Raw genomic sequence first — 288,358 nt, 5'->3', positions numbered from 1 at the left:
AGAAAAAATATACCGATTCACTTTAAAAAATGATGACCTTCAAATGTCCGACATACCTCCACTTATAAAAGAACTATTTTCGCCAACGAATGGGCTCCTTTGTACTGTGCAATTTTATATCGGCAAAAATTTCTGTGAAACATATAATTTCGAAGATATCTGAGATGCTAATAGTTACTGCCCCACCCTGTATATTTGGGAGAAGAAAATATATATACATAATGGTTTAGCAATTCACTAATAATAATTGGCGTTTGTTGATCTTTTAATGGTATAAGAACAAGGTATTTGATTAATGCGTCCTGAATGGATAAGATATATTGATTTTTACGTGTAGTTTAGAGGAGGAGTCCGAAAATATTCATAGCAATTTTATCATTTGGTTCGAGCGGTGTGTGTTATAACTGCTTCCTCGCGTGGTCTGATACGAGTTTATTTTTGTTGGCAGGTTTCGCAATTACGTATAATTTCTTGAACCTCTTTCTTTAAACATGGTAATCGGTGTTTTTCTTGAATTTGTGTAAGTGTTTTGTTTTCTCTAAAGCGTTATGAACTGTTGGCGTTGTGATTTTCGCGTAGAATAATATTTTTTCCATCTTGAGTATAATCTCGTGAAAGTTGATCAGCAAAACTTAAAGTAATGTTGTTTTTATATTGTTGTGAGCATAAAAATTGAAGTATAAGTTTGATATTAATTATTTCTAATGAAGTTATCGTTAAATCATTTATTCCAAATTTGTAATGTAAATTATTTTCATTATCGCGAAAGTGTTGAAGTAAGATGTTTAATCAATTTTCTTCGTTGGAAGGACCTAGGAATGTTTTGTCTAATTGAATAAATGTTTTAAGACCGTTAGCTTTTGTTACGATTGAAGATGTGTTAGTCAATTTTGTTTTCCATTCTACGTATTTGATTCCGTATTCATATTCTTCAAGTATAAGTCGTCATCTCATTACCCTTGAAAAAGGGTCTTTAACGTTTTTAACCATTTTAATGCTTGATGATTAGTTTGAATAATGAATTTTCTGCCAAGAAGATATTGTCTAAGTCTTTTGATTGTTCACACAATAGCCAAAAGTTCCTTTACAATGGTTGTGTAATTTCGTTCAGCATCGTTAAGTGTACGTGATATATGACAACATGATTGTCTTTCTAGGGACAGGATTACTCCGTCCTTCGTTAGAAGCGCCTGTAGTAAGTGTGAATTGTTTGGTAAAGTCGGGATATTTTAAAACGGGTGTTTTGCATAATTTAATTTTTAAAATATTAAATACTATTTGTTGTTTTTAAGGAAGTCTATGCTTGGGAAATATGATAGCATTTTTATAGCAGAGAATAGCAGCTTACAAGAAACAACATATCGAATAGCCAACTAAAGGAAGGTGACCCGTGAGTCCGGGTCTCCACAGCTGGTGGCCTTTATCACGGATGGAACTCTGAATTAGCGAAACATGAAGGCATTACTATAGCACATCATTAAGCAAAAGAAACATCTGAAGGCAAGCAGCCAAATAAGAGAAGATGTCCCATAAGTGCATGTAGGCACAGCTGGGTGTTTCTCCTGAGGAAAGGAATTGTATATGAAAGAAATATCATGATTACTCTCGAAGAGAATATTGCAGTGAGTGCGCGACTCAACAAAGGGACCCCATGGCTCCAGGTGAATACAGCTTTTAGCTGTTCTTCACAAAGGGTACTGGAAATAAGCAAGCATCATAACGATTCTATAGAAGAACGTTACAGAGAAAGGACTGCGCTACGAAGAAGTCCCGGGTATTCGGGTAGGCACAGCTAGTGGTTCATGTTCGCGAAATGATTTCTACATTGGATAAATGCCGTTGCAACTCTATAGCAGAAATTAACGGCATGGAAGTAACATTACAGCGAATAGCCAAATATACAAATATGTCAGAAGAGTACGAGTGGGCTGAGCTAGCTGATTTTTATTTACGGGAGGTATCCAATATTGGAGAAATATTATAATATTTTTGTAGCAAGACATAATGACCCAGAATTAGTGTTCATTAGTTCGAATTGTTCACACGAGGAAACCTAGGTTGGAGAAACATGCTAGCATTTCAATAGCAACAGAATGCAGCGTACAACTAACAATAGGTTGAGTAGCCAAATAATGGAACTAGTCCCGTGACTACGGGTTGATACAGGTAGTGTCCTTTTGCACCGAGGCAACCCTGCAGTGGAAAAATATGATAACGTTACTATAGTACATCATTACGACGCAGAAATATGATTAGGGCAAACAGCCAACTGTACCAAGTGGTTCCATAAGTGCGTGTGTGCACAGCTAGAGACTTTTGTTAACTAAAGGAAATCTATGCTTGGGAAATATGATAGCATTTCTATAGCAGAGAACAGCAGCTTACAAAAAACAACATCGAATAGCCAAATATAGGAAGGGGTTCCGTAAGTCCCGGTATGCACAGCTAGTGGCAGTTTATCACGGTGCAACTCTGCATTACCGAAAACAGAAGGCATTAATATAGCACATCATTACGGCGCAGATACTTCTAAAGGCCAGCAGCCTTCTCATACATGGTGCTCCATAAGTGCGTGTATGCACAGCTAGTGGCTTTTGTTCATTAAAGGAAGTCTATGTCTGGGAAATATGATAGCATTTATATAGCAGAGAATAGCAGCTTACAAGGAACAACACATCGAATAGCCAACTAAAGGAAGGTGACCCGTGAGTCCGGGTCTCCACAGCTGGTGGCCTTTATCACGGATGGAACTCTGAATTAGCGAAACATGAAGGCATTACTATAGCACATCATTAAGCAAAAGAAACATCTGAAGGCAAGCAGCCAAATAAGAGAAGATGTCCCATAAGTGCATGTAGGCACAGCTGGGTGTTTCTCCTGAGGAAAGGAATTGTATATGAAAGAAATATCATGATTACTCTCGAAGAGAATATTGCAGCGAGTGCGCGACTCAACAAAGGGACCCCATGGCTCCAGGTGAATACAGCTTTTAGCTGTTCTTCACAAAGGGCACTCGAAATAAGCAAGCATCATAACGATTCTATAGAAGAACGTTACGGAGAAAGGACTGCGCTACGAAGAAGTCCCGGGTATTCGGGTAGGCACAGCTAGTGGTTCATGTTCGCGAAATGATTTCTACATTGGATAAATGCCGTTGCAACTCTATAACAGAAATTAACGGCATGGAAGTAACATTACAGCGAATAGCCAAATATACAAATATGTCAGAAGAGTACGAGTGGGCTGAGCTAGCTGGTTTTTATTTACGGGAGGTATCCAATATTGGAGAAATATTATAATATTTTTGTAGCAAGACATAATGACCCAGAATTAGTGTTCATTAGTTCGAATTGTTCACACGAGGAAACCTAGGTTGGAGAAACATGCTAGCATTTCAATAGCAACAGAATGCAGCGTACAACTAACAATAGGTTGAGTAGCCAAATAATGGAACTAGTCCCGTGACTACGGGTTGATACAGGTAGTGTCCTTTTGCACCGAGGCAACCCTGCAGTGGAAAAATATGATAACGTTACTATAGTACATCATTACGACGCAGAAATATGATTAGGGCAAACAGCCAACTATACCAAGTGGTTCCATTAGTGCGTGTAGGCACAGCTAGGGGTTTTATTCACGGACGGGTGTCTACGTTTGAGAACTATCATAGCATTCCTATAGCAGGGAACAGCAGCTTACAAGTAACAACACATGGAATAGCCAACTAAAGCAAGGTGACCCGTGAGTCCGGGTATCCACAGCTGGTGGCCTTTATCACGGATGAAGCTCTGCATTAGAGAAACATGAAGGCATTACTATAGGACACCATTACGCACCAGAAACATCTTAAGGCTAGCGGCCAACTAAGAGAAAATGTTCCATAAGTGCGTGTGTGCACCGCTAGAGACTTTTGTTAACTAAAGGAAATCTATGCTTGGGAAATATGATAGCAGTTCTATAGCAAAGAACAGCAGCTTACAAAAAACAACATCGAATAGCCAAATATAGGAAGGGGTCCCATTAGTCCCGGTATGCACAGCTAGTGGCAGTTTATCACGGTGCAACTCTGCATTACCGAAAACAGAAGGCATTAATATAGCACATCATTACGGCTCAGATACTTCTAAAGGCCAGCAGCCTTCTCATACATGGTGTTCCATAAGTGCGTGTATGCACAGCTAGTGGCTTTTGTTCATTAAAGGAAGTCTATGTCTGGGAAATATGATAGCATTTATATAGCAGAGAACAGCAGCTTACAAGGAACAACACATCGAAAAGCCAACTAAAGGAAGGTGACCCGTGAGTCCGGGTCTCCACAGCTGGTGGCCTTTATCACGGATGGAACTCTGAATTAGCGAAACATGAAGGCATTACTATAGCACATCATTAAGCAAAAGAAACATCTGAAGGCAAGCAGCCAAATAAGAGAAGATGTCCCATAAGTGCATGTAGGCACAGCTGGCTGTTTCTCCTGAGGAAAGGAATTGTATATGAAAGAAATATCATGATTACTCTCGAAGAGAATATTGCAGCGAGTGCGCGACTCAACAAAGGGACCCCATGGCTCCAGGTGAATACAGCTTTTAGCTGTTCTTCACAAAGGGTACTGGAAATAAGCAAGCATCATAACGATTCTATAGAAGAACGTTACGGAGAAAGGACTGCGCTACGAAGAAGTCCCGGGTATTCGGGTAGGCACAGCTAGTGGCTCATGTTCGCGAAATGATTTCTACATATGATAAATGCCGTTGCAACTCTATAGCAGAAATTAACGGCATGGAAGTAACATTACAGCGAATAGCCAAATATACAAATATGTCAGAAGAGTACGAGTGGGCTGAGCTAGCTGGTTTTTATTTACGGGAGGTATCCAATATTGGAGAAATATTATAATATTTTTGTAGCAAGACATAATGACCCAGAAGTAGTGTTCATTAGTTCGAATTGGACAGGTAGTGTCCTTTTGCACGGAGGCAACCCTGCAGTGGAAAAATATGATAACGCTACTATAGTACATCATTACGACGCAGAAATATGATTAGGGCAAACAGCCAACTATACCAAGTGGTTCCATTAGTGCGTGTAGGTACAGCTAGGGGTTTTATTCACGGATGGGTGTCTACGTTTGGGAATTATCATAGCATTCCTATAGCAGGGAACAGCAGCTTACAAGTAACAACACATGGAATAGCCAACTAAAGCAAGGTGACCCGTGAGTCCGGGTATCCACAGCTGGTGGCCTTTATCACGGATGAAGCTCTGCATTAGCGAAACATGAAGGCATTACTATAGGACACCATTACGCACCAGAAACATCTTAAGGCTAGCGACCAACTAAGAGAAGATGTTCCATAAGTGCGTGTGTGCACAGCTAGAGACTTTTGTTAACTAAAGGAAATCTATGCTTGGGAAATATGATAGCATTTCTATAGCAGAGAACAGCAGCTTACAAAAAACAACATCGAATAGCCAAATATAGGAAGGGGTCACATAAGTCCCGGTATGCACAGCTAGTGGTAGTTTATCACGGTGCAACTCTGCATTACCGAAAACAGAAGGCATTAATATAGCACATCATTACGGCTCAGATACTTCTAAAGGCCAGCAGCCTTCGCATACATGGTGTTCCATAAGTGCGTGTATGCACAGCTAGTGGCTTTTGTTCATTAAAGGAAATCTATGTCTGGGAAATATGATAGCATTTATATAGCAGAGAATAGCAGCTTACAAGGAACAACACATCGAAAAGCCAACTAAAGGAAGGTGACCCGTGAGTCCGGGTCTCCACAGCTGGTGGCCTTTATCACGGATGGAACTCTGAATTAGCGAAACATGAAGGCATTACTATAGCACATCATTAAGCAAAAGAAACATCTGAAGGCAAGCAGCCAAATAAGAGAAGATGTCCCATAAGTGCATGTAGGCACAGCTGGGTGTTTCTCCTGAGGAAAGGAATTGTATATGAAAGAAATATCATGATTACTCTCGAAGAGAATATTGCAGCGAGTGCGCGACTCAACAAAGGGACCCCATGGCTCCAGGTGAATACAGCTTTTAGCTGTTCTTCACAAAGGGTACTGGAAATAAGCAAGCATCATAACGATTCTATAGAAGAACGTTACGGAGAAAGGACTGCGCTACGAAGAAGTGCCGGGTATTCGGGTAGGCACAGCTAGTGTTTCATGTTCGCGAAATGATTTCTACATTGGATAAATGCCGTTGCAACTCTATAGCAGAAATTAACGGCATGGAAGTAACATTACAGCGAATAGCCAAATATACAAATATGTCAGAAGAGTACGAGTGGGCTGAGCTAGCTGGTTTTTATTTACGGGAGGTATCCAATATTGGAGAAATATTATAATATTTTTGTAGCAAGACATAATGACCCAGAAGTAGTGTTCATTAGTTCGAATTGTTCACACGAGGAAACCTAGGTTGGAGAAACATGCTAGCATTTCAATAGCAACAGAATGCAGCGTACAACTAACAATACGTTGAGTAGCCAAATAATGGAACTAGTCCCGTGACTACGGGTTGATACAGGTAGTGTCCTCTTGCACCGAGGCAACCCTGCAGTGGAAAAATATGATAACGTTACTATAGTACATCATTACGACGCAGAAATATGATTAGGGCAAACAGCCAACTGTACCAAGTGGTTCCATAAGTGCGTGTGTGCACAGCTAGAGACTTTTGTTAACTAAAGGAAATCTATGCTTGGGAAATATGATAGCATTTCTATAGCAGAGAACAGCAGCTTACAAAAAACAACATCGAATAGCCAAATATAGGAAGGGGTTCCGTAAGTCCCGGTATGCACAGCTAGTGGCAGTTTATCACGGTGCAACTCTGCATTACCGAAAACAGAAGGCATTAATATAGCACATCATTACGGCGCAGATACTTCTAAAGGCCAGCAGCCTTCTAATACATGGTGTTCCATAAGTGCGTGTATGCACAGCTAGTGGCTTTTGTTCATCGAAGGAAGTCTATGTCTGGGAAATACGATAGCATTTCTATAGCAGAGAATAGCAGCTTACAAGGTACAACACATCGAATAGCCAACTAAAGGAAGGTGACCCGTGAGTCCGGGTATCCACAGCTGGTGGCCTTTATCACGGATGGAACTCTGAATTAGCGAAACATGAAGGCATTACTATAGCACATCATTACGCACAAGAAACATCTGAAGGCAAGCAGCCAAATAAGAGAAGATGTCCCATAAGTGCATGTAGGCACAGCTGGCTGTTTGTGCCGAGGAAAGGAATTGTATATGAAAGAAATATCATGATTACTCTCGAAGAGAATATTGCAGCGAGTGCGCGACTCAACAAAGGGACCCCATGGCTCCAGGTGAATACAGCTTTTAGCTGTTCTTCACAAAGGGTACTCGAAATAAGCAAGCATCATAACGATTCTATAGAAGAACGTTACGGAGAAAGGACTGAGCTACGAAGAAGTCCCGGGTATTCGGGTAGGCACAGCTAGTGGTTCATGTTCGCGAAATGATTTCTACATTGGATAAATGCCGTTGCAACTCTATAGCAGAAATTAACGGCATGGAAGTAACATTACAGCGAATAGCCAAATATACAAATATGTCAGAAGAGTACGAGTGGGCTGAGCTAGCTGGTTTTTATTTACGGGAGGTATCCAATATTGGAGAAATATTATAATATCTTTGTAGCAAGACATAATGACCCAGAATTAGTGTTCATTTGTTCGAATTGGACAGGTAGTGTCCTTTTGCACGGAGGCAACCCTGCAGTCGAAAAATATGATAACGCTACTATAGTGCATCATTACGACGCAGAAATATGATTAGGGCAAATAGCCAACTATACCAAGTGGTTCCATTAGTGCGTGTAGGCACAGCTAGAGGTTTTATTCACGGACGGGAGTCTACGTTTGGGAATTATCATAGCATTCCTATAGCTGGGAACAACAGCTTACAAGTAGCAACACATGGAATAGCCAACTAAAGCAAGGTGACCCGTGAGTCCGGGTATCCACAGCTGGTGGCCTTTATCACGGATGAAGCTCTGCATTAGCGAAACATGAAGGCATTACTATAGCACACCATTACGCACCAGAAACATCTTAAGGCTAGCGGCCAACTAAGAGAAGATGTTCCATAAGTGAGTGTGTGCACAGCTAGAGACTTTTGTTAACTAAAGGAAATCTATGCTTGGGAAATATGATAGCATTTCTATAGCAGAGAACAGCAGCTTATAAAAAACAACATCGAATAGCCAAATATAGGAAGGGGTCCCATAAGTCCCGGTATGCACAGCTAGTGGCAGTTTATCACGGATGCAACTCTGCATTACCGAAAACAGAAGGCATTAATATAGCACATCATTAAGGCTCAGATACTTCTAAGGGCCAGCAGCCTTCTCATACATGGTGCTCCATAAGTGCGTGTATGCACAGCTAGTGGCTTTTGTTCATTAAAGGAAGTCTATGTCTGGGAAATATGATAGCATTTCTATACCAGAGCATCGCAGCTTACAAGGAACAACACATCGAATAGCCAACTAAAGGAAGGTGACCCGTGAGTCCGGGTCTCCACAGCTGGTGGCCTTTATCACGGATGGAACTCTGAATTAGCGAAACATGAAGGCATTATTATAGCACATCATTACGCACAAGAAACATCTGAAGGCAAGCAGCCAAATGGGAGAAGATGTCCCATAAGTGCATGTAGGCACAGCTGGCTGTTTCTCCTGAGGAAAGGAATTGTATATGAAAGAAATATCATGATTACTCTCGAAGAGAATATTGCAGCGAGTGCGCGACTCAACAAAGGGACCCCATGGCTCCAGGTGAATACAGCTTTTAGCTGTTCTTCACAAAGGGTACTGGAAACAAGCAAGCATCATAACGATTCTATAGAAGAACGTTACGGAGAAAGGACTGCGCTACGAAGAAGTCCCGGGTATTCGGGTAGGCACAGCTAGTGGTTCATGTTCGCGAAATGATTTCTACATAGGATAAATGCCGTTGCAACTCTATAGCAGAAATTAACGGCATGGAAGTAACATTACAGCGAATAGCCAAATATACAAATATGTCAGAAGAGTACGAGTGGGCTGAGCTAGCTGGTTTTTATTTACGGGAGGTATCCAATATTGGAGAAATATTATAATATTTTTGTAGCAAGACATAACCCAGAAGTAGTGTTCATTAGTTCGAATTGTTCACACGAGGAAACCTAGGTTGGAGAAACATGCTAGCATTTCAATAGCAACAGAATGCAGCGTACAACTAACAATACGTTGAGTAGCCAAATAATGGAACTACTCCCGTGACTACGGGTTGATACAGGTAGTGTCCTTTTGCACCGAGGCAACCCTGCAGTGGAAAAATATGATAACGTTACTATAGTACATCATTACGACGCAGAAATATGATTAGGGCAAACAGCCAACTGTACCAAGTGGTTCCATAAGTGCGTGTGTGCACAGCTAGAGACTTTTGTTAACTAAAGGAAATCTATGCTTGGGAAATATGATAGCATTTCTATTGCAGAGAACAGCAGCTTACAAAAAACAACATCGAATAGCCAAATATAGGAAGGGGTTCCGTAAGTCCCGGTATGCACAGCTAGTGGCAGTTTATCACGGTGCAACTCTGCATTACCGAAAACAGAAGGCATTAATATAGCACATCATTACGGCTCAGATACTTCTAAAGGCCAGCAGCCTTCTAATACATGGTGTTCCATAAGTGCGTGTATGCACAGCTAGTGGCTTTTGTTCATCGAAGGAAGTCTATGTCTAGGAAATACGATAGCATTTCTATAGCAGAGAATAGCAGCTTACAAGGTACAACACATCGAATAGCCAACTAAAGGAAGGTGACCCGTGAGTCCGGGTATCCACAGCTGGTGGCCTTTATCACGGATGGAACTCTGAATTAGCGAAACATGAAGGCATTACTATAGCACATCATTACGCACATGAAACATCTGAAGGCAAGCAGCCAAATAAGAGAAGATGTCCCATAAGTGCATGTAGGCACAGCTAGCTGTTTGTGCCGAGGAAAGGAATTGTATATGAAAGAAATATCATGATTACTCTCGAAGAGAATATTGCAGCGAGTGCGCGACTCAACAAAGGGACCCCATGGCTCCAGGTGAATACAGCTTTTAGCTGTTCTTCACAAAGGGTACTCGAAATAAGCAAGCATCATAACGATTCTATAGAAGAACGTTACGGAGAAAGGACTGAGCTACGTAGAAGTCCCGGGTATTCGGGTAGGCACAGCTAGTGGTTCATGTTCGCGAAATGATTTCTACATTGGATAAATGCCGTTGCAACTCTATAGCAGAAATTAACGGCATGGAAGTAACATTACAGCGAATAGCCAAATATACAAATATGTCAGAAGAGTACGAGTGGGCTGAGCTAGCTGGTTTTTATTTACGGGAGGTATCCAATATTGGAGAAATATTATAATATTTTTGTAGCAAGACATAATGACCCAGAAGTAGTGTTCATTTGTTCGAATTGGACAGGTAGTGCCCTTTTGCACGGAGGCAACCCTGCAGTGGAAAAATATGATAACGCTACTGTAGTGCATCATTACGACGCAGAAATATGATTAGGGCAAACAGCCAACTATACCAAGTGGTTCCATTAGTGCGTGTAGGCACAGCTAGAGGTTTTATTCACGGACGGGAGTCTACGTTTGGGAATTATCATAGCATTCCTATAGCTGGGAACAACAGCTTACAAGTAGCAACACATGGAATAGCCAACTAAAGCAAGGTGACCCGTGAGTCCGGGTATCCACAGCTGGTGGCCTTTATCACGGATGAAGCTCTGCATTAGCGAAACATGAAGGCATTACTATAGCACACCATTACGCACCAGAAACATCTTAAGGCTAGCGACCAACTAAGAGAAGATGTTCCATAAGTGCGTGTGTGCACAGCTAGAGACTTTTGTTAACTAAAGGAAATCTATGCTTGGGAAATATGATAGCATTTCTATAGCAGAGAACAGCAGCTTACAAAAAACAACATCGAATAGCCAAATATAGGAAGGGGTCACATAAGTCCCGGTATGCACAGCTAGTGGTAGTTTATCACGGTGCAACTCTGCATTACCGAAAACAGAAGGCATTAATATAGCACATCATTACGGCTCAGATACTTCTAAAGGCCAGCAGCCTTCGCATACATGGTGTTCCATAAGTGCGTGTATGCACAGCTAGTGGCTTTTGTTCATTAAAGGAAGTCTATGTCTGGGAAATATGATAGCATTTATATAGCAGAGAATAGCAGCTTACAAGGAACAACACATCGAATAGCCAACTAAAGGAAGGTGACCCGTGAGTCCGGGTCTCCACAGCTGGTGGCCTTTATCACGGATGGAGCTCTGAATTAGCGAAACATGAAGGCATTACTATAGCACATCATTAAGCAAAAGAAACATCTGAAGGCAAGCAGCCAAATAAGAGAAGATGTCCCATAAGTGCATGTAGGCACAGCTGGCTGTTTCTCCTGAGGAAAGGAATTGTATATGAAAGAAATATCATGATTACTCTCGAAGAGAATATTGCAGCGAGTGCGCGACTCAACAAAGGGACCCCATGGCTCCAGGTGAATACAGCTTTTAGCTGTTCTTCACAAAGGGTACTCGAAATAAGCAAGCATCATAACGATCCTATAGAAGAACATTACGGAGAAAGGGCTGTGCTACGAAGAAGTCCCGGGTATTCGGGTAGGCACAGCTAGTGGTTCATGTTCGCGAAATGATTTCTACATTGGATAAATGCCGTTGCAACTCTATAGCAGAAATTAACGGCATGGAAGTAACATTACAGCGAATAGCCAAATATACAAATATGTCAGAAGAGTACGAGTGGGCTGAGCTAGCTGGTTTTTATTTACGGGAGGTATCCAATATTGGAGAAATATTATAATATTTTTGTAGCAAGACATAATGACCCAGAATTAGTGTTCATTAGTTCGAATTGTTCACACGAGGAAACCTAGGTTGGAGAAACATGCTAGCATTTCAATAGCAACAGAATGCAGCGTACAACTAACAATACGTTGAGTAGCCAAATAATGGAACTAGTCCCGTGACTACGGGTTGATACAGGCAGTGTCCTTTTGCACGGAGGCAACCCTGCAGTGGAAAAATATGATAACGCTACTATAGTACATAATTACGACGCAGAAATATGATTAGGGCAAACAGCCAACTATACCAAGTGGTTCCATTAGTGCGTGTAGGCACAGCTAGAGGTTTTATTCACGGACGGGTGTCTACGTTTGGGAAACATCATAGCATTCCTATAGCTGGGAACAACAGCTTACAAGTAGCAACACATGGAATAGCCAACTAAAGCAAGGTGACCCGTGAGTCCGGGTATCCACAGCTGGTGGCCTTTATCACGCACCAGAAACATCTTAAGGCTAGCGGCCAACTAAGAGAAGATGTTCCATAAGTGCGTGTGTGCACAGCTAGAGACTTTTGTTAACTAAAGGAAGTCTATGCTTGGGAAATATGATAGCATTTTTATAGCAGAGAATAGCAGCTTACAAGAAACAACATATCGAATAGCCAACTAAAGGAAGGTGACCCGTGGGTCCGGGTCTCCACAGCTGGTGGACTTTATCACAGATGGAACTCTGCATTAGCGAAACATGAAGGCATTACTATAGCACACCATTACGCACCAGAAACATCTTAAGGCTAGCGGCCAACTAAGAGAAGATGTTCCATAAGTGCGTGTGTGCACAGCTAGAGACTTTTGTTAACTAAAGGAAATCTATGCTTGGGAAATATGATAGCATTTCTATAGCAGAGAACAGCAGCTTACAAGGTACAACACATCGAATAGCCAACTAAAGGAAGGTGACCCGTGAGTCCGGGTATCCACAGCTGGTGGCCTTTATCACGGATGGAACTCTGAATTAGCGAAACATGAAGGCATTACTATAGCACATCATTACGCACATGAAACATCTGAAGGCAAGCAGCCAAATAAGAGAAGATGTCCCATAAGTGCATGTAGGCACAGCTAGCTGTTTGTGCCGAGGAACGGAATTGTATATGAAAGAAATATCATGATTACTCTCGAAGAGAATATTGCAGCGAGTGCGCGACTCAACAAAGGGACCCCATGGCTCCAGGTGAATACAGCTTTTAGCTGTTCTTCACAAAGGGTACTCGAAATAAGCAAGCATCATAACGATTCTATAGAAGAACGTTACGGAGAAAGGACTGAGCTACGAAGAAGTCCCGGGTATTCGGGTAGGCACAGCTAGTGGTTCATGTTCGCGAAATGATTTCTACATTGGATAAATGCCGTTGCAACTCTATAGCAGAAATTAACGGCATGGAAGTAACATTACAGCGAATAGCCAAATATACAAATATGTCAGAAGAGTACGAGTGGGCTGAGCTAGCTGGTTTTTATTTACGGGAGGTATCCAATATTGGAGAAATATTATAATATTTTTGTAGCAAGACATAATGACCCAGAAGTAGTGTTCATTTGTTCGAATTGGACAGGTAGTGCCCTTTTGCACGGAGGCAACCCTGCAGTGGAAAAATATGATAACGCTACTGTAGTGCATCATTACGACGCAGAAATATGATTAGGGCAAACAGCCAACTATACCAAGTGGTTCCATTAGTGCGTGTAGGCACAGCTAGAGGTTTTATTCACGGACGGGAGTCTACGTTTGGGAATTATCATAGCATTCCTATAGCTGGGAACAACAGCTTACAAGTAGCAACACATGGAATAGCCAACTAAAGCAAGGTGACCCGTGAGTCCGGGTATCCACAGCTGGTGGCCTTTATCACGGATGAAGCTCTGCATTAGCGAAACATGAAGGCATTACTATAGCACACCATTACGCACCAGAAACATCTTAAGGCTAGCGACCAACTCAGAGAAGATGTTCCATAAGTGCGTGTGTGCACAGCTAGAGACTTTTGTTAACTAAAGGAAATCTATGCTTGGGACATATGATAGCATTTCTATATCAGAGAACAGCAGCTTACAAAAAACAACATCGAATAGCCAAATATAGGAAGGGGTCACATAAGTCCCGGTATGCACAGCTAGTGGTAGTTTATCACGGTGCAACTCTGCATTACCGAAAACAGAAGGCATTAATATAGCACATCATTACGGCTCAGATACTTCTAAAGGCCAGCAGCCTTCGCATACATGGTGTTCCATAAGTGCGTGTATGCACAGCTAGTGGCTTTTGTTCATTAAAGGAAGTCTATGTCTGGGAAATATGATAGCATTTATATAGCAGAGAATAGCAGCTTACAAGGAACAACACATCGAATAGCCAACTAAAGGAAGGTGACCCGTGAGTCCGGGTATCCACAGCTGGTGGCCTTTATCACGGATGGAACTCTGAATTAGCGAAACATGAAGGCATTACTATAGCACATCATTACGCACATGAAACATCTGAAGGCAAGCAGCCAAATAAGAGAAGATGTCCCATAAGTGCATGTAGGCACAGCTAGCTGTTTGTGCCGAGGAACGGAATTGTATATGAAAGAAATATCATGATTACTCTCGAAGAGAATATTGCAGCGAGTGCGCGACTCAACAAAGGGACCCCATGGCTCCAGGTGAATACAGCTTTTAGCTGTTCTTCACAAAGGGTACTCGAAATAAGCAAGCATCATAACGATTCTATAGAAGAACGTTACGGAGAAAGGACTGAGCTACGAAGAAGTCCCGGGTATTCGGGTAGGCACAGCTAGTGGTTCATGTTCGCGAAATGATTTCTACATTGGATAAATGCCGTTGCAACTCTATAGCAGAAATTAACGGCATGGAAGTAACATTACAGCGAATAGCCAAATATACAAATATGTCAGAAGAGTACGAGTGGGCTGAGCTAGCTGGTTTTTATTTACGGGAGGTATCCAATATTGGAGAAATATTATAATATTTTTGTAGCAAGACATAATGACCCAGAAGTAGTGTTCATTAGTTCGAATTGTTCACACGAGGAAACCTAGGTTGGAGAAACATGCTAGCATTTCAATAGCAACAGAATGCAGCGTACAACTAACAATACGTTGAGTAGCCAAATAATGGAACTAGTCCCGTGACTACGGGTTGATACAGGCAGTGTCCTTTTGCACGGAGGCAACCCTGCAGTGGAAAAATATGATAACGCTACTATAGTACACTATTACGACGCAGAAATATGATTAGGGCAAACAGCCAACTATACCAAGTGGTTCCATTAGTGCGTGTAGGCACAGCTAGAGGTTTTATTCACGGACGGGTGTCTACGTTTGGGAAACATCATAGCATTCCTATAGCTGGGAACAACAGCTTACAAGTAGCAACACATGGAATAGCCAACTAAAGCAAGGTGACCCGTGAGTCCGGGTATCCACAGCTGGTGGCCTTTATCACGCACCAGAAACATCTTAAGGCTAGCGGCCAACTAAGAGAAGATGTTCCATAAGTGCGTGTGTGCACAGCTAGAGACTTTTGTTAACTAAAGGAAATCTATGCTTGGGAAATATGATAGCATTTCTATAGCAGAGAACAGCAGCTTACAAAAAACAACATCGAATAGCCAAATATAGGAAGGGGTCCCATAAGTCCCGGTATGCACAGCTAGTGGCAGTTTATCACGGATGCAACTCTGCATTACCGAAAACAGAAGGCATTAATATAGCACATCATTACGGCTCAGATACTTCTAAGGGCCAGCAGCCTTCTCATACATGGTGCTCCATAAGTGCGTGTATGCACAGCTAGTGGATTTTGTTCATCGAAGGAAGTCTATGTCTGGGAAATACGATAGCATTTCTATAGCAGAGAATAGCAGCTTACAAGGTACAACACATCGAATAGCCAACTAAAGGAAGGTGACCCGTGAGTCCGGGTATCCACAGCTGGTGGCCTTTATCACGGATGGAACTCTGAATTAGCTAAACATGAAGGCATTACTATAGCACATCATTACGCACATGAAACATCTGAAGGCAAGCAGCCAAATAAGAGAAGATGTCCCATAAGTGCATGTAGGCACAGCTAGCTGTTTGTGCCGAGGAACGGAATTGTATATGAAAGAAATATCATGATTACTCTCGAAGAGAATATTGCAGCGAGTGCGCGACTCAACAAAGGGACCCCATGGCTCCAGGTGAATACAGCTTTTAGCTGTTCTTCACAAAGGGTACTCGAAATAAGCAAGCATCATAACGATTCTATAGAAGAACGTTACGGAGAAAGGACTGAGCTACGAAGAAGTCCCGGGTATTCGGGTAGGCACAGCTAGTGGTTCATGTTCGCGAAATGATTTCTACATTGGATAAATGCCGTTGCAACTCTATAGCAGAAATTAACGGCATGGAAGTAACATTACAGCGAATAGCCAAATATACAAATATGTCAGAAGAGTACGAGTGGGCTGAGCTAGCTGGTTTTTATTTACGGGAGGTATCCAATATTGGAGAAATATTATAATATTTTTGTAGCAAGACATAATGACCCAGAAGTAGTGTTCATTTGTTCGAATTGGACAGGTAGTGCCCTTTTGCACGGAGGCAACCCTGCAGTGGAAAAATATGATAACGCTACTGTAGTGCATCATTACGACGCAGAAATATGATTAGGGCAAACAGCCAACTATACCAAGTGGTTCCATTAGTGCGTGTAGGCACAGCTAGAGGTTTTATTCACGGACGGGAGTCTACGTTTGGGAATTATCATAGCATTCCTATAGCTGGGAACAACAGCTTACAAGTAGCAACACATGGAATAGCCAACTAAAGCAAGGTGACCCGTGAGTCCGGGTATCCACAGCTGGTGGCCTTTATCACGGATGAAGCTCTGCATTAGCGAAACATGAAGGCATTACTATAGCACACCATTACGCACCAGAAACATCTTAAGGCTAGCGACCAACTAAGAGAAGATGTTCCATAAGTGCGTGTGTGCACAGCTAGAGACTTTTGTTAACTAAAGGAAATCTATGCTTGGGAAATATGATAGCATTTCTATAGCAGAGAACAGCAGCTTACAAAAAACAACATCGAATAGCCAAATATAGGAAGGGGTCACATAAGTCCCGGTATGCACAGCTAGTGGTAGTTTATCACGGTGCAACTCTGCATTACCGAAAACAGAAGGCATTAATATAGCACATCATTACGGCTCAGATACTTCTAAAGGCCAGCAGCCTTCGCATACATGGTGTTCCATAAGTGCGTGTATGCACAGCTAGTGGCTTTTGTTCATTAAAGGAAGTCTATGTCTGGGAAATATGATAGCATTTATATAGCAGAGAATAGCAGCTTACAAGGAACAACACATCGAATAGCCAACTAAAGGAAGGTGACCCGTGAGTCCGGGTCTCCACAGCTGGTGGCCTTTAACACGGATGGAACTCTGAATTAGCGAAACATGAAGGCATTACTATAGCACATCATTACGCACAAGAAACATCTGAAGGCAAGCAGCCAAATAAGAGAAGATGTCCCATAAGTGCATGTAGGCACAGCTGGCTGTTTGTGCCGAGGAAAGGAATTGTATATGAAAGAATTATCATGATTACTCTCGAAGAGAATATTGCAGCGAGTGCGCGACTCAACAAAGGGACCCCATGGCTCCAGGTGAATACAGCTTTTAGCTGTTCTTCACAAAGGGCACTCGAAATAAGCAAGCATCATAACGATTCTATAGAAGAACGTTACGGAGAAAGGACTGCGCTACGAAGAAGTCCCGGGTATTCGGGTAGGCACAGCTAGTGGTTCATGTTCGCGAAATGATTTCTACATTGGATAAATGCCGTTGCAACTCTATAGCAGAAATTAACGGCATGGAAGTAACATTACAGCGAATAGCCAAATATACAAATATGTCAGAAGAGTACGAGTGGGCTGAGCTAGCTGGTTTTTATTTACGGGAGGTATCCAATATTGGAGATATATTATAATATTTTTGTAGCAAGACATAATGACCCAGAAGTAGTGTTCATTAGTTCGAATTGTTCACACGAGGAAACCTAGGTTGGAGAAACATGCTAGCATTTCAATGGCAACAGAATGCAGCGTACAACTAACAATACGTTGAGTAGCCAAATAATGGAACTAGTCCCGTGACTACGGGTTGATACAGGTAGTGTCCTTTTGCACCGAGGCAACCCTGCAGTGGAAAAATATGATAACGTTACTATAGTACATCATTACGACGCAGAAATATGATTAGGGCAAACAGCCAACTGTACCAAGTGGTTCCATAAGTGCGTGTGTGCACAGCTAGAGACTTTTGTTAACTAAAGGAAATCTATGCTTGGGAAATATGATAGCATTTCTATAGCAGAGAACAGCAGCCTACAAAAAACAACATCGAATAGCCAAATATAGGAAGGGGTTCCGTAAGTCCCGGTATGCACAGCTAGTGGCAGTTTATCACGGTGCAACTCTGCATTACCGAAAACAGAAGGCATTAATATAGCACATCATTACGGCTCAGATACTTCTAAAGGCCAGCAGCCTTCTAATACATGGTGTTCCATAAGTGCGTGTATGCACAGCTAGTGGCTTTTGTTCATCGAAGGAAGTCTATGTCTGGGAAATACGATAGCATTTCTATAGCAGAGAATAGCCGCTTACAAGGTACAACACATCGAATAGCCAACTAAAGGAAGGTGACCCGTGAGTCCGGGTATCCACAGCTGGTGGCCTTTATCACGGATGGAACTCTGAATTAGCGAAACATGAAGGCATTACTATAGCACATCATTACGCACAAGAAACATCTGAAGGCAAGCAGCCAAATAAGAGAAGATGTCCCATAAGTGCATGTAGGCACAGCTGGCTGTTTGTGCCGAGGAAAGGAATTGTATATGAAAGAAATATCATGATTACTCTCGAAGAGAATATTGCAGCGAGTGCGCGACTCAACAAAGGGACCCCATGGCTCCAGGTGAATACAGCTTTTAGCTGTTCTTCACAAAGGGCACTCGAAATAAGCAAGCATCATAACGATTCTATAGAAGAACGTTACGGAGAAAGGACTGCGCTACGAAGAAGTCCCGGGTATTCGGGTAGGCACAGCTAGTGGTTCATGTTCGCGAAATGATTTCTACATTGGATAAATGCCGTTGCAACTCTATAGCAGAAATTAACGGCATGGAAGTAACATTACAGCGAATAGCCAAATATACAAATATGTCAAAAGAGTACGAGTGGGCTGAGCTAGCTGGTTTTTATTTACGGGAGGTATCCAATATTGGAGAAATATTATAATATTTTTGTAGCAAGACATAATGACCCAGAAGTAGTGTTCATTAGTTCGAATTGTTCACACGAGGAAACCTAGGTTGGAGAAACATGCTAGCATTTCAATGGCAACAGAATGCAGCGTACAACTAACAATACGTTGAGTAGCCAAATAATGGAACTAGTCCCGTGACTACGGGTTGATACAGGTAGTGTCCTTTTGCACCGAGGCAACCCTGCAGTGGAAAAATATGATAACGTTACTATAGTACATCATTACGACGCAGAAATATGATTAGGGCAAACAGCCAACTGTACCAAGTGGTTCCATAAGTGCGTGTGTGCACAGCTAGAGACTTTTGTTAACTAAAGGAAATCTATGCTTGGGAAATATGATAGCATTTCTATAGCAGAGAACAGCAGCCTACAAAAAACAACATCGAATAGCCAAATATAGGAAGGGGTTCCGTAAGTCCCGGTATGCACAGCTAGTGGCAGTTTATCACGGTGCAACTCTGCATTACCGAAAACAGAAGGCATTAATATAGCACATCATTACGGCTCAGATACTTCTAAAGGCCAGCAGCCTTCTAATACATGGTGTTCCATAAGTGCGTGTATGCACAGCTAGTGGCTTTTGTTCATCGAAGGAAGTCTATGTCTGGGAAATACGATAGCATTTCTATAGCAGAGAATAGCCGCTTACAAGGTACAACACATCGAATAGCCAACTAAAGGAAGGTGACCCGTGAGTCCGGGTATCCACAGCTGGTGGCCTTTATCACGGATGGAACTCTGAATTAGCGAAACATGAAGGCATTACTATAGCACATCATTACGCACAAGAAACATCTGAAGGCAAGCAGCCAAATAAGAGAAGATGTCCCATAAGTGCATGTAGGCACAGCTGGCTGTTTGTGCCGAGGAAAGGAATTGTATATGAAAGAAATATCATGATTACTCTCGAAGAGAATATTGCAGCGAGTGCGCGACTCAACAAAGGGACCCCATGGCTCCAGGTGAATACAGCTTTTAGCTGTTCTTCACAAAGGGCACTCGAAATAAGCAAGCATCATAACGATTCTATAGAAGAACGTTACGGAGAAAGGACTGCGCTACGAAGAAGTCCCGGGTATTCGGGTAGGCACAGCTAGTGGTTCATGTTCGCGAAATGATTTCTACATTGGATAAATGCCGTTGCAACTCTATAGCAGAAATTAACGGCATGGAAGTAACATTACAGCGAATTGCCAAATATACAAATATGTCAGAAGAGTACGAGTGGGCTGAGCTAGCTGGTTTTTATTTACGGGAGGTATCCAATATTGGAGAAATATTACAATATTTTTGTAGCAAGACATAATGACCCAGAATTAGTGTTCATTTGTTCGAATTGGACAGGTAGTGTCCTTTTGCACGGAGGCAACCCTGCAGTCGAAAAATATGATAACGCTACTATAGTGCATCATTACGACGCAGAAATATGATTAGGGCAAACAGCCAACTATACCAAGTGGTTCCATTAGTGCGTGTAGGCACAGCTAGAGGTTTTATTCACGGACGGGAGTCTACGTTTGGGAATTATCATAGCATTCCTATAGCTGGGAACAACAGCTTACAAGTAGCAACACATGGAATAGCCAACTAAAGCAAGGTGACCCGTGAGTCCGGGTATCCACAGCTGGTGGCCTTTATCACGGATGAAGCTCTGCATTAGCGAAACATGAAGGCATTACTATAGCACACCATTACGCACCAGAAACATCTTAAGGCTAGCGGCCAACTAAGAGAAGATGTTCCATAAGTGCGTGTGTGCACAGCTAGAGACTTTTGTTAACTAAAGGAAATCTATGCTTGGGAAATATGATAGCATTTCTATAGCAGAGAACAGCAGCTTACAAAAAACAACATCGAATAGCCAAATATAGGAAGGGGTTCCATAAGTCCCGGTATGCACAGCTAGTGGCAGTTTATCACGGATGCAACTCTGCATTACCGAAAACAGAAGGCATTAATATAGCACATCATTACGGCTCAGATACTTCTAAGGGCCAGCAGCCTTCTCATACATGGTGCTCCATAAGTGCGTGTATGCACAGCTAGTGGCTTTTGTTCATCGAAGGAAGTCTATGTCTGGGAAATACGATAGCATTTCTATAGCAGAGAATAGCAGCTTACAAGGTACAACACATCGAATAGCCAACTAAAGGAAGGTGACCCGTGAGTCCGGGTATCCACAGCTGGTGGCCTTTATCACGGATGGAACTCTGAATTAGCGAAACATGAAGGCATTACTATAGCACATCATTACGCACATGAAACATCTGGAGGCAAGCAGCCAAATAAGAGAAGATATCCCATAAGTGCATGTAGGCACAGCTAGCTGTTTGTGCCGAGGAAAGGAATTGTATATGAAAGAAATATCATGATTACTCTCGAAGAGAATATTGCAGCGAGTGCGCGACTCAACAAAGGGACCCCATGGCTCCAGGTGAATACAGCTTTTAGCTGTTCTTCACAAAGGGTACTCGAAATAAGCAAGCATCATAACGATTCTATAGAAGAACGTTACGGAGAAAGGACTGAGCTACGAAGAAGTCCCGGGTATTCGGGTAGGCACAGCTAGTGTTTCATGTTCGCGAAATGATTTCTACATTGGATAAATGCCGTTGCAACTCTATAGCAGAAATTAACGGCATGGAAGTAACATTACAGCGAATAGCCAAATATACAAATATGTCAGAAGAGTACGAGTGGGCTGAGCTAGCTGGTTTTTATTTACGGGAGGTATCCAATATTGGAGAAATATTATAATATTTTTGTAGCAAGACATAATGACCCAGAAGTAGTGTTCATTTGTTCGAATTGGACAGGTAGTGCCCTTTTGCACGGAGGCAACCCTGCAGTGGAAAAATATGATAACGCTACTGTAGTGCATCATTACGACGCAGAAATATGATTAGGGCAAACAGCCAACTATACCAAGTGGTTCCATTAGTGCGTGTAGGCACAGCTAGAGGTTTTATTCACGGACGGGAGTCTACGTTTGGGAATTATCATAGCATTCCTATAGCTGGGAACAACAGCTTACGAGTAGCAACACATGGAATAGCCAACTAAAGCAAGGTGACCCGTGAGTCCGGATATCCACAGCTGGTGGCCTTTATCACGGATGAAGCTCTGCATTAGCGAAACATGAAGGCATTACTATAGCACACCATTACGCACCAGAAACATCTTAAGGCTAGCGACCAACTAAGAGAAGATGTTCCATAAGTGCGTGTGTGCACAGCTAGAGACTTTTGTTAACTAAAGGAAATCTATGCTTGGGAAATATGATAGCATTTCTATAGCAGAGAACAGCAGCTTACAAAAAACAACATCGAATAGCCAAATATAGGAAGGGGTCACATAAGTCCCGGTATGCACAGCTAGTGGTAGTTTATCACGGTGCAACTCTGCGTTACCGAAAACAGAAGGCATTAATATAGCACATCATTACGGCTCAGATACTTCTAAAGGCCAGCAGCCTTCGAATACATGGTGTTCCATAAGTGCGTGTATGCACAGCTAGTGGCTTTTGTTCATTAAAGGAAGTCTATGTCTGGGAAATATGATAGCATTTATATAGCAGAGAATAGCAGCTTACAAGGAACAACACATCGAATAGCCAACTAAAGGAAGGTGACCCGTGAGTCCGGGTCTCCACAGCTGGTGGCCTTTATCACGGATGGAACTCTGAATTAGCGAAACATGAAGGCATTATTATAGCACATCATTACGCACAAGAAACATCTGAAGGCAAGCAGCCAAATAAGAGAAGATGTCCCATAAGTGCATGTAGGCACAGCTGGCTGTTTCTCCCGAGGAAAGGAATTGTATATGAAAGAAATATTATGATTACTCTCGAAGAGAATATTGCAGCGAGTGCGCGACTCAACAAAGGGACCCCATGGCTCCAGGTAAATACAGCTTTTAGCTGTTCTTCACAAAGGGTCCTCGAAATAAGCAAGCATCATAACGATTCTATAGAAGAACATTACGGAGAAAGGGCTGCGCTACGAAGAAGTCCCGGGTATTCGGGTAGGCACAGCTAGTGGTTCATGTTCGCGAAATGATTTCTACATTGGATAAATGCCGTTGCAACTCTATAGCAGAAATTAATGGCATGGAAGTAACATTACATCGAATAGCCAAATATACAGATATGTCAGAAGAGTACGAGTGGGCTGAGCTATCTGGTTTTTATTTACGGGACGTATCCAATATTGGAGAAATATTATAATATTTTTGTAGCAAGACATAATGACCCAGAAGTAGTGTTCATTAGTTCGAATTGTTCACACGAGGAAACCTAGGTTGGAGAAACATGCTAGCATTTCAATAGCAACAGAATGCAGCGTACAACTAACAATACGTTGAGTAGCCAAATAATGGAACTAGTCCCGTGACTACGGGTTGATACAGGCAGTGTCCTTTTGCACGGAGGCAACCCTGCAGTGGAAAAATATGATAACGCTACTATAGTACATAATTACGACGCAGAAATATGATTAGGGCAAACAGCCAACTATACCAAGTGGTTCCATTAGTGCGTGTAGGCACAGCTAGAGGTTTTATTCACGGACGGGTGTCTACGTTTGGGAAACATCATAGCATTCCTATAGCAGGGAACAGCAGCTTACAAGGAACAACACATCGAATAGCCAACTAAAGCAAGGAGACCCGTGAGTCCGGGTATCCACAGCTGGTGGCCTTTATCACGCACCAGAAACATCTTAAGGCTAGCGGCCAACTAAGAGAAGGTGTTCCATAAGTGCGTGTGTGCACAGCTAGAGACTTTTGTTAACTAAAGGAAGTCTATGCTTGGGAAATATGATAGCATTTTTATAGCAGAGAATAGCAGCTTACAAGAAACAACATATCGAATAGCCAACTAAAGGAAGGTGACCCGTGGGTCCGGGTCTCCACAGCTGGTGGACTTTATCACAGATGGAACTCTGCACTAGCGAAACATGAAGGCATTACTATAGCACATCATTACGCACAAGAAACATCTGAAGGCAAGCAGCCAAATAAAAGAAGATGTCCCATAAGTGCATGTAGGCACAGCTAGCTGTTTCTCCTGAGGAAAGGAATTCTATATGAAAGAAATATCATGATTACTCTCGAAGAGAATATTGCAGCGAGTGCGCGACTCAACAAAGGGACCCCATGGTTCCAGGTAAATACAGCTTTTAGCTGTTCTTTACAAAGGGTACTCGAAATAAGCAAGCATCATAACGATTCTATAGAAGAACGTTACGGAGAAAGGACTGCGATACGAAGAAGTCCCGGGTGTCCGGGTAGGCACAGCTAGTGGTTCATGTTCGCGGAATGATTTCTACATTGGATAAATGTCGTTGCAACTCTATAGCAGAAATTAACGGCATGGAAGTAACATTACAGCGAATAGCCAAATTTACAAATATGTCAGAAGAGTACGAGTGGGCTGAGCTAGCTGGTTTTTATTTACGGGAGGTATCCAATATTGGAGAAATATTATAATATTTTTGTAGCAAGACATAATGACCCAGAAGTAGTGTTCATTAGTTCGAATTGTTCACACGAGGAAACCTAGGTTGGAGAAACATGCTAGCATTTCAATAGCAACAGAATGCAGCGTACAACTAACAATACGTTGAGTAGCCAAATAATGGAACTAGTCCCGTGACTACGGGTTGATACAGGCAGTGTCCTTTTGCACGGAGGCAACCCTGCAGTGGAAAAATATGATAACGCTACTATAGTACATCATTACGACGCAGAAATATGATTAGGGCAAACAGCCAACTATACCAAGTGGTTCCATTAGTGCGTGTAGGCGCAGCTAGAGGTTTTATTCACGGACGGGAGTCTACGTTTGGGAATTATCATAGCATTCCTATAGCAGGGAACAACAGCTTACAAGTAACAACACATGGAATAGCCAACTAAAGCAAGGGGACCCGTGAGTCCGGGTATCCACAGCTGGTGGCCTTTATCACGCACCAGAAACATCTTAAGGCTAGCGGCCAACTAAGAGAAGATGTTCCATAAGTGCGTGTGTGCACAGCTAGAGACTTTTGTTAACTAAAGGAAATCTATGCTTGGGAAATATGATAGCATTTCTATAGCAGAGAACAGCAGCTTATAAAAAACAACATCGAATAGCCAAATATAGGAAGGGGTCCCATAAGTCCCGGTATGCACAGCTAGTGGCAGTTTATCACGGATGCAACTCTGCATTACCGAAAACAGAAGGCATTAATATAGCACATCATTACGGCTCAGATACTTCTAAAGGCCAGCAGCCTTCTCATACATGGTGCTCCATAAGTGCGTGTATGCACAGCTAGTGGCTTTTGTTCATTAAAGGAAGTCTATGTCTGGGAAATATGATAGCATTTCTATAGCAGGGCATCGCAGCTTACAAGGAACAACACATCGAATAGCCAACTAAAGGAAGGTGACCCGTGAGCCCGGGTCTCCACAGCTGGTGGCCTTTATCACGGATGGAACTCTGAATTAGCGAAACATGAAGGCATTATTATAGCACATCATTACGCACAAGAAACATCTGAAGGCAAGCAGCCAAATAAGAGAAGATGTCCCATAAGTGCATGTAGGCACAGCTGGCTGTTTCTCCTGAGGAAAGGAATTGTATATGAAAGAAATATCATGATTACTCTCGAAGAGAATATTGCAGCGAGTGCGCGACTCAACAAAGGGACCCCATGGCTCCAGGTAAATACAGCTTTTAGCTGTTCTTCACAAAGGGTCCTCGAAATAAGCAAGCATCATAACGATTCTATAGAAGAACGTTACGGAGAAAGGACTGCGCTACGAAGAAGTCCCGGGTGTCCGGGTAGGCACAGCTAGTGGTTCATGTTCGCGAAATGATTTCTACATTGGATAAATGCCGTTGCAACTCTATAGCAGAAATTAACGGCATGGAAGTAACATTACATCGAATAGCCAAATATACAGATATGTCAGAAGAGTACGAGTGGGCTGAGCTATCTGGTTTTTATTTACGGGACGTATCCAATATTGGAGAAATATTATAATATTTTTGTAGCAAGACATAATGACCCAGAAGTAGTGTTCATTAGTTCGAATTGTTCACACGAGGAAACCTAGGTTGGAGAAACATGCTAGCATTTCAATAGCAACAGAATGCAGCGTACAACTAACAATACGTTGAGTAGCCAAATAATGGAACTAGTCCCGTGACTACGGGTTGATACAGGCAGTGTCCTTTTGCACGGAGGCAACCCTGCAGTGGAAAAATATGATAACGCTACTATAGTACATAATTACGACGCAGAAATATGATTAGGGCAAACAGCCAACTATACCAAGTGGTTCCATTAGTGCGTGTAGGCACAGCTAGAGGTTTTATTCACGGACGGGTGTCTACGTTTGGGAAACATCATAGCATTCCTATTGCAGGGAACAGCAGCTTACAAGGAACAACACATCGAATAGCCAACTAAAGCAAGGTGACCCGTGAGTCCGGGTATCCACAGCTGGTGGCCTTTATCACGCAGAAACATCTTAAGGCTAGCGGCCAACTAAGAGAAGATGTTCCATAAGTGCGTGTGTGCACAGCTAGAGACTTTTGTTAACTAAAGGAAGTCTATGCTTGGGAAATATGATAGCATTTTTATAGCAGAGAATAGCAGCTTACAAGAAACAACATATCGAATAGCCAACTAAAGGAAGGTGACCCGTGGGTCCGGGTCTCCACAGCTGGTGGACTTTATCACAGATGGAACTCTGCATTAGCGAAACATGAAGGCATTACTATAGCACATCATTACGCACAAGAAACATCTGAAGGCAAGCAGCCAAATAAGAGAAGATGTCCCATAAGTGCATGTAGGCACAGCTAGCTGTTTCTCCTGAGGAAAGGAATTCTATATGAAAGAAATATCATGATTACTCTCGAAGAGAATATTGCAGCGAGTGCGCGACTCAACAAAGGGACCCCATGGTTCCAGGTAAATACAGCTTTTAGCTGTTCTTTACAAAGGGTACTCGAAATAAGCAAGCATCATAACGATTCTATAGAAGAACGTTACGGAGAAAGGACTGCGTTACGAAGAAGTCCCGGGTGTCCGGGTAGGCACAGCTAGTGGTTCATGTTCGCGGAATGATTTCTACATTGGATAAATGTCGTTGCAACTCTATAGCAGAAATTAACGGCATGGAAGTAACATTACAGCGAATAGCCAAATATACAAATATGTCAGAAGAGTACGAGTGGGCTGAGCTAGCTGGTTTTTATTTACGGGAGGTATCCAATATTGGAGAAATATTATAATATTTTTGTAGCAAGACATAATGACCCAGAAGTAGTGTTCATTAGTTCGAATTGTTCACACGAGGAAACCTAGGTTGGAGAAACATGCTAGCATTTCAATAGCAACAGAATGCAGCGTACAACTAACAATACGTTGAGTAGCCAAATAATGGAACTAGTCCCGTGACTACGGGTTGATACAGGCAGTGTCCTTTTGCACGGAGGCAACCCTGCAGTGGAAAAATATGATAACGCTACTATAGTACATAATTACGACGCAGAAATATGATTAGGGCAAACAGCCAACTATACCAAGTGGTTCCATTAGTGCGTGTAGGCACAGCTAGAGGTTTTATTCACGGACGGGAGTCTACGTTTGGGAATTATCATAGCATTCCTATAGCAGGGAACAACAGCTTACAAGTAACAACACATGGAATAGCCAACTAAAGCAAGGGGACCCGTGAGTCCGGGTATCCACAGCTGGTGGCCTTTATCACGGATGAAGCTCTGCATTAGCGAAACATGAAGGCATTACTATAGCACACCATTACGCACCAGAAACATCTTAAGGCTAGCGGCCAACTAAGAGAAGATGTTCCATAAGTGCGTGTGTGCACAGCTAGAGACTTTTGTTAACTAAAGGAAATCTATGCTTGGGAAATATGATAGCATTTCTATAGCAGAGAACAGCAGCTTACAAAAAACAACATCGAATAGCCAAATATAGGAAGGGGTCCCATAAGTCCCGGTATGCACAGCTAGTGGCAGTTTATCACGGATGCAACTCTGCATTACCGAAAACAGAAGGCATTAATATAGCACATCATTACGGCTCAGATACTTCTAAAGGCCAGCAGCCTTCTCATACATGGTGCTCCATAAGTGCGTGTATGCACAGCTAGTGGCTTTTGTTCATTAAAGGAAGTCTATGTCTGGGAAATATGATAGCATTTCTATAGCAGAGCATCGCAGCTTACAAGGAACAACACATCGAATAGCCAACTAAAGGAAGGTGACCCGTGAGCCCGGGTCTCCACAGCTGGTGGCCTTTATCACGGATGGAACTCTGAATTAGCGAAACATGAAGGCATTATTATAGCACATCATTACGCACAAGAAACATCTGAAGGCAAGCAGCCAAATAAGAGAAGATGTCCCATAAGTGCATGTAGGCACAGCTGGCTGTTTCTCCTGAGGAAAGGAATTGTATATGAAAGAAATATCATGATTACTCTCGAAGAGAATATTGCAGCGAGTGCGCGACTCAACAAAGGGACCCCATGGCTCCAGGTGAATACAGCTTTTAGCTGTTCTTCACAAAGGGTACTGGAAATAAGCAAGCATCATAACGATTCTATAGAAGAACGTTACGGAGAAAGGACTGCGCTACGAAGAAGTCCCGGGTGTCCGGGTAGGCACAGCTAGTGGTTCATGTTCGCGAAATGATTTCTACATTGGATAAATGTCGTTGCAACTCTATAGCAGAAATTAACGGCATGGAAGTAACATTACAGCGAATAGCCAAATATACAAATATGTCAGAAGAGTACGAGTGAGCTGAGCTATCTGGTTTTTATTTACGGGAGGTATCCAATATTGGAGAAATATTATAATATTTTTGTAGCAAGACATAATGACCCAGAAGTAGTGTTCATTAGTTCGAATTGTTCACACGAGGAAACCTAGGTTGGAGAAACATGCTAGCATTTCAATAGCAACAGAATGCAGCGTACAACTAACAATACGTTGAGTAGCCAAATAATGGAACTAGTCCCGTGACTACGGGTTGATACAGGCAGTGTCCTTTTGCACGGAGGCAACCCTGCAGTGGAAAAATATGATAACGCTACTATAGTACATCATTACGACGCAGAAATATGATTAGGGCAAACAGCCAACTATACCAAGTGGTTCCATTAGTGCGTGTAGGCACAGCTAGAGGTTTTATTCACGGACGGGAGTCTACGTTTGGGAATTATCATAGCATTCCTATAGCAGGGAACAACAGCTTACAAGTAACAACACATGGAATAGCCAACTAAAGCAAGGTGACCCGTGAGTCCGGGTATGCATAGCTGGTGGCTTTTCTTCACAGAGGGAACTCTGCGTTGCAGAAATATGGTAACATTACTGTAGCACATCATGATGTGCCGGATATATCATTATGGCAGACATTGAAATAAACCAAGTGGTTCTAAAAGTGTGTGCAGGCACAGCTAGTTGTTTTTCCTCACGAATGTAACTCTACATTGGGGCAATATCATAGCATTTCTATAGCAGAATATAACGGCCTGGAAGTATCATTACGGCGAATATCCAAATAAACGAATACGTCCCTTGTGTTCGAATAGGCACAGATAATTGCTTTCACTTACAGGTGGGAATACTCTATATTGATGAAATATCATAACATTTCTGTAGCCTCATGTTATGTCCCAGAAACAGCATTAGGACGAAAAGATATCTTAAGGAAATGGTCGCATGAGTCCAGGTGTGTCACAGCTTGTGACATTTGTTCGCGGAAGGAACTCTGCTTTCGTGCAATGGTAGCACACCATTACGGCCCAAATACATCATTACGGCAAACAGCCAAATGAAGTGGTTCCAAAAGTGCGTGTAGACACAGCTAGTGATTATCGTTTGCGGAAGGAATTCCGTATGAAAGGAATATCATGACTATACTCTATGAGAAAATTACGGCGGAAGGCCGACTCTACGTAGGAGTCCTAATACTCCAGGTATGCCCAGCTTTTGACTTTTGAATACGAAAGGTACTTTAAATTATGAAAGTGTCATTAGGATTTTACGGAAGGAACTTTCCGACTTAAGCATCAAATGAACAATTTTGAAAAATATGTTAATAGGAAAAACAAAGTTCCCAAAAAATTAAGTGACCCTCGTTGACAAGCAAAAGCTGATTTCTGTGAAGGTAATGGTTTCCAGTTATGAAAATTTGGAAGATTCTTTGAACAAAATTTACGATGATAATATTTAAAGGCCTGCTGCAAAAGTTGAAGCTGAGTGATTGTTAAATGTATTTAATTCACTGAATACTGCTGCTAGAGTTGCATTTTGGAGTGAAATATTAAAAATTACAGATTACTTGATATTTGAATTAAGAGCATTTCTGGATTATGCAGTTAGTTAGAAAAATTCGTACAGTTTAAATAAAATGCAAACTGATTTAACCTTTACAGATCTTAACTGTTCTATCCTAAAGGAACGGAGAACGTGAAGTTTGCGAAGGTCGTGTTTACAGCACGTTCGGAAACGTTATTTTTGGAGATTAGATGCTTTAGTAATTTTGTATTGGCAATATAGAGTTAATATTTTTCCGTCTTCTTTGACTGTACTGTACCATAAATGCGGTATTTCTTCAGAGTCCGTCCAATATGTCCACTTAATCGGCCCAGATTATTCATAGCCCGACCCCAACAGGCAGCGCGAGCCTGCTTCCACGCCACATGGGCACACGCGAATATGTTTCCCATCCACTTGCCAATGAATACTAGTCCACTGGATCAGACATGGAAAAACCCAGTAGGGCCGCGGCGATTGTTTTCCCGCGGTGTGAGACGATCAGCTACACCTACACTCGATCAAGATCTTGATCGGCCGTTCGGACAGCCACGGGGACTTCGGGGAGGCAGACTCACTCCATGCTCACGTGCATTCCCACTCTGACCCTATGTAATGAATTTTTATGAATCGAGTTCGGGAGAGAGGTAAAGCGCTCGATGGACACGTTTAACTGCTAAAGCTGCAGCGCCGCTCCGCCTTGCCCTGGCGCTGCCAGGGTGAGCGGTCTGTAAGGTCGAGGGAGGAAAGTACGGTTTTCGAAATCGATAGAGTAAGTCTACTCCAAGAGCTTCTTCAGCCAGAACGATTCCTGGCTGAAGTCGGCGAGCGTGAAGTAAGCCTCTGGTGATGACACCAAGTATGGTGTCGCCTCCGAACAACTCCATTCGCCCGCAGGAACGAAACTTCGCAGAAATTCTCTCTGCGGATCGAAGATTGGGTGTTTCAAGAGGAAATGGCCAACCGTATCCACCACAGACGCATGTCGGGTCACGAACAATGGCATACGTTGAGAGACGAACCATGAGGTTTCCGTGCCCCGACAATACCTGCATCGTGTAATGATTCGGCTTTATCCAGCCGACGGCCAACCTCGCCCCGACGTTCTTGAATAAGGCGAAAGTTGTGCGGCCTTTGTGGGAATTCGTCCACAAAGTGTGTGACATGTTCGTCGCCTCGTCCTTTACGCGTTTGACATCGCTATCCAGTCCGCTTGGAATGACAGTGCCCCCGATCTTGGCGTCTTTCCCTCTACGAAGATTGTAGGGACCCGAGCCCAGTGTTCTAACGTATGGTTCCTGCTATTACAGAACGTTTAAACGCTTCAGTGCTACGAGCTGGCACACTTCTCCTGTTACTACAGCTGAATGTTGCATGTTCAGCTATAGAATCCTAATTTCTGTGGACACAATTACGGCCGCGAACACTGGCGTCGACGTTGGAACTGTCGCAGTCGTGGTTACAGACACAATGGGGTTGTTGGGTGGGGTCGCGGTCGTGGAGGGCTTTCCGTAGTTATTGTTTAAATTTTCGTTTTTGCCTATTTTAAACTCAGCCGAAAATACCGAATCCAACCTGAATCCCTCGCTGTATCTAATTATGCAGCCTTGAACAGCATGAAGACTAGAACATTGAGGCGGCACCAAAGTCGTTTTTGCAGGAGCACACTCAGTCGCTGCATGGCGATAAGGCCCGATAGTGGCCCTCATCATGCGCGTTACCGGGCGGCTATGTTGCTCGACAATGAGGTTAATGTCGAGACACGAGGTCACGGGTCGGAGATTTTTCTCCTGCCCTGACCCATTTATCGCCACGATGACCTCACTCAGTCCTGCCCTCATCCGGAGACCCGAATGGAGGACTATTTTACCTTCGAAATATTTAGAACTAGATGTGGCCATCATGAAATTTTGCGTAAAACGAGGATGATGCTTGGTACTTAAAGATGGAGTCGTCACTTCCCATCATCGCGCATCGAACGCCGCCCTACCGTTGGTGCTTTATTACGTTTTGAGAAGGTGGGATCGTCGCACCCCATCAAAACGTATCGGGACTGCCCTGTCTGGGCCGCGATCTCCAATTTCTAAGGCAAAAGGACGCACGTTAGACCAACTTCTGCTTTTTGTGTTTGTGTTTGTGTTTGTGTGTATGATTAATATCTTATTTATGCAGCGTCCGCTGCAGAGGATATACGTATATAAGTTCTCGTTTCATTGGCATGACGGAATGATGATTTAATATGTAGAAAGGTCATCCACTGACGACTTTCGAGTCTTAGTGTCAAACTAGAGTGTACCTGGTGTAGCGCACCTGGTGACGCTTCATTGGTAGCTGAGACCCTTGCGATGATTAGCTGCGTGCCAGTCACTTGAGCGTCTTCATTTGACCTTACATATTGGGACACATAGAAGTTAATATTTGAAGCTGTAGCTCTGTTTGGGTAGAATTCACGCGAGAGCCTCGTCGGTAACTGCGGTCAGGCTTATATTTGAACACTCGCAGAAGCTTACTCTGAAAATTGTAGACCAGCACATAACAGGACTCACGCTGGGGAATTTCCAAGGGAACCGGTCGAGAGAACCGGTTGTGCACATGTCCACGCCTCCGTAGGAAACCGCGGTCCAACCTATGCCATGACTCTCGTAGTAGTCACCGATGGAGGCCGTGGTCCTGTCTAAGCTAGGACGCACGCAAAGGCCTCCTTGCATATATATCTGTGTACATGTATACTAGTGTGTGTTTTGTATACTTTATTCTTACCGTGATCACAGCAGAGGGTACACGTAGTTGGTCCCTTTTTTCGATGGTATATCACAACGAGGTCTCAAAAGTTTAAAAACAAGTCGTTCAAGGACAACATTCGAGGTCGCATATTCGCACTGGGTATCCACTGATCGGCCATTAGAATATAGAAGTTAATCGGTCGGTCGATTGGGGCACTTGTGGCGGTCAGCTGCGAGATTAACCACCTGGATGATTTGCTTCGTGACCGTTTGGTCCATATCGAAACCCCTTTTTATCGAAAACCTTAGCCAAAAACGAGCCAGGGCACAAATGTAAATTTACCTCAAGGAGCTACAGGCCGGTAGCCGATAGGCTGTCGCTAATTCCCTGCTTTCCAAGTTCGAGCTGGGACCTCGCATGGCAAGGTGTTAATGCCAGTAGTTTTGGCCATCGCAAATTTTCTGGGACTGAAGCCCGTAATCGTCCCTTTTTTGGAATTAGGTCATAAAAATAACCGTCGACACTTGGCTTGTAGCGGTGTAATGCTTTCCAGCTAATCATAAAAATAGCCACCAACTTTTGATTTACACCACGTGCCAGCGGCTTAAACTTTTGATTTTTTATCCTTATTGCTCGAGGTCCCACTAGACGCTCGAGACTCAGACGCCAGAGATGATTTATCAAGGCTCTATGTGCTCATTACTACAGAAAATTCATCACTACTCACGAAAATTTAGAGTCTCGTCGGTCAGCTAGGCCGATCGCTCTTCAGCTCGGAAAGTGGGGTTGTCACTCCCCAACGGTGTGCACAATCACCGCTCTGTGTCGGACACTTAATCCGCCATCTTAAACATCTTAAATCGCCACCAGCGTGCACAACTTAGGAAACTTGGGCCGCCGCCAAGACCTTGAGGAAATTCCCTTGATGATGCAAAGAGAAGGACTTCGAAGGTCGCCACAACGCGCGTCGTGAATAAAACATATCGGCAAAAACCAAAACAGTTCAGCAAAAACCAAAACAGTTCAGCAAAAACCAAAACAGTATCCGCCGTCTCTACGGTGGAGAGATCGACCATCGGACTCCCAAAAAAGTTCAACGAGTTTAAGTTAGATCGTGATCAAATCTCGAACGATATACAAAAATTCAACTTTTCAACGACATGGAGAAGTATACACGTGCGAACATAGTTTGAAGTCTCTCAACAACGCAAAGAGACGAGTGGCAAAATAAAAGGAGCATTGTTTCGGCATTGCTTCCATCGTTTTGTGAATCAATTAACACTAATTAACTGGCTACATAAATCCTAGATTTTCAAGTTACTCCGCGTAGAAATTTGTGTTATTAAGGTATAAAATTGTCCGAATGTGATGAGTACAAACGAATACCTAGAAAAAAATCAACATAACGAAAATGCGTCGAAAGATGTTAAATTTGATGTCAAAAACTAGCAGAAGTACAATAGAGAAAGTGTGTCTATAATGATATTTACCTAAAATTGTGATTTCTGGTCAATTTAAAAAATTTAAATGAAGAAACAATTAGAAAGAATGCTGAATAGTTGTACGAAATGTGTATGGATGATTTAAAAAATAATTTTATTGAAGAATACCTTTATCATAAACACGTATATTTATTGGAAAATAAAGAAAATATAACTACTGCAGAACTTAGTTTAATGACAATAAATGTTTCGCAAATTGAGTCTACATTTTTTAACGTGATCACAGCACTGTGCATTTTTTTAGGTACTGCCACTACAAATTGTACCGGAGAATGACCTGTTTCAGCACTGAAAAGGATAAAAAAATTATTTGCAGTATTCTTTGCGACAGAACAAATTAAGTGATTTGAGTATTTTATCTATAGAGAATGACTTAATTAATAACTTAAATGCGTGTGATATTATTAATCAATTTGCAAAAGAAAATGCTAGGAAAATAAATACCTAAGTTACCTTTGTTCTTCACTTATTATAAAGTTTATTTTTGTTTATATAGTTTTCTATTAATTTTATTTAAATTTTATATTTTTGTTTAGTTTAATGGTAATAAATTGACTTTTTCTGGTTCTGGCACTTTTGTATAACTTTACTGGTCACCCCGCTTCGCGCTATCCATCTCGTGTATTTTCAGCCATCAGATTTGTGATGGATACCGTCCACTGTTCTAGCACCAGCTGTTCGGTTCCTGAAACCATTGACTTCAAATCGCACCCCATATTTCATCACGAGTTTTATGCCACAGTAAAGGTGATTGCTATTTTTGAGAAAGTCCTTTTGTTTTTAACCATCTGAGTACCAAACATACATGGTACATGAATTAATGCATACTTTGCAGTTCCTAATTTTCACGTTGTCTCAATAGCATGCACTGTGTCGCAAATCTCATCACTTTCAACAACCCTTGAGACCAACCAAACAGACTACGCCCACATAGATACTTTCTATAGACTTCTGACAGACTCTCATCCACATTTTTCCCTCTTTTTCTCACGAATTTTGGCATCTTCTCACTTTTTCCCACTCTCTACCCTTACGTTCATTCATCCTACCATCTTGACACATCTTCAGACTAAAAGTCTTGCGAACCACCGACCTGTAATTTCTACTTCTAGCAGTCCTAACACCCTCCATAACTCCAACTAAATCCAAATAATCAGATACATCTTCGCCCTCACATTAATTCTGAAACGCATTCAGTCCACGCACCATTCACCCTCGAAATACTAAAGTTTGTACATGGTGTAAAATAATAGCAAAATATAGACTGAAATTTAAAATCAGGTAGTTGCTCTTAATCAATAACTATCGAGTATCCAAAACGACCAGTTTGACGGTATACCGGCTATAGCACTGTATACCTGCCTTTTCAGCGAGAACTGCTGTCTCGCCATGACGTTGTGGCGGCACTCGCCACTAGAGGGACAGAACCGTTTACACTTTCCTGAAAGTACTCGATGACCCATCCTTTCCAATATATAGAAGTTCTGACCTGTCCCTAATATCCCAGCGTCTAAGGCAGGGCCTGCTAGGTAGCCTTACTGATGAGTCCACTAGCAGGCCCAGGACGAAACGTTCTTCCCCTCTCTTTTCCTTCCTTCTTTCTTCCTCCATCTTTACAGCAAACCGAAGCAGCGCAGCCGCTTCAACGTCACCGCGATTTTGCAACCCATCGCCCAAACAAAAAACTTTATGCTGGTGTAGGAGAACTAAGTTGGGCGCAGGAATTCAGAAACAGGCAATTCAAAAAGAAATAAAACGATAATACACAGTGTTCTTAAGAAATTGATATGTATTTTTAACCTTTCAATTTTTTGATAATATTTTGAACGCTATAATCATTGGTAACTCGCTGAATTTCTTCTAATTCTTTTTCAAAATAATACTGACTAACTGCCTCTTTCACCTTTTAATGCTATCCTAGGCAGTAGGTGTTGACCTTTCCCACCAAGTAGGTGTTTCCAAAACGCCTACTACCTCATCCCCATCAAGGTGCTCTCCCCTTGATGGGACTTTCCCGGCTTTTTGACGATGACTAGGTTTTATGTTACTTTTTTTATCCGGACCCCATCTGGGTCCCTTTCCGACAGGTCGAGTCCATATCATAAAACCTGTCATCATCTCACTCGACGCAGCTGTCGAGCATGTCGGCCCAAAGCTCCTCATTGTCTTTTTCTTTTTTTTTTTGCCTACACTGGAAATTACTTCGCAACTATTACAAGCAGCCCATACACTCGGTAAAGTTTGGAAACTCAAGAGCATCAAGAAGAGCTGAGGAAAGAAGCTTCTGTTCTGGTAACTAGCAAGTAAGATGTTTACCATCGACCAGATCCGGGATATCATCCGGGATGGAGACCTGATGTGGGTTACCACGTTTACATAAAGCAAGACCAAACGTAAATTTAACTCCAATCTAGCCCTGCATCGAGATAAGCCATTCATCGAACTTCAGCAGTGCAGTAACACGATCTATGAAGTTTCAAGCCAAGACAACCTGACTACACTCTTTGAAACCTACCACATATCTATGCTGTCTTGTTAACAAGCAGGCGGTCCATAGAAAATCTAACCTATCCGGCCGCTTAGGAAACGAGGTCGACCCCGAAAAACACGACTTCCGCTTCCGTGAAAGAAACGGCGTCGGGCGCGATGCATGCGATCTCCCTAATTACACGCTTCGCTTGTAATGTGTATCCTCGGGAACAAACTGGCAGTTTTGCGGCAACCATATGCAATTTTGTCATCACGACAAAGAGTAGTGAGGACTGTTTCAGTTCGGAGTTTGTTCGCCTGAAGTTTACATACGAGATTTCAGGGACCCCAGTTTCGATTTAGCGTTACAAACCGCCACCAGTTTTGGAATTTAATCCGCTTCACCCTCCTATTACATTCCCGCAAAGAGAAGTGATACTTAAGCAGTTTGTCCTGGCCTCCGGTTTTATCTCTTTCCTCCTGGAAGACACGACGTAAGCGGACATAGACTTCTTTAATTTCGTTAGATTGATCGGCCAGACGATCAAAAAAAAGCTCCCAATCGGTCCGACGAGTGTTAAATCGAGTGCTCACTCCATACTGACCTGCCACTTCGGCTCTGAAGACTCTCAGGACGATATCTACGGCGTTGTGATGTCCAGTGTCGTTCACGACTTCCATGCCGAACGATGGAATGAACTCTACAAATTGAGCTTCATTATCGTCTACATTCTGTAAACCCCGAAGTGACGACTGAGCGTTTGAGTGACGACTGACATTTAACGAAATTAGGAGTCTCTTCCAGTTCAGAAAACTAAACACCACCTCGAGGTGCCATAGATGCTCCTCGATATCGACGCTGTACTGAAAGTAGCACGACGCAACATATATCAAGATGTTGGGAGCCAATACCTCTGCGCAAATACAGCACACAGTGCTTAACTGCGAGACAAAAACCATTTCGAAGCAGGGTTACAAACGACTACAAACGACCAAATACGACCAAATAAAAAAATCGACATTACTACAACATTGTCGTCATCATACTTCCTGATGGACGTCTTATTGGAAGGCAAACATTGAAGTAATAAAGAAACAAGCAATTTTGTTCACTTGGAGAACGAGTTGAGCTATCATCAATTCGCACTATCATCCCATAGAACAATGTCATCGAAGATATCAACAATTAGCTATTTAGAGAAGACATCGCTCAAGTAAGCTCAAATATTTCTATTCACTTAATCCTTTTTTATCCACCATATCCTTCTAAATAATTTCTTCGAAAATGCCGGCTTCGAAAATTTTTAAAATTTTGATTAAAATTGGGAGAACTATTAGAACTAGCTGTTCCGCGGCGCAGCCACTGGATTCTGCACATGCTACACCCTTTTCTATTTTTGTTCATTTTACATTCAAAGACACTTTCATCTCTTCACATTCTTTACCCAAGTTCATAAAACCTATCCACGTGGTTGGCAACTTGTACTAGGGACAATATCCAAAGTGCAGATTGCCAGTAGGTTTGTGGGAGCACGCAGGTCATTACAACTGTTCCGAGAGACAATTTGTCTATTATCACGTATACTATAGCTTCGAGTTTCATGACTCTCAATGGTTAATTGCATGTGCCTCAAACGTGAAACTCCAAATGGCAAAGCCAGGTGTAGTGACCATCGACAAGGTCAGATATTGAGGCCCACGCCTGGCAAAAATTAAACCACATGGCCATTTTTCATTTTTCACTTTCCACCTCTACTGACACCACTTACACCGTGTCTTCCTTTTCGGACGTACGGAATGAGTTGAAGTCGGTGGATCCATCTCCTAATTAACCCATTGACCAATTAGGTAAAGAGGCTGACTCCTCAAATTTCGGACGTTTTTAGAAATTCATCGAGGAGTCATACACCCAGCATAAAACGTTCATACTAGAAAACTATCATACTTTTTAGTATACTCGATCAGTCGAAAAAACATATTCAACGTTATACATTCAACACAACACACGGTAATCCCTTGTGTATCACAAGGGAATGTGTACCTGCGAGCTACCGCTAGCCAGAAGAGGATATTCATCTGAAAACTCGGTTCAAAACTCGAAAAATAAAATTAAAGAAAACTCTTCCACAGTTCCTGTTAAAATTTAAGTTAAAATTTCTGCTCAAAGCAGAAACATCAGATTTTCACAATTTTTCTAAGGCAACAAGACATCTATACTGCCGAAAATATCGTTTAAAGTTATTAAATAAAATTTATTTTCCGTTTTCAACCATTGTATTATATCTTCCGTCATCCAGACTTAATTCGCTCGTTATTAACGTTAACGTGCGACGTAAGCATACAAGAAAAACTTCTTTCATATTAAACATTAACTTGCTCACGTCTGAACTCCCTCTAAACGATACATTAATGTAGAGTTTTACAATTCAAGACGATTTGTATAATTATACATTTTCACATGCATCAATTAGTTTTAACGACAGACATTCAAACAATGTCACAACAAATTCCATAATTCCAAAAATTATTTTGGCCCGAAAATAAAAATGAATTTATCGAAACTTATATGTTAAATACGGTTACTGTTTGGTCTTGCTAACCGAAAATGCTAATCCTCGAGCGCAGGAAATAGAAAAATAAAATAGAAGCATAAAAGAGTTTCGCACAGCAATGCAGCAGCATGGTTCAAGAAAAACCGTACCGGTTCTGTTGTCAATTTTTTCATTTAGTTAAGTACGTGGTGGCCGTACGCTCACACGAAGCAGTAATGATATTCAAGAAGCCGTTACCTTAGGTCAAGACCATAGTGTTATTCTTTTACTACATGGACCAATTAAACGCTTACATTTTTACTTTCCAATCTTTTGTATCTGTTTACGCCAGAACGGTTATGTCACCCATCTTGGCGTTAGTTATTAGGGGCTCTTGCCCGTTTGTAACTAGTCATTAGTCTTAGTTCAATTCGGAACAGCGATAATTATTTTGAGACCATGGCATTTGTAGTTTTTTCAGTACTAGAGTTCCCATCTCTGCTTATTATGCGAGAAATCTTTCGGTTGATTTACTTCGTTGTCTCATGTATCTCACAGCTGAAGTGTCTCTTAAGGTTACCGCTGACTCCGGTCGTTGATGGAGACACACGGAATTTCCTAGTGTATCACTAAAGGGCAACACGGCGCCTGAGAGCAAGCTCGGTTTGGGGGCGGCCACTTAGTTTAGATTTTATCCAATAGTATAATTCGGCCGTTTCCCTCACCGCTCCGAGTAGTTTGATTTTTGGACCTATCCGTGTGTCTCAACCCCCACAACGACATAGTTAGAATTGTAATTTTTCCGGATCGCACTGGGAGACAGCAGAACCGACTTAGCGCTCCAGCACATGCATACTACCGATGCGGTAAAATAGGACACCTATCCGTCGACTGCACGGACAAAATGCCATCGTACCCCGTGTAAAAGGTGGCGGGATGGCCGGACTGTACAAGTAAAAAAGCAAGAAAAGGAGTCATCGCGCATCGCTTTGAAGGAGGATAACTATTCACAATAATGTGGAGGCGATATACAATTATGAACACGGTTTAAATTTCAATATAAAAGGCCAAATCTTAGAAACTAATCTGAACCACATCGTCAGAGCACAGGAACTGATGATAGAAAGTCTACAAGGCAGTATGGTTCAAGTTAGTTGTTGCAGCAGTATGGTTTCGTCGTAGGTTCGTGGACAGGCAGCGTCATCATTGGAATATACGCACCACCTAAATCGCCGCTACAACATTTCGTACAGCTATTCAACGAGGTAGGAGGCCTAGCAAAAAGCTATGCTTCTCGATAGCTCTTCGTTCTTGGGTTCTTAACGCGCATGCAATCACGTAGCACTGGGCGAGAACAGACCAACGAGGACATTCAACGATGCCCTGCGTTCTCCTGCATTGTGCTGCAACCTCGAATCTAAAATTAATGAATCAAGGAACTGGCAGCACATGCGCGTAACTACAGGGTGGGAGTATAGTGGATTTCTGGTTCGCTAACGACATTGCCGCACGACGAGTAATGAGGTGAAAGGTACACGATACCAAAACTTTATTGATCATCTTCACATAAAGATAGATATCTCGACCATTCCACTAATGCCTAACCACCAACAAAGAAAATAAGGGCTAAAAAAAAGTTGAAGTAGACTTGGAAAGAGCGGAATGAATCACCTTTAGCCACTTCAAAAGCTGATCATCCTAAAAAGGTGATGTGTCTGGTGGGATTGAAAAACAACCCTGCATTATGCACTTTTATCAAACAACGAGAAGATATATTCAAATCAGTATTGCTCTCAATTAGAGGAATTAAAGACAGCGATTAAACAAAAACGTTCAAAAATAGTGAATCGGAAGGGCATCGTTATTTCATAGGAACAATGCGCAGCCTCATGTGTCTTTCACAACCCGACAAAAGTTTTTCGAGTTCGGTTGGGATGTTTTATCCCATCCACCATATTCATTAGACTTCCTTTCCTTAGTGGAAAAACTTCATCTCTTTGTTCGAGATAAAAAGTCGTATAGAAAAGTTTGTCGCCGAAAAATCTGAGAGGTTCCGAAAAGGCGAAATTTTTAAGTTGCCAAAAAATAGGAAAAAGTTGTGGAACAGAATGACACCTGTATAATTTAATAAATGTATATCAATAGTTAAATGTGCTACGTTTCAATTTTCTCTTCAAAATCAGCACCAAGTTACCAGACATCCCAATAGTAAACGGTGATATATCAGGTTCAAAAAATTATCATATGAAAACATTCAGAATATATTATGTATACGATTAACTGCAATTTAAAAATAATTTGCATGTGTTACTTTATTACGTTCGAAAAGAAAAGGTATCTTGTAAAAGGAAACTGTAGTTATGGTCATAAAAACTTATTTAATTTAAAGTAATGTAAAAAATGTTGAAAAGTCACCTTTTTAATATGCTTTCACTTATAAATTAAAGCATTATCAATTTTTAATTAGAAAATTGCTGACAATTACATAGATAATAATTATGTACAAATTTTATAAAGAGTTGTATTATACAAGAGAGCTTTCTTTTAAAAAATTTATTTTCACACGAATATAAAACAATTTTATAATTGATATGCAGTTATAGGAAAAATTCAACGTAATAGTAAAGAATTTTTTGTAAATATTATGCTCCATACCGTTAGAAGCTCATATAGTAAAGAAGAAGTTTACGATGCGAAAGCTTCTAATTAAATTTTTTTGAGGACTGCCAGCTATTATATTATTTACCTATTGCATGATTAGTATTTTATAATTAGTGGCGCAAGGGTTGAGGTCTTAAAGGTTGCTCTAGAATTTGTGAAGATTCACAATTTTAATAGCTTAACTCAATAGCTGTTGACGTACCAAAAACATAAAACCACTTAGGTATCATATGTTTGGTTGCTTAACCCTTAGACATTTTCCCAATGGGTTCTTCCGTGGTTCTACTGCTACGACGGAATAGCAACCACCATCACTCTAAATATCAAGTAACAAGCTGATTAGTGCGCTGCTGTTTCCCTACTTTGTATATAAATGTAAAAATTTAGGAATAAGATCAATGTTGATTAGCAGACAATTATACGTATATCAAAAAACAACAAATATTCGAGGACTCTTTATACTTTTACATTCAACTAAACTTTAATTTTCTGTGCTCTAATTGAGCTACCTGCGAGGCAACACAAGGAATGCAACATATAATGTAAGGAAAAAAGTTGCTCAAAGTGTCGAATTCCATAATATATTAAAAAACCATCGAAATATAACAAGGCGTTAGTTTTCTAAGTAATTACGAGAGATCGTTGAACAAGTGCTGAAATATAAATATACATGACTTTAAAAAAGTCGTGGTCACTTTACAATACCTAACAATATTAACAATATTAAAAATATTTGTATCTACACTAATAAATTTCGTTATTTTCTAAAAAATCTAGTATTAAAGGATTATTGCTAAAAAAAAAACGAATTGTAATTGTTGTTTACTTTTGTTATTAACTCTGTCTTTTAATGCTTCACTAGAAGCTTATTTAAATCTAAATTCGCCATTAAAACTTAACTTTTCACTTATTTTACTCAAAATATTATTTAAATAATTTCTTTCAAGTCACTTGAATTTGGATAACTCTAAGTTAATTTATTATTATGAATCTAGTTATTTTATTCCATACATAATATTTTTTCATGTTTCCAATAAAGTTAAGACTTATTCAACATCTTCGTACATCGAGCTGTTGTATATTTATTTTATTTTAATTGATATGACGCCAACTTACAATTAAGCTACTTTAATTCAAATGACAGAACACCAAGAAACTTGTTTAATCCATGAACTTGTACATGAGCTACACAAAAAATATTTCATTTCTCAGATTTTCTATTATTTTGTTGATAATATTATTATCGTAAACAATTAATTGTGAATGCTCTACAGGTAAGAGTCATAAAAGTCATCCATGAAAAGTACGTCTCCATTATTTTAAAAGATAAACACCTTTTCAAAAATGTAAATAGAAAACTGGTTAAAAAAGAGCAGCATAAGAAAAATTAAATTACTTACTAATCATAAGAAGTGCTACAGCAATGTGATCACGACTCGAAGCCCTAAGTGCTCCTAGAAGAGCCACCAGCATCCACGCATACTAAACCTACTACGCCAACACTTAGTATACATCAATGTACAGGAGGAGAACCGAGAACGCACTTTAGGAACCGCATCTCTGCAAAATAAGAACCATCCATTACACGATAGTCTAATATATCGCAATCAAAATTGAAAACACTTTTATATTAGTTATTTTAAATAAAAATTTATTAAGTTTGTAGGGTGGTGCTCGTTTTGCTATGGCTACGTAGCAGACCCTGCCTTAGACGCAGGGATGTTGGGGACAGGTCAGGCAACTGTATACATGGAAGTGGATAAGGAATTGTGTACTTTTGGGGAATAGTGGGTGTTGCTGTTCCTCTAGTGGCTAGTGCCGGAGGGCCACCACAAGTTAATATCACATTTGAAAAAACAATTATTTTGTACGATACAAAAAAAAAAATCAACCGTTTTGGCATAAATGAACTTACCAAAACAACGAGAAATAGAAATAAGAAACATACGACTATTGTGTTTATTATGAATATTATGTTTATGTTACATTAATTTGTTCAACCATAGGTCAAAACCTGTAGACCAGTATCATCATTGCTTACTTGGCAACAGATGAAACTTTGAAATGTAACTCTTTGTAAACATAGTTTACATTGGCACTCCTTAATACTCTGAAGTCAAATATCATTTCATATCTTCAAATTATTAATAAATACTATTTGAAAAAGTCACTTGTGATGACTTAAAAATTTTTGTAATAAATACAGTGCGAAGTAACAATATTATAAGTAAAGAAGAATAAATGAAAGTAAATGTATAAAATCAAAGACATAGATAGACAAGTGTAAATAAGAAATAGAAAATAGAATCACATAAGTGAGGAACAATTGCATTTTCATGAATATTTCCAATATTGCGAAGCTAGTTCTTGTGATACATTAAAAAATAATTATTAGAATTTATGGAAAATCGCTTAGAGAAAGAAATTTTATTTTTGTGTTTAAAGTGTATGTTTAAGATTAAAATGCGAAAGAAGTATCTAACCTTCTAAGGTATTGTTTGTAAGCTGGCGATGAGTCTCAACGATTCTGACATGGCCTAAACACTAAAGACAACGCATTATACTGATCGCAGCCCTCTCACGCGTATCTGTCGCTAAGCTAGCCAGGACATCAACTTATGTTACTGTCACGCCTTGCCACAATTACTATAAAGATATGTAAATTAAGAGCAATAGTGCAATAGAAAAAAGAAAAAAGAAAAAATCTGTAATTTCGTGTATAAAAAGCTACCAAATCTAAATTAAATATTAATAAAAATAATTAATAATAAATAGTCAATAAATAAATATTAGTATTGTTATTATATTTATCTATGTCGTCACTTTTGTTCTTTCTGGTACATCTTAATTACGTACATACATACATGTATATTTTAAACTGTTATATACATAGTGAAATAAATGAATCAATGTTCTCTAAAAATTAATTTTGATTCCTTAAATCCTTATAGTGGCAGGATATTTTTGAGATCAACCGTACACACACTGAAGTTAAACTGGTACACTTTTTAAAAATCTATGACTTTCAACATAATAGCCATTCACGATAGTTATTCACGAATCATAATAGTTTACTTCACCTGAATAATTTTAAAGGTAACGGATGAACGAAAGTTCTGAAGCGCAATATATAGACGAACGATTATAAATGCACACTTCAATTAAACAATCACACATAATAAATTAATAAATATAACAAGTTATAAGCAACAAGAACACTGAAATCCAAGATATATAATTAGTAAAGATCATAATTCTTGCGTAGCGCCAGAGAAAAAGAGTACGTAAATTGCAAACAGTTACGATTGACATAGTTAAAATATAAAAGCAACTCCTACTGATACTTTCTTACATGAAGGAAGCTAGGAAAGAAAGAGGCATAAATTTTCCCAAGCAGCGGTCGAGAGTAACGTACTGAGGCCGCAATTAAATGTCGTTACACGAAATCTAACGATAATGCCTAAAACATGAAGATGGCTTTACCAATCTCTCTTAAAGGTAAGTACTTAAGTTAATAACGCGATCGATATGTCAATTCGTAAATTAACACTTAATTACCGATAAAACAGATCACTTACCAAATGCATTGTCATTTGTAATTCGATCTAGAGTTAGAATACTATTTTCATGTTATTTGCAGTATTACCAATTCGACAAAAAGTAAATGCAATTAAAAATGTCATAAATAATGCTTGCAATACAGATAATATTTTTTGCCTATGATATGGTAAAATTGTTATGCGGATGGTACGTGGCGATGCATCGTAACTTCACGAAATTTGAAGTACATACTATATAGTATAGGTTAGCATTCCTATTACACCAATATTATACTGCTAATTATCCTTGATGCAGGAACAAATATTTATTTTTGCATTTTTTGTATTGATTTGTTGCATTTTAAGTAGTTAAAAAGTATGACAAAATATACTCTTAACTTGTAATATGTGACATTCAAATATTATTTTGAAACGATGGAAAAGGTAAGATGAAGAATAGAGAAGGAAAAATATAGATGAAATGAGAGTGATGGTAACTGATAAATTTTAATCTTAGTCAACGTGATGGATAATTTATAAGAGTTAACGCCTCTCAGAGAAGCCGCAGGTCACAGCGACAGGTAGCACTACCCCTGCATCGATATTCGCTTCTTTCTTGTAGTATTCTGAGCGCAGCACTCCGGAGTCGTTAATCGTTAACGAGAAATGTCTAAAATGATCTGTAGCTTCAGATGTGTTACATAATGATGGTTTCGCGAGGCAAAACTGAGATGTGATCGTCAGTGAACGCAATGATATGTCGAAATTAACGATTCGCGATATAGGTTTGTTATGGCGGAAGAAAGAAATGCTAGAGTGGGGGCTAAGAATTTTGCAAATAGACATAAACACCACCACCCCCGTGACAAGTACCATAAATCAGACTTCCACAGTTAGAATACATGCGATCGCTGATCTCTTGCCGGATTTCAACGGAGAATACGTTTCAGAATTGGAAAACCCAGTTGGAATTTCTTTACACGGCGTACAATCTAGATGAACTGTCGATGAAAATATTGTTTCGTTTAATAGTTAAAGTAAAGGCCCAAGTATGGTTTTACTTGCGTCCAGTGCATTTAGAACTCAATGTTGCTGAATTGCTGGAAAATATGGACTGCATGTTTACCATGCGGCGTCCAGGTAAATTGAAATTGCATAAAAATGTTGATAAGCGTAAGTAGCAAGCGAACGAATTGTTTGCGAATTATTTTCATGCAAAGACGATACTTGAAAGTAAACTGCCAATTGCCGACGATTTACTTGTCCATTATACTATTGACAATGTGCTAAATATCTGTATAACCAGGTTCGTTTGTAACGTTTTAAGACACTAGAAAATCTACTGGAAGGGTTCAAGAATTTCACTCTCGACAGTGAACTGAGAGAATATGAATGACGACGGGAGGAGGACGGCGTCGAGAAGAGGAACAGTCATGTCGATGAATCTGGATGGTACGCATTGTTACAATTGTGCCGAAACTGGTCACGTTTCAAATGCGTGCCCATGTAACCAGTGACACGTAAAAAAGGATCGTGCTTTGTATGCAGCACGCAGACAACATAGAATTCCAGACTGTCTGAAAAAAAACCATTAAAAACACCAGCTTTAAGAAACACGATTAATATCGTCAAGCGGATGCAGAGATGATCCCGTATATGGTGTCGCAGTTATATGCAATGACGGACAGAATGGGTAATGTTTGTACTTCCAATGTTGTCGCGATGGTAGACTCAGGGTCCCCTATTAGTTTAATAATGGAGAATTTCGTTCCTCTTCGCACGCAAAAATCTGTCGCCGAGGACAATAACGCATATTTTCTACTAGTTGCACTATTAGCAATGTTCCATTAAATCTCAATTTTTATATTGCACTCGAGAAAATGGTGAATTACGTTGCATTACTAGAAAGAGATTTTATATCATCTCTTCATATTTCTTTGTCTTTAAAGAAACCGCGGTAATATTTAAAGTAGTAATCAGTAAAGTTGTAATCCCGTGGCGGAACAAGAGCCGGTCAGCGCCCTCAGTGAAGTTCTTCTTATTGATTGTGGTACCGAAGTGAGCGACGATCAGAAATTGAATATTAACCCTGTAACTGTCACGCCGAAATCACGTTTCACTTAGGACGCCACGCGAGTATCTTTATTATTTAAAACATATAATGACGAAAGAATAATACCCAATGGAGCATTTATCTTATTGGTGGTCACAGGCGACCACCGTAGCGCCTTGATAACTGCTAACAGCGACAAATTAAAACAGATCTTCGTTTCATTCAACTAGCTATTCACATTCGTTATATCCTCATAAGAGAGACGTCCAAAATATATTGATGAAACATGTAAAAGATATTAGTAAACAGTATTTGTTCTGTGACAGGTGCGATTGCCCAATTATTCGAGATTTTTAGAAATCGTAAATTTTCAGTCCGAATTGCAATGCGTTTTCACAGCCCAGCGCAGGTCTGGTCCTCGTGGGTTATCACTTGGCGACCATTTCGAATTCTTCGCGTAAGAGGCAGATTAAGAAATGCGAATATAAGTTATTCGCACAAATATCAAATTTTCATGACCAAGAAGTAATCATATTACTGACTTAATTATACGCCATTTACATATAAAACATTGGCATCCGGAAGTACAAACAACATTAGCTATGTTAAGACAAAATTATTGGCCTTTTGATGGTAAAAATAAAACCAAATATATTGTACACAAATGTATTTCTTGCTATAAAATAAATCCTAAGTCGCCAAATTACTTAATGGGCTTGTTGTCTCAAAATCGTTTAACGCAAACATTGACATTCCAAAACTACAAGTCTGCATTACTAATTAATGCGTTAAAACGTCTATATTGATAATAAGGTTAAACTATAAAACTATGTAATTATCTCTATTTCTTTTTTAACAATGGTTATACCTTTGGAATTAGTAACGGATCTAATTACAGATTCATGCGTAACAGCAATTAAACGATTTTTTCGTCCGGAAGAGTAAATCAAAAAATCTTTATTCCGATGATGGAACTAACTTTGCCGGTGCAAAGAATAAAGTATTAAAATTAAAGACATTCTTTATTATCGGCTTAAATAAGCTTCAGTTTCACTTGTATTTCGTTCTGCATATTTTAAGAAGGTCAATGGCGCTTCATAAAGTTATTATCTATTATGGCCGAGAGTTAGGTGACGCGAAATTTCCATAACGTACGCGTCATCCGTGGATGCACTTGGTACCTACAAGTGGTCTTTAGTTTAGACGTGGTAGTTTAGTTTAATTTAGTTTAGTTTAGAAGTATAGTTCTTCACTGTACCTAAAGTAACTTAATTTATTAAAGTTATTATAAAAAGTTTAACTATGTCATCCCTTTACATCACATTAAATATTCAGGCGCTATTGTCACTTAGCCAACCGAATGGGGAGATCTCTACGCTTCAAAGACAAGTCGCTGGATGACCGATCGAGGAGATCTCCCACTTTTATTTAAGCAACGCCTGGATGCCATTATGTTTACTACCTTTCAGTATTATCAAGATCACTTACAGTTGTCCACATTTGAATTATGTTATTTATCTTTAGTTATTTTTAATATTATTTATAACTAGTTATCTTTAACGTTATTAATTTTTAATATCTATTATTTTTTTGCAGAAACAATATGTATTTCAAGATTGTTACCACTAAATATAATTGTGCATTTAAATAATTTTTAGATGTTCTTTGCTTTTTAAGTAGTGAGTACTAGTCCGCATTATTTGCGAAAAATGCGCCGTAGACAGCGTACAGTTTGATCCGTCGCAGAGGTTGGCTAAGTGTTAAGTTACCACTTGAAGCACATCAGAAAATTATTTTGCCAAGAACGCAAGATTAGACATTTCATGCACGCTAAACAAGAATTAAGTGCAGAAATTGCGCAATGCATTTATATTTCACTCATACACCTCATATTTAATTCCCAACTTGCAGTAAAAAACGCCTTTTGCAAAATAATTACTGCTTGTTCTTCAGATTAGATTGATACTAACTGAGACGAACCATACCGATATTTTACACTCATACTTCGATTAATTGTACTACTCCTTGCTCCAAATATAATAAACTAAGCTCTTACTTTCAAATCGAGCAATCCATACTTAGTGACCTAATATATTAAAAATGTTTTACATAACGATCACGAGATGAGAGCATTAATCGATTCGAGAAACGATTATAATCTAATTCGTCCGATTCAGCATGTCAAGGTTGATTATTCACAATTACAACACGGTACCAGTAACCATCGCCATGATCCTCGCTTCCAGAACGTGACGTGCCTCGAATAAACTGAAAGTGAATAACTTGGGGTAGGTAAATCAGGAAAACTTTGCACCCCCCCCCCCCCCCCTCCCCCCACAGGCCAGCCACTTGGGAGAAGCATCCGAAGTGGGGAGTACGAGGAATTTAAAGAGGAAAATTAAGGAATATTGTAGTTTTTTGAGCAGATTTATCCGTTATAGCAGACAGATTTTAGCGATCAGAATTAATCGTCGGAGCGAACTACGAATTTAGCAATCAGATTAATTCCCTAGTCGAATAAACTACTTTAAAGATTAAGTGCAATATTCAGTTAACCATCTCAGTGCTGGAATCAGTTAGCCACCTCAATTCAGTTAATCAGTCCCATATCATTGAGTGGTCCTCCGAGTTATTAGACGGTACCGAGTGCGATATTCGAAGTGCGCGTATTTAGCCGACACATTGCGACACGTTCACGATATGATGGTTCTCCATACTTAGTTAAACTCGTCTTTTGCCTCAAATAAATAAAAATAAACTATTTTTTATTTCTACGTATATCTATATATATTTACCGACCAAAAGCAGAAACATTGGTGGGCACCGGAAACGGTAGACCGAGGTTAAGACCGCTAAGACCCAAATGAAGCGGTGAAGGATGTAAAAATCCTATGGCGGGAGTGACAAGAAGTACCTCCGGAGTGATAGAGAAAGCCTGACATGTCGCTGATGTCTCAGGATAAGATGGTGACATAGAGCATGATCTTAAAGGTCAACGATGCCTTCGCATTTGCTCTCTTGTCTACGAGCATCACGAATACCGACGAATTCTTCGAATGCTTCTGGACCACTTTGTAGTGATAATTCCGTTTGTGCTTCCATTGAAATGAAAGATCGCACATTATCCCACGATTCTTGAAAAATAAAAAAATTAATTAATTATATCAGATTATAAATATAAAATACTTTTAAATTTTATAGTTACTTTTAAATATGACGGTTGTTTTATAATGATATTTGTGGTATAAATAGTATTAGCTAAACAAAATTATCGTGGCGACTGCGATTTTGCAATTTTTGGAAATCGTACATTTTCGGTCCAAATTACAATGTGTTCCCACGGCCCAGCGCAGGTCTGGTCGCCGCAGGTTAGCATTTTGCGACCAGGCGCGCCTAATCCATAGTTTCATCGTGACTGGACGTTGTCCAGTTTTGTACAACATACCCTTAACTTTAGTTTATTTATGACCAATTTCCGGTGCTTGTCTTTTCCTGGAAATATTCGCTTTTCTCGTCCGCGCATTCATCCCTTTCACCCTTGGATATTCTATCCTTTCCTATACGCATTTTTGAAGAGCGACATTTTTTCCCTCACCTCAGTTCGTTTAAAATAGCCAGTTCGTTCAGAACAGTTCCTTTAGAACATTCACTCAGTTCGTTTAGAACTATCAGTTTATTTAGAGCTTTGAGCTCGTTTAGAGCTTGGGATCGTTTACAGTCGAGTAGTGACGCGGAAGAATCGTAACCGTAGCACCGCTCCCGTTGATAAGAATTCTCACCATTGTCACTATTGTTATTGTTATTATTACCGTTAATTTTTGTATTAAAATTAAGAGCGAAATTCCGTGTGTTATTCTTGGACCCGTACGCTTCAGTATATAGAGGGTGATCCGTAACTGGTAGTACAACCGAATGGGAGGTGATTCTAGTTGAAAACTAAGTCGAAAATATGGCATCACAATTTTTCATTTGAAGCTTTGTTTTCGAGAATCGACTTTGAATTTTCGCCGGGTACAGGTGCATTTGATCACGTCTCGCCATAACGGATCTCGCTATAAATCACTGTCTCAATGGGACACGTAACGAATGTTTGAAACAAAATTTACTCTTTCCGAAATTGCTAAAAATGTTGCTCATCCTGCCGGAAACATAATTCTACCATAAATAAAAGTCAAACGGAGTTAAGCTTTGGAGGGCGTGGTGGCCAAGCTATTGTTTCACCATAACCAATCCAACCTTGGTAATGTTGGCTCTTACAGCTAGATATACATTTCCACGATATTGGAAGTGTTCATCAACATAACTTCAATCGAAACAATGATCTATAGTGCGATCCGCTATACCGAGATACGATTAAGTACTATACCCAGCGAAAATTTAAAGTCGATTTTGTCGGAAACAAAACCTTAAATGAAAAATCGTTATTCTATATTTCCAACTTATTTCTTCATGTAGAATCACCCCCCTTTCGGTTGTACCATCAGCTGCCGATCACCCAGTAGAATCCCTTCCTAAAGTTTCAAGTGTGCGGTTCCGTGCTGCGTCGTCCCCGTTATTCTCTTTTGGATTTGCGTAATTTCGTTACGAGACTATACCGTTTTGTAGCTGACGCCCATAATCGCGCGATTCGTTTCCCGTAATTAGCTGTCGTTCAATTCTCTCCGTAACTTCGAGTTGGGCTTGCCCCATCGTCCTTCTCCCGACTATTTACATTTTTGTATTATCTTCGGTTTTAAGTTATATCTTCCCGTCGCATATTGCAATTAGTAAATTTAAGACTTGCCCGCGTAGCGCGTTAGCCTATTTCTTGTTTGGTTTGATCTTGCTGCTATTAGTAATATTTTCTTGTTTTTCTTCTTCCTTTTGTCGAGCTCTAAAAAATTAGCGAATGGACGTATCAGTCATTTAACAACAACGAAATCGAGACAAACTCTGTTACAAACACGGGTGACTTGTAGGAGCAAACGAACGAACAGTACCAAATGATACAGGTCAGTCGCTAACATACGAGCTTGAATACTTCCACACGATCGAGAAATGCCAAGTAACGAACAAGTTGTCAAAAATTAGTTTGGCGAACAGCGTCGCGAATAACCGCGTTCGATCGGAGCCCCTAGAACCTCAGAGGCGTTAGTTACACAGCATGGTTCGAGCAGCATGACCGTTCGGGGACGGTTAATTTTTCATTTCCCTAGAGCTTTTCCACAATCAATTAATTTTGATGTCCATTTCATCATTGACATCCATTTCAGTCAACAAGGAGCACGATACGTGACGTTGCAATATACGGCATTGAATTAAACATTGTATGGCACAGAAAACATTTCCAACAAGTCCAAAAAATATTACAGGGCAATCTTGCCATATTTGCCATAAAAGACGTAACTTATTGCTACATTTTGATAAAAGGCGTACGTTTTCTTTGAGGATCTATTAGTTACCGCTGTTCTACTTGTAATTAGTACATACCCAAGCAAAGTGTGTAATTTATATGCAGATAAATTATTTTTTAGTGGTAAATAGTGATTGTCATTGGGCCTTAACACAACGATTATTTTGTACTATAACCACTTCATATGACATGTATAATCCATCACAAAAATATTTGAACAACAGTATTATTGCGAGTATTGTGTTCTATATTTTAAATAGACATACAATAAATTACAAATAAATTTATGTTGGCGTATAACTTGTAGTTAAAAAAAGTACAAAACTTCTATCTTCATAGGACATTACAGCTAATTTAGAACTCGCAAAAGTAATCGCATACTCGGAATATTCCAAGGTATACTAAAGTCTAGAAAGTAAGGCAAACAATGTTTGTAAATATAGCGATGAGAAACTGCTATCGCGGTCGTCCAACACTTAACGTACGCAATGTAGTTTTCCGAAAGTACTCGTTTCCGCCTCCTATCCCCATATAACAGAATTTCAGACCTGTCCCTAACATCCTACAAACTATCGTACGATATAACCTTAAACGCGCCAACTGGGATCGAGCAGACCATATTCAAAAAGTCCGTACCATGGTGGAACTGCGACCTTACAAAACTCAAAATTTTTACGGCGACAGCAAGACGAAAATTTCAACAAATCTCCAGTAAGCCACAACGATCTCAAAAAAAAAATACTTAACCACTAGAAACAAATACATAGCAGCCGTACAAAAAACAAAAGTAGGCAATTAGAAGAATTTCGTAACCATTAAAAGAAACGCAAACCCATGGGGTTATATCTATAAAATCAATACACATAAAATATCAGCAGTATCTATACAGGAATATATTAAAGTCAACAATACTCAAGCGCTAGCGTGGGAAGAATCGACAATCGCACTACTAGATGCACTACTTTCATGTGAAAACTTATCTAATGAAGATAGCTGGCACAAAGCAATTAGAACATACACTCAAACTCCTCCAAACACACGAAGAAATACAAAATATCATCCGTAATCTAAAGAATAGAAAAGCAGCAGAACATGACCTGGTGGATAATGAAACCCTCGGGAAAGCATGGAATCGAATTGGAATTGAAATTACTCAGTTAATAAACAAATACTTAACAGAAGAAACCTTTCCAAAAATATGGAAAAGGGGAGTTATCCGCATACTAAAATTTTAGAAAAACTAATATCGTTAACGATCAGCAATCTTACCAATGAACACCCAAATGTATCGAACAGACAATATCGATTCAAAAAAGGGAAATCGACTAAAGATGTAACAGTGGAAATAAGCAAAATAGCAGAAACAACCAGCTACAAGTACGCTATGGGACTTCTCTTCGATATCGAAGGCGCGTTCGATGACGTTGGTGGCCGAACATCCTAAGCAACCTAAAAAGACGTAACTGCCCAAGGAATACATATCAACAGTTTCGCAAGCGAAACGGCTAAATGGGTCGATTCCCGAAAGGGACAGTCTACTCTTCTGATGATCCTTAAACGCAATTTTCCACCTGCCAATATAGACGAAAGCATTGGTGCGGTAAAGCAGACGGATGTGTCCAACAAAGCTTGAATATAAAGAACTGTCCCTAACATCCAAACAGGGAAAATAACGAAGGAAGTAACAAGAGGCTGCCCGTAAGGGTCCATCCTAGACCGATTTATAGAAACTAATTGTCGACGATATTCTCATAACACTAAACAACTCAGGTATGGAGGCGGTAGCATACGCGGATAACCTCCTAGTCTTAGTATCCAGAAATAGCCGATTAAAGTTAGAGAAACAAGGACAAGCAATAATAAAACTCACCCAACACTGGTGCGAAAATGAAGAACTGGAACTGCCAGTATTCATAACCGAAATGACACTCTTCAAAAGTCCCAACTTGATCCCAAAAGACCACCAAAAATCAAAATCGGTAACAAACAAATAACATACAAAGAAACAGCAAGATATTTGGAAATTCATTTTGACAGAGGATTATATCTAAGGATTCACGCCGAGAAGCTAAAAAGCAAGTGTGAGAAGAAATTCAACGTTCTTGCCAGAATAGCTAGAAGAAACTAGGGATTAAACCATAAATGCTTAAAAATATTATACAGAGGAGTTTCTATACCGATAATAACATTCGCGTCTGCAGCCTGGAGTAATAAATTAACAAAAGATAACACGGAAAAACTACTTGCAGCCCAAGGAAACGTGCTACTTCGGATAACAAAAGCATATTGAACAGCATCTACAGCAGCCCTAAATATAATAACGTTTGACACAGAGAACATTTGCGACAAGCCCAAAGATATACTTTCCTCCAAGTAACTAAAGCATATAAAACCGTTTCGAAGGACGCACTTTTGATTTTGGCAACTTTGCACCCAATAGAACTAATAATATCTCAAAGAATAGGCATGTACCTTTACAAGAAAAACTTTCAGCAATCAACTGCAGGAAATCTCTTAAACTATAACCAATTCTGTAGAAACCACAGAACACAACTAAGAACAAAATCTTTAGAAGCATGGCAATCACAATGAGAACAGACAGACAACGGTAGGATCACCTTCGAATACGTTGAAAACATCAAGACACGACTCAGCTATACATGAATTCTCAACCCGGCTTGTACACGTCATAATTGTTAACGAGACACGGAAATATCAGACACAAGCAGAAAGAACGCTGCACAACTCTTACTGACACATGCTCATGCGGCACTCCAGAATTGATATTTCATATAATGCACGACTGCAAACTTTACATAAACAATCGGAAAGCCCTAATGGACACACTGGATAAAAACAAACAAAAGTGGCCATGCAAACTGAAAGAACTAGTCCTCCAAGAAAACTACAGAGATTTCGCAGAATTTGCAAAACAGGTTATGCACGCTAGGGATATAGTGCATGCGAACGAGACGATTTAACACATGAAAATGAAACCGAAGAATACACAACGAAGAAAACAAACAACAGACAAAACCTAAACGATGGTAGAAATAAACACAGCCGCAAAGACAACGCAAGGCGCGCCACTCGTTAAAGAGTACCGTGTTACCCTAGCGGCCGATAGTTTCACAATATTCTGAACTATCGAACGGTCAGGTATCGAACGGTGCATGCTACTTAAACTCGCATGAGACCGAGTGCAAGCACTGACGATCTCGCCTCCAAGTGGCCCCCACAGTCAACACCCCACCAGAATTTCGGTGCAACTCAGATTCCCATAAGGTGGCTAAATGGGTCGCTTCTCGTACGGGAAGTAAGTACACTCAGTAACTAGCACTCAGTAAATGCTCAATTTAGACAATCATCTAACTCCAACATCGGGGCTCCATTCTTGGTCCTACTTTCTGAAATTTAATCTTCGACGGCGCTATAAATATCATAGAATCTCTCGGATTCGAACCTACTGCCTACGTCGACAACTATGAAGTCGTGATCAGTGGGTAATACACAGAAGGAAATAGAAGAAAAGCAAACAAACTCACATATACATTCTAGATGCTGAAAGTCGTATAATAATGCTTGAAGAAGCTTCTAAATCTGTGGGCCCTTCGAGCAAAGATAAAGTTAGTCCACTGTATGAAGATCTCTGCGAGAAGGCAGTACCCCAAGTTACACGTGCCAAACACAAATCAAAATAAAGAAAGCCGCCCCCAATTTTACACAAAATATTATGATGGCCACATCGGGTTCTAAATACTCCGGAAGTAAAATAGCTCTCCACTCGGATCTCTGGGCGAGGGCAGGCAACCTCGGTTGAAGCAACCGTGGCGTTGTACGTCTCAAGACGTGCGAACAATTTTCGGCCTGTGACCCCGCTCCCAGATTTTGTCCCCATTGTCGAGCAGCATAGCCGCGCAGTGACGGGCTCGATGACAGCCGCTCTTAGGCATTATCACCATACTGCGACCAGGTGTGCTGCTATTCACACAACTCTGACGCAGCCTCAAAGTCCCAGCCTTTGTGCTGTCCAAGTCCGTTTAAGAAGATGTGACGGGACACTCAAATCGGGTCCGAGATCTCCGGCTGAGTCTAATATAGGCGAAAACTCAAATAATAGGTGTGCGTACCCCTCGGCGACCGCAAACCCACCCAACCCCATCGTGCCAGTGACCGCGACCATTCCGACGTGGCAGCTGCCGTCCACGTCCGTCATTGCGTCCACGGAAATTAGGATACTGCAGCCAAATATGCAACATTCAGCTGCGATGACAGGTGAGGTGCGTTAACTTGTTGCACCGAATCGTCCAAATGTCTCGCTATTGCAGACGAGGATGGTAGCTTTCGGCAAATAATATCCGTGAGCGGCTCTAACTATGTGTAATCCTCATCTCGAGATGATTTTTGTTTCGCAGATAAGCACTGCGCACTATGTCTGTGTATAGTGTGACGATATCGAGGGTGCACCTGAGGGGAAGAAAACTGTTAGTTTCGTTAGATGCCAACGCTCGGTCGTCACTCTGGCGATCACAGAGTACAGACGATAGAGGAGCTTAGTTTCTGGAGCTCATTCTTGCGTTTAGCATGGAAATTGTGAACGACGCTGGACAGCCACCTACCAACTGGTCGACCAGAGGTTTATCTTTTATTGATGTTATTCTGGTCGCTATCCATGTTCCCCTTCGCCAGCGGTTGGAAGGTTATGTGTAGCTGAGTAAACAGCAATCACAACGTCATATATATCAGGCTAAGTGATCTGAGAACCGAAGCGACAGGTCAGGATGGAACGAGCATTCGGTTCGACACTCGTCGGACCGATTGGGAGCTTTCCTCTGATGGCCTGGCCAATCAATCTAGAGTGAGACTTGCAGTCTTGAGACTTTATTCTATGGAGGAAGTTAAGAGAATGGCATAGTGAAGACGTATTGAAGTTTTATCGTTGCTATTTCTACTTGTTGTTATGAAAAAATATTTTTTAATACATAGTAAAACTTTAACAATTGTCTATTTTTGTGATTTTGTAAAAATGTCATCCTTTTTTTTAAACTAATTATAGAGCATATATTTAAGTGTAAAATAAACAAAGTTTCGTTGAGGCAAACGAACTAGTTTCCAATTCACGACAAAACGCCTGCTGCAGGCGTAAATTCGCGGCAAAATATGGTCACATACAAGCGTACTGTGTTAAGCACTTTTAATTCGGTAAGGAAAACTATAAAATGGTACAAAAAGCTATTTTTCTGTTTATTAGATTTAGCCATTTACTACAATGCTTATATTCTGTATAAAAATTCTATTGAATCAAGACAGAAGTTTCATAAATTCCAGTTATTATAGTTCTCATAAAAATATTTTACGAAAATAAAAAGGAGGAAAAAGAAAATTCCAAAACTCATCATATTAGTTAACCGGGAAGTATTTTTTATCAAAATGTCCGAATGAAGCGGGTAAAGCACAACCAGTGAGAAAAAAATGCGTTGTTTGTGCGAAACATAAAAGAAGACATTCGACATGCGATATCAATGCAAAAAATGCGAAGTGGGTTTATGCATTGATAATTATGTAAAAATTTATCATATACAAATAAACTATTAATTTTTGTTATATTTATGGCGTTCAATTTTAAATCCTTATTTCCAAGTTAAATTATATTGTGAATATTACTGTTTCTAATAGATAACTGGTGTCTGAAAATAAGGTCCTTTCAATATTTAATCTGGTGCAAAAGGATTAGAATAGTAAGTTGTTAGCTACACCTTGAACAGCTAATAACAGAGATCAGGCGAGCGAAAAATGTTACGTTCGCAGAGATCGTTAGTGCTAATCGCCCGTAGCCTCTCCGGAGCGTATCGGCAGAGAATCATCCGCATGCAAAGGGTTAAAACAGCTGTTTTCTAAATTTTCAAGTGTTTGAAGCTTCAATTAATGAACGAAGGTAGTTTAGCGAATTAATCAATTACTCATGCTACCTAAAGAGAAACCAAAGAAGAAAAGAAAGATATACATATCGTTGAATGAATAAATCACGGTTAAGATGGATCGTGAAATCGCACCAAAATCTAAGAAAAATTTTACAGTGATAATTTTAGAGAGTTACGGAGAAATTGGATTAGTTTGTGGATATCAGTTTTTGCAGACAGTCCAAAGATGTCACGCTGCGCCGTGCTGAAAGCAGCTTATTTGAAATATGGCCTACAAGGAAAAGTCATAGCTTTTTAAAAAAAAATTTATCATTAGAAAAAAGTACCATGATGTCGTGATGAATTCAAATTTAATGCTATCCAGATGGAAAAAGTTACGCTACTGGTTGAACTAATAAATGATTTGAAATGAGGAGGCGAAAATAGATATAATGTGAGGGAAAGGAGCCCTCAAGAGTTAGTTTAGATTTGAACGGCATAGCGTCTGTACATAGAGCGAGTATAAAGTCTGTTATTTGTTAAAATAAATTATTTCTTTCATTATTCCGAACGAGCATCATTCAATCTCACGCACGTAGGTTTCTCAAACTAGGTATAATAAGGAAAGGGTCCTTGAACATGATTACTGACCGTGTTAATGAATTTTGATATAGAAGAATGATAAGTTATGATTGTTAATTTTACGTTGTAACAATGCATCTGGTGCAAGAATGTTATATCTACTTATTATAACGAAAGCATAAATTTAACTGAACTTCCGGTATATTTCATGGCCAATAAAAAAGCATGGGTCACATCAGCTGTTTTTACAACATGGTTCAACGATTTCTTCGTATCAGAAGTTGAAAAATATATGACAGGGATAAGTCTTCCTTTTAAAGTGTTGTAATTGTTGACAATGCACCCGATCATCCTTGTTTAGATTATCCTAATGTACAAGTACATTAGTATAGTAGTATATAAGTAAATATAAGTACCCAGTACAACTAATCTTGTACAACCATTGAACCAGGGCATAATCGCAACTTTTAAGAAACACTTTGTGAAATTAACTTTGGGCTACATTTTGGGGAAATTAGAAAACGATGGAACAAGCCTGATTGAAGTTTGGAAAATGTTTTCGACTTTATACTGCATAAACCACACTACACAGCAATTGCTCAAATAAAGCAACACACTTGAAATTCATACTGAAAAGCGGTCTAGCCTGATTGTGCCATTAAAATAGAAATGGAATCGAATACACGTCCACGTTATCGTCAGAAATTGTTTGCACTAACACATATCATCCGCGAAAACAGTTTTGACACTTTTAGCAAAAATGATCTTATTGTAATGATTAAGGACGAAACTGTTAATGATAGCGACATTATCAATAACTTAACATATTATGAAGACGGACAAGAAGAATCGGATTCTATAACAACGGATAGAACATTTGTTAAAATACCGAGTCGGCGATAGAAACAGCTTTGTAATAAATTGGAAAAACATTTCCTTAACATAGATAATTATTCCGAAAGAAGTTTAAAATTTCACAAAAGAGCTTTGATCGTGTAGATTTGGCCATCGTGACATTTACAAGTAATATTGAATTATATGCATTTTGAAAATTTCTCCGTGTTTTTAATAAGAAATTACATTTTTTTAAAACGTTTCTATATGTAATTTAATTATTTATTTGATTTGGAAAGCACTTTCTTGCTATTTCGTAAATCTTGGACACATATTCTAAGTGAGATATTTTTTATGCGGTTCCTCTCTATCGCATAAAAAAAATTTTCTTTAATATGTTGTAAAAAATTATTTGGTATAGCTATTTATGAAGTTTCTGACTATTTTTTATGTACGGTTTCTTTTGTGCGGATTCTATCTACTACACCAAAACAGGTTTGACTGTATTGGATCGAACCTTAGGAAATACCTGGTTTATAATACGCTATGATTATTGAAGAAATCGAAATAAAAATTTCTAAAGTCGATTGTGTCAAACGCCGCGGAAAATTAACCTGAAAAGTAGTCTTTTAGTCAGGAAGTGTAGTAGACAAGGTCTCCGAAGACCTCACGTTTTGTTGTTACGTCTGTCATTTAAACATGTTCTATGAATATTTAGACCATAGTACACAGAAATGAAATATTGCAAGGTCGTTTACCTTTCAAAGATATATGTTAATGATTCAAAGTATATAAGCCAAAAAGATCTTTATAATATCTCTAATCTCCATGTATAAACTGCATTGGGCATATGTGTCTTTGATTATAAATGTAATCAAGAAGCTAAAAAGAAAAAAAAATAAGTTGGTTTGTTGTTTCGCAGTACATTCTCTTACATTACCATTATCTGAATCAATCTTGCGAATTAAAAAAAAAAATGAAACCATTGGATAGATTAAGTTGATGCGTCGTTGAATAGAATTTAGTTCAATTTAGTTTTGATCAATGAATTTTAAATTTAAGTATAATATATTAATTAATTTACTACATATGCCATTAGACAACAATTCAGATACATACATTTCAGTAAAAGATGAAAAAGTAATCGTTGTAACGCGATTATATGAATAAGATTATTTTTCCAATGTGGATTGCAAATATACAATACTCTACAACGTAATGCTACTAGAAAATGGAAGTGAATAAGACAGTTATCACCTTCGGATAAATCAAACCGGAATTTCATTGCAATGGTATTTTCAGTAAATTTTGAAACCCAAAATATGGAACAGGAAAAAATAAGAAAGAGAGAGAATAAGAAATGAATCTAATTATATATAAAATATAAGAATGAACAATAAGGTAGACCTTTTGTTATAGCATCCAAGTTCATTCCCGTTCGGTTCTTAGCAATTTCTAGCATTAAACACACATAGTTTCATAAATAATCGTCGGGAGGTGTATATAATTCGACAGCAACTTGGATATACACATACAGCTAATAAAATACAGACCACTAGTAATTATACTAATGTAATAAGAAATGTATAAATAATAAAAATAATTAATAAATACGAAAAGTGGATGTTCTATGATAACTTAAAGAGCAAAAATCGGCAATTATACGTTAAAGCATTCTTACTCTTTTTCCCACGATTCCTCTGTTATTGCGAATATTTATTGTATATCGCGACATTATATGTTCATGGTACCGACAGCCCGTGCGCTGAGCACCGAGTTACGTAATCGCTACGTACGAAAGTTCCAGCGCCTGCTCTCCATTATCAGTCGCTGTACGCGTGTGGTGAGTTCTGAAACGTTCGTGGCGTACTTTTTGAGTAAATTGCGTTAAATTGCGGTTCTTCTGGCCAGTTTCGTGTCAAGGCAATCGGAAAAGAAGTGGTAACGTCTAGAGTACACCATGGTAGCTGGTGCCCAGTATTTATTTGATTTTCGAAAATAAATCCCGCTGAATTCCTCCGTAATTTTGAAGCCCTCCCCGATAACATTTTTTTTTTTAATTGCTCGTGTCCGCTGCCGACCCGTGATTGTAGCGTTTTGAGATAGATTGTATCACAGTAAGACGACTTTCAATTTCATTAAATTTAGACTAAGCATCTAGAGTCGATTGATTCGCTCCTCACCGCGTTCCCCGGACCAAGAGCTAGCCCCTGTCAAAGTACATAAAAAATTCTATTCGTATGAAAAACCAAAAATAGTTATGAAATGCAATCCAGAAAGATAATCGGTCGTTTTGTCAGACGAAATGATAAATCGACCACTACGTTCACCACTAGGTAAAACTTTAAGTGGTATAGGAAATTAGCAATAGAACTGTAATTAAATACATATATAGTAAATGCAATAGTATTATACAAGCAGGTAACTCGCAAAAATATTGAAGTTTTCAATTTCAGAATGATATTCGCCATGACTACGAATATCATGACAGTCCCGAGAAAAGCTCGAATTATGGTGCGACTATTTTGTAAAATATGTTATCAAAAAATTCCAAAAAAGCTAGAGTCATCATCCTATCTCTTTTTCTCTTAACTATACCAGCCGTTCTGGTGGAAAGTCGCTTTTCCACTATTTGAATGCAATGATTTCTCTCGGTAAATACGTTACAATAGTAAATATAATTCTATAAATTTTTTTTTAAGATAGTAACAAATTAATAAATATAAAAATATTCTATTGTTATCGCCCTTGGTTGATCTGGCGATCTTTCGGGATTGTATGGTATTTGCACGTGTGTGCCGACTAATCGCATTCTCGAAGGACCACCCTAAATTTGAAGAACTAGTGCGTAGAATAATTAACTAATTTGACATTATCACATAGTTTACTCTGCACGATAAAGATCTTTTCAATTTATGTGTCTTTATGTCTATGTATAATATTTACGTAATTAAGTATCTACGCAACTAAGTGTCTATGCAACGAAGAGAGTATCTAGATAAGAGAGAATGCAACTAAGAGTAAATGTAACTAAGAATGAATGTAACTAAGAATACCTAAAAACTAGTCTTATGCCCTTGTAGGCCTCACCAGCCCAAAGATGAAACGTCTACTTAAAGTCCTCGTAAGGTAAGGAAGTGGGGTTGGTGGTCAAGTTCAAGGGCTGATCCTGCATTCGTTCGCTGCTATGTCACCGATGTTTAAGATTTATGATACGTCAATTATCACCGGGTGCAGAACCGAAGACCAAAGTGTCCATGTGGTCCATAGACATGCAGACGACATGGTCAAAAGTGGTACGATCGAGTATCCATATCGTAAATCCACACTATTACTCAAGGCCTAGAGATTTAGTATCTATTACTAGGCATTCGTTTGTACAATAGTCACTTTGACTGGTTTTGGTGAAAGTAGCTTCGTTTTTTCTCGATAGTTCTAGTTTCAGTTAATAAACTACGTTTCAATTCCAATTATTTCACATATATCTTGTATATAATTAAGTTTTGGTACCATTAGAGTAGTTCGATAATCTAGTGAAGTACTTACATTGTACAATACAAATCTTACCACGCTGGTCTGGCATTATGGTAAAGATATGTTATATGACTCTTGACAAATTATAATTATTCTTATAAATAATAGCGAATATTCCTTAAAATCTCTTCAGAAATTAAAGGATTAGGTTTACATTTGCCAAAAAACTATTCACTGTAGAAACTCTCAACAAGAAAAAATAAATTCCTTGAATATTTCATTTAATAATCACAGTTTTAAAAACATTTCGACGTTAACATCTTGTGCATAAAGTTTTTGTAATTATTTAAAAATTGTCATTATTATTAGCTAAATAAAATATCAGGTATGTAAAATATAATTCCTTTGAATGATTGCGTACATTTCATTTACATTTTATAAAAAATAATAAACGTGCACACATGTGTACAATTATCGTTTTAAGTAACATTTGTTCTCAGAATCGTTTCGAGTAATATTTCTTTCAAAATCACGAATATGTTTGTAACAGTCTACTGTAAACAATAAATAATTTTTCTAAGGGAGCCACTTTGTTACTCAGCTTACGATGAAAGTAAAAGGAGGATACAGTAAGGCACAAATTATTGCAGAGAGGGAAAGGGAGAAAGAGAGAGAGAGAGAGGAAATAATGTAAGCTCCGATATCGAAGAAATAGAAATATTATCAGATACGGAGAATGAGCTCTAAAACTCGAAGAAAAATGAAGAAAAATATTCCGACTCAGATGCAAGTATTCATTACTGCAAGCCAAAGAAACGTAGACATATTATTGGAAGTGAGATCAGCGACAAGAAAAATCTGTCGAGTATTAAACAACATCAGCAATCTGCGATGTAGTACGGTATGAAAGATAATCACTACTGTTTGTGAACCACCTTGAAAATAATATAACTGATGAAACTCCATACGTATATCTCAGACACATATTTACCGATGAAATCTGTTACAGCGTGAAAATAACCATACAACGATAAAACCATAAAATATTTTAAACGAAAGTACTCAATCAGCAGAACCAAGTAAGTCTATTGTCATCATTTTACATTTGTCAAACACATTGCGACAATATGGTTACCCGTAGTAGCAGCAAATACCCAAAGAGGCGTTACTTTCACCTTTCTTTAGAATCAATTTCCAATAGTATTTGCTAACCACAAACTAAGTTATTTACAAAGCATGTTATTGTTCAGAATCGAGGCACTTTTCGAATTATTGCCTGCTACGGTCATATTGGAACATTCGGAATTCCCCCCCACGTCACTTGGGGATGAAACGGTACCCTCAAGTGACCTTTAGTCAGGGACCACCTTTTTTCCCTTCCCACTGTGAATTTGACAACCAATTAGACATCAATCACGGTTCCCTCACTTTTCCGCAGAAAATGTAACGAAAAAATCCGAATCTCTCAAGAAAAAGCACACGCTCACACCGAGGCACCGAGGATTTAAAAGTCAATGTTTTGGCGCAAAAAATACAGAACAAATCAAGCACGATAAGAAGTACAGTCTACCAGCGACAAATTCAAACCAGTAAGTAAACCAGTAATTTTTACCAAATTAAGATTATTAGTTTACATATGCACCTTCAATATCCACATTTTCTATAACTAGTAACTGGCCGTTAAGTTATCCAGTGAAGAAGAACATACTAGAATGCTTTCGCCGTAATAAAATCTTTAGACATATAGTCCAGAAAAGAATTGACTATGCCATTGATTGCGGCAAACATTCATTCCATGTAAATATTTCTGGAATGAAACAATTCTATGAGATAAATATCATAATAATGTACATAAAATATCCGAATTACAGATTATATTGGTCATCAGATACATTAGTCTTCGACTAGATATTATGATGATACGATGTCTTTGAAGCGATTCGAAGAAACAAAGAGATTCCTGCACTACTGCCTGCAATATTTTTATAAAAGTACGTCCAGTATTAGATACGTTATCACAGATTTTTGAAAATGCAACCACGCCAATCGAATTTCGGCTAATTGACGAGATGATTATACTATTCAAAGGAAGACATAGGGGAAAGCAATATAATAAGTCCAAACCCAAGAAGTAGGGTTTCAAATCTTGGATCAGGGTGTCTGAAAGTGGGTATAAAATTGTTTACAAATTTGAAATGTATCAGAAATCTACAAATATAAGTGCGGAACTTAGTGCAATTTGTACCGCTCTATTGAGACTTAGTGCCGGTTTAGAAATGAAACATCATAAATTATTTCTAGATAACTTCTTTACATTAATAAGACTCTTATAACACAAAATTCTACAAAAGCGTAAACCAACATTTACGCGTAAACCAAAGGCAACATATCCATCCTGAGGTGGAATCATAATAATATCGTCCATATAATACTGACGTATGCAGATGTAGAACCTGAAAATAATGTTCAAAAATGGGATCATGAAAATAAAAAATTTATAACGATAAGCAGGCCTTTTGCCGTAACAGAGTACAATAAATTCATGGATAGTGTAAATTTATCTAATCGTATGATGACACAATATCCACACTCTTTTAAAGCAAAAAATCTTACCACAGAATTGCCTTTCAATTTTTCAATGTATGTAATTTCTCAGTAATTAATGCATGGATTCCTTTCAATCATGGTAAAGAAAATAAGATGAGTCTTCTAGAATTCAAAGCTTCAATATCCAACACACTTATCACAAATAGGTGAACAAAATAATAAACGAGATAGACTCCATCCAAGTTAAATATAAGGCACCACCTAAAAAGTCTAAAAGCAAGATCAAATTCATCTTTGAAATCAGGTTAGACTCTATATAAAAATTCCCCATGACGTCATGACAAAAAATTGTATATCAAATACAAGATTATATTCTAAAGAAAAGTTAAGCTATTGTGGTAAAAACGTAATAATGAGTTGTGCAAAACAATTAAGCTGTACCAACTAGAAATTGATAAAGTTCAAGTGTTAAAAAAAGAAAGGTATTCTAACAGAGAGATTGCAAGAAGATTAAAGAGAAGTGAATTTGTTGTACGATCATACCTTAAAAATAAGGAAAATTACGAAAAGTTATACAAAGGCAGAACTAAAGAAAGCTTATTACCAGGAAGCAAAAAGACGGTTTTACGTATTGCATCAAATTCCACTTACAGTGTTAAGAAAATTGCTGAAAAATCTAATGTTTCAGCTAATATACAAACTGTTCAAAGATATTTGAAAAAGGTATCAACGATCGAAAGAAAATATTTAAAGAAAAAACTGTATTTGAGAGACTACCATAGAAAGCATTAGCTCTAGTTTTCCAGGAAACATATCAATTGGGTGACACAATGACAAAAAGTAGTCTTTTCTGACGAAAAAAAGTTTGACTTATATGGTCCAGATGGATATTCGTATTATTATCACAACTTAAGGAAGGAAGAGAGAGTTTTTTCACGAAGATAATACGGAGGAAAGTCCGTAATGATTTGAAGAGCCATAAGCTCCAAAGACGTCATAGATTTGAAAGTTTTAAAAGGGCGCCAAAATTAAAAAATACTAAAATCGCCAAGAATTAGGATTTTTTTCGTTGTAAGAGACAATCAGTGGATTGTTCAACAGGGTAACACTGCAATTCATACTGCGAAGCTAGTTAAAAACATGTTTGGAATGGCCGGCACTATCACCTGATGTAAATATAATAGAAAATATTTAGGGATACTTGTCAAGAAAAGTATATATCAATAACAGACAATTTTCTTTTCGAGAAGAATTCATAAATGCTATTGAAAAGGAATGGAGTAACATACCCCCGAGTTATATAGAAACGTTACGTAAATCATTACTAAATCATATATTCCAAATTATAAATAACAATGATGGGTATACAAAATATTAAGAAAACATAATTGTTGCAAGGATATTATATTTTTGCATTTTAATTGCAATACGTTTATTCTAATGTCGCAGGAATATTTCTACTTTTTCTTAAAAATATGGGAATCAAATGAAAATATCTTCTCAAAGTAAACGTGTACGTAAATTAGATCCATAATATAGAAAAATGAAATATATCAACTTCAACATTGCTAAACAAAAATACAGCAAAAATATCATTGCATTTAATCAAGTGCCGCGGACTATATGTGCACATTATTTTTTCTTGAAAATATTTGCTATTTCTGTTAATGTTTTTACTTATTCAATTGTATATATAGTTGTGTTATATATATATATATATGTATATATATATATATATATATATATATATATATATATATATATAACACAACTATATATATATATATATATATATATATATATATATATATATATATATATATATATATATATATATATAAATTCGAACGGTAACTGAATTTAACCTCTTCAGGGACGAATTTTTTAAAGTTAAAAAAACATTGATTTCATTTATATTAAATTTGCTATCATTTGCAATTACTATAAAAAAAAATAAATAGGAGAAAAAGAATTGGCCGCTCGGATGATTGCCTAAACCGAGATTCGTTCTTTCGTTTCGCGACCGAGTGACTGCTTTAACTATTAAGCTATCCAGGTCCGACCAACGACTCTTCCTCTCCTTGGAAATAAATAAACACAACGTAAATACAACTCACAATACAACAATAATAATTATTACAAATATCTCTATGTGGAGTATATAATAATAATAATAATCATTTCAGGCAGCTAATGAATGACAAATAATGGGTATGAAAATTGTAATTAAATAATAGTACGGTATATGAGTGTATAGTAGGCACGCCGGTTGATAGATGGACAATGCTGGAACAATATATTTACATTCATTTGTCTATTTAAGGATCAACTATTACTTCGTGCAAACTTTTGTTATGTAAAATTCTTGCCCCGTTTCTATGTATGTGTATTGCTGTTTACAGGACAAAGAAAGCGATATTTCCGTTAAGATTGTCGTCGCCCTTGTTACTTGTATAAGTAATAACAGAGGTCGTAAGGAGATAGAGAAAAAAAGAAAGAAAAACTAAAGTGACGTGTATAAGAAATTGGTGTATGATTCATCGGTGAATTTTTTTTAAGTGGTTTATAACTCTAACGGTTAAGTTAAGTAGAAAGTATTAATTCGTATCTATTCGACTATTAACTTCCTTCATTAATGGTTAGATAAACTCAGTATAAGACAGTACTATTTTTGTCTTAATGATATTAATGTATTATGTTTATGGTATTCGTTAACGGTATATCGGCCAATACGTCGCATTTAATTTACGGTTTATTTAATATACCTCTAGTCGTTTTTTTGCTAATACTATTTTCTACTTCCCTCCTTCTTTTTTCATTGTTATCGGTATTTTTAAATCACACAAATTACATAATTCAATTAAGATTTAAATTTGTGGTGAACAAAACTCACCCCTCCCCAATATTTCTAATATTACAACCCTTTAACTCCATTATTGATTATTTGAATGCCTTACTTGCAGTTAGTGGTAATTCATTTCATATATTTCGTTGCTTCGGGAGATCATTGGCGGGAGATCACTTATTCACCAAGTTACACTTGTCCGTTGGTCTGAACACTGAAACACCTCACTATGTTCCAAGTTAATGCGAATTGTCGGATCCCTACTCTTCTACTAGTTAAATAGGGTGGGGGAGATTATACTCCTTTCTTCCATTCTGTCTCTTTCCATTCTTCTATTTAGTGTCATTTTTATGAATTTTTGGAATTCTTCGCATACGAATAATTTGTAAACCACCGCCTCCATTAAATTACAAATTGAATTAATTTGCGGAATGTTCATCTAGTAACGTGTCGCGTGACAATATCTTTTATTCCGCTCTTAGCACAAATAGTACAACGTGACCGATCTGCTAAACACATTGAAATGTTGTGCACGTGGCTGCCACATTTTCCGTAGATCCCGGTTATTTTTCTATCCACTTTGCACTCACTATTCAAATCCATAAATTCCGAATCTAGGACAGCGGAAACACCTGATGCTCAAGTTCCTCGAATCAATCATAAATCTCGTTTCATTTATCGCTGTATGTAATTCAGAATTTTAACCTTTATTGAAGTTTTAATTTCTTTAAGTACATCCTCCATCGTAGCAATTGGATCCATATCTTTGATTCCTACGGTGAAGTTTGCTCGCATACGTTTTGATGCATGTAATAATCGTAAAAATGAACTCTGGTAATGTGAAAAGAACCCTACGAAGTGTTTGTTAACAATAGCAACGACTACAGCGTTATCATTCGTCGATGAGGAAAGGATATCCTATCCTTAGTAGTCAACACGTTGAACGCCGGTAGAATTATCGTAAAATTTCCAAGAAAATTTGTTGTGGTTTTCGATTTTATTTTATAGAATATATGTAAATACAATTGTTTTATTTGTTTTGATGTAATATTGGGGGAGTTTATTGATTATTTTTATGTATCGGCCACCTTGTCGCCGCATGGAGTGAAGATAGTGTGGAGTCCTGTTTTAGATAGAGAGTGAGACGGGTGAGTGATAGATTAGTGAGATTGTGATCGCCCAAGGAATATCGTCTTTATTATACAATTTGCACTTTTACGAACACGCGGTAAGTGTTTCATCGGACAATAGATTAGTTTTTCTTAATTTAAAAATTCTGTTTATATTTTATAAAATGTTTCAAATCTATCCCAAGATGAATTCTGACAATGAGAGTAACAATTTTCTTCTATATAGAGTACGAAGTAAGAAACGTCTTTGGATATTATCTGACTTTGATAATAAAGATGAGATTCTGCAATCATTCACACAACTAAACCCAATCACATCTTTAACGAAAAGGACAGAAATAACGGAAAATCAATCAATAATAATTCCATATAAAGAAATTCCTAGTTATAAACCCTTGAATTTTAGAAATTAGATGAAAAATTCAAATCCTGTATATTACTATTAGCGACCGATAATATATTTGACTATATGTAATAACGTGCTGAATTAATGTTTAAAAATGAAAATAAAAACTATTTACACATACGTGATTGGAAATCCGCGAATTTTCTACAAGTGCAGTCATTTTTTGGTTTAATTTTATATAAAGGTTTGGTAAAATTGCCGAATTTAATTGATTATTGATTGAAAGATTTGGTGATTAGTCAGCCATTTGCCAAAAATGTAATTAGCCGGAACAGATCTGAATTATTACTGCGTGTGTTACACTTCATATGAAAAAAGCTAATACATGTGATTGCCTTAAGAAGACAAGAGAACTAGCAGAAACTCTTAATTCAAATTTTTCCATGTATTACACCCCTAACCAGTACATTTGTGTTGAGGAAAGCATGGTCCCGTTTCGTGGCCGAATTATTTTCCGTCAATACAATAAGGAGGAATGATACAAATATGGAATAAAAGTTTTTAAATTATGTATAACTCCAAGATATACGTATAAACTCGAAATATACACTGGGAAACATTACAATATCATGAATGCAACACCTACAAATGTTGAAGCTGTGTAGTAATCTTTTCAATAAAGGTCACACTTATGAAGCTATGTACTAATCTTTTCAATAAAGGACACACTTTATATATCGATAATTGGTACACTAGTATCGATCTGATAGATCAGTTATTGCACAACCATACACACTTAATTGGTACAATTCGAAAAAAAGGAAAAATTTACCAAAAGATTAAATAAATACAAAATTGCTAATTGAAGAATTCAAAGCTAAAGACAACGAAAAAGGAATAACTATTATGAAATGGAAAAACAAGCGTGACGTTTTATCGTTATCCACCAAATATACAATGAAATGTGTAAAGACAATTAATAAAAGAGGTCAAGAAAGACATAAACCTAAAATTATTGTCGGTTACAATGATATAAAAGAAGCAATTGATCTCTCAGATCAATTAACTGCGTATTCCTCAGCCTTACGAAAAACTTTGAAGTGGTATAAAAGAATTGCTATTAAATTAATTTTAAACAGTATAATTGTAAACGCCAGTATTTTCTATAAATTAACTACTTTAAAAATACTTTAGCCGAATATCTTTACAAATGCAACCAAAACCCAATAAATATTACTCCAAGGGCAAAACAAATGAAATACCATAAAAACAAAAGAAGAGACGGCTAGAGTATCGAGAAGAGAATATAAAAGGTGTTACTGTATCTATATTTGTTCAGAAAGTAATTTCGTTTCTACATACTCGAGTCAAAGATTGTATTTTCCTGTAGCCAGTTTCATTAGTAACCAACTTGTCATTATGCTTTCAATCCGTTACTATGTAGTTTAAGGTTAAATGGTAACCATTTTGTTTAATTGAGTGCAGAAGTTTTCTTTTTGTGTCTCATCAAATATGGAAAATCAAATGCTGCAGTTTCAACATATTTTGCATTTGTATTATCGAAAAAGTAAGAATGCTGTTGAAGGGAGAAGAAGATTGTGTAACATGTATGGAGAAGATATACTGATAGAACGCCAAACGTTAAAGCTGATAATGAGGGTTGTGGCAGCCTCCCGACACTCGCCACTAGATGGGCATCATCGCTTACAGTTTTCCGAAAGTGCACAATCCGTTCCAATATATACAACTTCTGACCTGTTCCTAACATTCCAGTGTCTAAGGCAGAGCCTGCTAGGTAGCCTTACTGATGAGTCCACTAGCAGGCCCAGGATGAACGTTCTTCCCTTTTCTTTTCCTTCCTTCTCTCCACTTCTATACGCAGCAAAACCGAAACAACGCGCTACAGGGTAAATAATGGCATTGATCGTCAGAATCATGACGCGAGATACTATTAAGAAATTAAATTTGTCGAATTCAACTGTTCATGATCGCGTGATACGTCTAGGTTACGTTTAAAAGCTCGATACATGGATACCACACATTCTTAAAGAACGAGATTTGCTCCGTCAAATAGACATGTGTGATTCGCTCCTCAAACGTCAAGAGAATGATCCATTTTTGAAGCGAATCATAACTGACAATGAAAAATTGATTGTTTACAACAATGTAAAACGCAAGCATTCATGGAGTAGAAAAGATCAATCAGCTCATAGGACTTCCAAATCCGATATTCATAAATAAAAAAGTAATGTTCTCTGTTTGGTGAAATTTTAAGGTGGCTGAGGTAAACGAGCGGATCATCTTATCGACGATAGCAAAAGTATCCGATCCATTAGGTCTACTTGGACCGGTTACGATCACCGTCAAAATTTGGGACGAATCATTGTCAGCCAACATCTACACGAAGTGGAGTACATACGCCGTTCGCTTACAGAAACTCAAAAACGTGGAATTCAATCATCACGCATTGTCACAAAACAACAACATGTTCCAGCTACATGGATTCTGTGGTATAAGCAAACATGCATTAGGTGCTTCTTTATACGCACGGACTCGAGGCAAGTCAAGCCCCTAAAGCGTCTCTAACCACAGTTACACTCGCGCGTTTAGAATTATGCCAACCAACGAGTTACCGAAACTCAAACGGGTCACCTGTCTCGTCAATATAAAATTGCAGAATGCTAAAATTCTCACGCATTATTCTTGTATTAAAAAACTCAGGCGAATCGTCGCTTATTGTTTACGTTTCCAACCGAATCGCAGCGTTTCCCACTGACCAGTGGGAAAATTCAGCAGGCCAATTTGTGAATTGCAAATTTAGTATAATCCGTCGCGTTTTTTTGCACCCGAAGAACAAACTCCGGACGCTTAATCCATTTTTCGACGACAACGGAATATTACGCGTCAAAGAGAGACTGCAAACTTCTGTGTTACCGTTCGCGCAAAAGCACCCGATACTCATAGAAAAATCACCATATTACAGGTTTGATCACTCGCGAGGCTCATTGTGAGAAACCACCATGTTGGTATTACCTCCACCCTATACGATGTTCGACTGATGCACTGGCCCATCGATAAAAAAAACGCAATGTACGGACAGTATAAATTTCTCAAAATGCTGGTTGGATCGAAACCGGCTCCTGTAAAATTTCAACGTTATGTTAATATAATATTAGATCCGTTAATTCGGCCAAGCGATGTAGTTAGTTGTATATAACAATGATTTCTTAATTGCGCCAAAGACTCTATAACATCACTTTCTAACTATTAAACGGGTTTTTCATTTATCAATGTAAAATAAACTTCAGTTGCGGTTAGTTAGTTATTTAATCACAGATAAAGATAGACATCCTACTGCTAAGATTTCTAATACCTAAGACTGTGCGCAATATGCTGAGTTTTGTTGGACTCTCCTCATATTTTCGTAAGTTCATAGAGGGAATTTCCGTTACAATGAAACCATTGTATGATTTGATCAAGAAGAATGCCGTATTTAAATTTTCAGAAGTTGCATTAAATGCGTTTGAGCTATTAATATCGAAGCTAATGACTAGCCCTATATTTGCAATTCATGATACCAAAGATAGAACTGAATTGCATTGCGATGACAGAGTATTGGGTTTTGGTATAGTACTTACGCAGCAAAAACACGATTTTTTGTTGCATTCGGTTTTCTATTTTTTCAAGAGAGCAACTAACACAGGAAGTAACTACGACAGCTTTGAACTGGAGACATTGGCGGTTACATATGCATTTCAATGCTTTCAAACTTTCCTCTTAGGTATTCACTTCAAGATAATTACTGATTGTAATTCAGTCAAACTTCGGTTACAGAAAAAAGAGTTGAATCCGCGAATTGCTAGGTGGACAATGAATTCGGTATTTATGATTATAGTATCGAACATACAGCTAACAAAAAAATGAGGTATGTTGATGTTCTGACTAGTGCGATTAATATATCCATTGTAGAGGATAATCATGTTGAATACAATTTGTTTATGTGCTAAACCTGAGATAATAATATTAAAGAAATTATTTAAAAACTCGAGACAACAGAAGACCGTTTGTTTGAAATGTGCAATGATTTGGTGTACCGAGAAAACGGTACTGAGTTGTTATTTTATGTTTCGCAAAATATGAAGAACCACTTAGGCCACTTTGGTATAATGTGAGGCAGAAAATAGAGATACACGTAAGAAACTGTTTCAAATGTTTGTCATATTCCTCCCTTCAGACAAAGCAAAAGGTAAACTGCATTCTATTCCGAAAAGTGAAATGTCTTTATCTATACTGTACATTGATCACTTTGGCTTTTTTTTATCGTAGGGAAATCTTCATGGATTGCTCGGAGCTGGAGAAGCTTTTGAGGTATGCCGGACTCTTACCGACAAAAACCCCATGTAAGGCATGATTACCCCGCACGGGCATTATCAACACCTTGTGCCAGGCTTAACCAGAACGGACTGGGAGTCCCGGACGCGTCAGATCCGATACCATAGTTCAACAGATGTTGAACCATGGCCCTTGGGGCGAAGAGTGCCACCACCGTGGTACATAAGTGCGATGAATCTTAAGAGTGACCTTAGTCCGGACCCACCTCCGCCGCTAGAGGTCCCGGGTCCTAGGCTGGATACTCCACGAGAGTGTGCCGCGCCGAGTCCACCGCGGTGACAGTGGTGGTACCATGCATTAGCCTCGCGTCCGTTTCGTCACATGTATTGACCGAAATAACCATGTCCGTTCAGCACCTGTATGACTTGGAATGTAAGTCGTCCGATACAACCATCCACCCATCTGTTTAAGACGGGTAGGCCCAATGGTCCCTATGGTAAGACATGTCCCGCCACTCTAATATAGTGAACCGACGGGCCTGGAGTCTCAACTCGTCCCGGCTTATTTCCTTCCCCTGGCGGGCTGGAGACATGACATGCAATGCGAAGACTCCTATATATAGACGTAGGAATTTTCGATTACCAGGTACTCCAGAGGTAGAAGTCCAGCCAGGACAGTGGCCGCCTCATAGGACACCGTACGATAGCCCTTATGATGCGTATGGAAGCGCGTCGCGACACCCTTCAGAGAAACGTAACGCTTCTCCGTCTCGGCATGAGGACATCTGCCCATATTGGGACACCGTACAGTGCCACGCTCCTTACAACTCCACTGTAGGGGCAGCGCGCTCGCTCGTCCGGACCACCAAGGCTGGATATGATTCGACTTAAATGAGTCATGAGTTCAGTAGACATCAAGACGCTTGATATTATTGTCGAGCTGGGTGTCGGACAACCCGATCCTCACTAGTCATGGGAATGGAGTGTCCCTCCGACGTCAACCGAAACATACGAGCTCTGTCTTCTGAGGGAAAAACACCAACCCTTTACCCCGAAACCACGAGGCGGTAGCCGCAACTGCGACCTCAGCGCGATGGATGGTCCTTGCCCGATCCCCGCTGATGGCGAAACACCATAGTGTCATCGACGTAACACGTTAAATTCACACCAGCCGACAGGGAGACCTGCAGTGCCGTGTTGTACCCCAGGTTCCATAGTAAAGAACCCAAGACGGACACCTGGGGCACTCCGCGGCTTATCTGTCGCCTTATGGGCCCATCGCGGCGGTCATAAGTGATGGTCTTGTCTCGATGGTAATCCTCAACCACCATCTGCAGGTACCAGGGGACCTCGTGGTTTACGAAGGCCCCGCGGATTTCTGCCTAGGAGAAGGAGCTGAAGGAATTTTTGATGTCAAGACTGACTGCCAATGCAACTACCCTCCTAGATATAGCCCGAGTTCGAGAGGGACTTGACGCACGCGATCGCCCCTTCCGGAAACCGAACTGGAACTTACTCAACTCGGGTCCATCACAAGATAGGTGCCAGACGAGGCGACGATGAACGATGCGCTCAAAGAGCTTACCGACCTCGTTCAGCAACAGGATGAGCCTATAAGCAGAAAGCTAACCTGCAGGCCTGTTGTCATTCCGAATGAGAACCATCCGTCCTTCTTTCCAGCGAGGTGGAATGATCCCCGTCTGGAGACAAGCTGTGAGAAGCTTGTGCAGACGGGAACACCGAGGACGCTCAATGTCAAGACCCAGACGTGGCCGAGGATGTCGTCAGGGCCAGGGGGCAGTGTTGACCTTGTTATCTTCGATGTCACGGCAGTCTTTCGCGCGTCTTGTCGCGCCAACTCCAGCCTCTCACCGACCCCAGATAGGGCTTCTTTCTTCTGAGATGGCTATGAATTGACAGGAGGGTCGACGCTATCTCTATTTACCTTTCCATTGCTCTCCTTCTTCTTCTTTTTATCTTTCTTTTTTCCTTGTTGGCAGAAGAAATTCCTTTCAAAATTCCTTCAATCGCCTGTTAACTAAGTCCGCAATCTGGTCTACAATTCCGGAACTCGTGTCCTCCTTCTTCCACTTAGGGGTGCAGGCCTCACGCGGCTCGCAATCTCCAGGTCAACCATTTGAAACGCTGGCGGATTTAGGGATCGTCTCTCTAGCTCATTGACTCTGCTCTGCAGGCGTCTATTTGCCATTTGCAGAGCTTCCATCTGCGCCCTAAGCACGGTTATATCTGCATTCGGCGCTGACAGCGCTGAACGTAGCACTCGTTGCGACAGCACTATCGCCGCAGCTCTAAGCAAACTTGCAGCGATGCGAATGTCCCGCTGTACGGTGCACTTGAGATTTTTGTTCTTGGCCATAGCCAAATCAATTTTGTCCCCCTCCTCAAGTACTGACACTCCTAGGTCCTCTAGCAGTTTCACCTTTGTCTCTTGGGCAAAATCCTTCATTATTGGCGCAGAGTTTGCCGACTTCCCTGATGCTGGTGGGATTTCTGTGCTTCTCGCAATCTCCAACTCGAGCTCCGCGCATTCGGTCTCACGTTGTGCCTCTATACGGGGTAATCCGCAACTGATGGTACAACCGAAAGGGGGATGATTCTATATGAAAAAATAAGTCGAAAATATACCATAACAATTTTCTATTCAAGACTTTGTTTTCGAGAAAATCGACTTTGAATTTTCGCCTGGTACGGGTGCAGTTTATCATGTCTCGATATAGCGGATCTCACTGTAGATCATTGTTTCAATTGAAGTTATGTTGATGAACACTTCCAATATTACGGAAATGTTTTCCACGTTATGAAAGATTCTTTAAATTCACATTACCAAGGTTGGATTGATCGTGCTGGAACAATAGCTTGGCCACCACGCTCTCCTGAGCTTAACTGCGTTTGATTTTTACTTATAGAGTCATATTAAATCAATTGTGTATTCCGAAGAAATCACAAGTTGCGAACAATTGAAAAAAAGCTTATTGCAGCTTTTTCATACATTAAAACAACCGAATACCTTAAAAAGCGTTCATAGAAATTTAATTAGAAGAGCAGAATTATGTTTTCGGCACTATGGATAATATTTTCAGCAATTTCTATAAGAATAAACTTTGTTTCAAACACTCTATTTCATTACCTGTTCGTAATGTATGTGTTCCATTGAGACAGCGATTTACAGTAAGGTGGATTATAACGAGATGTGATCAAGCGTATCCGTACCCGACGAAAATTAAAAATTGATTTTCTCGGAAACAAAGCCCCAAATTTTTATTCTATATTTTCGACTTATTTTTTCATGTAGAATTACCTTCCTGTCGGTCGTACCACCAGTTATACATTACCCTGTCTATGCCCGTTTGAACGCAACGAGGCCAATATATTCCCCAATTGTAGGAGAACTCTCCCTCTTTTTCGATTTCGGACACGGCCGTTCGGCATACAGTGAAAACGACGATCTCACCGATTCCACGGACGTGTCCAAATCATAGGATGCGTCGTCAGACTTCCCCGTGGCGCGCCTGTCCAACACCCTGCCTCTTAGGTGGAGCTTTTTCATAGTCACACTAGCCCGGGAAGCCGTAAGATTCTGCTCCGAGACCCCCGACCATAAGGATCCAATTGATGCCTGCCTCCTGTTCATCTCCCGTCCCACCCCCCTGTACTACAGTTTTTTAAATTCGAACTATCCATATAAATCCCACCCGTCGGTCAGAATGGAGGTCACCCCTGGCCGAGCCACCGTATCGGGGAAATATAGATTCACTCGGCGTCAGTATCCTCAAAGTTCGTCGCACGCGACCGGTGCACCCACCGGTCACGCCCAGCCGCGAGAACCAGGCATACCCGTTCACCGCGTACCGCAACTTAAGGCCAGGGACTTTTTATAGAGGTTTATCCTCTTGCGGGCTGACCAATGAAGGCAAGCCCCTCGCTCCGACGAAACAAGAGGTTTACGGTATTACAACAGGGATCTTGCCGAGCTATGGGATCCCGAGGTCGTCTCGACCAGAACTGACCATAGCTCTTGGGATGTGTTGGATATACCTATAACATTACAATTTCGCAACTGTTTATCGTTCAGGAGCAGAACTTACCCATGTAGACTTTCTGAGTAAAAACCCCGTCGATTGTTGCATCAATGACCTTACCGAGGTGAAGTGGATTAAAACCACTCAACTCCAAGAATTAAACCTTGAAGTCACTAGATAAATCTTAGAGGCCGGGAATGTACAGCCAGGCACGAGCCTGTACTTAGAGAAATATATCCTTAAAGCAGTGTCATATTTCGGAAGATGAAAAAGGGAAATAAATGGATAGTACTCAAAATGTCACGGTTCAATATCGTAAAGTACCGCCACGACGAACATTACCATCTTGCATTATAAGCGACCATGGTAACGCAGTAATCACTCCACGCCCAAACGGTAAATGCGAGATGGTAAACCGGACGGTGCTGAGCTCACTTGCAACTACATGCGCGGACCAGACAGAGGACCGATAGGACAAAAGCGTGAAAAGGGTCCAAAATGCAATTAACTGCACCACCAACCGGACCATCAGGAAATCGCCGACGCAACTTCTGTTCGGATACCAACCCCGCAGTTCAACACCCGAGCTGCTCTCGCAGATCCAGAATATGTTGAACCAGATAGATCTACAGGGGGCATGAGGCGCGGTTAAGACTGTCACGGACGCCGAGCAGGTCGAGCAGGAACAGCAATGTGGTGATGGTGGCGGCCAACCCAGAAGCAACTGGTAGTAGCAAGACGCTATTGGCCGGGGCCAAGAGATTCTTAAGGGTGACAGTGGTCCTACAATCGCCGGTACAAGGTCATTGATCTGTGAGACCTGAAGAAATCCTCCAATAGCCGCAGTGTAATAACCGACGACAGTATGCGGAAATAGGTCACGTTCGACATCTCTCAATAAACAAGGTAGGCTAATGGAGGGCGCTTGGCGCGGCCGTCGTCGTAGGACGAGATGCATTTGGTCGGAGTCTGTCGCCGAGAAGAACAACTCCAGGTCAGGGTTGATTCCGGGGAAAGGCACGGGCAAGGCCGGGATCCAGATCGAGTCGAAGCTAGACCAGATGCGGGGCATGGTTAACCTCCGATGGAGGTCTAGGCGGAGATTATTGTCTGCCCTACACCAGGACGGTGGTCGGACGTGCTTCGTGATTCGGTCGGGTATACGCAAGACGGTTATCCAACCTACTTCCCAGTTACGCCACCTCACTGAAACGAGCGATGGAAAAATCCAGATGTGCCGTGGCGCCTTTCCCACGGGTGAGTCCTTTAGTTACTCCGCCGCGAGGGACAAAGTCCGTACAACGACGAAGCATCCACGCGGAACCTCGGGGAGGCGACCTCACTACATGCATACTTACTCTGACCCGTTTTGAATTTGTAATGAACCAGCTTGGTCAAATTTATAGATGAACCAGACTGCCCAGTCTCAACCTGATTCAATTTCGCTCTACGAATTTGTCTTGGACTAGCTTGGGCAAATTTATAGATGTGAAGCGGCATGCTTCGGTTTGCTGTAGAATAAAAGAGGAAAGAAGGAAGGAAAAAAGAGGGGAAGAACGTTTCGTCCTGGGCCTGCTAGTGGACTCATCAGTAAGGCTACCTAGCAGGCCCTGCCTTAGACGCTGGGATATTAGGGACAGGTCTCTCCTATATATTGGAACTACTCCGGAATTTATATTGGAATACTCCTATATATTGGAAAGGATAGGTCATCGGGGACTTTCAGGAAACTGTAGGCCGTGCTGTCCCTCTAGTGGCGAGAGTCGGAGGGCCGCCATAGATGCACCAAACCGCCCAGTCCCAGTTATATTCAATAAGACCAGAGCCCCGTTAGCCGCAGGGCAAACCCAGCGCTCAGGTTCCATCACGAGGAGGTCGGGATAGCACTTCCTGAACATCCAGGTTCTGAAACCCATGCACATAACCGAAACCTCTGCACGCAAACCAATGATACTCCTCCCACTTCTCGCTATATACATATATATGTATGTATGTATATCCAATACTCAACGCCAGCTGACAATTAGTCGCGGATCAACGACCTATATATTTGTTATCAAAGAAATAAATAGCGTGATATAGGAATCGGCAGTCATTCTTTCTCTACCTCCTCGTCTATAGATTATTCTATAGAGACAGAATAAGACAAATTGAATAAAACTAATTGACTATGTTGTCCATGTTGAACAAACTGTATTGAAGAAACTGTGCTGTCGGTGATGAACAAGCTGCGCTATGTTGTTTATGTTCAAATAATTGTGCCGTAAACCAAGCCGACCTTGTCCAAGTCGCAAAGAGTCGAATTTGTACAGTTTCTTCTTCCAAAATGTTAGATACGAGAAACGAGATAAAGAATGAATTAAAAGAAGAACTAAAAAACGGAAACTAAGAATATCGGAAAATAAGAAAGCGTTGCAAGATCACCTAAGAGATCTAAGAAGTTATTAGAGATTGAACATGGCGAAGATGAAGATGAACATAATCAAAATGATGTCAAGTAGCGCATTCCAACACAACAATGCAAGCTGACCCGAGAAAAAATCCGGGCTTCATATTTAAAACTTTTGACACATTTATTTCATTATCCAGACATTGCATCATCAAATTATCATTTGTTTCGGTCCATGGGACATAGTCTTTAAGATAAATCTTTTACGTTTACTAAAAACTTCCGGAAACACCTTGATCCCTTCGTTGACTCAAAACCAAGAGAATTTTACCAAAAAGGGATCGAAAAATTGCCAAAACTCTGGGAAAATGCAACAAATAATGACAGAAATTATCTCGAAAAATAATTTCTTTTCTCTAAATTTATTAAAAATAAATTCTTGTTTTTAATAAATTTTTTTGTGCTTTACAAAAAGCGCAAAGACTTTTCGCTCGAACCAATATTTTCAATGGCGGCAGTAAAGAAAATATTTACTGTTGACTCTGGCAGTTCGAAGACATGGCGTAGTTATGTGACTGGAGCGACGTGGAAAGAGTGATATATGCAAAGCGATTGCTCCGTGGATCGGTCATCATGTTCCACAATTTCAAAACGGTCGTCAAATGTTCGTCAATTACAAAGAATGTTGTCATAACTGGCCTGGACTGTAGTAAGCATTTCACGTGTTGTGAATGCACATAGGATCCATAAGGACTTGTCTCGACTAAATAAGAAGATATACGTATTATATGCTGGAGATAGTGAAGCAAGCAGACATGGTAATTTCAGCTGTTATTAAATAAGATGATACTATATAGCACGAAGAGCATCCGTGGGTTAAAGAAGAGATTCCAGTAATACTATACAATTAAGTACACGTCCGCTCATTACACATACTTCGTATATTGCAGTAGGTGCCGTCTGATGTATCGAAGCACCACCTAATGTTTTAGGACTGATTGAATAGAGTTATGTAGCCGATTGATTCAGCTCAGAAATGACTCCCTGAATACTGTATCTTGAGTTGACTTGGTTTATTTCTGCTGATTTTCGCGAATTCTAAACAATTCGTTATATTTGGAGATGATGGGGGTGGTTGCTAATAAACGAAAGTTTGGCAACAGCGCAGATATTTCACCAAGTCAAGTTAACGCCAATGATACGGGTCCGCTTGTTATAATCTTAAAAATATTCTAAATTCTAAAGACCCTTTGCAACGTGACTTTATGGTAACCTTGATGAAATTGCTGAGACAAGACTAAATCCTAATAAATGAATTTACTTTAAGTACCACATATTAGCTGCAGCCGATATGCAAAAACTGATAAAAAACGAAACTCTATACATGACTAACTGTACCATAGAGTAGTCCCTGCGTTATCCCAAACACTATATCATAAAGAAGAATTTCAGGACAAGAAACCAAGAAACGAACTGAAGAAAAAGCGAGGAAGATAGCGCGTGAAAGATGCTATCTATGTGGAGACCGGAATCACTTAAGTGAACATTGTTCAACGAAGAGTAAGGCTGCTAAATGTTTTAAATGTAAAAGTATGAGCATATTTCGTTCGAATGCAACGATCCGAAAAAACCGATAAAAGATGTGAGCAGTGCGTCGGTGGAATCACTTAAGATACGTGCGAAAACTGCACAAATTGAGCAATTTAAGTTGATTGCGTTAATTAATTCGGTTAGCAATCTAAATCTGATGCATGCAGAGCATTATATGAAAATTGCAGCACCTAAATTAAACAACAAAATTTTGCGTTTTCGCGGTGAAGGAATAAAAGGAAATTATACGGGGAGAGAATTTTTTACTAATATTTTAATAGATGACATAACCTACCTGTTAACCCTAGATGTCGTTAATAATGGGTACAGAATTTATAACTGAAGTAGAAGCTTAGAAATACAAATCTAGATTTGGCAAAGGCAAATTGTGATGTGAACTCTTTGATGGCGAAGAAATTAGTGAATAATTAATTTGAAAAGCGTAGAAATTTGAAAGACGTCGCAAACGAGAGTCTCTTGTTTATAGATGGCGTGAATTAATTTTGAAACAATTTCCTAACGAAAATGTACCCTCCGAGGAGCGGAAGTAGATGGCTGTGAATGTGTCTGCTTATATGAGGAAGTCAGTAACGTCGGTAACGCCACAGTATTGTGGCACATTATTTCTTAACTTCTACTTCAGATTACCTCAATTGTAAAGACTTGTTGTTGTTAAATAAACTTGTTACATAAAAGCCATCCAACGTGAAAGCTAATTAGAAGAAAATATCGTGGACAAGACAATATCCACAATTGGTGACCCTTCCGACGTGATAATCGAAGCCAACGTGATCATCGCAGCAACACAGCCGATTTGATCAACGCACTCGATTTGATAAACGTAACAGCTTTTGCATTCAATTTTAACTAACAAAGATTTAAGAATGGCAGTATCAGTATCATCATTAGAAAACAAAGTATCATTACTGGAGGATGGAATGATTCGTCTTATGACGTCAATGAAGTCATTGGCTACAAAAATGCAGCAACGTTATCAGCAACTAAAGAGATCATGGAGACCACGATCGTGTTCTCGTTCTTCAACATCCCCATGGCAACAGCAATCAAGAAGTAGAAGCAATGGCTTATGTTTTTACCATTACAAATTCGGCAAGAAAGCTTATCGCTGCAATCAACCATGCTCTTGGAATGTATCATCACCGAAGCGACCATCATCATCAAGCCAACAGGAAAACCTAACGGCGCCTCCCCGACTACAGGCGGCTTAGAAAGGTCGCATTGGAAATTGCCGCCTCTTAATATCAGACAAACGTAGTGGAGTAAGGTATTTAGTGGATACCGGAGCGGATATCTCCGTCTTGCCGCTGAGATCGACAACAGGAGGATCAGCTCCTACCGACTTTAAGATTTACGCAGCAAACGGTACTCCGATAGATACTTATGGTACGACCAAAGTAAGTTTAAACCTCGGATTACGACGTCAATTTTTTTGGGAATTTCTCATAGCTAATGTTAAACAGCCAATTTTAGGCGCAGATTTTCTTAAACACTACGGTCTTCTGGTGGACATTCGTAACAGAAGACTCATTGACGGACTTACGAATTTACATACCATAGGCGAACTTAGGACAGATACGCAACCGACGCTCACAACAGTAGATTCAAATAACGCATATAAAAACATTATTAAAGAATACATAGAAATAACTAGACCAATTTGCAGACAAGATAATCCTAAACACCAAATACAGCATCACATAATCACAAAAGGAACACCTTTTGCAGAGCGAGCACGGAGATTACCTCCAGAAAAACTTAAGGCAGCGCAAGCCGAAATTAATTATTTATTAAATCAAGGAATTTGCCAACCGTCTAGTAGCCCTTGGGCAAGCCCATTACATATGGTATCAAAAAAGAATGGTGAGTGGAGACTTTGTGGGGACTATAGACGACTAAACAGTTTAACCGTACCTGACAGATACCCAATTCCACACATCCAAGACTTCACAAACAGACTAGACGGAACGAACATTTTTACAACTTTAGATTTAGAAAAAGCTTATCACCAAATACCTATGGCGCCAGAAGATCGCGCAAAAACAGCTATAATTACACCATTTGGCCTCTTTGAATACAATGTTATGACTTTTGGTTTAAAAAATGCTGCTCAAACTTTTCAACGCTTCATGGATACAGTACTCCGAGGATTAGATTTCGCATTTTGTTACGTTGATGATGTCTTGATCGCTTCCGCCAATGAAGCGGAACATAAACATCATCTCAAACAAGTTTTCTCACGCTTAAAAACATATGGAATATCCATTAACCTATCAAAATGTAATTTCGGCATGTCATCCGTTCAGTACCTGGGTTACCAGATAGATAATAAGGGAGCCAGGCCTGTACCCGACAAAGTTAAGAATATTCAAGAATACACTAAGCCAAAAACCATACAAGATTTACGCCGATTTTTAGGCATTATTAATTTTTATAGACGTTTCGTCAAAAATGCAGCTCGAATACAATCACCACTTTACAAGTTTTTAGAAGGAGCTAAAAAACGCGACAAGCGCATAATTCCCTGGACACCAGAGGCTGAAATAGCATTTGAAAATTGTAAAAATTCATTGGCGGACGCAGCGTTACTGGTACACCCGAAAGATAATGCACCACTTACATTAGTTACAGATGCATCTGATTCGGCAATAGGCGCAGTACTACAGCAGCAAAACACTACCGGAATGTGGGAACCACTTGGTTTCTTTTCAAAAAAATTTTCTCCTGCTGAGACTAAATACAGTACGTACGACAAAGAACTAACTGCCATATACAAATCAATCAAACATTTTAAACACTACTTAGAAGGACGTACTTTTGTAATACAGACTGACCATAAACCTTTAATCTATGCCTTTTCTCAAAGATCCGACAAAGCCTCACCGAGACAATTAAGACACTTAGATTACATCGGACAATTTTCAACTACTATTATCCACATTCCGGGCAATGAAAACACGGTAGCTGATGCATTATCACGGCTGGACGTTATTAGCATGCCAGTTGTGGTAAGCATGAAAGACATTGCTGAACATCAAGATAAAGATTTAGAATTGCAACAAATACTAAATAATAACACATCATTACAATTAAAAAAGTTAAAGATAACCGAATCAGAAGCCGCCATTTATTGCGATATTTCGAATAATCACATTAGGCCTTATATACCAGAAACGTTGTGCAGACGAATTTTCGACATTATTTATGAACGTAAATCGTCTATTTGTCCTTCCCGGCCAAGTGACTTGGAGGGGGGTAATGTGGCGTTACCGACGTTACCGACTTCCTCATATAAGCAGACACATTCACAGCCATCTACTTCCGCTCCTCGGAGGGTACATTTTCGTTAGGAAATTGTTTCATAATTAATTCACGCCATCTATAAACAAGAGACTCTCGTTTGCGACGTCTTTCAAATTTCTACGTTTTTGAAATTAATTATTCACTAATTTCTTCACCATCAAAGAGTTCACACCACAATTTGCCTTTGCCAAATCTAGATTTGTATTTCTTAACTTCTACTTCAGATTACCTCAATTGTAAAGACTTGTTGTTGTTAAATAAACTTGTTACATAAAAGCCATCCAACGTGAAAGCCAATTAGAAGAAAATATCGTGGACAAGACAAAATCCACAGTATTCTATGGTGTGCTGACATCTAGTGGTGATACGTTGGGTTCTTTTTCTGTTCTTTTGTCTCTAAATTTTGTTTCTAACTTTTAATAAGGTTATATAAATGAAACTTAGAAAATAAGTATGTTTAAACATAAAGTAATAAATAAAGAATAAAATATAAGAAATAGTCTAAGTAGTTTATTGAGAGTTGTGGCTAACAGCCATTATAAATATTTAAAGGCAGCTTTTGGAATATGCAAGTCACCTACCGTTTTTCAGAAATTTATACATACAGTGCTTAAGTAAGTCATAGTAGCTGGTATTGCTCGAACCTACTTAGACGATAAAATAGTTTTAGATAACGTTGTTATTAGTGCAGTTAAAAGTTTAAAAACTGTAATGAAGGTTGCTAGTCAGTACGGCTTAATAATAAATTAGAGCAAATATATTATTGTTTCATACACAGAAGATTTGAATATTTAGGGCATATTATTTGTTCCAACTAACGGAACAATTAAAACGTGGGGTCTTCAAAGACTTCGTTTATTACACATTCGCGACGAAAAGGCTATTTTTAAGATTAAGACGTTTTAAGTAATTTCTTAAACTTTCGCGGCCTTCGACACAATGGTCTTAAGAATATTTAATTTCGACGTCCTCAATAGCCACCGCGTGTTGTAAACGAGGTATTTCTTAAGGGTCGATCGAACATGTGCACGCAGCGGGACATCAAACCTGTACTTAATGGGACCGGACCGAAATCTTGATCATTGGGAAATTCCCAACTGTGTCCACTCCCTGCACGGTGGAAAGAGCAGCTAACAAGCTCCCAAAAAACTAGCGAGCCCTACAGTCAGTCAGTTATACACGATCATCGTATAACGAATGAAGAATTTCATTTGAAGGGCGAGAGTGTCGTGTACTGAATGAGTCACAAGTTCCTTTGATAGATTTGTGGCGGCACTCGCCACTAGAGGGACAGCACCATTTACACTTTCCTGAAAGTACCCGATGACCCATCGTTTCCAATATATAGAAGTTCTGAACTGTCCCTAATATCCCAGCGTCTAAGGCAGGGCCTGCTAGGTAGCCTTACTGATGAGTCCACTAGCAGGCCCAGGACGAAACGTTCTTCCCCTCTCTTTTCCTTCCTTCTTTCTTCCACCATCTTTACAGCCCAGCGACAAACCGAAGCAGCGCAGCCGCTTCAATTGGTGACCCCGACGTGATATGGACACGCAGCCTACTACAACACAGGAAGACAAGGAAGCAGCTCGTCGAGCATACCACCTGCGACGACAACCTCGCCCAGAACATCTGGGAGGATGAAGTATTCATCGTTGGGCCTTGGGTACCGCCGCAGCACGCCGATACCGTAACCCCTCTCCTAGGGTGGCCACGCCTCTACGCCGAGCCCACGAAGATCTCGCAGGAGTCCGGACCTGCAGGCAAGGATCACTGGGACTTTCCGGCAATTACCACAACGCGCGACGAATTTCGTCGTTTACACACGGGCCATCCTAGGACAGCAGAGTATACGACTGCACAGCGCTGGTCTTCTCACAGCGCGCTCGCCGGCTAGGCTTGAGCACCGCGGCAATCGCCGCGCTCCGAAGGAGCAGCAGACATGGCATCGCGGTTTCTACACCCAGTAATCAACCAATACGAGGTTCTACACACATCGTCGCACCTGAGGGAACACCTTGAAGAACGAAGACGCACAGCTGGATATCGTTCACCACTGGCAAGGGGGTGATGTGGCGGCACTCGCCACTAGAGGGACAGCACCATTTACACTTTCCTGAAAGTACCCGATGACCCATCGTTTCCAATATATAGAAGTTCTGAACTGTCCCTAATATCCCAGCGTCTAAGGCAGGGCCTGCTAGGTAGCCTTACTGATGAGTCCACTAGCAGGCCCAGGACGAAACGTTCTTCCCCTCTCTTTTCCTTCCTTCTTTCTTCCTCCATCTTTACAGCACAGCAAGAACCGAAGCAGCGCAGCCGCTTCAGATTTATTTAGTATAGCTGACTCTAACCTCCAATTCTGAATCTTTGCGTTGAAACTTTGTAAAATCTGTCTCTACCAATTTTTACATTTGCTTATAAACGTTTTCTTGCACCCGTACGTTTCGGTGATTGGCCACCATACATATTCTGGAAAGCCTTACTCGTTTGTGGGTGCCGCCCTTCTTGTCACTTAGGAAGGGCGACACGGACGTTGGCGGGGGAATTGTTGCTAAATATTTATTTTCAGTAATGCAGCGGGATTTCCCGAGGTTCACTTACCTGGGGCCTAACGGTCATGGCCATTTGGGCCGCTGGGCCCAGGTCCCCGGTAATCCTAGGTTTATGGCGTTATGGGCGTACTATGGAGGACGTTGATTAAAGTTTATTTTTCTCTTACTTCTTAAAAATATTAAAAGCTAAAACGTCTCTTCAAAGGTAACTTACTTATCCTGTACACCATAAACCGTGCTAGCTATTTCTACAGCGAATATTACTTTATTGTTGCAGCTGCTAGCCGCTAAACTCTCACAAAAACGGTCGAATTGTGAGAGAAATGTAAACGAAGGAATATTTAGTTAGAGCAAGCTGTCTAATATTAAGTTGGCGAACAGCGTCGCGAACAACCGCGTTCGATCTAAGCCTTACAACCTCAGTGAGGAATCAACGACGCGAAAATTCCGCCTGGTAGCAGCGACGTTATTGAAAATAGATATGTTCGATCGTCAAAACACAAAACTAAAGTCGTGATTAAATGTCTAAAACCGCAAGATAAGGAAACAGTTTGTGCATTAAGCACAATTCACAATTCATCATCTTGTAAAATAAAATTGAAGAGAGGTGACGAAATTATAAAACATCGATTAACGGCTTTGACAGGATTGATTAAAAATTATCTTATTATAAGACCACTCCAAAATAGCAAAAGAAATATTACAAAAAGGTGTTTCGTTAACTCATTGATCAATTTTTCTTCGATGCATTTATTATATACAAAAAAAAAGAATGAAAACAAAAATAAGAAAACCTTTCGGAATTTAAAATGGCGATTGTTGAAATAATTTTTGAAAAGTATCTACTAACAGTACCCCGACACGTACAAGGAGATAAAAGTGTAGCGGACTCGATGCTTCTGGTGTGTTCGCAGTGACCTTACCGATCTTTCCAGAGAATGACCCCTCCGGAAGGTTCTGGCGGCCGGACGTCAACCAAGCCCATTCCCCCACTCTTCGCTGATGTCGAGAAATTTCGGCGGCCTATATATATGCGGCCCTATGCGCGTGTACTAGAGAAATGAAAAGTGTGAGATAGGACTCAGTAGTTATCACTCCCTACCTCCTCGTCCACGTTGGTGCTCCCGACGTGATCCGGTGACGCATTGTACTTTGTGGTGATTCAATGTGTCAGTGATTGTGACAGTGACTGTGATTTTTCGTCATGGCGGAGGAAGATCATGATCCGACGGCCGAATTGCAGGTGAAAATTATGGTTCAACAAGAAACACTCAATGTGAAACAGGCTCAGCTCGGAGGTTTTCACTTCAACAAATTCAGCAGCAGGCACAACAACCGCCTGCTTAAGCTATCCCGGGTCAGGCCATCTGGCCTTCAGAACAATAGTGCCGCCGTAGGAAGATGGAGATCAACTGTATGTAGCGCGCATATCTATAAAGCTTCCACAATTTTGGTCGGATTAACCACCGTTATGATTCGCGTAAGTCGAAAATCAGTTCGAGTTATGTGAAATAACCCAAGATGGCAAGAAGTTCAGCCACATGGTCACGCAATTAGACCATAAATATGCGATTGAGGTGGGGCACACCATCATCCATCCATCTCTCACCGACCGTTACAAGCACCTGAAGGAGGAGCTGATTCTGTTTGTCATCGCACATAGAGATTATTGTCGCTTCTCAGGCCGACAGTGCATAATAGCGCAACTCGCGGACAAAATCTGAGGTCCCGCCGTAAGTCAACATTCACAGCATCGGCACTACAAGCTCCTCAAAATATTCTTCGCTCTCTCAGCAGGTGCACGAGTTTACGCGTCAGATCATTATTTTATGCCGTTCATGTAACCGTTCTCACACCCGTTTACCGGCTCCTGAGGGCGATTCCGCTCGCGATCCCGCAACCAGCGACAGCCTGTGCTGGTACTATCGAAGATAGGCTGACAGAGCCACAAAGTGTTGTCCACCATGTGACCAGGGCCTTCCGGGAAACGAGCGAGGCCAGCGTTTCAAGCGCCAGTTTCTGGTCAACACCAGATCGGATATGTGCATATAATAATATGTGCGGTCCTACCTACAAGAGCGGCGCCAGAGGACTACCTACAACTTGTTCGCAGCGAATTAATATCAGCACTTATGGCTTTATCCTTTTCTGCTTGGGCTTACCTCTGTGTCGAGACTTTACTTGGCAATTCATCATTACCGACATGCCACATCTTATCATTAGTTCGGATTTTCTCGCCCATTATAATCTTTCAGTCGATATCCGCAACCATCGTTTCATCGACGGGATAACCCTCTCATCTCCCCATGCCGCCGCAGTAAAACAATTTTCGTGCTCGCAGATCAAGGTAGTGCCTACTCCGTACTAGTATCACAGTATACAGTAGCGCAACTTGCCCGATTTTATGTGTTACAAAATTTAATGCGCATGCGCGAATCAGGGCACCGAATCGCAGTGCCATCTGAACTTCTGCCTCACTTGCTCTTTAGTTTTTCTTTCTCTCTCTTTCTTAGCAAACAAAAAGACGATTGAATATCTAACCAAATCTGAAGCTGAATTTGGAGGGAATTCAATATCTATTGAAAGCTGCTTGAAAGCGTTGAAGCACGTTCAAGCTATTTCGAAGATTTTAGGAGAAAAAGGAAAGGAAGCAAAAAAGAATCAATTTAAAATAGTTGTTAATTTCTAAAAGTATTTTGATTAATAATTTAAGGGAATTGTTAATTTATATAAATATTTTAAATTATATATTCTCTTTGGAAGCATTTTGATCTTAGCTTTGTTTCAGATGTTGCTGCACTAATTTTATAATTAAAAAATGGACATAAGAAAGAAGTCAAATTGTGCAATACTGGGATGCTTAAAACAATTCAACGTGAAGCAACATTATTTTAAATTTCCAAAGGAACAAGACAGGTATAAGATGTCTCATAATATGCATTATGATTTTTTGATGCCATGCTTCTTTTGAGTAGTATAATATAAATATATGTAATATATAAATTAATATGTTATTGATAAAACTAATACAATTTTATATTACAGATGGTTGAAATGGGTAGATGCATGTAAAAGATATGATCTATTATCTAAAGGTCCACAATATTCATTTAACAATATTCGTCTGTGCCATTTACATTTTGAGGACAAATTATTCAGAATTAATAAAGTTAGAGCTAGCCTTCATCCAGATGTTGTTCCAACACTATTATTGGGACGTGATACTAAACAACAGTAAGTTTAATAATAATTGTTAGTTTGACATAATTTCATTTAATGATTAAATTATTTGACACAATTTAATTTAATAAATAAATTCTTTTCAGAGATAATACAAATGTAATTGCAAAACAAAATGTAGCTACAGAAAAAGAAGAACTATCTAGGTATGTGAAATTGTATTTCATATTTTTTTGTTATAATTTTATATACAATTTTATAGTTTTATAATATATATCTCTTTTGTTGTAGTAATACATATGCAGAAGGGGCTATAAAAGTTGAAGAAGAGAATAGGTAATATATATTAATAGAATAATGAATTTATGTATTTTTAATTAGTAAATTTATAAATTATATCTAAATTGTTTTCAGGAATACAAAAACCTCTAAAATAATTCTGCCAACTTGCCATTCTGCTGCTAGTAATTTCGAGACAGAAGTAATGAAACCGTAAGTTTATACTTTTACTGTATTTTATTTTATTTTATTTCATATTATTTTGTTGTTTATTTTGTGTTAGCTAATTTATAATTATATAATTTTATATCATATATTTAAAAATCCTTTTTAATGAATCTAACAGATTTTAATATTACAGAGGCACATCTGCTGAGGAGCCAGGAACAAGCCTGATGACGACTCATACAAAGAGATCATTAGATGATAGTTTCAGAATAAAAAAATTACGTGAACAAGTTAAAAGATTAAAAACGCAAAATAATGCATTGCGTACACAAATTCGGCGATTACATGCGAAGGAAAGGGAAAGAAAATCAGTCAGCCCAAGTAGACAAGACGAATATAATAATTTGAGGGAATTAGGTCGTAAGTTATTACCGGAAGATTTTAATAGATTATTAACAGCACAAATAGATGCACAATGTAAAAGTAAACATGGCAAAAGATATATGTTTGTTACCGATATATTTGTATACATAGGTATTAAGTATATATAAAATAACTTTAAAATAAATTTTAAAATAAAATATACAATGTATAATATATTTTTTGTATTTTTCATTATATTTTTTCTTGTTTATCTTGTATAATATTTATGTTCTTACATTTTTATAGTCATAGTAACATGTGTATTTTATATTTTTTCGATTTTTGCTTTCTTTCCTTGTTTTTCAGTGTATTAGAAATAATACATTTATTATTTTTATTAAATTTTGATTAACTAAACGTAAAAATAAGTTGGGCAGATAGAGAGTAAAAAAATGCAAGTGAGATTGAAATCCAGGTGGCACTGCGATTAGGTAGCTTCTGTCGCGCATGCGCACTCAATTTTATGGTACACCGACATCAAAGGTGCCGACAGAGAGTTTCGCTACTGTATACTGTGCTAGTATCTACTCCGTGTGTCTACACTAAGTGTCTACTCCGACTACCGCTGCTCCCTCACCTTATTATGCATTATGGTCGGAGTTTCCGAATATCAGCCGTCCAGTAGGTTTGCCACGTCCCGTCAAACATTCAGCAGTTCACCACATACGCACTATGCTTAGTCCCCCTGTCACGTGTCATCCGCGCCGAATGGCTCCGGATCGTCAGCACGCTGCTCGGGCGGAGTTTGAAATCCTCGTTCGTACTGGGATCGCGTGCCCGTTTGAGAAGTCGTGACAAAATCTACTCTGTTTATAGATTTGGTACAAACCTTTAATGAGATTCCCATGGCTTTAAAAGACATCGACAAGACGGTGATCGCCACTCCATTTGTACTCTTTAAATTTCTATATATGTTATTTGGCTTGTGAAACGTTAGTCAAAAGTTTCAAAAGTTTATGGACAATATTCTGCGTGGAATATAAACCACAACAGCATTTGGAGCACCTCCGTCTATTCTTTCAACGTCTTCATGAGCATGGCATCGTTGTGAATCCCGCGAAGTGTGTGCTGAGACAGGCAGAGGTTACTGTCCTTAGACACACGGTGTCTTCCGTCGGTAAGCGCCTGCCAGCTGACAAAGTGGAAGCCATTGTCACTTATTCCTTGCCCGTAATGTCCAGACAGCTTCGTCGGTTTTTTGGAGTAATATAATATCTACCGTCGGTTTCTCGCCGACGCAGCTACACTACAGACAACCCTAGCCTATACCAAAGCTGCTCTTCCTTGCGCAAGCATATTGGCTAACCCGCAGCCATCTGCACAGCTTGCGCTCTTCACACATAAGTCGGATCACCAGATTGACGGCGTGGTTCGGCAGTTCATGGACGACTAATGGCAACCTTTTTTCTCAAAGAAGCCCTCCGATAAGGATCGTCTGTAGGCGCCGTATGAGTGTGAACTTTTCGCGATCTACAAGTCAGTACGCTGCTTCACTTTCGTGCTCGATGGTCGTCACTTTACCATCTACACTGACCATAATCCGTTGATCTACACCTTTCAACAACGTGTTGGAAACACATCTCGCTGCCGCCGGAAATGGTTGGATTTAATAGCACAATATTCCATCGATAGTCGACATGTTAGCAACCACAAAAATGTTTTTGCCGTCGAGTTGTCAGGGACGGTTCGGCATTACAATTGTAGAACGTGCAACTTCCCGGCACTGATGTCACTTTATGTTGTGACGCCTTACAGGAGTGTCCGCGTCCTTTCGTCACTCAACCTTTCCGTCGTCAGGTCACCAATACTCTGCACGCATTAAGTCGCTTAGGAGCCTATGCCACGGTCAAGCTCATCACTCAACATTTTATGTGGGCATTTATGCACAGGGACTCATGTCCACGTTGATATTATAGGTCTCATGCTTGTTTCGGATGGTTTCAGGTATTGTCTTACTGCCACGGACAGATACACGCATTGGTTAGAGATTGTTCCAATCGTGGACATCACTGCTGAGACAGTCACTAAGGTTCTGCTCCTCGGATGATTTACTCGATTTGACGTTTCGTATCGAATCACCAAACAGCTTGGAAGACTTGTAGGGTTTTGCCAATCTTTGACTACCTTATATCATCCGTGCTACAACTGCATAGCAGAGCGTCTTTATCGAAAACTCAAGGCAGCACTTATGTGCCACGGCGGAGAATCATGAACAGATACTCTATCACTGGTGTTACTTGGTCTCCGCGTGGCATGGAAAGACGATCTACAGGCATCGTCGGCGGAACTCATCTGGCTCCGGAGAATCATAGCCAACTTACATCCACAGTCTGGAGCCACCTTCCAATTTAAAGATACGCGTATAGTACGTTACCAGATTGTGATACAGGATGACAGCGTGCAAGCTGTTCCAGCCTGTTACACCGAGCCGATCAAATTTTTTCACGTCTCGCTGGCGTCCAGAAATTTCGGCGGCCAATATATTCGACGCCAGATGACAAGTCAATCACAGTTCAATGACCTATGCGTATGTACCAGAGAAATAAAAGGTGTGACATAGGAGTCGATAGTTATTTCTCCTTACCTCCTCGTCCACAAAAGTACAAGACTGATAGAAAGGCACTTCATATCCCAGATTCCTCCAAATCCAATAGAAAAAAAATCTCGGAGAAGATACTTTCTTGGAAATTGCAATTTTTTATAATTTTTCACAACCGCCGACATTAGAAATTTACGTAAAAATTGACTTAAAAATTTTAAAAAATAAAAGGTGGCACATAAATCAAAAGCTTGACTTTTTGGGATTTTTTGACACAAAATTTAAGTCGATATCTTTATTCAGTAAAAAGTTATAGTCTCCGAAAAACTTCACCAAATGCATATTTTGAACGCCTCCCCCTCTATTATCTGAAGGTCTGTCAAAAAATTACACTGGCAATTGATGATCTATACATAGATCTATAAATATGCAAAGTTTGAAAAAAACCGATGGGGGATGAAATGATATGGTTTTGGAATAGCATTCTTCCTCGGTAATTGAGGAAGGACAACTATGGACGATGGAAAGATTAAAACGAAAATGAAACTGTACTGCATGAGGGCGCAAGCTCCATGGATTTTGGTGCGGTCTTATTTCAAAAGAAAGCAGATTTAAAATTTTATACTTACGTATAATATACACATATGCATATTGATTTACATGTAGCGGCTGGCAGCAGTAACAATAAAGAAATATTCGCTGTAGAAATAGCCAGCACGGTTTATGGTGTGCAGGATAAATAAGCTACCTTTGAGGAGACGTTTTAGCTTTTAATATTTTTAAGTAATAGAAAAATAAATTTTAGTCAACGTCCTCGATAGCACGTCCTCCATAACGCCATAAACCGAGGATTACCGGGGACCTGGGCCCAGCGGCCCAGATGGCCATGATCGTTAGGCCCCAGGTAAGCGAACCTCGGGAAATCCCGCTACATTACTGAAAATAAATATTTAGCAACAATTCCCCCGCCAACGTCCGTGTCGCCCTCCTTAAGCGACAAGAAGGACGGCACCCACAAACAGGTAAGGTGATTGGCTTACCAGAATATGTACGGTGGCCAATCACCGAAACACACGGGTGTAACAAAATACTTAAAAGCAAATGTAAAAATTGGCAGAGACATTCAATTTTCATCATTCGACAGTCGACAAGTTACGAGGTACAAATATAGAGTTGGAGGAGAGAATCCGAAACATCAAATAAATCTATCGCAGGAACTTGTGGTTCATTTTTAATACTCGACACTCCTCTCCCTCCAAATACACAAGTGCCTACGGGGGTACAAAATTCATATCTGATGAAATAATATGCGGAAGAAGAGCAAGACAACCATCAAGTATTCAACCGGCGGATCGCTTAAACAGTTCTCTAGATTTTGTAGATAATTTAATGATAGAAGTAGGCAGTTTGAAACTCGCTAGCAGAGGGAACTGGAATTTCAGATGCTGATTTCCTCGGTTGAAAAAAATCGCACATATAGTAATAGCGATGAAAATGAAAACATATTGTCAAGTGAAGAGTGGGAAGATGTCACTGAAGGCATCATTCGTTCCTCAAGAAACAATAAATTTTTACGTACATCACAAAACAACCAGACCATAATTACCGAGTAATATAAAATTATTGGAATAGGTGATTTTACTTTATACTTAATAAATGAATTAGTAGACAATATAATAAAACAAACGAATAATTATACCACCGAAACAATAAGAAAGAAACAGCTCCCATAATTTCTAGGTTTCATCGCTGTTGTATTACGTATGGCATAAATAATATACTGATTCAACTGCCAAATATGGAAGAGTATTAGTGTACTGCTTTCAATAGTAGAATCTCTTTCTTTCCCGAAATATTCAATAGGACCAGATTTATGCAAATCTTTTTGATGCTTTTTTTGACGAAATGTACGCAAAGAAATACTATGATTAGAACTCATATTCAAAAGGTTAACAATTATTTATAATAATTAGATTCTAAATTTAGATAACACTTCATACCAGATAAGGTATGAAATTCAAGGCAGAGAAATTGAAAGGCAGAATATGACTTATTACATATAATCCGAGTAAGTCAACCAAATGAGATATAGAGGGATATAGGAGGGTTGACTGTAAACTGTAGATTTACCTACCGTAACTAAACGTAGCTATGTCAGTTACCTAAACGTAGAGCAAACGCTCCTAAACGCCTTCGACCCTCGCATGTATTGTCGCCCTCTCGAGATATTCCGAGCTCCTCGACAGGACCTAGTGTAAGCTTTAGTCGTAAATTATGTTGAGTGCAAACGACGATTTGGTCGAATCCCCGACTGACGATTACCAGACGCTCTGGCACTCGAGGCCCATGTACGTAGTAAACCTCGAAGGTGGAAGCTGATGGGGTTCTGCACTACAGTTTGATTTCCAGGGTATTGCAGAGTAAAGTGAGCGAGGATCGTAGCGCTACTTTCCGGAAATCAGTTCCCTTTCCTTTGACCGATCGCGGGTCTCGGGATGGGCCCAGTGGGATCAACTTTGTTCGCCCCTGACTCCTCAGCGGCCCGATTAGAGTTCAGCACGCCCACATATGAATGAGGAAACTCGGTGACTTTTGGGCTAACAAATACGCTCTAGTCGACACTTTTTGGTTTGGGAATGATTATTCAGAGCTTAGATACCGACGTCAGGATTATTCAGAGTTTAGAGTTAACACCGCTAAGGTGGAAAAAGAGTGCAGTTAGTATATATCGCGATTATTTAGAAGAGTTTTTATATAGTGAATTTCCCGAAAATATAGTTCTTGTAGTAAGTTTAAAGGTAGCCAGAATGATCTTTTATTCTAGAAAGGCGGTTAGCGCTTTTTTTAAATTTCTGCTCATTTCAATGATAGATACCATCAATATGTGATTCGTCTGGTGAAATAATAATAAGAAAGAGGCGATTTATAAGAAAATAAGAAAATACTCTCAACCTCTTCAGACGAGGAAAGTATCGAAAGTGAACCGATAGCTCATGACGATTTCCAGTCTGATTCGGAGGAAGAGAATGTTGATGATAACAAAGAGTAGGAAAAGAAAATCAAGCCATAGATGAGTATGCTGAAGAAGAAAAATTGTTAATCAACGGCACGGACTGCGACGATTTTTTTTCTTTATATAGGTTATTTTTCACGGATCATATACTAAAAATGATCGTGGAAGAAACAAACGAATATGCTATACAGCTGAAGAATAGCTCTTCACCTAGAGGCAGGAAACACCAACAGGCCTGGAAGCCTGTTCACAATAATATATAAGAAATGAACATTGTTTTTGGTATCTTGCTTATCATGGGTGTAGCTCCGTTGCCAGAGATAATTTGTACTGGTCCGAGAGGCAATGTATTCGAATGCATGAATAAAAAACGCGATGAAACGCGATTGATTTATAACTATTCTCAAATACGTACATTTTACCGATAATACTATAGCTAGAACTGAAAATCGATTATATAAACTATGGAATATTGTTGACGCAATTGTATATACATTTAAAAATACTGTGAAATCTGTAATAACGATTCTAATTGACGAAATCATGGTTACATGGAGAGGATGCCTGAGTTTTCGCCAATATCTTCCAAGGAAGTATCATAAATATGGAATAAAGTTATATAAGCTATGCCTTCTGGATGGTTATACTAATAATATTCTTATTTATGCCGGAAAAAACTGGTCCCAGAACTGCAAAACCACATGCGCATGGTATCATAATGGCATTGATGTATGATTTATTATATGAAGGCCGAATATTGTTCACAGATAGTTTTTATACGAGTGTCCCTTTAGCCGAGGAACTATTGCAAAAGAAAACACATATTTGTGGGAATATACAAATGAACAAAAAAATTCCACTGGTGCAGGTAAGACAGAAACAACAACGGGACGATGATATAACTTTTCAAAACCATAGCAGTGTAAAATTTTTTTAATCGACAGATAAAAAGCCAGTGTTCATGCTGAATCGAGTTGCTTCAGTTTGCTGTGAATGAAAGAGGAAAGATGGAAGAAGAAGAGAGAGATGAACGTTTCGTCCTGAGCCTGTTAATAGACTCATCAATAAGGCTACGTAGCAGGCTCTGCCTTAGACGCACAGATGTTAGGGGCAAATTAGAAATTGTATATATTGAAACGAAGAAGGAAATATGCACTTTCGGTAAACTATATGCGTCGATGTTCCCGAGTGTCGGAAGGCCGCCACAGAATTATTGATCAACTTTTGAAAAATATAGGTAATCTCGGCAAAGAAATGCCAAGCAAAAATGAAGACGAAACTCTACCGAAATATCGTAAACATTTTCTCCAATTATGCAAAGGGTAGGCGAGAAAAACAAAACAGAGATGCAAAGAATGTTATAAACGTTTGTCTCAATTGAAAATTGCAAGGTATGCCGCGAGCAAAGCCAAAAAAGTAACGACATATTGTGATCGTTGTGCGGGCCTGTCAACACTCTGCTTCGTATATTTTAGAAAACTTTATAAAAGAAATAAATAATCATGTTAAGATTATATTGTTAGGTTTATATTACATTTTAAGTTTATATATTTATAGTTAAATTTATATATGTATATGTTAAGAGTACATTGATTCTGAATTATTATGTAATTACTATTAAATAATTGTTGAAATAAAATAATATATACCGATTTTGTACCATCTACATTGTGAAATGCAAGCATGACCCACCGTGATGTATGCCGCCCCGCGTAGCAGACACGAATGACCCATTGATGATGCATGCCAGCGTTAACGTGTTCACCAAATACATTGTAATTATTCACTAACTGTAATTTCGTTGAATTCGTTGAAATTGTTATATTGTTACTATATAGATAAGGATTTAGTTCCATGAATTTCAATTCTTAGCCACACAATCGAGCACTGCCCCTTCTCACATAACTATACGAGTCGTTCTGTGGAAAGTCGCTCTCCCACTATTTGAATACAATGACTTCTCTCAGTAGAGACATTACACTAGTATAGAAAGCAGAATTTCTAATGAAGCGGTGCAAAAATAAAGCTGGAATAACATTACTAAAATGGAAGGATAAACGACATGTTATGCTGTTATCTACGAAAACATTCTGTAGCAACTACGATTCCGTAGTCACGGAATTGTTTATGTTTTTTAGAGATCGTAAACTTTCCGTCTGAAAATCACAATACGATCTGACGACCCAGCGCAGGTTTGCTCGCTGCATGTCAATACTTTGCAGCTAGATCCATGCGCTATCATAACCCCGACATCCGTCTGGTTAGCGTCAATCCTTGAGAATTCTTTGAATCGAGCAATTGTTCTCTAAAGTTACGTCACGACTGAGCGTCGCTCAATTGTCTGCGACGTATCTCTAACTTTTGTTTATTTATTACCAAGTTTCGTTCCCTTGCATTTTTCCTGGAAACGTTCGCTTTTCTCGTCCGCGCATCCATTCCTTTCCTACTCAGGTTTTCCTTCTCTTTCCAAACGCGTTTTTAAGGGGCGAGATTTTCGCCCTCGTGTTAGTTCGTTTAAAACAGTTCGGTTAGAATAGTCCGTGCAGAACAGTTGAGTTTAGATCAGTGGTAGCGAACCTGTGACCCGCGAGTCAGACACTGACTCACGAAGGTTTCTTAAATGACCTACACATTCACTTTTATGTCTTGTACGAGAAAATAGGCAATGAAAAATATTAAAAAATGGAGATATAAATACCTAATATTAAATTTACAAAGAAAAATATTTCCAAACGGACGTTGACTAGCAGATTTTCTATCGCACCATATTGATATCATTTTTTTTTATTTCGACCTTTATTTTTCACTCTTTCACTTGCAGAAGTAAAAGTTGTAAAACAAAAGGAAAATGTAAATCTTTTTAAAGAATTTTAAAATTGAAAACCAAAGAAAAGTGTCAATTGTTCAGTTATTCTGTTCACAAATTTTCAGTGTTTCCAAATTATTGGTACTCTTTTTACCACACCTTCCCCTCTTCTAGGAGTATTGCCACTGACGTAATGTGTAATGGGCTAGTATTAAAAAAAGCAATGAACAAAATTTGACCCACTTTTCAAGAAGGTTCGCCATCGCTGGTTTAGACAGTGTGGTTAGAACGGTTAAGTTGCACAAGTACGCGTAGCTAGTAAGAATGTTGAGCCGACTAGCGCAGCGGAAGAACCGTAGCCTCAGCATCGTCTCCGAATATAATTGTCATCGCACCATTGTTAAAATACTATCGTTATTGTTATTAAAATTGAGAGCAAAAACTGAATGTATGTTACTTTTCCACTCCTATGCCTCAATTCTGTAGAAACGGCTATTATTAAAGAAAAAAAGGGTGAAGCGAGTTGCTTTAGTGTGCTATAGATAATGGAAGAGGAAAGAAGGAACGAAAAGAGAGGGGAAGGACGTTTCGTCCTGGGCCTGCTAGTGGACTCATCAGTAAGGCTACCTAGCAGGCCCTGCCTTAGACGCTGAGATATTAGGGACAGGTCAGACCTGATATATATGGGAATGGGTAGGTCATCGAGTACTTTCAGGAAACTGTCCCTGTAAATGGTGCTGTCCCTCCAGTGGCGAGCGCCGGAAGGCCGTCACAAGGGTTATACTATCCTTAAACAAAAGTCTTTCTGTCAAATATAAACGTTACGGTAAATGTAATTAATCCGGTGATTTTGTACAACTACCGGTTATTATATATAATCACCACTAAGTTTTGTAAATGTGACGAATTCTTGTATATTTATCAAATTAACCGACGAGTTTATGTAATTTCCAAGTCGTAATGGTGAATGGTCTATCTTTCAAATTAATAAGAAAAGAGTTCCCATAACACCTGATCAAAATGTTATGGGCAATGACGCATGAACAAAAATTTATAATCTTAAACGGAAGAAACACATCGACACGAACTTTTGCGGTGACTAACAGGCTCCAACAAGGTACGGTTAACCCACCGATATTATTCAATATATACATCAGTGACTTATTAACAATGTTCTCACTAAACGAACAAAGGGACAGAAAAGCAATAGCCTTCACTGATGGCATTGCAATATACATCCAACGCAAAGGCTCAGCAACTATAATGCCCTGCAAGCACTATACAACAAAAAACAAAATTACCTAAACACATGGAGATTCAAAATCAATGTATAAACATGTGAAATAATATTATTCCACCCTTATTATATTATGAATCAGCAAGGCAGACAGGATTATCTCCATCGCAAGCTTTCATACACCTCAATAGTAAACGGCTAATACAGAATAAAAAAGTACAACAAAGTGTTAGTAGAAGAAGGATATAACAGTAATTATTACATTCGAGTGAATATATAGTATAATTGCGAAATGAAATTAGAAATCAGAAAAGCCAGAGTCACCAGTTACAAGATTAAAAATGGAATTGGTACTTAACAAACCAAATCATCAGCCATTCTACTATAACTCAATACACGATAACATAATGGACGACAACCACAATAACACACGGTAAGATGGTGGCGATACCATATCGGCAATGTAGCGACACTTCCGAGGAGTGTCAGCAGATTCGTAGCCATCTGTGACCGCATTCGTTAGCAAAAATGCCGGCACGCATTGCTAGCATCTAGTCACCAGCGTAATACCACAGTATACAGTAGCGAAACTTTCTGCCGGTAACTTTGATGTCGGTGTTCCAAAAAATTGAGTGCGCATGCGCGTTATAAAAATCCAGATCGCAGAGCCATTTGGATTTCAATCTCACTTGCATTTTTTGCTCTCTATCTGCCCCACTTATTTTTACATTTAGTTAATCCAAATTTAATAAAAATAATAAATGTATTATTTCTAATACACTAAAAAATAAGGAAAGAAAACAAAAATCGGAAAAATATAAAATACACATGTTACTATGACTATAAAAATGTAAGAACATAAATATTATATAAGATAAACAACAAAAGAAGCAAAATATAATGAAAAATACAAGATATACATATATTATACACTGCTTATTTTACTTTAAAATTTAATTTTAAATTATTATATATATACCTATATATACAAATGTAACATACTTTTTACTTTAAAACATACTTTTTATTAAAATGAAAGCATATTTTATTACAATGAAAGTATATGTAATCTTATTTTTTGTTTCTTGTTTCCTTCTTTGGTTTCTAGTAAGGTGGATCGAGTAATTAAAATATAAAACAAGCAATGCTCTATTTTGCGCTGTTAATTTTTTAACTTGTTCGCATAATTTTTTTATTCTGAGGCTATCGTCTAACAATTTCTTTGTACGAGTTGTCACCAGGCTCATTTTAGGCTCCTCAGCTTCTGTAATATTCAAATCTGTCAGATTCATAAAAAGGATTTTTAAATATATGATATACAATTATGTAATTATAAATTAGCTGGCACAAAATGAACAACAAAATAATATGAAATAAAATAAAATAAAATACAGTAAAAGTATAAACTTACGGTTTCATTACTTCTATCTCAAAATTACTGGTAGCAGAATGGCAGGTTAGCAGAATTATTTTAGAGGTTTCTGCATTGCTGAAAACAATTTAGGTATAATTTATAAATTTAATAATTAAAAATACAAAATTCATTATTCCATTAATATATATTATCTACTCCCTTCTGCAACTTTTACAGCCTCTTCCACACATATATTACTACAACAAAAAATATATATATTATAGAAAATTACAAAAAAATATAAAACATAATTTTAATTATTCTATTAATATATATTACTTAGTCTCGCCTTCAACTTTTACAGCATCTTCTGCACATATTATTTTGTCTGCTAAGAAAGAAAGAGAAAGAAAAACTAAAGAGCAAGTGAGGCAGAAGTTCACATGGCACTGGGATTCGGAATTTATTGACGCGCATGCGCATTAAATTTTATGCCACACAAAATCATGCTACTTGCACTACTGTATACTGCGGTAACACTCCGTGTGAATCGCACAGCGCCAGCACCAGCGTGACACGCGTGTCATCGTTCCATTCAAAAATGTTTTCTTCTTTTTAGATTAGGCTATTCGAAAATGATAAATTCCTCCTTGCAAATAAAATTTTGTTGTGAAATCAAAAATTTAACAGAAGCTTACTTTCGTTCTATTGCACCATCAGTAGATTTTGCTAAATCTCATGAAGTTGCAAATGTTATTAATGCATGGGTTCAACAAAATACAAATAATCTTATCAAAGACATTGTTACACATGGTTTGTAAATTTCTTTTTCTTTTTGTAAAAATAGAAAGTAATTGAAAATTTTATAAGAACAATTAATGAATGTTAAAAATTAGATAAAAGAATTCATCGCTGTTCTTCATCTTAAATAGGTGATCTGAATAGCATGATAGTAATTGTACTAGTTAAAGCAGTATACTTTAAGGATCAGTGGAAAGATAAATTCGATCTCGATTTTACAGAGGATATGCCATTCCATATTGATAGTAACATCGTAAAAAATGTTTTTACGATGCATGGGCAAGGTTGTAATACGTTACAAGGTAAGTTTCAAACTTTAGGAAGGTGACGTAGTGAATTAAGTAAAGATCGTCATTTAACGATAACTAATAATTTATTTTCTTAACAAAATGAAACAAGAAGACTATGTATCGAAAGACGTGCGTACTGTATACGTTCTAGGCGTGAGCTGCCAAAAATTGCGAAAGGACTCGTTTTCCTCGCTCCGTTCCCTTATTCTCACCATCTAATTTCGATGTCAATAAGGAGGGGGGAGGGGGGTTATAGAACGTCCTTCTTAACCTTTGAAGATGAAGAGAAAGTTTGGAGTCAAAACATACATTTACTGCCTCCTGTCCCTTCGCTTCGAGTGTGGTTAAGTACATCTTTCCGCTCTGCACCACGGGGTTCAACGCGATTCCGGTGGTCGTCATAAAACAAAAATCGATAATGTATTAAATGAATTTTTACTTGATGCAATTGTTGCATTTGTTACTACTTTGTTAGTTGTGAATGATAAAGTTCAACAAATAAATTTTTCTAGGGTAATGAATTGCTCAACATCCCTCTCCAATCCCTATGCCCAGCGCCTTCCTTCACCACTAGTTAGATGCTTCAACTGCCGGCAATAAAGACATATGCACTGTGAGTGCTTTAGTTAAAATTAAAATATTTTTGTCGGATTTGCGGATTGCCGGGACAGGATATAAATTCTTGTACTCGCTGCGCCCGAATTCGTGCGGGAAACGCTTCGTGCGGAGGGACAGCCAAGAATTCTGAACCTCCTGGAATCCCGTACTCTTAACTATCTGTCAAGTATAAATAATTCCAAAGAATATGGTAAAATTTTTACTGAAAGTAAAAAACAAATAGAATTTTTGCATGAAATGTTATATCTTTTTAAACGTATAAAGGTAGTTAATAGTAATAATAAACACGTACAAAAGAAATGCTTTATCTCCTGGCAGATAAAAATTAATAATACTATTCATTTTTTGGAAGTATTAAAAAACTATAACTTCTCATATCTGCAAACACGTAGATTAAATTCAGATTGTGTGGAGAATTTCTTTGGATCTATTTGTTAACCAAGTGGTAATAGTATGCGGGCACGCGATCAGATAGTTTAGCCAAATATAAACATCACGAACCAGCGCATATCTATAAAAGGAAAAAGAATTAGAGTTTACTTCCACAACAACAGTATCGCGTAAAATTGAATATATTACAAGTATTTACATTTTGGTTTGTATTCTCGAGCATCTCTTCTCGAACATCAGTCTCGTCTGTTTATCGCGCGTTGACGGTGACCGCCTGGGCTCGATTTTCGTCGAGAACGAAATGGTACGGGACGGGGTTAATACAACACTTGTACAATTTATGCGCGCGTTTAGAAAACTTTTTAGTATGAAGTTTATGGAACATTTAGAAGTGCAAAATTGTACAAATGATTTTAACGAGATATTAAGTGATGTTCACACGTCAAATTTTACGGAGTCCACAGAATATGTGGCATCATCGACGCATCCAATTTTAAACATTTCGCCGCTTGATGATCGCACAATGGATTTGCCAGAAGCAAATGCATTGAAGTACGTGTGCGGTTATTTAAAAGAAAAATAATTAGAAATGCATTCTTGCAATTTATGTATAAAATTTGTAAGAGAAAGTAACACTGTGTTAGATGATACTAGATTATATTGTTCCTACATAGCTGATGAATACCAGGAAGGCAATATCTTTGGAAATTTGAATATGGCAAGCAATAATTTGTGTGATTACATCAAAAAATTAGAGGAAATATTTGTTCAAAATTTTGAGAACAAGTGTCTTCACAAAAATATTAATTATTTATTTAATTTGGCGCAACAGATAAACTTTGAGCCACCATGCCCAAATTTTTTAACGGTTTTTTAAATAAAATTATATTTCCGTACGCGTATATATTTATCCTTTCGCTACGAACAGCTAGCACGGTTTATGGTATGGGCGGCAATCAAGCCATTTTTGTGAAACTGCTTTAAGCTATTAATAGTTTTGAGCATGAAGTAATTAACTTTCTCGAACGGCCTCGATGATACATATGGATGCCATAAATCGGGGATTTCCGAAGGGTCCACCTTCTGCGGCCGAACCACCCTCGGTCCCACGACGCAGGTATTAGGTCCAGCGGAAATCTCCCTACATTACCAAATATGGTCATTGTAGTAAGACATCTCACACCTAAAACAAAAATAAAGCGACTAACTGCCAACAACAGTCTAACTTGAGAAGCGATCTTGATCCGAAATAAAGCTCTTTCTCTACTGAACTCGTTAAATAACCTATCCCTTCATATTATACGTTAGCGGAACATAATAAAATATACCAAAGTATTAACAGAAAAAATAGAAAATTATTTTTTATTTATAAATTTTCTTTTTAACTGTTATTCTCTTTTTTTACATCTATGTAGTTTTGTCTTTGTAATATATTGTGTATTAACGTACGCTGTACGTAAATGTACATAGGTGTGCTTTAAATGCATGGGTGTGCATGTAAAATATTCAATTTTTTGATAAGTTTGATTGTATTTATTATCAATTTATCTCTTTTTTAAAGCTTCTACATTAACAAACGCCTAAAGGAAGTTGAAACGGAGCTTAATAAGCTTAATAAAAACGGTTTTTTACACTTTTATTGATTATCTTTTTTTTTGTTTGTATCGAGGTCGATCAAGTAGCTGAGATATAAATCGATGAAAAGATGGTACAATGAAAGTATATGTAATCTTATTTTTTGTTTCTTGTCTCCTTCTTTGGTTTCTATTAAGGTGGATCGAGTAGTTGAAATATAAAACAAGAAAGGAGTTGGAAGTAATGAAAATAGGATGCAACATATATATATATATATATATATATATATATATATATATATATATATATATATATATATATTCTAAATAGGCCATTGGAGAAAGTTAATTACTTCATGCTCAAAACTATTAATAGCTTAAAGCAGTTTCACAAAAATGGCTTGATTGCCGCCCATACCATAAACCGTGCTAGCTGTTCGTAGCGAAAGGATAAATATATACGCGTACGGAAATATAATTTTATTTAAAAAACCGTTAAAAAATTTGGGCATGGTGGCTCAAAGTTTATCTGTTGCGCCAAATTAAATAAATAATTAATATTTTTGTGAAGACACTTGTTCTCAAAATTTTGAACAAATATTTCCTCTAATTTTTTGATGTAATCACACAAATTATTGCTTGCCATATTCAAATTTCCAAAGATATTGCCTTCCTGGTATTCATCAGCTATGTAGGAACAATATAATCTAGTATCATCTAACACAGTGTTACTTTCTCTTACAAATTTTATACATAAATTGCAAGAATGCATTTCTAATTATTTTTCTTTTAAATAACCGCACACGTACTTCAATGCATTTGCTTCTGGCAAATCCATTGTGCGATCATCAAGCGGCGAAATGTTTAAAATTGGATGCGTCGATGATGCCACATATTCTGTGGACTCCGTAAAATTTGACGTGTGAACATCACTTAATATCTCGTTAAAATCATTTGTACAATTTTGCACTTCTAAATGTTCCATAAACTTCATACTAAAAAGTTTTCTAAACGCGCGCATAAATTGTACAAGTGTTGTATTAACCCCGTCCCGTACCATTTCGTTCTCGACGAAAATCGAGCCCAGGCGGTCACCGTCAACGCGCGATAAACAGACGAGACTGATGTTCGAGAAGAGATGCTCGAGAATACAAACCAAAATGTAAATACTTGTAATATATTCAATTTTACGCGATACTGTTGTTGTGGAAGTAAACTCTAATTCTTTTTCCTTTTATAGATATGCGCTGGTTCGTGATGTTTATATTTGGCTAAACTATCTGATCGCGTGCCCGCATACTATTACCACTTGGTTAACAAATAGATCCAAAGAAATTCTCCACACAATCTGAATTTAATCTACGTGTTTGCAGATATGAGAAGTTATAGTTTTTTAATACTTCCAAAAAATGAATAGTATTATTAATTTTTATCTGCCAGGAGATAAAGCATTTCTTTTGTACGTGTTTATTATTACTATTAACTACCTTTATACGTTTAAAAAGATATAACATTTCATGCAAAAATTCTATTTGTTTTTTACTTTCAGTAAAAATTTTACCATATTCTTTGGAATTATTTATACTTGACAGATAGTTAAGAGTACGGGATTCCAGGAGGTTCAGAATTCTTGGCTGTCCCTCCGCACGAAGCGTTTCCCGCACGAATTCGGGCGCAGCGAGTACAAGAATTTATATCCTGTCCCGGCAATCCGCAAATCCGACAAAAATATTTTAATTTTAACTAAAGCACTCACAGTGCATATGTCTTTATTGCCGGCAGTTGAAGCATCTAACTAGTGGTGAAGGAAGGCGCTGGGCATAGGGATTGGAGAGGGATGTTGAGCAATTCATTACCCTAGAAAAATTTATTTGTTGAACTTTATCATTCACAACTAACAAAGTAGTAACAAATGCAACAATTGCATCAAGTAAAAATTCATTTAATACATTATCGATTTTTGTTTTATGACGACCACCGGAATCGCGTTGAACCCCGTGGTGCAGAGCGGAAAGATGTACTTAACCACACTCGAAGCGAAGGGACAGGAGGCAGTAAATGTATGTTTTGACTCCAAACTTTCTCTTCATCTTCAAAGGTTAAGAAGGACGTTCTATAACCCCCCTCCCCCCTCCTTATTGACATCGAAATTAGATGGTGAGAATAAGGGAACGGAGCGAGGAAAACGAGTCCTTTCGCAATTTTTGGCAGCTCACGCCTAGAACGTATACAGTACGCACGTCTTTCGATACATAGTCTTCTTGTTTCATTTTGTTAAGAAAATAAATTATTAGTTATCGTTAAATGACGATCTTTACTTAATTCACTACGTCACCTTCCTAAAGTTTGAAACTTACCTTGTAACGTATTACAACCTTGCCCATGCATCGTAAAAACATTTTTTACGATGTTACTATCAATATGGAATGGCATATCCTCTGTAAAATCGAGATCGAATTTATCTTTCCACTGATCCTTAAAGTATACTGCTTTAACTAGTACAATTACTATCATGCTATTCAGATCACCTATTTAAGATGAAGAACAGCGATGAATTCTTTTATCTAATTTTTAACATTCATTAATTGTTCTTATAAAATTTTCAATTACTTTCTATTTTTACAAAAAGAAAAAGAAATTTACAAACCATGTGTAACAATGTCTTTGATAAGATTATTTGTATTTTGTTGAACCCATGCATTAATAACATTTGCAACTTCATGAGATTTAGCAAAATCTACTGATGGTGCAATAGAACGAAAGTAAGCTTCTGTTAAATTTTTGATTTCACAACAAAATTTTATTTGCAAGGAGGAATTTATCATTTTCGAATAGCCTAATCTAAAAAGAAGAAAACATTTTTGAATGGAACGATGACACGCGTGTCACGCTGGTGCTGGCGCTGTGCGATTCACACGGAGTGTTACCGCAGTATACAGTAGTGCAAGTAGCATGATTTTGTGTGGCATAAAATTTAATGCGCATGCGCGTCAATAAATTCCGAATCCCAGTGCCATGTGAACTTCTGCCTCACTTGCTCTTTAGTTTTTCTTTCTCTTTCTTTCTTAGCAGACAAAATAATATGTGCAGAAGATGCTGTAAAAGTTGAAGGCGAGACTAAGTAATATATATTAATAGAATAATTAAAATTATGTTTTATATTTTTTTGTAATTTTCTATAATATATATATTTTTTGTTGTAGTAATATATGTGTGGAAGAGGCTGTAAAAGTTGCAGAAGGGAGTAGATAATATATATTAATGGAATAATGAATTTTGTATTTTTAATTATTAAATTTATAAATTATACCTAAATTGTTTTCAGCAATGCAGAAACCTCTAAAATAATTCTGCTAACCTGCCATTCTGCTACCAGTAATTTTGAGATAGAAGTAATGAAACCGTAAGTTTATACTTTTACTGTATTTTATTTTATTTTATTTCATATTATTTTGTTGTTCATTTTGTGCCAGCTAATTTATAATTACATAATTGTATATCATATATTTAAAAATCCTTTTTATGAATCTGACAGATTTGAATATTACAGAAGCTGAGGAGCCTAAAATGAGCCTGGTGACAACTCGTACAAAGAAATTGTTAGACGATAGCCTCAGAATAAAAAAATTATGCGAACAAGTTAAAAAATTAACAGCGCAAAATAGAGCATTGCTTGTTTTATATTTTAATTACTCGATCCACCTTACTAGAAACCAAAGAAGGAAACAAGAAACAAAAAATAAGATTACATATACTTTCATTGTAATAAAATATGCTTTCATTTTAATAAAAAGTATGTTTTAAAGTAAAAAGTATGTTACATTTGTATATATAGGTATATATATAATAATTTAAAATTAAATTTTAAAGTAAAATAAGCAGTGTATAATATATGTATATCTTGTATTTTTCATTATATTTTGCTTCTTTTGTTGTTTATCTTATATAATATTTATGTTCTTACATTTTTATAGTCATAGTAACATGTGTATTTTATATTTTTCCGATTTTTGTTTTCTTTCCTTATTTTTTAGTGTATTAGAAATAATACATTTATTATTTTTATTAAATTTGGATTAACTAAATGTAAAAATAAGTGGGGCAGATAGAGAGCAAAAAATGCAAGTGAGATTGAAATCCAAATGGCTCTGCGATCTGGATTTTTATAACGCGCATGCGCACTCAATTTTTTGGAACACCGACATCAAAGTTACCGGCAGAAAGTTTCGCTACTGTATACTGTGGTATTACGCTGGTGACTAGATGCTAGCAATGCGTGCCGGCATTTTTGCTAACGAATGCGGTCACAGATGGCTACGAATCTGCTGACACTCCTCGGAAGTGTCGCTACATTGCCGATATGGTATCGCCACCATCTTACCGTGTGTTATTGTGGTTGTCGTCCATTATGTTATCGTGTATTGAGTTATAGTAGAATGGCTGATGATTTGGTTTGTTAAGTACCAATTCCATTTTTAATCTTGTAACTGGTGACTCTGGCTTTTCTGATTTCTAATTTCATTTCGCAATTATACTATATATTCACTCGAATGTAATAATTACTGTTATATCCTTCTTCTACTAACACTTTGTTGTTATTATTTGTAGTGTCCAAAAATACTTGTTACATTACGGAAACCGAAACAGAGTTAATTCATTAAAGGGTACAGTGCTTCTCTGAGAAGATAGCTCACGACTGTATGGGATAACTTTATGCTTTCGTGAGGCGTGAACGATTCAGTAATAATATATCGAGAATATTAAAGGCTTTAATGAATTTCAATGGCAACAAGAATTATAGCTTACATTCAATCAAAGTATTCTTAGCAATTATGTTGCGCCATAACATTTTTTTATGATTTTGAGAAGACATAGTTCAGCAGAAACACTAGTATATTATAAATGTTGCAATGTTAAGTCGGTAGGTATAAATTGTTATTATAATTATTACTTATCATACGAATGCTGCATATGAAAGTGTATGAAAGCATTTCGATAATGTTTGTAAGTAATTAAGTACGAAAATTATAGAATCACTTCAAATTGCGCAAATTAATTTGATTGGGGATCGACAATATGTCCTCTAAGCAACTCTACATCGATTTCCCCTGTCTTGATGATACTATAGATGAATGGATGATCCACTGATATTTCCATTGGTGGTAAATCCAGAGGAGTATAGCCAAGCAATGCTGAAACAATAACAATAATTCATTAGCTTTAATAATAATAAAATGACTTAAATTTTCCCTTAATGATATATTTTTCTCTTTTTTATCCTACATGCAACACCTGTTTATATAGTATTTTAAAACACCGTCTCTTAGCATATAGTTTATAAAATGTCCTATTTAAAAGTTCATTAAAAATTAATCATCTTTAAGTATATATCAAAAGTTGTAATATAATTATTTATTTTTACATAATGCCTGACATTTATGGAAAGAGCCATTTTTAAATTATACGTACCATGTACTATAATATTCTGTTATTACTAGAGGAACTTTTTATTTTATACCTTTGGCCACTGTGGATTAAATATTTTATATCTACTATCAGTAATGTACAAGGAGAAAAATAGTGGTGAAGTTAAACAAAATTTGGTTAAGGACCCAATAAATATTGGAACAACACTACTGCCTTCGGTTTCTGGATTTACTATTCTGACAATTTGTAAAAGAAAGGATGGGCAGTCATTATTTCTATCTGCCATATCATGCAGCTTCTCACACCCCAAAAAGATTCTATATTGATTACCCCAATTTCAATTAAGCAATGTTACTGCCACCTTCTTTTTGCCTATTCTTATTACCCAGAACAGTATAAACTGAATTTATTGCAACATACATTATGACAGAACAAATGCTAATTAATGCGAAAATAGTATGCTATTAAGCAATAGATTTATCTGAATTACTATGACTTTTAAAATTACCTCTTATATATGTTCTTTCTAAGCGAATAAGGGAATAATTGTAATAAATATATAACAAAAAGTAATTAGATTTATATCACGCATAAAAATCTCGTTCCCTTTCTGTCATATCTTTTTTTGAATTCAACATTGGCAGGTGTTAAAATACGATATAGGTAATCAGAACTTTTTTCTGCATGTAAAAAAATTAATTTCTTAAAATTAATCTAACTAATATCAAGCAATATATTGTACAATAAAATTGGTTAAAATTAGCGTAACGGTGCATAATATGATGTGCCCTATTCATTTCGGATTCGAAGGCCTTTCGCTACAAATATTATAGTTAGCTCGATTTATGGTTTGCGCCGCAATCAAACCAGTTTTAAGAAACCGTTTCAAGCTTTTAATATTTTCCGGGCATGCAGTAATTAACTTTCTTCAACGGCCTCCATGGCACATGCGGCCGCACGGTACAGATATCAGGCCCAGCGGAGATCTCACTACATTACCAAATATGGTAATAACTAAAAACCGTCCTTCCCTAATAAGGCGGTGGTTAAAGTCAAAAATATAATTGGACGGCAGACAACAAAATATAGAATTGCCAATAAAAAAATTGTCAAGAACATAGCACGCCGTTGAAGTAAAGACCTCAGTCTCGGTCGAGAAACCCCTGCGAACACAGCAAAAAATAAGCTCTAAAGACAATTTCAAGACTTTTCACCCTGTCTCTGAACTCCATTGAACACGCCAGTTAAAAGACATAGACGAACACTATTCAATTACTTAATATAGCAACTTGAACATAAGGAGGCATTCTAAATTATTACTTTTATATGTAAGCACATTATGAATCATCTATCGAGCGCAACACTCTCCAAACATCTTAGGAAGAATCATAAAGTGAAAACTGAAATTGAGCTAATAACATAAATTCTTTGAATTATACTTACTGTATGCTACAATTTAAATGGAAATGCATAGACTACGCATATTATTTATAAATAGTTGACACATTATATTACAACGCACAATAATTGTGATTATGAAATCATATGATACATATAGTTTCTAAAAATTTGTACACTTTAAATAAAAGAGTTTCAAAAGTAGTGTCATGCATAATTTCGCAATATACATTATACAAGGTAACTTTTAAATACTTACGGCTAATCTCAGCAGTCCCAGCAGCTGTAGTGCCTTCTTCATCAAATTCGATGTATGCTGTGTGCAAAATTTGAGAAATTTGTAGAGCTCTATTGGAAATTCCAGAAAAGTTAGCACGTTCAGTAAACGCATCACTTAAACCCATCTGTGTACAATAATAATTAAAGCATAAGAATGTTCATTTTTGAATGAATTCCATATTATATGATTACATATGTGTATACCCTTTGTAAAACAGACTCAAGATCTAGTGTACTTTCCACCTTGAACTTTGGTAAATAGATTCTTAATTTAGTTTCATATCCTTGATGTAAAATATTAGCTAAGTTTACATTTTTTAATTTTTTTTCAACTTGTGCCAATCCATCAATTGCATTTGGAAGAATTATAACCATACTCAATTCCGCGCCCTAGAAAAATTTATTTGTTTAATCATATCATTCACAAGTAGCAAAGTGGTAACAAATTCAACAATTGCAACAGGTAATAAATTCATTTAATACATTATTGCTTTTTCTTTGAAACTTACCTTATAAGGTATTACAATGAATTTAGCATCTAAATCATAGAGTTCACCATACCGAAAAGTATCTTGTCTATACATTGTAGGAACATTTTCTACTCTAGAGTTACCAATATAGAATGGCCTATCCTGTGTAAAAGAAAGCTTGAATTTATCTTTCCATTGACCTCTAAAATACATCCCATTAACTAGTACTAGTTTTGTCCTGTCATCCAGATCATCTATTTAAGAAGACAAACATCAATTAATTCTTTTATCTGATTCTTAGTTTTCATTAATTATGTTGTTACGAAATTTTCCAATGTTTTCTATTTTTACAAAAAAAAAAAACGTGAAAAAGAAAAATTTACAAACCAAGTGTATCAATGTTTCTAACAAGATTATTTGTATTTTGTTGAATCCATGTATTAATAATATTTGCAGCTATTTGAGATTTAGTAAAATCTACTGCTTGTGCACTTGAACGAAAGTAAGTTTTTATTACATCTTTGTAAGTTGGTTTCATAGTAAATTCATTGGGTACGAATATTTTAGTTAGAAGGCGGAGTTCATTTTCTTGAACAGTCTAAATTAAAGTAGAAAAAAAAAAAATTGAGACATACCTAACATAAATCAAAAATAAGTGTGGGTAACGAATGTTTTTGAAATAAAGAAAAAAAGTTGATATTCTTACATCCAGATCATCGATAATTGCTTGATAGCTTGATATGTCAAGGTTATTTTCAGATGGAAGATGGAGTATGTTTTTAAATTGATTATCTGTTTCTCCTTCTGCTCCATAAGCAGCCATAGCAAGGGTAACAGCGGCACTGAATGGGGACGTTATAAGATTATATGGATTTTCTTCTGCAACAGTCTACATAAAGAATTTTTATTCATATAGTATTCACTTTGAACAATTTTTAGTTTTAGCTAATAATTCATTCTTTTTGGGCAAAATTTATTGTAATCTCATTATTAGATTTTCTTACCTGAAAGAATGAAGAAGAGAATCGATTCATGCTCTCTGCAACAGCAAGAATGGCATCAACATCATTCCTTACTGTTGCCATTGTTTTTAAGGCAAATGTTGCTACCAGAAGAGTCTCTAGTACTGGAATAATTTATTTCCTTACTATTATTTACTATACAATCTATCATAAAATTTTTTTTGCGTTATTAATGTTAAAATATGTTTGACTTATTAAATATAGATACTGTGTGTTAGGTTGTCATTTACACATTAAATAATATAGGTGCGGACATGCGTACAAGGAAAACGTGTAAGCTACTCGACTTCTGCGGTATTTATTATGCAGGCCCTTTACGATTTCAGGGATTCAAGGACGAAGATTAATTTGTCACGAAAGATAAACCACCGACGGGCGACAACTATGTGAAACGATTAATGAACATTCGCCTGATTCTATACATATCTTTTTATGTATGTTCCGTTTCACTCGCTGAATTAATGACCAGTGAGTATTTAATTGTATTATGGATGGATATCGAATTAATTGTACTGTTTAACTAGTACATTAAGTTATTAATAACAAGAACAGCGAGGGTCAGTTGATGCTACTGTTGCACCGCCAAGTGATGCGCAGGGAAATTTCGAGTCTCTCAATATGACCATAACAAGCAATAGTTCGAAAAACGCCTCGACTTTGAACAATGGCATGCTCCGAAAATAACATGGTCTATGTTAGTAAAACCCTTTTGGGAATTTGATTCTAAAGGAAAGTGAAAGCAACGGCTCTTAGGGCATTGCTGTTGTTAAGGATAAGTGTATTGCCACCATCTATTTGACAAATAATGACAGTGATAATAACAGTAGGCTTAAAACGTTTTGTGTTTAAAAATTTTTTTACCCATAAATTTATTTATTGTTACACTGTACCATAGCTATCGCGTTATATTTATGTATTTAATGCAACAAATGAAACGAATTAGAACATCGTTCCCTATTTATTTATTTTATTAGCCGAAAAACATATCTATGACTATTTTGTAAAAAAATTTAGGCATTACGTTCTATTAAAATTCCCATTAAGAGAAGAATCATTTGCATGTATACTCACGATACATGTACATTTATATAAATATATATACGTATTCATAGGAAAAGGAAACAAGTTCAACATTTTTCGGATCTCGTTGGGGCATTCTCATCGACCCATGAATATAAGAATAAATAAAATCTGGTCACGGAGGGATGAATTGAACGCTGAGCAATTTAAGCGTGTGCGTCGAGCAAAGGGTCTCGTGTTCTTAAAATATCTTAACTTAAAAATTTTAGAAATAATCGAACAAATCCAAAAACAAAATGTCAAATTTATAGCCTCTAATTTGCACTCTTTAACGTTTTGAAATATTATTGGTATTTTTTTCACAATTCCCATATCTAATACGTCAGAACAAAGATCGTTTCCAGTTTTAAATCGAATGAAAAATTACTTAACAAGTACTATGAGAAAAGAAAGATTAAATAATATGGCTATTTTGTATACATATAGAGCAGAAAATTTAAACCGAATCGACACTGTCAAACCAATTGATGAATTTGCAAGAAATAAACCGAGGAAAAAGAAATTCGTGTAAAAAATATGTAAAATGTGTGATTTTCCATAAATTTATTTAAGGTCTTATGGTATGGGATTTTCGATTACTTTTCTATTTTGTTTAGAACTTGATGAGAGTTTTCTTGAAACTTTTTTTGGAGAAGGACCTGAAATTTTTACTACTTAGGGCTCTCACTTGTCGTGATCCAACACTTTGGTCACACACATACTTATTAATTTAATAAAAGTCATAACTGAGATTATTCAGAGTTATTCGAAAATTAATATTTTTCAGTCATAATTTAGATTTTACCTATTCTAGCCAATCCCATTAAATTAAAATTATACTTGCACATATTCTATCAGTTCGTATTGAATCCGTTGAAAAATAATACAAATAAAGAAATGAAAATACCAAGATATGGTATTTATTTCCTATGTACACACTGTAATATTAAATTTACCGTCTTATTATATATTTTTATATATTTCTTTTTAGTATTGTTATATATTTCTTTCTAGTAACGATCTCTTTAAGTGTAATTTGAAACATTTTAATGAAACTTATGACAACAGTGTGTTAAGTTACAAATGGTCGCTACTAAAAATTTTTGTATTCGTTTATAAAAAATATATAACATAGATTTATATTCATGAATTGATTATCGTTAAAAGTTAATTGAAATGTACAATTATAATTTGTAAACAAAATATTTTGAATTGAACTAAATTAATTATTTATGCAAACGCTATATGAAAAATATTTTTTATAGAACAAATCCATCATTCAATAAAACATATAGTTTATTATGATATAATAATTTAGAGGTAATTTATTTGATGGAAAACGCGTATGTGTAAAAATCTGTAGCATTTTCCTTTAATTTCGTATTGGATACATGATGAAAGAAAAGAATTGGTAGACAAACAATGAGAGTTGTTTTCTTATCATTTTCTTCGTTAATATATTCTTATCATTTTTATAATTTAGTACTATTAGATGCAGGAAATTTCGAGGAAGGAACAGAATATATGTTAAATCCTTGTTACTGTTTCGTTCTTTTAAGCAAGATTTGGTGTCATAGCATTAGTTCAGATGCGAAGTTGAATGAAAAAGAAGTTATAGTCTGTAAAACTAAAACTAATTAGAAAATCGTATTCAATAATTGTAAATTTAATATATTTCTACACATCTATAAACTAATTTCCAACGATACGTTAAATGTGATTTGAAATGAAGTTTACAATCACCTGTTACTGTATCACATATTATATTGATGAGTTTACTTACGTATACGCATCTTGCCCTTTATTAGTCCAATCTTCTGCCTTCTTGCAAACCTAAACTCAGACTGTTAGGGGGTGCGGATTCGAATGGTTATATACCACGATAGGCAGCTCCAGGCAAGTTGTAGAGATGGAAGGAACGAGCCTCTCAAAGATCGACACAACTGAATAACCAATCACGAAGCGCGTATTATAGAGGTTCTCGAAGTGGTTGGTACCAACCGCTCCGCTGAGCGATAAAAATTTTCAGAGAGGCGATATGTGTAAGTAATAAAATATCACTCATCAGGTCTTTAAATTATTTAAAAAATATGAAAAATATTAAATTTGTGCGTTACCCTAATTCTTTGGCCAAGGGTTGTATTTATAATTTATTCCTGTGTTTCCAATATTATATTTCCTCCAATTTCCATAGATTTAAATATTTCAAATGAACATTAACATTGTAAACGTTACTTTACTACGAAACCATTACATCGTAAAATTACATCGACCGACACGCACACATATACCGACACGCTGAAACTTGTAATTTTATTAAGAAAAATAAATGCATTCTCTTCAACTATCATTCTTTTTCTATCATTGCAAGGAAAATAAAAGCAGTTAAGAAAATGTTCTTCTAAAAAAATAAAATTTTTTAAAAGAGGACCAGCATATAAATCGTGATAATAAATTAATTTTATTGATAATGTAACATATAGTGAAACGTGATAAATCTTACCAACTAGCTTCTCGTAGAAAAGTATTTTTATTAATTTGGATATAAGTAGAATAATATTCAAAACAATTATAAATATTATTATAATATAATAATTATAAATATTAAAAATAATATTAAAAACAAAGAAAAATCTAACGAAAACGAAAACTAGAGTTTATTTAATGTTAACACGATATTTCAAATAGTATAGATGCTTTGAGCATACGCTTATAGTAGTTTTCGTAGGCAGTATCCTAAGAATGACGCGCGCGAATTGTTCTTTAATTTTATTTGACGAGTCAAGTTTTTAAAATGAATGTACCGTAGAGTGTCCCCCTTCCCTACCTCCTTCCCTACCCTGGTATGAATGAAAAGGCTCAAGAAAACGAACCGAAGAGGAACACCAGCAATTTTGAGTACCCTGGTGCAAAGACAAGTCACGACGGGGAAAAACTCTGCAGTGACCCCGACCGCCACCCTGTCATCCTTGACGAAATAGACCAGGAGTATTCTATAGGGTACGAGAGGATCCCCAACTCTCTCGCAGCCCCTAGGGAATAACAACCAGCCTAGCGGTTCTGTACGTGAGCGGCTGAACGAGAGCCCGAAAAACGCGCCGAAAAGAGCAATTAGGAAGACCGGAGTGCCATCGATGGCGCCCAGGAAGAAATATTGCCGAGATCCTCTGATCGATGCCCTGAACAATGCCGAAACACACAGTCCACACCACCAAGGACCTCCTAGGAGGATGGGAAAAAGAGAGAGCGTCTCGATCCGCTGAAGCGTCCTATTTTTTCCCAAGTTCTCTTGCGAGCGATTATTATGTACTGAAATAATTTATTTCCTTATTATTATTCATGTGTAATTGCTTGTAATGTTTGTTTCTGTTATTGATATCAAAATGTGTTAAACACTAAGGGCAATAACACCGTCAACGTTTAACATAACGTGTCCTTTTGTATGTTGAAACTACGAGCGAATTCTTCCTATACAGTAATACACTGTATCATATCATGAAGAATTATTTTAAGGCATACGTTGATTCGGATGCAATATTGATGAACTTATTAAATATAAATACTGTGTGCGCGCACACGCGTACGAAGGCAACGTGTAAGCTACTACGGTATTTATAAGCCAGATCCTGCTCTTTCAAGGTTCAACGTCCAAGTTTATTTTCTTACAAAGGACAAAACGTCGAAGGACAACAACTATGTGAAATGATTAACGATTGTCCAAATAAAGGTTTCAGATAAAGCAGACATATAAAGTATAACATTGTTTCTAGACATATTTTTTTGTCTACAAGCTTGCGGAAACTAAAGTAATATTATTTTGTTGTTTTATTGAAGTCATTTTTCTTCATTCGTAATATCATTATTATTTTATATATTTTATTCATAAAAATTTACAAAGATATTTATATAATTTTATTAGCTGTCCAAATATATTACTCTAATAATATCATAAATACAAAATAGTTCCTTATTTTTTAAATTCATTTTAATCATACAATAAATATAATTTATAATTATCTTCTACGTTATCATGTTTATAATGTAATATGCATATAGTATCCGTGATACATAATGTTTATGCAAACTTCGACAATCAAATGAGGAATAAATACGTATATTTACGATTTAGATACAGAAAAAAAATCTATAGTCGAAAATTTCGAAAAGTTCGAAAAAAGAAAGTCGTAAATTTTCGTTTCGATCATTATTGACGCCGCGATACAGATGATTCCCTGTTTCCTGTCAGCTAGTCATATATGAGAACATATCGTGGAAATAAAGAACTCAATTGAAAATCCTAAGCCTTTTGGCGAGCAAATGGATTCTAGTAAAAAAACTAATTTTCATTAGGATAGTAACGACTCCTTGGGATTATTGCTGGTCCGAGCGAAGAATTAAAGAAGACAAAAGCGGCAGGAATCATAAAAAAAATATGGAATAAGTGTAAGGATTTTTAGATTATTGAATACGGTTATTGTTAAAACTATTGGGAGAGGTAGAGGCAGCTTTGAATGATTGTTGATGAAAAGATAGCTGTAAAAAGGGTTGGTTGTGTTTTTATGCAAATTCTTTATCTCCTAATCAAATGCTTTCTTTTATTTTTTTTGTACAAGTATAGAGGAGAACAAACCCAAACGAATGTATGCGTAAAGCCACCTTATTAAGTACTCGTAACTATTGTATTATATCTGTGTACTTAATATAACAAGTGGAACGAATTAGATCATCGTTCATTATTTATTTATTTAATTAGTTGAAAAACATATTAGTGGTTATCTTGTAAAAAGGATTAGGCATTGCGATGTATTAAAATTCCGATTACAAGAAGAATAATTTGTAGATGTGCACGCGACTTATGTACATGTTTCTAAATATACGTAGGGGGAAACAGGTTTATGATTTTTTGAATCTCGTTGGAAAACCATGAAAGCATAAACACTCGGACGCTTCATCGAAAGGACGCCAGATTGCCACAGAAACTTCTATATTTCTGATGTGTTACGACCAAAGAAAAGTGTGTCACGAAACATCCGATATTTTGAAAATTAATAAATAAAGGCAAACATAAGATTTAGCAATTACAAAAAACAATAAATTAATTTTTTATTTTATATCGTATTATGATTATTTCAGCAAATATGTATGTTTCATATTAATTTGTTTCAGTACTTGGCGAACAAGCCCTCGCGCTGTACTAGTCCTGCTTTCCATCTGTTTACTGTCCATCCTCGGAACCAAGCATTTGTTTTCTCCATAGTTTCGTCGCGACTGAGCGTTACCCAATCGTGTACAATATTACTACCTTAACTTTGGTTTATTTATGACCAATTTCCGTCCGTTACGTTTTCCTGAAAATGTCCGCTTTCCACGTTCGCTCATTCATCCTTTTCTCATCCTTGGCTTTTCTGTCCTTTTCCATCCGCATTTTTAAACAGCGACATTTTCGCTCTCGCATCGATTCGTTCAGAACAGTTCAGTCAGAGGAGTTCGTCAAGAACAGCTCGTTTAGAGCAGTTCGTTCAAGACAGTTCAGTTAGAACCCCCGAGTTCGACAGTTCGTCCAGAACAGTCAGTTCGTTTGCAACCTTTAGTTCAATTCGATTAGTACGAGTAGACGTAGCTAGTGAGGGTCTTAAGTCGAGTAGCATAGCATAAGAATTGTAGCCTCAGCACCACCATTGATCATACTACTGTTATGCCATCGTACACCTCACCTTTATTTTTATTGAAAGTTGAATAAAATTATTTTCCTCTTATATCTTGAAATGTGTATGTATATATCGTTACTTTTCTGTGTGTATTATTATTTTCTTTATGAAACTCTACTTTTTTTTTAACTGTCAGCTTCACCGTGTACATATAAACAATAGGTAAGTGTGTACATTAGCTTCTCTGAGCAAAAAATTATGTACATATTTTCTGAACAAAATACATGAAAATGTTAAATTTATCTTACGCGTTATACAGGGCTGGTTATCGTGCTGTATGAGTCCTAGTAGTCGCAATTATTGAATTATGGTGGAATGGCTGATAATTTGGTTTGTTGAGTACTAATTCCATCTCTAATCCTGTAACTAGTGATTCTGGCTTTTCCGATTTCTATATTCACTCGCATGTGATAATTACTGCTATATCCGTCTTCTACTAACATTTTTCTATTATTATTATTAGTGTCCAAAAATACTTGTTACTATTACGAAGACCAAAACAGAATTAATTCATTAAAGTGTATAATGCTTCTCTGAGAAAATAGCTCACGACTGTGTAGGACAACTTTACGCTTTCGTAAGGCTTGAACGATTCAGTGATAATATATAGAGAATATTAAAGGCTTTAATGAATTACAATGGCAACAAAAATTATAGCTTATATTCAATCAAACTATTCTTAACAATTAAGATGCGCCATAACATTTTTTTGTGGTTTTTATGAGACATAATTCAGTAGAAAAGTGTTATTTAAATATATATAGTTTTTAAAAATTTATGCACTTTAAATAAAAGAGTTTCAAAAGTAGCGTCATACTTAATTTCTCAATATAAATTATGCAAGATAACAAAACTTTATTAATATGTAGGTCTACACTGGCAGTTCCAGAATATAATAATTTGGATATAAAGAATGTTAATTTTCAAACGAAATCTTTATTATATGAGTATATATGTGTACATCTTTTGTAAAACAAACTCAAGACTCAGGTCGCTTTCCACCTTGAACTTTGGTAAATATATTCTTAATTTAGTTTCATCTCCTTGATGTAAAATATTGGCTAAGTTTATATCTTGTAATTTTTTTTCAACTTGTGCCAATCCATTAATTGCATTTGGAAGAATTATAACCATACTCAATTCCGCGCCCTAGAAAAATTTATTTGTTTAATCATATTATTCACAACACATCATCACAAGTAGTAAAATGGTAAAAAATATAATAATTTCAACAAGTAAAAGTCATATCATTTAAGGCATTACGGCTTTTTCTTTGAAACTTACTTCAAAAGGTATAGCAAAAAATTAGACATCAAAATCAAGGAGTTCACCATACTGGTAAGTACCTGGATTATACATTGTAGAAACATTTTTCTTTCCACTGATCATTAAAATATACTGTATTACCTAATACTAGATCTGTTTTGCCATCCAGTTAATATGTTTAAGAAGACAAACATCGATTAATTCTTTCATCTAATTCCTAAATTTTCACTAATTATGTCTTTACAAAATTTTCCAATTCTTTCTATTCTTTTTTAGAAAAAAGGAAACTTCAAGAAGAAAAATGTACAAACCAGGTGTAACAGTGTTTCTAATAAGATTATTTGTATTTTCCTAACCCATATATTAATAATGTTTGCAGCTATTTGAGATTTAGCAAAATCTACTGCTTGTGCACTTGAACGAAAGTAATCTTTTATTGCTCCCATGTAATCTGATTTCACAGTAACATGCTTGGCTGTGAAAATTTTATTTTGAAGCTGCAGTTCATTTTCTGTAAAACTCTAAATTAAAGTAAAAAAGAGAAAAACATATGAGACATATAACGTAAGTTAAAAATAAGTGTGGAAAAAAATGTTTCTGAAATAAAGAAAAAAGGTTGATTTTCTTACATTTACGTCGCCAATAATTCCTCGATAATCATATACATTAATTTTATATAGAATACGTAAAACTTTTTTAAATTGATCTAATGTTTTTCCTCGTGCTCCATAAACAGCCATAGAAAGAGCAATACTCGTACCGAACGGGGACGTTATAAGATTATCAAAATTCTTCTCTGCAACAGCCTGCATAAAGAATATTTATTCTTATAGTTTATTCACTTTGAACAATTTTCAGTTTTAATTAATAATTCATTCTTCTTAGATAAATTTTATTGAAATTTCATTATTAGATTTTCTTGGAAGAAATAACGAAGAAGAAAACGGATTCAAACTCTCCCCAACACTCTGTTTGGTTCCAACGTTATCCTCTGCGGGTGCTACCATTGTTTTTAAGGCACATACTGCTACTAGAAGAGTTTGTAGTACTGAAATAATTTATTTCCTTATTATTATTATTTACTGTGCAATTTATCGTAAAATTTGTTGTCTGTTGTTAATGTTAAAATACATTTGCGTAAATATACACGGAAAACATGTAAGCTATTCGTGTTCCGTCGTAAAGGAACTGAAAACTTGGAATTTTCGAAGGTCGTGCTTACGGCACGTTCGCAACGAAAGGCTTTTTTTGAGGATAAAATTGACGTTTTGACGTTTTAGCAATTTATATCGGCAGTCGCGGCTTTTCGAATAATGCGTTTTAAATAGTTTATACTTTGCGTCCTCGATAGGCGCACCGTGGCATAAATGCGGTATTTCATCAGGGTGAGTCCCATATGTGCACTTAATGGGATAGCGTGTACACCGTAGAGGACTTGGGCCACAGCAGAGACCTTGGGGAAATTCCCTCTTCAAGTAAAGGCGCGTCACAGGCGTACGAGAGGACATGGACCATCGTCCATACTCTAAGAGCATGTTGATTGGTAATATGCTCAGTTTCGAGAAAAACCAATCAGTATCCGCACTCGGTATGATGGAGGGAATCAACTAGCGGGCTCCGAAAAAAATCCGACGAGGAACAGACAGATCAAAATCAACGTTCAAGCTATAAACACTAAAACCTTATCTTCTAAATGTTATGGAGAATAATAAACGTGCGAACTTAATCTCTCGACTCCGCGAAAAGAGACGACGAATGTCAGTGTAAAAGAGTATCGTGCCGACTCTGTTTCCATCCATTCGGAAAACCATTGACAATTTATTAGCCAGCTGTCCAATATTCACGTTGACAGACAGCACCGTGAAACGCTACGTGTTACTTCAAGAAGAACAACCTCAGAAAAGAATCAGGTTCGAGCATACCGTATGGCCGCGAACATACCACGGCAACTATATCCACTGAAAGATTTCCTAAAAATGTAACCAGAAGTGCTGATTGCGGAAATTACCGTCAACGGCCTCTAAACCTTTGAAGCGCATTGCATCGGTTTTGCTGCGAATGAAAGAGGAGAGATGGAAGGAAATGAGAGGGAAGAACATTTCGTCCTGGGCCTGCTAGTAGACTCTCATCAGTAAGGCTACCTAGCAGGCTCTGCCTTAGACGCGGGATTTTAGGGACAGGTTAGGAAATTGTATATATTGAAACCAAGAAGGAAATGTGTACTTCCGGGAAACTATAAGTATCAATGTCCCTCTAGTGGCGAGTGTCGCAGGGCCGTCACACCTTGTTCACTTCCGGGTTTATGGTAGTATAGCTTGATCTATGGTAGTAAAGCACTTTCAGAAATTTGATTTAAATATTTGATTATATAACTTGCTTCTTAATGGTTCTAAGATTCTGTAACGTAAGAGTACAGAAATTAGAGAATTTCAATATAATAACGTAACTGTTACGATCCATGAAGTTTAAAATCACCAGTTCATAAGTTTACTTACGTATATGAATCTTGCCCTTTATTTGCCCAACCTATTGCCCTCTTACAAACCTAAACTCAGACTGTTAGGGGATGTGGCCGAATGTTTATATATCATGAGATAGGGAGCTCCAGGCAAGTTTTAGAGATGGAAGGAGCAAGCCTATCAAAGATTGACACAATTGAATAACCAATCACAAAGCGTATATTCCAAAGTTTCTTAAAGTGGAGGATATAAATTTGTAGAGGGCTTGTGAATCGGTAATAGGTAAGTAAAAAAAATATCTAAATTACTGATGTCTATATGTGTGCAATGCATTTTAATTGGTCAAATTTGAAAGTGAATTCTTCATTCAAGTCTCTAAATTATTAGATCATGAAGGATGAAATTTGCAAAAAAACAAGACAAAGTTGGCTCATAGTACAAATATAAGGAATTAGCAGTTACTCAGGCCAATGCTATAAAAGCCTGGTAAACGAGAATCAATTAATTCTTGGAAGGCCAGTTTTACAGCATTGTCGGAATAAAGTGTTTTCCTATTAAAAAGTTGTCCAAATATGGAGGAAGATAAAAAACTTCCAACTCCAATTCTTGTAGTTTTGCCACATTTGTGCAAAACAAAATATACTGAATTAACAAGTACTGATGCTGTCTTGTTATCCAGATCATTTGTTTTTAAGAAGAAGAACATCAATTATTTAATCTCTTATCTAATTTCTAATTTTCATTAATAGTGTTTTTACAAAATTTTCCATTATTTTCCATTATTATAAAATGGAAAAAATAGAATCCCAGAAAAGAAATATTTACAAACCAGGTGTAACAATGTCGTGAATAAGATTATTTGTATTTTTCCCATGCATTAATAGTGTTTAGCCTCTTGAGATTTAGCAAAATCTATCGCTCACGCAACAGAACAAAACAAGTTTCTGTTAAATCTTTGTAAGTTAGTTCGCACTAAACTGTTCAGCTATGAAAATTTTATTTGCGCGAAAAAGTTAATTTTCTTGTACACTTTAAATTAAAATAAAAAAAGGATATAAGACATACGTAACACAAATTAAAAATAAATGTGAAAAAAAATGTTTTCCGAAGAAAGAAAAAATTGACCTTCTTACGTTAAGATTATTAATAAGTGCTTGATAACCAGATATGCCAAGATTATTTATATCATATACAATAGTACACTGTACCATATTACAGAGAAAATTTGCATACTATTTTAATGCATACAAACGCTATGACTTTAAAGTTCAAGGTCCAAGATTAGTATTGAAATATTATTGAAATTCTTCCTAACAATTTCTTTGCCTAACGTATCAGGAGAAAGATCCTTTTCTGTCTTAAAGCATGTAAAAATTATTTAACGAATACTATGGGAAAAGAAATATTAAACAATATGGTTATTCTGTATATAGAGCAGGAAATTTTTAGCCGAACTGACACTGCCAAGTTAATTGATGAATTTGCAAGAATAAAGAGCGACGGAAATTCATATTAAAAATATGTAAAATGTACGTTTTTTAATCAATTTATTTAATGTCTTATAATATGAATTTTTTGATCACTTTTCTTTTTTATCTAAAACTTAATGGAAATTTTTGTGAAACTGGGAAACTTTTTTCTATGGGAAGCCCCGAAACTTTTATCGCTTAAGACGCTCACTTGTCTTGATTATGGTCACAAGCATACTTATTAATTCTATAAAAATCATAATTCAGATTATTTTCAGTTATTAACAAATCTGTAATTAAATTAATTGTATGTATCTGTCACTGTATCTATCGCTTAAATTAAATAATCGCGGTATACAAATTTTAGTAGAACAAAAGTTCACAGGTATCTGTAAATTTGTAACAGAACCGACGTGTTATTTGCAAAATATACAAATCATTAAATGCCGAATTGAAATATCCTTGCGAGTGTTTCTAATTTACACATTAAATATATTTGCATCCTAATAATATTCCCGAAATTCTGTAACGTAGAAATATAGAAAAAGTACGAAATTGTAATATAATAACGTAACTGTTAAAGTTTGCTTATATGTATAAACTAATTTCCAACCATTAAAATAAAAGAGAAGTTACGTATATGTTATACATATATTCTTTTCAACTCGTCATAAAATAAAAATATTATTTATGAAATGAAATATTCCCTATAAAATATAAAATGCTGTTGTGTCCTTAACTTCGCCCTGTGTAATTGCTCGATTGGAATGCTAAAGATGACTTTTTGTACATTAGAATAGTAAAGGCATTGTATAAATGTACTCTAATGGCTAGAAGGAAAAGGTCATTACTCCCGCGCCCTATGGATTACTCTTTGCCATTTGGGACGGCACAGTGGCAGTCCGAGGGGGTAGGGACCTTGTGACGTCATCACGTCACAAAATATATTTACTTTACTAGTGTATCACAATTTTCAAGGGAAAATATTGAAAGTAATTATTTTTTTTCTTTGGCACATATATTCTCGCGATACATGGTTTCATCGTCCGTCGTAGGAATTATAAAAAATAGTATTACCCTTTATTGCATGAATTTTTAACAATGAATTGAAAAAAGAATTAGCTATTAATTAAAATAGTTAACATATATATATATATAGAAAAAATATTAAATATAAATATTTATTATAATAAAAAGAAGTTCTTATATCTTTGTACACAGGTACAATATACATGTACACAATGTACACAGGTACATATATATACATATATACATATGGCCACTGGCGCGCCAATCGCAGTGTTGTCTGGGATGGTGTTACATTACGTTTATACGGATTGAATTAAATTCATGAATGGAACGTACGACATGCCGTACCACGTTCATGCTGTGATCGTTTCATTGACATGGAGTGCCACGCTAGTGTTGAGAACGTACTGACACCGCATACCAGCACTTTCGCAGATGAATCCGATCACTGATAGCTATAGATGTGTTGACACTTGTCCGCGGCCGCAGCATAGTGCCCAGCACCATGTCGACGCTGTGTTGTCAGTTATTAAAAACTGAACTTCTATCCATTTCTTTCAGTATTTTGTAATTACCTTCTATGAATAAGTATCGTACAATTTTAGGGACTCGTCTGGGGTAATTACTAGGAAAACATTCCAGAATTAAATCAAGTTCTTTTTTCGCTTTTTCAATAATATGCATTTGCACTCCACTACTACGGTCAAACTACTCCGTTGTCACGTAAAATTGAGAGAAATGACTTAGAATGAAACGAGAGTGAATAACTGTTCACTCGACTCTTTATTTAACACAAGATATAAACTTTTATATTACCGTTTGTAGGGCAGAGTTTCAGGATGTACGCCGATGATAACTTTAAGACTACTGACCTAGACAATCCCTAGGTCTTTTATATGTTATGTTTTCCTGGAGTAGGGGTAGGACCTTAACCCTGCTCTTTGGAATTAGGGTATGATAATATAAACGGGATGCGTCAGGCGGGTGACTCTTGTTTGTTTCCTCTAGCGAGATTATGGGTGTGTTGGTATAGGCTATTTGAGAATGCGTTTGTCATGACATTCCCCCCTTCTTAGATTGATCCTGGTCCTCTAGGATCTTCGTTTCAGAATAGATTTTTGTACTTTGATGGGATGTTTGTTGAAATCGGGAATTTCCACCTTAAGTTGCTTGAATTCAGGGAGTTTGATCGGCTGCTGGTTTGCGATGTCTTCTAATATTGCTCGGTAGTGTCCCAGGCTACTGGTTGAGGGTGTCGGTGATGGTTCGTTCGGTGCGGTACTACTATACGTTACAATTCTTTTGTCGTTCTTGGCTTGATTATTAATTTTAAAGTTAAATATTTTGATACAGATAGTTCTTGGCATGCATTTACCTAAAAGCGTGAATAGCCCGCACTTATTAAGTATGTAAAATAATACTAATGATAGAGCGCCGTAGCTTGTCCATTGTAGGAGGCTGAATATGTCTATTGTGTGTGAGGAGTTTTAATTGTAATGAAAGATTTTCCAAATGTTTCAGTCTTAGCTCGAGAGTACTAATTTCGTGTGTGTGTGCGCAGTTTGTACAGAAGTTTCGTGTTTCTTTTACTTGGGTTTTGATGGTGTCTAATTGATCGTATAGTTCACTTATATCTAGGCTAATGATCATGTTAATTTCATCATTGTATAAATAAGCTTCGCCAGATTTTTCGGAAAATATGGATCCGGGTGTTATCGGTATTAATTCGATGCTGGTGGCTCCAACGAGGAACGCGGTGATCGCCCTGGAATATATGTTTTTAACCTGTTACCGTGAATCTTACGGTGGTTGCTATTTATGTCGATTACATAGTAAGGGATATGAACGCTTAATACTTCATAGGGCCCTAGCCATTCAATGTCGAGTTTGTCCGTCTTATGGTCGTTGTGTACGAGAACACTGTCTCCTGGTCTGAATATGTCCTGTGTTTTAACAATCTTTCTGGCCTGGTCGCGTTGGTGTCTTTTCTTCGATTTCTCCAACGTTTTTCGCGCGATTTCAATATACTTATTGTATTGTTTCTGCCAGAGTGAGAACATCTCGTCATATGTGTAAAATGAGGATCGTGATATGGAGGAGGGTAAGTTCGCTTTTCTGCCGAAGGTTAGTTCAAAAGGTGTGAAACCGGTAGATTCATGTACTGCCGTGTTATACCCTAGACATATAAAATTGAGAACTTCGTCCCATTCTTTGTCTGAGTCGTGTAGGCTAGTCCGTATCATGTCTTTAACTGTAGCGTGCGTTCGTTCTATGCTTCCGTTCGACTGTGGGTGAAATGACGTAGTTTTAATGTGTCGAATTTTAAATGCCTCTTCAAATCTTGTCATTAATTCGGATATGAAATTCTGTCCTTGGTCTGTTAGTATCGTCCGTGGTGCAGAGAAGATGTAAATGTAGTGATTTAATAAAGCGTTTATAATATTTTCTGTTTGCTGTGTCTTCAGTGGTACTAATATAAGATATTTCGTCAGTTCGTCATGTATCGATAATATGAATTGGTGACCTCTCTTAGTCTTGGTCATTGGTCCCATAATGTCCATTGCGATTTTATCGTTGGGAGAAGTGGGTGTGTCAGTTATTACGGGCATCTCTTTTGGACGGATACGAGTTAATTTCTGCTTTTGGCACGTGTCGCAACTTCGAATGAATAATTCTACCTTTTCCATTAGTTTGGGTATCTTGTGTTGATTTTTAATGCGTTGATAGGTCTTTTGTATCCCTAAGTGTCCTAGTACGTCATTGTGGTTTTCGCGTATAATTGTCTCGATGTCTTCTTCTGTCAGTTGTTCGATGGGTTCCCAAGCGAACGTGATTGGTGTCATTGTATCGTTAAAATACATAAGTATTGTTTTTAGTCGTGCTTTTTCTATTTCGGAGAAGCTATTGTCTGCTATTCCTATCTTTGTATTAGTCTGTAATATTTCATTTATTTTTTCTAACCAATTACCGTTATCAAAAGGGCCTAATTCACTACGCGTGAGTTGGTAAAATGATTCTTGATTCGGAACAATCTTTAGTCGTTCCGGTAGGGCGTTTTCGTTTAGCCAGTCGTCATACGTCATTCGGGGTGTAATCGCGTGTATTCTCGAGAGTGAATCCGCGGCTGTATTGTCCTTTCCCTTTGTGTACTCTATTTCGTATTCGTATTCCTCTAGTCGAAGTCTCCATCGCATAAGGCGAGAGGAGGGATCTTTGCAGTTATGTAACCATTTGAGGGCTTGATGATCGGTCCTGATTAAAAATTTCCGTCCAAGTAGATACTGTCTTAATCGTTTAACTGACCAAACAATTGCTAAAAGTTCCTTTTCGGTAGTGGAGTAATTCTTTTCGGGTGGGTTTAATGTTCTTGAAATATAACAACACGGGTGACCGTCTTGTGACAATATTGCGCCTATTCCTTCGTTACTTGCGTCGGTCGTAAGAGTGAATTGTTTCGTGTAATCCGGATATTTTAAAACAGGCAAAGAACATAATTTCTGTTTTAACTCGTTAAATGCGTGTTCTGTTTTGTCGGTCCAATGAAATGGTATGTCCTTTTTCGTGAGATCTATCAATGGTTTCGCGATTTTAGAAAAATTTCGAATGAATTTACGATAATATCCTGCTAGTCCTAAGAATGATTTTACGTCAGTCGGAGTTCGGGGTTTTCTGAAGTTTGAGACGGCTTCGATTTTCTTGGGGTTTGGTTTTACCCCATCTGCGGTTACAATATGTCCTAAGTATTCCAATTCCGGTTTTAAAAATTCGCAATTGTCGGGTTGGATCTTTAGTCCGAGTTCGCGTAGTCTTTGAAATACGATGGCTAAGTTTTCGTTGTGTTGGTTAGGTGTGTTGCCAAATATAATAATATCGTCGAGGTAGACAAAGCAATGCTTGTTAATCAAACCTCTAAGAGCTGTATCCATCATTCTTTGGAACGTTGCTGGGGCGTTTTTTAGTCCAAACGGCATTCTGTTATAATGAAAATGCCCCTGTGGTGTGCTAAATGCAGTATATATCTTTGAGTCAGGATTCATTGGTATTTGGTGAAACCCTGATGATAAGTCTAACGCGGAAAAGAATTTTGCGTTCCCTAGTTGCGAAAGGATATCGTCTATGTCTGGTAACGGGTATGCGTCTTGGTTGGTAAGTTCATTTATTTTTCTAAAGTCTATTACGATGCACCACTTCTGTTTCCCTGATGCATCTGTTTTCTTTGGTACGACCCATACCGGAGAGTTATATGGAGAGTCGGACGGTTCGATAATGTTTTTATTAAGCATTTCTGTTATTTGTTTCTCGATTTCTTGTTTGTGTGCTTCGGGTGGTCGGTAGGATTTAGTGTTAATAATTTTATTTTCGCGTAGTGTGATTGTGTGTTCTGCGAGGTAGGTGCATGGAAGTTGGTCAGAGGATAAATTGAAAATATCGAGATAGTGAATGATAATCCTTTCGATCGGGGTTCTGAGGTGTGGTTCGATGTGAGATGTTCTCACTAAGCTTTTGAATTTTGTAATTTCGTTCGCGTCGAATTCGTAAGAAATGTCGTTAGACATAGTATGTTCTGACTCACCAGAATTGTGAAAACATACTCGTACCGGTTTTCCTTCCAGATAGATCGTTTGTACTTTGGTTTCTCCAGGCGCTATTGTCTCGGATTTCTGAAAATATATGGTGTGTCCGTCTAATTTAATTTTGTCATTTGTTATTTCGTATTTGTACTTTTCGAGGCATGGTAAACCGATTATTCCGTCTTCGATAAGTGGAAAGTCATCAGGCACTATGTGAAATTTATGTATTTTGCTAAATATTACGATGGGTGTGTATTCAGTAGATGTGTAAGTGTCGTTTCCCATCGAGAATTTTTGGGGTTTAGTAGGGAATATAGGACTGGTCGCTGCAGATCTTTTTAATAAGTTGATTCTGGCTCCGGTGTCAAATAAGTATGTTCGTCCGGATTGGTCGGCTCTGCATACAAGAAGTCTTCCTGAAATGGAAGCGTTGACTCGTATGTCAGATCTTCAATTGCTGTTTCTTCTTCTTCCTCGCAATCCAATTGGTTCACTTTCGGTGGTGGTCGGTTTCGCTGGCTGGCCGGTGGAAAATTTCGCTCTTTACAAGCGTTGGCCATATGGCCTGTTTTGCCACACTTAAAACATTTTGTAGTTTGTCCGGTCGTTGGTCTTGCGTCGACTGATCGCGTCATTGTTGGCGGGGTTGCACGTTGAGAATGGGTATTCCCAGGGAAACTTGATTGCCTGGGTCTTGGGGGTGGCAATCGGTTTGGAGTTCGTTGCCATTCCCTTTGCTCTTCACGTAGATATCGTTCGATATCGATGGCTTCCTTTTCAGCTTCCAGTAACGTGACGGGTTTGGTAGATAGCAATATTCTACCAATGTCGCGTTTCAGGTTCCGAATATACGTACGCGGAATCTTTCTGTTCAGCGTTTCAAGCATTATCCTCCTCGTTAGCGGTTGCGGATATTCGTTTCCGATTGCGTACGTTAGTTTATTGTAAATTCGTCTGAATCTAATATTGAAGGATTGTAGACTTTCGTCTCTTCCTTGCCTTAAGTCGCGTAATTGTTCTAGGTATTCGTCGGACGTTACTTGTGTTGCGACGTTCGTTCTCAGTGCGTCATACAAATCTCCATAAGTATGTATGGGAATGTTACGAATACCTTGCGCTGCCTTCCCGATGATCTTTTCTACCTTGGTGATTTTGAGCAGGAGGTCTTTCTCATTGCATCTATTTCGTATGCTCCTCACCTCTTCTATAAAATCTTCCACTCCTATGTCGTCATCTCCGTTGAGGACAGGGATGTAGCGTACTGCGTCCTTTGCACGCAGCATAGTAACAGGAGTGAATAGTTCGTCATCTTCTTCTTCTGACATGGGTAATGGTGCTTCGTGGGCTGAAGGAACTGGTTGCACCGTGTCCCTGTTCGCTTTCTGCACTGCAGTCTTCATGCTTTGACGGCTATCGATGTCGTCCGTCATAAGGGAGTTATACTCCGTTCCGAAGGTGGACATTGCGCTCCGTAGCCCGGCTATCCCTCGTGCTATTTCGGCTATTTCGGTGGTCCTCTTCTCGTTTTCACGGTTGGCGTGTTCTAGTAGTTTCTTCATGTCAGCCATTTCAAGATTATGTTTCTCGTTCTGTTTCTGCATTGCATCGAGCATAGCGCGCACGTTAGGATCGATGGAAGTTGAAGCGGTGTTGACTGAATTTGTTGATCTTGGCATTGTAGATTCCGTGGAATTACTGCTTTTATTCGAGTCTGAGTCTTGACTCGAGAAACTCTGCTTTCTAACCCGGTAATGTGTAATAGTCAGTTTATCTTTCTCACCTTGTGTTTCTCTGGTCTCCTTTCTTCAGTGATGCGCGCATGCCGAATCACGTAGATCGTTTACACTGAACTGAGAGGAACTTTTTATCCGATACTCTTTGATGCAGACCGTAGCCCGAAATACGCAATTTCGTTCGATCAAAGAGAGCGGATCCTGGCAGGATCGCCAAAATGTCAAGTAAAATTGAGACAAATGACTTAGAATGAAACGAGAGTGAATAACTGTTCACTCGACTCTTTATTTAACACAAGATATAAACTTTTATATTACCGTTTGTAGGGCAGAGTTTCAGGATGTAGGCCGATGATAACTTTAAGACTACTGACCTAGACAATCCCTAGGTCTTTTATATGTTATGTTTTTCTGGAGTAGGGGTAGGACCTTAACCCTGCTCTTTGGAATTAGGGTATGATAATATAAACGGGATGCGTCAGGCGGGTGACTCTTGTTTGTTTCCTCTAGCGAGATTATGGGTGTGTTGGTATAGGCTATTTGAGAATGCGTTTGTCATGACACCGTCGTGGCGTTGTACGATGCGAGAAAAATAAGATCAACTGAGTGAAGAATTAAATAAGCTGGACGAACATACGGGTTGGGTAAGGAAATTCTAAATATAGCAATCGAAAATAGATAACGACGAAAGAGCGGAAAGAAAGAAAACTGTTTGGCTCGATAAATCTAGAAATAATTTGATCGGCGAAATAATAATTTTATTTCAAGAAAAATTTGTAATTAGTAGTTGTTAATTGTAATTAATTGTAATTACTTGTGTTACGATGTTAGTCTTTCGAAATTTTTAATATTGTGTAAGAGGTGACTCGAATAATACACTGTCAGGGTACCTGTGTGCATTTATTCTTTATTCAGTTCTAAGCGCCAATGTTACCCTAATTAAGAGAAAGCGTGCCGTCGTGGGGAAGGTGTAACGGCTGGCAGCAGTAACAATAAAGTAATATTCGCTGTAGAAATAGCTAGCACGGTTTACGGTGTGCAGGATAAGCAAGCTACCTTTGAGGAGACGTTTTAGCTTTTTAATATTTTTAAGTAATAGAAAAATAAACTTTAGTCAACGTCCTCCATAGCACGTCCATAACGCCATAAACCGAGGATTACCGGGGACCTGGGCACAGCGGCCCATATGGCCATGACCGTTAGGTCCCAGGTAAGCGAACCTCGGGAAATTCCGCTACATTTCTGAAAATTAATAGTTAACAACAATTCCCCCGTCGGCGTCCGTGTCGCCCTTCCTAAGCGACAAGAAGGGCGGCACCCACAAACAGTTAAAGTGATTGGCTTGCCAGAATATGTACGGTGGCCAATCACCGAAACGTACGGGTGCAAGAAAATGCTTATAAGCCAAGGTAAAAAATTGGCAAACACATTCGACAAGTTACAAGGTAGAAATATAGAATTGGAGGCGAGAATCAGAAATATCAAATAAAACTATCGAAGGAACTTGTGATTCATTTTAATACATGACACAACTCTCTCCCTTCAAAGGTTCCTCCGCTGGTACGTAGGCCGATTCTCATGCGCAGTTGGATCTTGTCTATGTCATTTGCTTAAGAACAGCAGATCAGCCATAAACCAGATCACAAATCACTTACCATTGCAAGGTGTAGCTTACTGATTCATTAGATTTTCTATATCTAATTTTGTAGAGAAGCCTTTTAGACGTACTTTATGTTTGCCAAATGGTTATGTCACCCATCTTGGTTATAAACCGCTATAAAAAGCTATAAACCGTTTCCGTAAAAGATGACCTATATTTATTTTCAGCAATCTAAAACAGTCCTAAAAAGACAAATCCGGATAAAAAATTTTGTACTACGAATATTATACGCTAATCTACATTTTTAATTTATCAATCGAGTTCTTCCTGAAAATAGAAAACGCACTATACTTATTCCATAGATCTCTATCAAGGTGTAGGATCATCTTCTAAAATTGTGAGAAATCATTTTTTAACACACTGTACACTATTCTACCATAAGCAACAATACCAGTGAAGACATCGAAATGAACTTGATTTGCAAAGTGGAAGAATAAACAATAAATAATAATAAGACTTAAATCAATAACTAATAATAATAAGACTTCAAAGCGAAGAGTCTATTAGTCTTTGTGTTTTCTATAATTAATTGAGGTAATTGTAAATATATGTATCATTACAGTATAAATAATTTAATTTAGGATACTTTAAAATCCTCTTTTATTAAAGAGAGAGGGGGTTTAATTTCTGGTCTGGTCATTTTGGGTCCTCTTCAAGTATATCACAGGGATGCTCCTTTTGGCCGTAAAACCATTTTTGTTTAAATGCAATAGCAGCTCTTGCAATTATTTTTTAGAATCGTAAAAGAATATTCGCCGTTTTCTCTTGTAAGGAATAAATCATGATTAAAGGACATAAAAATATATAGATTTATGAAAGTTTATAATTAAATTTTAAAGTTCCGTTAAACAATTGTATTGCGTGTATGCCCGTACCATAAATCGCCGTGCTACAATCGTAAACACACACGCCGAATTAACTTAGTTCGTCTAACGTAAGTAAACGTTGATGTTAATGACCCATTAAATTTTATTTTGAAATGTAACATAAAGCAAAGCGAGGTTTAGTTAAGTCTACTAATTTCGTAAAACGGCAACCGTTGTTCCCTCCTTTGGAGATTGTCGAATATAGCCACATTTGGCAAGAAGCTGTCCATAGCAGGAATAATATCTAAAAAGCCATTACTTTCGAAGTCGAGTTAATTATTATTTATTTAACATACCTACTAAAAGTCTTCGTCGTTTACTTTGAATCTTTTGTGTCGTTGCCCTCTTGATCACGTTAAGGCGCTTTTTGGATTTATTGCTTGCTACAGTCAAGATTAGGACAGGCGGAATTCACAGGTGCGTCACCTGAGGGTAAGATTCGGTACCTGCGGGTGACCGATGATTTGAGGCGGTTACTTCATCAAAATTTGCATTAACCAATAATCTTCGACAGCCACTTCCCTCGCCAAATTTTGAAGAATGTCCAATGATCAATCCGGATGTCCTAGCTTAAGAATACACTCAGACAATCAGCGATTGGCACGCCAGTGACACCGGGTGGGACGAAGCACTGCGCTAGGACAGTGTTGCTACTCGGCTCTCGTAACGGCACAGGGCTAGCACTGGGGTGACATGTGTGTCACGGCACTATTGAAGCACCGCGATATAGCACAGGGGCTACGCCGCCGTGGCAATGACACTATCAGCTCACCATAGTGACACGCGTGGCAGTGGCGTAGGCTGACATTTACTAATGGGGAAGCTGTTTCCATAAAAATTATAAACGAATATTAAAAATGACTAAACTAAGCAGTTTATTTATCTTGATTCTAAAACAGATGCACTGACACGAAACAAAGATATAAGAACTTGTTTTTATTATTTTCTATAAACTATAACTCGCAAAGTTGTTAATTACTTTATCGTAAAAATACATGCACTTATTTTATAAATATTTTTTTCAACTCATCCTTAAAAATTCATGCAATAGAGGGTTATATTATTTTTAATAATTCTTACAAACGATAAAACCATGTAGCACCAGAATATATGTACCAAAGGAAAAGAAATAATTACGTTCAATATTTTCACCTGAAAATTGTGATACACTAGTAAAGTAAACGTAACTTAATTAGTTCAACATTTTATAAGTAAATGTATCATTTATTGCATATTAATATGCTGCCATCGTATTTAATATTCTCTATTGGCATGAATTTTTCTGACGAATTGAAAAAATATATATGGCTCCTTCAGTAACTATAAATGTTGGCAAAGAACTACCAAAACGTTTGTCAGTACTCGTATGTAGACATCTGAACTTTGATGGACTTAATTTGTATAGAAAAGCGGGTTCCCCATTAACAAATGAGACGCCTATGCCAATGAGGGATTTCTCAAGGGTCGGTCCAACATGTTCACGCAGCGGAACATCAAACCGTGCACTTAACGGGCCCGGACCGAAATCTTGACCTTTGAGAAATTCCCAAAAACGTCACCGAAGGACTTGGGAGGTTCCACGTCCGTGCACGTATCTTCCTACCCTTTTGAGACGAATGTGCGCCTCGGGCGCACAAGAGGGTGTGGACGATACTTGAAGGAGAACACTGATTGGTAATTTGCATCGTTTCGGCAAATTCTAACAGTGTCCACCCTTTGCACGGTGGAGGGAGCAGCGGACAAACTCCCAAAAAACTAACGAGTCACAAGTCAGTCGCTCACACACGATCAACGAACGAACAACCTCTCACAAAAACGGTCGAATTATGAGAGAAACGTAAACGAACGAAACTTAGAACAAGCTGTCCAATATTAAGTTGGCGGACAGCGTCGCGAGCAACCGCGTTCGATCTAAGCCTTACAACCTCGGAGAGGAATCAACGATGCGAAAATTCCGCGTGGTAGCTGAGACACCCTCTTTCGTCAAAGAGTACATCTGCCGTTTGAATTAAGCAAATAAATTCTTACTACATCCAAAAATATTATACCGTTCTAGAAACTTTAGCCATTCAAGGGTTTTACAATATACATATCTTTGTGACGGATTTTAAAGCTTTTAATCCATTTATTTCAGGAATATAGTTTCTTTAGTACTATCCGAACATGACAATTTACTTTATTACGTAGTTCCTGTTAACAGTGTTTTTAATTCTTCACCAAAACTTTTACTATTGATTTTAAAATTCTAATCCCAGATTTTATTTCCATTGCTTATCACGTGTAAGTATCATCTCTGTTACAATTTGTATCCTTACTTGCCCTATTACATTGTATAATAGTGAGAGAGAGAGAAAGAGAGAAAGAGAGAGGCAAAGAGAGAGAGAGAGAGAGAGAGAGAGAGAGAGAGAGAGAGAGAGAGAGAGAATTCGAGCCAGCACACACACACACAAATACAAAAATATGAAACAAATGAGGAAGATTAAATGAATCAGAGATAAATATATTCGTTCTTGTGTATACAGAAATTATTCTACAATAATATAAAGGAACAATATATTCATTCCATTAATGATTTTTAATTTATTTATTCTCATATCACGAATCATTGCGAGTTTGGTTAAGGCCGCCTTTCAAAATTCCTGCCCTTTTATTAACTACTTCTATTGTTCTAAATACTTACTACTAACTCTGTCGGTATTGTACATACAGTAATTGACAATTGCACAATATAGAACAACTTACCTAATATATGGTTATTAAAAAAAATCAATAGTTTTAACCTTATTTCTGCATTGATTGGAATGTAACAACTGTTCTTTAATATTTAAATGTACATCAATCGTATAAAATGTGATATAAGCTATATTTTAAAAATATTGTCAATGTTAATGAAATAATTGTATTCAGTAGTTACTTACATCAAATATTTACCCAGACAACACACGATAAGATGGTGGCGACACCATACTGGTACTGTAGCAGCACTTCCGAGGAGTGTCAGCAGATCCGTAACCATCTGTGACCGCATTCTTTAGCTAAAATGCCAGCACGCGTTGCCAGCAAATTCTAGTCACCAGCGAAACAACCGTGTGAATCGCACAGCGCCAGCACCAGCGTGACACGCATGTCATCGATCCATTCGAAAATTTTTTCTGCATTGGCGTAGGCGTCACATTTGTTAATGGGGAACCCATTTTTCCATACAAATTAAATCCGTCAGAGTTCAGATGTCCACATACGAGTACTGACAAACGTTTTGATAGTCCTTTGCTAACATTTATAGTTACTGAAGGAGCCATATATATTTTTTCAATTCGTCAGAAAAATTCATGCCAATAGAGAATATTAAATACGATGGCAGCATATTAATATGCAATAAATGATACATTTCCTTATAAAATGTTGAACTAATTAAGTTACGTTTACTTTACTAGTGTATCACAATCTTCAGGTGAAAATATTGAACGTAATTATTTATTTTCCTTTGGTACATATATTCTTGTGGTACATGGTTTTATTGTTTGTAGGAATTATTAAAAATAATATAACCCTCTATTGCATGAATTTTAAGGATGAGTTGAAAAAAATATTCATAAAATAAGTGCATGTATTTTTACGATAAAGTAATTAACAACTTTGCGAGTTATAGTTTATAGAAAATAATAAAAACAAGTTCTTATATCTTTGTTTCGTGTCAGTGCACCTGTTTTAGAATCAAGATAAATAAACTGCTTAGTTTAGTCATTTTTAATATTCGTTTATAATTTTTATGCGAACAGCTTCCCCATTAGTAAATGTCAGCCTACGCCACTACCACGCGTGTCACTATGGTGAGCTGATAGTGTCATTGCCACGGCGGTGTAGCCCCTCTGCTAAATCGCGGTGCTTCAATAGTGCCGTGACACATATGTCGCCCCTGTGCTAAGCCTGTGCTGTTACGAGAGCTGAGGAGTAACACTGTCCTAGCGCAGTGCTTCATTCCACTCGGTGTCACTGGCGTGCCAATCGCTAGTTGTCTGAGTTGATGCAAGGTTTATGTTACGATAAAAGTGATGAAAATTATGTGTGAAAGAATACATGCTCTACAAAGAGATATTAAAATAACGAGTTCATTTACTACCCTTAAAGTTATTGTGTGCAAATTTACGAAATTGTTGTTTAATCATTAAATTGTTCACTTAGTAATTCACATTGTACTCCAATAATTTCAAACATTCAGTGATAATTCAACGTAAGTTATCTTATTAACAACCGAATGCTATCTTTTCACACTGATTTTTGAAGTTGGTATGTATTATATTAGATCGTGTAAAATACGAACAAAAATTCTAAATCTATATTTGAATCAATTAAACAAAATTTTAGTATTTAAATTTAAATTGGAGATTAAAAGAAATTCGAAGATCATATTGAAAAGTTACAATGTTCTAGACCATCAGTTAAAGGCATTATTACTGTACATAAAAACCGACAGTATTATGATGCATGGAATACTTGTGAATTATTAAATTTTAACTACAAAAATATTATTATCTGCAATTCACAAGTTCTTTATGTCCTTTTCATACTTTCACGATACGCCGTCGATACACAAAGTCGCATTAATTAAGTAGTAAATATTATTGTGTGGCATTAAAGCTTGGGGCAGTACTGTTATCTTTAAAGCTGCATTGTGTGCCTTGAATTTATCCACACGTACGCTATAACTTGTAGTAATCCAATGAACCTGTGCAGCTTTCAGTGTTTTGTTAATGTAATTATTTGTACGCCCTAATTTACGAAAGCTACATATCTATCATTAAAACAATCTCACAATGTAATGGAAAATAAAAACAATTATTCGTCGCAGTTAATAAATGAGAGAAATAACGAAATATTGTTTCGCTGTTATGTACTAATATTATTATCCGATAATCTTAATAAATTTGTTTAATAGAATACGATTTTTAAACGATAATTAAACGAAACTGATATTTTTCACCGGTATCTATATAAATACAGAGCTACAAACCTATAATATACAGGGTGTTCCCAATTTAAATATTGAAACTTCTAGTACATGTATTGGACTGGTAAACTAAGAAAAAAAGTGCTTCAGAGATCTGCTCATTTTTGCTGCTGAGCAAAACAAACAAACAGACGAAAGTGTTATCATCCCTTTTCTTATTGGGACAAAGTTTAGTCATTGTCATTAATTTAAGAGAGCAATTAACAGATCGAATTTTTGTTATAGTGCACCTAATATCATCAGAGCAATGTCTATCTAAATGTAATATTTTCACTGCTATAATACAATACAAGCATTTAGGCTATATTTTAAGCCAATATAATATACAATAAGCCAGCATTTTGAACAGTACCTTCTTCAAATAGTATTTTTAATAACAATAATATATATCTTTATAAAATGTAATAAATGAAACAACTAAAATTTCTTTCTTTCTTACCTCGCAATTTTTCTAAAACGAGCAGATTTTTAAAGGACTTTTTCTTTGACATTTAATTTTAAGATACCTTGTATAATAATAACTTTTGCAATCTTTGAATTCTCTTCTTTTATAAAGTTTTGCGCGACTAATTATAACAAGGAAAAGACCTAGTACATAAATTTCTACCGGCACGTGAAATATATTATCACACGTATCATGTTGCACATTCTTTCACACATACATATATAACATTCATTTACACGGATGTTCTACAAATTCCGCAATCAAAAATATGATATGGTAATAAATTTGTTAACATTGTTATATGTGCTAGCAATATATTCCAAGAAATATTGTTATATGGATTAAATACATTTCTAAAACAATCTACGGTCTTTTATCATTTCAGATAGATAAAATACAATAGCCTTCAGATCTATAAAGCCTTTCTTAGCTTAATTGCACTAACATTTTTTAATATCCATGGAAAATAAGTAAAACTATTGAAATCGTTTGAAGATAGTTTGAACAGAAAATAAGATGCATTCTGGACTCTTAAAAAATATGTACAAGTTCCTTCTCAATAGGTAAAAAATCTATCTAAGCTCCCAAATATCTCAAAACATTGCTAAATTAATTAGCTACTCTATATTAATAGGAGTTTACTCATTTTCTTCATGACTATAAATATCCCCACATTATGGAATAGTTACAATTCATTTTATAACATTCTCGAGATATTAAGAACAGTTCCCAAGACATTACATTAAGATATTCTTTACTTATTTACTCCAGTTAATTTTTATACTCAATAATCAATATATCTCTGAATGTATAATACATTGATTAAAAAAGACCATCAAGAGATGTGGATTTCTCTAATTCTCTTAACATACATTGTATCACCTTGTACGCAAAGCAAAGTTAAAATCCTTTAACGCATTGAATATATTTTGATTGAAAGAAAAGTTAGAATCTTAAAAGAGTATTATGGTAAAAATAGATTTTAATATGGCATTGCTTTAAAAATAGTATTTCTGATAGCAATCCAATTACAATTTGCAATATAGAAATACTTTTTCAGTCATAAAATATTTGGACACTAATATAATTTTATTTTCTATTTTAAATAAATATACCTATAATAAGCACCAAAAATCTATTATACCCATATTACCATTGATTTATTATGTGCCATTGTTCAAATAATAGGAAGGGGTCGAAACAATATAAAATTTAATGTTATGTAATTCAACTACAACATATTATTGTGTAAAAAATGTAATCCCACTTAGAACTTTTTTGTTTCTGTTTTATAATAATTGAACAAAATAATATATTAATAGTTTTTAATTAACAACAGAACCAAGTTTCACTTAATGAACAAATAACTACTACTTTTTAAACTAGTAACAACCCAGACAACACACGATAAGATGGTGTCGACACCGTGCCGGCACTGTAGCGACACTTCCGGGGGGTGTCGGCAGATCCGTAGCCATCTGTGACCGCATTCTTTAACTAAAATGCCAGCACGTCCTAGTCACCAGCGAAACAACCGTGTGAATCGCACAGCACTGTTTAACAGCAAATTTTTTCTACATTGGCGTAGACGTCACTTTTGTTAATGGGGAACCCGTTTTTCCATACTAACTAAATCCGTCAGAGTTCAGACGTCCGCATACGAGTACTGACAGAAGTTTTGGTAGTTCTTTGCCAACATTTATAGTTACAGAGAGCCATATATATTTTCAATTTGTCAGAAAAATTCATGCCAATAGAGAATGTTAAATACGACAGCAGCATATTAATATGTAATAAATGATACATTTACTTATAAAATGTTGAACTAATTAAGTTACGTTTACTTTACTAACATATCACAATTTTCAGGTGAAAATATTAAACGTAATTATCTCTTTTCCTTTGGTACACATATTCTTGTGGTAGATGTTTTTATCGTTTGTAAGAATTATTATAAATAATATAACCCTTTATTGCATGGATTTTTCAAGAAATAAATAAACTGCTTAGCTTAGTCATTTTTAATATTCGTTTATAATTTTTTTATGGAAACAGCTTTCCCATTTGTAAATATCAGCCTACGCCACTGCCACGCGTGTCACTATGGTGCTCTGATAGTGTCATTGGCACTGCCGTGATGCTCCTGTGCTATTCGCGGTGCTTTGATAGTGCCGTGACACGTGTGTCGCCCCAATGCTAGCCCTGTGCCGTTACGAGAACTGAGTGGCAGCACCGTGTTAGCACAGTGCTTCGTTCCACTCGGTGTCACTGGCGTGCCAATCGCTGGTTGTCTGGGAAATTTTAAAATATGAGAAAAACACATTATATGTAGTAATATGATTTACAAATCTGCTTCATGCAAATAAACAAAAATTGCATTAATTACTATTAAAAAATTGAAAATTAATGAAATTTGTAATCACTTATGAACGAAAAAAGTGAAGGTAATAATAAATATGTACCGTTTCATCCCCCCCCCCCCCCCAAAAAAAACGGCACCTATTAAATCCAACTATATGTTGTGCATTCCTGAAATTATTTTTTTCATAAAATTATTGAATGCAGTTTTCATTTAACCAGTGGACAACTGTTTTCACGGTAGTAACAATAACAAATGTAACTATGTATGTGTACAGAATATAAGAGCAAGTCAGAGATGCGCGAGGACTTCCACAGCAGTTATTGGAGGCGTTTGGTCTCCACTCAAAATCACAGGTTCCGATTCAGTTTGAACGATCCTGACGAGGTTCGCATCCTTCTTTGATGATGCGATATTTGTGTTTGCTGCAACTGTGTTCGATCGGGCGCAATAACTTGGCGGTCTGCTTTCTCTCGCGGTGCCAGGAGCGATAATACTTCCAGCATTCGATCTGTAGGTTGGCGGAGGAGAGGATGTTGGCTGTAGACGATCCAAAAGCAGCAATCGAAGCCTGTACTCTTGCATACTCGCCTGTAATTAGATCAGTTACATTAAAATTCTGTTGTATTATACATATACACATTATTATATCGTAAAATCATAAAAACTACATCAAAGGTATAAGATATAGTAAGAAGTAGGTACACTGTTCATTGTTTTTCTTAAACTAAGTTCGCTTTCCGCACATACAATCGTTTATGCATTCATTCATCAAACATTCTGTATTCTTTTATCCAGATTTCGATGTTTTCCCTTGTTTTCCCAGCCACTCATATACACGCATACATTCTTATGTATAAAGTTTAAAATATTCGCGAATATTCAGTATACCACACCTCGTACAATTCAAACACTAATTCCACCATTCCTCGCACCATACAATATTGCCAATGTTCAAGGTTTCTTTTTATAGAATTCGTTAAAAGTGTAGACAAAAAAGGAAAAGGACGATGAGGAGCTTAGGGCCCACATGTTCGACAGCCGCGTCGAGTGAGACGATGACGGGTTTTATGGTAAGGACTCGGACCCAGACGGAATCCGGATAAAATACGAGAACCGTAAAATCTGGTCGTCGTCAAAAGCCGGGAAAGTCTCATCAAGGGGTGAGCGTCTTGGCGGGGATGAAGGAGTAGGCGTTGTTTTCCACCTGATCGGTGGAAAAGGTCAACGCCTACTGCTTAGGATAACCTTGAAAGCCTAGGCGAAAAAGGCTGTCAGATCAGAGTTTTTTTGTAAAAGAGTTAGAGAAGATTAAACGAGCGATAGCGTTAGAAATATAGATTTATTTATTAAAAACACTGTGTATTATCGTTTTTGCTATTCCTTGTTTGAATTGACTATCTCCGAATCCTGACGCCCAACATAGTTTCTCCTACAAAAGGTATAACCGAATACGAGGCAAATGTAGACATTGACTGTTAGTTGTATTTCTGAAATTTTATTTCTGTATTGTCACCAGATGTACGTGTGTTGCATGTTTGATTATACGTCGTAGGAGAATTAGAATCGTCAGTCGGCTCTGGATAACTTAACGGTTAAAGCAGTCGCCTGGTTCGGCTGTTGAGAGCCACGCGGGTGACCGACTACGAGAGCGATCGTGATCATAATAAATGGTAATAACAAATAATTTTCACAAAACTTTAAAACAACGAAATTAGAGAAGAACGCTATAACAGTCTAGAGAGAGATAATACACAATCTATAGATACACCAAGTAGTGCGAACCACGCTTTTACTTAACCTACAAACAGTATAATCAAACGGCGATCCTTTAAGGGATCCAAACTTGAATAGCATTAAGAATGAGTACAAACAAGTTTTAGAAAACCCTTTAAAGAAAAAGTAAACAAGAGGTTCTCAGTGCTACTAGTAGATGCAGCAGAAATGGAAACAGATGAAGCAGCACACAGTAAACATTACATAACGAAAGCTAATAATAAAAATAATGAAAACAAATTACCTATTGATGCATGGCTTTATGAAGGATCATAAAAAGTCCATTGAATTAATAAAGATTGCAGTAAAAAATAAATTCTTTATGAAATACCAGAAGGATAGAGTTAATGTGCATCTCTGGAGGAAAACAACCCTACAAAAAAAGGAAGCCTACGTAATAAATGATCTGCACAAGAGCATCTGTAGCGGCTAGAAGTAAGGTACAATAGAAGACCTTTCGCTACAAACGACTAGCACGGTTTATGGTATGCGCAGCAATCAAGCCATTTTTGAGGAACCGTTTTAAGCTTTTAACATTTTTCAGGCATGCGATAATTAACTTTCTTTAACGGCCTTGATGGCACACGCGGAAGCCATAAACCGGGAATTTCCGAAGGGTCCACTGCCTACCTTGGTCACCCGGCGCAGGTATTAGGCCCAGCGGAAATTTCGCTACATAACCAAATATGGTAACAACAAAGTCAGCCACCACCAGAAGCACCACCACCCTTCTGTAAGAAGGGAATGGCCTAAAATAGGAAATATTCGGTGATTGACAAAAGCAGCCAAAACTGAATACCCAATCAAAAGGCGCGACGAGGAAAATAGAAAAACAGCAAGACAACAGTCTCCGCTGAGAATTCCTCAGAAGAACAACCAATAAAAAGCTCTCCAAACGATTCTTGACTTTTACAGATTAGAACATTCTGTTTAAACTCCTGTTAAACTCATGTTTAGAACATCCTGAACACGCATTAACAGTATAAGACACCCTTCACATCGACGCAATAAAAATCGGCAAAAACGGAACTGCCAGGAAAAGGCATCAGAAAAAACAACGTTAACAAGATCAAGGGTACAACGAGAACCACATATTTCCATTATATGGCCACAAAAATCACCTGAAACAGGCTAATACGCACGGCCTAAGAAGGCATTCTTGTACGAACCTTTGGGTTGAAAGCAAGTAAATAAAACATATGAGTTATAATTTCTTACACATTAGAAAAAGAAAAATCACACAATACCATATATGTCAGGAATGGAGGCACTGCTGTTAACTGCTACGCAGATTCAGCGTGCATAAAATGTGCTACAAAACATCACATCAGAGAATACAAAGAACATCTAACAATACTAGCAAAATGTGTAAACTGCAATAAAGATCACCCAACAAATGTTACAATATATACAGCATATCAAAACAGATTAAAATAGTTAGACAAATCTAAAACGAGACTGCGCATCAGCAAAAATAAGCATATAAGAAGCGAAGCATATAAACTTGTGTTAACAAGTCGCTGTCAGACCAATTTTTGGACACTTTCTGTTCAAGCCTTTATAATTAAATAGTTTTGCTTCTGGCGTATATTTTACAATTTTTACAATAGTATTGCTGTGTTATTTTAACAAATCAACGTAAAAACAAAAATTCATCTTGTTTTAAGAAATAGAATTTCGTATATAAACACTGAAAGAAACTTATTAGTTCGAGCAGGCCTCCAATTGTTTATACCTAAGGGCCTGAAAGAAAAACACAGACGTGCAGGCTTTGCGTCATCATTTTTTCTTGAGCGGGTGGACTCCAGAATACCTATCCGGATTTCTCGCCTTTCGTATAATTCTTGTATCATACAGACATTCTTCCAAGCCTTTTAATAAAGTGCATAGTAAGAAGTATATCGGTAAAATTTTCCTTTCTTTTATCCACACCCAATAAGTATAAAGACCATAATTATCCAGAAAAAGGTGTAAAGTACCGAGACATCACTCCACACTGCGCGTTGGCATGTGATAAACTCTAACGTTTACGCCACATCACACGCTGGCATGAGATCGGCAGCGAAAATGTTACAGCGAAAATGAACAAAGCACAATTTCCAGAACTTAAACGAATACAACCGACAACATCCACACCACATAACTACTGAATTCAAAATAAACAAAGCAAAATAAGAGAAAGTGACTATGCTGATACAGAAGGGCTTTCAGGAGGAACTGCATAACTTCTTCAACTAAATAATGAAATAAATATAAATATACTCAAAATGCTTTGAGCTATAAAACCGCTAAATAGTGAACTTGCAATGTGCAAAACAGGCTTAGAACAATTCGAATTACTCATCATAATCCACTTTTCCCGGTGAATTCAAATGTCTTTTGTTTTCCGGTAAACTCTTTCCACTGAATATTGTTAGATGAACCGACAGTATCAGTCTGTTCACTTTCTTCTTCTATAGATCATAGTTATCCAGAAAAGGGTGCAAAGACCATAAATTTTCTAATAGTTCTTTAAAATCTCTACTCTCATACGAATTTTCATTTTCCAAGCTTGAACTTGATGCAATAATATTTCTAGCTTTTCTCGGAAATCTGAATATTTCCTCATCACTACTCGGCTCATTTTCATTTACACACTTGCGCTTTCTAACAGACATTTTAGGGATCAAGAAATGATGATAAATATTAACGAACAATACTCTTCTTGACTAATTGAAGGTTCTGGTATAAATACAGTGAGATCCCCCATAGTGATCTCTCAAACTTTTCCCACTTTGAGGCCCTTTATACTTTATAAGCATCTTCCGCAAAGTTATCTCCAAAATACCTTCTAAAAGAAATGTCTTCTGAGAAAAGATGTTCCACAAAATAAACCGTGGTTACATTTAAACGACGCATATACATGCGTCGTATCGCTCTTGCAGTAGAAACTTCACGGATTCACGCTGAGCGTTCAACGTGCTAAAAGTTAAGTTACAGTTTGAGGATGAGTGCCGACTGTTTCTGGCACTTCCAACATTGGGTTATCTCTTTGTTTTTTATTTTTTCCTACTTTATTGATTGGTGGACTGTGGTGATTTTATGAACATCGTTAATATTGCTTCCGGGCGAAAGTTGAGCTGTAAATATTGAGAGTTTTCTATTTTCAATTATGGATTTTTTTGTTTGTTTAGTTTCTCTAGGATTGCTTTGTTTTCGAAATCTTCTTCAAAGTTTTTTATAATGATTGTTTGATTCTTTTAAATCTATTTTGGGGTTTCCTTAAACGTATTTCTTGGTAGATCGTTTAGGTTTTGATTACTTACAAACGCAATTGTTACTGTGGTGACTTTTAGATTGCACTGCACTGCAGCGAGTGTTGTCGGTTTGTGTCACTGCTACATTTTTGGTGCATTTTCTTCTCGTTGCTGGCAATGTTACCTGGACGGTGATCAGTGAGCAAGTGAAGTGCATTAAACTAATACACCATCCTGACATATCTCCACTCACAAACAGATAAATAAACATGCTCATCTCCGCAAAAGTTTTATCTTCGACAAATCCAACCAAATTACTAATTACGCAATTCGTTCTCATATTTCTTTACCTTGATAATCTTTATTAATGTTAAATGTCAACTAAGTTTCTAGTGTATTTATCAAATACACTATATGTATAGTATATATGTAGCGATTCTATTGAAAATATTCTACTTTTCTTCCTTAGGTTAACGATCGATTACCGACTAACCGCGTAAACCCTTTGCCTTACAATCACGTGTGAGACTCGTTGTCGGTTAATTGGGCTAAAAATGAATATCACAAGCCTGACCCGTGGTGCATTGGTCGGGCTCACTGTAAACAACAAGATCATAGGGCAACCCCATTTTAAATAACGGACCAGGACCCAGCTCGTAGTTCATTTTTATAGTTTGTTACCATTTTGTCTTCATTACGTATTATTCTTGTCCATGTTTGCACAATGAAATATATTTTCTTAGAAACATTAGAAAGGTACCCCTATACAAAATATCTCTAAACAAAAATTTAGTGATGAGGACAGTGAGAGTTCTGCTGACATTTTAAGTAATGATTTGACAGATATTGTAACGTCCCTCTGTAAGCTATGTACTGATTTATTTAACTAACTTATAACTAATTTATTGAAAATAGGTAAAGACACATGAAACTGTCTAATATTCTTTCGTACTTTTTAACTTTATTTCTAAGGCTCAAAAGGAACGTCCGCACGTTTTGAAAGCTCAGCTAATTGTGAGGACACTGCATAGAAAATTTGGGGTCCTCCTTCCTAAAACAATGAGGACGCAAAGTTTGCACGTGTTTTTCTTCCAGGCAGCTATGTAGAAACAATCGGGGACACTACTCGAACCGATAGATCTTTTTCACAGTTTATATACTGGATTCTAACTCCTAGAGTCGTTCAAACATGGAGCTGGTTAAAGCTCAGACTTGGATCGGTCTTTATGCCTTACTCTTAAACTCGCTCAGATGAGGAGTAGGTTAAAGCTCAAATCCGAACCGGCCTCAGGCTCACTCAGACGAGACAGGTTTCCTCTTTCTGTTCTAAAAACGCTCTTACACGGCTATTTGTACTCTCGCGGGAGTCCCTCGCCCATGCGTATCGTCACCATTACGCTACTGCGCATACACCCATTATATTATTTTTATTAATATCCATATTTATTAATTATTTGGTTATTTATACAATTTATATTCATTTTTTATTATTTTACAATATACGTGGATGCTACAATACTTACTTGTGTTATCGATAATGATGATAGTAACATTATACGTTTTGTACGAAACTGATACCGACGATCAATATGGTATTTAAATCAACTACCAAAGCAATGGATTTGGAAACAAGTAAGATATAATCCAAAAATCTGCAACTATTATACAGGTTAATTTACTACTCGTGTGACAAATTCTTACAAATGACCACCCCAAATGCAACGAAAAAGTTTATATAAACTTAGATTTGATTTGCAAAAGTGGCAAAAAAAATTGATATCCAAACCGTTAGTCCTACAGGAAAATGACAAACTATATTGAAAAGAGCAATAAATTTTCTATTATGATAGTCTTAGTTTACCCTAAAACTTGAAAAAATAGGTGATGTAATAAAAAGTTTAAAATTATCTCAGGGGGCAAAATTTGTAAATTATTATAACTTTGATCTCCTATTTAGGTACTTATTTCTAGAGGCGGAGGGCAGCAAATTTCATAAAAACTATTTTATTCGCCAAGCTTTCTGATGGTATAATCAGGTTTTTATTCTGACGCACGAATTCAAAGAAATTTTGTATGAAATGGTGAAAACTGCAGGAAGAGAGCGGAGTGGGTAAAGCAACTACCAACTACATCTCTTCCATGGCCACATTTTTGTATAATTTTGTTAGATTTGTTACAGTTGTATAATCTAGCCCTTTTCCGTAGATTTGTCAAAGTCATCCGCGAGACAACGCGTTCACGAGGCTTTTCGGCTGCAGCTAGAACCTGTTTCCACAGAACGGTTTCATTGAGCACCTCAGTACAATAAACTTCAGCCTTCATGAATCTCGAGAGGTGGCCACGGAACAACATCCCCTCGCCCAATCCAAGTGGGCAATGTGTTCTTTAAATGATGACGCACGGCTAGAAAAATGTGAGGAGAAGCATCATCCTGTTGAAAATGATTTGTCTTACTGACTTCATTGACTGAAAAGAACATTCTCTAACAACCCTGAGAGTGTTTTTGTAAAAGATACAAGTAGGCTGATCCGTCCATTCAGAGTTTTTGGAAAATTTTAAACAGAACCTATTAGTAACTCACCAGTTTACATTAAACTTCCTTTGGCTTTTCTGCTGACACATTGCACAAGGATTTTCTGTAGCATAATGGTGCCTATTATGTACATTCATTATACCATCTCGCGTAAAATTAGATTCATCAGTTCACAGAATGGAATGATCCCGCTCTCTATCGGAAGACAGTAACCAACGGCAAAATTCAAAATTGAAGCAATAGTATAAAAGATTCCAAAATAAATAAAGTAAGGTAATGGCTTTTTGGATATTGTTGCTGCTCCCTGTGAGCATACGGTCACAATGTGTTTAAAATTAAATGAAAATCAAGACTATGCATCGCAAATGATGGAAACCAATCTGAAAATGAACTTAGTTAAGATAAGAAAGGCAAGAACTGTAAAAAACGAAAACTGTAACTGTAACTACGAGACAGACAGTGAATGAACAAGATACGATCTAAGAAGAATCTTAGAAATGTTTATTCAGGTATCAAGGTATATCCAAATAATCCTCAGAGTATAAGCGAAATTGTCGGATTAATTATCGAAGATGATTTTATAGAAATGTTCGCAATTGAAACTAACAGATATTATGATCAGATATAAATGTGCAAAGAAATAAACAAAGTGATACAATACTACACTGTGCCAGATGAAAAAATTCCTCGCATTAAATATTTTGGTGGCGCAGATGCAAAAAGCTACAATACATAGTTACTGGTCAACACGTCCGTCAATCGCAACATCTTTCATTTCAAAAATAATGACAAGACATTGATTTATACAAATTTTACGTTTTTGCACTTTTCCAATAATGCAAAAATGTCATCAAATCCAAGCCAATGGTTGTGTAAAATTTAACTCGTAATAAATTATCTTTTAAATAAGTTTAACTCTCCTTCTTTAGTTACAGTTATGATATCATATCGTGGGGGACTGTCCTTTAGGGTTTATAATCCAAGTAAAATAACAAAGTACGGGATACTAGTTAGAGTATTGTCTGAGGCAAGTACCGGATATGTCAGTAACATTCAGGTATTAGTGTATTATGAATTTGATTTAGATTTAGAAGAAACTATTTCACTCCTTTTAAGTAAAAACTAAAATTTATGGCACCATATATACATGGATAAGTACTATAATAATATTACAGTAGTTGAAAACTTATTGAAGAAAAAAAATTCTTATTTATGGTAGAGTACGAAGGAATAGAGGTTTTCCAAAGGAACTAAATGATCTCAGATTAAAAACAGATGAATTTGATTTTCGGCGTAAAGGTGAGGTACTAGTTCTAAAATGGAAAGATAAACGAGATGTTCGAATGACATCCACCATACACAATGTCCACATCATCGAGACTGTAAAAATAAATTAAAAAAAATTGGACAAAAAGTTCGTAAGCCTGAATATACAGCGAAATACAATTAACACATGAAAGTTGTTGATCTTTCTGATCTATATCTTTCATATTATTCATTTTTACGAAAATCGATCAAATGGACAAAAAAATGTTTATGTTTTTTGTACGTTGCACTTTCTTCAATTATAGATATAATTTTATCGAAATTCTTACAAATTCTGGCAGCAGAATAGATTGCTTTTGATACTGGACACCCTGATCCCAAAAATTTAGCAACTAGTAGCTCAACAATAGTGGACCGAGTATCTTGCCATGATCCTTCTTATAGACTTTCAGGTGACATGAAAATACAGCAATTGGAATGAATCGCACAGTCGGGAAAATAAAAATATTCACAAAAACGTTGTACAGTCCCCAAACTCATGAAAAACGTCATGATATTTCATATACATGCAAATTATGTGGAGTTCCCTTATGCAAATGACACTGTTTTCCAATTTATCACACTAAACAGAAAAGTACATGTAATATAAATCTAAAGAAACTAAACATAATAATAACGAGTGATTTATTATATTATATTTAAAAAGCAAGTATACAAACTATGAAAACCTTTTTGTCTTGAACATCACATATTTACAAGATGTATATTTTAAAAGAAATTTTATAATTTTTATTTTCATCTTGACACAAGTTTGCGACAATCGGCTTCAGAATTTTATTATATTTGCTGATACTCAGTATTAGAAATGTGAAAAATTTACCAGTCGTAAAAGTTGTTAATAAAGTCTTCGATGTAAGCCATCGAATTCCAAAATGTCTATTTGACTCGAGTAGTTTCTTTGGGCTGCGTTGTTTCGATTGTTCCTCCATATTCTAAGGTATAGTCCTCCATCCAGACATTCCATTCTATGAACCCTTTCTTAAACTACTGCGGTGTATTTTCACTTTACAAGTTTTTATCTGCGCTATTACGTCATCGTTAAGTCATTTAACCCGACAACGAAACATCGCGTTATTATCGATGAATCCACGAAATGCGGACTCTCGTTCAATGACACGCTTCTTACTAGACGAAACAGCATGGCATCCTCGTATTTCTCATCAGATTTTGAGCACATACCTATGATTTAACCGTAGACACTGAGAAGATGTATCGACAGTTCCACGTAAGATCGGAGAGCCGTGGATATCAACGGTTACTGCGACGAGAAAATAACGGTAAAATAAGGACGTTCGGACTAATTTCAACGTCTTTCCTTGCAATTAAATATATTCACCAATTAGCGAACGAGCCAAGTAACTTTAAGATTAGATAATCTATCCACTTAACCGCGACGGTCTACATAATCGGCAGTAGGCCTCGAACGAATCGAAACTTCTGGCAGGACTCTTAGAGGGCAAAATTGACGCAAAATATTTTGATGACGCAACCATCAAAACTCTCAGCGGTTCATCGTACGTACAGAAGATCATCAAGACAAAAATGCTGTCTACCATTGCTAAAATATTTGATCCGGTAGGCATACTAGCGTTAATAATAACGACGAAGGTATTCATGCAAGGCTTTACAAATTTCAATTAGTCTAGAACGTGTTCGGATTAACGGGGCAGGTATTGTAATATATGTACAATTAATTAAGGATTATAATAGTAAATAATATAACGATGAGGATGCGCACACACAGACAACTTCCCGCGAGAGTACATATAGCGGTGTTTCACACCGCGAGAGTCGTCTTTCTTTGTTCTCCCTATCTCGTCCGATAGAGACCGTTTCGGGTCCGAGCTTTAACCACTTGCGCTGGAAAGATCTACCACGCATATGGAGATGCGTTTGTTACGAAGTTGTCAACGAAGTATTCTACACGTCGATAGACGGTTGTCATACAAATAAAAATGACGTTCGCGACACGTTGACCTAGATCGTTTGTCAAAGTACAGGTTCTGATTGCATCACACGTAGAGTAATCGATTAATTAAATAATAAATTCCTTCCAGTTTAGTAATTTCAATCCATATCATAAAATGGAAAGTGTCAGTGAACTTGATATTATTTTAATAAATACAAAAAGAAAACGAGTATTTAAAATAGACAGTGAAGGTAGTGGTAGCAACTTCGATGTAACTGTTTTTTCATTTCAGAAGTGATATAGAATTATATCTGATTACGACAAAGAAGGATGTTGAAATGAGGAGTGTGAACTTAATCTTATATCCAAGGAATGGATATGGAAAGATATTGAAAATATAAGCAAACTATGGCAATATTCATGAATTTCTATAATAAATATACTATAATAGTTTGGCAAAATGCCACAGCTTTGCAAATGGTAAATGAAATACTAATAGAATGCTTTTGGTAAATCGGTGTGATCGGATCCAATCATTACGCGAGTCGGATAATCCAAGATGAAACTTGCAAATTAAAAAAGTTTGGAGGCAATTGGAGGGATACAAATATAGATGCAATAAGTGCTTAGTTTGCTTGATGCATTTTGATGTCACAAGTGAAAAAATCAAGCGTTCAATCTTATTGGTCAAAGGGAATCGCAATCAAGACTCCAATATTTCGAAAAATAATGCATTTTATTTTGGAGATTTGTTCAATAGTCTCGCTTTTTATATTTCATTGACAACGAAATTGTAGATAAAAATTATGATCGTTTATGTAAATTGCGAAATATAGTCGACTATTTAAATAAAAAATTTCAGACTATTTACATTTCCGAGGAATATGTATCATTAGATGAATCTCTAATGAAGTATATAGGCCAAGTGTTATATAAGCAGTATAATCTATCGAAAAGAAATTTTATAAATTATGTGAATCTAAATCGGGATATTGCATTCTGTTCGAGATGCTGCATGTCCTCGTCCGGTATCGTCGTACCATAACGACCCTGCCGCGAGGCGTTACTGTACTTAAACCATGGAAGAGCGGCTTTCCACCAGAACGACTCGTGCCATCAAAAGAAGGGGATCATGTATATGATCAAGAATTAAAACTCACAGGTCTAAATCTTTCTCTATAAAGCTGTATAATGGTTGATTTAACTCTAATGGTAATCATAATGAATGTTTATTAATTTACTTAATTAAATTTGTCCTGGCTATATTATTTTGTTTGCCTACGGACGCCGGCCTATTTTTGGAGTCGCTCAAACGAGGAGTTGGTTAAAGTTCTCAGATCCGGACCTGTTCTGAAAGCACTACTATATCCTACATGTGCACTTGCTCAAATAATTATATTATTGTAATTACTATTCATATTTATTAATTACTTGATTGTTTATACATTTTTTATTCGTTTTCAATCATATTACAATTTACGGGGGCATTAGAGTACCGACTTTCTTAAATGTTTACAAAATGAGTGACTCAAATCTCTCGCAAAGGGACAGAAATCGTGGCGTTTTCAAAGATCGCATTCACGGTACGTTCATGATAAAAAGCTATTTTTGAAAATTAAACACTTTAGCAATTTTGTACCGATAATCTTTACTTTTCACACAATGTATTTTAGAAAGGTAATTTTTACGTCCTCAATAGTTGTGCCGTGCGATAAACGTGATATTTCTTCAAAGTTAATCTAAAATGTGCACGTAATGGGAACAGCGTGTGCACATTAGGGAACTTGGACCGCAGCCAGGACCTTGGAGGAAATTCCTTTGCCACGGGCGCGCAGGTATCTTTACCACCCTCTTCAAGTAATGTGCATCACTTCGGTAAAAACGAATTAGTATTCCCCCTCCCCACAGTGGAGCGAACTCCCAAAAAAGTTTGACAAGAAACATCAGATCAGCAGACATTCATAAACATAAACCAGCTGTCTAATATTAATTAACGTTGGCGGATAGCGTCGCGACAAGCTACGTAACTTTGAGATTTACAATTTTGGGGAGGAATCGAGATCAAGTCGAAAGTAGTTCGCGAATGTTTGCTGAAGTTAAATTGGATCAAATGGGTTCCATCCATGATTCACACGGCATGACAGAAGTACCGCACATAATTGAACCTGCTAAACAACATTGCCTTCCTTCGAAAGACAATGCTGGATGAGGCAAACGACGTTTAATGCTATGGCTTCTGCAACGCTAGTGAGAAGACATTCGGAACATGCACCCACCTGGGGATTTCCAAGGGGAGTCAAGTGCAATGCAGTCTGCTGTGTAGTTGCACGAAGGTCGCGCTACTTAAGGTGCTTTCCCTACCTCGATTCGAAATGTACGCCGCTCTGAACACTCTCTTCTGCCACCCATCATTCCATCGGAACATATCCTAGCGGATCTACTATTCAGAGGAGTGTCTCCTGGGGACTTCACACATCTTACCTCGTGACCCACCTAACATTCGGCATACCGGAAAACCTCCCTGAAGTCAAGAGGCAACTATGCTTAGCTATTAATTTGCAACTGAACGAAATCTGGGACCGTTATTTATACTTCCAAAAACTTGTCAGAATCGTAGCCTATTGTCTACGATTTCAACCAGCACACAAATATCAATACAACCTGCAACCTTCAGAAATTCAATGTCTGGATGGGGAATCTACCTACTGCACTTAAGGAAAGAAAATACCGGTTTTTGTTTGTCTGACAGTGAAGGCGATTCATTTGGAAGTTGTCACCGACATGGCGACAAACGGATTTATAGCTGCGCTACGACCATTCATCGTTCGTTGAATGCAAAATTTACAGCGACAACGGCATCAACTTCATAGGCGCAAACAACTAATTGTTGGAATTATGCGACCTGCTTCACTCAGACGTCCACCAAATCAGGATTGACGTAATAACAGCGCAAGAAAGAATCACTTGATCATTTATCTTTTCTCGATCACCAAACTTCGGAGGCTTATGGGAGGTGATCATCAAGCCAATGAAGCATCACTTGAGAAAAGTTGTAGGAGAGATGCTGTTCATCTGTCTGTCATAACATGGGTCATTTCATAATTGGCCAACCTTTGTCTGACCTAATCGATTCAAATTTCAGCAATACTCCATCTAACAAGTTATCGCGGTGGCATCTTACTCAGAAGGTAGGTAATATCTAAATGGCCTTTATAACGTTCATTTTATACGTTCCGGAAGAAAATGTTGGCATAGACAAATCCCTAATCTAATTCAGAGAGTGACAGAAGTACGTACTACTTATAGCATCAAAACAAGCGAGATTTGGAATTAAATTTTACAAATTATGTGAATTCAATTCTGGATATTGTTCTGGATTCAAAATTTACTTTAAGTTATTATTTTTTAGTGTTATTTAGTTGCTCTTCATTAACATTATTTCAACCTGATGAAATGTTATATAAAAATTCAAATTTTAAAATAAAATGTACTCTTTCTCAGCTTCCATATAACTGTTTAGTTGAACGAAATTAAGTAGTATTTTGCGGACACATCAAGTTCCATTTTATTTGTATGTCAAGGGATTAATTTCATTCATTACCATGCTCATTTCATCATATTCAGTTGAACAAATGGTGGGGGGGAGGTCATATTCTGTTCCTGAAACCATTGACTTTAACGTTCATCCTATCCTCCATCACGAGATTGCTATTTTTGAGAAATATCTTCAGTTCTTCCTGTCATCTGGGTAGCAAAACTTAGGTGGTATATGACTTTACATATATTTTGCAATTCCTTGTTTGCACTCCCATCTCAATGCACCGTATCATAAATCTCACAACTTTCGACAGTTCTTCCAATAATTTTATGATAGACTATCTTTTGGGTTTTTCCGCTCTTTCTACACTTTCCCACACTTTTTGACATCATCCAGCTTCTTCCTCATTTTCTACTCTTGTGTTCATCCGTTCAACTATCTCGGCGGACCCTCAAACTAGAATTCTTGCCAATCACAGACCTCCAATCTCAACTCCCAGCAGTCCAACCACTCCTAGCAACTTCAACCGAATGCATATAATCAGGTGCATCTTCGCCTTTAGATAGATTCTAAAAACCACTCAGTCAATGCAATATACGTACCTTAAACTCTAAAAAGCTTTGTATATAAAGTAAAATAAGTATTAAATATAGACTAAAATTTAAAATACAGATAGTTGTTTTAATTGGTGACCATCGAGTATCCGAAACGACAAGTTTAACAGTACATTGATATTCAGGGGTTATAACTATTGCCTAAGATGTGACAACCGTTTCTTTTATTGGCTAGAGTCGAACCCATTGCAGCACTGATAAACATGTATAAATATTTCTTGATTTGGCATTCCCTTGCCAATAACGGCAGACCAGAGATGCCAATTTCAATAATATTTATTTAAAGAGTTAGCAAGCTTAATTAGCGCTACCTATTTACGTACGATAGCATATCACTCTCAGAGGTAAACGGTATGATGGAATGCTTTCACCGTCAGTTGCAGGCAGCAAACAAATGCCACGAGATCGAAAAAACATTGGTTACAGATTCTATTCATTGTCTTGCTCCGTATTCGGTTAGTTTTCAAAGAAGACTCGAACGCGACAACGACAGAAATACTATTCGGCGTCGAAATACTAATTCGTAACGATCTACGGCTACCTGGTGAGTTTTCCAATACGAACGGAGCTGAGAGATCTTCAGAGTTTGCACAAAAACCAGTTCACAGAAACCATGTACCATCGGCTGTGGATACCTCTTGAAATGTTTGTATTTTGCGTTTGTATTTTATTTGATTATAAAATAAACGTTAAGCTTAAGCTTTTTCTTAATATTATAAAAACTCAGAATCGTAGTGTAATTATGGGAAAGGATAATCCCATTGTAAACCTGCCGCACAGATTTCCAAAGTCTTCGAAAAGTTTAGTACTTGTATTCATGTTCATCTTTATCCAAGAAGTACCAATTTTTGTTTGTAAGCCAGCTGAGTTCTCTTTTTTCCTTTGCTTTCATTTAAGTAAAGAACATCAACAATACTGCCAATTAGACTTTTATAAGTAGACCTTTGTTAGGAACAACGCAAGGAAGACTTTATGGTACAGTCAATCATGTATAGAGTTTCGTTCTTTGTCAGTTGTAGCAGACCTACTACAGCCAATATGTGGCACTTGAAATAATTTCATTTAATAGGATTTAGTCTCGCTTCAGCGATTTCATCAAGGTTACCATAAAATCACGTTCAAAAGGGTCTTTAGAATTTCGAATATTTTTAAGATTATAATACGGGGACTTGTATCGTTAGACCTGGAGGAATTTCTATTCTGTTGCCAAACTTTCGTCTATTAGTCGGCTCCTCAAAATGCGTAACGAAGTTAAGGCGACAACACGATTGTCTAACATCAAAGTACTGAGTAGCCAATCGTCGATTGACGCTATTCATTAGAAACTCTTGACCGTGTGTAAATAATTTTTAGTTTAACTTTTTAAGAACATGGCACTTGTAGTTTCCCGGTTCTTAGAATCTAGCTTTCTCTGCTTTGTCCTGCTAGCAGATTTTTCGGTTAATTTATACTTTTCATTGCCGCATGAGTTCTAGAATTGAAGTGTCTCTTAAGGTTATTGTTATTGACTACATTCGTTGTTAGAGACTCACGGAATTTTCTACGTGCTTCAACAGCGTATTTCGGCCGTTTCCTTCACCACTAGTTCGTAGTTTGATTTTTGTCTTATCCGCGTGTTTCAACCCTCACAACGAAATAGTCAAGAGGTGTACCTGTTTTTGGTCTACGAAAGTAACAGTTAGAACTGACTTAGCGCTCGAGCGGTCAACGTGTAAATAAACTTTTCCTTCCCGTACAAGGAAGGTGGTGAACAATCTTCAATGGCATTTGGTACTATCTCACGTGCCCCATTTCGGGAGACTGCTGTTATATGTATTAATTACTACCTGAAGCGAGTCACTGACAAAACTAAATTAACATATGAAGAACTGTATATATTATTAATTCAAATTACAACGTGTTTGTATTCCCGACCATTATACCAATAAAATTATTACCACTGATTCCTACATATCTTTAGACTTACGATTTACTAACGACCTTTCTTTGGTGGCATACCCACGGGACTGAACACATTTCTCTTTTAGTTTCAGACGCACGGTATCAGTAGATGTCAGTGGATCCACCACCTAATTGGTCTGTACATTAACCAATTAGGTGAAGAAACATTTTCAAGCAAAACATTTCCGCCGGAGAAGAAACATACTCTATGTAGGTAGATTCATCGCGGCTGTCATTTGAAGAAACATTATGAATTTCAATAAACTCCTCGCAAATTCACATTTCTACGAAGAAACATTATAATTTACAACGGACTTTACAGAAAACAATATCTTTCCACTGACCGTAACAGTACATACTTTACACCATTCTGTTGTACCAGACACACCAGTTTTTATTACTTGATTAAACAGTTTACTTTTCTACAACATTAAACTCAGTGTATTTACTTAAATACACCCCTTAATGTTTCGAGATTTTTAAAAGAATGTAGAATCGCAGGCGCCAAGAAGTTCTCTCTCAAAGCAGTTCAAGGTCGCTGTCGAAACACGTGCATCACATCGTTGCCTAACTGATGATAATAATCTTTCTGAGCCACAATTTACTTAATTTGTTGAAAAAAAAATGAGCTGAGTGAACATGGCGTGCATCATCGAAGCAGAATCTCGGATCAGAGACACTAATCATCTTAAACGATAACCATCTCCTGCCATTATAATGGAAGATGAGACAAATGAGAAACGTACACACGATTATGGATCACAGGATTAATTATGCATATATGTGTTCATCATTATTTTGATTGAATAATAATTTATTCATATGCTACTTTGCATTATACTTGGAACAATTTTGTATTAATTAGTACGTAACAAAGATTATTGGGCAATTAGGACTAGTTAAACGCGTGCCGTTCATGTTAGATGACATGTTGGAAATAGGACTATCCCAAGTTTATAACACAGACTCTAAACACATATTAACCATAATATTATTAGCATCAGTATTTTGGATGTAATTGCAAAGTTATGAGTTAAATAAATCACATACAAGTGTTTTGATTTATCTTGCGCTATGAAACAGCATCCACTTGCTACACGGTGAAACATTTTTGAAAAATCAGCGTGTTTAACATTTTATTAACAAGAAAACAGTCATTCCGAGACAGTTGAAAAGCAATATTCTATTTAAAGAAAATATCGACGGAGACGTGTCATATAGGCGGACGGAATAGCAATTAAGATACGAACTTGTACATTTTCTGTGGCGCCGTTCCGTCCAAGTGAAGCCATCGCGTAGCGCTAGAAGGTTTACCAAAAACGATCCAAAAACACGACATAAACTTTACTATCCTTACCATTCTATCGTTGTGATTTTAACAGCGTGATATAAACAAGACTTATAATTTATTTGTCAGCAATTTGTGTTCACTTTGTGAATAACGCATTTTCTAACAGTTCTTAGTACCAATTTATTGGACAGTTGTACAACAATAACAATTGCAGACTTTTGTCTCGAATCGATATTATGGTACATCTGAAATATGTTCAAAGTTAATCCTTCTATATTTTGTTTCATACCATTTATCCATGCTCGTTTTAATAATATGTAAATCTTTTAAAATCTTGATAATACTACTGTGTTTATCGAGTTAGGGGGTAACTATTTGAAACAAATAAAACACAGGAGAAGTGGAGAGAATTTTTTAGTACATTACCTGATAGCTGGGAGGTGGTGTTCTAAATTGGAATTCGGGATAAATCATAGCAGCGTAAGGATGTATCGGCCTTGCCGGCGGTATTCTGCTCGAGATTCCCGTAAAGCCAAAGAAACTGCCACAATTTTCTCGACTGGTTACTCGCCATGCTACAGCGCTCATAGTTACCAGAACGACTCCTATACCTGTAACAGGAAACATTCCGTTAGTACCACTGCACAGGCCTGTTTTAAAAAGGATAACTTATAATAAGTACATTAAGTCCGTAAAGTCCAAATTAAAATACAAAGTTTAGAAGTCCACAAATAAATTATTATAAAATCCAAAGTTCCAAATTTGGTCCATGCATTACAGTGTGCCAATAGTATTTGAAGAGTATCCTTATATGTAGATTATTTTCCTGTTCAAAGGTGTCTTAATGTCAATATTAATTGTTTGTATGTTCAAATTTAGGTAGCAGTCCTTCTGATGTCCACTCGGTGGTCAGGAGTGAAGTTCACGTCTGCTACTAGTTGTCAATTTTAGGTCAAGAAACAAGACAACCGCTTAAATTGTCAATTATAACTTTATGGTACTCTTCCTGGTAATAAAGTAAATAACACACTGTAAATTGTAAGTAAAACGCGATACAATGTGATGAATCATTTTCATTATTCACTTGTAATTATTAAACATTTTTTCACCGATGCTCATTTATCAAGGCTTCCACCTTTAATTCAATAAATAATCGCGAAATTAATCGTACCGAAGAAAGACGATTGTATTTTGTAAGGTTATCACTTGAAAAGTTTTTGCATACTACGCAGATTGTAGATCATCAACATCTCCCTTTCATGACATTTCGAAGGAAGTTTAGATTCTTAATTCATTCACTTTTTCATTATAATATTTTTTCTAAATAGTGATATTCTTTACCCAGTATATAAGATGCCCAACAAAAGGTAATCAGGAAAAGTCCTGCATACGTATAAAAAATATTGTACATTTAATACTGTACTAACTTAATAAAGCGATTAAAAAATGATGAAATATTGTGAGGATAATCGTCAACTGCTGGCCATAATTGCAGATATATGTAGTATATCCTATTCTATCTTAGCGAATCCTATTATACTTAGCGAAAATTTCGTCAGAGTTGGCTTGGTTTCTGATGGTTACGCAAGGACATCAAATCATTCGAAGCTCAATGACAAAACAATTTTCTACTAGAAAAAATGTTTAAAAGTTACGAATTCAAAAATAAAACGCACAAAATTAACTGAAGGTGAAAGTAAATCCGTTAACTCTTAGTTCAGCATCTACTACCTAATCATCCTACTACCTACTATCTAATATCAAGGGTTAACCTATAAATAATAGAGATACTATATTACTACAAAAATGGCGATTGGTCGTCGCTTTGTTGTAAATCTTGTGTACTAACATATTTGAAGAAAAATAAGTTACCATCCTTATGAGTTTATTATCCCCAAATTTCATGTTTCAAACAGACTAGAAATCGGTTGTGACTATGGTTAAAATGTAATAATGTAATTTCTAACAATTATTCTAATATTGGAAAAAAAGAGAAGTGAAAAAGTTAATAGCGATATTTTGTTATTCAGGGTTACAGAGATAGGTTGCTTAGAAAATCTATTTACTTGGCTTTCGGATTGAACAGAATCGAATGAATCAAGTACAATGCGTTTTAAACTCCAAAAAATGGTTTTATTCGCAAGATACTGATGATTTGTAATCTAGCATGAAGTGTTGGGATGGGATCTTGGGAACGGATAGCATCAAAGATTGGAGGGAGTGGCCAAGAATCAAGGATGAAGCATAGATTAAGAGTGACACAAGAGAAGAAGAATATTTAGGGTATATGACTGTTTTAGATGAATCGGTATTTACAAAAGATAGTGATTATAACAATGGCTCGTAAAATAATAAATTGCCAACCAACATACGTTAATCAGGTTTCTAAATGATAAAATATTTATCAGTATAGGTTATACAAAAAACGAATATAGAGCAGTGCAAAGGAATACCGAAATGCAACATTCACGCAAAAAATGTTACTAGTTAGCGTCACAATTCATTCAAGAATTCCACTAACTGTACTAACGTCAATGATTTGAGTAAGTTAAGATTATTGGAATTATAAATAGTGTGCACTGTTTGAGAAATTACAATATATTCGTCCGATGCAGTAAGAATTTATTATAATTAATAAATATTAAATGTAACGATGATTTGAAATTGTTTAGAAATTTTCTGAAACCCATTGAAGCCGTGCCATTGCTGTACAAATTTGGTAATAATGGTAATAGATTTTTATATTTCACGAGCTGCACCTGCGTTAGAACAACAGCGAAGAGTATTTTATTGCCAATAACATTATTATTTATATTTACAAAACATAACATTATTATATATTATATACTATGTATAATATTATTACATATCATTATGTAAAGTTTATCTCAACATTTTAAATGCATTTTCATATACGAACATTCAATTTTCGTCGATCTATCGTAATGTTGTTCTCTCCAAATAAATATCGTACATTTATTAACTACAGTAAAATTGATTTGACAAAATAAAGGAAAAAAAGAAAGATATGTTCCACGTAAAAATAATTATTGTACATTATAAAATGATACGTACAATTATAATCAGCAGCACAATTATGTATTTTTTTTCTAATTTCTTATGTATATTGACTATTCCATATGAACGTTTTGATGGGTTAAACTTCTTTTGATTATTTGAAATATGTCGTTGATATTAGATAAATAAAATACCAAGGGTGTACAATATAGTCTGTTCTAAAATTAAAAACGCAATTCGTAGTATTAGTTTCTTTTTATAAGAAATTATAAATGTATATATACGTACATATATAAGCATCCCCAAAGAGATTAATTATGAAAATTCATGTTACATTGGAATTCAATAATAAATTCATTGCATGGACAATGAACAAACTATTATTGCAAGACATCAACTAGGTTAAAACAAATGAGGTTCTCAAAACAGATGGTTAAAAAATGTTAAAAGAATGAAAGCATAAAGTAGAAAAAGAAACAAATTATGAAATGAAACAACAATACATGTAGCTATGATGAGAAATTTCAAAAGGTTCGGTGGTCCGATATATTGGCTGATCGTGACGCTGTGAAAGAAAAGGAAGCATGCTTGCAACGGTTACTTTCTAAACGTGAGCATATCACCTGTGACCTGCATAGAATGCCTCTCGCAATGCAAGAACGTTCTAACTTAAGGAATCGACGACATATGCATATCTATCTGGAGGATTTAACTAAACATAAAATTAATTTCTTAATCATTTAACCGAACATAAAATTAACAAATTAATAATCAATTTATCTGAATACATGAATATTTCGACTTTTTGTTTAGAGAGTATTAAAATAATTCTTTAAAACATGGAATATAATACTAAACTAGAACGTTAAATTCACTACCTGTGTAAATTCACTACCAATTGTATGTTAGTATATATCGAGTTATGTTGAATCTTTTTTATTATACGTAAATACTTTCTTATAATATACTAGAAATAAGTCGTAACAACGATAGAGAAAGTTATAAGCAAGAAACGTATAATCGAGGGATGAATATTACGTATATATAATATGTAATATACATGTACTTAATGTCTTTAAAGTATTTTTTGTATAATATTTGCTACTCTAAATTTTCTTACTACTCTCTACTCGGAGTTTTCAATATTTATTATTGGCCTTGCCATAAATTTTGTAAAAAGTCACATAAATAAGGAAATTAAGTTTCAATGCAATAGAATACTAGCTGTCCATGCCAGATAATATGACAATTTATCGAAGCCAGTGTGAGCAAACAGATCGGTATAAGTTATAAATGCGTATGTAATTATCTTGTATAATATTTATGCTCTTATATTTTTATAGTCATAGTAACATGTGTATTTTATATTTTATCGATTTTTGTTTTCTTCCCTTATTTTTCAGTGTTTTAGAAATAATACATTTATTATTTTTATTAAATTTTGATTAACTAAATGTAAAAATAAGTTGGGCAGATAGAGAGTAAAAAATGCAAGTGAGATTGGAATCCAGATGGCGCAGCCGGATTTTTATGACACGCATGCGCACTCAATTTTTTTGAATACCGACATCAAAGTTCCCAACAGAAGGTTTCGCTACTGTATACTGTGCCAATAGATGAGCGGTACGAGACTCAGCGGAAACCCCACTACATCGTCAAATGTTTATCAGACAAAAACACATCCACCAAGTCCACGCAAGACAAAAAAAATGGTTCCAAGAAATTCACGTATATTTACTTCTGCGAACGTAAGATCACACTTAACCGAATCTTTACAGAAGGATCTCTCGTAGTCTTAAGAAATGACTACCTCCCACCCTTGCAGTGGCATCTCGGCCGAGTTGAGAAGATGCCATGCCTAAACAAGATCATCCGAGTGGACTAACCAGGGGTCTCAACCAGAAGCTGCCTACACGTGAGATTGTCACTTTTTTTCAATCAATAGAATTAAATGTATTTACTCCGGTTTTGGAATCGATGAGATTGTATCGATAATTTACAATGAAATGAATGAGATCCTCTTTCTCTATATCACCAGCCCTTTCAGCAATTAAAATTACTATTAATGTTTCTGGAGCAACACGAAGTTTGATGCTATTGACAAGCGTTTGCTTATTTGTTTTATTATCCTGGAAAATTGTAAGATGAAATTCATCATGAATTGTAAATTTCTATTATTCGTAACATCTGTGAATCTTCTGCGATTCTTAATTTCGTCTATTTTAACCATTATGCTTATCCACCAATGTATACTTCTGTGGCGGCTACGATTCTTAGTATTTTCTAGTCGTAAATTTTCTAAAGAAATAACAATGCGTTCCCACGACACAGCGCAGGTTTGGTCACCGCGGGTTAGCACTTGGCGACCAGGCCCGCGCGCTTCCTAAACCCGATACCCGTCTGGTTTGTGTCCATCATCTGGGCCAAGCAATTGTTTCCTTTAAGATTTCGTCGCGACTGAGCGTTGCCCAGTCGCGTACGGCAGATCCTTAAACTTGGTTTATTTATGACTAATTTCCGTCCGTTGCGTTTCCTGGAAACGTTCACTCTCCCTGTCTGTGCATCCATCCTTTGCATTCTTGGTTTTCCCATCCTCTTCTATACGCATTTTTAAGGGACGATATTTTCGTCTTCGCGACAGTTCGGTTAGAACAACTCAAGCACACAGTTCGGTTAGAACAAGTCTAGCAGACAGTTCGGTTAGAACAACTCAAGCACACAGTTCGGTTAGAACGATTCGATCAGAATAGTTCGATTAGAACAGTTCGTCCAGAACACCCGGTTCATCTAGAACCGTTCGTTTAGAACAACCTCCATATTCGTTTAGAATTACGAGGTCGATTAGAGTTTCATTAGAGTCGCCTAGCGACGTGAAAGGAATCGTGGTTTTAAGACGTGAGTTTAAAGACTTGTTGTTTCATTGTTGTTGACTGTTTTATATTAAATTGAGAGCAAAAAGGTCAAGTGTGATTCCTTACTTCCGTTACATTGCCCTCACTTCCTTCGCAATAAGTATTCAAATAATCTCTTTAGAATATAAGGAATTTTCCTAATATAACTTCCTTAATATAATTAACATTTAAGCTGCTCGAGAGTGTCGATTAATTAGAAAAGCAATTACAATACAATCTACCAAATTCATTTAACCCTCCACTTTTGATACAGTATATCGGGTTGAACTAATTGTTCTTCTTAATGTTTCTCCTATCTTCGTAAAGTCCTTTTCTCTTAAATTTATAAGTAAGGATTATTACACCATAAATATAAACTTTTACAGTTTCGAAAAAAGTATTAATATATATTATTCTTTTGAAATTGCATTCTAATTTACTCTTCTAACATCAAATTAATTTCGTGAACCTGTTACATTAATTATCTTTGACAATGGCTACACGTGGAATACCCCGACAATAATTCAACTTCCATCACTCACTTTATAAAATATTAACAGAAATAATTCACAGTGAAATTTGATATAAAAAAATAAAGCATTATTTAAAATGAATAATGGAAGTTAGATCATTGCATCTTCCACTTAATTTATCAATTGTAGACGATATCATATTTACTTAAAAAAAAAAAATAAAAAAACCTGTAAAGAAAACTTCTTCGTTATAGCTTGCGCCATGTGATTTACGATAATATACGAATTGGTTTCCTTCATCTTCGACGTTAGCACTACTTTTCTTGGGATTTGATCGATTCCTTAAAGTCTTCTCACCTGCATACTAAGCTGGCTCAAGGACAACTATTTCTGATATTTCGATTTCTCAGATTCTATGCATTCTAAACCTATCCCAAGATGGTTTTCGCGATATATAGGTTTCCTAGGTCCTTTTCAAACATTCCTCATTCCATTTGTACAGCTCACCATCCACATCCTCTAGCAGCGAACTGCTTAAATATTGATTCCAACCAAAGGATGGGGCAGTCAAAATTTAATTTTAAAAGGAACCGTTCAATTCAGCGCTGTATAGGGCTGTTCGCTTGAATAGCCTCACTTAAAAATATATTATATTTATTCCGTAACATTTTCGTCACGAAATTCGAGAAATTACCTGTCACATTGTGATTTTGAGTACAGTACATAAAAATAAAAAATAAATTTTGTCGTTGATATTTTTTTTTATTAATATTTAATTATCATGTTTGTCGTTGTTTCTTAGTAATTTAAAAATTCGATGTGCAAGCGAATCGTAAAGAGAATGTAAGTATGATTATTGAATTGTGGACATTACTGTTCTTATAGTTTTGTTAGGGTTTATACGATATTTATAGTTACGGTGTAACAATTCAGTGCGCCTTATAGAAAATATTGTGAAGGGTTCCTAAGACTAGGAATTTATTTCTCCGTGCTCAGAATATTTGTGACAGGGTGCAAAGTTAAGAAGTCCTTTTTAAGAGGTTTTATTTGATGTTGTGTCGAGAGATTCTCCAAGGAGACTGCTGTTCTGTCTATCGTCTCTCTACCTCGTCGACGCGATATGTTTGTCGCGCCTTTAGATTGGTTCTTCAACGTTTTCACTAAATACCAATCATTACCGTATTTCGATTCTTACGCCACTGCCTTCTTAGAGAATGGTGATGGTGTTTCTGGTGGGAGTTGATTTTGTCGCTACCATATTTGGTCATGTAGGGAGATTTCCGCTGGGCCTGATACCTGCGCCGGGTAACCAAGGGTAGCTTGGCCACGGGCAGAGGACCCTTCGGATATTCCCGGTTTATAGCTTCCGCATGTGCCATCGAGGCCGTTGGAGAAAGTTAATTATCACATACCCGGAAAATGTTAAAAGCTTAAAACGGTTCCTCAAAAATGACTTGACTGCTGCGCATACCATAAACCGTGCTAGTTGTTTGTAGCGGAAGGCCTACTATTGTGCCTTACTGCTAGCCGCTACAATTGCATATCATCATCCATTGAAGTAATTTACAGCAACAATTGTAGAGTCACTATTTACTGCCCCCTTATTAACCAATAACCAGTTGATCTATAGCTCAGTATTCAAACATATCAATCAACCAAAATCTTCAGAAAAGTTACTAATAACTCAGAAATTATGCTATATCCAATCAAGCAAGACCTTCCATTTCATACTCAGTTATATTTGTATTTTACTGTGAAAATAAACTAAGCTATTAATTTATGTTGGCATTTACTGTGAAGTACAAGAATAACATGTCCGTTACGTTAGTGAGTGGAGCGGAGCATTGTATTTCTTCCGTTATGAAAAGATAGATGCACCTCAAAAAAGAAAAGAGATTAAATCCCATATCATAATGTAACAAAAAGACAACGAAAAAGAAATTAATTCTCTTTTCAAAACATGGTGGTAGTAATGAGAGAATTCAATTTGGTTTGTCCAAATTGAATTTCATCTTATTTGAGAAAATTATATTGTTTGTCACTGATGAGTCCAGCTTGTAGCGGCTAGCATGGAGGTATAATAGAAGACCTTTTTCGCTACAAGCAGCTAGCACGATTTATGGTATGCGCACAAATAAGTTACTTTTGAGAAGACGTCCTTAACGAACTTTCTCCGCATGTTAACTGTAAATCTTAGTCGACGACCTCAGTAACACACGCGGACGCCATAAATCGAGGGTTTCCAAAAAGGGGTCTAGGCCTACGATCAAGAGGCTACAGCCTTGACATGGAAGGAACCAGACCCAGCGGAAACCCCGCTACATTGCCAAACGTTAACATAACAAAACACCCCCACTATACCTGCTGCCGCCCTTCCAAGTAAACGCGCTAAGGGCGCAAGAAGAGGCGGCACCTAGATATAAACAAATACATGATTGGCTAAGGTCGAAGCACCGACTTAGCCAATCATGCAACGTAAAGAATTTGTACAGACGCGGCTGCACACGAGAGAACTGAGAAAGTCAGTTGATCTCGAGAACTAGCCGAGTGCAGACGCTCTAGGAGAATAAAAGACAAAAGTGAACATCCTACGAACTCAGTCTGATCAGTCGAACAACGAACCCCTCCACAAGCTCATACGTGTTACACTACAAATTCAAGTCGAGTTTCAATGTATTTTTCATTAACGCAGGTTTGTTTTACATTTTACAGTGTTTTATGTGTGACGTACTTTGTATGACTCCAATAGTCGAAACTAACGCTTTTATTTCAAAATCCCATTGAAACTTCACAAACCTCCTTTGCAATCGCTTGCATTCTCGATCAATGTTGAGCGGTAAGGGAACGTCTTAGTTAACAGAGTATGAAGTGCCCTCGGTTGCGAGAGGAGTAATAACAAATATTTAGAAGAAAATATGCAGGTCTGAGAACCAGGGAGACTCGAGAATTATGTATTTTTAAAATACTCTATGGGCTGAATTTTTGTTTATCTGCAGATACCTTGCAAGGCATTAACTTTCCAGTAATATTTCCGGTTAATAATGTTGCCAATTGTCATCAATATTGTTACTGGTTATCTCAAAAACATTATACAATAAGACGTATACACCATCTCGTGAAAAAAGCTAAAATTGTTTATTAAAACGTCGATATATTAATTGTTATCTGAAAGTTAAACGGACCCATAGAGGGTTAAGTTTGCCTTATGACTATGCCGATCAACGGCGTTTGTTTGAGAATCGGCAGGCAATGTCGGGATTCAGAGAAGGCATTTTTCTTAAAACATACTCCTGTGAGTGTAGAAGTTCGGGCAGAGATTCGTTTACGAAATTTTTTACGAAATAGATCGCCGCGAACACGCAATATGTTAATGTTCAATAAAATTTGCTTAAACATAAGACCGTTGGGCTGTATACACTATCGTGCATACTTGTTCCTCAATTTACGAGGAATATCCATTCCATATGAATTTGTTTTACGCGAATGAAAATCCCGTACATTGATTCTGTCAGTACAATAGAAAAACTACAAACAATGAATTTTTCTATCGGTGTTATCTGTATACACTTATATTTTTAAAGCTTCTAGGAAAATATATTATCTGGTTGAAAAAAAAGTTTCGCATAAATTGAGAGACAGGTGTATTTGTGCTAAATTATGCAAATTAAAATGACTAGCAGTCGCTATTTTATTAGAGTACTGTGAATTTTACAGTTTTTCGTAATTCTGAATAGCTGAATTCAATATGATATCACAAACTTCGGAAGTATCCATTATTTAGTCGAATTTGGTTAGGTATTAGAATAGCCGAATTTAATAGTTGGCATTACACTTTATCGTTAGCTAGCAGTTAGCCGTGCTTTTTCACTGTGGTAAGAAATTTCTACAATCTGTAAAAATTTGCGAATTCGTCCATAAACACGGTAACGAGATAAAAAGTTAAGCCTAGCTTTTTAATTCCATCTAGTCAAAACGAAGCTCAAGACAGAGAAATTGTCGTTGTAGCTTCAAGAATATGTAATCTGTTTAATTTGTTTTTTATTGCAACCAAATGTATGCAAGAAAGTGAACTTCGTGTACTTTTCTGATATTGTCAGTTAGAAGCTAGCGGAATTGTTAGAACCATAGAGTTGTATAAATCTAGAGCTAAAATAAAAATATCCTAGAAACTGAATTCAATACTTAGTCTCCAAAACCCATTTTGGGAGTGGTCTTTCGAATAAGTTGGAGTTAGTCGACTTGTCGAGTGCAAAGTCGATAACGCTTCGCAAGCCGATAAAAAGCGATTAAAACTTAACAGAAATAAACACGAAAAAACGTGGAATTCGCTGGTATCATTGCACAGAATTTTTAACAAAGAGGTAAGAATGTTCCGAGAAATGAGCAGGGTTGGCGCTAATGTCAGTTAATGATTCTTCCTGCTGTTTATTGGCGTTAGTTTCTGCGTATCTCCTTGAAAATGGTTCACGTCTCACGGGAAATGTTAAACTATGAATTACACGATAATTCATACAATTGACGCTATTAAATTTGACATTATTATTTATCATTAGAGTTTAACGTGGGGTTTTGCAATTACAGATGTATGAAAGTCAATTATAGTAGTTGATTATCTTCACTATTACGGCTTCTGGATAGATAATAAACGTTGCAATAAACACCTATTAGATAGGACGACGCGTGACATCGTTCTGGATTCTCGGAAATCTGACAAGTGGGAAAGGATTTACTAATAACATAAAAATAGTATGAAAATATAGGTGTATTAGAAAAGCTACAAGCGGTAGTTCTAACAATGACATTTGATGTATCGAGTAAATATTTTATCTTGTCAAGTAATTTTTTAGAAAAAACTTTATTAAAAATATCAATAAAATATCCCTTAATTTCTAAAATAGCGCAAGTTTACAATTATAATAAAATTTTTGCAATTGTGTGGTTATATATTGTGACGAGGTGACGTCACAAGTCCTCACAACCATAGCTCGGAGATCACTACTCACCTGCGGAGGAAAATAGGATATAAGATCTGTTAGTTACGACCAATTCCTGTAATTAGTTATATTCGTAGTCCTAGCGGCAATACAAAAATGGCTCAAGAAGACCGCGACAACACTTGAAGAGGCCTGCTACGGAAACACCGCCGCTCACTATGATAGAACTCTCTGGAGAGGCTGTCTGTGACGGTAGACAATAGAGGCACAACTCAAGCCCTGAGTATCATTTCATCCTCTAGGAAGACCTCTGGGACAATAGTCACTGCATTCTCATTTGGAGAAACGCCCTACTGTGGGGTTATCTCCAAAATCATCCCGAGGTCCCTACACCGGCAATAAAACTACAGAGATGACCCAGACGGGCCAATAAATATAACACTAGATCGCGTGAGGTTAGCCTATTTCCTCTCGCTCCGAAGGGGGCAGCTCCACGAAAACCTTGACGCCGGCATCACCCAAACGCATCGATCGAGAATATTCGCTCTAGCCCTCTGGCTAGTCAAATCCACCGATCGATAGCACCAACCAATGTCGAAGCATACAGAAAACGGAGAAGACGCGGAAGAAGGCGAGCTGACAGGGAAGAATTACCTTACTCCACGATAACCGACTTCGAGTCACGTGCGTGACAGTGTGTGTGGAATTCTGCGAACAAATTGTACAGTGTTCTGTTGTAAAGAAACAGAAAATGTGGGGTTTTCGAAGGTTGTGTTTACAGCACGTTCGTGACGAAAGGTTATTTTTGAGAATTAGATGTTTTAATAATTTATACCAGCAATCACGACTTTTTCTATGTAATGCATTTTTAGATAGTTTATTTTTTGCGTCCTTAGAGTCAGTCTACCATGTACACTTAATACGTGTGCACCGTAGGGGACTCGGGTCACAGCCAAGACTTTGTGGGGAAATTCCCTCGACGACGCGAAGGACTTCGAAGGCCGCCACGGCCGTGCAGGTATCTTTCTACGCTCTTCAAGTAAAAGCGCGCTACGGGCGTACACGAGGATATGGACGATACTCTAAGAGCATGCTGATTTGTAATGTATGTGCATAGTTTCGGTAAAAACCAGTCAGTATCCCCTCTTTGCACGGTGGAGGGAGTTGGCCAGACAAATCAAAATCAATGTTCAAGTGAAAAAGACCAAACCTCATCTTGTCAATTTCGCGGGGAAGAACAAACGTGCGAACTTAATCTCTAGACGACTCGAAAACAGACAACGAACATTAGTGTAAAGAGCATCATGTCGGTTCTGTTTTCATTTATTCGGGAAGTCATTAACTTGTGGCGGCACTCGCCACTAGAGGGACAGCACCATTTTACACTTTCCTGAAAGTACCCGATGACCCATCGTTTCCAATATACAGAAGTTCTGAACTGTCTCTAATATCCCAGCGTCTAAGGCAGGGCCTGCTAGGTAGCCTTACTGATGAGTCCACTAGCAGGCCTAGGACGAAACGTTCTTCCCCTCTCTTTTCCTTCCTTCTTTCTTCCTCCATCTTTACAGCACAGCAAAAACCGAAGCAGCGCAGCCGCTTCAAACTATTATAGCTTACTTACTCCGAATCTTACAACCTCGGAAAGGAATCAGATTCGAGAATTCCACGTGGTAGTTCGTAACACAGAGAATTTGTGATTTTTGACCCGATATCGGAAGACTTGATGCGAAATTGTAGAGTGAGCCCAAATTCGTTAAAGCGTGTAAATTTTGATCCTCCTTTCTCCCTTACTTTTAGTAACAATTTTGTGATACATGTTTATGTATCGACTACCGTTCGCAAAATGCATGAGTCTGATTAGTGGAATTAGTTATACTTAGTGAATAATAGCGTTTTAGAGATTTTGCGAGACCAGCATCATTATATTTTTCGGTCTTTCCCTTTTTTTGCCTTCGAGTAAGTATTCCGTGACAAGTTTGTCGTGCCGAGCCTATAAAACAAGAAGTTTCGATACTCTAAATAAAGTAAACTACCAGTTTAAAAAAAAATAAGAATAGAAAAGAAAACAAAAGAGTTGGTCCGCAGCAATAATAATAATTGTTGGAAATGGATAATAATAAATGAAAAACTGTGCAATGTTCTTTATGCTCTATAACTTTATTTGTAAGGCTTGAATGGAACGTCCGCACGCTTTGAAGGCTCAGTGGCGGCTACGATTCCGCTATTTTTAGAGTCGTAAATTTTCGGGCTAAATCACAATGCGTTCCCACGGCTCAGTGGGAGTTTGGTCACCGTGGGTTAACACTTGGCGACCAGGCCCGCGCGTCTATCCTAATCCCGACATCCGTCTGGTTTGTGTCCATCCTTCAAGCCAAGCAATTGTTTTCCTCAAGAATTCGTCGCGACTGAGTATTGTCCAGTCGTGTACGGCAGATCCTTGACTTTGGTTTATTTATGATCAATTTCCGTCTTTTGCGTTTTCGTGAAAGCGTTCGTTTTCCCCATCCGCGCATCCATCTTTTCCGTTCTTGGTTTTTCCATTCTTTGCTGTACGCATTTTTAAGAGGCGACATTTTCGTCCTTGCGAGATTTCATTTAGAACGCTCAGTTCGTCCAGAACAGTTCGTTTAGAACTTTTAGTAAAGTCACATAGCGATGCGAAAGAATCGTAGCCACAGTACCGCTCCCAGGATAAGAAAGATTTTGTCCTACATATATCACTATTGTTATTGTTGATTTTTATATTAAAATTGAGAACGTGAAGTCGAGTGTTGTCCTTACTCCCGTACGCCTCAGCTCTACTAATTGTGAGGACACCGCATGGGAAATTTGGGGTCCTCCCTCTTAAGGAAAATTGACGACGCAAAATCTGCACGTGTTTTTTTTCAGACCCCTAGGTATAAACAGTCGAGGACCCTACTCGAACGATAAATCTATTTCACAGTTTGTATGCTACATTCTATTTTCTAACACAAGATTCATTTTTGTTTCTCGGTTGACATATGGAAATAATGCAACAATAATAATCTAAAAGCGAAATATAACGATGAGAAAGGTTGCACAGTGTAAGAATCGGCCTCAACTGACGGTAATAATAATAACCAACGGAAAGAAAACGAAAATTTCGATGCTGGATTCCGATAGTAATGTCAACGATGTAAAATAAATGAAAATAAAAACACGGTTGTAATATAATGAATAAATAAAAAAGAAAGAAAACAGATTAAATTTATGAATTCAAAGTCCTGTTGCCAAAACTGTAAATACAACTTAAACAAAGGGTCCTAGATCGAAATCCGGCACTCTCGAACATTGATGAGCTCAAGACCGCTTTATTGCAGTGGGAAAGGATCCCTCAAAACATTATAAAAAAAACTGGTCAGATCGATGAATGATCGAATGCATTAATTAAAGGCAGTAATTAAAGCTAAGGGCAATACCAAGTATTGAAATTTCATAAATTTTCATTGTTAAATTTAAATTTTTTATTTTAATTTAACAAAAAAATCGTATCCAAAAAAGGATATTTTAGCCTTTTTTTGTTCATTAGAATTCAAGTCACATAATTTAAAAAATGGTAGACCAATTTTTATGATGTTGGTATCAATATAAAGCTAAATACCTAGTCATTAAAAAATAATATGTTTTTTGTCCATTTGTTGCTCCATTTTTGAAAAAATTTACTTTATGTGCATGTCTAGAGGTAGAGTCGATTTAGCTACTTCTGTCTCTGCTTATTTCATGTATTTCTTTCCTATTGTAATCTAAAATGTTATATAAGCATGTAACATTAAGGTAAACAAAGTTTACTTTAATAAGTTTTCAAATAGACAATGCGTATGCGAAGTAGTATTTATTCACCAATAAAACAATTTTTCTTGGACAAATCATTTGTACTTGCTGCTTTCTGACTATCGCTGGTATAAAATATTGGGTTAATAATTCAGTTCAAAGGATAGCAGACTTGAATAATATTTCCTTTTAATTCATTAGACAATTGGTTATTGTTTGCGCAGAGTTAATTTCTGAAACATTTCCTACTTTTTGCATTATCAACGGAAATATAGAAAAGTATAAGCGGTAGATGTGAAATTTTTTAAAATAGAAGACTGTGTGTTGTATCTGGTAAAAGCAAGATTTGTTAAAGGAGCATTTAATTGCATGTTTATTCATTTGAGAAAAAACGAGATAAGATTTTTGAATTATTTTTGTATGAGTATTAAATTTTTTAATGAATTAACTACAAACATTTTGATTGCTATTATACCATTAGAAATGATTGCTGTGAACAGTTATTGAACTCTTACAAATATAATTTAAATTGAAAAAATAAATTATACTAAATTATGATATAGTATAATTTGAACTTTAATTGCGTGCTGAAATTGATAATAATGATATTGTTAACGATAAATTTTATTAATAATAAAAATGAATTATATAGAATGAATTATAAAGAAATTATATAATATGAATTATATAGAAATGAATATAATATGAATTATATAGAAATTATTTCTGTATATTTATAAACAAATAGATGTTAATGATAATTAAACTGACTCGACATTTGATTGATAATTGTAGTTGAACATAGATTGATGGAAGTAGTTACATACATTCAGAATTATTGAACGCACTATTTTCTTTACAGATTTTAATAAACATAATATTTCAAATTCAGATTTTATTTTTTGGTTTGCTTCGAGATTTACCAAAATAAGAACACTGTAATTTGATATAAAAAAGCTAAAAGCAGCTTTTGGAGTAACATCTAATCGAGAGCAATTAAGAATTGGCGTTACATAAAAAATAGAACATCGTTACAATTGGCGAGAGTTACAAACTCGAGGTCGATGTAGTCGTGATAAAATAGTGACTAAGTGATATCGAGTGAAATTAAGAATTGTTTAAAAGTTTGAGAGAAATGAACTTTGCTTACAATTGTAGAGGAGAGAATTGAAAGGTGAAGTATTCAATGCGAGAGTCTTGGGAAACAGCCGATGCCTTATAACACATATAGATGGAGGTATCTGATGTAATACGGAATAAACAAATAGAAAGAATAATCATAGAAATAGCAGAGTTAAATAAAACATAGAATCGTAAAATAAAGGAGAATAGGATAATATATCAATAATTATCGACCGAGATAAAACACTTTCACCGATAATAAATTTTGACAAAAAATGTTTCTTTTTCTAATTGTTGTCTATGTTTATAGGAAATATATATAGACATAAATTGAAATCTTGGGAAATATTTGAATAATAATTAAACATATAAATGTATTGACTAAGACATATTTGTAAAGATAATAATAAAAATAGAATTAATGAACTGGAGAGCGCTTAATTCCCGAGGATGAGAAACCGGAGCATCGACCTAAAGTAATAGTGGAAGCCAGTTCCGGGTCGATGGTGAGCGGATGGTGGCGGGGTATGCTCTTCTAAAATTAAGAAGGAAACATCTAGAGAAACTGTAGAGGGAGGTCGGCAGCAATGTCGACTCGGTCGAAGAGAAGACCCCATTTAAACTAGAGGACTACCAGAAAATCATGGAACTACGGGAATTTATGAAAAAACGATCCCAAAAATTATGAGGTTAAACTTGAGAAAGTGGAAACATAATTACTGTTATTGAACACAGATCAGTTACTTCTATCAAACAGATGTTTTACCGAAAGTGAAAGTTAATATTGGAGAACGCTATATAATAAAACGGTTCTGTCGGGTGGCAACTATATCGAAGAAGCTAAAACCTTTTTGATTGTACAAGCAGTTGATCTCCTTCGTTATACTCATTTGCTAAACAGCTGTTTATAGCAGTAATAACACCCAGGAAGTCACATTTACTGTTCAGACTATTGAATTTTACTACTTCATTGTTCGAGTCGAAGTACTTCTTGAGTTTATTGCTAGCTACGGTCAAAGATTAAAACACACGCAATTTCTATGCGCGTCACTCGAGGGTGCATTTGGTACTTGCCAGAAGAACGGATAAAAAATATAATAGAAAAAGTAACAGGATAAGACACAAAAGGACTCGATATATGTTTCACTGCTGTGAGACATTTGTTACTACTGCAGGCCCGTTGCCTGGCCATAGTGCCTCATATATATACGATACAAAATATTCGCAGATCATTAATTTAGTAAGTGGAGCGTAGCATACAGTAACCATATTATGAGTTAACACAGTACGCGTAGACCACTTTTACTTTCTAACGTTTTCTTCATTTATTATCTTTTGCAGTGTAACGCATACATGTAAATAATTTATAAAAATGTTTATACACACAAGCCCCAGAGGAACATCATTTGAATAAAGCGCTTTTATCTGTATTTACTAGCCCTGAACGTATGTTAGCATAGTAACTTGCCGTAAAATCTTTTCCCACAGAATTTCTTAGTGATAAAAGAAGTTTTTCGAATCCTAACGATCTTTGAAGGTCTCTTTCATGGGCGATATGTGAATAGTTTTGTTTACGAAACGTAACGAAGTTAGGAATGTTCGCGAAGCATATGGATTCACGAAGCTTCCTTCACGAAGTCAGTGGCAGGGGTGCGTACAGATAGTTATGTACACAACGACATACCACGCTTGTACCTCGCTCGAAAGATTTAGAATGTTTATGTTTGCGTATATAAGGATGGTGAATTCGGAAAGAGCAAAAAGGGTGAAACTGAAGAGCAAGTTAAAAACATTTCTAGCTAATCCTGCGTCCTAAATACAATTCTATACTCAGCCAGACGATTGAAATGGTACCGTGCCAAGGAATAGTCCCGTTGGCTACATTTTTCGGGGTCAGAGAGCAACCATACTAATAACTAATTTCAAGATGAAATAATTGGTAAATTTCAATTCGATATTTTTTGAGAATATAAACTTAAAAATTCATTCATCCATAATAAAAAGAAAAGTAAGGAACGTAAGAATCGTAAAGTACCAGAGCAAAAATCCATTGGAATATGTTAATGTCGTAGTGATCAGCCATCGATCTCGATCCCTCCTTCTTTCGTTAATCATTTCTCTCAAAATCATATATCTGGCAAACGTTTATCTACAGTATAGATTATTCTTTTATCTCTATCAACATGTAGCACTTGGATTAATACAATTTAATAGGAGTCAGTCATGCTTTAACGATTTAAACAAAGATACTAGAAAGTCACGTTCCAAATAAACTCTAGAAATTAGAATATTTTCAGATTTAGCGGGCGGGCCTTAGAACCTTGGGGGTGGACTTGATCTAGTGAAATTTCTGCGTTGTCACATTTATACACATCAGCGATCTAAACGTTCTTAAACGTTCTTAACCGTTCTTAAATGTTGCTTTTTATCGTTAGCAGACATGATTCAGAAATTAGTCTTAAAGACGAAAAAGTCATACTTTTTAACATATTGTGGTTCGACGCAAACTGTCGACAAGCTCCGCTTGGGACATTTTTAATTACAGGCTTGGAAATAAAAAGAAACAAAAACGTGTCTAACTTATTTATACATTTTCATGTAAAACCACTATAGTTCATTATTCCTTCCCGTCATTATTGGAAGGAAATTTAGTTCTTAAATGTATTAAACAAAAATTATGTTATCTAGTGTAGTACTTTTGTAGAAGTACAGTGTTTGTACATAGCACATACCGTGCTATAAGAGGGCTACCTGTATTAATAAGGTATTCAAGGTAAGATCACCGTATTCATATCTAATATATGAATTTTATATTATAAAATTCGTATATAAAAGTATTCTGTACCGAAACCAACAACGGAATACTCAGGAGTTTCGCCGACAAAGTTTATGGTATGATTGACAATGGAGGCCATTTTTGAGGAAGCATCGGTAGAGTTCTTTGCAGCATGTGTTTAAAAATTTTCAAGCCTTTACCCTCAATAACCATTTGACGTACCATAAACGCGGTATTTCCGAAAGGTAATCAGTGACATATGTACATAATGGTTCTTGAACCGTACGCCGACTTGGACGAACACTGCGATCTTCCAGGAAAAACCGAAATCTCCGAGGCACTTCAGATATTGCCCAACCGTCGCCGGGATAAAATGCGCTTAGGACGTATGGAAATGTAGTGGGTGACACCCAAAAAGTTTCTGATTGGGAAAAACGAACATTTAAGCAAATAATGTTTAACTCTGCGAGCGAGAACAAGCTCGTCCTGCACGGGACTCAGTAATAAACATTCAAACATATCACACTACAAAAAACATACAATCATTTTGTAACGTATCATTCCTCTGCGTAAACAGTTTGTTTTCTATTAAATAAAGTTTGAGTTTTGTTGTAGAAAGAAACTTTATCAATCTAGTTTCCTATTAAAATCAATAGTCGATCATAGGAAACGAAAAGCCAATTCGGATGTTCGCTCGACTCCCTAGTTGGTGACCTAAGAATTTTGATCACAAGCAGGGAACGTCGTCAGAAGATCCAGCAGTCGCCTTAGTTTTTGGCTGGGTTAATCGGACGTAAAGTTGATATGTCACCGGCTGTTAAGGGGCAGGTTACACACCGGCTGAGGATCTCAATGAATAACCAGGGAATTTCTACGATACAACTTATCATACAATGATTATACAATCATTACATGCGTACGAGGTTGTTCTTCTGTTAAACGAAACGTATCACTGAGGCAACGGTAATAAATTTTGTTAACGGAGCCGATATCGCGTTTCTCAATCAATTCTATTAAGTTGTTCCCGTTACAACGGAAGGAATTTCCATTCATTTCAAACAATGCCAATTGTCAGCAACCACAATGCACTAAAATTTCCACCTAACATGCAAAGCATAAAAGGATTAAAACCTGTAACCGCAGAAAAAAATGTAGTTTCTCAAATACAAACTGAAAATATTTCAAAAAAGCAACAGCGATAGACGCAGAAATGCCAAGATGGCGTTGGTTGAGTGTAGTCGTGTCGCATTGTGCTCTGTAAGTAAACGTGATATGCGAACAAAGCAAGTGCTCTGTCAGTTTCATACGCGGAAATGGCTGACGAATATTTTGATAAATAAATCTCAGGATTTCCCGGCCTCGAAGGCGAAATACAAACGAAAATTGTTCCGTGCCTATCTGTGCTCGTAGGTGGCGCCGATGCACCAACGGCGTACAACACCTACAACACGGGGTATATATACAGAACAATCGTTTGCGTACTGAAAGAATCCACACGGGTTAAGCAGGTAATGGAGGGAGCATACGAGTGAACCAAAGATGAAAAAGTCGAACGAAAGTGCTCACCGATAGAGACAATCTAAGTGCAGGGCGTGTGCGTGTGCTCTAGGTAGAGCTCGCGTGTGTTTTTCTGTTTCAAGGAACAGCGAAGGACGACGAAAGGAGCTCAGGGATAGAGGAAGAAAAGAAAGCAGGACCCAGCGACCGAAGATCCTCGAGAGCGTCAGCCGCCACGAATCGTATCTGCAAGATGGCGAAGCAAGAGGTAATACCCCTGAAAACTGGAAGGAACCGGGCGATCCGCTCCACAGACGGGATAAGAACCGAGGCCGATGAATCCGATACATCGGTAGGGTCGGCAATGTCATCCACTGCGAACAGGCCATTTTCAGCTGCCGCAAAGAAAAAGGTGGTCGATTATATTTTAAAGCATTAATTGCGTTTCAGTGCTACTGCGTAAGATAGCTGGCGTCTAACCATACCGTTATGTATGTAGGAATTAATAAAGTCCGTTGTATTACATAATACAATCATAAAAGTAACAAGCACTTCTTTTACGTATCTGTTTATAAATCTTGTTTTATGTTTTTTTTTATTATCGACTCCGTTGATGTACTCAACATATCCAATCCTTCCCGAGATGGTAAACTGATTATCTCTATGATCAATATATATTCTTTTTTACTATTTTGTCTCCTTTTAGAATGTTTCCATCTTTCTCACTGTAAAAACTAAGTATACTTTCTGTTACATGTAATTAGGAGCTCCTATAGAGTCCCCACCGCGCGAAAAGGCCCAAGACATCACTGAAGAGGCTTGCCACGAGGAGCCTGCAGTTTATTGGGAAGGAACCCTCCAAGGAGGCCGTGCGCTAAGGCACCGGAAGGAGGCCGGACAATGGATGAAGAAGATGCAACACCAACCCTGAAAATGGATCCCCCTTCGGAAGAATCCCGGGAAATAAGCACGATAAAAATCCTACAGGTTGGAGATGAGACCTTGAAAGAAAACCATCAGAAGCTCGGACGATTGTTGACCCACGAAGGCCCTTGCACCGGCCACCTTAAACAACCACGGTGACCCTGGCAACACCAAAACAAGGTCACAGAGTGCGAGAGGATAGCTTACTCCAGCTCAGCCCCTAAAGAAGAGTGACCAGACCAGCGGATTGCAGCTGAGCCGTGAAACAGAGCGGGGAAAACGCACCGAAATTGGAGCGATTTCAATAAAAAGAACGAGTACCATCAGTCGCTCCCAGGAAGAAACCATTGGCCGAGATCCACCGATCTATGTCCCGAACATTGCCGAAACACACAGCCCACCCCACCATGGAGCCCCCGTGAGGATCGAGAGAGTCGAGGAACCATAGACTCGATCACTTAGCAAGCGAAAGCGTGTCGAAACAGAGTGATTTAGAGGGCACAGATCAAAAGCGATAACGAGCGAGAAAGAAAGAGGGAAAGGGAGAGAGAGGAATAAAAGAAAAGACGAGTCCAGAACTGAAGCAACGAACGAGTGAGTCCTGATCTGCTAAAGCGTTTCCCTTTTTATTCTTTTCTTTCTTATTGCGTACCGTATTTCTTTTTTATAGAATTAATAACGGTAGCCGCGTCCACGTGTACCGGCTACCGGGTTACGCAATCGTTTTGTGCAAAGATCGCGTGGTCGCCCTCCGTCGCCGAGCGTGTGTGTGGTAGATTTTATATCGCTCATCGCGTTGATCCTATCATTACCGCAGTACCGTGGTCCTTCCGGTTAATCTCGCATCGACGCAATTATAAAAGAACGTTTCCCCTTGCCCTCCCTAATACTAGCCGATTTTACCGTTGCGATGTCTCTCGAAGTTTCTGTTGTTCTATTCGCTATTGTGCCATTGCTGTTCCTTTTTTCCGATTTGATTGGCCAGTCCCCACCGTCCCTTTCTTCGCCTATAGATTATAAAACGTTATTATAGTTAGGATTATTGCAATCGTCACGTTTCTTGCTCTAATATTTCGGTTCCTTTTGCATTTTCCACATCAGATTATAAGGGTTATTTCGTGTAACGTACTGGCATTCGAGGCAATTCATTTGTTGCGTTTGTTCTGTTCTTTTCTTCTTTTTTTCTTGTTGTTTTCCTCGTCCTTTTCCGTTATCATTACGTTTGTATTGCGTAGTTAATTATTAAATCATTAGTGTTACATTATCTATCGTGATTTTATTAGTGACTCCCATCCCCTGTGACATCCCTGATAGTTCTTATTGCTAGTAATTGAACCATAAAATTTGACGCCCATGGAATTCTGATGAAAATTTACCTTCAAAATAAAGTGCTCGCTTCGAAACGTAGTAAATCATTATCGAATTCGATACGATGAGATTATCGTGTATTGTTTACACTTCGCGTTGAACGACCTTGCGCTACTTAGTTTTTGTTCCCCAGCGATAATCACTACACACGCTGCCCGCTACAGCAGGTAACAAGTTTCTCTGAAATTCGACCTGTATATTTCAACGTATATTTTTGTTTGATTTGAGCTGCACGAAGATATCGGATTAGCAGAAACCACCCAAGTGTCACGTCCGCGTGGAATTTTCTGTTCATTCACTCTCTGGGGTCGTAAAGCCCAGATACTAACGTGGTAATTCGCATCGTTGTCCGCTAAACTAATTTTAAACAGCTAATTTTCCACTTCTCGATCGGTAGAAGTGTCTTTTTTTTATTTTTTTTTTTTTTTTTAATGTTCGTTAGTAATCTCTTGTAAGGCACGATGATTCTTGCAAGAGCTCGGGTTTTCCTAGTCCTTTGTTGTTTGGATATTTTTATTATATTAACGAGTCGATGTAAGAATTTTAAGGAGCTCGTTTGTTGCTCCCTCCATCGTGCAGGGGGTGGACGCTGTTGGCCTTTGCCGAAGCGATGCAGATTACCAATCAGTGTGTCCCTTCCAGTATCGTTCACACCCTCTTTTGCGCCCGAAACGCACGTTCATTACAAGAGGGTGGGAAGATACCTGACATCCTTCGGAATTTTCGTAAGGTCAATCGTCAATGCATGGACAATTATGTACCCGTGACAAAAATGGCCCGTACATGTGCCCGCTCGACTGACCCTAAAGACAATACCTTATTTATGACATGCTTTGACTATTGAGTACGTCACAGGTACGAAATTTAATTTAAATGGTCAATGTCCGCGAGTGTTAACTATTGAAGCTAAAAACGTCTAATCTCAAAAATAACCAGTTTGTCACGAACGCGTCATAAATTCAGTTTTCGTAGACCCCACGTTTATTGTTACTTCATGTCGGTCGGAACATTAAGCGGATTACGTGATACCATTAATACAATCGAGCCTATTATTTCAACTATATTGATTAATTTATTGTTCGATTTGATTTAATTGATTTATCTGTCTGAATCAACTCAAATGCTTAGGTTCAATGGAATTGATTCGATTAAATTTTTTGTGTGACCTGACTTGTCTACGTTTATCTTTCGCATTTTATTTTCTGCTTTTCTTTTTATTGCTATTTGTTTTATGTATTGTGGAATTACAGTGTGCGTAGACTATCTCAATTAAACGTCGTCACTGTCACCGATACTTTTCCGTTGTTTCGAGTTGACGACTTGCTTCATTCAGCGAAAGAAATCCGAAAGATTACAATCCTGGATCTCTGATCGGAATATTGGCAAATCCCGGCATATCAACAAGACAGCATCAAGATCGTTTTTATCGGCTCGATGTACTTGTACGTATTCAAAAGGATGCCTTTTGAGTTAAAAAACGCTCCGACCTCCTTCCAACAAATGATGGACCGATCCAAAAGTGGCCTTGAAGATAGAGAGGTAGTGGTATATATAGATGGCACACTCGCCCTCTGCAAAATTTTTCAGTTTTCTGAAAAAACTAGGAAAATAAGATCTAGGAAGTTGGGGCAGTCATCATCGATTTCCCGAATCAATCCGAACCCGACATATAGGAAATTCACCTAAAAAAGGGACCGAGAGTCCGAGCAAGCACAGCTAGTGATTTTTGTTCACAAAAGGAACTCTATATTGAAGAAATATTATGACGAGTCTCTAGCAGAACATTACGACGCAAAGAAGAACGTTACAGCGAAAAGTCAACTAAACGAAGAGGTACCGAGTGTTCGAGCAAGCACAGCTAGTGATTTTTGTTCACAGAAGGAACTCTATATTGACATAATATTATGTCGATTCTCTAGCAGATGATTTTCTGTAATGGGTTTCTGGACTGTTTTACTTCGGTCTCAGAGTCCAAGCAACCACAGCTAATGGTTTTTGTTCACAAAAGGAAAATTATATTGAAAAAATATCATAATATTTCTATAACAGAACATTTCGGCGCAAATCGTACATATCGCTAACTATCCGAATGATCTGAGAATCTGAAACCAGTTGTTACCAACTAGTGTTAGTTACCAACACTAATAATGTAGCAGCGCTCCGAAGTAATTGCTGTCGATTTGTTCGGACCCCTTCTGCCTATGGCCAACGAAATGCACCGAGTTCTATCAGAAATAAACGAAAGAAATCCTAAATGACAGCATTTTCGCGTTTTCAGTTCAATTCTGTTCAGATCAATCAGTTAATTGAGTTCGAGTCAGTTGTCAGTAGACAGTCCGTTACATTAACGTTATTTTATTATTATCATTGTTTAAATCACGACTATTATTCGTTATCGTCGCGATTTGTTATCATGACTGACCATATGGAATACAAACGGAAAAGGTTATCTGACTTCGTTAATCGTAAAGTAAAGGAAGAGAAGGAAGCGAAGCAAAAAATTTGTTGGAAAAAATATCTACATTAACAAATTTCTTTAAAAAGGGCGAAACACTTTTTATGGAAATTATATAGAATAAGCAAAACGAAAAAAGAAAAGAAGAAAATCAATAATAGTATGATAATAATGTCCAACTGTCGTGTCGTGAAAATTTTTCTAAGTACAAGGATTAGGGCCTTAAAATGTTGTTTTAGAATTTGTAACGATTCGCGCCTTTAATGCCTTAACTCAATAACTAATGACGTGCCACAAACCCAATGCGCCTATAATTAATATGCCGCTCGGCCGCGTGGTCTCAAGCCTAACGGATCTTTCCTGGGTCCTACCCCTATTACCGGGTAGCTACCACCTCCATACCAAAGGCGAAGTAGCAAGCTGATTGGTTCGTAGCTGCCTCAGGTTTTGATATATAAGTTTGTGAAAATTTAAAATAGCAACAATCAAAAAATCAGGGAAGAGAATATTCAGATGAAGATGAAACTAGTAATATGTTGAGTGTTAATTATGATGATCCTGCATTATGGAGATGAGGCAAAAATAAAATTATAGATACAATATATTGAAGAACATATTTAAGGTAGATTTAGATATTCAAAAACCGGATTTTAGTGTATTTAAATTTCGGAGCGTCAAATTTCCGCCCTGTGTAAAGGAAACACACAAAGTAACATCGTTTCGGGGAGCTATTAACATGAATTAACCAGCTGTTTAGTACTAACGTTGACGGATAGCGTCGCGACTCGCTACGTAAATCCGAGATTTACAAGTTACTCCGCGTAGTAGTTTGTGAGATTAGGGTATAAATTTGTCCGAATGTGATGAGTACATACGAATACCAGGTATTCATGAAATAAGTGAAGAAAAAAACAGTGTGACGAAAATACGTCGAAAGAAGTTAAATTTGATGTCTAAAACGAAGTCCGCATTAAATACATATTATGCTATTATTGATAAACTTCTAGTAGAAGTACAATAGAGAAAGGGTGCCTATGATGACATTTACTCAAAATTTTGATTCCTGGTCAATTCGAAAAATTTAAATAGAGACACAATTAGAAAGGATGCTGCAAAGTTGTGCGAAACATGTATAGACAATTTAAAAAATAATTTTATTGAAGGATGCCTTTATTTTGAAGCGACGTGCTTCGGTTTTGCTATAGAGATGGAAGAGGAAAGAAGGAAGGAAAAGAGAGGGGAAGAACATTTCGTCCTGGGCCTGCTAATGGACTCATCAGTAAGGCTACCTAGCAGGCCCTGCCTTAGACGCTGGGATATTAGGACAGGTCAGAATTGATATATATCGGAATGGATAGGTCATCGGGTACTTTCAGGAAACTGTAGGCGGTGCTGTCCCTCTAGTGGCGAGTGTCGGGAGGCCGCCACAATCTTAAACACGTATATTTGTTAGAAAATAAAGGAACTATAACTACTGCAGAACTTTGTTTAAGGACTGAAGGGCACTATCAACTAAGTGTTTATTCTGCGTGTTCGGAATGTTCAGGACAGATGTTCATCCATTTTACCATCTTGATACATCCTCAAACAAAAGGTTTTGCCAAGCACCAACTTGCAATTTCCACTTCCAGCAGTCCAACCACCTCCGATAACTCAAACCAAATCCATATGTGGCGGCTACGATTCCGAGTATTTTCTACTCGTAAATTTTCTAAAGAGATAACAATGCGTTTCCACGACACAGCGCAGGTCTAGTCACCGCGGGTTAGCACTTGACGACCAGGCCCGCGCGCTTCGTAAACCCGATACCCGTCTGGTTTGTGTCCATCATCTGGGCCAAGCAATTGTTTCCTTTAAAATTTCGTCGCGACTGAGCGTTGCCCAGTCGCGTACGGCAGATCCTTCAACTTGGTTTATTTATGACCAATTTCCGTCCGTTGCGTTTCGTGGAAACGTTCACTCTCCCCGTCCGTGCATCCATCCTTTGCATTCTTGGTTTTCCTATCCTCTTCTATACGCGTTTTTAAGGGACGACATTTTCGTCCTCGCGACAGTTTGGTTAGAACAACTCAAGCACACAGTTCAGTTAGAACAAGTCTAGCAGACAGTTCGGTTAGGACGATTCGGTTAGGATAGTTCGGCTAGAACACCTGATTCGTCTAGAACAGTCCGTTTAGAACAACCTCCATATTCGTCAAGAATTGTGAGGTCGATTAGAGTTTTATTAGAGTCGCGTAGTGACGTGAAAGGAATCGTGGCCATAGCACCGCTCCCGATATTAAAAACTTGTTATTCTACTGTTGTTGATTGTTATATATTAAATTGAGAGCAAAAAGGTCAAATGTTATTCCTTACTCCCGGTACATTGCCCTCAGACCTATTAGACGGTTATATTTTTACTTTCGAATCTTCTGTATCCCTGTTTCATTGCTTAAGTCAAGCCCCTCACCAGGGGGCTGATTCTTGAAATTACCGGTGATAAAGAAGAAAAGAAGGTGAACGCTCTCGCCAAACAGTTGGGAACATCATTGGCCGACGGAGATGTTAAAGTCTCGAGACCATGCAACGAGACGATAACAGCTGGCTAGGTAGCAGAAGCAATCGTCACACTAGGCGATTCAGAACCGGATCGAGGAGGAAGTTATATCACAGACTAGTCGTTACACGATTAACTACAATTTAAATATAATTTGCATGTGTTAGTTCATTACGCTACAGAGAAAAGAAAAGATATCTTGCAAAAGGAAACTGAACTTACAGTCACAAAATCTAATTTAAAGTAATGTAAAAAATGTTGAAAAGTCACCTCTTTAAAGTGCTTTCACTTACAAAATTAAAGAATTATCAATTTTTAATTAGAAAATTGCTGATAATTGCATAGAGAATAATTGCATACAAACTTTATAAGAAGTTGTATTGTAGAAGACAGCTTTCTTTTAAAAAATTTATTTTCAGGCGAATACAAAGCAATTTTGTAATCGATATGCAGTTCAGAAAAAATTCAATGTAATAGTAGCAACTTTTTTTGTAAATATCATTCCCCATACTGTTAGAAGCTAATATAGTAAAAAAGACGTTTACATGCGAACGCTTATAATTAGCTATTTTTGAGGACTGCCAATTATTATATTATTTACCTTTTGCAGGACTAGTTTTTCATAATTAATGGCGCTAGGGCTGAGGTCTTACAGGTTGCTTTAAAATTTGTAAAGTTTTGCACTTTTAATGCCTTAACTCAATAGTTGTTGATATATCATAAACGTAAAGCCACTTAGGTATCATACACTTGGTCGCTTAACCCTTAGACATTTTCCCCCGATAGGTTCTTCCGTGGTTCTAACTCCACGACAGGGTAGCGACCACCATTATCCTAAATATCAAGCAACAAGCTGATTGGTCCGCTGCTGCTTCGCTACTTTGTATATAAATGTAGGAATTTAGAAATGAGATCAGTGTCGATTAGCAGACAATTAATTATACGTATATATGAAGGAACAACAAACAGAGTTCACTTATTCGAGGATTCTTTATACTTTGACACTCAACTAAACTTTAATCTCTTGTGCTCTAACCGAGCTACCTGTGAGGTGACACAAGTAATACAACATATCTCGAAAATTAAAACCAAACAATTACATGTATGGGAAAAAGTTGTTCAAAATGTGGTAGTCTATAATATATTAAAAAATTATCAAAATTTAACAAGGTGTTTTCTAAATAATTACAAGAGATTGTTGAACAAATGCTGAGATAAAAATATATAAGTCCTTAAAAAGGTCAAGGTCACTTTAATATCTAACAGCATTAAAAAAACTTGTATCTACGCTAATAATTTTCGTTACTTCCTAAAAAATCTAGTGATATAGGATTACTGCTAAAAACATGAATTACTGTTGCTTACTTTTGTCATTGATTCTCTATCTTTTAATGCTGCAATAAAAGCTTGTTTAAATCTAGATTCGCCATTAAAACTTAACTTTTCACTTATGTTACTCAAAATGTTATTTAGATAGTTTTTTTCACCTCGCTTGAATTTGAATAACTTGAAGCCAATTTATTATTATAAACCTAATTACTTTATTTTACACTTAACATTTGTTCAAGTTTCCAATAAAGTTAAGATTTATTCAACATCTTCGTACATCGAACTGTTGTAAAAATATATTTATTTTAATTGAAATGGCATAAAAATAAGTGACTTGACTAACATGAACACCAACTTACAATTAAGCTACTTGAATTCAAATGATAGAACACGGAGAAACTTATTTAATCCATGAATTTGTACATGAGCTACACAAAAAATATTTCAATTCTCAGATTTTTTTATTATTTTGTTGATAATATTATTATCATAAACAATTAATTGTAAATGCTCTACAGGTAAGAGTCATAAAAGTCATCCATGAAAAGTACGTTTCCATTATTTTAAAAGATAAACACCTTCTCGAAAATGTAAATAGAAAGCTGGTTAAGAAAGAGCAGCATAAGAAAAATTAAATTACTTACCAATCATAAGAAGTGCCACAGCAATGTGATCGCGACCCGAAGCCCTAAGTGCTCCTAAAAGAGCACCAGCACCCGCGCATACTAAACCCACTACGCCGACACCTAATATGGACCAACGTACAGGAGGAGAACCGAGACCGCAACACTGTTTAGGAACTGCATCTCTGCAAAATAAGAACCATCCATTACACGATAGTCTAAAATTTGGTAGTCAAAATTAAAAACATTTCTATATTAGTTATTTTAAATGAAATGTTACGTCCGTAACATGTATCAATTCAACATGGAAAATCTGTTATAGGCTCATCAGGTTATTGTCTACCCTACACCAGGACGGTACCCCCCGGTCTACCCTACATCAGGCTTGCTTCCCCATACGGATACACGCTGAATAGGTTATCCAACTACCTGCCAGTTTGTCCCAGGGCAGTGGAACGGGCGATGGAAAAATCTAGATGTGCCGCGGCGCCTTTCCCGCGATTGAGTCCTTCAGCTACCCCAAGGGACGAAGTCCCTACACCGTCGGGACGCCTACAGCGAACCTCGGGGAGGCGAACTCACTACATGCACGCGTGTATGCTCACTCCGACCTTTTTTGAATTTAGGCACATCAGGTATAGGTTAGAGTTTCAACCATGGTGAATAATACTTAATGTTCTCAGAAACTCTAATCTGACTCATAACAGCAATAAATTAGCTTATATGGCCATCGACCGTCATATACTTTCTACGACTATTTTATTATCGGTTTAAGCAATTTACAGCTTTCAATCTTATTTTTGTTCTGCGTGTCTTAAAAGGTCAAGGTGCTTCAAAAAGCTATTGCATGTTACGATCGAGGGTTAAGACACGCGGAATTTCCGTGCGCATCACCCAAGTGTGCATTTGGCATCTGCGAATGACCGTTGGGTGGAGGCGGCCATTTTTAGCATTTCTTAAAATATTTTATATTACCAATAAGTTTTCACGACCGCTTCTGTCACCAAGATTCGTGACATTGTGATAAACGAATCCGTTTGTTCTAACCAAATAAGACACTCCCGTCAGAATACGCTTAATGTTTAATAGAAATTACACAAAAATTCAGAATCTGACCAACTTTCCAAATACACACATCATAAACTAAAAACATATTTCAAAACATATTAGTTCGTATTTGCACGCATAGTAACATATTCTATTAAAGTTTATATAAAACAACTAAACAGCGTTCTATCATTGCACTAATTCAAATATTCAAGCGACATTTAGTTACCGCTTCAAGCGCATAAGATATTAACAATATTTCGCATGCGCGCTCAACATAAAAATTTAGTTTTGATGATAAAGCTTATTAAATTAATATCATATTTGGAAAAACAATTATTTTGTACGATACAAAAGAAGACATCAACCGTTTTAGCATAAATGAACTTACCAAAACAACGAGAAATAGAAATAAAAAACATACGAATATTGTGTTTATTATGAATATTATGTTTATGTTATATTAATTTGTTCAAACATAGGTCAAAACCCCTTTACCAGAATCATCATTGCCAACTTGGCAACAGGTGAAACTTTGAAATGTAACTCCTTGTAAACATGGTTTACATTGGCACTCCTTAAAACTCTGGAGTCAAATATCGTTTCATATCTTAAAATATTAATAAACACTATCTGAAAACGTCACTTATAATGTCTTAAAAATTTATGTAATAAATTCAGTGCGAAGTAACAATATTATAAGTAAAGAAGAGTAAATGAAAGTAAACGTATAAAATCAAAGACATAAGTGAGGAACACTTATTGCATTTTCATGAATATTACCAAAATTGCTATTAAGATCGTTCTTGTGATACATTAAAATATAATTATTAAAATTTATGGAAAATCGCTTAAAGAAAGAAATTTTATTTTTGTGTTTAAACTTTGTGTATGTTTAAGATTAAAGTGCGAAAGAAGTACCTAACCTTCTAAGATATTGTTTGTAAGCTGGCGATGAGTCTCAACGATTCTGACATGTCCTAAACACTGAAGACAACGCATTGTACTGATCGCAGTCTTCTCACGCGTATCTGTCGCTAAGCTAGCCAGGACATCAACTTGTGTTAATATCACGCCTTGCCACAATTACTATAAAGATATGTAAATTAAGAGCAATAGTGCAATAGAAAAAATAAAAAATATGTAATGTCGTGTATCAAATGCTACCAAATCTAAATTAGACATTAATAAAAATAATTAATAATAAATAGTCAATAAACAAATATTAGTATTGTTATTATATTTATCTATGTTGTCACTTTTGTTCTTTCTGGTACATCTGAATTACGTACATACATACATGTATATTCTAAACAGTTATATACGTAGTGAAATAAATGAATCAATGTTCTTTAAAAATTAATTTTGATTCAAGTTTGATTCCTTAAGTCCTTATGGTGGCTAGATATTTTTGAGATCAACCGTACACGTACTGAAGTTAAACTGGTACACTTTATAGATAATGGCCATTCACGATAGTTATTCGCGAATCGTAATAGTTTACTTCACCTAAAAGGTTTTAAAGGTAACGGATGAACAAAAGTTCTGAAGCGCAATATATAGACGAACCATTATCATTGCACACTTCAATTAAACGATCACACCTAATTAATTAATAAATGTAACAAGCTATAAGCAAGAAGAATACTGAAATCTAAGATATATAATTAGTAAAGACCGTAATTCTTGCGTAGCACCAAAGAGAAAGAGTATGTAAATTGCAAACAGTTATGATCGACATAGCTAAAATATAAAAGCAACTCCTGCTGATACTTTCTTACACGAAGGAAGCTAGGAACGAAAGAGGCATATATTTCCCCAAGCAACGGTCGGGAGTAACGTACTGAAGCCCGTGATTGAATGTCGTTACACGAAATCTAACGATAATGCCTAAAGCATGAAGGTGGCTTCACCAATCTTTCTTAAAGGTAAATTCTTAAGTTAGTAACGCGATCGATATGTCCATTCGTAAATTAACACTTAATTACCGATAGAAAACATCACTTACCAAATGCATTGTCATTTGTAATTCGATCTAGGGTTAGAAAACTATTTTCATGTTATTTGCAGTATTACCAATTCAACACAAAGTGAATGCAATTAAAAATGTCATAAATAGTATTTGCAATACAGATAATATTTTTTGCCTATGATAATAGTAAAATTGTTATGCGAATGTTACGTGGCGATGCATCGTAACTTCACGAAATTTGAAGTACATACTATATAGTATAGGTTAGCATTCCTATTACACCAATATTATATTGCTAATTATCCTTGATGCAGAAACAAATATTTATTTTTCAAATAAATAAATAAATAAATAAATAAGATTTGTTGCATTTTAAGTAGTTAAGGGAGAGTAAGAAAGTAAGAGTAAGAATGAGAGAGAGAGAAAGGGAGAAGTCAAGTTTCATAAACATAATAATTATAAAATGTTATTTAAGATTTAATTTTATTGTCTTGTTGCCTGAAGTGTATACACTTCAATAGGAACTTAGAAAATATATACTCCATACAAAAAAAATACAGTCTACTAAAAATCGTATTAATATCATGTCATTTATTTGTGAAATAAAGAAACCGCCGCCGCTGTGACACAACACAGTTTTTGGTTAGCTCTTCGAGCCGCATCTATCGTAATACGGTATGCATTGTGCAAACGGTGTTCCATTTTGGAAATCATCTACTTTGAGCGACTAAAACATCTGATCTAGTGCAGAGCAAACCTAGGACAAGCTGCAGAGCCACGACGTTCCTGACGGGATCCTAACAGTCAGAGACCGTCAGTGATAGCGACATAGGACTATCATCACAAAGCTGCCACACAACGCCCTACGGATGCAACAGCCAAGTGGGTCAGTGGAATTAGCGTAGGACGATCGTCAAGGTGCTTCATTCATTCCTTAACCAAGGAAATCTCGAAGACACTCGCACTCAAGAGAGTGACAACATTGATAGCAGCATTCAGCAGACCGCAGCAAGTCTTCATAAGGATAAGAGTTATGAACCTTTCCTTCTCTTTGAGCATACGTTCGGTTATCAATTAAAATGGCGTTTGAATCTATAGACGTAAAATCATTGAAATCTCTCTCGTCTCCTTAACCATTTAAAAATACCGGAATTGACCGTATCTTCTGTAGAGACTCAACAAAGCAAGTTAGAACAATTATACAGTTCCTTTTCGGAAATTGAAGTAGCTATTTAATTAAGGGACGAGGAATCAGATCACACTGTAGAGAGAGAATGAGAACAATTTGAGGAACAATACTATTTAGCTGTGGAACAATTGAACGAGCACTTAAGAACATTATGCGAGTCGAAAAGACTAGCTTCTTCACTATCATATTACTGCAATCACCAAGCACTACAAATAAACAAACTTCGTATGTAGTTCATTACATCGAAAAATTTAAATAAAACTATTCGATGGAGATTTAATTGGGTGGCATAGCTTTCACGACACATTCAAATCATTGGTACATGATAATAAAGAGATGATCGGTGTATACAAATTTCATTTATTGAAAAATGCACTCCGAGGGGAAGTGACAGCAATAATCGCTTCATTAAATGCAAATGAGAGCAATTATTTTTGAGCTAGGGAGTTATTGCAAAAACGTTACAACAAACCACGGAAAATAATAAATGCTTGGTTAGAGTGCCAAGGATGATTTTTTGTATGGATTGATTATTTAGATTGGGATGATAGATTGGGTAAATTAATATTGGAATAGTTTCGTCGTGTTTGATTACAGACTTAATTTAATACTGCTATTGTACAATTTTTACAGGCTTATATACTACAAAATGGTTCAACGACGAACCAATCAGCTTACTACCTTCTCCTTGGTGTGGAGGTGATAGCTACCCGGCAGTAGGGATAAGATCCCGAAAGGAACTGTTAGGGTAACGCTTGAGCTATGCGGCTGATCGACATATTAATTAGTCATTAGCTATTGAGTTAAGGCATCAAAGGTGTGAATCATTACAAGTTCCAAAACAACCTTTAAGGCCCTAATCCTGGTACCTAGGAAAATTAAAGTAATTAAAAAAGGGAAGTAATATTTGGAAATGCTAAAAAATAGCTAGTTAATTGCGTCCCTACCATAAACTTGGTACCAATTAAGAGGGCGACCATTGTCACGATGCGACATCTCTTAATTACGCCGAACACTGGAATAGAGTATTAGTTCATGTTGTTTCAAACAAATTAGGCAGGGATAATACACGTCGAGCATATGAACGGAGTTTGGAAGATGAGGAAATACCAAAATTTTTGGTATTTTCACGCCGCATCGGTCGTAATGACTTCCAGTTTAACCACAAAGCTTAGGGTAGCTTTTTGATGCTTCAGCAAAAGCAAGTCAGATACATTGCTCAACGATACTTTGCTAATTGGACCCATGATCCAGGATGCGTTATTTTCGATCATTCTCAAATTCCGTTCACATACTTATGCTCTCACTGCAGATGTAGAAAAGATGTTTCGGCAAATTAGATTGCATAACGATGACAGAAGGTTTCAAAAAAATTTATTACGAGACTCAATGATCAAATCGATAGAAACATACGAATTAAACACGATTACGTAGCTCAGGATGAAGCAGATAGATTTCCCACAGCCAGGTTTCATACCGCGTTACAAGTTAGACACGACTTAATCTAATTTGCAAATTCTAGCCATTTTGCACTTACGCCAATGGGCGTTTAATGACGCTAAATTAGTTGCTGATCTGCATGGGCAGCACCAGCGAAATACATTTTATCTAGATCCATTGGAGACAAAGAAAACACCAGGTATTTTTTGGAATCCATATCCTACTAAGCGAGCAATTTTTTCGCAGATTTCGCAATTATTTGACCCTCTCGGTTTAATCGCATCCGTAATTGTAAGGACAAAAATTCTTATACAGCAGATGTGGATTTACATAGAGCGAGAGATTGACTGGTATCAATACGCACCCCAAGCTATACATGGTTTGTGGTTAGAAATAAAAAACGAGCGATATTCAAGTCAAGTGATATGGTTACAACTGCATGGCTTTTTTAATGTAAATGTAATGCCAACGAGAGTTGCGTATGGCACATGCATCTACATTCGGTCTACTAGCCATAAGAAACATACAGTACATCTCTTATGTGCAAAATTGAAAGTGGTCTCCCTAAAAAATAATTTCCCTGCCGTAGTAATTAGAACCTCACTGGCTCCGACTTATCGAAACGTAGAGTTATTGCAGCATTATACGTCAATCGTGCGCCTCAATAGAACGATGGCGTACGTTTTGCGTTTTATTAACAATATAAGAAACAAAAATAACAAGCACACTGGAAAATTAACAATAGATAAAATTCAAAAAGCACACACTCACATTACTAGATTAATACGATTACATAGTTTCGCAGGAGATTTGAATAATCAAGAGAAATATCAGCCAATTAGTAAAAGAAGTAAATTAAAAAATTGAAACGCATTCATAGACGATAGCCATATTCTTCGTATGTGGAGTAGGTTGAGGCACGTTCCCCTCAAATATGCTCAATAGCACCCTATTACATTGCCACATAAACACCGTGTCACCGAATTAATCATACAGAAAAGACACTTAAAATATTTTCACATGAAGTACCTTGTATGCGGTTAGGCAAAATTACTGGCCTATAGCCGGAAAAGCGCAAACAAACAGCTAATACGCAACTGCACATGTTGCTGCAAGTTCCAACCCGAGATACCGTGTACTATACAGGGTGGGTCAGTAACTATTAGCACCTCAAATAATATATCTCCGAAACTGTAAGCTTCACAGAAATTTTTGCTGATACAAAATTGCACAGTACAAAGGGGCTCATCCGTTGACGAAAATGAAGCATACGTTTATAGTAGGTGCTCAAAATGATGACCACCGCTTGCAATGCACCAGCACATTGCATTCTTTTTACGGTTGATTGACTTGCACGCGTATAGTGTCACGACTTATTGACTATGATGCCACACCATACATTCACAGATCATTGTTTTTGATGTTCAACTTGTCGCAGCCAATGTAAATTTCCCGCTGCCCATAAATGCATGTTATGTAAATTAACATGCCCGTGATTTGTGAATGTTGCTTCGTCACTAAATAAAACGGTATTCAGAAAATACTCATTGTTTTGAATCTGACGTAGTGCCCATTGACAAAACTCAACGCGATTCATGAAGTCGTTCCCATACAATTCTTGGTGAAGACTAACATGGTACGGATGAAATTTATGACGACGCAAAATGCGAATTATACTCCTCTTACTAATGCCAGATTCGCGTTCAATTCGTCGCGAATTAATGTCAGGATTTCTAGATACACTTGCGAGCACATTGATTTCCATTTCTTCGTTAATTACTCGTTTTTGGCGTTTACTTTTACGAATACTTAAGCTACCGGTTTGCCTAAGTTTGTCACACACATTTTTAAACGTTTGTCGCGAAGGCTGAGGCCGATTTGGATATCGTTCAGCATACAATTTTTTCGCCCTTACAGAATTTTGATGGCATTCGCCATAAATAAGAAGCATACCGAATTGCACTTCAAACGAATACATCGTGTCGGATTGCATCCGTTTTTAGACTTACTTCTCGATAGAAGTTTTTTCGGAAGCTCGTCCGTTACACCTCCACCGTGCAAAGAGGTGGATACTATTGGCATTTGCGAAAAAGATGTAAATTATCAATCAGTGTACCCTTTCGAGTATCCTTCGCACATTCTTTTGTGCCCGAAGCGCGCAGTGTTTATTCACACTGAAGTAAAAAACGGTAAACATTATGCATTCCTCTACTGTTTAAAATACATGTGCAAACAAGTAACTATTATCGCCTTTTTTTACTTTCTATGACCTTCAATGACATTATGTTATAGCTCGTTGAATTCGTTTTAAGAAAAAACATACCGATCTATCTAAAAAAAAATGAAGGTGACCTTCGAATGTCCGGCATACCCCCACTTACGAAAAAACTATTTCCGCCAACGGATGGCCTTCTTTGTACTGTACAATTTTGCATTACCAATAATTTCTATGAAACTTATAGTTTCGAAGACATTTGAGGTGCTAATAGTTACTGCTTCACCTTGTATAATGGGTGATTTACCGGAAAGTAGAGTAACACCTACTCGATCATTTGAGATTGTAGGAATAGATTACTGCGGTTCTTTCCTCATAAAGGAGAAAAAATTTCGGAATCAGGAAAAACTGAAGGCTTATGTAGCAGTCTTCCTTTGTTTTACAACAAAGGCAATACATTAGAACTAATCACCGATTTAACTTCAGACTTATGTTTAAGAGTATTGAAACACTTTATTGCACGGAGGGGGAAACCAAGACATGTATATTCGGATAATGCCACCAATTTTCTAGGCATGCAAAATGAAGTCGCACAAATTCAGATATTAATACCATCCAAAGAATGCAAGAACAGTACGGACCATTTTCTTACAAGAGAAAACATTAAGCGGCATTTTGAGTGGCGGTCTCTGGGAAGACACGGTTAAATCTTTGAAAAACCATTACTACAAGACAGTAGGTGACGTAATGTTTACATACGAACAATTTTATACATTGAGAGCTGAAATTGAAGCCGTTCTTAACTCTGACGCCCACTCTTCTCTGACCGTAATGATCTTCTACCCTTGACACCAGCCCACTTCCTCTTAGGTGATTCATTAGCAAATTTACTGGAGCAAGATTTTCTCGACGTCCCGATTAATAGATTGCCACTATGGTAAAACACTAAAAAAAATGAAGCAGAACTTCTGGAACAAATGGCAGAAGGAATATTTACAACAATTCCATACCCGCGGAATTCACGTGTGCGTCACTCGAGGATACACTCGGTACCTGCTGGTGACCGAAGATTAATTAGCTAATCAGTTTCGATGTCCGCTTCCCTCGCCAACTTTCGTGAATTTCCAATAGACAAATCCGCTTGTTCTAACGAATATAATACACACCCAATAGACCCTTCGTTGTGACACCTAAATTCATTTTAAGATAGTTAAAAAAACATCTGTCGTATTAGACACTGTGACGTGGGAGATGTCACAAGGCCCTTTCCAGTCTGGCTCGATGATCACCATCCATGCACGGAAGGAGTTCACAATACTCGCGGTAGGTTAAGTTATGCAATTGCAACTCTAAGAATCGTTGTAGAGTCCCCCTTTCTCGTCCCATCTCCTTACCTGAGAATGCATGAGAAGGCTCCAGAAGACTGACGTCTCAACGAGGAAGGAGGAAGACGCGTTGCTACGGAGGGTGTGCGTCAAGGCAGCAGGAAAAGACTTGACGGTGGATAAAAGTCGAGTAACAACGAGTTAAAGTCAATGTCAATGTAAGAAAATCCGAGTGCCATCAGTCGCCTCCGGAAAGAAACAATTGCCGAGATCCACCGATCGATGCCTTAAACAATGCCGAAACGCACAGCCCACCCCATCAAGGAGCCCCGGGAAGGATCACGAAAGTAGAAGAGAAAGAACAATGATATTGAGAAGAACGAACCAGGATCTGTAACAGCGGACGAGTGAGTTCTGATCCACTAAAGCGTGTCCTTTTTCTGCCCTTATTGCGTTTTTTGTACCTTTTTTGCAATATAATTATAAACGATAGCAGTGACCGAGTGTGTCGACAACCGGATTGCGTAATCAGTTTATGCGAAGTACCCCGATCGCCCTCCGGCGTGGTAAGCGTGTGGTGAATCGAAAGCCGCTCGTCGCGTTTATTTCGTAATTACCATTATAATCCGATTTACCTCGCAGCTTCGAAGTCCTCCCGTTAAATCGGCTATTTTGCGTTCATGAACACGCGAAATACTGTAATTAGTCGAGTAAATCGTAGTTTTCATTCCCAGTTTTTTGTTGTATCGCAGTGCGAACTCGATCAGCATTGAAGTACCTATAAATCGTTTCCGTATTCACCTGATTAGTCCCTCCCCGCGCTCCCAGGACAAAGAACAGCCCGCGGTTTCCCGTCGCAGGATAAAGCAGATATTAATTAGGACTAATATCATACAAATAAAAGATTTTGTTTTTATTATCTTATAATAACATTCTATCTGAGCGAACATTCTTTTGAAGGAACTGAAGAATTCCAGCACATCTCAGCTCGTATGTTTAGATAAGAATGAAACAAAAAAGATTCCCCGAATACAGTGGAATTGATATTTGCCGAGCAAAAAATTATTAAAAAAAAAATTTGTTCTCAAAAATTGCTCAGCTTTTTGACCCTTTAAGTTTACTAGGTTCCATAACAATGTATGCCAAATTATTTACAGGAGAACTGTAGAAGGCAAATCTAGATTGAAACGAATCAATTCCACAAGTATTAAGTCAGATTTGTCAAAAAAATCAAGTTAATGATAACATTGATCACAATTTAACGGTATCTCTTCATTTAAAAAAAAATTTGCAATTAAATGTTGAGAGAAGTTTTGCTAATTAACGGTATAACAAAGATGTTTATTTTGAAAGTGGCGTAAGTCGCTGTACTCAGGAAATTAATTACGAGGCTTAGTGGAAAACAAATAGAAAAGCGAGATAAGTGTGTGTCAAGTATTGTTTTGAATTGTTTTCAGTACTTTTTAAAAAGCTGTGATCAGTGGGCTTATTTTTATAAGTGGAAAATAATAGTGCAGTTTTGTAAATTATATTATAGTCATATCTAATATAGTACACATAATTAGCATTATTTTATTAAAATTACTTTTATATGATGCTATCAAACAGTGAATCATATGAAACATATTTATTTCAGTTATGGAATTAGGTGGTTTTCAAAGCGCATTATTATTTTATAGAAATATTCCCTGTAATACGAAAAAGCGTTGTGGCGGCCTTCCGACACTCGCCACTAGAGGGACAGCGCCACCTACAGTTTCCTGAAAGTACCCGATGACCTATGCATTCCGATATATATCAATTCTGACCTGTCCCTAATATCCCAGCGTCTAAGGCAGGACCTGCTAGGTAGCCTTACTGATGAGTCTACTATCAGGCCCAGGACGAAATGTTCTTCCCCTCTCTTTTCCTTCCTTCTTTTCTCTTCCATCTCTACAGCAAACTGAAACATCGTCACTTCAACTGGTGACCCCGATATAATCTGAACATGCAGCCTACAATACATGAGGACAAGGAAGCTGTTCATCGAACATTTGACCTACGACGACAGCCTCGTGAACATCTGGAAGGATGAAACATTTATCGATGGACTTTTGGGTACCGGCGCAGCACGCCGAAATCGTAACCCCTCTCCTAGGGTGGCCATGCCTCAACGCCGAGCCCACGACGATCTCGCAGAAGTCCGGACCTGCATGCGAGGATCACTGGGACCTCACGGCATTACCGCAAAGCGCGACGCACTTCGTCGTTTATACACGGACCATCCTAGGACAGCCGAGGAGTATACGACTGCTCAGCCCAGGTTTTCTTACAGCGCGCTCGCCGGTTGGCTTGAGACTTACTTCGCCTTGGCTTGAACACTACGCCTCTGCCACGTTCGAAGAGCAGCTCATATGGCACCGTGGTTACTACACGACCCAGAAATCATTCGAGGTTCTACACACCATCGTCGCACCTGAGGGAACATCTCGAAGAACGAAGAAGCACAGCCAGATATCGTTCATCATTAACAAGGGGGTGATGTGGCAGCCTTCCGACACTCGCCATTAGGGGGATAGCACCACTTACCTGATGACCTATCCATTCTACAGCAAACCGAAGCACTTCGCTTCAATCATATTCTTGGATAAGCCATTCATTAATATTCTCCGTAACTTGTACATTTCTATTAACTATTTGTAAGAAAATTTTCTAATACTTTTATACTTTAATATATCAATGCATTTTTATGCTCATTACTTACATCAGTGTCGGATTTGTGAACATTATGCTATTAATGCCTATAGTTAATACAATCGAACTTGAGTAACTATTATTACGATTCTCGTATTGAAAATAACAGGAGATTGTATAGGAAATAGTTAAGTGTCGACCAACAAAGAATATCTTTAAAATAGAGACAATAAGCGATATGTGTACGCCATAAACAGTTTAAGCGCTTATTCAAGCGCTATTATCACTTAGCCAACCGAATGGGGAGATCTCTCCGCTTCAAAGATAAGTCGCTGGATGACCGATCGGGTAGATCTTCCACTTTTATCTTAGCAACGCTCAGATGCCACTATGTTTACCGCCTTTCAATATTATCAATCATTCTTGACTTAGAATTGTTCACATATGAATTATGTTATTCTTCTGCAGTTATTTTTAATGTTATTTATAATTAGTTATCTGTAACCTTATTAATTTTGAAGATCTATTATTCTTTTTTTGCAGTAACAATATGTAATTCAAGACTGTTACCACTAAATATAACTGTTCAAACGCGTAACAAACGCGTTCACAATATGATGATTCTTCGTACTCAGTTAAATTCGTCTCTTGCCGCAAATAAATATATTTTTTATTTCTACGTACTATTTTTTATTTCTCCGTATATCTATATATATGTATATTTACCGGCCAAAAGCAGAAACACTGGTGGGCACCGGAAACGGTAGACCGAGGCTAAGACCCCTAAGACTTAAATGAGGCGGTGGAGGATGTAGAAATCCTGTGGCAGCAGTAGAGGAAGCCTGACATGCTGCTGATGTCCCAGGATAAGATGGTGGCATAGAGCATGTTCTTAAAGGTCGACGATGTCTCCGCATTCGCCTCTCTCGTCTACGAGCATCACGAATACCGTCAAGTTCTTCCAGTGCTTCTGGACCACTTTGTAGTGGTAATTCCGTTTGTGCCTCCGTTGAAGTGAAAGATCGCACATTATTCCGCGATTCCTGAAAAATAAAAAAACTAAATAAATTAAATCTGGTTATAAATATAAAATATTTCAAAATTACGCAGTCACATAGTTGTTCCTACCGTTAAATATGACGGTTGTTCTATAATGACATTTGTGGTATAAATAGTATTAGTTAAACAAAAGTATTGTAGCGGCTACGATTTCACGATTTTTAGAAATCGTACATTTTCGGTCCGAATTACAATGCGTTTCCACGGCCCAGCGCAGGCCTGGTCGCCGTGGGTCAACACTTGGCGACCAGGCCCGCGCGCTATCCTAATCCCGACATCCGCCTGATTAGTATCCATCCTCGGAACCAAGCAATTGTTTTCCCCATAGTTTCTTCGCGATTGAGCGTTGCCCAGTCGTGTACAACATATCTTCAACATTGGTTTATTTATAACCAATTTTCGATCCTTGCATTTTTCTGGAAACGTTTACTTTTCTTGTCCGCGCATCCATCCTTTCCGTCCTTGGTTTTTCAAATCTTTTCTATACGCATTTTTAAGGGGCGACATTTTCGCCTTCGCGTCAGTTCGTTCAAAGCTTTGAGTTTGTCTAGAACTTACAATTCGTTTAGAAACTTTAGCTTGTTCAGAACACTCTAGTAGCACAGCGGAAGAATCATAGCCGTAACACCGCTCCCGTTAATAAGCATCACCACTATCGTCATTGTTATTGTTATCGTTAACTTTGTTATTAAAATTGAGAGCAGAAACTGGGTGTGTTATTTTTCCCCGTACACCTTATATCTAAATACACATCTGGGGGTGTGCCTAGTGAATTTAATTATGAGAAGCTGCTTAAATATTATAACTGTCATGGATTAATTTGTGTTCCGACGGACGGAACAACAAGAAAAGTTTATTATACGTTCGAGGCTGTATGATTATTTTTCAGATTAAGACGTTTTAAGCAATCTCGTCAACTACCGCGATTTTTTACATGATGCATTTAAAAAATTTTAATTTTGACTTATTCAATAACTATAGCGTATTATAAACGGGGTATTTCTTAAGGATCGATTCAATATGTATACGCAATGGGACTTCAAACAGAGCATCGTAACGAAATCTTGACCTTTGGGAAATTTCCAGAATGCGAACCTACGTCACAAAATCCCTACCACACCGGCTCAGCGATTACCACCCGCGCACGGAGGAAAAAATATGTATAGTATGTAATCCGAAGGTTATCTTATAAAATTGTATAAGTAGAAGCCCCCGTAGAGTCTCCGTTCCAGTATGAGTGAAAAGGCACTAAAAGACATTCCTGAAGAGGCCCGCACCGATAATCCAAAGGTAGCCAGAGAAGACCCCCTGCGAAGGCTGGGTGTCAAGGTAGCAGAAGGAGATTTGACTATGAGATCACTCTCCACTCCAAGATCCCGGGGGGGACCGTGCCGATCCTAGCATAGCGTAGCGTAGCAGCCCCGTCTATTCCATAGGGCGTGGGATGATAGCCAAATTCCCTCCTAGTCTCTAGAGAAAACACCAGTCGCCCCGGGAAGAAGCATTGCCGAGATCCGCCGACCAATATCGAAATACACAGCTCACCCCACCCCACCAATTTGAGAATCACTACGATAGACCACCAAGATCATTGACTACGGCCTTGCTCCCTTAGCGAGCGGCAACGTGAGCGATAAACAAAAGAATTCAATAGTTAGCGTTAGTCTATTTCATGTTCGGTCTGATCTTACTGCTATTCATAATACTTTTTTGTTTTTTCTCTTCCTCCTGACGAGCTCTAAAAAACTAGCGAGTCGACATATCAGTCAATAGACAACAAAGAAATTGAGACGAACTCTGTTAGAAACACGGACGACTTGTAAGAGCAAGCGAACGGACGGTGCCGAACGATATAAGTCAATCGTTAATATACACGCTTGAATACTTCCATACGATCGGGAAATACCAAGTAATGAATAACTTGTCGAAAATTAGTTTAGCGGACAACGTTGCGAGTAACCGGAGGCGTTAGTTCCGAGCGGCAAGACGTGACAATTTGAATAACTGAAATAAAATATAATCTTTTAATTTTTAGTCTTTTTTTTTATAAATGAGTATGCCTAAAATCTAAATAAATAAATGTCCTCTAATTATTGCATGACAAATATTTTCTATTTTATTGTCCATGCTAAAATCTGCCTTATTCAATGAAACTGTCTTATTATGAACGTTAATTTGAAAAGCGGTAATTTGACCGCTTTATTGGCTTTATTTAACTCTTACATTTTGCATAACAAAATAAATATTGAAAAAAGACAGGGATACGCAGAATATAGGGCTGAAATAGCCGAATTATTATTGAAAAATACACCATTACCGAACTACGAACCGTAAAGGACGATTGTCAAATAGAGATTTATCAAAAAAATTACAGGCTCAACATTGGAGTCATTTTCCCAAGCATATACATCCAACGCCGTCAAACCAACACCCAAAACGAAGATGTGTAGTTTGCACAGAGCATGAACAACGCAGTGAGACAACGTGGGAATGTAAAAAGTGTAAAGTTGCATTTACACTTTTACCACTGGCAGTACCAACATGTTTTGAGAGATACCATACCATATATAGTCGGTTACCCTAACGGTTGTGTTTCGTGACCCTATACCTACCGAACGGTAACGACCACCACCATCTCGGAATCAAAACAGCTCGCGGATTGGCTCACTGCTGAACTCCGAAACCGTATATAAGTGTATAATTTAGAAAATAAACCAGTGTCAAATTATACCAAGACCAACTAAGGCGACTAAACATATCAAATACATTATAGAGTTGGATTTATTGAAAACTCTACCTTTTCTTGGCACTCATCAACCATTAAAATTCTACCAGCAAAGATCGTCCGAGATATTCCACCCGAGCATTCATGCCAGGAGAAATTAAAGACGCAACATTGATCCTTCGAGCCGGATTCAAGATTTTCTCTTAAATCTGCATTCTACGGAAGCGGAAACAACCACCACTAGAACGTACGGAACATCAGGCTTGAAGGCCTGCAACCACCGACGCAACTGTGGACATCAGCCAGTTGATATCTCAATCAGCAACCGACTGAGCTGGACTCATCAACTTCTCTTCTGTTCCGGAACCGACTGGAACCCCAGGTTGTGAAACCTGAACCCACCAACGGAGCAACGAACTTTCTTCGACTCCTCACTCAACTCTTTGAGTGAATCATTTAACATCAACGGTGCCCGAATCTGGATCTTCTGAGAAATGCAGACATCATCACTGCTGTGGACCAGGAAAGAACGGCTGCGTAACCGTATAGAATGAGCGTAACATCCAGCAACTGGGAAATCAACTACAAGCCACATCAGACGACAGCCGTAATTTCTGTTCAGCGACGAGTAAGCTTTTGACTCATCTTCCTTACATTCGAATAATTATCCTCCTAAACGGCTACAATGTCTGTCGATGTTAGGTTGTTGATTAAGACACGCAGTCTAGTAAAGGTACAAACTACGCGGATATTCAATTACATAAAACAGTCCGAGTCATTAGAAAAATATGTCTTAGAAGTAAGAAAACAAAAATTAGAAGGACACTACAACTCCTTCGTCGAGATACAGTCACAAATGGACGAACAGAATGATAGTGTAGACCATGATTTAGCGCAGACAGAAATTGAAAACCTATATTACAATTGCGCGGATTTTATAAGTAAACATTTATACGAAGCAGAGTCAATTGCTAGGGTACCTAACCCTATGATTAGCGCTAACCCTTCAATAACAACCGCGAACACAATTTTGCCTAAAATTCATATTCGTCCCTTTAACGGTGACTTTGTGGAATGGTACAATTTCTTTGATATATTTAAATCTCTAGCATACGAGAATGATGCTATACTCATTACATATAAATTCCACCTCTTAAAATCATATTTGATCGGAAATACGGCAGGCATTACTAATTCGTTGAACGCGACGGAAGAAAATTATTTCGTAGCATGGAATTTAAACCAGAAACGGTATAATCAACCGAGGAAAATAGTTCAATGTCACATACGAGCTCTTTTTGAATTGCCGGATATAGCAAAAAATTCTTTGACTTCCCTTCGCGTATTTGTCGAAAGGGCCGAAATGCACATCAATGCTTTGAATCTACATTATTACGTCGAAATTAGGTAAGACTACGTGCACGGAATAGGAACAGTCTATTGATGAGGATTAAATTCCGACATATGAGGAGTTACTAGCCTTCTTGCATAAATTCTCGCGTGATGCTGTATCGGGCAATTTGTTTTCGGCAGACCACTTGGAAGTAAAGAATAAAGGCACAATTGCAGATAGATCAGGGCATTCGAAACCCCGTAGTCAGTCGCATAATTTAGTAACGACTCAATCTATACCTCGATGCGTGGTATGCTATCAAGGACATTATATTCTGTATGTTCAGCAATTAATTGTCGACAATGTAACAGGCAGCATCACACACTATTACATTTCCATACAGTTAACGATTCGGATAAAATTCAAGGAAATCATCAACCGACAACTGCAAATTCCAGCACTAGTCCCTCACCGGTTGTTTTAACGTCCAGGAGCAGTGCTGAAATATTATTATCAACGGCACGTGTTAAAATTTTAAGTAAAGATAATAGGGAGCACGACTGTCGTATCTTATTTGATTCCGGATCACAGTCAAACTTCATAACTGACAGATTAGCTAAAAAATTAAACCTACCTCAACAACATCTCAACTTACGAGCTGCCTAAGGTTTAGGAGAACAAACCAGTAGTATTAAATACCAAGTATCGGCTTAAACCAACTACCGGAGATTTTACCTGTCAAGCTAACTTCTTAGCAATTCCCACGATAACAGGAAATTTACCCTCACATCAATTCGACCCAAAGGGAGTTCCAATCCCAGGACATATCAAATTAGTCGATTTACAAACCGGCAGAAATAGATCTACTGTTAGGAGAATATTTATTTTATAAATTGACAGGAGTAGGTCGCATTAGATTACCGAACAATACTGCGATATAACAAAGAACCAAGTTTAGGTGGGTAATATCAGGAGATGTAGGCGAGTATAAATACGAGGATTACCAAAAAACACATTGTCATGTATCGAATTTAAAATAATGATATCGCGAAATTTTTGGAGATGGAGGAAGGTCCTCTTAAACACCATTGGTCTAATACAGAACAGGCGTGCGAGAAGCATTTTCTAGAAACCGTTCAACACACTTCATCTGGCCGATATATATAGTCAAATTTCCATTCAACAACAAAAAATCAAACTTAGGAGAATCGTACAGAATGGCACTCAAAAGATTTTATATGTTAGAACGAAAATTCGAAACCAACCACTTGCTTCGAGAACGATATAGTCAATTTTTAAATGAATACTTGATGCTAGGTCATATGCGTGAAATCACACATATCGCGAAAGGCAAGTCAATAGCACTCCTCTTCGACAAAAAAGAAGCATTCGACAATGTATGGTGAACAAGTATACTTTGAAATTTGAAAAAACTCAACTTCCCGATGAACTTATACCAGCTAATCAAAAGTTACCTCTCCCAATGCTCTGTAGAAATAACCAGTACAAACAATACTGTGAAGAGAAGCGCAGCGAAAGTATGCCCGCAAGGCTCCATTCTTAATTCTACCATCTGGTAATAAAATCTCTTGGACTAGAACCCATGGCCTACGCCGACGACATAATACTCGTGATCGGTGGTAATACACGAAAAGCAATACAAAATAAAGCAAACAAGCTCACAGAAACCTTCACTAAATAGTGCAATAACCAAAAGCTCAGACTCTCCCAAAATAAGACGAAAATGATTTTACTAAAAGGGTTTTTAGATACAAAAAGACCTCCCGTTGTTAAAATAAACCAGAGCTCAATTAGAATGACACAACAGACAAAATACCCAGGAGTAAATTTCGGAACTTTCAGACTGAACGTCACACCTCACATAAAGCAGAGGGCAAGCAAATGTAAGATAATTTTCAACAAACTCGCGCACGTCGCGAAGGCGCACTGGGGTATATATAACAACAAGAACATGATGTCAATATACAAGGTTGTATTCTTAACGATCATGACGTATGCCCCGATGGGCTGGGAAGAAGAAACATACTTTTACGGGTAATTAAGACATGTAAAAAACTATCTCAACCGAAGCATTTTTAGTATTAGTGGCAACTCCCTCAATAGAACTCGAAATACAAGAAAAAATAAGCCTTTCAATCAATACAAGAAGCATCTAGCACTAGCAACAATAGAAGATATTTAGTAGATAGACGCAAGAAAATATTTATAAGAAATCGTGAAACACAGCTAAGAAAAACCTCTATAGACACATGGCAGACGTAGTAGGCCACGGACAGATAAAGAAAAAAAAAACATGAATACGTCCAGAACATCGAAACACGCCTCACCTACACCTGGATCAAACCAAACTTCTACGTATCTCAAGGTCTCTGATAGGGCACGGAAAAATTAGAAAAAAGTAAGAGGAAAGATGCACATTGCTCACGGATTTATGCTCATGTGGAACTCTCGATTCGACATAACACATAATTTACGACTGTAAACACTACACAAACGACCGTAAAATCCTACCAGACTCAATAAAGAACATACCTAAAAATTGACCATGCGAATTAAATGAATTAGTTACAGAGTAATACTGCAAATATTTTGATGATTTTGCGAATCAGGTCATGCGCGCCATGGAATTAGAAAGTGGGAACGAATCTGTACATCAGATGAAAATAAAATGTAGAAACGCACGATACATACCTAGCACAAGTCACATATAAACGATAAAACGATACAAGCAGCCGCAAGAGCAACGCAAGCCACGTCACTCGCAATAGAATACGTGGTAGAACCGTCGCATACACAACATCGACATGCATATTCCTTCAGAATGTGTTAACGCCAATTAACAACAATTACTGGTATATAATGGTATAGGAGAAAACCTAGATACAGCAGAGCGCGACTAGTGCTCAGAAATGCTCGATTTAGGCATTCATCTCAGTTTAATATAGGTGAAAACTCAAATATTAGCTTCGTGTATTGCATCATAATTGCATCAACTGATGACAAGTGAGATGCGTCATCTTGTTGTACTAAAGCGTCTCTTGTTGCCTGAAGTGCCATTGCAGAAACCACACGCTAGGACGCTGGACTCACAATATCCACATATCCGAGCGATGCTAGCCATGTGTGATTTTTGTTTCGCAAATAAGCACTGTGCACTGTTTGTGCAGAAATGCTGGCGCCCGACTTCTCGACATATCTCGCCTCGTATTACTTTTAGTACAGAGATGATATCGAGGAGCATCTCAGGCACCTTGAGGTGGTGTTTCGTTCCCTGAGAGGAAGAAGACTCTTAGTTTCGTTACATGCTAACGCTCCGTCGTCACTCTGGGGGCCACAGAGTACAGAGGATAGAGGGGATTCGTCTTTTACGTCGGACACTCGTCGAGCCGATTGGAAGATTTTCACATAAGTCATTTCTGATATCCGTGCCGCATGGATGCTAGGTAGAAGAATATTTGGAAAATCTGGCCCGTGGTAGACTCGCAAATTAATAAAATTGTGGCCGCACTCGCCACTAGAGGGACAGAACCGTTTACACTTTCCTGAAAGTACCCGATGACCCATTCTTTCCAATATATAGAAGTTCTGAACTGTCCCTAATATCCCAGCGTCTAAGGCAGCGCCTGCTAGGTAGCCTTACTGATGAGTCCACTAGCAGGCCCAGGACGAAACGTTCTTCCCCTCTCTTTTCCTTCCTTTTTTCTTCCTCCATCTTTACAGCAAACCGAAGCAGCGCAGTCGCTTCAAAATTAAAGAAGTCCGCGTATCGCTTATGCCGTGCCTTTCAGGGGAGAAGAGATGAAACAGCTCGCCAGAAAAAACTACTTAAATACAGCTTATCTTTGCAAGAATATAGTAGGAAGGTGAAGTGGGCGATACTCGTAAACTAACAGCGATTTGTAATGTCGAACGGAAACTTGGAGCCTTGGAGTGTTGTATACAAATTCCAGGCGAACAAACTCCGAGTCGAGAGAGTCCTCAGTACTCTCCAGTGTGATAGTGAAACGACATACGATTGTCGTGAACCTGCCAGCTTGTTCTTGAGCGCACACATTCCAGCTGACCGGGAAGAAGAAGATACCGCCGCCGCTCCTTTCACGGAAGCAGAAGTTGCGAGTGCCCGATCTGCCCCCTCTCAGTTATAGACAAACTTCTCGAGAAGCTTCTTAAGAAGCGTCTCTACCAGACGTCGTTGGCTACTACGAAGGTTTCCGATTGACAGTTTGGGTTCACACCCGGGAGGTGGACGAAGGACGCTGCGTCGTGAAGCTGCGCCGCATGGCCGATGCCTCCGAGCATCGACACGGTTTGGTGGTAAAGTCGAGCTCGGCAAGTTGCTGATCAAATACTCCAACGGTATAGTTCGGCCACAAAGACTAAGGCAATCATCCTTAAAAGTGGCCTGATCGAAAGACCAGTCATAGGTCGCAGAGAAGGTGCGCACCTGCCCGTCCCAACAGAAAACGCAAGGCCAACTTTACCGGAAGATCGCCGACAATCCGTATAAGAAATACAAATGTCAAGTTTAAGTCTACTTAAACGCAGGTATGCGTGTTAGAACCAATTATAGATTAAACTATAGATTAAGCCACAAGGTCGGGTCGCTATTTGGGAAGTGAAGGAGGCTGGCGAGATGTACGTGGACACTGGGATAGAGTTGAATCTGGTAACTGGTACTTACCGCTGGATATGGCGGAATGGTAATAAAAGCGGACTGGTTAGGGGTGTCGAATGCAAAAAGGCTCAGGCGATAAAATAATATAATAATATGGCAAACCTCGTGAACAAATTCCCACAAGGTTGGCCGCCGGCTGCATGAAGCCGAATCATTACACCAAGCAGGTATTGCCGAGGCATGACAACTTCATGGATCGTCTTTTGACGTACGCCGTTGCCGATTGTCTCATCCCGGCGAGTAAGTAGAGACGGCCAGCGGTAGTGTCGTACTTAATGTCGTCACCAGAGGTATTCTCCGCGCTTACCGACTTCAGCCAGGAAGTATTCTGGCTGAAGAAGTACCTGGAGTAGGTAAACGTCATCGTAGTAATTAAAGTAATCCGTCATTCCCTCTCATTCTCTTGAGAACCGCTCACCCTGGCGTTGTCGGAGCGCCAGAGCATGGCAGAGCAGCGCTGCAAAACTTCGCAGTTAACTGCTTTTATTGTTTTCTTTTCAGCAAGGTCAGCAGATTATGAATGCATGAGAATAGGCAGTGGGCCCGCCTCTCTGAGATTCCCGTAGGTGACGCATTACTTTACTATTTTCTGTGTAAAATTGCCGGCTGCTCTAATTATTTCATTATATGGTTAGTAACAGTTAACATCGTGGCTTAATCATATACATTCTGTAATATATAGATAACTTACGGAAAACAAATTGGTATGTTTGCTTATATCATAAATTTTTGTAATGTTTTACTTACAATTTGAATTTAATTCTTTTCAGGGTGAGTGTGAAACGTTTGAAAGGAGAACAGTGGATAAAGGAAATAATTGAGTCAAGAAGTGATTCTGATTAAGAGAGTGAATATTATTTAGCATTTCGCAAAAGGAGGAAAAACAATCGAGCGCATATATACTTAGCACCTCAGAATTTGAGGATACAGAGGAATTAATACTCCTGGCATCAAATGGACTTTTAGGAAGTTTAGCCCAAAAATTCATAATTTTACGCCACAACATTTGGGACTAGTAATAAACAATTTAAAACGTTCATTAAGAATTTTAGATTACTTCCAGCCGCTTTTTTCTAAAGATTCAATTATTCAATTCATTGTGGAAAAAACAAACAACTACTGATGTCGACAAGTTAAGAGATATCACTTGAAGGTTTCAGAAGGCACAGAATTGAACGAATTGTATTGCTTTATTAATGACGTGAAATAAAAAGTTCCCTTTAAAGGAATATTGGTGTAAAGATAGACTTCTCCAAAACGATATTTTCAGTGAAATTATGAGCACGGATTGCTACTTTTCATTATTAAACATGTAGCTTTTTACGGATGAAGTCGATCACATTACTGATCGTTTATGCAAAATAAATGAAGTAGGGGAAATGTAACGAATATCATATACCAACGATTATGTATAGACGAAAGTCTGCCGTAAAATTTCACCTACGGTTGATTAAGGAAATATCACGAAACTATCATATGTAGTATGGAGGTACGGGTTAGGCGACAGAAGCAACAGAGCCTCGACTTGGCACTACTTTATTAAACTTACACTAAATTATTCTCACTAAATTAACACCAAGAATTATAAAAACGGTTCGAAGTAGTAAACGCGGTGTATAACGGTAAACGATACAGCTGATCGCGAACGAACGTTTACTGGAGCGACTGTTTTTAACAACACACGATGCAGAAATAAAAACTGAACGAATGCGTGGCCGGGCTGCTTGTTTATACATATACTATCTTCGTTTTGCGATTTTTCAGTTTCTCGAAACATATCTTTTCCGCGAGTGCTGTCGTGGCGTCGCCTCTCGTCGCGAATGTTCATCAATATCATCGGTGCAGCAGCTACCTACTCAGGAAGTAATTATCTCATAAGGCACATAAAGAGACATTTTCCTTCAATATACCATTCGAGGAAAAAAAATTGAAAACGAAGATGCATTGTATGCACGTCTGGTGGTGTAAGACGTGTAAGAAATTTAAAAAAAAGCAATGGCCGACTCCAGCCAGAATAGGAACTGACCGTGCAATAGAGCGTGCAATAGGCCTGGTCCAAGAAGGAGATAAATCTGCTAAAAATACTAAATGAACGCTTCAAAAATTTAAAGCAGATAGTAGATGTAAAAATTATACGGAAGAAAACTATCCGAGAGACAATTAAGATTAGTTGCGTCGGAGAGCTATCAATCGGCTCCTCAGCAACTCTCTACCAGTACAAGATGGAAAGGTGTAACAGAGCCTTTAAAAACTCCAGAGGACGCACAGTCTACTGGAGGATAAAAAAACTAGGTGGACAAAAGTCAAAATCTAATAATTTAAATCGAAAATAGGGTCATTTGATAGGAAACAAACCAAAAGTTAGAGATTCGCTCTTATTTTCCGTTTTATGTTGCATGGAATGGGGGGGGGGGGGTCCCCCACCCACTTCCTTGTTACAGGCCGTTTGACGTGAGTCACCTGAGAAAGATAAATGCAGATCTTAAGCGTGTTACGCAATAGTTACCTTTGTAAGACTAATTAGAGCTGTAGTAGGAAGTATATTCTTTAATTTTTTTTTAATTGTATTATAGACTTTCCTTATTAAATTACTATTGAAAATGGGACATAGAAAGAAGAATTTAAAAAAACAGGATGTTTGTAAACTTTGGCAGAGAAAAATTTTATGAATATCATTAAGTCACGCCTTAATTTAATTTCGACGCCCTTAATAACCGTAAGATGTTTTAAACGGGGTATTTCCTGAAGGTCGTTCCAATATATGCACGCAGCGGAACTTCGAACCGTGCACATAACGAAACCAGACCCCAAATCTTGGCTTTTGGGAAATTCTCAAAACGTCACCAAAAAACTTCAAAAATTTCCACCAGATATCCGTCCGTACAAGTATCTTCCCACCCTTCTGAAACGAACGCGCGCTTCGCGTGCATAAAAAGGTGTTGACGATACTCGAAGGAACACTGACTCTTACCGATTGGTAATTTGCATTTTTCGGGCAAATGCTAATAGTGTCTATCATCCACACAAGTTCTCAAAATACTAGCAAGTCGAAAGAACTGTCATTGATTACCAAGCTAATAAGCAACAACAAAATTCAAACGATTGTGAGACGTAGTTTGACGGGACGATAAGCAACAGCAATTTTTCTGCTATTTTCGAAAACCATGTGGACATTTTATCTCGGGAGGATTTTTTCAACATTTGGTGCGCAAGTTCGAAAAAAATATGTTCGGAACAGATTTTCGAGTAGATTAGAAATAAATATCAGCCTGCAGCCCTTACTGCAACAGAGATGTACCAGATCAAAAACAATATCAGTCTTATATTTTCCATAATTAATAGTAACTGTGAGAAGTCAGGACGAAGAGCGGGTCGTTTTAGACTTCCATACAAGAAATGGATTTAGTTAGTATTTTTAGAGAATTTAGTTATTATTTTGTTACATACCGAAAACACTGTGGCGGCCTCCCGACACTCGCCACTAGAGGGACAGCATCGCTTACAGTTTCCCGAAAGTGCACAAGTACCTATTCGTTTCATATATATATATACAGCAAAAATTTCTGTGAAACTTATATTTTCGAAGATATCTGAGGTGCTAATAGTTACTACTCCACCCTGTATATCGCAGCATGATATCTTCAAGATACTGGCAGCCACGTGCGCCGACCATTCGAGGATAACGATTGTTGCCCGCGAGAGTTCGAAACGTCCGCCCTCCGTCCCGTGCGCGTGTATCTCGCGTTGCTCTTCGATTTTTTTGCATAATACTCATCGATCTCGCCGTATTCACCGTGTTATTTTTGCCTCGAGACAATAAATTAAGAAACCGTATCGTTTCTCGCGACCTGAGATTTCCCATGCGTTTTCTCTCTATGCGTTTACCCACTCTATCACTAACCTCATTTTCTGTTACTTTACCCCCTTTCGATTTATGCGATCTTGTTACGCAGCAACACCGCTTTGTAGCTGGTGCTCAAAAAATTGCCATTGTGCAACTACCACCGCACCCGAACACAAACGGCATTAGAATAAGATTATTGCGATCGCTCATTTCTCTTCTCCGTTTAATCTCCCGATTTGTATTGTATTTTCCCCTAGTATATTGTATCTGGATAGGGATAGGGATAGGTTATAAGGATAGGTTTTCTTTGCTTTTCTTTCTTTTTTTTTTCTCAATTTTGTTATTCCTTGTATTATATTCATATTCCTCTCCTATTTTCCTATTTCCTCTCTTTTAGCGCTACACATCATCAAGCATTAAACTTGTGGAGGAGGGTTCGTTATTTGAATGATCTGACTAAGTCGTAGGTTGTTCACTTTTCTCTTTATTCTGGAGCGACTGCACTCGGCAAGTTCTCGAGATCAACTGCCTTTTTTGGTTGCCTCGTGTGCAGCCGCGTTTGTACAAATACTTTGCGTTGCATGATTGGCTAAGTCTGTGCTTCGACCTTAGCCAATCACGTATTTGTTTATCTGGGTGCCGCCTCTTCTTGCGCCCTTAGCGCGTTTGCTTGGAAGGGCGGCAGCAGGTATAGTGGGGGCATTTTGTTATTTTAACATTTGGTAATGTAGCGGGGTTTCCGCTGGGTCTGGTTCCTCTCACGTCAAGGGTGTAGCCTCTTGACCGTAGGCTTAGACCCTTTTTGGAAACCCTCGGTTTATGGAGTCCGCGTGTGTTACTGAGGTCGTCGACTAAGATTTACAACTAGCATGTGGAGAAAGTTCGCTAAGGACGTCTTCTCAAAAGTAACTTATTTGCGCGCATACCATAAATCGTTCTAGCTGCTTGTAGCGAAAAAGGTCTTCTATTATACCTCGATGCTAGCCGCTACAAACTATTGATAGCTATCCTGGTAGCTTCCCTTCATAATAATAGGATTGTAGAGTAATAAAAGGTTTAAGTTATCTCAGAAGGCAAAATTTGTAAATTACGAAAACTTTGATTTCCTACTCAGGTAATTATTTTTAAACATGGAGGGCAGCAAATTTCACTAAAACTTATTTATTACAGGTTTAGGGGTTTAGGGCTAGTCGTTTACAACATGAATCTATTAAACGGTCACATTTTTATTTTGGAATCTTTTGTATCATTGTTTGATTGTTCGAGTCGAAGCGTTTCTTGGGTTTATTATTCGCGTCCTCCGAGAGTGCACTTGATATCTACGGATCGTAGATATCGACGACCGATCTATCGACGGTGAGAGGGCTGTTGATGGAAAACACACAGTTTGTCAAAATTCAACAAACAACACAAGAACACACATCGATAAGACTATCAGACAAGATATTACTATTCACAAAATAAAGTAATGGCTACATTTACTTTTTAACAGTATGCTTATATACATCTAGTTTATGGTTTTTGTGGGTATTCTGCAAAAGCAACGCGCCGTGAGTTTTCGTTGCGATTTTCCCAGCGACGTGTATCAAGTTCAGCCGTTTTTACCAGAGTTCTTCACTTATTACTGAGGACAACTGGAGGTTTACCAGCAAATACATAGGGAAAAAGGGAACCAGCTAACACTCGAACTCTCGCCTGAGAATTTCAAGTATTGCAATCAAAGCTATGGCGTATTCTGCATAAAGAAGACCTTCATTCGTATCACTTAACAAGTGTTCAACGTCTAGAAGAGGGCGATCAAAATCGCCGCATGGAATTTAGCCGTTGGTTACTGTCTTCCGATAGAGAGTGGAATTATTTAAATAAAGAAAGTTTCATGTAAACGTTTGGGCAGGCATAATTGGTGACTTATTAATAGGTCCTTTTTTTAAATTTGCATTTTTAATAAAATACACTCCCATAATTGCTAAAGGACATTCTGTAGCAGTTAACAACGAGGCACCATAGAAGGCCTTTCGCTACAAATAGCTGACAATAATTAACTCTCTCTAGGGGCCTTGATAACACCTACGAACGCCATAAATCGGAGATTCCCGAAGGATCACGCACGGTGCAGGTATCGAGCTGAACGAAGATCTCGCTGCATTATCAAATATGGTAATATCTAAAAATCGTCTTCTATCAAAGACACTACCGCCACCTTCCCTAAAAAGGCGGTGGTTAAAAGTCGAAAATGTAAATGATTGTCAGAAGTCGCCACGAATGTAACACGTCGACGAGGTGAAAAGACTGGCGACTGACCTCAGTTTCGGTTAAGAACCTATCTCGAATACAGTAAAATAAAACTCTTAAAACGATTTCAAAACTTTGCACATTGTCTCTGATCTGTCCTGAAATCAGTAGTGAGGGCAATGTGACGGGAGTAAGTAATCGCACTCAACCTTTTTTGCTCTCAATTTAATATATAACAATCAACAATAGTCAACAATAGCGAAACAACGATAAAATAACAGTTCTTAATGTTGAGGGCGGAGCTAGGAATGCGAGCTAGCTTTCTATGTTATGTTTAGATACGTTGTTAAATTTGGGAAGCGCGGTTAGCCTCATCAAGGAGCAGGACAAGTAAAAAAAACCTGAACATTAATTTTTCAGGGATAAACAGCAGCCGTTACGTCGTGCACGGACATAAATACTTGTTAATGTTAGCTTCCATAACCATTATGCTACTTATATTATCTTATGTGAAATTATTCATTTGATATTATGATGATTATATCTTATGTTATCCATTATGTTACGCCAATCGATATGCTACTGTTGGTACCCTGTGTGAAATTGATCCTTTGGTATTCAGAGTGATTCAGAGTGAAAAGAATAAGGTTCGAGAACGGATGTGATTACGATTGGCTAAATTCGTAAGATACTTTCTTAGTATACATGCCTTTCATATCGGTGGTAAGTGACGTATACAGCGAACATCGCGTGTGACAAGATAAATGAGAAACATGAGCCCGGAAGGGAGGGTTGAGAGTTTTTGGTTTGTTTCGGATGCTGAAGAAAGAAAGAAGGTGGATTCCAGAACCTGGGGGTCCAGGAAGTACCCATCCCCACCTCCTCGTGGTGGAACCTGGGCGTCGGGCTTACTCGGCGGCTAACGGGGCTCTGGGGTTATTGAATAATACTGGGGTTGACTCGGGGGTTTGGTGCATCTATCGATTTTCACTATCCGTGGGGGAGGCAGTCGTCATTAGCAATCCTCGTATTAAAATGATCTTTATCTCGCAGCTAAGCAATACGCACTGCGTTTGTGCGGAAGTGCTGGCGCCCGGCTTCTCGGTATACGTTGCAACTTTTAGGAGTAAGAAGACACTAGGGCCGGACTTGATTGAGGTCTGAGCGCTAAATGCTGCAGTAAATACTATCATCGGCGAAATTACACGGCTCTTCAACGGATGCCTTCAATGGGGCGTCTTTCCCTACATCTGGAAGGAGGACTCTCTCGGGGTCCTCCTGAAAGAAGGGAAAGACAAAAAGGATCCGAAGTCCTATCGACTGATTTGCCTCCTCTCAGTTGTGGAAAAACTCATTGAAAAGCCTTTCAACAAACGTCTCTACCAGACGTCGTTGGCTCCTGGGATGATCTCCGATCGACATTTCAGGTTCACACCTGGAAGATCGACGGTAAATGCAGTCGTAAAGCTGCGCCACATGGTCGATGTCTTAGAACATTGTCGCGTGGTGACGATGCTCTTCGATATCTCAGGGGCTTCCGATAATGTCTGGTGGCCCCTAGTCTTAGAATCGTTAAAAGGACGAGGCTGCCCGCGGAATGTTTTCGAATGTGTTCCGAACAGGTTTCGAGGCAGGCGACGAGAGGATCCCCACAAGGCTCCGTACTCGGCCCTGCTTGCTGGAACCTTATGTTCGACAATCTCCTGCGGTCACTCCAGACCACAGTTGAGAATAGGATAGGACAATAGGTTTGTCGCTTACGCGGGCGATCTCCTAGTCCCCGTAAGCGGGGAAAGTAGAAGAGAACTGGAGAATAATGGTCACCAAGTTGTTGACCAAGTTCTCCAATGGTGTAGGCTGACTAAACTCGAGATATCGGCCATAAAAACGGAGGCAACCGTTCTCAAAAGTGGCCGAATCGAGAAGCCAGCGATAGGTCGGAAAGGAGCTGCTCACCCCAATAGAAAATGAAAGGTTGTCCGATCTTCAAAGGCAGACCTTACAGGTAGACCACCGACCATCCGTATAGGAAATAGAAATATTAGATTCAAAACCACGGTGCGGTACCTTGGTGTAAATATAGATACAGGAATGAGAGTTCGATCCCACTGTAGATACTTGAGCGATAAGGTCGGGTCGCTGTTCAGGAAACTTAGTAAGCTGGCATGTAGTGCACGTGGGGACTTCGCTTCGCCGAAATATACAGGGGTGTGGTTGCCTCGTCAGTGGTTTATGCCTCCGCGGGATGGGCCGACCTGTGCATGGAGAGAGAGAGCTGAGGGTGTTTAGGTCCGCACAGTGTCACACTTTGATTGCGGTAGTCGGTGCTTACCGCCGAATATCCTGGAAAGGTGAGTGCGTGGTGGCCGGCGCGGTCCCTATCGATGTAGCTATCCAGCAGCGTAGCTATCCAGATCTACAATCTTCGTAGAGGAAGAGACTTGTGGAAAAATTTCCACAAGGGTCGCACGACTTTCGATTTCTTCCAGGATGTCCGGGTGAGGTTAACCGCTGATTGGGTGAAGCCGAGGCACTACATTATTACATAGGTGTTGTCGGAATATGGTAACTTTACGGCGCGTCTCTTGATGTGTACCGTTGCCAGTGACTCGACGTGCATCTGCGGTAATTCAGCAGACACGGTGGCCCACCTCCTCCTGGACTGCCCATTATTCAATCCGCAGAGAGAAGTCCTGCGAGATCACATCCCGGCGAGTGAGTGGAGATGGTCAAAAGCAGGACCGTACTTGGTGTCGTCACCCTCCTTTAGCCAGGAGGCACTCTGACTAAAGGGGTTTATGGAGTAGGTTTACTCCATCGTCGAGTTTAGATTTCGCGTACCAAATCCCATCCAAATATACTTAAATACAAAAATACTTTTTAATTTAGTATTTTTAAAAACGAATTCTTCCTAGTACAATAATAATCTCAATCTCCGATGATAATAATTTTAATAATAAGTCACAATATGTTAAGAAAAGCATTTGTTTTGCTCGAATTTCGCGTCCACAGTTTGCGCATCGACACGAATATTATGTTATAACTTTTAAACAAAAAGTTTCCCCAGGGTAAGATTTATACCACTTAAAGAGCATAAAATGAGCTTCCTATACTGAGTTTTTTGTTAAAATCTGGGGATACTTTTTTGGGTATAGCAATTTTTCCCCATTTTTCACTAATCCGGAAACTAGAAAAAAGCATAAAAAGTGACTTAAAAATTCCGAAAAAAGAAAAAATTATATAGCACTCGAAAGCTTAATTTTTTCGTGATTTTTTGACGCAAAATTCAAGTCGATATCTTTTTTTAATCAAAAGTTATAGCCTCCGAAAGATTTCGCCAAATGCGTACTTTGACCCCCTCCCCCTCCCCTATTAAAAGGCCCGACAGATAGAGACTCTGGCAATTGATGAGACACATATAGATCTACAAATATGCAAAGTTTAAACAAAATCGATTGGGGGCGAAAACATATGGTTTTTGAATAGGGTCCTTTCTTAGGCGGAAAGACCTTCACTTCAAACATTACGTAGACCACTTTTTTGCCAGCAAAGATCAGAAGTTTTATGAGCGTGGAATCAATCTCCTGCACGGAGGATATATAAAATGGAGAATATATAATTTAATAAAATGTCTATACACTCTAAAAAAATTATTATATTGTTAAATAGAATATAGAAAAGGATCTAGTGTTTTGGATTAAAGATTTAAAAAGCTAAACAATATTTCAACCAGCTGAAGGATTTAGAACCATCAAGTTCCACATTCTGTCCTGAAAACTTGAAATTTTCTGTGAGTAATAGCTGGTTAACTAATCTTTTATAACGGTACGCACTTCACAGTGTAAAGATACAAGGCGAGGCTGCGTCCGTCAATGAAACAGGTGCTAAAAACTATTGCAAAATGCTAGTAAGAAACATAGAAGATGGTGCACGTTGCCCAGATCAAGTATTTAATGCAAATGAAACTGGTTTATTTTGAAAAAAGATGCCTAGTCGAACGTTCATTGCCAAGTCCAAAAAAGCTGCAAACCAACTAATTACACTCCTTAGCAGTAATGCATCTGGAGCAAGAATGTTAAAACTACTCGTTACAAATAAAGCTTTGCACTCATGTGCGCTAAAAGGAACAAATTTAGCTGATCTTCCGGTCCATTTCATGGCCAATAAAGAAGTATGGATTAGGTATTACATCAGCTGTCTTTACAAAGTAGTTCAACGATTGCTTCGTACCAGAAGTTGAAAAATATACAATAGAGATAGTTTTTCCGTTTAAAGTCTTGCTAATTGTTGACAATGCATCCGGTCGTTCTCATGTAGTACATCCTAATTTATTGTACAAATAGTGTTTTTACCACCAAATACGACTACTATCGTACAATCACTGTGTTCGGTTTCCGAAAACCATTGATTTCAAGGCTGTTTCCATATTTCGCCACGAGATTTAGTTTTTTCTACCATCTGTGTGCCAAACTCAGATGGTACGTGACTTTACGCATACTTCTCAATTGTCACATTGTCTTCACTTTGTCTCAATAGCATGCACCGTGTCGTAAATCTCCTCACTTTCTACAACCCTTGAAATCACTCAAACAGATTTCGAGCACACGGACATCTCCAATAGATTTCACTCGCATTTACCTCTCCTGTTTTGTACTTTCCTGCGATTTTTAGGATCTTCCCGCTTTTTTTCCGATCCACAACTTCCACTTCCACCAGTCCAACCACCCCCGACGACTCCAACCGAGTCCATATAATTAAACAGATCTTCGTCCTCAAATACTGTTCTACACACTGAATCAGGGCATAATCCCAACTTTTGGGAAATATTATGTAAAGTTAACTTTCAGCTACATTTTGAAAAAAAAAATTGAAAACTATGGAATAAGCTTGACTGAAGTTTGGAAAGGTTTTCAATTTTAGACTGCAGCGATTGCTCAAATAAAACAATATACACTTAATTTGTGCTGGAAAGCGATCTGGCCTGAATGTGTAATTAATAGAAACGTATCCGAAAACACGTCCATGTTGGTATCAGAAATTACTGCGCCAGCACATCACTTCAGCGGAGAAAGCTTTGATACTTTCAGCGAAAACGATCGTGACGAAATGATTGAGGACGAAACAATCAATGATAGTGACATTATCGACAATTTGATAAATTATGAAGACGGGCAAGAGGAACTGGATTCTATAACAGCAAACAAAATATATCAAGGATCCAGCTTTGCAAACAAATTAGAAAAGCATTTTTTGTAAATAGATACCAATTCCAAAAGAAGTTTGCAGTTCCAGAAAGAGCTTCGGTCATATATATCTGGTTATTGTGAAGTTTGCAAGCAACTGACCAAACGATCGTCATCGCAAAAACTTATCACTGACTTTATGGTCACAAAAAATAAAACAATTGACATTGTATCTTCAAGTGACGAAAGCGATTTTGAACCAATTCAATACAGGAAGATGCGCATTTTGGATTACGATGAATATCCAATTAAATTATGTATGCGCATTTTGAAAATTTCTTCATGTGTACAATGAGAAATTAAATGTCTTTAAAATATTTCAATATACAATTTAAATATTTATTTTGTTTTAAAGCACTTTCTCATGTATTTCGTAAATCTTTGACGTATGAAGTTTCACAATATTTTTTTTTGTGCGGTTTCTTTTATGCGCTCCCTATCTACCGCACAAAATCAGGTTCGACTGGACATTGCAATTATCGTTGCAGTTTGTGTTAAATAAATCATTCTTCCTATACGGAGGAAATCCATTCTTACTATAGCGAGAAGGATTTAATCCTGCTTCAATTCGTACTGTACAGAATATCTTCTCACGGTAGAGACGTTACACTAGGCAACGATTTGCATTGTTTCTTCCCAAAAGTATAGTTTGTCGAGTTACTAGCTTCAGAACGTACTAGTCGTGTTTTGTAAATTTGAAGCTTGTTTTTTCTTTGTCTATTATTGATTGCAACATTGAATGAAAATGAGCCATTGTGACGAAGATAGTGATCAACAAATATGTGCTGATGGATTATTGGACTTTTCATAGGATAGTGATCCTGAAAGTCTAAAAAAGATAATGGCGTGAAGAAAACGACGATGATGACATTATTCCAGGTTTTCAAGTGTTCTCAAGTGTGAAGAACTATTTCTGGCAGTTCTGAAATATGTTCCGATGAAGAACAAGATGAATTTTTGATGAAGATTGACAATCTTCCAGTTCGTGGAAAGTTTTTGAATCATCCTGGGATAACATATGCATATATCTTATATATCTTGCATTAATATAATTAAAATATCTCGCAAAAATACGAAATGGAAAGATATTTTATATTACAATTCTGGAGATGGAGATATTTTTAGGGTCACTATTTTCATGAGAGAAATTCGTAATGATAAACGAGATGATTATTGGTCAACTATATTAAGGGATAGTTTCTTAGAACTTATAATGTTGGAAAACTTATAAAATATGGCACACTTGTACGAATATTATCTGAAAGTAACAGGTTATATTTTCAATTTTCAAATTTATGCAACTCGAAGATTATGGCTGATCCAAATGACACATACAGTAGTTTCGCCATAATATACTGATGTCTGGCACCATTTATATGGATAATTACTGCAACAGCTTTGATAAGACGGAAGCTCAGTAGGAACCATTAGGAAGAATAGAGGTTTAGCAGAATGTTTGGAAAAAAAACTAATTTAAAAAGAGAAGAAATAATCTCTCGCAGAAAAAGCTATATTGATATAAGTTTGGCAAACGAAGAAAGAAGTGAATCTCATCTCTTAAATTCAAATCGGCGGAAATGAAAGAAAACAATAATGTTGACCCTACAACGAAACAAAAAATTATACAGCTGGCATATAACTTTGATAAACTGTACAAGCACACGATAGAGTCGGTATTTGTCCTACTATAGGATTTTGCGTAAAACAGTAAAGGGAACAAACCGCTTTGCTATGTGTATGATTGTGCACAACTCTACAAAGTCACAAAAAGTAAAATATAAGAAATTTTTGTTGCTTTTATGACCAAGTGTTTATTATATGTTGACACAGTTTATATGGTGGATATTATTTCATAACAACAGAATTTATATGACCAATAACAACAACATTTTCAATTGGACCGATGATGCTAATGTTGACCAGAAAGATAATTAAGCAATGGAACGTCCACCCAAACCGAACTCGGGGCCTCCCTCCCCGCCAGGACATGGAGCGAACGGTGAACGAGGACCGACCCGGACAGAAGGATTCACCTGAGATATCAGCCACCATGTATGGCACGAGCCCAGTCTTTGGTACTATGCTCATCGAGTAATTATATGGGCATAAGTTAGATCATTCGTCATTCCCATTAATATCGCATTGTATTTGGTTATTGACGAACCGCTTAAAACCAACATTCAAGAACCAAAGCCATCCACATCTACTGTGTAAAGGATATCAAAACGCGACCCCCCTGAAAAACAATCCATGAGTATACGCATACACGTATTAGAGAAAATTGTTGGTGCCGGGAAGGTAAAAAGTCCACAGAAACAATGTCGCGTGTGCACAGCCAAAATAGTACGGTGTGAAACATGCTTCATGTCTAACTTCTGGGTTGATCCGTTTCGCAGAGGAAAATGCTTTGTACAATACCACATTGTGAAGAAATATTGAAGTCTTATCGTTGCTATTTGTACTTCTTGTTATGAAAAAATATTTTTTAATACATAGTAAAACTTGAACTATTGTCTATTTTTGTAATTTTGTAAAAATGTTGTCCTTTTTTGTTAAACTAATTATAGAGCATTCTTTCTGATTTATGACAAAACGCCCGCTGCAGGCGTAAATCCGCGGCGAAATATGGTCACATACAAGCGTGCTGTGTTAACACTTTGCCGGCCGCTGTCACGTATACGTGACTTTTCTTAGCCAACCGTTACCGGCCGCTGTCACGTACGCGTGACTTTTCTTTCTCCAGCGGTTATGCTTAATTTTCATGTTTGTGGAGGGAGATACATTGTTGCAGAGCAATGTTTGACGAACAGGGAACTTTTGTTTCAATTACTTTCCCCTTCCAATTTACCAGATTGTGTTTTATTGAATTTTTTGAGGGAGAGAGTGTAGAGCAGTAGAACTTGCGTGAATCTCGCCGGCGGCAGCGCAACGGCGGCTCGAGAAATGTGCGGACGGCAAAGTGTTAAGCACTTTTAATTCTGTAAGAAAAACTATAAAATGGTACAAAAAATTGTCTTCCGTTTATTAGATTTAGCCATTTACTAAAATGCTTATATTCTGTATAAAAATTCTATTTGATCAAGACAAAAGTTTCATAAATTCCATTTATTATAGCTCTCATAAAAGATATTTTACGAAAACATCCAGAAGGAGAAAAAAGAAAATCCGAAGTCTCATCGTTTCGGTTAACCGAGAAGTATTTTTTATCAAAATATCCAAATGAAGCGGCGGGTAAACATAAAAGATGGCATAACACGCGATATCAATGTAGAAAATACGATGTCAGTTTATGCATTGATGATTGTTTCGAAATTTATTATACACAAATAAACTATTAATTTTTGTTATATTTTTTAGTTTATTAGTTTATTTAGTTTGAAATCCTTATTTCCAAGTTAAGTTATATTATGTATATTACTGTTTCTAATAGATAACTAGTGTCTCAATATCAGATTCTTTCATCATTTAATCAGGTACAATAGAATTTAGAATAGTAACTTAGTAGTTGCGCCTTAAACAGTTAATCAACAGAGGTGACGCAAGCGAAAAATGTTACGACCACAACAATCGCTAGAGCTAAGCGCGCGTAGTCTCTCCGGAGAGCATCGGCAGAGAATCGTTCGTAAGCAAAGGGTTAAAACAGCCTTTTTCTAGTACTTTTTCAAGTGTATGAAGCTTCAATTAATGAACGAAGGTAGATTAGCGAATTAATCAGTTAATCATGCTACTTAAAGAGAAATCAAAGAAAAAAGAAAGTTACACGCATCGTTGATTGAATAAATTACAGTTAAGATGGATCGTGAAATCGTACCGAAATCTAAGAAAAATTCTATAGTGATAGTTTTCGAGAGTCCTGGAGAAATTGGATTAGTTTGCGGATATCAGTTTTTGCGGACAGCCCAAAGATGTCGCGCCGCGCTGTGCTGAAAGCGGCTTATTCGAGAAATGGGCTATTAAAGAAAGTCATTGCTTTCTAAGAGAAAAAAGTATGCACACGTTTCTTATGTATACATAAATGTATAAATTGCACAATTTACGTTAGAAAAAAGTACCATTATGCCGCGATGAATTCAAATTTAATTTCTATCCAGATGAAAAAGGTTACGCTCCTGGTTCGATTAATAAATGATTTCATGTGGAATATCAAATTCGGTGATGATCCTCTGTATCGTTAATTAATGATAAGATGGATCAAATAAAATATCGTGAAATTTCAAAAAGTACAATATTACAAAGCACATGCCAATGATTGCTCGTTCCGAAGTGATAACGATCGGTGGATTTTTGTTCTAACAAGTTTGATAGATGGCGCTCGTGCATGCAGGTTGTCAGATGGGTGCACGGCCCTCGTACCAAAAGGGCTGGTGCACGGCTGCGAAACGTTCGACAATTTTTAAAATGCGAAGATTTATAATATCTACAGAAATAAACCGAATTTGCAATTCCTTATCGGAGCCTACAAGTTATAGTTTTATTAATTAAAAGCATGCCAAGGAGATATCAAGCTGTCATTGAAAGTAAAGATCATACAAATAAATATTAACAAATCATTCGGAACCTTTTATCCGGCTATATTCCACCTCATTCAAAATACAACTATTCAAACCGTCGTTTATACTACGGTCGTTTATAATTAATTATTTTTGTAGAGTTCTATTTGCCACTTTTTCTAATTAACTTCTTAATTCATGTTATCGGGATTAAAGCCTTATAAGGTTGCTAGAAAACTTAGTCTACTTTTAATGCCTTACTTCAATAGCTTGTGGCAGCTATGATTTTGCTCGCCGCGGATCAGCACTTGGCGATCAGGTCCCATAGTTTTCATTCGCCGCGACTGAGCGTTGCCCAGTCGTGTACGACATATCCTCAACATTAGTTTATTTATGACCAATTTCTATTCCGTGCGTTTTCTTAGAAACCCTCACTTTCCTTGTCCATCCATTCTTTTCGTCCTTGGCTTTTTCATCTTTTTCTATACACATTTTTAAGAGACAACATTTTCACCCTCGAGTCAGTTCATTTAGTGCTTTGAGTTCGTCTAGAGCCTACAGTACAGTCAAGTAGTACAACAAAAAGAATCATAGCCGCAGCACCGCTCCCGTTGATAAGCATTATCACTATTGTCATTATCGCCATTGTTACTGTTATTTTTGTATTAAAATTGAGAGCGAGATTCTGTATGTTATTTTTTCCACCTGTACGCTTCATCTTCATGCCATTCGGGCTTAGAAATACCGCTCACACTTTTCAGCGGTTCATTGACACCATGCTAAGAGGACTTGATTTTTGTTACACATATCTCGACGGTATCTTAATCGCGTCAAAAAACGAATCTAAGCATAGAGAGCATGTCCGACAAGTATTCGCGCGACTGGAGCAATATGGCGTCGTAATAAACCCCACGAAATACGTCTTCACCGCGAATGAGGTAAAGTTCCTCAAATATACGGTTAACGGTCAAGGAACTAAATCTTTGCTAGACAAAGTTGAAGTGATATTAAAATTCCCTAAACCAAGTAACATTAAGCGGTTGATTACGTGGTTTTCTCGGGATGATAAATTTTTACCGTAGATCTATTCCAAATGCGGCAGTATTGCAATCGCAGAAACCGAATCCGCGATAGAAAATCTAAAAACTGCACTGGCAAACGTTACACAATTAGCACATCCGTATAATCACGCTCAACTGACAATAATGGTGGACGCGTCGGATTTGCGTTAGGCGCCACACTACAACAACGGCAAGGAAATTCGTAGCAGCCACTTGCCTTTTACGCGAAATCCTAAACAAGTTCGCGACTCGATAGAAGGTCGTGCATACACGATCTACAAGGACTATAAGCCGATTATCTTCGTGTTCAAGTAAAAACCGGAAAAATCTACTTCTAGATAGTTCCAATACTTGGATTATATCGCGCAATTCTTTACCGACATTCACCACATTAGCGGTAAAGATAATGAGGTAGCGGATATGTTATTGCGAATTGAGACCGTCTCAGTCTCGGTAGATTTTAACGAACTTACGACATCGCAAAATGTGGATAATGAATTAAAACAACTTATAGCATCCAATACATCATTGAAATTAAAACGGGTTAATTTATGTCAAGCGACGCGCACATTTACTGTGACTTAACAGCGATTGTTACAACGTAATTGTAGCAAAAACAAAAAGAGAAAAAAAGGACAATTGCATTAGAAATTAAAATTGCAATATTAAATAGTGTCGCAGCTACCACGCGGAATTTTTGCGTCGTTGATTCCTCTCCGAGGTTGTAAGGCTCAGATCGAACGCGGTTGCTCGCGACGCTGTCCGCCAACTTAATATTAGACAGCTTGTTCTAACTAAATTTCGTTCGTTTACGTTTCTCTCACAATTCGACCGTTTTTGTGAGAGGTTGCTCGTTCGTTGATCGTGTGTGAGCGACTGACGTTCGACTCGTTAGTTTTATGGGAGTTTGTCCGCTGCTCCCTCCACCGTGCATGGACGTGGAACCTTCGAAGTCCCTCAAAAATAGCCTTTTTGTTATGGACGTGTAATAAACGAAGTCTTGGAAGACCCCATGTTTTATTTGTTCCGTCGGTCGGAACAAATAGACTAGCAGGTGGTGAAGGATCCACAGCTATTGGTAACGGATTTAAATTAGACGAATCCATTGTAGATAAGAACCATACAAAACCGTGTTACTAAAATAAATGAATCTATTAATTGTGCAACAAACGAAAGTAGTAAAAGAGCACATATTTAAGAAAACATATTCAAGACATATTCTAATAAAGAAAACGGAAAAGGAATTCCCATTGACGGAGATTTAGTTAAAGAGAAAACTAGACAATATTTCAATCAACTGAAGGATTTAGAACCATTTAGTTCCTCGTCCCACTTTGACAACCCGCAATTTTCTGCGAACAATGATAGTTTATAACTCCTAAGTATTAAAGAAATTCACCTCCGTGTGACGTACGAGAGAAAGATTTTGGTTGCGTAATAAACATAAGGAACAGCTCGACTATAAGAAAAATATATAATATTCGAACTATTGTTACAAACATGAATATAGCAATAATAAAAAATCGAAATTATAACAAAGTAATGGCTCCTTACTTATTATTATTGATATGGGTAAATATGTATTTTAAATTGATTTATACTAGGTCTAATAACTGTGTTAATGAATTCTAATGTAGATGAAGAATAAGCTATGATTTATTTTACGTTGTAACAATGCATCTGGTGCAAGAATATTAAATCCACTTATTATAACGAAAGCATAAATTTAGCTGAACTTCCAGTATATTTCATAGCCAATAAAAAAGCATGGATCACATCAGCTGTTTTTACAACGTGGTTCAACGATTGCTTCGTACCAGAAGTTGAAAAATATATGATAGAGATGCTTCTTCCGTTTAAAGCCGAACTATCCTTGTTTAGAACATCCTACTGTACAAATACAGTAGTGTTTTTACCACCCAATACAACTAGCCTTGTACAACCATTGAACCAGGGCATAATCGTAACTTTCAAGGAAGACTACGTGAAATTAACTTTCAACTACATTTTGAAAAAACCAGAAAATGATGGAATAAGCCTGACTGAAGTTTGGCAAATGTTTCCGATTCTAGACTGCATAAACCACGCAATTGCTCAAATAAAGCAACACACCTGAACATTTGTGCTGAAAAGCGGTCTGGCCTGAATGTGTCACATTAATAAGAATGTAGCCAAAAAAAAAACACGTCCACGCGTTATCGTCAGAAATTCTTTGCGCTAGCACGTAACATCTGCAGAGAAAGCTTTGAGACCTTCACCGAAAATGATCTTATCGAAATAATTAAGGACAAAACTGTCAATGATAGCGAGATTATGAATACGAACAAGAAAAACCAGATACTATAACAGCAAATAAAATATTTTCAGAGATCTAGCTTTGTAACAAATTGGAAAAGCATTTTTTTAACACAGATAACAATTCCGAAAGAAGTTTAAAATTCCAAAAAGAGCTTCGATCGTGTAAATCTGGCTATCGTGACGTTCACAAGCAGCTGATCAAACTACCGTCGGCGAAAAAACTTATCAACGACTTCACGGTAACAAAAAAATTAATTAATTATAATGTCTCTTCAACTTACGATAGCGATTTCGAACCAGTTTGTCGCAAAAAGAAGCACATTTTCAACTACGATGAGTAATATCGTATTATGTGCATTTTGAAAATTTCTCCGTGTTTAAAATGAGGAATTACATTTTTTTTAATGTTTCTATGTGTAATTTAATTATTTATTTGATTTGGAAAGCACTTTCTTGCTATTTCATAAACCTTTGACACATGTTCTAAATGAGACTGTTTTTTATATGGTCCCTCTTCACCGCATAACAAAAATTTTCTTTAATATGTTATAAAAAATTATTTATTATAGCTATTTATAAAGTTTCTGAATATTTTTTACGTACGGTTTCTTTTATGCGATCCCTATCTACCGCACCAAAACAGGATTGACTGTATTAGATCGACCTTTAGGAAACATCCCGATTATAATAGGCTATGACTATTGAGGAAATGGAAATAAAAATTTCTAAAATCTATTTGTATCAAAAATATTTTTCATGAAAATTTACGACCTTAATACACAGAAATGAAATACTACAAGGTCGTTTATCTTTCAACGAAATATGTTAATAATTCAAAGTATATGTAACAAATAAAATAACCAAAAACATCTTTATAATATCCAATCTCCATATATATAAATTGCATTAGGCATACGTGTCTTTGATTATGAACGTAGTCTAAGTCAAGAAGCCAAAAAAAAAAAAAATAAGTTGATTTGTTGCTTCACATTGCATTCTCTTACATTACCATTATCTGAAACAATCTTCGGAATAAAAAAAAAATGAGACCATTGGATAGATTAAGTTGATGTGTTAAAATTTAATTTGATAGTGGACCAAGTCAGTTGCATTGGAATGAATTTTATATTTGCGTGCAACATATTAATTAATTGATCACATCATCAGACAACGGTTCAAATAAATACATTTCAGTTAAAGATGAAGAAGTAATCGTTGTAACGCGATTATGTAAATAACTTCATTTTTCTGATGTGAATTGCAAATATATGATATTCACTCACAATCATATTAGTGTAACGCCTTGTATATTGTAAAATAATTAATAAATACGAATAATAGTTAAAATAATATAATAATTTGGACAAACACACATACGCAGTAGCATCGCTGCGGCGATCATCTCGCATCGTCTCAATGCTTGTTGTCTCGCTTCAAAGAAAGACTTCTTTTACATAAAATAAGCCACTGTAAAAGTGGATGTTCTATGATAACATTATACGCTAAAGCGTCCTGATTTTTCTTTGAAGAAGCCGTGACGTCCAGTACACTGCGTTTATCTGCGTCCTTTAGGTAGCCACTTGCAAAGGCACGGATGTCTTCGAAGTTTCGGGTGCTGTCCGTTTTTTGAATTAGTGTGATTTTTGAATTAGTGGTTACGGCGGTACACCGTGTGTAGCTGACGCCCAGTATTTAGATACGATTTTCGAAAGTAAATCTCGCTGAATTTCCCCGTGACTTCGAAGCCCTCCGCGATAACGTTTTTTTTTTAATTGTTCACGCCCCCCCCCCCCCAACCCGTGATTGTAGCGCCTTAAGCTAGATTGTATCATAGTAAGACGACTTTGCATTTTACTAAATTTAGACTAAGCACCCAGCAGTCGATTGATACGTTCCTCACCGCGTTCTCCGAGTCAAGAGCTAAAAAATAATGAAAAATCAGAAATAGCTGTGGACTGCAATCTAGAAAAATAATCGATCGTTTTGTCAGACTAAATGATACATCGACCACTACGTTCACCACTAGGTAAAACTTTAAAGTTAATTTTAAGGTAGTGAATGCAATGGTATTATTCAAGCAGGTAACTCGCAAAAATATTGAAATTCTCAATTTCAGAATGAAATTCGCCATGTATTTAACAAATGTCATGATTACGAAGTCGAGGTTTGCATTTTTCCAGATGAAGGCTTAATGAGAAAACCACGTCATGAATTAAAAGCAGTCCTGGGAAAAGCTCGAATTATGGTGCGATTATTTTGCGAAAGGTGTTATCAAAAAATTCCAAAAAACCTAGAGGCAGAGGGATAGACCAGCTCCTCGTTTGAGCGGCTCTAAGAGTAAGCTAGCGACCGTAGCCAAATAAGGAAATGTAGATAGGGTAGCTTTATCCAAATATATTATGATTATTACTAGCTGTAGTTGTGTTAAACAAATTGTTATACTGTTATTATACGAAAAAGGATTTAGTCCTGTGCATTTCAATTCATAGTCACACAAACAAGCCTATCTCCTTTTCTCTTAAAACTATACGAATCGTTCTGGTGGAAAGCCGCTCTTTCACTATTTGAATGCAATTACTACTCTCAGTGGAGACGTTACAATAGTGTGGCGGCACTCGCCACTAGAGGGACAGCACCATTTACACTTTCCTGAAAGTACCCGATGACCCATCGTTTCCAATATATAGAAGTTCTGAACTGTCCCTAATATCCCAGCGTCTAAGGCAGGGCCTGCTAGGTAGCCTTACTGATGAGTCCACTAACAGGCCCAGGACGAAACGTTCTTCCCCTCTCTTTTCCTTTCTTCTTTCTTCCTCCATCTTTACAGCACAGCGAAAACCGAAGCAGCGCAGCCGCTTCAATAGTAATTATAATTCTATAACTGTTTAAATTCTTTTTCTAAGATAGTAACGAATTAATAAGTATAAAAATATTCTATTGTTACCTCCCTTGGTTGATCTGGCGATCTTTCCGAATTGTTTGGTATTTGCACGTGTGTGCCGACTAATCGCACGAAGGATTCTCGAAGGACTACCTCAAAATTGAAGAGCTAGTGCGTAGGATAATTAACTAATTTGACATTATCACAAAGTTTACTCTCTGCACGATAAAAACCTTTTCAATTTATGCGTCTTTATGTCTGTATATAATATTTACGTAATTAAATACGTACGCAACTAAGTGCCTATGCAACGAAGGAAGTATCAATAGATAAGAGAGAATGCAGTTAAGAGTAAATGTAACTAAGAATGAATGAATCGAAGAATGCCTAAAAACTAGTGGATACATCCTTTAAATAGATTATTCCAAGACCTGACGGCGACCAAATTGGCGAATAAGAGAATGAATGTCTTATCTCTGTGTAGGCCTAACCAGCCGAAAGATGAAACGTCCACCTAAAGTCCTTGTAACTGTGTACGGGAGTAGGGTTAGTAGTCAAGTCCAAGAGGTGAATCCTGTATTCGTTCACTGCCATGTCACCGATCTTTAACATTTATGATACGTCAATTACTACCAAATGTTAATGAGGAGCGCAGAACCGAAGGCCAAAGTGTCCATGTGGTCTGCAGACGCGCAGACCAACTCGTGTGCCTTAACATGCTTGCAAAAATGGGAGGGACTGAAAGAACAATATGCTACAGAAATAACAAAAATTCTCAAAAGTGGTACGATCGAGTATCAATGTTGTAAATCCACACTATTATTCAAGGCCTAGAGGCTTAGCATTGTGGCGACCACCGTAGTCGCTTTTGCACCCCGTGGCGCAGGGCGGAAGAAAATACTTAACCCTGGAAGCGAAGAGACTGGAGACATTAAACATATGTTTGACTCCAAACTTTCTCTTCGTCTTCGAGCGTTAAGGACGTTTTCTGCGAACGTGCCCCCTCCTTTTCGATACCGAAATGAAGGAACGAAAAACAGATATAATGTGAGGGAAAGGAGCTGTGGCGACTACGATTCCGAGTATTTTCTCGTCGTAAATTTTCTAGCGAGATAACAATGCGTTCCCACGACACAGCGCAGGTCTGGTCACCGCGGGTTAGCACTTGGCGACCAGGCCCGCGCGCTTCCTAAACCCGATACCCGTCTGGTTCGTGTCCATCATCCGGGCCAAGCAATTGTTTCCTTTGAGATTTCGTCGCGACTGAGCATTGCCCAGTCGCGTACGGCAGATCCTTAAACTTGGTTTATTTATGACCAATTTCTGTCCATTGCGTTTCATGGAAGCGTTCACTCTCCCCGTCCGCGTATCCATCCTTTGCATTCTTGGTTTTCCCATCCTTTTCTGTACGCATTTTTAAGGAACGACATTTTCGTCCTCGCGACAGTTCGGTCAGAACAACTCAAGCAGACAGTTCGGTTAGAACGATTCGATTAGAATAGTTCGGTTAGAACAGTTCGTCTAAAACACCCGGTTCGTCTAGAATAGTTCGTTTAGAACAGCCTCCACATTCGTTAACAATCGTGAGGTCGATCAGAGTTTTATTAGAGCCGCGTAGCGACATGAAGGAATCGTGGCCATAGCACCGTCCCCACTATTAAGAACTTGTTATTCCACTATTGTTGTCTGTTATATTAAAATTGAGAGCAAAAAGGTCGAGTGTTCTTCCTTACTCCCGGTACATAGCCCTCAGAGCCCTCAAGAGTTAGTTAGTAGTTACGTTCCGAGCAGCATAGCGTCGATACCTTGACCTATATAAAATTTGTTATTTATTATCTGTTAAAATAAATTATTTTGTTATGTTATTCCGAACGAACATCACTCTACGTCACCCACGTAGGTTTCCCAAAGCATCTAATACTACGCATTCGTTTGAACAACAGTCATTTTGATTGGTTTTGGTGAAAGTAGCTTCCTTTTTCTCGATAGTTCTAGTTTCAGTTAATAAACTACGTTTCAATTCCAATTATTCTACACATATATCCTGTATACAATTAGCTTTTGGTATCACTAAAGTAGTTCGATAATCTAGTGAAGTACTTACATGGTATAATACAATATCTTACCACGGTGGGTTGTCATTATGGTAAAGATATGTTATATGACTCTTGACAAATTGTAATTATTACTATGAACAATAACGAATATTCGTTACAATCTATTCAGGAACATTTAGTTTTTTTTTATTACAATTATTCTAACAGGAGATCAGGTTTAAATTTGTCAGAAAGCTATCCATTGTAGAATCTCTCGACAAGAAAAAATAAATTCCTTGAATATTTCATTTCATAATCACAGTTTTAAAAACATTGCGACGTTAACATCTTGTGCGTAAAGTTTTTGTAATTATTTAAAAACTGTCATTACTATCAGCTAAATAAAATTGTTAAGACCCACTAAATTTTATTTTTTGAAACATAGCCTAAAACAAAGGGAGGTCCAGCAAGGTCCACTAATTCATAAAACGGCAACTGTCGATCCGTCGTTTGGAGATTGTCGAATATAGCCACATTTGGCAAGCAGCTGTCCGGAGCAGGAATAATATCCAAAAAGCCATTACTTTGGAGTCGAATTAATTATTATTTACTACACATACCTACTAAAGGTCTTCGTCCTTTACTTTGAATCTTTTGTGTCATTGTCCTATTGATTAAGTCAAGGAGCTTTTTGGGTTTATTGCTTGCTACGGTCATATTGGGACATTCGGAATTCCCCCCCGCGACACTTGGTGGGGCAACGGTATCGTCAAGTGACCTTCAACCAGGGACCACCTTTTTTCCCTTCCCACCATGAATTTGACAACCAATTAGACATCAATCACGGTTCTCTCACTTTACTGCAGATAATGTAACGAACAAATCCGAATGTCTCGAGAAAAAGCACACGCCCACACCGAGGCACCGAGGATTTAAAAGTCAATGTTTTGGCGCAGAAAATACAGAACAAATCAAAACACGATAAGAAGTACAGCCTACCAGCGACAAATTCAAACCAGTAAGCAAACTAGTAATTTTTACTAAATTAAGATTATTAGTTTACACCTTCAATATCCATATTTTCTATAACTAGTCACTGACCATTAAGTCATCCAGTGAAGAAGAACATGCTAGAATGCTCTCGCCGTAACAAAATCTTTGGATATGTAGTCCAGGAAAGAATTCGCTATGCCATTAACTGCGGCAAACATTCGTTGCATGTAAATATTCCTGGAATGAAACAATCCTAAGAGATAAATATTATAATGATGTACATAAAATGTCCGAATTAACAGATTATATTTGTTACGTCCCGACGTTTGGTTTAACGCGGGTGTGAGTTAAGGGATTAGACTTCGTTGAATAATGATCCTTAACCACTTATGTTTTTTATACTTTATATTTCGGTACTGATGGGGAGTGTAGTCGACAAGGTTTGTGTTCTCGTGTAGTTGTTATTCTTCTAGTTGTTATTCTTCTATTCCGGCGTATTTAAAGGCTCGCCAGTGGGTGTGTTTTTTAGCTAGGACATGCGGATTCGTCCTTACACATTTCTCGAAGTTTGGTGAGGGAAGCGGCTGTCGACTATTATTGGTTACTGCAAATTCTGATAAAGTAACCGCCCCAAACCGTCGGTCACCCGCAGGTACCCAGTCTTACCCTCGGGTGACGCACACGTGAGTTCCGCATGTCCTAATCTTGACTGTAGCAAGCAATAAACCCAAAAAGCGCCTCGACTTGATTTATAGGAAAACGGCACAAAGATTTAAAGAAACGACGACGACCTTTAGTAGGTATGTGGAGTGAACAGTAATTACCTCGACTTCGAAAGTAGTGGCTTTTTGGAGATTATTCCTGCTACGGACATCTGTTTGCCAAATGTGGCTATATTTCGAACAATAAAGTCCACTGGGACTTAACATGCCGGCCCCCTTGAACGGACACATTCAATCACATGAGCTTGTTGTTCAATTGAATACAATTTTCAACATATAAATGGTTTACAGGAGTTTAATTATATGTTCGGATTTCTGGCAACTCTATACTTAATTTTATCTTCTACGCAGCTACTACATTAGGTTGAGTTATTTATCCGTGTGTCTTAACCTACTCGGGTCCTTAACTATGGTTCAATGTACAAATAAAGTTATAATGTTTGATTTGCGACAATTATTCGACAGGATAAGGACAGAGTTTCTTGGTACATCGTTTGTACTCTCCTTTGTCGGTCTTCACTGTAGCTACCCTGTTGACACCGTCTGGTTCAGGATGAACGGCGACGATTCTTCCGAGTTTCCATTGAAGTGGAGGAAGGTTGTCTTTTTTGATGACAACTAGGGTTCCAAGCTGAATGTTGTCACACGGATTAGATTGCCATTTGCTGCGAACAGTCAATTGATGCAAGTATTCTTTGTGCCATCTGCGCCAAAAATGCTGACGCAATTTTTGTGCATGTTGCCAGGCTGATAAACGATTAGATCCCGTGGTCTCGAAGTTCATCTGTGGAAAGCTGGTTAAAGGGCCACCAATCAAGAAATGTCCAGGAGTCAAAGGTTACATATCATTGGGATCGGACGACATGGGTGACAAGGGACGCGAGTTTAATATGGCTTCAATTTCCATACCGTACGTTTCTAATTGCTCGAAAGTCAATAGTGTGTCTCCTACTGTACGAATAAGGTGATGTTTGAACGACTTTACCGCCGCTTCCCATAGTCCCCCAAAATGCGGTGAGCGTGGAGGAATGAAGGTCCAAGTAATTTTTTGATCCGTGAGAAACCCCTGTACTGTTTCTTTGTGTTGCTTGGACTGAAATAACTCATAGAGTTCGATGAGTTCTCGACTAGCGCCGACAAAATTTGTTGCGTTATCAGATTGGATTGTTTTCGCGATTCCTCGTCTAGAGAAGAGTCTTTTTAAGCAATCAATAAATGCTTCTGTAGTCAAATCGCTTGATAGTTCCAAGTGAACCGCTTTAGTAGCCATACAAACAAAGATAGCGACATAAACTTTGATTTTGTTCTGATTTCGAAAGCGTTTTTCTTTGATGTATAGTGGCCCGCAATAATCGACACCGACATTAAGAAAGGGGCGGGAATAGGATACGCGTTCTTGAGGGAGATCACCCATTACGTACTCTACGCCGCGTGGTTTCGCGCGGAAGCATCGCACGCAATTATAAACAATTTTTCGTGTAACATTTCGACCGTCAAGTGGCCAAAAATGTTCGCGGACCGAATATAGAGTGGCTTGTGGTCCGGCATGTTTAAGCCTTTCGTGTTCTTCCCGAATAATAAGGCGAGTTATGTGATGGTCGGGCGGCAGTAGCATTTGATGCTTCTGTTCTTCAGGCAATTCTGAATTACGCAGCCTACCCCCTACACGAAGAACTCCGCTATTATATAGGAATGGTTTCAATGACGTTAAACGACTTTTATTCGGTATTCTCCCTTCGTTGCGTAAAGATTGAATTTCTTTGAAAAACACCACCGACTGCGCAATTAGTATAATTTTGTCCTTCGCGGTGTCAATTTCGCTTGCTGTGAGGGGTCCCGTCCGTTTTTCTATATTGTGTTTTGAATTATGAATGAAACGCAAGACATACCCGAACACTCGTTTAAGCATTTTAAAGGACCCGTGATTTTTTACGACCCTGTCGTCCCTCGGATTTAAATTTACGCACGCTGTAGAAACAACAATTGTACGTTTCTCAGGAACTTCATTTAAATAGATTTTAAATTTCGTAGGCCAAAACTGTTCCTCGCGAGAAAGCCATTCAGGCCCGGTTTTCCAAATTTTAGAATCTACAAATTCCTGTGGCGTTTGTCCCCTCGATATCAAGTCTGCAGGATTATCCTGTGTGGAGACGTGCCGCCATTCACAGTGTTTTGAATAAGTTTGAATTTCAGCGATTCGATTGGATACGAATGTTTTCAACAAACGAGGCTCCGTATTTATCCAATGCAGAGTTATTGTAGAGTCCGACCAAAGATAAACTTTATGTAATTTAAGCTGCAACGCCCGTTCCGTTGCTGAATACAATCGTGCGAGTAAAAGGGCAGCACATAGTTCCAAACGAGGTAAGGTACAGGATTTTACCGGGGCGACTCGCGATTTCGAGCAAATTAGGGATATACGACACTGACCTTTCGCGTTGGTTGAGCGCAAATAAATGCAGGCTCCGTACGCTCTTTCGCTCGCGTCGCAAAAACCGTGCATTTGAATTTCATTCGAATTGGGTGTGACGATTAACCTATCGAAACTAATCTCCTCCAAACATGGTAACTGCTCCTTGAATTGCACCCACACCGTATGGATATCTGTGGGGATTGACTCGTCCCATGACACTCCTGCTTTCCAAAGTAGTTGAATTATTATTTTCGCCCTAAGGATAACTGGACCTAATAACCCTAGTGGATCAAATAATTTTGCGACCTGCGACAGAATAGAACGTTTGGTTACGACCCTTGAAGATTCTGGTAATGTCACCCTGTAAAATATGACATCCTTATGCGAATTCCAATGAATACCTAGGGTTTTTACCGCATTGTTGGGATCAAGCGACAGGTGACTTGCGAGGGTTCGATGAAATTTCGGTTTCAGGTATTAATAATCGGTTATTGGAGTTCCATTTGCGAAGTGGGAAACCTCCTTTTTGTAAAAGCGCAATCAACTCATCGCGAAGAGCTATAGCCTCTTGGATTGTATTTGCACCTGTTAGTAAATCGTCGACATAGAAGTCCCTTGTCAGTACGGTAGCTGCCATGGGATGCTGAGCTCTTTCGTCACTGGCCAATTGATGTAAAGTACGGATAGCGAGAAAGGGAGCGCACGAAGTGCCATACGTCACGGTATTGAGGGTGAATTCTCTTATGTTTTCCTCCGGATTTTTGCGAAATAGAATTCGTTGATAAGCCGCATCATCTGGATGCACTAAGATCTGCCTGTACATTTTTTCTATATCGGCTGTAAATGCGTATCGATGAGATCTAAACCGGTTTAATATACTAAATAGGTCGTCCTGAATCGTTGGACCAACCATTAATGAGTCGTTCAGCGATGTACCCGATGATGTTTTCGCCGAACCATCAAAAACGACACGAATCTTTGTTGTGATACTATCTGGCTTCATTACCGCATGATGAGGAAAGTAGAAATTATTTTTAGTATCGTTGGGTTCTGCTAGCGACATATGATTTAGCTTGTGGTATTCTGCGAGAAATTCGCAATACTTTTCTTTTAGCGCAGGATCCCTTTGGAATTTTTTCTCCAAGAAGTAAAAGCGACGAAGCGCGACCGACCGAGATTCCCCTAAATTTTTCTTATTATTATTAAACGGTAATCTCACGACATATCGACCTTTGGAGTTACGTTGAATGCTGTCTTTAAAATGATTTTCACACGCCTGCTCCTCAGATGATAATACCCTTTTTAATGGAATCTCTTCCAGCTCCCAAAACCTAGTCAGATTTGCATCTGATGGGGTTGATGATGTACAAAAACACTGGAGTCTGGTCTGCAACGATGATCCATTTATCTCCCCTGCCACAATCCATCCTAACTGGGTTTTTTGCAGCACTACATCAGAGAGATTCTTTAACGTTATTTGTCCGACACATAACAATTTATAGAATAATTTCACCCCAATTAATAGATCAACCTCCGAAGACTTGTAGAACTCGGGGTCAGCTAATATAATATTTCGCGGGATTTCGAATTTAGTTCGGTCTACTGGTATTGATGGCATAGCCCTAGTGATTCGATTCAAAACCAGAAAGTCTAACCTCTTAGAATATTTGCTGAATCGCGATTTTACTGTGGCCGACACTGAATGGTTTATATCGGTCGTAATATTTTCGACACCCAAAATTGAAATATCTACCAACTTCCTATCTAAATTCAACAACGAAGCTACTCTTTCGGTTACGAAGTTAGCCTGTGATCCAGCATCCAAGAAGGCTCGGCAAGTTATAGTTTTACCCTGAGCATTTACTAATTCTACAATAGCTGTAGCTAGTAGTCCCTCAGATGAAACTTGTGCCTGTAAATTGATAACCGCTTGGTTTGGAACAGATTCGGACTCCTGATGATTGTCGGGTTTCTTATCGAAATGAAGAAGAAAGTTGTGCCTTTTATGGCAAATACGACAGGGAGGCGCTGTACAGTCGATGGAGCGATGATTTGACCGAAGGCAATTTATGCACAGCGCCTGTTTTTTTGCTTCTTCGAATCGTTTCGTTGGCGGTAATTGTTTGAATGTCTCGCAGCGATAGATTTGATGTTGGCCCGTACAATGAGGACAAGCTAGCTTGGAAGTTGACGACACAAATGCGTGTCGCGGGCGGTATTTAGATCGAGTATTTGGCTTTATTTCCGACGGGGCTACAGACTTGATAATACTTTGAGGTTTTGCTTCCTCCAACTGAGCCCGACGTTGTAGGAAAGTTAGAAATTCCTTGAAAGTGGGAATAGTGGATTCGCAACTAGCCTCCTCCCACTTTTCGATAAGCGACATGAATAATTTTTGTTTTATTATCTCTATTAATAGAGTATCCCAGTGGTCAACTGGCTCGTTTAATGCTTCGAGTGCTCGAACATGTTTCTGCACCTGATCGATAAGTGACCGCACGGAATTTTCCTTCGATAAATGTTTTAAATTTAACAATGCCTTCACATGGGTTTGACGAATAACCTTTCGATTATCGTATCGTTCTTTTAAGAGACCCCAAGCAACCCTATAATTTTCGGACGACATTTCGATCGACGCGATGACTTCCGCGGCTTCGTCCTTCAAGCAACCCTTCAAGTGATATAATTTTTCAATATCCGGAATATTATTATCGTCATCGACAAGGGATTTAAATAAATCATGAAATCCTAGCCACGATTCATATGACCCGCGAAAGCACGGCAAGTTTATTCGCGGTAGCGATCTTTTGGTGTTCTGAACTACGCTAAGTGGAGATTCACGTATACCACCTTGAATAATGCTTGCATCGTTTAGAGAACTCACTTGAGGCGATGCTTCCCTCATGAACGATGTTGCCTTCCCGTACGCGGTATAATACATTTCTTCGTATTCGGTGCAAGTTTCCGCCAGGCTGGGATCATTTAAAAGCATTTCTAATTCGACATATTGATTGCTAAACTCCGCGAGTTCTTTATCGATGTCTTGCATTCGCTTCTCTAGACTTGGAAAGTCGCGCTCGGCTTCATATCCGTCGACAAATCTTACGAAATTGCTTATTTTTCTCTTCGAGTTCGCGATTTTGGTTTTAAGTTGCTGTATACGTTCAGCCATTTCGACAATTTTAACTTATTAAGCAGTGAGTAACGATGTGGATTCGTGGATGGGATATTGGTGGCGCAATAAGCAGCTTACCTTGACGATGAACTTCGACCTTGTTGAGTATTGCACCAGTGGTGATTCTTGGTGAATCCTGTTTGATCCACGCGTGTACGATGACTGATGAGCGGATGCCTTGGGTGATCTGATCAGAACTGCGACGTCTCAATTGATGTTCTCTCTGCTCAGTAGCTGGATCTCGACATGTAAGGGAGAGCCTCTTCTGGGTTTTGTCTCCGTTGATGAAATCAAATATTTCTTCGACGACAGGGTTATGAGTCCACCCTGTTCCAACTCACTGCCACGTATCGGTATAGTAATGAGATATATTGCGTTTATACAAAACGCAGGGTTTAAAATAATTTGATGGTCACTCTCGAATTATTCTTGACGACAACGACAGTTATTTTGTAGCCACTTATGACTCGACAAATATCACAATTGCCAAAAGGCTCGACAGTTGTTATGTGCACGACAGTTTCGATATAGTTCAATATTCACTCCCGAATCACGTTAGTTTCCGATTTCGACAATCAGTAGATAAACTCAATATTGTGAGTATCCGGCTCGAAGGACCATGTTACGTTCCGACGTTTGGTTTAACGCGGGTGTGAGTTAAGGGATTAGACTTCGTTGAATAATGATCCTTAACCACTTATGTTTTTTATACTTTATATTTCGGTACTGATGGGGAGTGTAGTCGACAAGGTTTGTGTTCTCGTGTAGTTGTTATTCTTCTAGTTGTTATTCTTCTATTCCGGCGTATTTAAAGGCTCGCCGGTGGGTGTGTTTTTTAGCTAGGACATGCGGATTCGTCCTTACACATTTCTCGAAGTTTGGTGAGGGAAGCGGCTGTCGACTATTATTGGTTACTGCAAATTCTGATAAAGTAACCGCCCCAAACCGTCGGTCACCCGCAGGTACCCAGTCTTACCCTCGGGTGACGCACACGTGAGTTCCGCATGTCCTAATCTTGACTGTAGCAAGCAATAAACCCAAAAAGCGCCTCGACTTGATTTATAGGAAAACGGCACAAAGATTTAAAGAAACGACGACGACCTTTAGTAGGTATGTGGAGTGAACAGTAATTACCTCGACTTCGAAAGTAGTGGCTTTTTGGAGATTATTCCTGCTACGGACATCTGTTTGCCAAATGTGGCTATATTTCGAACAATAAAGTCCACTGGGACTTAACAATATTGGTCATCAGATACACTGGTCGTCGATTAGATATTATGGTGATACGATGTCTTTGAAGCGATTCGAAAAAACAAAGAGATTTCTGCGCTACAAAAACAACCATACAATATCAGACGGATATGATGGTATACAATATTTTTATAAAAGTACGTCCATTATAGGCTTTCGTAAATGCAGTCACACCAATCGAATTTCGGACAATTGACGAGATGATTATACCATTCAAAGGAAGACATAGGGGAAAGCAATATAATAAGTCCAAACCCAAGAAGTGAGGTTTCAAATCTTGGATCAGAGCGTCTGAAAATGGGTATAAAATTGTTTTCAAATTTGAAATGTATCAGAAATCTACAAATATAAGTACAGAATTTGGTGCAATTTATACCGCTCTATTGATACTTAGTGCAAGTTTAGAAGTGAAACATCATAAATTACTTCTAGATAACTTCTTTGCATTAACAAGACTCTTATAACACAGAATTCTACAAAAAATTCTACAAAACAATAAGCAGGCCTTTTACCGTAACAGAGTACAACAAATCCATGGGTAGTGTAAATTTGTCTGACCGTATGATAACGCGCTATCCACATCCTTTAAAAGCAAAAATTGTTACCACAGAATTGCCTTTCAATTTTTCAATGTATATAATTCCTCAACAATTAATTCATGGATTCCTATCAATCATAGTAAAGAAAATAAGATGAGTCTTCTAGAATTCAAAGCTTCAATATCCAACGCACTTATCACAAATAGGTGAACAAAATAAACGAGATAGACTCTATCCAAGTTCTAAGTATAAGGCATCACCTAAGAAGTCTAAAAGCAGGATCAAAGTCATCTCTGAAATCAGGCTAGACTCTATGTAAAAATTCCACATGATATCATGACAAAAATTATCTAAGACGAACTCGATATATGTATGTGCAAAATGTAAGTGTATGAATTCTTTTCATTCATAACTGAGCACTAACGCTCAATGACCACGTACAGTCTACGACACTTGATTAAACGTAATGATAGTTTCGCCGTATTTTTTATTAACAATGTTGAAGTTGGTATATTTTATTTTTTCCATGTTATAAGTCTAGTTTAATGAAAATTTACACGTACGCTTTGAGATATTATTTGTTTAGTACAAAAATATTCGCGTTTTTAAGGAAAAGTAGGCATATTTCAATTGTTATTATATTTATATATCAATGCTTTGAAATATATATATCCCATCGCTGCTCCTCGACAAAAAATTGGTGTGCGATATTGCAGATTTTTGGCAGCACGCCAATTTTTCGACGAGGAGCAGCGACGGGACCCGCTACGTGGTAGACGTCAGATTGCTTCGCGAAGTCACCTTATACGTAGCTTAACCCGAGCACAAATTGGGAGATTACTGCTTTAATAAATTAACGAAGTTGCGGGTTTGAAGTTGAAGTTAAAAATCCTAGATAAATAGATGGATTGATGCCGTGGTTCGGTTTGCTGTAGAATGGAAGAGGAAAGAAGGAAGGAAAGAGAGGGGAAGAACGTTTCGTCCTGGGCCTGCTAGTGGACTCATCGGTAAGGCTACCCAGCAGGCCCTGCCTTAGACGCTGGGATATTAGGGACAAGTCAGAACTGATACATATTGGAATGGATAGGTCATTGTGTACTATCGGGAAAGTGTAAACGTTGCTCTCCCTCTAGTGGCGAGTGTCGGAAGGCCGCCACAGGGCAATGGGCACAATGTCGAAGTTGGAGAGCACCCCAATCTTGAAAACATCGCGTTCCACGGCTCGTGCACCGTTGGCTGTGGCGGGAAAACTTCCAAGACATTTGGAAAAATATTGTTACCAGACGCTTCAGTTGAGTTCAAATTCAAATAAATGGTGCGGTGTCTGCTAGATACAGGTAGCACGCGCACCCTCGTCCAGTCCGTTTGGGTCTTGAAATCGTCGAGGGACCCTTCCCTGTAATCGTTTGATTGCGGAAGCAACAATGTCAATTAGAGAAGGTCTCCGCCAAGATTACCGCTATTATTGTCGAGTCTAAAGGAATGATTTACGAAGGAATCGTAGGACAGGACGTCATCGAACAGAGTCAGGTAATTTTAATTAAGTTATCGTAAATTGAGTTATCGTAAAAAAGTTGCCAGCCAATAAGGAAGAGCAACTACTGGTGGACGTGTACATAAAATTAATTGAGATCGATGTAAATCTTGGGAAAAACAAGCGTTATCAAAATGGATATAAAGTGCACAACCGATGTGCCAATTGTCAAAGGAATTGTTAGAGAACGGGATAATACAAGAATCCATATCGTCGTACGCGAGTCCAATTACACTGGTAAAGAAAACGTTGCGTAGCTTATCGACGACTAAACGCGATCCTACTAGCATTTTACTGTCATCGACTTAGCGTCGGGGTATTATCAAGTGGCTATGAGCGAAGGAGCCATAATGGGTGGTCAAAAACACAGTCACCGCTTTTCCCTACATCGTTGACATAATTATCACGTCGAGAAGCCGTTTACGAGCTAAAATGTGAAAGAAATACACCAATCCCAAGGTCTCGCTGGGTACCTGAGGAAATTGATCGAAGAATATCCGAGCCTGGTCACTTCGTTAACGGCACTTACCAAAAAACGTGTGCCATGGACCTGGGACGAACTGTTGTGCGCGCAGCAAAAGAAATTTTAGATGTGACTAGGGGCAATATTGTTCCAATACTTGACCGACGAGAGCCATCAGATGGTGGAATATTATTTTGAGATTTTTAGGTATACCTGCTTGGAATACACTTCACCGTGATTAGCGTCTAACCTTTACGAAGAAAGATTTAATTTCGAGGATTGGTCGGTGGTGGCTGAACGTGGAAGTGCAGGATTACAAATTCGACATTCAGTCGTAATCGAATACAAACAGACGAGATATATCCAGCGGACATTACCGAAGCTGATTGGATCTTAGGGACAGAATTCGTAGCAGCGAAACGAAGCAGTAGTACTTCACGGATTATATTCTCAAGAATGGGAAAAGTTTTCAGGCGATTGGAGAATTTGGTGTTTTCAAATTCGTAGATTGTGTCACGGCGATGCTGGACACTTAAGACTCGAACAAATCGAATACATGTTTGAACAGCACGTATTAGAAGCGGCCCGGGGGACGATTAAACAGATGCCAGCACCTTTTCATACTATCTGTTCGTTATTGGGGAAGGATATGAAAGCGAAGCACCCGGCGATTATGATACTTCTGGATATGGTATCCAGAATCTCTTTGGAATGCCTCACCGCATAATCAGTTATTAGCATATCAGCAATAACAGCTTCCAAACCTGCTGCGCGATCGTTCCATACCTTGTGCAAGGAGTATGAAATCCGCGACGTGATAATTGCTAATAATCGTACATGGGGCTAGCACGATGGTAGGAAAAGATCCTAAGCATTGAGATCGGGAGATAAAGTGGATCCAATGTGCCCTTAATACGACGCACAATAAGGGCATTGGGATGACGCCGGTGGTGGCTTTGATTGGATGCAAAGTACGATATTCAGCGGAATGGTGGATTCTGCAGAAGCGCTACAAAGCGAGTATGAGTTGAACGCATTTAATCCAAGTGCGCTTTGAGAGAAGATATCCAAGTACATTACGGAGGATCAGCGTAAGCAGAAAGAAAGTTATGATCGACAGTGACGAGCAGCAAGGAAAGGACCCTATTCAAAAACCATATGTTTTCGCCCCCAACCGATTTTGTTTAAACTTGTGTAAGACTGGGTACCTGCGGGTGACCGACGGTTTGGGGCGGTTACTTTATCAGAATTTGCAGTAACCAATAATAATCGACAGCCGCTTCCCTCACCAAACTTCGAGAAATGTGTAAGGACGAATCCGCATGTCCTAGCTAAAAAACACACCCACCGGCGAGCTTTTAAATACGCCGGAATAGTAAGAGAGTCCAGGAGAATAACAAGTATTTGTCGAGAATCAATTTGTCGTGAGAATCAATGTGTCGTGAGAATTACAAGATTTTGTCGTGAATTTGTCGAGTGTGTAACAAGAATTTGTCGAGACTCAAAAGGAATTTGTCGAGAGTTTTAAAGGAGTAACAACCGTACGATATACATACAAAACCTTGTCGACTACACTCCCCATCAGTTACCGAAATATAAACTATAAAAAACATAAATGGTTAAGGATTATTTTTCAACAAAGTCTAATCCCTTAATCACACCCACGTTAAACCAAACGTCGGGAATTAACAAAAAGAATGGATGCGCGGACGGGGAGAGTGAACGCTTTCACGAAACGCAACGGACGGAATCCTGGATGATGGACATGAACCAGACGGGTGTCGGGTTTAGGAAGCGCGCGGGCCTGGTCGCCAAGTGCTAACCCGCGGTAACCAGACCTGCGCTGTGTCGTGGGAACGCATTGTTATCTCGCTAGAAAATTTACGACAAGAAAATACTCGGAATCGTAGCCGCCACATATCTTTAGATTTATTATGAATACCAATTGGTTTAAAAACTTTTTCAAACCTGGTGGTATCTTTATTCTTGACAGAGCTTTTCTTACGTAAAAAATGAAATATGTAAGAAATATCGGGTAACAGGGTGCACGGGCGGTCAATGAGGGCCGTGTGCATTTCCCTGCGGCATCGCCCCACTCCGGGGCCTTGTCTAAACATACGAATGGGCCATGACGTTGAGAATGTCCTCGAGGCTAGTACGAATGGCCTAAGAAGGCATTCTTGTACGAACCTTCGGGTGAACCACGAATAAATACGCCCAGTAAACGTTGAACTGTTGGTTTTCATTGGAAACCAAATACAAAAATTAATCTTTTATCCTCGAGTGAGAAGAGATGGCATTTTTTCAGATATATGTTTCTATATGTTTTAACTTCAGTTCAGTTCTCTACAGAGAAGTTAGGGAAAGGTCACTTCCAGTGCGTAGAAATAAAAGAAAAATTATTATACAAAAGTGAATCATTGTTGATTATTCATAAAACCCATTTTCTAACATGAACAATCGAGTTTTTACTTTATTCTCATCTACATCTTACAAATACTACAAAATAATTACTATTTATTTGGACTAAAAACATCTAATATATAACCATTCGTAGTCACTGCCAGCATCGGTTTTAAAAAATTCTTTTTTTTTTATGACTGTACGTCACTCTTTGGAAACGGTAATTCGTACTTTTATGCAAATAAATATAAGTACCAACCCATATGATGATAATTGCATCATCATTTTAGTTAATATTATTTATATGGCGAGAAATTGCCGAAGTTTGCTTTTTAATTTTGTCCCGTGTAAAGAGATAAGCATCGCATGAAAGACGTGATCAATTGTCAGACAATAACAACTGTCAAAACTATTTATAATAGTTAAAATGTCAATGACAACTGCTCATACGACATATTTAAAGCATTGAAAGAAAGGCGGAATAGAGACACGGAATGAAGAATAACATACAGAAAAAGAAGAATAGTCTAAGTAACATTAAAGTAAACTATAGTGATTTCGAAATATACAGATTATTAAACAGTATTTTCGAAAACAAATTCTTCTTAGTACAATAATAATTTCAGTCTCCGATGATAATAAGTTTAGTAATAAGTCATAATATGTTAAGAAAAGCATTTGTTTTGCTCGAATTTTGCGTCCACAGCTTGCGCATCGACACGAATATTATGTTATAACTTTTAAACAAAAAGTTTCCCCAGGGTAAGATTTATACCATTTAAAGGGCATAAAATGAGCTTCCTATACTGAGTCTTTTGTTAAAATCTGGGGATACTTTTTTGGGTATAGCAATTTTTCCCCATTTTTCACTAATCCGGAAACTAGAAATATGCATAAAAAATGACTTAAAAATTCCAAAAAATGAAAAAATTATATAGCATTCGAAAGCTTAATTTTTTTGTGATTTTTTGACGCAAAATTCAAGTCGATATCTTTTTTCAGTCAAAACTTATAGCCTCCGAAATATTTCGCTAAATGCGTAATTTGACCCCCTCCCCCACCTTTATTAAAAGGCCTGACAGATAGAGACGCTAGCAATTGATGACACACATATAGATCTATAATACAAATATGCAAAGTTTGTCTGCTTGTCTGTTCCATGGGGCGGCCTGACCCACCGGTGGCCCATGCTAGATTGTTCTGTAGGGCGGCATGCATCACCGATGGGCCACGCTGAATTCTTCCGTGCGGCGGCATGCATCACCGATGGGCCACGTTTGTATATCAAAAAATACGTTGCATAAAATGTTATTTTATTAATTTAACATTATACATTAACATTTCTACCTTATAATCAAACATTTAACACAATATACATAACTTATAATAATCAATACAAAAAAAATAACAAAATATAACTACTTATATTACCGATGCAATTTTTTAAAACATTCTAAACAAAGTGCTGGCTTATCCGGACAACTGCTACAAAAGGTCATCACTCTTTTGGTTTTATTTGTGGCGTACTGTGTACCTTTTAGGTTTGCTAAGCGTTTGTAACATTCTTTGCATCTTTTCCTCACCTTCTTCGCGGGTCCTTGGTGTGAACTTAAAAAATGTTTACTATGTCTTACTATTAGTTCATCACTAGGGGGATTCTCACTCTTCAATAAGTAATCAATCATTTTTCCTCTAAATTTTAAAATTTTATAACGCTTGGTTCCCCACTTTCTGTGTATGTACCACGCATTTATTACAGAGGTCCCGCATATTAGTTCCACGACAACTTTTCGGTACCATTTTACTGTTTTCCGTAAACTATTATAATACGAACACATTTAGTCGGATATGTCAACTCCCTTTCGCACTGTTGTAAGAGAAAACTGTATCGGGTTTTAATTTATCGTCTTTGCCACGAATAATGGTGCAATTGCAAGATTTGGAAGTGGTTAGCATGCACAGGGGTCTTTTGTCTGTCCACTTTAAAAATTTCACGCCACTCCGATTTTGAAGAGAGATCGTTATATCAGAATTCTACTGACCTCGCATCTCACAGGCACTTCACACAGAATACTTGCACACCAACAGAACTTTTTCTGTCTTGCTGTCAACTCTAAACTCAGTAAAACTCACGTCGTTGTCTAAATGCTCGATAGTGGTCCCTCCTTACTAGGTCACGCACTATATATTCAAAAAGTGTCAACTGGAGCGTATTCGTTCCCCAAAAGGTTACACATTTTCTCCACTATGTGTGGGTGGACCTATACTTCTAATTGGGCCACCGAAGATGCAGAGGTGGGTCAATGTTCCCCCAACTAATTTTCCAAAGCAAAAACAAACTGTTCTCTGGAAAACCACGCGACACAGTCCTCGGCCACTTACCCGCCAATATATATTTTGTCTGCGACCTAGGAAACCAAATACTATTAGGGCCTCAAGTGCCTGATCGCTCGGAAATCGTCAGTCGAAGGTGCGACAAAATCGCCGCTCGCACTCAACATAATTTACGGCAAACGCACGACTATTTCTTTTTCTCACCGTGGGTCCCATAGACCGGCCAGACCACAAGCGGGACACGTGAAAATATTGGAAATTCCGTCTATTCGAATCAGCTAGTGGGTATTAGGGCCCAAGCATTGAACAGTACAATTTGGTGACGCGCCGCCCCATGGAGCGGACCGCTAGTTGAAGCGCCGTCGCACAGAACGGACCGCGAATATCTGCGCCGGCGTCAACGTGTTAAACAAAATCGGTTGGAGGCGACAACATATGGTTTTTAAATAGGGCCCTTTAAAAAAAACTGCATACGCGGTTCAACGGTCCATTTTGAGTCATTGCGGTGTTGTATAACGGCATTTGTGATGAAGGTCAGAATATGAGGAAGGCTGGGCGTTTCTAATGGAGTTAATAGTATGTGTCTGTTTTGTGTAACGAGTAATGTAAGCAGGATGACCGAATATAAGGCGCGGTGCGGTAAGGGAGCGTAGTATCGCATGTCGTTGACAGGGTGCTAAGAACCGAGCCGGGTTTTCGTCGGTAGTCATTCTCCTCCCTTTGGTTAATTGGGATGCCAACGACGACGAAAGACAACAAGAAAAAAGGCCAGTTGTCTTCTTATTTGATAATCATTTAAATATTCTTAACAAGAAGTTTGGAGGTTAACACAAACAATTTAGAAATTAGGGATAGTTTGCAAAAAATAAGCCTCCTTCTCGACAAATTGGTTAAAAACTCCAATCGCATTCTAATTGTTGAACACGTATATGTTGACCTGCAAATAGTACCGTTATCAACCCTTTCCCTACTACGGGCGACTATAGTCCTCTATAAGTATCTCACTCTAGACGTGCATTGATAGTATTTTATTTTGCATTATTCCGAAACAACTGAATTGGGTTACTTAGCAACCCAAATGCCACGAGATCTTGGAGAACCCAACAACGGATAAAAAGATGTGCCTTGTTGTTTCTCAATTTTGTTTAATTTTATTTAGATTAATTATTTTTGAACAAATTTTATCCCATCCCTAAAATGATGACAAATAATGACAGAAAAGGACGTATTGACGTAAATCAGAATTATTCGGACCTGTAGGAAGGTGACGAGGTAAATTCAAATTTGGCAAGAGGGAGACCTCACAGCAATAGTAAAAGATTTCAAGAAATGAGATCCAGCATATTCGAATGCGAAGATGGTAGTTCATCTTAATCTGAAAGAGATATCACTGAAATTACATTGACCAACGGCTTATTCCGACTGACTTTTCATAAATTCAATTCCAAGCATTCCGGAATACAAGCATTAATTAATTTTATAAATTTCATTGTCGGCACGACAAACAGCTATCGCAGTAGCCTTGATAAAAATGATAATACAATAAATTCCTAAAATACTGATCTCCCAGAAATGTATTGCTTTCTCGCCCTCAAATCATTGATGTGGCGAAATAGAAAACTATCGTATTCTGAATACTGGTCTAATGACCAACTTTTGATGTTGATAAATTATATAAAGTAAAAGAAATTTGTGATAAGCTGAGACAACGGTTTCAGAAGGCATTTTATCATTTTAAAAATCTATGTATTGACGAAAACTTACTCCTGTATAAAGAAAGGTTATCATTTAAACGATATATACCCGATACATAGCCCAGCTACACCGCGTGAAAGACGCTATTCGACTGAAAAAACTTCGTCGACAAGGCCGAACCATACTCCTTCACGACAACGCTAGACCCCATGTTGCACAAGTCGTCAAAGCCGCACTCCAACAACTTGAATGGGAGGTCCTTCAACATCCATCGTATTCTTCGGACCTCACACCCACGGATTACCATATTTTCCGCTCCCTGTCGAACCATATGAGGAGCGTTACCTTTGACAATGAGGAAGACCTTAAAAAGTGTCTTAACAATTTCTTCGATACCAGACCGGGCGAGTTTTGGCGGAACGGCATTGACAAATTGGTCGAGAGGTTGGTGCAGATCGTAAATAGCAACGGCGAATACATAATTTATTGATTTATTGTTATAACTATTGATTCTTATTCAAATAAATGTCTTTGATAAAAATGCTACGAACTTACAATACTAACAATACTTTATTGGAATTTAAAACTGACATTGCATCCTGTTTATGACAGGAGCACAAAGGAATCCGTAGGAAAAGAGGGCGTCCTGTTTCAACTTTTATAGATGAGTAATTACAAGAAAAAAGAAGAAGGGGACCAAATACAATACTTCCAGTACAACAGGTCACACTGGGATGAATTTGTACCAGCGAGCCATCACTGTAAGCCAAAAAAGGGCATTCCATCTGAAAACTTTGCACGACAAATAAAAATGAAGAAAACACTTCTACAATTGCTAGTAAAATTTAAATCAATGAAACTATCCGTATTATTTTTTAGTATCCTTAGATTATCATCATTTTTCTAAAATAACGCACCCACATAACCATCTCACATATCCTTTAACCCATATCTTCCTGGTGTTACGTACACGCGTACACGAAGTTCAACGTAACAAAATGCAGTCAAAATGTACATGTGTTAAAAGGCACTCACAAGCACTTTGTCTATGTGTTTACAATTCACAATTAGTCTAACATTTCGTGAAGAAAATTAATTACTGAAAACAAGTTACCTTCAATATTTTTCAAATGTTAAAATAAATTTAGTTCAACTACTATGTACATATTCCTGAATGTTATACACAGGCTGGAGTAGTAACTATTAGCGCCTCAAATATATTCGAAACTGTAAGTTCCACAGAAATTTTTGCTCATATAAAATTGCACAGTACAAAAGAGCCTATCCGTTGGCGAAAATAGTTTTTTTTTGTAAGTAGAGGTATGTCGGACATTTGAAGGTCACCTTCATCTTTTTAAATGGATCGGTATGTTTTTTCTTCTTCCGTAAGATAGAACATCTTAATTCCGATAGAGCATCTTAAAACGAGTTCAACGACCTGTAACATGAAGCCATTGAAGGTCATAGAAAGTAAAAAAAGGCGATAATACTTACGGTTTTAGTAGTAAATGAAGCATACATTTATAGTAGGTGCTCGAAATGGTGATCACCACTGGCAATGCGCCTTGGCATTCTTTTTACGATTGATTGAGTTGTACGTCGTATATTGTCAAAACTTATTGACGCACAGGCTGCAATAATTCGCTGTTGCATATCATAAGGTGTAGTTGGTACTTTCCTTGTACACTTTCTCTTTCAGTGTTCCCCACAGAAAGAAGCCTAGGGGTGTTATGTCTGGTGAATGAAAAGCTCGTCCGTTACTCCCTGCACCGTGCAAGGGAGTGAATGCTGTCGGCATTTGCCAAAATGATGCAAATTACCAATCAGTGTGCCCCTTCGAGTATCGTTCGCACCTTCTTTTGTGCCCGGAGAGCGCGTTCGTTTCAAGAGGGTGGAAAGATACATGCATGCTCGTGACAGAAAACGGTCTGTATACGTGCACGATTGACGCTAAAGAAAATACTTCATTTATCACACGGTTCGACTATAGAGGACGTCAAAAGTTCAGAATTTAATTAAAATGGTCAAGATCGGCAAGCGTTAACTATTGAAGGTAAAAATGTTAATCTCAAAAATAGCCGGTTCGTCATAAACTCGTCATAAAATTGGTCTTCGAAGACCCCACGTTTATTGTTACTCGGCGTCGGTCGGAACAGATTGACCGATTTATTGATACTAATCTTATCATGCTTAACTTATCCGGCAAACTATTAAAATACTCTTCAAGCAGTGTTTATTCACACTGAAGTAAAAAGCGATAAACATTATGCATTCCTCAACTGTTTAAAATACGTATGTTTCATTGCATTTTTCTACCTTCTATGACCCTCAATGGCTTCATGTTACAGGTCGTTGAACTCGTTTTAAAATGCTCTATCATATTACGGGAAAAAATGAAGGTGACCTTCAAATGTCCGACATACCTCCACTTACTTAATAAAATATAAAATATTTTTAGTTTGAAAAATGAAATGAAAAATAAAACGACCCCCTACCCAACTTAATAGAAAATAAATCATTTAACCGGTAATATCACATGAGTTTAACACGTTTGTTCTATATGAAAGATGTCTCTCTCGTATGTTCACTTCGCGCGTTAACATTATCTACGAGCAAATAGACTGAATGACGGAAGATATAACATAGCGGTTGAAAACAGAAACTAGACTTTAGAAATCATTTGGTCTTTTCCAAAAGTCAATCGTAAACAAATACTTCATTTATGACACGGTTCGGCTATGGAGGACGTCAAAGGTACGAAATTTAACTATCGAAGCTGAAAATGTCTAATCTCAAAAATAGCCGTTTTGTTACGAACGCATCAAAAATTCAGTATTCGAAGTATAATAGTTTACTTTTTATTTTTTCTTTTACAAAGGTACGAAAACGATTGAGGCTCGCAAAGAGGTATGTGAAGCTTAATGGCGATTGCTTAACATGACGCTCGTGTCCTAATTGGTTTAAAAAATTTCTTTTCGTTAATGATGACAAAATGAAAGCAACAATCGAATACGTATGCGATAGATTGCAAAAAAGGTTAAATGTATCGCACGTCTCATTAAAAAACTTAATATTTGAGTTCCGTATAAATTGACGCAATGAATCAATATTTACGATGCGCAGTGAAACGTAATGCAATCGAGCCTTCTTTTTTTAAACGAATTATTCTTGGTGATGAAAAATGAATAGTCTACTATAACACTGATCGAAAAAGATCATGATCCAATTGTGATAAACCAATACAACCCAGAGATATATCGTGCTATAAATTTCTTTGTATTATAAACGTAGTGTATTTTGAGCTACTTCCAAGCAACGAACCGACTAACTCAGATGTTTACTGCCAATAACTTATGAAATTAGAGGAAGCAATCACAGAGAAAAGGCCAGAATCGTGTTTTACCACGACAATTTAATAACATGTACGAAATAATTGAAAATTGGTTAGGATGTGATGTCGCATCCTCCATACAGTTTATCATTTATTTCAAAGTTCAAAAAACTTTTTAAATGGGAAAAATTTCAGCAATGAAGCGGCATGTTTTGGGTTGCTATAGAAAGAAAGAGGAAAGAAGGAAGGAAAAGAGAAGGGAAGAACGTTTCGTCCTGGGCCTGCTAGTGGACTCATCAGTAAGGCTACCTAGCAAGCCCTGCCTTAGACGCTGGGATATTAGGGACAGGTCAGAATTTCTATATATTGAAAAGGATGGGTCATCGGGTACTTTCAGGAAAGTGTAAACGGTGCTGTTCCTCTAGTGGCGAGTGTCGAAAGGCGGCCACAGTAATAATTGATTTAAATACCGGCGGTGTGGTTAAGGAATGAACTTGTATTTATTCTATGGTTATAATTTCGGTAACACCTCGCGCGGTAATGATGTTAAGAGATGTTCAACAAGCTTTTTATAGCTCTGTGTCTTACGATATTTTACTTAGAACTGACTTGAATGTTGGTGAATATGGGTTTGTGCCTGGACTGGTACCCACCCTGGCACCGACCAACAATCTTCAAACGAAATCTTTAGTATCAATTTCAACGAAATAAAATCACTTTCCAACCTTAAATGAATGCTTCAAAATGAAAAGAATGAAAAGAAAAAATTATGGCATTCATGGAAGCTGCAACCCCACACGATTAAACTTCCTATGGAATTCTTCCTATGCAAACCAGTTGCAAAAACAAAACTCCAGAACTCAAACTTTTCCTAGAAACCAACACAACAAAATAAAAATAGCCCTAATAACTGAAACGTGGCTCAAACCGCATGACCACTTCCACATCCCCAATTATCGAATTCTCAGAAAAGACAGAATCTCGGGCAATGATGGCGACGTCGCCTTCCCCCAAACTCGAAATTAACTAAAAGAGATCTGAGCTCAATCACCAACCACATATACCCTTTTATAATAGGGGAGATCTAAACACAAAACACAGGGGATGGAATAGCCACAAAGCCAACCCAAACGGAAACACCCACCACTCCCAATTAATCTCCAATAACTATTGTATCCTCCACAGCGACACATACTCCTTCAAAACCCCAAGACAGAAGGAACCAAACGGAAGGAATCAGACATATTCATATCAAACACTACGGCACAAACGGTCTGTTACACTGGAAACAGTCTCTCCTCCAACCACCTCCTATTATTCTCAATATATCAAACCCAACCCAACAATTTACAAATGACACGTTAACCAACAGAAACTGGGAAAAATTCAAACACATAACTGCTCCCAACGCAACACTAACCCCACTCTCTCCAACCCACACCAAATAGATGAAAAAATAAAAAGTTTACAAAACACGATCCACAAGCCATATAACAAGGCTTGCAAGGCTGGCAACACACAACACCACCTTCGCTACAAATTAGGAAGAAACCTTCTCACCTCCCAAATCGGAAACCACATATCCATTCTAAAGCAGATTCAATGGCAACAAAAGTTAAAAACCCTGAACCTCAAAGACAATTTCATCTGGCAAATGCACAAAACCGTCAAACCAAAAAAGAAAAGGCCGACCTAATAGCACTAACCCTCCTAAAAGCACATTCCTCCACTACACACCTCACATAAACCTGGGACACCGTAGCTCTCAACACTGCCCGCGATAGTCAAAACCAAACGTAAACACTTCTCACATAACCCTAGCAACCATCATACAGTATACAAAAAGCCTGAAAAGCAACAAAGTCCCCAAAGCCACCCACATCAAAATCCTTCCCAAGAAAATAATAATCCAACTATACTACATCTACAAACAATTCTACTCCCTCTCATACTTCCCCTCCGCTTGGAAATGGGCCATAATTGTACCAATTCCCAAACCCAGTAAAAACAAAACCGACCCAGCCTCTTGAATCTATTCAGCAAAATCCTAAAAAAAATAATCCTTACGCAACTAAACACTCACTTCCTACAAAACTATATCCTAATCAACGAACAACTTGGTTTCAAACCTAGCCGCTCCAACATCCAACAACTTCTAAGAGTCACCGAACACATCATACTCGAATTTAATAAAAACAGGTCAACAACCATGGTCGTTCTAGACATACAAAAAGCCTTTGATACAGTCTGACACAATGAACTAATATTAAAACTCACTAGAATAAACACCCCCTGGAATCACCAAAATCATTCAGAACTCTCTTATAAACCACACCTTTCTTATAATCACCAGAATCCCCTAATGAATGCCACAGCAAATTATGGAGTAAATAATATCCCTTTAACAAACAAATTAAACCTCCCTAAACTGCAATCCATCCAAATCACACCTCTCTAGCTCCATACAAACAGGTTTTTTGAAACTTTTCCTGCAACTACTTATGGCAGCGACAAGCTAAACTCACTCACATGACACATACTTCCAACTTACTGATGACAACATACGGATAATAAGGCACATTTAACTGCCTCAGGAACCATGTAACACCGTTGAAGAGAAGCAAAGGGAAAGAACCACAGAGCAGAGCAGTAGATCCTGTCTGAGAGCTTTAACCAGTTCCTTGTTTGAGTGACTCTAGGAGTAGGCCAGCGTCCACAGTCAGCAAGACAAAAGGTTAATAAATAGTTCATACTATCAAAGAAAATAACACTAATGCAATTAAGATGGTACGTGTTCCAATAAAATGAATTTTAAACAAAATTTAATGTTTATTTCGATGATTCATCAGATGAATCTCATATCTGTTATCGAAGGAAAATTTTGAATTTATATTTTTCTACGAATATAATGTTGGAAGAAGGAAAATTGCAACCAATTCAGACAACAGAAATAGAAAAAGATGTGATAGAACATGAGCGTGGACAAAGCTTTTAATACAAAATATTAATTTCGATAATCAGTTGAAGATATATAAACTATTTCTGACCGATAGCATAAATCAACCTGTAGTTCAGTAAACAAACAAATATGCCATGCAAAGTGGTATTGATAAAAAAAACCAAAAAACATCAGAGCTACTGGGTATCCGTTACAATAAGCGAATTAAAGGCATTTATCGGTATATTATTAATTATGGGTACCATACAGATGAAAATAATTCCGGCATAAAATTCGGCAAATGAACCGATAAAAGTAACCGATATCAATGTTAACAACTTGCAAAAAATGATAAGTGTCTAGTAATCGAAGAAAAACTTGGAAAAAAGAAACCTGATCTTGTTTTTTATTGTATTATAATAATGCAAGAAAAGACGTTGATTTGTCGGACCAAATGTCATCCTATTATAATTGCCTAAGAAAAACAGTAAAATGGTAGAAGTAAAATTGTAATACGATCAAGGCCGATAATTTAAATCGGCATTATTTTAAGAATTGTTGCGTTTGATGGGCCACGCAACATTTACGTACGACTGCGTACTATCCCGCCGCGAACGGTATGGTGGAGCGATTCTACCGACAATTAAAATTGACCATCGTATGCCACACCGAGTAGTTCCGGTGTCGTTAGATCGACTGAAACCGGCATACTTGCTCCGCGATAACGAGCAAAGTAATGTTCATGAACCCTCGCCGCAGGGGGTCCCGCAAACACAAAACGCACCTAAACGCGCTTAAACGCGTTACGAGATCGAAAAGGATGTACATAGTAGATCAGAAGCAACAGTTGTAACGTAATTTTTTGCTATAAATAAAACGTAATTATAAGAACGACTGCACCCTAATCCTCACCGAAGGGGGGAGGGGGGGGGGGGGGGGGTGATGTGGCGTCCATCGCCACTTGACAGCGACGAATCCCGACCGAGACCGTTATCATTTCGCACCCCGAAAAGTTTCAGTCGGTGTCCTTAGCCCTACGCGCGACGCACGACACTTGGGGACTCAACGCAAAATATAAACAGGTGGCGCTGAACTGATCAAGTGATTTTCCCATAGTTATAGGAGACGCGATGGGAATCACATACGCCAGGAAAACCCTCTACCATGCAGGCCGAAAAGAGCCCTACGTGCTGGGAACGAAATCAGCAAAAGAAACAGTCGAAGATGACGACATGAACTGCGAGCACAAACACAAAAGCGATCCGAATAAAGAAAAACGAAAAACGAACTGTGTGGAGTTTAATTGTTCATGTCCCAACTATCCCACAGTGTCATTCATCGACAACACGTGGTTGCCAAGAAATTCTGTGATCGCTTCCACAAGTCATTCCACACTGTAATTACCGATGTTAACGGAATGAAAGCTCATACTCTTAACGATCAACTATTTCGGAATTTGTGCTTGGGAAATGATGGAAATTTTCAAGGTTTGCTACTGCATACCGAGGTTTTTTGGCTATCAAAAGGAAACTGTATAAGGCGCTTTTATAATCTCTTTGAATTTCTTGAAAAGAAATCTCGAAACTCAATGACAAACTTAAAGATATCAGGCATGATACTGCATATTTATCAGAACTATTCGCAAAGTTCAACGAACTGAATTTATAGTTGCAGGGAAACCTAATTAAGACAAAGTCCGTGGTATCTACTTTTATTTCAAAGTTGCACAAGCTAGAAAAGAAAGCTGGTCTTAATGATGATGATCTGTAAGCATTTGCTGATCATTTAGACAGGCTGCATAAAGATATGTTAGAACGATTTAAGGATCTTCCTTTCACTGAAATTCCAGATTGAATTAACTGAATTGGAATACGATATCGAACTGAAACCAAAGTTTAGGAAAAGTTGTCAAAAATTTTAGTTAGAGAAGGAAATTTGTGATCGTTACCCTAGACTATGAAGAAAAAAAATATATATAAAAAACTCATAATTGCTTTCCCAACTTCCTATTTGCAGGAACACGGTTTTAGTGCGGTCGTTCGAAGCAAAGAAATCGTTGTTTCGAAACAAAGGTTTGTAAACGTGGAGATTTAACACTCTTGGTTAGTCAGTTCAAACCGAACGTTGAAAAATTGGTCATCTCATCAAATTCATTCATCGCATTAAAACGTTGCTTCACAAAAATTTGTTGCTTTATTGAAATGTAAAAATATTAATGAAGAAATATTTTCAGTTCATTCATTCTTTGTTTAATTATGCATACAGAAGATCTTGTAAAATAAATTATTAAATCAAAGTTGCAATAGCATTGATAGAAGCATTGATACGAAATTCAATATTTAGGTACCGAAGATGCAGAACCTTCGAACGCGATTAAAAGCACAAGAAGAGCGTCCAGATGTCATCCACCAGGAAGGCTAACTAAAGATTTAAAAAAAGACAAATTAGTACCAATTATTGCGGGTGGAAAAAAATCACATCCTCGCCGAAGATGTAGGTATTGCATGCTTGCCTAACAAAAAAATTGGTTATACGCGATATTTTTGCGAATATGTAATGTACCACTGCATAAATTGACTTGTTTCGAACGATACTACATCGTAAAAAAATATTAACATGTATTATTATTAAAAGTATATTTGAATACTACACTTAAATAATGTTCAGACTTGTTTGCTTTCAAGTAGTAAATATTAGTCCGCGTTACTTGCACGGAAAAATGCACGGTGGAGAGCGTGTGAACAGACCCGACGCAGTCGGTCGGCTAAGTGTTAACTCTTGGCACTCCTATATAGTGTGACTCAAACAAATAGATGTCGCGCACACGTTATGAACGCCATAATCTTCATTCGAAGATTGTCACATTTGAGCTTCCACCATTTATTTTTATAATAATTGCCGCTTTACGCTGCTCGAGAGAACTTACTAGATTAGTCGAATATTATAGCAACAAAGCACAAAACCTATCAGTAGAAATACCGAAAGTTCTCATTTTATATAATTTTTTGTATACGTAAGAAATATCGGTCGACAAAGATCCTCTGTATCTCCCTGCGGTTAAGCTCCTCTGCCCAAACAGATTCGGAGAGGCCATGGCGTTCGGGGCGTCCTCGAGGCTAATACTAACAGCCTAAGAAGTGCAAACAAGTAATAGAAATGCCTACAAGATATATCTAGCCATCCAGTTATTTCTACTTTCATAACTTCTTACATATCAGAAGCGGGGCAAACCCTCTAACTTTAACACGGCACAGTGTAAAGTTAAGTATAAGTAAAATAGTATATTATCTACTATATTAGGTTAGGATGAGGATTCAGATAATCTTCTGTCAACCATTTTGTGTGATGCACGTTACGTTAAACTGTTTTTCTTAAACTCTGAAATCGGGAGTCAAAAAGTGCATATTCATCATGCAATCCTTGGGAATTTGAGCAAAGCAACAGTGCTGAGGCAACAGCGGAGAAAGTACGCAATGTATAATATATGGTGAAAGGCTAATAACTGATCGGCCAGTTAGAAATTAATTTATAACATTTTTTAAAGGCGATATTGGAGCAAAATCTACAACAATCTATGGGTACCTCACATCTTAGTAAGCGGAATAAAGAAGATTGGGTAAAAATCAAGCCTCTTTTAAACAGGATTCTAACAGGCGAAAAAAAATGGATAACCTAGGAAAATATAAGGACTAACCACCCCTACCAGATCCAAAAGCAAACATACATGGCAAAAAGATTTTATTCTGTGTACGATTTTTATTGTTGAGGCATAATCTATCACGAAGCCAAATTTAACGATTACTGCGGATAGATATTACGTTCGGCAACTGCAAAGAGCGCAAGAAAAACTCCATGAAAAGCGTCCTGCATTCGTCAATCGCAAAAACGTTATTTTTTTCCTTTGTGACGCAAGAAAAAATTCTTAAACTTGGATCGTTCACGTGTGGTAAAACAGTACCACACTCACCTTACTCCAACAAATGGATCTTGCCCCAACAAATTACCACATTTTCTGTTTCTTGCAGAACTGTTTCAATCAGGTTGTCGAAAACTTCGTCCAGTCCAAGCCAACCACGTTTTGCAAGGAAGGAATTGATAAATTACCAGGAAGGTGGGAGAAGGTTGCGGCTGCGCTGCTTCGGTTTTTGCTGTGCTGTAAAGATGTAGGAAGAAAGAAAGAAGGAAAAGAGAGGGGAAGAACGTTTCGTCCTGGGCCTGCTAGTGGACTCATCAGTAAGGCTACCTAGCAGGCCCTGCCTTAGACGCTGGGATATTAGGGACAGTTCAGAACTTCTATATATTGGAAACGATGGGTCATCGGGTACTTTCAGGAAAGTGTAAATGGTGCTGTCCGTCTAGTGGCGAGTGCCGCCACAAGGTTATACATAGTAGTGGTGAATATATAATAAATTGCCTCCGCCGAAGCGCGTCTCGGAAGGTTGAGGCAATGTTGGAGAAATTCTAAATCGCGTTCGCGAAATTCGCGAAGTCCGCGACGATGTAGGGAAGACGCGAAAAGTCTAAATATCAATAGCACTGCTACCCGTGTGAAATCGCCCGGACGGACACGTCACGTCGATGAGAAGGAGGACATTGCGATTGAAATCTGGGTCCGACATGTCGACGAGGTAGCAGCACACGATGGTTAAGATGACTCTGTTAAATGGGCATACTCGCCAGTGGTGCATGATACGAGAATATGTGTCGCGACAACTTGGGTCGCCGAGATAAAGGTGTATTTAGTCGGCCAATTACGACGGACTATGCCGTTCTCACGGATGTTACGGGAAGCTGACTTGTGCTTGCAGGCGAAATCGCTTGCCGATTACTGCTTCCAAACCTTAGACGGCGACTAGATATTAAACTGAACGACGAAAAGATCAACGACATGGTTATCTTCGGGATTTCCGACGAAGCTCTCCCAACGAATTGTGCGCGACAGGAAAAACGAAAAAGATACGGAAAGTAAGTTTTCTTTAAGTTTCCGATATTATAGTAAGAAGAAAAGAAGAGCAAAACGAAGATAGCAGAGAAGCAGCAGTCTATAAACCAATAAAATGCTATAACTGTGGCAAAGCAGGTCACATGGTTAATTATTGTTTTCGCGTTGCGACAGTTTCGAGTTTATCAGCTGAGGATTAATTTCACGGCAGCAAGTGACTGCAACGTATTACGGACAACCATTTTGAAGAAAGATTTATTGCCGCGCATAGGTCGATGGTGGCTCGAAGTTCAAGAGTATACGTTTAAGCGTGTTAAAGCGAGATAAATTGTGCAGATATTTGTCTGACGATAAAATAGAATGGATTGTTCCGAGGAACGCAAGATTGTAGATTTGCAGATTACGTTATGACGGGGCTGGACACTTGAGTTCAAAGAAAGTGCTGGAACGGATTCAGTGAAATTATTCGTTTTCTCATGTTTAAGCTGTGCATACTAAAGCATCTGTGGCGGCCTTTCGACACTCGCCACTAGAGGGACAGCACCGTTTACACTTTCCTGAAAGTACCCGATGACCCATCCTTTCCAATATATAGAAGATCTGACCTGTCCCTAATATCCCAGCGTCTAAGGCAAGGCCTGCTAGGTAGCCTTACTGATGAGTCCACTAGCAGGCCCAGGACGAAACGTTCTTCCCCTCTCTTTTCCTTCCTTCTTTCCTCTTCTATTCTACAGCAAACCGAAGCAACGCCGCTTCACATCAAATTTGATAACCGAAGTTTCCGATATTTCACTTCGACCGTTCTTCTCTATCGTATCGTTCTAATTTAAGCCATTTTAAAGCAATTGAAAAATAAAGAAGCTGGATAGGTGAGTTCCACGTAAGTTAAAAACGAGCAAACGTCAGCAAAGGAATCGCTTCGAGGTTTGCTGTTCTTTAGTGTCACGACTAAAAAAAGGCGATCCATTTTTGCGCCGGATGGTTACATCCTATGAAAGGTAGATACTTTTCGATAATCGCAAGCGTTTGGCATAATGGTTGGATAAAGGTGAAGCGCTAAAACGCACCCCAAAACCGAGCTCATACACCAAAAGAAATTAATGGTGTCTGTTTGGTAATCCAACGCGGATGTTATTCACGATAATTTTGAAACACAGACAATCGATAACGGCGGACCTTTATTGCATTCACTTAGAAGAAATGATGAGGTAGCCGCAGAATAAACAGCTGAGATTGATGAACAGGGACAAATCAATTCTCCTGCAGGACAACGATCGACCACACGTTGCAAGATCTACGTTACTGAAACTACAGGAACTGGACCTAGAAACACTTTGTCACCGTGCGTTGGACAATTTTTTGCACGAAAGAATATGTAATTTCCCACATGCGATGGTAAACGCTTTTCGCGATTTCATCACCAGTTGCCCTCGAGACTTGTTCGCTAGCAGTATTATCGTCAGTCATTGCAACCGACCGGATCAAGCCATGGATTACGATCCAAGGAGAATACCACGACGATTAAACATTGTTTAACATGTTGAGTGTGACGCCGATTTTGCTATACTTTCCGCTCAGGCGGCAACGCGTGTGCATTTGACTACGCTAAACTACGTTAAACTAGACCACGCAACACACCGCAACAGACGATTCTCTTTTTTCACTGTTTCTTTGTCGTTCGGACTGTGACAATGGTGCAGCCAATGCACGTGTATACCATGTATAAACATGAGATAATGGAGTGGGGAATGCCAGAGGAACAAAAGAGCGAACACCAAGAAACGATCAGCCCGAGGAAGCCACGGGAATAGAAAGATTCACTGCAGCAGAGAGAGTTTAGTTTTACAGTGACTATTTTGAAAAAGTTTTGTCACCATCAACTAAAAATGTTGAGAGGACGAAGAGATAGTAACTCATTGAGTGAGCCATCTGATAGTTCACTAAGGAATATTGAAGCTAATGCTCCAAAAGAGTGGTTTGATCCGTGAGGCAACCAACCAAACATAGGTGCCAAACTCTCTAATGAAAAAGTGCAAAATTGTAGAAGAGTGGAAGATTTTTATGGCCTTTGTGTAACAGATAAAATGTTTGAACATATAAGCGAACAAACTAATATTTATGACTTACGAAAAGGAATTGCTTCCAAACGTGTCGAAAAATAGGTGCCAACAGATAAAGACGAGATAAAGTGGTTTTTTGGAGTGATTTTATGGATGGATACCATTCCGTAGACGGATCATATTTAGACGGTACATGGAACAAAAGAGACACAAATATGGGATAAAAATATTTCAATTGTGCTGCGACAATAATTACACTTATAACTCTCGCATCTACACCGGTAAATCATTGGAAAAGGAAAATACAACAATTACAAATGTTGTCATGAATTTATGTGAAAATGTGTTTGATAAAGGCCATACTTTATACACGAACAGTTATTACACGAGTGTGGATTTAGCGAACAGACTCATATAAAAAAATACGCATTTGGTTAGTACTCTTCGACCAAATCGCAAAGACAATCCAGATGAAGTTCTGACTGGCAAACTGCGACGCAGAGAAGTCGTTGCTCAAGAAAACAGTAAAGCAATTACGATCATGAAATGAAAAGACAAGAGGGATGTTTCAGTTCTTTCGACCAAGCATTCTGATGAAATGGAAAACGTAACAACAAAAACAGGGGTTTGTTGTAAACGAAAAGTTATTACTGATTATAATAAAGGAAAAACAGCGATTGATCTGTCTGATCAAATGGGTGCTTACAGTAGTCCACTTAGAAGATCACTAAAATGGTACAAAAAACTAATATTCGACCTTCTTTTGAATGCCGCTGTGAATGCATTCCGAAAACAATTTGTTTACGCCAGAACGGGTATGTCACCCACCTTGGCGTTAGTTATTAGGGACTCTTGCCCGTTTGTAAATAGTCATTAGTCTTAGTTAGGTCCAGAGCAACCTAATAATAATTATTTCGAGACCATGGCATTTGTAGTTTTTTCAGAACTAGAATTCCCATCTCTGCTTATTATACAAGAAACCCTTCGGTTGATTTACTTCGTGGTCACAGCTGAAGTGTCTCTTAAGGTTATCGCTGACTCCGGTCGTTGATGGAGACACACGGAATTTCCGCGTGCATCACTCAAGGGCAACATGGCGCCTAAGAGCGAGCTCGATTTGGGAGGTGGCCACTTAGTTCAGATTTTGTCCAATAGTATAATTCGGCCGTTTCCCTCACCACTCCGAATAGTTTGATTTTTTGACCTATCCGTGTGTCTCAACCCCCACAACGACATAGTTAGAATTGTAATTTTTCCGGATCGCGCTGGGAGACTGGACTTAGCGCTCCAGCGGTCAAGACGTGTATAATAAAGAGTGAGACAGAACCCACAATCTCAGTTTTGTTCCTTCCACCATCAAGAAGGTGGTCCTACGATTATTGGAACACAGTTTCTTAGTCGGCACACCGTTGTGCAAAAACGGCCAAGCCCGAACCTTCGGTATCCATTCCGAAAGCCGTGGGCAATACCAAACAATTACCGAACTACAACCGTGAAGGACGGTTATCAAATAGAGATTTACCACAAAGATTGCAGGCTCAACATTAGAGTCATTTTCCCAAGCATATAGATCCAACGCCGTCGAACCAACACCCAAAACGAAGATGTGTAATTTGCACAAAGCATAAACAACGCAATGAGACAACGTGGGAATGCAAAAAGTGTAAAGTTGCATTAACACTTTTACCACTGCAGTACCAAGATGTTTTGAGAGATACCATACCATCGAAGATTACTAAATTTTTGTATTGAAATTAAAATGTTATTATTAATGTATTATTCAATTTGCAACAATAAATTTTTTTTTGTTTAATAATCAACTAATCATAATTATTTCTCAAACATCTTGCAAAATTAATTGTACCGCGCACGTATATATACAAATCATAGGAAGTTTGCGATTTGTACAGTTTCGAACGCTCAGCCAAGCTGTGGATGTCCCTGCGCGCGACCGACCTTGGTGTCGCTTTGGGTCCGCACAGTTGGAAATTAAACCGTAAGGCAAGGGGTTAAGGCTATTTTTTATGATATTTGAACCGAAAGTGTAGTCAAATCTTGCTCTTTCGGGGAAGTATGGAATGTATGTTACTATTACTGTAACGAGCGTTATCATTGTTATCATTGATCCAAATAAAATAACCAGATTTTTGAAATACGTGTTGTTTTCAGAAGAATAATACACATCAACTTGTCAAATAACGTGTTTATAACGGATATTTCAAAAATAATATTCTTAGACCATTTATTTTTATGTTTTGATGCTATTATTTGATTATCCATATCCATGGAAAATTAGAGTAAAAGTAGTGCGCATGTCAGTGCACCAAACATATCAAACACACCTTCCGAAACCTAAAAAGTTGCAAATGAAAAATGCGCCCAAGAGATAGAACTTGGATTTGTTCGACGTTTAAGTGCAGGCATTTGTCTAATATTATACACAATATTATATACATATAATTACCAGTATTAATGTAAGAAGTTGAAGGAAAATGGAGTAATAACTCGATGGTTCAACGTCTACTGGGGGTATTTATTAGTGTCTCACCCGAAGGTTTGTACAGAAATGCCTTCTTAGTCCATTCGTACTAGCCTCGAGGACACCCTCAACGTCATGGCCCATTCGTATGTTTAGGCAAGGCCCCGGGGAGGGGCGATGGCGCAGGGAAATGCACACGGCCCTCGTCGGCCGCCCGTGCACCCTGTTACCCGATATTTCTTACATTAATAAACGATTTACATTTGAAAAAACTATTCTTTCTTATTTAATCGAAACTTTAATGATACTGCAATTCACAGTTATAAATTGTCCACCCTGTACACAAACATTTAAATTGCACGACTATGGTAAGTAACAGTGACTATGTATTCGCTTGATCGTTTATCATGATAGCTTTATTATTTTCTCGGTAGATGGCTGTAGTGATCGATCAAACAATTTCAAATTTATGTTCGTTGTAAAGGTGACATTTCACACTAAAAAAATTCTTTTGCTGTTTTTTGTTTGTTCTGTGGCGGCTACGATTCCGGGTATTTTCTAGTCGTAAATTTTCTAAAAAAATAACAATGCGTTCCTACGATACAGCGCAGGTCTGGTCACCGCGGGTTAGCACATGGCGACCAGGCCCGCGCATTTCCTAAACCCGATACCCGTCTGGTTTGTGTCCATCATCTGGGCCAAGTAATTGTTTCCTTTAAGATTTCGTCGCGACTGAGCGTTGCCCAGTCACGTACGGCAGATCTTTAACCTTGGTTTATTTATGACCAATTTCCGTCCGTTGCGTTTCGTGGAAACGTTCACTCTCCTCGTTCGTGCATCTATCCTTTTCATTCTGGGATTTTCCATCCTCCTCTATACGCATTTTTAAGGGACGACATCTTCGTCCTCGCGACAGTTCGATTCAGACAATTCGGTGAGAACAACACTAGCACACAGTTCGGTTAGAACAAGTCTAGCACACAGTTCGGTTAGAACGATTCGATCAGAATAGTTCGGTTAGAACAGTTCGGCTAGAACACCCCGTTCGGTTAGAACAACCTCCATATTCGTCAAGAATTATGAGGTCAATTAGAGTTTCATTAGAGTCGCGTAGCGACGTGAAAGGAATCGTAGCCATAGCACCGCCCCCAATATTTAAAGACTTGTTGTTTCGTTATTGTTGACTGTTTTATATTAAATTGAGAGCAAAAAGGTTGAGTGTGATTCTTTACTCCCGTTACATTGCCCTCAGTTCCATTCAGTTTTGAGTTACAAGGTGTTAACAATGGAAGTCAACAAAGAGAAAATTCGGTTCATTTTACAATTTTTCTTTGATAATGGCGAAAATGCAAGCCAGGCCGCTGAAATTATGAATGGTGTTTATAGTGCCGATACTGTAACAGCTAATTACGTGCAATTTTGGTTTCGTCGATTACGTTCAGGCATTTTTTATGTTAAAGATGCAACTCGCATAGGCAGGCCCGTCGTCAAAAATGTTGATAAAATCACAGAAATAATCGAAGTTGACCGGCATGTTAACAGTCGTAACATCGCCCAGGAGCTAAAGATCGACCATAAAACAGTTTTAAACCATTTGCGCAAAGCTGGATTCAAAAAGAAGCTCGATTTTAGGGTGTCACACCAATTAGCACCAAAAAACATGATGGATGGAATTTCCATCTGCGAAGTCTTGGCCAAACGGAATGAAATCGACCCATTTCTTAAACGGATGGTGACTGGAGATAAGAAATGAGTCACATACGACAATATTGTGCGAAAACGATCGTGGTCAAAGCTTGGTGAAGCAGCTCAAACAGTGGCCAAACCAGGACTAACGGGCAAGAAGGTTCTACTGTGTATTTGGCGGGACTTGAAAGGAATCATTTATTATGAGGTGCTTCCGTATGGGCAAACACTAAATTCAGATCTCTACTGTCAACAATTGGACCGTTTGAAGCTAGCGATTGACCAGAAACGGCCAGAATTGGCCAACAGAAGAGGTGTTGTGTTTCATCAGGACAACGCAAGGCCACACACGTCTGTAGTGACGCGCCAGAAACTCCGGGAGCTTGGTTGGGATGTTTTAATGCATCCACCATATAGTCCGGACCTGGCACCAAGCAATTACCACCTTTTTTTCGCATTGTAAAACTTCCTGAGTGATAAGAAATTGGGATCAAGAGAAGATTGTGAAAATCGATTACTAGAGTTTTTCGCCAATAAGGGCCAATACTTCTATGAGAGAGGTATTATGAAGCTACTTTTAAAATGGCAACAAATTATATAACAAAACGGTGCATCGGACAATCCGAAACATCTTACATAAAGTCTTGAATTTCACACAAAAATGGATTTCTTTTTCCGCAACCTAATATATCATAAGGTTCAACGCCTTAGCGCGTAAATGTGTCCTTGTTAAAATAAACCTGTCGCATCGCGAAAATGGTGGTCGTCCTCCTAATTTTATAGAAGCAAGTTTAAGGTACGGACGCAAATAATTATCTATTTTAAAAATGTTTAAATATCAAACACTTCTTTGACTTTTAAAGTTGGAAATTTGAAATTTTTGCGTTAAATAAAAAGCGGCGGACGGAGATAAAAACATGAGACGATCTAATTTGACACACGAGACATGTTTCTACAAGTCGTCAGAAAGTGCAGTGTTTCCTTAATTGTTCGCGAAAGATATTTTCAACTCCAAAATTGATTTTCATTTTTATTCATTTTAAACTAGAATGTTATTTAAAAAAAGTTAATCAAACTTCGAGAACAATGGATAAGAAAATATCAATTAAAGAGAAACATCGTTCCTAAGGAATATAATCTTAAAGGACACTATGATATAAATCATAAAACAGAATATGAGCAATACGTTACAAAATTTGTTGAAGACTATTCAACTGCTGTAAAAGTTAGTTGTTAATTGCCAACGTTTAATTTAACGTTGGTGTGGTTGAGGAATTAACTGTTATAGAAAATGATCCTCAACGACTTGTATTCCTTATAAATTATATTTCGGTAACTATTGGGGAGTGCAGTAATTAATGAAACGTTCGACAAGCAATTTGGTATGTGTATCCTATGATGTTTCGTATGTTTTTAACTTTTAACTCCCTTTCCTATGGATGACGAGATCTTATAAAGGTTCGCCGGTGGGTGTGTTCTTTAGTTAGGACATGCGGATTTGTCATTGGACATTCTACGAAATTTGATGAGGGAAGCGACTGTCGAAGATTATTGGTTAATGTAAATTCTGATCTGAAGGACGGATCAATAGTTGCTGTTTTATGAATTAGCGCATCTGCTTGAACCTCTCTTTGCTTTAGGCTATGTTTCAACAAATAAAATTTAATGGGTCTTAACATTAGTTATACAGACATCATCACATTTCTGAAGGAGAATTTATTACCGAATGCTTAATTCTGTGCTGCGGAAGTATTCTATCCAGTAGAAATAAAAAAATTTCAAGATGTAAATTTAAATCGAAATACTATAGCTAACGGAGTTGATGAACATTTTAAGCCTACTCTGTTGCAATTGATAAAAGTACAGATATTCGAAATATTGTACAGCTGCCCGTTTTTATTTGCGGATACGATGTTAATTTAAAAATAATTGAAAAATATGTGGAGATCATCCGTATGCGTAATGCAAGCTGATATTTTTTACAAGGACTTATGGAAGTTTTGAACAAGTATAATTCATCTATTTACTATTGGAAAAGTTGGTTTGTATCGTAATCGATGATGCACCTACTATGATCGGTATTACTAAAGCTGTTGTAATAATAATTTTGAACATTTTCATTGCATTATTCACCAGCAAATATCGTGCTCAAAAATTTTAGATATCAGATATGTTTTAAATTAAGAATAGTCACCAAAAATGTAAATTATATTCAAGCACGTGAACTCATCGTCAGTTTACTTTATTTTTGGAGGCATAAAGTGTTAAAACGATTCTTCAAATTGCTGGACGGATTCAGAATTTCCTTGGAAACAAAAAATTCTGAATGTGCCGATTTAAAAGATGGACAATGGATAAAGGACTATTTCTAATTATATTCACTATTGATAATTTTAACGTTTTCAACCAGAAATTATTACTTTGGCGAAAACAACCAGAAAAAAAAACTTGTCTGACTTTGAAAGCTGTCTGAAAGAATATCTATTGCTTAAGTTACCTAAATTAAAATTTACAGAATATGCTCACCAACTAAAATTGTTAGAAACGGAATTCGATCGAAGTGATGCTTTGCTAAAGCAAAAATTTATGGGAGTTGAAATTCTAGATTTTTATACATATTTATTTATAGATCGGTTTCCGAAAATCGTTATGATTATCGTTTGTTACGCGTATATTGGCCATATTCGGAACCACTTACTTATGGGAGCAACTATTTTCCTTAATGAAAAGTAACAAAAATTCAGAAAGATCAAGATTAACCGATTAACATTTATCAATTTTGAGAATTGCATCAGCTCAAGATATTCAACCAAATTTGCGTTACTAAAATTCAATACAAAAATACAAATACGTCAAAATTAGGTGTTACCCCGACGGATTTTTCCGGGGTCTTACCTCTACTACCAAATGTACCGACCATCTCTACACCTAAGGAGAAGCAGCAAGCGGATTGGCTCGTGGCTGCTTCAGACTTTAGTGTACAGGTAACCCACCTATAACACGGTAGTTAGGTTCCTAAAAAATGCCGTGTTGTGTGAAACCGTGTTGTATGAGACCCAGAGCTAGTACAAAGAGGGATTACGTTCCAAAAACTTATTAAAAACAAATAGTTTTTTTTAATTCTACATAAACAACTTAATTTTTATTAAAAATATAAATATATGTATAACACAAAGCAAAAATAACAAAAAATACTATTTTAATCTAACGCAACTCTAATTTAATGAATTTCTTCGTCGTCACTGCTCAGTATAATCTCAACCGATAAGCTTAGTAAAAATGTAAAACAAGTTAGTGTTGAAACATCCTAAAACATCAACTAAACATAAATAAATAGATTATTTGTACAAAGAAATATAGAGTTGGATTTGTTGAAGACTCGTTTTCGTTCGGCACTCACCCAACACTTAAAACATTACAAGAAAATCGTCTTTAGTATTCCAACCGAGCAACTATGCAAGGCGAAGCTACGCAACGGACGCAACGAAACCTATTACCACACAAAATTGTATTCAAGGTAAACTACATTTCACTCGCGAGAGTTTCAGTTATTTAAAGTCGTTATTAAAATAAGTCTAACTAAATAAAAGTCTAACTAAAATAACGGCCAAGAAAGAGAAGACGATCGTGAAGTGACCGACCAATTCACTTCCGGCACAAAACGACCAATATATTCCATACAAAAATTATGGAACATTATATAGCGTTGAATCTGATGTAAAAAATAATTTTGAAAATGGTGTACACATACCTGAGACCTGTTGAGCTGGTTGTTTCTTAAATTACCCACAGTTGCACCGCCTACCGCGACAACACTGACAGGGCTAAGGACATTCTCGGACCGAGTCCCGGCCATCGTGCGACTCTGCTCAACATTGAATTTCAAAGTGTAATACACCCTGCTCACTTTTCTCCTTTTCTGGTATATATTATTTCCGCACCTAATTCGAAACTTCACCGTTCACGTTCCTCCCCCTTTTTTTTTTATTTTCCTCCACCTGGCTTTTCCCGCCTCAAGTTTACCGTCCTATTCTTTACGAATCTTACTTTCCTCTTTTCTCTATCACAATTCAGTATTTCGTTACTACGTATTCCTCTTTCCACTCATTCCATATTTTTGCTTTTTTTCCTTTTATCACCAATTTCTAATCTTTCTTTTACTTCTTTTCATTTTACACATTTGACGTAGACACGTTTTTTATTTTTTCGCTTTCAGCTTTGCGTATCCTCCCTTGCCATTTATTCCCCATTCTTGTTATATTTCCCACCGCCGTAATGTCCACCGACAATGACTAACAAAGCGCGACTTCCATGCTTTTATTATCCCCTTTTCAGTGCGTTACGCGCGCTTGTCTCATTCTCCTCAACAAACATCACTCCACATCACCTTTTATTTCTTTTCTAATACGTTTCAGTTGGATATCCCTTTGATGAAGAATTTTTTACTATCACTCGTTTTACTTTAGTCTATGCCTTTAATAGCTTTATCCACATTGGCAAAAACAAAACAAACTTGCATTCGAAATCTTCCTTATCGTAACCGCCTACCAAGCCAGTGGGCAGTGTCGATAAAACCGGCAATCCGATCTTGCTTCACATTATCAATCTTGAGACTGTACAGAAACACCATGTTATTCCGTCTTCAGAAATTGATCACAAACAAAATCTTGGAAACCGATGAATTCATTCAAACAGATTACACTGAATTAGTTCGGCGCACTAAGAGTTCAAAGAGAAAGCGATTGAACACGAACAATCCTCTCTCGTCTCCATTTAGCAGCACAAGAAATCACGATTCGACTTTGTCCACAACGAGTTCAATTCTGATTTCCTCCGTTACGCTGTGTCAGAAACACCTGTTCAAAATCCGAGGATAAAAAACACAACGTGACGGCGGTATGTACTTTTCTTACACGTTCCTTTGCATTCTTTCTCTCACGCTCTCGCGTGTGAACGTTAGAAAGTATACTGACGCTTGTTCCAAAAACATTGCTTCATAAGATCCATTCACGTGAGAAAATACACGATTAAAATTCCCAATATCTACTAAATGTGTCTATGCGTAACGCTTGAATACAATAAAAAATTATTCAAACAACCGAGTCGAAATTTCATTTTTAAGGAAACCATTCATGTAAATTATTGTTTGGACATTTATTTCCTTTTTACGTATAATGGTGTAACTTGCGTGGTTATTTTTCAACGCAGCAAACACCACTAAAAATTTTGACAGAAGCCTGCAGCAGACTTTACTAAATTGAATGACATTTAAAAGTCTAAATATACATAGTGTGCAACAAGATTAGTTCGTTCTTATTCCTGATTAATTTCTTGGAAGTAAAATGAGGAATAAATCGATTTCGATGTCGTTAACGCTGTAGGAACATAACAGTTTTGTAACAATGCAATATTTTCGAAGAATATTGTCGAGAACATTGACAATGTAACTCGCAACTGACCTAAAACTAACTGTATGAGAACGTTTACGTTGCAAATTATCGTCGCCCTGGCGACCAACCGTTTTGAAAAACGGTACTTCTCTCCTCTCTGTTTCTACATCTCTGCGCGATGATTTACATGATCCGACAACGTAACAAGTTTAGATCGAAATTCGTTGTCAATATTGAGAATTGCAGATTTGTATATGACGTTCGCAAGAACACATTATTTTCATTAAAAAGAAGAAAACGTTCTTCTTTATTTGTGATACAAAACTCTTATCTAATCTATGTTGTTTCAAATATTTAAATCGACACATACATATCGAAAAACATAATATAATTAAATTTGATTTATTTCAATTTCTTTAAAAGAATACCGAGAATGTAAATAATATTCAGCTATTAGAAAAAAAGTGAAACCTTCCCAGAAACAGAAAACAACCATGTCTGAGAAATAATAGATTTTTACTAAATTATTATTCAATAATCTTTTAAATAATCATTTCTGAACTACGTCAAATATTCAAGAAGTAGAAAGTAACATTTCTAATCTCCATTCTTGATACTATGTAATAAGCTATTTAAATGATCAACAATTGCAACAAGTATTTGATGGAAGAAGCGAGAAATAATTAACAGAAAAGCGAATGATACATACACACATACTGTCAGAACGATACATTCCATTCGACGGTGTGTTTAACAATGTTCACGACGAAGACAACAGAGGAACCGTTAACTCTTTAACCTGATTCTTAAATGATTCCAAATCAGTGAGAAAGCCTCGTACAATCTAGTTTTAAAAGAAGGCATCCACGCGAGGCATCTATCCGATGGCAACCAGTGGCAACTAGTATGGAAGGCTGTCGAGTAGATAGAAGCTATCTTGTACCTCAGAGTCACACCTCGTATTAGTCAAATTAACCTTTCAAACGAACTGGGTCACCACTTACACATAGTAATAATTATCATTTTCCGCACTTTTACGCACAATATTCACTAGTGTTTACAAGAAAAAACTAGGTCGAGACAGGATACGACGATCCCGAAGAAAAAACTTCTAAAAACAAGACATCTCGAGCACGATAGCGGCTCCACTGGTGCACGAAATGTAAAACGTGAACCGCAGAACCTTCGCGAGCGCACTCATGCAGCTGAGAGTAAAACTCAACTGAATGAGAGCACCAATCATATTTCAGTTCCATTTGAAAACGAATAATAAACTATCTGCAAATACTATCTACATGTAGCATAGATTAAATCGAGATAAATATATTTAGCAAAGAAAGGAAATAAAAAGGATAACTGAAGACGAGGGTGGATGAGAAATAACTGCCCTTCTAACTTTACTTATCCCTTTTCCTAACAGATGCAATTGCCACCATAGATACGATTTTTTATTGTATTATTCGGTATCGATTAATTATATTTTGTAATTTTATATCATTTTTACCACCTTATATATAAATACAAATGTGGTAGAAAATAAAAAACATAAGAAATGTACTAAGACATAATAAAAAAATGTAATAAGAAATGTATGATCTCAAAATTATTATTTTTTTTTAAATATGGCTCTCATTCTGTTTACTGTGTATTTTAACATGGGCTAATTTCCATTTATTACAAGGAAAATACATGTTAAAAATATAAAAATTGCATAAAAAATAAAAAAAACAGTTCATAAGTCTGAAAATATTGAATCGATAAAATTTTAGTATGACAATTCAGCTATTTTAAAACTACCATTTTCGCAACATTTCATTAAAAACACGTTTTTGTAACATTAAAGTAAGTTTTTCTCATTTTTACAGTAATTACATTTAACATAATATTTAATATAAATATTTCAAAATGATCAAGCGCAAAAATGTTAAAATATTTCAAAATGAAACAAAATATCAATATTTAAATAAAAATTATAGTTAATTAATCAAATTTAATATAAATTTAATTTTTAACTAAATTTTGTTACAAATTTGGGCAAAAATTACAAATAATTCCTTTAACTGTTTTGACATGCTTCATATTACAACATATTTTACAAAGTTTAAAAAAAAAATCTATTAATGTAACAAAAGGTACATAATATGTACTAAAATAAATCTTTACAATATTGCTCTTTAATATATTAATGTTAATATACATAATGTAATATTATAAATATTATAGGTATTTTTAATAATTATTGAAACTAGGAAAAATCTAAATATGGTGACATATATATGCAATTTATTTCATACCACATCCTTACATCATAGTTGTAACTTACCCATTATACTTCTATAAAATGTTCATCCATCATTTATCTAATAAACAAGGAGTTAACTGGTCAAAAGTAGGAGTATATGTTTACTACAATTTCTTTTTAATATTCTCTGTTTCGTTTCTAAAAATTTTTGAATAGTTTTAACTCTACATGTATGTATAATAGTAATTTTGAAAAATAGAACGAAAAATTAAAATCAAAAGATGAGATAATGAGATATATAAAGATAGTAATTCATTTTTTAATAAGAAAACACATGTAAAATGTGTAGAATAATTGCTTAATATGAATATTCGTGAAACCATAAAATCATAAAATATATGTTAAGATATACATATACATTTTAATTATATAATATATATATTGATATAAAACTTTTATGTGTTATCATAAATTTAGTACTTTTGTAGATTTACATTGATAATTTATATAATTTCTTATATAATAGTTCTAACACATTTACAGAGAAAAACAAAGCAAAAGTTTATAATCTGTAGGATAGATGGTATTCACTGAATGATAAAAATAAGTCTTTGTAAACATGAATTGTAAAATTAATATTTTTAAAAAATATAAATAAATTTTTATTTTAATCACTATAAGCGACTTTCTCATTTCAGAAGCTATTGTACTCATCAGTTTGATAATTATTATGTGCAAATAAAGTAATTTTTATAAACTTTAAACTTCAAATTCTGATTATGTAAAATATTAATAATTTAAGATTTAAGATTTTTCACCAAACATTGTAGTAAAAAAAGTTAAATTAATACAATCATCAAGAAAATGATAGAGGCAAGTGTTTTCACTATTTCATAAGCATAATGTTATGAATTTAATAATTATCTAATATTTTCATTGCTTTTTTTAATCTTTTCTTGACACATTTTTATATTTTTGCCGTTTCTAATGCAACAGTGGATAATTAATATATAATAATGATGAGATTTTGTGGAAGAATTCAATCATAAAGACATCATTGCAACGTCCTATTAATGTTTCTTAAGTATCTACTTATAACCAGAATAATAAATATTTAGTAACCATTAGTATTTGGAAACTGTGTTTAATTTCATATTTCTTATTACTAAACGTGTTAATGTCTTAAATTTTGTGAATAGATATTACAATTGTCAACCTCTTTATACATAGTTTCAACCAAACAAATCTATCAGAGCTGAGCATCAAATTTTTATTTTCTTCTATTTCTCTTCTCTCTTCAAGAATTTATATTCCCCTGTATTGCATATTTTATTGCATATGTATATTACATATTTTTGTACTTTTATTTCTTTCCAATTAAGGCAATTTGGCAAACTACCAAACAATTAGCGAAAGTCAAACTAACATGTTCTCAACAATATCGATATACACTGCGAAATATTATACCAATGTATAAACAACGATGTTTTTCTTTCTATTAATCATAAGAAATTTGTGATTTAATTATAATAACTTTTCAATTTCTATTTTCTTTTTCATATATATGCAATGTATAGTTCTAAAAATATTTCAGTATAAATATTTTTCTTGGCTTGATTTTTCTAAATCCATAAAATATCTCCACCTATTAAAATGATTTGAAATGACCGCTTAAACATTGCAGCCATAGCATTCAAAACATTCAAATTTTATAAAGAAAACTTAATGTGTGAAACTCAGAAAATTTAATGTATGAGATTGATGCATAAATATATAATAAGTCAATATAAGTCGATATAAATCAATAGAATGTTTCTTCAATTTAACTCCTCCTTAATTGTCATTGGTAAGAATTAATAATTATGACATTTAAGGAGGAATTTTTTTTGTTTTTTAACGATGGAATGGATTTACAATAATAATATTCAAACTTCATTACCTGTCATAAAATATTAAGTATATACACTTGTAAGATATTTAATATATAAATGTAAAACATCAAAGAAGGGCGTCAAGTGTCATAAAAAACAATTGTATTACTTGAACAAAATTAGATAAAGCCAATGTATAATAATTCCTCTTATGCTTAAATTTAACGTAATTTACTATACACAACACTTTATATTTATGGAAATATCTTTCTCTCAAAAAAACCTAGACTTGGGAAGAATTTAATTCTTCACAAACATTCAATGTATCATTGAAAGTAATACAGCAGAGATAGTAGACCGTCATTTCACAAATTTCGTTCGTTTCTTATGCATAAACTACATTGATATTTTATTTTTTCAAAGTAATTAGCAAAAGAAAGTAATAATGGTTGAAAGAACTTATCAAAGACCACTAAAGTTAACCACTACCCAATTAAATATATAATGATTGAATATAGAATCGCAAAAAAATTTGAAATTAATGATTTTTAGTAGATTATAAATCAAGAAGAAAACAACACAGGAAATGCCAGTGATGGTAATGTTTCAATAGATATTATAGAAAGTAATCTGTAAGTAGCAGAAAAATAACATTTCAAATGAAAACAAATCATTTTACTATTTTTCTACTCTCTATATACATACACAAACATATATATGTATCTAGTTTCATGTAACTGTATATTAAGCATGTACATATTTAAATATTTGCATGATGTATTTTTTAATATTGAAGGAGTAAATTTTCATACTTTCTCAAATATTTCAATAATTATTTAATAGTTAAATTACTTCTATATAAAGAAGCTATAAAAACATTATTTGTATTATTTCAAACTTCTTAGGTTTCTTGTTTTGTATAAATTTAAATTTTAATAAGATGAGTTAATTATATATTAAGTATAAGTTTTGAAGAAATTATATGCGTTTGCAATGCTTTGTTTACAAAACTGACATTTCATGTCCACCAAACAAACATTCGTCTTTCATGGATTTACACTTATGGAGTGATATGTGCTTTCTTACTACTACCTGTATAGTGGAATTACTAGCCTCTCATTTTGGGTATGTACTAAAAAAAAAAAAACGATAAAAATGATGTCTCTCAGTTAGTTTTATTTAATTATCTCTTTCATGATATTTGATAAATCAAGTAATATAATTAATGTGCATTTAAACAAGTACAAAGAGTAGGAGGTGGTCTCAAGGACTCATAAAATGCAATTAGGCGGGTATTGAATTCGCTGAACAAAACTGCAGCGATGCATATATTTGTACAAAAACTATGACTATATATAATATAATACAAATATAAATGTAAATATAAACATATTTATATCCACATTTATATTTATACTTATTATTTGTATTCATATAATATTTATATATGTATAATATGTGTGTATACACCATATAGAAGCAATGTCTTCAGGAATCCTGGATTAGCTGCTTGAAATTTAATAAACAATTAAATTCTTTTAATATAATCACTGAGAATTAATCAGTGATTATCTCTATTGTTTGTAGAAATAACAAAGATAGGAGCTTAAAAGTAGTAAATAGTATACATTTCATCTACTTTATGAATGCCATGAATTTCCTTTCAAACATTTAATCTAATACATTGTTTTATTGATTAGTTGAATGCATTATTTCACCTAAACGTTTTAATACATATATATTGTATTATGTATCTGATTTATAATGATTTTTCCCTTATATTGAATTACAAATTAAAGTAATACTTCAAGCAAACTTATTTCATTTGTGTATATTTTTTTTATTTAAAAATAACTTCACGTTTCTAACCATTTCTAATAATGTCATTACAATAAAAATCTTACCATGTATACATTAGGGTATAATATTTTTACATTGTGATTTGTGTTGACAGTATTTTTATTTTTACTAAACCACAGGGTATTAGCATCATATTTAATAATATTCCACTTAAAATAGTACTTTTCAGGTTTTAATGAAAATATTCGTAATACTTTCTCAACATATTTTATAATTGGGAATTTAAAAATAAATGAATAGGGATAGATCTATCTCAATTGCCCAGATGCAAACAGCTGCAACCTGCTTAAGTGTTTCCAAATGCACGGTTATTTATTAAAATATGATACCTAAATTTTTTCATTTACTTGTTAATTGTAGTATCAATTTATCATTGTAACATCAATAAAATATACTATAAAAATTGGCAGTGTGCGTTACCTTCCATTGTGTTTGTCAAGTTGTATGTTATAAAGACAATGTGCTACTAGTATAAAACATTTTGCTTCTCTTATCAGCATTTGAAATTACACCGATCTGTGTGATATTAATATTTATGCTAATGAAATACTTGTATGTAACAACATGCAGTAAGAATAAAGAGTCAAAATAAATACGCAGCACCTCAATACAGTTTCCCTAAATACACTGCTTAAACCAATACATGTATACCCACTATGTACCTACAGTAGTTAACAAGTCTGCAAGCCACAATAATGTAGCTCCAATGTTTAATCGATTAACCTATGTTTGATGTATATTTCAAAATCTTGCATATGTCCTACAACAGTTTCTTTCTATAATGGTAGAATGTAACTATATTTAAATATGTATAACAAATCATTATTTTTATGAATAAAAATAAGATACATTGAAATAAAGATATTATGATTGAATTCATTGTGTATGATGTTACTAATAATGTTTCGCTGAAATTTTATATACGTTTATATATGACAATTCCAGATATTAATTATATGGTAAATTTAAAACTCTTTAGAATTTCAATTTTAGTTAAAAATGCACACTATTTATGTGAATATATTATATTGAGAATATTGGGAACAATGGAATGAAACAAGTTTCATAACATTCAAAGAAGAAAAATTTCAAAACACTTAAACAAAGTTTAAATAGAATAGATATATGTATATAAAATATATGTTCCAGAAAATAATCAGGAATCATATATAAATGTATATGTATATGCATACACAGGTGTACAAAAACTTTTGTATAGAAAATTCATGTATAAAATTTATGCATAAAATTTTATGCACAGATGTTAATACAGATCAATATAGGTAAGTGTAATGTTTAAATTTGGAGAAAATCTGAACACCTTTTATTGACAAGATCCTACTATGATGATTACTTTGATTTAGTAGACATGGATACTCTGCGTTCCATATGTTATTCTTGTGCACCATATAACAATAGTGAGTTACGTACACCGCTGATAATAAATATAAAATGTTAATTTGTATACAGTGCGTATGATTTTGTATTAAATTGTATAATCTCGAAATTTACTTGGCAATTAAATGTTTATATTTATTCGTTCACAGGTCTTGTGACAACAAGTTCAAATAATGGAAGATGTAAATTTTTTCATATAAACTATTGTAAACTCGTATAGAAGTTGCACCACAATATAGTTATATATATAATTATGATTCGTTATCAAAACAGCTTGACTCAATAATATGTTATTCCTCAACATTGCTGGCTGAATGATATTTTATTCTAGAAAAGGGAATTTTTACCGTACTAATCTCAAAATGTCTAACAGTTCCAACTGTTATAAAGGTCCCAGTCTAACATGCTATTTTTTTAGCAAAGGACGGAAGTGAAAAAGGAAATACGCTAGTTGGAATGTACATATCTTGGTAGTAATGAAGTTCCCAGAGAAAAAGGAGCACTCTTTGCGATACACAAATAGAAGTATGTTTTAAGAACTAGGCTACACCAACATTTTACTATACAGTCTTCTTATTGTAAGGCATATAAGGGGGCATCTATTATATATTTATGTATTTAGTATATATGATTCTATCTTAATACATTTTCCTTTGCACAACTATGGTTTGT

The 288,358-nt window shown here is 37.5% G+C and overlaps 3 protein-coding genes and 1 pseudogene across 3 annotated transcripts; all 4 read right to left on the bottom strand.

Annotated features, from left to right (window-relative positions):
* Positions 1–114,781: 114,781 nt before the first annotated feature.
* Positions 114,782–116,686, bottom strand: LOC143432264 (serine protease inhibitor 3/4-like). Its single transcript, XM_076909041.1, has 8 exons — positions 116,657–116,686; positions 116,359–116,541; positions 116,040–116,250; positions 115,692–115,906; positions 115,387–115,572; positions 115,134–115,307; positions 114,949–114,954; positions 114,782–114,853 (listed from the first exon to the last, which is right to left on the bottom strand). The coding sequence occupies exons 1-8, from the start codon at positions 116,684–116,686 to the stop codon at positions 114,782–114,784; spliced, it is 1,077 nt and encodes a 358-aa protein (XP_076765156.1).
* A 7,060-nt stretch (positions 116,687–123,746) lies between these two features.
* LOC143432263 (alaserpin-like) lies at positions 123,747–125,519 on the bottom strand (annotated as a pseudogene).
* A 20,997-nt stretch (positions 125,520–146,516) lies between these two features.
* On the bottom strand, positions 146,517–278,841 carry LOC143432259 (uncharacterized). The gene is made up of 5 exons (XM_076909035.1): positions 278,677–278,841; positions 206,796–207,112; positions 194,230–194,393; positions 164,897–165,081; positions 146,517–146,897 (listed from the first exon to the last, which is right to left on the bottom strand). Exons 1-5 carry the CDS (start codon positions 278,779–278,781, stop codon positions 146,598–146,600), a joined length of 1,071 nt encoding a protein of 356 aa, XP_076765150.1. The 5' UTR covers positions 278,782–278,841; the 3' UTR covers positions 146,517–146,597.
* Positions 244,523–247,267, bottom strand: LOC143432262 (uncharacterized). Its single transcript, XM_076909040.1, has one exon. The coding sequence runs from the start codon at positions 247,265–247,267 to the stop codon at positions 244,523–244,525; it is 2,745 nt and encodes a 914-aa protein (XP_076765155.1).
* Positions 278,842–288,358: the final 9,517 nt, after the last annotated feature.

The sequence above is a fragment of the Xylocopa sonorina genome, unplaced genomic scaffold (genome assembly GCF_050948175.1).
Source record: "Xylocopa sonorina isolate GNS202 unplaced genomic scaffold, iyXylSono1_principal scaffold0076, whole genome shotgun sequence".
NCBI lineage: Eukaryota > Metazoa > Arthropoda > Insecta > Hymenoptera > Apidae > Xylocopa > Xylocopa sonorina.
Note: the sequence above shows the minus strand (reverse complement) of the source record. Positions and strands in the feature narration are given on the sequence as shown.

Bases quoted from the DNA above. Each gene is read 5' to 3' on its own strand.
- LOC143432264 (XM_076909041.1), bottom strand. From the start codon at position 116,686: ATGAATCGATTCTCTTCTTCATTCTTTCAG. The intron at 115,907-116,039 runs GTTTGTAAATTT...CTTCTTAAATAG, and splicing joins TAGAAACATTGATACACTTG to ATGATCTGGATGACAGGACA. The intron at 115,308-115,386 runs GTATACACATAT...TATTGTACACAG, and splicing joins TTGAGTCTGTTTTACAAAGG to ATGGGTTTAAGTGATGCGTT.
- LOC143432262 (XM_076909040.1), bottom strand. From the start codon at position 247,267: ATGGCTGAACGTATACAGCAACTTAAAACCAAAATCGCGAACTCGAAG.
- LOC143432259 (XM_076909035.1), bottom strand. From the start codon at position 278,781: ATGGCCGGGACTCGGTCCGAGAATGTCCTTAGCCCTGTCAGTGTTGTC. The intron at 165,082-194,229 runs GTAAGTAATTTA...TTCCTGTTACAG, and splicing joins TGTGGCACTTCTTATGATTG to GTATAGGAGTCGTTCTGGTA. The intron at 146,898-164,896 runs GTAATGTACTAA...ATCTAATTACAG, and splicing joins CACCACCTCCCAGCTATCAG to GCGAGTATGCAAGAGTACAG.